At 41.2% G+C, this 258,186-nt stretch overlaps 4 protein-coding genes across 5 annotated transcripts; 3 read left to right on the top strand and 1 right to left on the bottom strand.

The window, feature by feature from the left end:
• Window positions 1–10,247: 10,247 nt before the first annotated feature.
• LARS1 (leucyl-tRNA synthetase 1) lies at window positions 10,248–62,462 on the top strand. Its single transcript, XM_081035487.1, has 32 exons — window positions 10,248–10,417; window positions 20,425–20,543; window positions 22,368–22,455; window positions 22,866–22,946; window positions 25,138–25,272; window positions 26,342–26,503; window positions 27,083–27,195; window positions 27,851–27,914; window positions 29,365–29,432; window positions 29,538–29,763; window positions 31,035–31,122; window positions 31,206–31,282; window positions 34,445–34,498; window positions 35,614–35,754; window positions 37,505–37,582; window positions 39,724–39,809; window positions 39,905–39,970; window positions 40,068–40,150; window positions 40,545–40,683; window positions 41,121–41,333; window positions 41,818–41,875; window positions 43,040–43,103; window positions 45,447–45,630; window positions 46,734–46,824; window positions 47,694–47,834; window positions 48,877–49,017; window positions 49,276–49,386; window positions 51,677–51,787; window positions 54,090–54,194; window positions 55,475–55,570; window positions 57,058–57,190; window positions 61,817–62,462. Exons 1-32 carry the CDS (start codon window positions 10,412–10,414, stop codon window positions 62,020–62,022), a joined length of 3,528 nt encoding a protein of 1,175 aa, XP_080891613.1. The 5' UTR covers window positions 10,248–10,411; the 3' UTR covers window positions 62,023–62,462.
• Window positions 62,463–65,985: 3,523 nt separating this feature from the next.
• PLAC8L1 (PLAC8 like 1) lies at window positions 65,986–78,716 on the top strand (the record flags this gene model as incomplete). Its single annotated transcript, XM_081036351.1, has 4 exons — window positions 65,986–66,241; window positions 67,789–67,922; window positions 77,361–77,497; window positions 78,576–78,716. The coding sequence occupies exons 1-4, from the start codon at window positions 66,117–66,119 to the stop codon at window positions 78,714–78,716; spliced, it is 537 nt and encodes a 178-aa protein (XP_080892477.1). The 5' UTR covers window positions 65,986–66,116.
• On the bottom strand, window positions 76,441–191,242 carry SH3RF2 (SH3 domain containing ring finger 2). Of its 2 annotated transcripts, XM_081036349.1 has the most exons (11): window positions 191,103–191,242; window positions 189,577–190,060; window positions 143,554–143,823; window positions 140,486–140,581; window positions 133,794–134,117; window positions 108,918–109,009; window positions 107,433–107,603; window positions 103,137–103,369; window positions 99,508–99,857; window positions 97,011–97,319; window positions 76,441–84,299 (listed from the first exon to the last, which is right to left on the bottom strand). In XM_081036349.1, exons 2-10 carry the CDS (start codon window positions 189,952–189,954, stop codon window positions 97,044–97,046), a joined length of 2,190 nt encoding a protein of 729 aa, XP_080892475.1. In that variant the 5' UTR covers window positions 189,955–190,060; window positions 191,103–191,242; the 3' UTR covers window positions 76,441–84,299; window positions 97,011–97,043. The 2 variants fall into 2 exon arrangements, with proteins under 2 accessions (XP_080892475.1, XP_080892476.1); XM_081036350.1 differs by lacking the exon at window positions 191,103–191,242 and having other exon boundaries at window positions 189,577–190,287.
• A 38,394-nt stretch (window positions 191,243–229,636) lies between these two features.
• Window positions 229,637–242,921, top strand: GRXCR2 (glutaredoxin and cysteine rich domain containing 2; the record flags this gene model as incomplete). Its single annotated transcript, XM_081035403.1, has 3 exons — window positions 229,637–229,972; window positions 235,644–235,871; window positions 241,509–242,921. The coding sequence occupies 3 exons, from the start codon at window positions 229,637–229,639 to the stop codon at window positions 241,689–241,691; spliced, it is 747 nt and encodes a 248-aa protein (XP_080891529.1). The 3' UTR covers window positions 241,692–242,921.
• Between the last annotated feature and the right edge of the window lie 15,265 nt (window positions 242,922–258,186).

Raw genomic sequence — 258,186 nt, 5'->3', positions numbered from 1 at the left:
GGCATACCCGTGCCTGCTGCTGGGAGTGCCTGGGGGAACCCGGAGAGCCCCTCATCCTGGTTCCTTCCTCTCGTTTTTCCTGGAAACACACACTAGTGTCCCGAAATGACTCAGCTGTAGTAAATCTGCAACACAACATGCAATACGTCCACATTCGACACATTGCATAGAATGCAAAATTTTACTGTTTTTCCTTACACACACATTTTGCTCGGCGCACATGCTTGTATTTTTTTTTTTTGCCGCTCTGCTTAAATTACGCAGAATGTTTCTGACTACCATGCCTTGGATTCCACTAATCGTCATTTTTAAAACGTGGCGCATGGATGTAAAAGACTGAAGCCATTTCAATTTTACCAGTATTTTTTTCATATAAGCTCGATTTAAGCAGAAAAACGATTCCAGTAGTTTTTAAATTCTCTTTTGACTGCCTATCTAAAATTCAGTGGGGATTTTTTGCAGGGAGACTTTTTGTCAGCAAAAAAGTTTTAAAAAATAATTTAAAAAAAAATCGAAATTACCGAAACAGGCAACTTAGTTTGTACTGGATGAGAAATTCCTTTTAGAATTTTGAAATTACTGGCTTGGCACTGGTGTTAAAATGTTTAATCAACAACAAATACTAAGCACATATGCCTGCACTGTGTAAGGCACTAGGATTCTAATTGTGAGCAAAACAATCCCTCTTAGGAAGCTGAACAGTTTATGGGATTATGCATTATAATAATAACATTTTGAAAATTACCTGATGAGCATACACCTCTCATAAAAGAGATGGGTCAAGCCAAAATAAGCAGGTATATACCATATACACATGGAGCAGATGTAGGCAAACGTTTGCTGTAAATGGGCTTAGATAGTAAATATTTTTGGTTTAGTGGTCCCTGAGGTCTCTGACAACTACTCAACTCTGCCCTCTTGGCATGAAACTGGCCACAGGTAATATGTAAACGAATGATTGTGGCTGTGTTCCAATAAAACTTATATGAAAATTTCCATTTTAAATAATTTTCACATGTCACAACATACTATTCCCTTGATTTTTTTTTTCTTCAACCATTTAAAAGTATAAAAGCCATTGCTACCTCTTTGGTGTACAGAAACGTGCTAACAGGGATTGCTGGCTGCAGTTTGTGCACCCGTTACATAGAGTCATAAAGGTGAAACACACTTAGGAATCACCTAATGAACCTCCTTCACTGACACCTCTCCTCAACTTTGCAAATGAGGAAAAAAGCAGAGACTGAGTGGTTTACCCAGAATCACGTGTGTCTGTAGGTGGAGCAGAGTAGCATCAGATCTTCTAACAATAAGCCCACAGCTTTCTCCCATCCAACTGTTGCCTCTTTCCTCTGTCTCCTTCTCTTTCTCTTTCTTTATGCTTATCTACATTTTTCCTTCACTTTTTCCCCCTAAGGAGATAAAGTATTACCCCCAAATGACAGAAATTTTAAAAAGAGCAATGTGAAAATGATTTGATCAGATCTAACGCTCAGCAGGAACTTGATAGCAGGACAGAAATGTCACAGCAATTGCCTTTATCACAGTAAATCAGTACTCTGCAAGAATTTCAAAGTGCTTTTCAAATGTATTTACAGGACACAGTTTGCAGGCCTTATTTCAGAGGTGAGGGTGCTGAGATACTGGCTGCCTAGTGACCAAGGCGCATCATTTAACCTCTTAAGTTACAGGGAGTAGAATTGACATAATTAAGTAGTAATATTGGGTTTGGGGGCCCAGGATAATCTTTTCTTCCTTTCCTCTATTTTTCAAATTCTGTTATTATATTACTTTCCTAAACTAAACACATTATATACATATTGGGACTACTGCTCTGGAGACATTGAAACTTAAAATTGTGTCTTGAAAAAATAGCATCTGTAGAAGAGTTGCTTTTCCCCCCCTCGAAGTGGAAAGGGGATACAATGTAGTCAATTCCACTCCCATGCCTGGCTCACTCCACCTGCTAAATAGCTGTTCGGATTTGGTCAATAGCCATGGCCCAGAATTTTCTACATACTATATTCAGTAGCATTCGTTGTATGCACAGAACTGACTCATTCGCAGTCCATGAATGAATGAGACACTGATTTCAACCATACAGTTATTAGGCTACACTAAATGCAGTGCACACATATATGTATGAGTTCAACATGTTTTACTTATATTGAATGCTGATTACCATGGGCCAAATTCTGCGCTTTGGGCGGGGCAAAGACAAAAGTTTGAAAACTTCTATCTATTCACTGACTTTTGGGAGTTTACATTCTGGTGGTCTAATAGTCAGGCATTGGAGACAATAATCATAGCCAAAGTTGTTGAGTACATACTCTGATAGTGGCCATATGCTAAATATTTCAGTGTATTTTTGCCCGGGTAGTAAACAATATTCACAGACAAGAAGATTGCATCCCAGAATGATTGTGAAGCTAATGAATTTCCAGAAAGACACAGCCATGACCATGTTTGTTTGACTCCAAAGCCCACATGTATAACCTTCACTTAACCATCTCACTAGCAAACATTGAAATATGAACTTTGTGGTTCATTCAACAAATATGTACTGAGCCCATTACCGTCAATTAGGCACTAGCGAGAAAGACTGATTTTAAATAAATGTTCTTTTTTCAGTAAGGTGAATGTTAAAATGGATACTTAACAAAGATTGACTTTTCTCTCAGTTTTATCTTTACAAGCGAGAGAGATGTCAATTTCTCTAAGAAAAGAGAGATTAATATGGGGCATTGAAAAGAGAGTGACTACGAGAACAGACCTCTAAACCATCCTTATTCGAGCCAAGTTCCCTTTCTTGGCTTGAGGATTACTGGGCCTCAACCAGAAAGAACTGTCAAAGATGCAATTTCACACATGTGTTGACAGAGGTAGATAAGGCATTCCAGGATCAGAGTAGATCATGCCCATACATTGTTTTGTTTTGTTGTCCTTATTTTCCACCCTGTTTTCTCTGTGAAATTTACAATCACAATGTGCTTCTCTAACATGCAATTAAACTAAGCTTTGGTAGAATTTCAAACTAGTCTCTCTTTGTTATGGAAATGGAAATTTGTTTTCCTAAGAGAACTATATTACAAGGTTTTTTTCTTGTGTTGTTTTTTTTTAAGTTGCTTCACACTACAATCCTCTGAGAATGGCTAGTATTAAAAAAAAAAAAAACCTGACAATACTGAATGCCGATAAGATGAAAAGAAACTGGATCATGTACTGTGCTGGTATAACGTAAAACGGTACAGTCATTATGAAAAAGAACATGTTTTTGGTATTTTCTCTACCATATGACCGCACAATTACACTCCTGGGCATTTATCCCAGAGAAATGAAAACTTATGTTCACACACAAAAACCTGTACACAATGTAGCAGCTTTATTTACAATTGCCAAAAACTGGCATCAGTCCAGATGACTTTAAATAGGTGAGTGGTTAAACAAACTGTGCTACATATGTAGCATAGAATGCTACTCAGCAATGAAAAGGAAGCAACTGTTGATACATGCAACAATTTGGATAAATTACGCTCTGTGAGGAAAAAAGCTAATCCCCAAAGGTTACATATTATATGTATATATATATCCATTTACATACTATTTTGACAATGACATAATTTTAGGAGAGGAGGAAGGGGATGGCCCCCTGGGGAGGGAAAGCAGGTGTGGTTATTAATGGGCAACATGAGGGATCCCTGTGGTGTTGGAACTGTTCTGGGTTTTAACTGTGGTGGTGGATACAGAAACTACAAGGGTGATGATATTGTGTAACATTTAATTTATATACACACACACACACACACATGCACAAATGAATACAAGGAAAATTTGCATCAATATCAGCATTCTGACTGTGATATGACAGTTTTGCAAATGTTACCATTGGGGAAATTGGGAAGAGTGAAGAAATAATGCAAGAGTTCTCTCTGCATTATTTCTTAAAACTACATATGGCTCCAAGTATGTCAATTAAAAAAAAAAGGTGTTTCACCCGTTGAGAGCAGTGTCAACAGAGAGGAAAGGTTAAAAGGGGCATCCATGAGTGTGCACATACCAGAAATAGTCTTTGCCCCGTTTGCTGGGTGTTCATGGGTTCCGACTGGACCTGTGTAGGGGGGACCCAGATCTGACATCCTTGCAGATTAGAAAAGCACCCAGGAGAAATGCGTAAAGCTCCACTGCAGTAACGACATTTTTTATTTGCAGCAGGAAACAGCAACAGTAGTAGATTGACTGACCAGACTCCAGGTCCCTCTGGTTATCCCTCTGATATTAAGAAAAAAACTGCCCTCTCTTCTTTAGATTGAGTAAACTCCTTGGGATTTGGGTACATCAAATAATAAGAACTCATACATACTCTTTGTGTATCATACACTCTGCCAAGCAGCTTTGCATGGATTAGCCTCTTTCAATGCCTGCATTCAGCCTTTCTTTCTTTCCAGAAATATTGATTGAAAACCTATCATCAGAGGCAAAGAACTGTTATACTCCCTGGGGGAATGGCAGTGAAGAAAATAGGCATTTCCTTGAAGATCTATTTTAGTAGGAGGAGAATGATGACCAATAAACAACCATACAGTATGTAAAGTGGGATACATTCTGTAAAGAACGATAAGGCAAAGGGAAGGGATAGTGAGTGATGGGGAAGTTAAAAGTGCTCTTTGAGCAGTGGTCTGGAGATTGGAAGTGTTAGTTACTGGATATCGGGGAGTAGAGCTTTCCAGGGAAGTGAAAAGACCCTGAGGCACAAACTAGCTTGGCATGTTTGAGGAAAGCGGGGAAGCAATGGGACTGGAGCAGAGTGAGCCTGGAGGAACGTGACGGTGGAGAAGTTGGAGAGGTAGGTCAAGGCCAGATCATAGAGGAAATTGTTGGTCACGGTGAGGACTTTGGATCTTTATTCTGAGTAAGGCTGGAAGACACTGAAGGTTTTAAGCAGAGGAATAAAATTATCTGATTTTGTTTTTAATTTTTTAAACAGGATACTATGACTGCCTTATAGTCATCAGACTGGAGGCAACAGAGTGGAGGTAGGGAAACCAGTGAGGAGGCAATAATCCAAGCAAGAAATGATGGTGGTTTGGACTAGACTAGTAGGGAAAGAGATGGTTAGGAAGAAGCTGGATTCTGGTTATATCTTGAAGATAGAGTCAATGAGTTTTACTGATAGATTAATTGTCAGTATGAAGCACAAAGAGGAATAAGTTGAGGCATTTGGCAATCTGACACTAGAGTCCACACACTCAGACACTGTGTGCATACCATCTACAGGAACATACTGACTTCTGGCTATGAAGGTATTGGGAACTTGACCAATTCGTAGGAAAAAAAAAAAGACCGTGGTTGTGCCCCAATTGATATCATTTAAACCAGTCTAATTTCATTGATACTGTAAAAACAGGAATCGTAAACATCATAAATGCACACAATAAATTTAAAACACATAGTCACTGAAATTGGAATCTCAATAATACGTGATTGGCTATCTTTCCGTGTTTGTTTTTTTCTCCTCCCTTCTGTCTTTTATTCATCTCCTAAGGAGCCTTTGGACTGCTCCACAGTGGTGATGATACTGGTGGTGACGAGCAGTGTTTTGATGACTCAGCTTCTCATTTCCCACGTGAGCTCATGACAGGGCTGGCTGTGCTCTGTGGAATGGTGACAAGGTGGCCGACTAAGTCTTGTGGATCCTGAGTCTGGAGTGGCATGGCATGAGTGAATGATTGCTAATTCCTGAGAATGACAAATATGGCCACTTTAGAAGAAATCCAGGCAACAGGGGTTTGGTGCCCGAGAAGTGCAACTTCCCTAATTTGGTTACATTTGTCTACATATAAAAGTCTCTCTAATTAGCATGGCTACTACTTGTTCCTAGCTCATGTCAGTCAGATTTAGAATTTCCATTAATTAATTGACTGTCTTAGTCCGTTCAGGATGCTATAACAGAATGGGTGGCTTATAAACAACAGAAATTTATTTCTCACAATTCTGGAGGCTGGCAGTCTGCGATCAGGTTGCCAGCATGGCCTGGTGAGGGTCCCCTTCTGAGTCACACACTTGTCTTTGTATTCTCACAAGGAAGAGGTGGGTTCTCGTTTATAAGGCTCTAGTCTCATTCATAAGATCTCCTGACCTAAGCTTCTCCGAAAAGCCCGGCCTCTTAATACCATCACATTTGGCATTAGAATTTCAACATACAAATTTTGGGGGGACAGAAACATTCAGACCATAGCACCGATCAAACTGGCTTTCTGTATTCTCCACTTTTCTTTTTTCCTTTCTCTTTGGCTTAATATTTCTTGAGCACTTACCATGAAGGAGGCATTGGGCTAATCACCTGGCTTGGTGTAGCTCATTTTATTCTGACAGCAAGCCTACGAGGTAGGCATTATCATTACCCACATTTTACACGTGAGGACACAGAGTCCCAACTTTGAAGGAACAGAGAGTAAACATGGGAGAGAGACTTAATTCAGACCCAGGCATCTTTCTCCAAAACCTTTTAGCACAACCACTGTACACACTCTTCCTCTGGTGCCCATTAACTGTCAGAGGTTGCACACGGAGCAAACTTAGGATCAGCTAAGTAAGTCCGTAAGTCCTAGAAGGAGTCTTCGTTCTCCCCTTTATACTCATTCCTGGTATCATTAAGAAAAATTTGTTCACTATTCAGGAAGCACAAAAGTAAAGGTAGAACAGTAATGGAGGGAAAAAGAAAAACATTTAAGAACAAAAGGTGTCTTATAGGGTAGGGAAGTAACAACCATATTCATCGAGTCCCACATGTGTATGGAACAGAATTATCAAAAGAAGTGCCCACAAATTCTTCCTAGACTGTGTCATCTAAGTGTAGGGAAGTTAGGTAAATATGCATAAAAAAAACAAATACAAAAGTACTCAGAGACAAGCCAAAGCTAATTATAGCTTTATGGATCTAAATTTAGAAATGCTGACTCAATTGAACTGAGTAGACTGACTGGTGGGGTGGGTTTGGAAAAAAACCAAAGAGGAGGTGAGTTTTGCTGTGGGGTTTCGAAGAATGATTGTGATGTCATCTGCCAGGTGGAGAAGGTGTATCACACAGTTACATGGTGGGTGGTAACTAGCTCAGTTAGGCTACGGGAGAGATTAGTATGGGGCGCAGATATGCTTTTCCTGTTTTAATCAGACAAGTCTTTATAGACCAATTTTCATAAGGTAAAAATAGCTGACATTTTACAATGCTTCCTATATGCCGTATATATACCATATATGCTTGCTATATGCCATATATATGGATATATGTATATGGCTATGTACATATTATTTATTTAACCCTCATAGCTATCCTATGAGGTACTTACTATTATTACCCTTATTTTACAAAGTGGTTAACTGAATTGCCTGTCTAGCTAGTAGATGATGGACTTGGTCTGTCTGATTCAGAGCAAAGAATTGACAATCCCCAATTAAAAAGCCATATTACTATAATGAATTCCATTTTCCAACTATCTCCTGAATTTGTTCACCTTGCCTGCCACCACCATAGTCTAAACCACCATTACCTGTCACCTGGACAATTGCAATAGCCTCCAACTTCCACTTTTGCTCCCTTCCAGTCCTTCTTCAGAATGATCTTTATCAAACACAGATAGGACCATGTTCTTTCCTCGCCTAAAATGCTTTTATGGCCTCCCATCACTCCCATAGCTTCAATGTTTGCCTCCGCCACTAGACTGTAAGTTCTGTGAAGGAGGTGACGGCACTTGTCTTATTCAACTGTTGTACTCTGGTATCTAGGACAGTGACTTGTATATAGAAGCTAAATCATTTTTCTTCAATGAATAGAATCCAAATGACTCTTCATTTGTGACAAAAAAATTAGTCACTTAAATAGGAAAATTAAAAAGGATGAAGTTGGAGGCATGGAGATAGGTTTTCAATAATTTTCATAATTTGTAATCACCTAATTATTTGTTTATTTTCTTCTTTTTTTATAGTTTTATTTTATTTTATTTTTACATCCCTCACACCGTGAACCCCCCTCCCCCCTTTATTTTCTTCTTTCATGTCTCATACCTTATAGATTGTAAGCTCCATGAGAGCAGAGACCATGTCTTGTTTCCTACTATATCCTAGCTCTGTCTCAGGCTCCTGGGAGGTGCTCAATAAATATTTGTTGTATGAATAATTTCAATTATCAGTGTGAATTGGAAGATGATGAATCTAAGATGACAAATAATACTGGTTAGGGCAGAATTGGAAAAGGAAAGTATGACCCTAGTTGTAAGAGCTGTGGAGGATGAGGATTCTTTCATTCATTCAATAAATATTTGTAAGGCATCTACTGTGTGACAGACACTGTGCTAGGTGGGCTCTGCTGTCATGGAGCTTATAGTCTAATGATAAATAAACAGGCACTTAAAATTCAGTGAGATAAATTTCCCAAGGGAGGTCAGGGAGGGGTGCTTCAGGGAACATTGAGGAGGGGACATTTAACCCAGACATGAGTTTCCTGACAGTAGCTAAAGGAAGTGGGTGTGGAAAATGATGGAGAGTGCTTGTATGTGTAAGAGCGCAGACAGGAGTGCTACTGGTAGGTTCTCTACCGCCTAAGGTTCCTTCTTAACTTCCTTTCCCTCTCATCCAACAAATTTTTATTGAGCCTAGACCATGTGCCAGGCATTGTGTTAGGCTATCATTAGATTTGTATTTCAAAACTAGCTGTTGGTGTGTATATATATATATATATATATATATATATATACACATATATATATATGTTGGTATTATATATATATATATATATATATATATATATATATATATATATATAATAAAACGAAGTCACGATATGTCGAGCTGCTAAGTTACTGAAATCAACCAGACTGAGGCATGAAGACATGATTCTATTCTTGTTTTAACTAGCTTTGGGACTTAAACTTTTAAACTTTCCAGTCCTGTATCAATGCCTGGATATATATATATATATATATAAGATATCCAGATAGCCCTCTGATTACCCCCTGAATAACTAAAGAAAGAATGTTCACATATCCAGACCACCTGACATCCATTATCCAGACCACCGGTCATCTAGAGGATTACCATCTTGGACCAATCCAGAGGCTAAGAATGCAGGACTCATTTTTCTCAAGAATGTACTTTTTCTTCTTCAGACCATTCTGGGTATTGCCCAGCTGTGTTTCTGGTCTGCAAATCCTAAGACCTTTCAATAAATTTTTATCCTTTACTTCTAGCCAAAGCCTTTAGTCTCTTTTTGAGTTCATTGGAATGAATATATATATATATATATATATATATATATATTTATATTTATATATATATATATGTATATATACACACACACATTTTATATTTATTTTTATAAAATTCTCATTAAAAAAACTCCTCACCCCCTTAGTCCTTAGGAAACCACACTTCTGGGGTGCCCCCTCCCACAAAGTGCTTTGTAGATGCTTAATCAATGTTTTCTGAATTAATATTAATAAATGAACGAATGTGAGAGTAATTTGACCACCAGAATGTAAAAGCCTTGGGTCAGCAGTTTTCAATAGATCTTTCTCCGATTATGGAACTATTCTATTTCTTCACTGTCCAATGAGATGGTAACTATTAACCACATAAACTGTAGAGCCCTTGTAAAGTGGCTAGTGTGACTGAAGAACTTATTTTAAATTTAATTCAATTTTACTTATTAAATTTAAATAGCCACGTGTGGCCAGTGACTACTGCATCAGACAGCTCAGCCTTAAATGATAGAGTTGCTATCATTTAAGTTGAAATAGTTTGAGGCTGGCACTGGCACCAGTTAGGTTACCAGCCTCTCTTTTAAAAATGGAGATTGTTAGCAACTGGTTATGTCTAAATTCTGGGCTGTTGCATGCCACCGACAGTAATAAATATCCGTGCGGCAAGCCATAATTAGCACCTAAGTCACTTAAGACTAATAAAGCTTGTATTCTGGCATTCTATCAGACACCCAACCAGCTCTACAGGATGAAAACGTAGAAAGCGGGGTACTGCGCCTCAATCACAGCGCTGGCCGCAGTCGGCGATCCCGAACTGCATCATGGACTTTGTAGTTCAACGTGCCAGTGACGTCACTACCGGTGTCACCTCTGAGTGGCCTATGGGCTCTACTTCCAGTATCCCGTTGTTTTCTGGGAATTATAGTCAATAGTTGCCTGCTGGACTTGGGCTTTAGTGGCCTGGGAACTACAATTCCCGGCAGGCTATGAGATGCACCCGGCGGTAGTAGTGAGCCTCATCAGACGTGAAGTGTGTGCTTTAGTGTCGTGGGAGGCCTGGGTACCCCGAAAGGGAGGGGAAAAGTTGTAACCACTCCTTTGCGGGGGGGATCGTCGAGGTCACTCTCGTGGGTTTGCTCAGTCGGCTTGGGGGCGCCATGGCGGTAAGTTTTGGTGGGAAGAGTCCGCTCGGCCGGACTGGTCTGTGTGTTTTTTACCAGAATCTGGAGGCTCCATGTGGTAGCCGCTGCCCTGAAGGGAAAAGTAATTTTCTAAAGAAAGGAGCAGCTTTGCCCCCCCCCACGCTTAGGGGTGGCTATTGTGAGGATGGATGTGTCTTTTTTTGCTACCCGATGAGCCAGGAACTGATGTCTTTCACTTTGCAGACTGTTTAATGTCATGTGTGTTACTTAACGGAAGTTTCCAAAACCGATTTGGAGAGAGAAGAGTGTGTAACATTGAATCCTCCTTTCAACAAAAAACTGAACGTATCCCGGTAAAACAAGCAAACTCTGCATTCATGGTATTTACGTGTGTGTGGGCTACGTACTAAAATATACAGTAAAACATGTCGGGTGCTGATAAGTGCTAAAGAAAAAAATAGAGCAGGAAGGGGGACGAGGGAGTGTTGGATGGTAGGGTTGCAATTTTAAAAAGTTGATCAAGAAGGGCTTTGTTGAGAAGGTGGCAATGTGGCAAAAAGGTAGGAAGCAAGACATGCAAGTACATATATGGAGGAAAAGATTTGCAGGCAGAGGCAACAGTGTGAGTGAAAAGCAAGGAGGGTTGTATGTCCAAACGACAGTGATCCAGGGGGAGATGATGGTGATGATGATGGTGGTGGTGACGGTGGTGGTGGTGGTGGTGACGGTGGTGGTGGTGACACGGTGGTGGTGGTGACGGTGGTGGTGGTGACGGTGGTGGTGGTGACGGTGGTGGTGGTGGTGGTGACGGTGGTGGTGGTGACGGTGGTGGTGGTGCTGGTGCTGGTGCTGGTGACGGTGGTGCTGGTGACGGTGGTGGTGGTGGTGACGGTGGTGGTGGTGGTGACGGTGGTGCTGGTGACGGTGGTGCTGGTGGTGGTGACAGTGGTGGTGGTGGTGGTGACGGTGGTGGTGGTGGTGACGGTGGTGGTGGTGGTGGTGCTGGTGCTGGTGACGGTGGTGCTGGTGACGGTGGTGGTGGTGGTGGTGACAGTGGTGGTGGTGACGGTGGTGGTGGTCGTGTGTGGTGGGGGTTGGTCATATAAGGCCTTGTCGGTTGCTGATTAAAGAGTAGGTTCAAGAAAGAATGGAAGAGAAGGACTGGAGATAATGAGTATGGACAAGTCTTGAGGAATTCTATAAAGGAAAGCAGAGGAATGGGATAATAGATGAAGCTCAATAGAGAGGTTTTCTTGTTAAAGATGAGAAATTATACAATGCTTGTATGCTCATGCAAATTATCCGGTAGAAAGGGGAAATTGATGCACAAGAGAGATGATTGCAGGGGGGTGATGTTCCTGAATAGAATACGTGGGATGAGGTAAGTGCATCAGTGACAGGTTAAATAGGACCAGACTCACCTATAGGAACAGGACAGAAGGCCGAACATACGGGTACAAATGCATGTAGGTAGGTAGATGTGATGAGGGAAGCTGTGGAAACATTCTGTCCACTTCTGTTTTCTCATTGCTTTAGGAACGAAGATTATCAGTTAAAAATAATGATGGGAAAGGAAGTGTTGGAGGTTTGAAGAGGGAGGAGAAGGAATGAGAGACAATTGTCTAGGCCATTGCTGTCAGTAGAACTTTCTGTAGTGATGCAAATGTTCTATATTTCCATGGTCTAATTTGGTAACCACTAGCCACACGTGGCTATTGATCATTTGAGGCTAGAGCAATTGAAGGACTGAATTTCAATGTAATTTTAAAACTAAATAGTCACATGTGGCTAATGGCTATTGTATTGGACAGTATACATATTGAAATTTGAGAAACACTGGTCTAGAAGAAGGAGTAACTAACTGGATTTCAGAAAATAGTAGTATTGCTGGGCGTCACTTGATGTTAGCGATCATAAATTTACATTCAGACTAGTCAGCATGGTTGAGTGTTTATCTTCTGCCACTTTCAGCTGCTGGGGTGAAGGAGCAGAGCAGATGGAAAGGAGAGTTGGAGATTCCCAAGCAAGAATGATGCAGGCAAGGGCAAAGGAGTGATTATGCAGATGGACATAAGGGATGGAAGTAAAGACATGGGGTGGGAAGGGTCTAAGGATTAGTGCAAAGGGGTCAGGATCAATAGGTCTCAATGGGCTTGAAGAATTATTGGAGTTGGAATTCTAGCAGAGTTAAGACCAATAATGTCAATTACTAACATTTCTTATGTTGTGCTTTGTGTTTAGTGTTTTATTTGCATTAGCTCATTGAATCCTCACAATAATCTATTAGAGGTAGACACTTACTATTTGCAGTTTACATATTAAGAAACCTATGCTTAGTCCCAAGTTCCGATAGCTAATACCTCGTGGAAGTGGATTACAATAGACTGAATCCTTCTCAGTCACTATGCTGTACTGCCTTTCAGGAAAACCGAGGCCTTCTCATTCTTGGTCCGGTGCTTTTTCCTTTGTTCCAAACTGCTAACTGCCTCACCACCAACCCCATCCCACTTTTGTGGTATCCATAGCTGGTGTGGAATTTGCAGGTCCTTTGTTTTAGTTGGGATTGAAGGGCTTTTCAATTTAGAAGACCTTAATACATTTTTTCCCCTTCCTTTTAAGTTATACGTGTCTATAAGTTGATTTGGTCCCATTCTGGAGCCCATTCTCTTAATCATTATACTATTTCCGGTTGTAAACTAATTGGGGAATGTCTTTTACAAATACCCTCCCACTGGGAAAGTTTTCTTTTTCCAAAGGAAACCTTACCAATATTAAAGTGTGTAAGACAACAAACATGGGATAGTATGGATAGAACATTAGTTTTTATCTTAGAATTTGTAAAGAGCAAACAATATACTTTTCTTCATATCATAGGAATATTTATTTTACAGAGCTTTGACAGTTTTAATCCCTTTGAGTTATATATCAATCTTTTAGGTGGTATAAAAGATGTGATATAATAATGATAGTTGCCAACTTAAAAAAAATGTATGTTTTCAAGTTTTTTATTTGGAAAATTTAAAAATAGTGAACAAAGTAGAGATAACACTATTATGTACTTCAGTGTGCCCATCACTCAACTTCAGTAATTGAAGCTCGTGGCCAGTCTTGTTTCATGTATACCTCACCCGGACCCTCCCTTTACACCCCTCAGGATTTAAAGCAAATTTCAGGCATTGTATCATTTCGCCATCCATATTTTAGTAAAGGTTTTTTGTTTTTTTTTAAATAGAATGATAAGTTTTCTTAAAACATAACTGTAGTGCCATTTTCACACCCACTAAAAAGCACATGATGTTTAGGTGTCTGTGTGTGGTAATGGTTAACATTATTGAACGTTTACCGTAGGTTCCACACTAGGCTGAGTCCTTCATGAGTATTATATCTTTTAATCCTCATAGTGATGCCAGGTATGTGTAATTATTATCCTCGTTTTATAGACAGAGAAATGGAGGCTTTAGGAGATTAGGAACTTGTCCGGGGTTCTATAGCTAGTAAGCGGTGGAACTAAGATATGGCCTAAGCACCAAGGGAAGGCAAACATAGAAGTCAGAAGATGAGGGTTTTTGTCCAGCTTGACCATTTACTGGCATAATGATTTCTGAGCTTTAGATTTATGTCTTTGAAATAATAATCGCTGATCTGCCCACTTATTAGGATTGTTATTAAGATCAAATAAGTTAATGTTCATAAGTGTGTTAAGAACTGTAGAATACTATCAATATATGAAAACGTTTATTATCAAGTTCAGTGGTTCTTTACTGGGGTTTGTCCCCAGAAAACATTTGGTCTGGAGACTCCTTTGATTGTCCCAGTTGGGAGGGGGTGCTACCGGCATCTAGCACCTAGAAGCATCTAGCACCTAGAAGCCAGGGATGCCCGTAAACATCCTACAGTGCACAGGACAGCGCCTGAAAACAAGGATTTTGGCCCAAAATGTCAATAGGACCAATGTTTAGGAACTCTAATCTAGTTAAATAACCTCTCACTAGTTTAAATAACCAATTGTCTAGTTGAACAACCAATGAAGAAATGGAGGATTCGGTCAAATGACTTGCTCAAGGTTATACAACAAGTTGGTGCCGGGGCCAATATCAGATTACATTACAATCAACCTTTGAGGTTTTGAGGAACAAGTTTTTTCTGAGAAACAAAAACCTCAAGAGCTTTTCTGGTCAGTACAGTGAAAAGAAACACATTGTTCTAAGTAATTTGTGACAGTGATTGCTTTCATGTTCTTTAAAGTGGATGACATGGTCATTTTTAAGCAAGAAATGTTTGTCATGTAACTTCTGTATCTGTGGCATTGTATTTGGTACTGAGGTGATGACAACACAATGGGATTTCCTATGTCCCATGACCCTAGGGTGGGAGGTACATGTAGGTGTCATGAGACCCTAGATACTTTTGCCTTCTTGGGCCCCTTCCTCTAAGAAAAATATTTAAAAATTATATTTTCCAACTATGTTGGTATGAAGACAAATACATTAACATTATATACTAATTAATTTTTTCCTTCAACCTAAGCGTCTCTTTTTTTGCTTCTGATTTTAAAATAAAATATTTTTGTGAGCCCCTAAAAGTATGTGGACCCTGGGCACTGTGCCTACTCTACCTGCAAGTAAAGTTGCCTATTAGGAGTTCATTGTACAGGTTGTTTTGAGGGCCAGGTCGAAGTGACTTACTTTCTTCTGCTCAAAACTTCTTTGCCAGTACCCAGTCACATAGCTCCAATCTAACTGTGAATTCATCTGGAAACATAACCACGTCTGCTACACTACACCTCCATAAGTAACACTGGGCTTTTGTTGCTGGGCAAGAAAGGGAAGGAACAGATATTGCATTGGCGATCTGCCTTCTCTTCCCTAGCTCATTTTTAAGTGGTAGGTAGTCCTTGTCTATTAGAATTGAAGTCAGGGGTCAGCATATATTGGAACAGAGAGACTGGAGGCAGGTTACTTGTTAAGAAGAGGGTTTCGCATTCAGAAGGGGCAAAGGAGCTGAGGGTCTAAAAGAAGATGGTTGGTAGCAGGAATGCAAAGGAGTGAGCAGATGCAGGGCCTTATTTTTTCTTGGAAAAGGAAATGCCTTATGCAAGCACAGTTTTATGGAAATACTTGGGAAAGAGGCCAAATTGCTTAGCTCCTTTATTGAAATATGCAACCCAGTTCCTAGTCCATGTTATTCTTTTTAAGCCGCAGTGTGCAAAAGCAGGCATTGTGTTAATCGCTTCTCTTTTAAAATCTGTAACTATTTGCCAAGTATTTAAGGAGAACTTGCTGTAAGATAGATGTTTGAGGATATAATGAGAAGCAAGGTAGAGTCCCCACTAGGAACACACAGTCCTGTGGGGAAGATGGACGGATAGTGCCATCACTATGTGATGAGCGCTTTCATAGGGGAAATACTAACAAGAATAGAGGAAGAGTGACATCTCGTGAACTCTTGAGGAATCAAGGCAGGTGATTCGCAGAGACCTGAAGGATGAGCTAGCCCGTTAAAGAGATTGGTGGAGTATGAGGGCAGAGAGAACAGTCTGAACACAGGCTCAGTGGTGAGAGAGGGACCTTGGCATGGAGAAGGAGGAAGGGAGGGGCCTGGCAAGGTGAGATGAGAAGGGCCTTGAATGCCAGATTGAAGAGTGTGGACTTTATCCTGAGAGCAGTAGAGAACCTCGGAAGGGGGATCACCTTCATCAGGTTTGTGTTTTGATATGATTTTTACTGGCAGCAATTATGATCTGGTCAGGATTTCTAGAAATGAAAAAAAATGTTTTTCCCCAGTGTCCTTTGGTTCCTAGGGAAACTTGTTATACCCATGACATTTCAAATGATTGAGTTTTTTCTCATTTCCTTTTTGCCTTTGTGACAAAGTTTTTTTAATCCATCATTTTATCTCCTCTTTGTAACCTGACATTTCATAGAACTTTCTGTTGCTTGTCTTTTCTTATACTTGGTTAAAAAATAAAATAGAATAGTAAACTATTCTTTGATTTAAATATTAAAAATTGAAAATAGTAAAACAGAGTTGACAAATTTATGGTAGATTTGTACTGAATCTTACTCAATTTTAATACTATTAGTTTTTATTATTACATATTACACAAGATACCCTTAAGAGATAGTTAACGGATAAATAGTGTTTAAGTTTTTTTTTATATTGCACAGAATTCCAGTTTGTATAATACTACAAATTTGTGTAACCATTTAAAAAAAATAGCTAAGAATTCCGTGTATCTGTGATGTGAATAGAAAGCGTTTTTTTAACGTATTGAGTAGTAGGGTCAGAGAAAGGCACAATTAAAGGAGATTGAGATCCAGAGGTTAAGTGATTTGGCCTGGTCACCTGTCTGGTAGGTTATACAAATAAGAGTAGAACCCAGGTATTTTCTCATTTGAAAATGCTGCAGACTCTGGAAATGTTAGCAGGTAAGAAGGGGAGGAAATCTAATTTCGATTCAGATAGTTTTATACCAGAAAATAAAATTCTAGAAACTAATAATTAAGTTTTCAAAACAATTAGACTCGGGCATGGTCCATTGGTATCCTGCTTCACACTTGCCTTTTCCCGAAGTGCTGTGTTCCACTCCACTTTCAGCACTCTTGCTATTAGCATCTCATTTTTTTTTCACAGAGTCACACACTGAGAATGAGGCTCTAACCCTTTTTTTTCCAATTAGAGTGATCATGCATGTTTTTGGCTTTCATCCAAGGGTGGCTTAAGGGATGATAAAAATGTTGCCAGGTACATCCAATATACTAGAGACATGCTTGTCATTTTGTTTCACTTTAATTTCGTATTAATAGTCTGTTAACCATTTCGGAGATGTTCTTTATTAGCATCCTTGAAAAAAAAGCACGCAGACTCTACGGCTGAATGTCCCCCTTATGGTAGCTTGGCAAGCAGACACTGCTCCATCTTATTCTTTACTAAGTACTGATGGATTTTTAACTAAATAGGAACATTTGACCACATTGTTACATTGTAGTATCTAATTTAAAAAATATTACAAAGCTTTTTATACGTTGTTTCCCGGAAATAAGACCTAGCAGGACAATCAGCTCTAATGTGTCTTTTGGACCAAAAATTAACATAAGACCCGGTCTAATTTACTATAATACCAGTCCTGCTCAAGCTCTTCCAAAAAAATTGAAGAAGAAACAGTACTCCCTAACTCATTTTATGAGGCCAACATTACCCTGATATCAAAATGTGGTAAGGATAACACAAAAAAAGAATAATACAGACCAATATCTCTGATGAATACAGATGCAAAAATCCTAAACAAAATTCTAGCAAATCGAATGCAGCAATACATTAAAAGAATTATTCATCACGACCAAGTGGGGTTTATCTCAGGGGCACAAGGATGGTTCAACATACGCAAATCCATGTATGTGATACATCACATAAACAAAAAAAAGGACAAAAATCACATGATTATATCAATTGATGCAGAAAAAGCGTTTGACAAGATACAACATCCATTTATGATTAAAACACCTAATAAAATAGGTATAGAAGGAAAATACCATAACATAATAAAGGCCACATATGACAAACCCTCAACTAATCTCATAATTAACGGTGAAAAACTGAAGCCCTTTGTTCTACGTTCAGGAACACAACAGGGCTGTCCCCTATCACCTCTGCTTTTCAACATAGTGTTGGAAGTCCTCACCAGAGCAATCAGGCAAGAGAAAGAAAAGGCATCCAAATTGGGAATGAAGAAGTTAAATTGTCACTCTGCAGATGACATGATGCTATATATAGAAAAACCCTAAAGACTCCACCAAAAAGTTGTTAGAAACAGTCAACGAATACAGTAATGTTGCCGGCTACAAAATCAACGTACAAAAGTCCGTTGCATTCCTATATACTAACAATGAAATCTCAGAAAAAGAAATTTTAAAAGAAAACAATTCCTTTTGCAATTGCAGCAAAAAGAATAAAATACCTAGGAATAAACTTAACCAAGGATGTGAAAGACCTATATGCTGAAAACTATAAGACATTTTTAAAAGAAATTGAAGAAGATACAAAGAAATGGAAAGACATTCCGTGCTCATGGATTGGAAGAATCAACATAGTTAAAATGGCCATATTACCCAAAGCAATATACAGATTTAATGCGATCCCCATCAAAATCCCAATGGCATTTTTCAAAGAAATAGAACAAAAAACCATCAGATTTGTTTGGAACCACAAAAAACCCGGAATAGACAAAGCAATCTTAAGAAAAAAGAACAATGCTAGAGGTATCACACTCCCTGACTTTAGCTTGTACTACAGGGCTAAAATAAAACAGCGTGGTATTGGCAGAAAAACAGACACATAGACCAATGGAATAGAATTGAGAACCCAGAAATAAAACCACATAAATATGGACAGATAAGTTTTGACAAAGAAGCAAAAAATATACAGTGGAGAAAAGACGGCCTCTTCAATAAATGGTGCTGGCAGAATTGGAAAGCCACATGCAAAAGAATGAAACTGGATTGCTGTCTGTCACCATGTACCAAAATTAATTCAAAATGGAACAAAGACATAAGCATAAGACCTGAAACAATAAACTGCATAGAAGAAAACATAGGTACTAAACTTATGGACCTTGGGTTCAAAGAGCATTTTATGAGTTTGACTCCAAAGGCAAGGGAGCTAAAGGCTAAAATAAATGAATAGGACTATATCAAACTTAAAAGCTTCTACACAGCCAAAGAAACCATCGACAAAATGAAGAGGCAACCAACTGAATGGGAGAAGATTTTTGCAAACTGCCTTTGTTAAGGGATTAGTATCCAAAATATACAAGGAAGTCATGCAACTCAACAAGAAAAAAAATAACCCAATTGAAAAATGGGCAGAGGATCTGAAGAGACATTTCTCCAAAGAGGACATACAAATGGCAAATAGACATGAAAAAATGCTCAACCTCACTAATCATCAGAGAAATGCAAATAAAAACCACAATGAGATATCACCTCACCCCAGTTAGAATGGCTATCATTGACAAGACAGATAGTAACAAGTGTTGGAGAGGCTGTGGAACAAAAGGAACCCTCATACACTGTTGGTGGGAATGCAGACTGGTGCAGCCGCTATGGAAGGCAGTGTGGAGGTTCCTCAAAAAATTAAGAATAGAATTACCATATGACTCAGCAATCCCTCTCCTGGGTATCTACCAAAAAACATAAAGGCAAGTGTGCTCCAATGTTTATTGCAGCTTTATTTACGGTGGCCAAGACATGGAAACAACCAAAATGTCCTTCGATAGATGAATGGATAAAGAAGTTGTGGTATATATACACAATGGAATACTATTTGGGGGTAAGAAAAGATGAAATAGGACCATTTGTGACAACATGGATGGATCTTGAGAGTATGTATAATGCTAAGCGAAACAAGTCAGACTGAAAAAGCAGAGAACCGTATGATTTCACTGATATATGGTGTATAAACCAAAAACAACAAAAGAATAAGACAAGCAGATGAGAAACAAAAACTCATAGACACAGACAATAGTTTAGTGGTTATCAGAGTGTAAGGTGCAGGGAGGGGGTAGTAACTGAGGGTAAAGGGTTCAAATATATGGTGATGGAAGGAGAACTGACTCTGGGTAGTGAACACATAATGTGATTTATAGATGATGTAATACAGAATTGTACACCTGAAATCTATGTAACTTTACTAACAATTGTCACTACAATAAACTTTAATTAAAAAAAAAGATTGGGTCTAATATAATATAGTACTGAGTCTTGCATTAATTTTTGCTCCAAATGATGTATTAGAGCTGATCTTAAATAAGACCGGCTAGGTCTTATTTTCTGGGAAACATAGTATATTTAAATAATTCTTTAACCATTTCTTTGAGATTTGAAGTGTACAGGTAGTGATATGCCTGATGTTTAATCTTGTTCATTTAAATTTCAAGATAACCATGGAAAAAATTGATCAGTAAACTGCTCACTTGTGTGTGAACCCAGTTTTTTTCCCCTTTTTTTAAGCAACTCTTTTGTGTCTAATAGGAAAGAAAAGGAACAGCCAAAGTGGACTTTTTGAAGAAGATTGAGAGAGAAATCCAACAGAAATGGGATACTGAGAAAGTGTTTGAGGTCAATGCATCTGATTTAGAGAAGCAGACTAGGTGGGTAATAGTTTGTGAAGTTCTCGTATACATTGTGTTTCTAAAATGATTTCGCTTTTAGTACAGAAACTGCATTGTGGAAAAGATGAGGCAGAGTGTGTTTAGAATGTCTGAAATGGGCTGAAGGAGGTGACTTCCACTTTCTGCATTTACAATTAGAATCTTATTTCTTACGCATTCTTAAAGGATTTTTTTCTACATAAAGATTTTTTAAAAAACTAGTATTTTTCATATTCAGGCAAAAGAGGATGTTTTGAAGTTTTATCTTTGCTGACTGATAAAAAGAAATCCTATTAGAGAGATTCATATTGTAGTAATAATTATCTTCACAAATACAAAATATAAATTTTGAAGGGTTTCTGTATTTGAAGATCTTATTTCATAAATAAATACTACATTGCCTCAATGTTAAGAATCATCGATTAAAAGACAAACCCTAGACAGTGATATGATATTGGGGAAAAACAAAAACAAAGTAAGTGCTTCAAAACAGTACCACAAGAAATATATGTATCAATTATAAGATGCATCTCAGTTTCAGATGTGGTACAATGTAGAAAACTGTGCTTTTTAGAATTGAGAAAATACATCGATGACAATAACAATAACAGTAGCTAATACTGAACTTACTGTTCAGTATGCCAAAGCAGTACGAGATATGCCATTTTCTACTGCATATTCTCATTTAATCTTAATAACCCTTTGAAGTTAGTAATGTTTTTATCCCTATTTCTAGATGACGATACTGAGACACAGAGAGGCCTAGTAACCAACTCAGGGTTGCACAGTTAGGAAACACAACAGGCCTGGAATTCTTTTCAAGACTTTCAGATTCCAAAGTCTATCTTCTTTGCTACTAACCTACACTTGGACGTTTTTCTTTTTAAAGAAAAAAAGAGTTTGCTGTAACATAAAGTCTCTGGTGTTATACTTTATGATTTGAAGCTTCTATTTGGTTCTAGAATTTTGGTCCACTTTAAGGTAATTTAAAGTAATCCAGAGTGAACTGAAAAGTCTTCTCTGTTCAGTGAAAGAAAATGAAGTACAGCTATGTGCAGCAATGCTGAAGAAACTTAGAAATGTTGGGTGGAAAAAAGCAATTGCAGAAGTCTGAAATAACACCGTTTTTTATACAGCTCACAAGTGAGGAAAACTAAATGATACGTTGTTTAAGTGACATAGGCGTCACTTGTTCAAAAACCTAGAATGACAAAAGTAAATTTCAAGATAATGGTTATCTCCGGTGGGAGAGTGGGGAGGGTCACACAGGTAGTAGCTTCAGTGGGTTTACAGGTGTTCATTTTATTCTGTGTCTTAACTTATGTGTGTCTGTTAGACACACACTTGATTAAAAGAAGAATATAACATAAACTGCTTTATTTTAAATGAATGTACAACATATCGTGTTTTAGTTTACCTGAGGAACTTTGAATTGCTTTATATATGTATCTAGTGAAAACATGTCTCATTTAATCAGTAAAACATTACATTTATTCAGATCCCTAACAGTTTTAAAAATTTAGTTTTTAGTATATTAGCTTTAAATGTTTTATTTAAAGCTAATTTAAATATTTTAGCTTACGTTGAACAAGTGAATTTATTTTTTAATAACCACCTATAAATGTCTTACTCTTTCAAAAGTAAGTTTCAATTTTAGAAAGCTTTTAATTTCTGGATTTATAAATTTTATTTTAAATATCTTTTAAATAACTAAAGTTAAACCAGTTATTTATAGAAAGCGTTCCCTTTAGCCTACCTCCTCACTGTAAAAGGAATTTAACGTTTTCTTTTCTGTACTTTCTTTTTCACATGATTATTTTGCAGCAAGGGCAAATACTTTGTAACTTTCCCGTATCCGTATATGAATGGGCGCCTTCATTTGGGACACACGTATTCTTTATCCAAATGTGAGGTAAAGCTTCCTTTATATTTAATATGATGGGATAGAGGGTCTTTAATAAATACTATTTTGAAGAAAAGAAATGGTATCTAATTTGGTTCCTGTTAAAGGAACTTGGAATTCCTAAAATTATAATTTTAAGCATAATTTTTACATTTAAGTAATTTAATTTTTATATTTTGTATTTGCTGGGTGTTTATACATGCAGGGATCTAGGTATGTATGTTCATAAGTAATTCCTAGGTTGGTGAAAAGACAACTGAAAAAGGATAGCGGATTAGAATTTTGCAGTGACTGTAAAACCTAGCTGGTGTTTTAAAGGAGGATGTGAAGAGGCATACTGATGTTTTTTGTCAAAAGTAAGCAATTTCTGTTTGCGTAGCATTTAAATTTGTAATTTAAACTTAATTTTCTTTCTGTAGTTTGCAGTAGGGTATCAGAGATTGAAAGGAAAAATTTGTCTGTTTCCCTTTGGTTTACACTGTACTGGAATGCCTATTAAGGTAAGATTGCTTTTGGGATTAGTTTCTACTCTTTTTAGCTTAGAACAAACAGAAATATCTAGTTCAAGAGCTTAAAATGGGATTTTCAAATACTGAAGTGTTTTTAAAATGACTTGAATTTGTTTCAGTGAAAATTAAATTGAACAAAATTCGAAAAGGTGCTTAAATAAAGGGCACACATTGAGGTTTCAGTGATTTGTAAGTAGTTTTGATATCTTTTGGTTATCTTATATATTCATATTTCTGTTTTAGAATTAGATAATATCTACTAACAAGTAAATAGTGCAGTGTTTTGAGCATTCACGACATATATGGGATGTTGGCATAAAGTAGTAAAAAAACACTTGTACCCTATTTTGATCTTTTTTGCAAATATCTTCATTTGGCATAAATTTGTATTAGAAATAATTCTCAATGAAGAATGGACCAGAAAACTAGCATTGAAAGGATTCCCTAAATGTTATAGTGTTGGGAAATTTAACTCACATTTCTTTTTATTCTTCAACCTTTTATTTTGAAAAATGTCAAACTTAAGAAAAGGTGAAAGAATAGTACAGTGAACACCCATTACACCCGTCACTTAGAGTTACCAAGTATGAACACTTGCCATGATTACTTTAGTTGCGTCTCTCAACACACATACAATATATGCATGCTTTTTTTCTTGCTTTTTTGTATGAATTTTTTTGAAAGTAAGTTGCAAACATCAGGACATGTCATCCCTAAATACTTCAGCATGTATCTTCTGAGAATAAGGGCATTTTACATCATCACACTATCATTATCCCCTCTGAGAATTTTAACATTGATATGATATCATCTTGATGTTGTCTATAGTTGAATGTCTCTAGCTGTCTCAAAACGGCCTTTCTGGCTGTCTTTTCCCTTTTATTTTGTGGATCACGCATTGCATTTCATTATCAATGCTCTTTAGTTTGTCACAGCATCAATATCTTTGAAGAATCTAGGCCAGTTATTTTATAGAACATTCTATAATCTGAATTTTCTGATTGGTTCTTCGTGATTAGATTTGGGTTAAATGTTTTGACAAGAATACTACACCGGTAAGTCGTTGTATCACCTCAGAAGGCATATAATAGCAATTTGTCCCACTTTGGCGATATTAAGTTCATACCTGTCAGATTTTTTTCATTCTAAAGGTGATTTTCCCCTTTTTTAATTAAAAAGTAATCTGTAGGATGATACTTCAAGAGCCTCTCAATATCTGGTTACCCAATAATCCAGTAATTGCAGCATCATTTTTTTTAAAATTAAAAAAAATTTTTTAAATTGGGGAACAGTGTGTTTTTCCAGGGCCCATGAGCTCCAAGTTGTTGTCCTTCAATCTAGTTGTAGAGGGCGTAGCTCAGCTCCAAGTCCAGTCGCCGTTTTCAATCTTTAGTTGCAGGGGGCACAGCCCACCCACCATCCCATGGGGAATTGAACCAGCAACCTTGTTGAGAGCTCACTCTCTAACCAACTGAGCCATCCTGCTGCCCAAATGATGTCATTCTTTTCCTCATTTATTAACTGAAATTCTTCTAGAAGAGTCTACTCCCTTTTTAAATTTCACAATTCTTTATTTGTATTTTTCTCATAACTTTAATACTGCCTACTTGGTGTCATCCTTTGCTTTTGACAGTGTACTCATTATGGTATAATTGAGAAGAGTTGGGTTGGCAAGCCCAGGTTCATGTGTTAGTTTTGCAGCTTACTAGTGTTACAAACTTGGATAAATCACTGTATCTCTGTGTCTGTTTTCTTAGTTCTATCTGTTTTCTGACCTGTCCTATCTACCTAGCAGGCTTGTGATGATAACTAATAGAGTATATGTGACATTAATTATTAAATTGAGAAATGCTATTTAAATGTTGTTATTGAAAATGATAGCACGTTGTATCTTATATATTTTTGTAGTTGTAATGCCTAACATCCAGTATGCTTCATTGAATCCTCTGGGTGTTAAATAAATGCTTACTGAGTAAATGAAGTAAAATACTAATGTATAAACTAGTGAATTTTGGGGTACATGATTTGTATCATTTAGGTTTTCTATAATGATCCACTTATGTATAGATGTAGTGCAAAAATTTCAGGAGTCAATTTTGTTGGTCATAGAAGCAATAAAAAACTCAGATTGCTTCTACCTTGAATTTTGAACTTCACTGTCCTAATGTTGTGCTTGTTATAGGCATGTGCTGATAAGTTGAAAAGAGAAATAGAGCTATATGGTTGCCCCCCTGATTTTCCAGAGGAAGAGGAAGAGGAAGAAGTTAATGTTAAAATAGAAGATATAATAATTAAGGATAAAGCCAAAGGAAAAAAGGTTTGGTGGTTGACGATACTTATTTTGGTTGAAATTTTATACTTATGTTTTTCTGACTTATATGTGCATTCCAAGTCTAGCATAGTGTATATATATATATGTATTTTTAAAAGTTCACAACATCCCTGGCTCCATTTTAGCACCATGGGATTCATTCTAGCATTCTCTCTTTGCTTATTTGTGAGTTTTTTCTCTAACAGTGAGAAACCTGACTCTCATTATTTATAGTATATTTATGTTTTTGTTCAGTCCTAGTGTACTAGTAGTTTCAGAATTGCTAACCTATACCCTTGTGAGAAACAATTTTACTAACTAAAAGACACTGTTTGTATATAGTTCTTTTTGTCTTTTAGTCAATACTCAGTTTTCCAAAGCTACTTCCAAAGCTCCTTTCTTGCCCACTCCCTTCAGTGTGGTTATGTCATACTTACATATTTATAATACAGTTAGATACATTTCTCATGCTCTGCATTCCATCTTGGGTTCCTCCAACATACTGGTTGATTTCTTTTTTAAAATTCACTCTTTGTGGTGTATAGTTGTGTTGGTTTGACAAATACATGGAGTCATGTTTCTACTACAGTACCATTCGGATAGTTCCATAACCTCCAAAATTTCTTTTCCTGCCTTTTGTAGTTTAACCCCTTTGTCTGCCTCCAACCCCTGGCATTTGGTTGCCTTTTTGATATTGGTAAAGAACGGAAAATGAGGAACCTAATGAGATGAGAGAAGCTATCCTAACTAAAAAAGATGCATGTAATATTGGGAGTAAGGAAATAGAGAAGGTTTGGTGCTGAGATCTTTTATCTTTGTGTTGCTAGTTCTTCAGGGTTCTCCCCATTTAGTAGTTATCCTTGACATGAGTGTCCTGCTGAGTATCAAACTGCACAGTTCGGCAGGCAAAATAGTCTGTCTAAATCCTGCAGTGTTCTAACACACCAACAGCATTGTTTTGGAATTTGAAAAAATTACCAAATGGGATTATTCACTTAGTCATTGTGGTCCTGGAATTTGTTAACAAGTTGTGGGTTATTCTTTGATGGTGTTTATTTTTGCCGGTTATTTTCAGAGTAAAGCTGCTGCTAAAGCTGCGTCTTCTAAATACCAGTGGGGCATTATGGAATCGCTTGGTATGTCTGATGAAGAGATAGTCAAATTTTCTGAAGCAGAACATTGGCTCGATTATTTCCCACCACTGGCTATTCAGGATCTGAAGAGAATGGGCTTGAAGGTATGCCTATCATTCCCATAATTTAAGAAAATATGAAGAATGCATTTCTATATTCATGTGATTATGAGATTTGGACTTCCTCTTAATTTAGAATCATATATTCCACTTGAATTCTACTAATGAATTGGTGCTGTTATTGTCAGGGTAGAACCTAGTGGGCCTCGATGTAACCAATGAAGTACTTAAATATTTATTCTGTTGGAATGTATATCAATACCTTAGCAATTAATAGAAGGGAATTCTATTCAAAGAATATGAAGAAACCAAAGTTTAACTTGAATATTTAGAAATAAATAAAGGTATCATATAAGTGTTCCTTTTAAATTTATTACAATTCCTATATGTCCAATATATAAATGTGTATACTTAAAATACATAGTAAACACAAATAATGAAACAATTGTGATTACATATTTAATAGGTGGAACTTGAAAAATTTTGTTTTTCTTTTAATATTTGTCATAATTCTTAGTTGTAAAATAAAGAGTAGAAGAGGAAATAATTGATTCATGGGAATGCTTATTATTCGTAGAGACTCCAGAATTCTCAAAAATTACCTTTTCTTTTCTTCTTCTATAGATAGACTGGCGTCGTTCCTTCATCACCACTGATGTTAATCCTTACTATGATTCGTTTGTCAGGTGGCAGTTTTTAACATTAAGAGAAAGAAACAGAATTAAATTTGGGAAGCGGTGAGTTTGTTGTCCCTCAATATAAAAAAGCAAAAATGATGTAATACCTGCATTGTAATTCAGTGCCCCATAGCCTACTTTTTTCTATTATCTTTTCTCTTTTTAGTTTTTTCTTTTTGTTCTCTTGTATTCTTTGCTTTCCTGTTGGTCTTGCCAGTGTCTTAATTTCTCTGAGCTGCTTAGTGCTTATGACAAATAGAACCAAGGAGAATAAGAGTGTTGTCTTTTATGATCTCACTAAAGATTCTCTTTGGTATTCCTAGCCAAGTAGAAAAACAGTCATTCTATTTGTTCTTTAGTTTATTCTTTTGTTCTATAAATTGTTGAAGATTCCTCCTTGATTATGTGGATTAATTAAAAGCTATTTGCATTTCATGAGTAAATTTATATTTTATAATCTTTTGTTTTATACCACAAAGCCAAGATCAGTGCATATTTTTCAGTAGTAATCACCTTTGATGAAGGCAGGAGGCTTTCATGAAATAACTAGGTTGGCAACAGAACTGCCTATAAAAGCATAAATAATGGATGTAGACATTTGCTCAGTTAGAAGTTTAATTAGAAGAAATATTGTAAGATGTTAGGAACAACACTGGCAGATATGTTAAGTTAAAACTTGTAGTTTACAATAATGTTAGTCGCATTTATTTTTTAGGTATACCATTTATTCTCCCAAAGATGGACAGCCTTGCATGGATCATGATAGACAAACTGGAGAGGTAATTATTTGTGACTTACAGTAACTGTTGTTAATATTCTTTGTGTGTCCATAGAGTTTAACAAATAGACCAGAGCCTAAAAAATAACGTTATTCCAGTACTGAAGTGTGTAGTTGTGATACTCTGGTGGCTCTGAAGCGGGAGGCAGAAAGTTAGTATAGGGCCCTATACCTTGTCTAGGATCTTGCTATTTTAAAAGTGGTCCTAGACCAGCTGCAACAGCTTGTGATAGAAAGCCCAGTTTTGAGCCTCACCCCAAAATTGCTGAATGAGAAGCTCTGGGGGTGGGGCCCAGGAATCTGTCCTTTAACAAGCTCTCAGCATGATTCACATGCATGCTAATGTTTGAGGGGAACTGCCTGGAAAATGCATTGCTCGAACAAGATAGCATGGGAAAGGTAACTAGATACGTGGCTAACGATATAAGCAGATCCATTTATACTTGCTTCGATTATGTGCCTACTTGCTTATTTCCAAGGTTCTTTTAGCCATGTTTGATATCAGTTCACTCTACCTTCCTGTAGGACATGTTAGGGACATTATTCCTTGTGATACTTAAGGGAAGCAGGGGTAAGTGATTTGCCTAAAGCCTTGGCACATAAACCAGCAACAACGCCAGGATCTGAATTTAGGAGTCCCAATAAGTGTGTCATTCTTTGCTACCACCTTTGAACACATTTGTAGTCTAGTGACTACTTTTCAAAATCAGCTTTCAATTATGATGTAACTTGTCTGAAAGAAGTGAGAGTTAATCAAAATTTTGAAAAATTTGAGAGACTTCAGAAGGCTCCGTTTACTGATATTAAATTTTAATAGAGTCAATGGTAGCAATACCCTAAATTTCAATAGTATATTATAGTTTTTTCAAAGTGTTTTCCTCCCCATTATCTCATGTGTTCCTCAGGACGGTCCTGTGTGAGGCACAGCACAGTTATTTTACAGACGAGGAAATGAAGGCTCAAAGAGATTCTGATTCCCTCGGGTCAAGTCATTAGTAAGGGTCCATGCTAGGTTTGGAATGCACATCATCTGCCCCTGGTCCAGTGTGTGTCTCATGACTGCTCTGCGGCATTAGTATCCTCTAACTCTCATTTTGGCCAAAAAATGTTTTGTCTGATTACTCCAAGTCACGTTTGTTTTTCTGTCCTCCCTTCTCAAGGGAGCTCTTAGCAAGGGAGCTCTTACCATCCTTACTCAGTAGAGTCTGGGCCTCCTTTCCTAGTTCTGGTGTGGCATAGGCAGAAGGGTCATCTCCCAGGTGTCTTCTCACACATTAGACTTCCCTGTGGACATGATCAGTACACCACTGGAAGTCTCCATTGGAAGGAAGGTGATTTTTAACAGTGCAGGAACTCATCTTAGAAGTTTGAATCAGATCTCTCACATAGATTAGTAGGTTTAATCCAAATCCTTTTTCTCCCTCAAATTTTTGTTTTGTTTATTTCTTTAGGGTGTTGGACCTCAGGAATATACTTTAATCAAGCTGAAAGTACTTGAGCCATACCCATCCAAATTAAGGTAGGTTTGCCAAAGAGTTACTGCATCATCTTTTTGAATATCAGATAGTTGTGATAGAGCCTACAGCGTTTTTTTTCATAAATATATCGTTTTTTTTCTTCTTAGTGGCCTGAAAGGGAAAAATATCTTCTTGGTAGCTGCTACTCTCAGACCTGAGACCATGTTTGGACAGACAAACTGTTGGGTTCGCCCTGATATGAAGTACATCGGGTTTGAGACGGCAAATGGTGATATATTCATCTGCACCCAAAGAGCTGCCAGGAATATGTCATACCAGGGCTTTACCAAAGACAATGGTGTCGTGCCTGTTGTTAAGGAATTAATGGGAGAGGTAAGTTGGGAGCAGACTTTATTTTAGTGCATAAATTTAGGAGAGAAATTTCAACAATGAAACTTGGAAGGAGAGCATTTCAAAAACCTTTTTAATTGAAGTATGCATACATTCAGATGTGTAAATCATAAGTGTATTCTGTGCATTTTCATATGTGTATACACTCATGTAAGCACCACTTAAATTGAGATAAAGAACAGTTCCAAGGACTCCAGAAGGCGCTCTTATGCTATTTCACTGTCAGTACTCACTCTCCTGCAAAGGTATTCCATTGCAACGTATTGAACCATTCTCTGTAATGGGTATTTGAACTGTTTCCTGTTTTTCTCCATTATAAGCAGTCCTTATATCTCATTGGTTTCTGATGTTGGAGTTCTGTCTGAGAAGTTTTTGGGAACAGTATTAATGACACACATTTTTAATTATTCTTAATACAGCTTCTTTCCAATCCAGAATCTGCTCAAATTATTAAATTTATTAAATTATTAAAATTATGAATTACTAAAATTTGAGCAGATTCTAGAATAAGGAAAATGGGTAGTACGAAGTAAAAAATAGCTTTAAGAGTGTTATAATATTTAACTGTCACTCATACAACTATAAATTCCGTAAAAGCAGCTTATCTATATGAATAAAGTGGGATGGGCAGGAATTGTATGGAATTGAACAGTGCGTTCCTGAGTTAAGCCAGTTGCAATCTGTTGCATACGACAACATGGGTCCAGTATTGTTGGAGCTTCTGATTTTTTTTTTTAAAGAAACTACATATATCTTTTTAATTCAATTTGTCTTTCTAATTATTTAAAGAGGATGTAGAGCATTCTAGTTGAAGTCTCATTTATTAAATAATTTTTCTATTATGTAAAGTTTTAGCTGTTTCCACGTTTTGTTCATATAGTTAACACAGCATTGGGCAGACTTCTTAAATAAAAAACAATTTATTTCCTTTGAGATAAATTCCTAAGATTGGATGGCTGGGTCCACGTTGTGTGAACGTTTTCATGGCTCTTGCTAGGGATTCCTATGTTGTTTTTCCTCAAGGAGTACAATGTCACCAGCAGCCTATTAATGTACCAATGTCCTTACAAACTTAGCAGATTTGGGTATTATAATTATTTACAATTATTTTTGGTTTAGTTGGTATAAAAGAATGAGTTTGGTTCTACTTCATATATTTTTGATTAGCTTCATGAGGCTTAAAAATTAACATTTAAACAAGTTTTAATGGTTAAAATTTCTTTACCTTTTATTCTGCTCTTTCTCTTATTCAGGAAATTCTTGGTGCTTCACTTTCTGCACCTTTGACATCTTATAAGGTCATCTATGTTCTCCCAATGCTCACCATTAAGGAGGATAAAGGTAAAAGAGTTTATTTCTTTATAGAAATACTATGGTAATCCCATTCTGGCTGTATTAATTAACTCCACACTTTCTTTTATAAGGTACTGGTGTGGTCACAAGTGTCCCTTCTGACTCCCCTGATGATTTTGCTGCCCTCAGAGACTTGAAGAAAAAGCAAGTGAGTATCTGAGTTTCATGTTCTTATTTCTTCCTCGTCATCTACTTGTTTAGGTACCACTGAGTTACATTATGGGATTAGGCTCAAAAGCTATCCATGTGTCTTTGAACTGCAATCTCTAACCTGTTTCTTGATGTTTATATATTTTCCTGTGGTTTGATTTTTTAATATAATGTGTCGTAGAATGTTTCTTTTTAAAGACTTTATTTGTTAGAGCAGTTTTAGGTTTACAATAAAATTGAGAGTAAGGCACAGAGATTTCCCAGGTACCCCCTGCCCCAACACATGTAACTTTTCCATTATCAATTTGATATGGTACATTATTCACCAGAAGGGTACTTTTTTTCTTTTTTTTAAAAAAATGAAGGATGAACCTACACTGACACGTCATAATCACCCAAAGTCCATAGTTTACCTCAGAGTTACTGTTGGTCTTGTACGTTCTGTGGGTTTGGACAAATGTGTAATGACATGTATCCATCGTCATAATATCATGCAGAGTATTTTCACTGCCCTAAAAATCCTCTGTACTCTTCCTGTTCATCTCCCCCTTCCCTGCAAACCCTGATCTTCTCGTCTTTATAGGGTTACCTTTTCCAGAATGCCATATAGGTGGAATCATACAGTATGTAGCCTTCAGATTGATTTCTTTCATTTAGTAACATTCATGTAAGGTATTTCTATGTTTTTTCATAGCTTGATAGCTCATTTCCTTTTGGTGCTGAAAAATATTCTATTGTCTGGATGGACCATGGTTTATTTATCCATTCTCTTACTGAAGGACATCCTGGTTGCTAACAAGTTCGTTGACAATTATGAATAAAGCTGCTGTAAACATTTGTGGGGAGGTTTTTGTATGGATATAACTCTTTGGCTCTTTTCATTAAATACCAAGGAGTGTGATTGCTGGATTATGTGGTAAGAATATGTTTGGTTGTGTAAGAAACTGCCGAACTGTCTTCCAAAGTGGCCGTTCCCACCAGAATTCCCACCAGCAGTGAATGAGAGCTCCTGTTGCTCTACCTCCTCACCAGCTTGTGGTGTTGTCAGTGTTTGGGATTTTGGCTGTTCTAATAGGTGTGTAGTGGTAGCTCATTGTTCTTTTAATTTGGATTTCCCTGATGACATATAATGTGGAGCATCATTTCATATGCTTATTTGCCATCTGTATCTCATCTTTGGTGAAATGTCTTTAAGGTCTTTAGCTCATTTTTCAATCAGGTTGTTTGTTTTCTTATTGCTGAGTTTAAAGAGTTTTTTGTATATTCTGGATAACAGTCCTTTATCAGATGCCCCTTTTATAAATATTTTTTTCCAATCTATGGCTTGTCTTGTAATTCTCTTGATACTGTTTATTGCAAAGCAGAAGTCTTTAATTTTAATGAAGTCCAGCTTATCAATTATTTCTTTCTTGGATTATTTTTTTGGTGTATCTAAAAAGGCATCACCATATACAAGGTCATTAGGTGTTCTCTGTTATCTTCTAGGAGTTTATAGTTTTGGATTTTAGGTCTGTGATCCATTTTGAGCTAATTTTTGTGAAGGGTGTAAAGTCTATGTTTAGCTTCATATTTTGCATGTCTATATCCAGTTGTTCCAGCCACGTTTGTTGAAGAGACTGTCTGTTCTATTGCATTGCCTTTGCTCCTTTGTCAAACATCTGTTGACTGTATTTATGTTGATTATGGTCTATTTCTGGGCTCTCTATTCTGTTCCATTGATCGATGTAGCATCTGTTCCTTCACCAGCACCACAATGTCTTGAATACTGTACTTTTAGAAGTCTTGAAGCGTAGGTCATGCCGCTTTGTTCTCTTTGAGTGTATAGTTGTGTATTCTGCGTCTCTTGCTCCTCTATATAAACTTTAGAATTGGTTTGTTGATAGCCATAAAACAAATAACTTGCTGGGATTTTGACTGAGATTGCATTAAATGTGTAGGCCAAGTTGGGAATAAGTGACATCTTGAAAATATTGAGTCTTCCAATATTTTGGAACATGGGATATTTCTCCATTTTTTTAGCTCTTTGATTTTGTTCATTAGTTTTGTAGTTTTCCTCATATAGACCTTACATATATTTTGTTATTTTTTTAACCTAAGTATTTAATATTTTTGAGTGCTAATGTAAAAGGTATTGTGTTGTTAATGTTAAGTTCACCTGTTCTTTATTAGTGTATAGGAACACAATTGACCTTTGTATATTAACCTTGTATCCTGCAACTTTGGTATAATTACTTATTAGTTTTAGGAGTTTTTTTGTTGGTGATACTCTTTGGATTTTCTACATAGATGATTATGCCAATCTGTATTCCCTTCCTTTCCTTTCCTTCCCCTCCTTCTTCTTTCTCCTTCCCTCCCTGCCCTTCCTCTCCCTTCCCTTCCCCTCCTTTTTCTTGCCTTACTGCATTAGCAGGAACATCCAGTGTGATGTTGAAAAGGACTGGTGAGAGGGAACATCCTTGCCTTGTACCTGATCTTAGTGGGAAACCTTCAAGTTTCTCATCACTAAGTGTGATGTTAGCTATAAGTTTTTTCGTAGTCTTTATGAAGTTGAGAAATTACCGCCCTATTATAGTTTACGGAGGTGGTTTTGTGTGTATGTGTGTGTGGTTTAAACAACAAACATTTATTTCTCACGGTTTCGGGGGCTGGGAAGTCCAAGACGTGGGGTCTGGTGAGCACTCTCTTTCTTTGTGTCCTCACACGGCTGACAGAACAGAGAGCAAGTTTAAAAAAAAAAAATTTTTTTTTTAATCATGAATGGGTGTTGGATTTTGTCAAATGGTTTTTTTTTCATTGCTTCTGTTGATATGATCACGTGGGTTTTCCCTGTAGTTTGTTATGATGGATTTCATTAAACTTTTGCAAAACTTTTCTCACATTCACATTTTCATTGTCACCTAGAATATGAGCCTCACTTTAAGTGGTGTATGTGTGTGAATTTTTGCTTTTGGCTGTACAGTTTAAGCCATTCATTGTAACTTAAATTGTTGATTTTTTAAAAGTCAGAGATCCCTTCTTGAGATATTTGGTAAAGTTAAAAAATTGCTCTGTATGGAGAGGAGAAGAAATAATAGTGTAAAAAACACTGGAAGTTGATTCTGTCAGCGATTATTGCAGTAAAGTGTTGATCGTCAATGTTAACTTGCACATTTTTTTGTAGGCCTTACGAGCAAAGTATGGAATTAGAGATGACATGGTCTTGCCGTTTGAGCCGGTGAGTCCTTAGATGATTCAGTATATTCACATCCATATCTTTTTTTTTTTTTTAATTAATTTTATTGGGGTGACAATTGTTAGTAAATTTACATAGATTTCAGGTGTACAATTCTGTATTACATCGTCTATAAATCCCATTGTGTGTTCACCACCCAGAGTCAGTTCTCCTTCCATCACCATATATTTGATCACACATCCATATCTTTATCAAAGAAAAGAGAGCTGACATTTTCCTTGTAACCAAATCAAATAATTAGTGGAGTATGGAAATAAGAGGGAGGTTGTTGAAGCGTTTACTTTCACCTAATAGATGCTGTGGCAGGTAAGAGTGAGAGAAAAACCAACAATAAGCAATGTCTTAACACCTGGCACGTTTTAAAATTTGCTTCTTAATGATTGAAAAATCTACAGATAATTCAATATAGTTTCAGCCATAGACTGACTTAAGACAGGTTAATGAGATGAATGAGAGATTGTATTCTTCTATTTCCAAACTTCTTAAAAATCTCTTTTTGGCTAAGGTGTTAAAAAATTCTAGAACAAACCAATAGCTTTTTAGCATCACCAATTTTATAGGAGTTTATTTTGCCAGCTTGGCCAATTCCAGGCTTCTAAAGACAATATTTTGCCGTATTTCAAATGTATGTTTGTGTTTTGATACTAGTGTCTGCAGAAGAAGAAAAACATAAGGTACCAACAACTTTCATGAAAAATCCAAAAGACTTATTAGAAACCAAAACCAAGATCCTAAATTTAGTTGTTTACATCCTTTTTCTAGTTTTAATGTTAATTATTTAGTTAATTGTATGCCACTGGAGGGTTGAGATCTGGGGAGAGTGTGTGTGTGTGTGTGTGTGTGTGTGTGTAATAAGGGAGGGACAGTGTGGGGGTTGGTGCACAGATTTTGGGTAGTTCCTATGGAGAGGAGGAAGACAAATCCACATTTGGATGTTAGTCACTCTGTGATTACCTAATACGTGGTACTGCTGTACTGTACTGATATATAAAATCTAAAATGACTTCGTTGGACAGAGGCAAAAGGACTATGCCCCATGGAGCTGTTTTTGTGTTTATTCAGGGTGAATAAGTTCCTGACATTGTTGTTCTTTGCAGGTGCCAGTCATTGAAATCCCAGATTTTGGAAATCTTTCTGCTGTGACCCTTTGTGAGGAATTGAAAGTTCAGAGCCAGAATGACCGAGAAAAACTTGCCGAAGCAAAGGAGAAATTATATCTAAAAGGGTTTTATGATGGTGTAAGTGATAATTTGTTATTGTTTTTATTTGATTGACTCTGTGCTCTGTGATTTGCTTCTTAATGATTGAAAAATACATAGATAATTCAATATAGTTTCAGCCATATACTGATCTAAGACAGGTTAATGAGATGAATGAGATGGTATTCTTCTATTCCAAACTTCTTAAAAATTTCTTTTTGGCTAATAGCATTTATAGACGTTGACGTTACATTTTTGTGCCCTCTAGGAACCTCTTAAGGAATTAATTTCTTGAGAAGATATTTAAAGTTAGGTCATATTATGTGATAAACTCCAAAGGTTTATTGCTTGGTTCCTTCTTTTGTCCTTTAAATTAAGAAGTTCGTATTTTAAATAAGCAGTTTTATTCAGTTTATTAATTTACTTTTTAATGTCTGTTCAGTGCCAGGTGAACACAACAAACATGTTGTGAACCTATTTTTTCCTTTATTTTTATTTTTATTTTATTTTATTTTTTTAAGGAGGGCACAGCTCACAGTGTCTCATGCGGGGATCGAACCGGCAACCTTGGTGTTAGCAGCACCACGTTCTAACCAACTGAGCTAAAAGGCCACCCCTCTTTTTTCCTTAATTATGCATAGACTAATGTGGGTTATTACAGTTCCATGGAAAGAAGACTAGGCTAGAGAAAGTAAAAGTTCAACCTAGTTGTTAGTGGCTGGAGGTTAAAAATGAAGATTTTTTTTTTAAGGACATAAATGAGAATGCTGTTTACTTTTACCTTTACTCTCATTTTTCTAAATAACCAAGATTTGGTTATGGCTGTTTTAAGTGACTTGTACGTTTTGGTTAATGATAAAAGCCAACACCTATATAGTACTTACATATTAACTTACTTACTCAAAATAACCTCATGAAGTAGGCACTATTATTCCCATTTTGCAAATGAGGAAATTCAGGCACTAAGAGATCAAGTAATTTACCCAAGAGCATCCAGATAGCCAGCCAGTGACAGAATTGGGATTCAAACCAGGCAACTTGGCTGTAGGATTTGTGCTTTTAACCACTGCACCAAAATGATCAAGAAATACAATGTCATAATGATGAATTACATAGATATGAGGTATTTTGATATGTTAGAGGATGAGAAGGTCAAAAAAGAACACGTGTCTTTCACTTAAGATAGAAACGACTTGAGAGACACACAGGAGGGGAGCAGATGGAGGTCAATATCAGCTGGAAAGGGGATTGTGGCGTAGAGCTGTGACAACAATGGGCAAGCTAATACTTTGCTCTAGAATTAAATTTCCCCACTAAATAAAAGGCAGTTGAAAAACAGGCGGCCTTCTTCTAAGAGCCAAACTTAACACATGGCCAACCAAAGGAGAATGCTTGCTGTTAACAGGCGGATTTGGAAAGAGAAACCTAAATGGAAATGAGCTGAATATGCTCAATTCCTTCTCCCAAAGCCTTTAAGACTGAGATGAGTTAGTGTAGTGGAATTCTGTCCACACGGAAACCTGAGATGTGGGAAGGAAGTGAGTTTCTTCCTAATCACGTTCTTGATAGCTATCCTACTTACACTAAAAGAAAAAAAATCGTGTGATAAATATTAGTTGTCCAAGCTACGTCAAAGTAAAAAGTTATGGTTATAAATGTGATAAATTTCACCCTAAAATATCTTGGGTTGGTGGGTGGAAGTAAATTTAGTTAGGGAAAAGTGTGGGGGGGCAACTCAAAACAAATTTTAATTATATGTTTTTTTTTCCCCCACTTCTCATCCTTTTAGGTAATGTTGGTGGATGGATTTAAAGGACAGAAGGTCCAAGATGTAAAGAAGACTATCCAGAAGAAGATGATTGATGCTGTATGTGATAGGCTATCCTCTGAAGGCTGTTTTAGGAGAAAAGCTTTTCGTCAATAGATGGACTTTACAGTGTTAATTAGCAGTCAGTCTGCAGTAGAACCTGGAGCTATATTAAAGATAGCGTATAGGTTTGTGGCAGAAAATAGGAGACTTATTTAGCAATTCATTTAAGTTGAACTTCCCACCTATAACACTGATGAAAGTAGTGTTCTCAAGTTTGCATGTACAAGGCACATACAGAGAACTTTAATATGCTTTCTGCCAGAGGCCATTTGAGATACTAGTAGTTACAATTCTCTCCTCCTGTAGTGCTTTACTTTTTGCTTTCATCCTTTTCCCCCTTCTACCTTCATTTTTGTTGTTTCTTCTTATGTTAGAACAACAGTCCGTGTTTACATTTTTGAGACATACCTGATCTGTAGTGTGTACGCTGAGAACTTTTCTTCCCCAGCTTTTGGTTTTCCCTGGAGTTAATAACTGTCTTTTTTTTTTTTTTCATTTCCTAACTTTTAAATATACCTGTCAATACACTGTCCAAAACTCTGTCCCAGCTGTCTTTCTCCTCTCAGTATCTTCAAATACATCAGTATGCTCTTCATTCCATCTTAGATAGAGACAGCTCTCAGAGAACCTTCTGGCCTGTTTTAATTTAGTCTGTACTGATTGTTTACCGTCCTGGTGACAGATGTCATCTGCAATGTTCCTCCACCATCACTAAATATTTCCTTTGCTTCTCTTGAGTTGGATCTCCTGTTTCCTTGATTCCCTGGTTTCTTTGTTATTTACTCTCTCGTTTTGGTACTCTGCCTCTAGTATCTTTCCTGAGGAAGGGTTCTTGGAAAGTAAATTTTTGCAGCCTTCCATGTCTGGAATGTTAGATTCCCCACAGAGGATTCTTCCTGTCTCTGGCTTAAAGGGTCTAAGCTAACTGAACATTCTGGAAGCTGAGTGGGAGAAGATTGCTAGCATAGATACCAATGCCCAGTAAGCTGACTTAAGCCCTATTTTCACGAGGATACCCATCCTTAACATTGTCTTCTGGTTGAGAGACACTTTTATCTTCTCCAGAGAATAAACCCTCGTTGTTCTGTTGGCATAGGAGGAGCAGTTGCCTTTCTGCATAGTGTGGGGTTAGGGTATCTGGGGTTCTAACCTCTTTTAAAATTTCAGCTAGTTCTTCTCTTTTCAGCCTCACCTTTCCTCTTTCAGAACTGTCTTGTGCCATCAATTCCTGAGTTTTCTGGAGGTTTTGTAGTGCAAACTGGATTGCTTATCAGCTTTCTCTACGGCTGGCTAAGAATTCAGCTAGCTTTCTTCAGTCTGCTACTGCATTTATTACTCATCCTGCTTTTTTCAGTTTCCACAATTTGGCGGATATTGTTTCTTCTCCCATTCTTCTTGTCTCTGTAGGTTCATGCCATTAAAAAACCCCTCTTTAGGCCCTTTTATTGGAACTTTGAAAGGGAGCAGAATTAAATGTCTATTTTTAATTCACTGTCTTTAAGCAAAAGTTGCAACTGTTTAAGTTCATCATGAGGAATTGCATTAAGAACACAGCAATGAATCATTTTATGAATGATAATGTTGAATATTATTTTAAAAAACATCCTTGGTTAATAAGTTTGGGACCATAATACATTAAGAGATACTTATATTTGGTAAAAAGTAAGTTTCATGATCAGTTTTCTAGTGGGACCTTTTCACGACACTATGTATGTCTTTAGTAACAATATTTTCCATGTTTAATTTTTGTGCATCTGTTTTTTGAAAAAAGTTTTATGCATTTAATTTTCTATTTTCTTTATATTGTTATTATAACAAGGATAAGAGGATGTCATAGGTAGCCTAACCTCCAAACCATAGGTTTAGAAATGATTAAACATTTTTCATTTCTCACTGAAGAGGAATAATCTGTACCTAGGGAAGGTGATCCGTTTGATAAAGATGCATGCCTTTTCAAAAGCAAGTGTTGTATAGAAAATAAGGGAGATAACTTTACTCTGAGAAGAAGGAAGATTGAATGAGAATGTGGAATTTTGATTATTGGTGGTACAGCATTTTTAAAACGTTATTTTTATTATCCTTGAGAAATAGAGATTGACGACACAATATCTGACCTATTTTTATATACTTTCATTTAGGGAGATGCATTTTTTTACATGGAACCAGAGAAACAAGTCATGTCCAGGTCTTCAGATGAATGTGTCGTGGCCCTGTGTGACCAGTGGTTAGTCTCTCTTACAGCAAGAAGAAATTTCATTCAGTCACTTTGAATATCCCTTTGACTTTTGTTTTTTTCTAATCAATTGTACACTCCCCCAGGTACTTGGATTATGGAGAAGAGAACTGGAAAAAACAAACATCCCAGTGCTTGAAGAACCTGGAAACGTAAGATGGGAGAAAGTGATGAGGGAAGGGAAAGGAGATGAGAAATGTGGAAGACAATAAAGGTAAAGCAGGATACTTTATTTTTCACTCTCTCCAGATTCTGTGAGGAGACCAGAAGGAATTTTGAGGCTACCTTAGATTGGCTGCAAGAGCATGCTTGCTCTAGAACTTACGGTTTAGGTAAGCAAACTTCACATTTTTCTGTTCAAATGATTTTGCCAATTACAGAGCAAATTGATGCTTTCACGTTTTCCCCCTCTCTTCTAGAGTTTTTCTGAATTGGAAGTGAGAGGTTTCAGTTAGAGGGTGAGGGAAACTAGGATGTGGTCCCCTACCATCTACCTGGTGGTAGAAGTATGCCCTCTGTAACCCACATACCTTTTATGGTGTGATCTTTCTATGGAAAGTTTCCAGTGCTTCAACCATTTTACTTTTTAGTTACCATTTTATTGTTATTATTTCAGTAAATTAAAGCGCTTCCTAAATAACAGTTTTGTAAGTGGTACAAATGTGGATTCTATAGATGAGGTGTCTCTAGGTCCCTCATGCTTTCATTTTCTTTTTTATCTTGTAGGTACTCGTCTGCCTTGGGATGAGCAGTGGCTGATTGAATCACTCTCTGATTCCACTATTTACATGGCATTTTACACAGTGGCACACCTGTTGCAGGGGGGTAACTTGCGTGGACAGGCAGAGTCTCCACTGGGCATCAGGTTGGTAAATGGGTAAGGGAAAGAACTCTAGTTTGTCGGCAAAAGATATAATCTTTTGATTTATGTATTGAAGCTTCTTTTAAAAAATATTTAGTTTTCGTAAGAATTCACTTAGCAGAATTTTGTCTGATGTTTTTGCTTTTTTGCTATTGAACTGAGAAAAAGTAATAAATAGCCCCCTTTCTATCATTGTTATCCAGTCTACACTCTTATGGGAGTCTGTTGCCCTCATTTGTTACTGTAACTACATTAAGATTCCTAGTTCATGGTCAGATTAAAATACTGATTCTTTCAAAGAAATTATATATATACACACATATATATACATATATACATATATGTATATATATAAAGATATATATTTATATACATATATATACGCACACACATATATGTATATATATTTTTGCTGCTTGTTTGTTTCATTTTTAATCTAGACCACAGCAGATGACCAAAGAAGTTTGGGATTATGTTTTCTTCAAGGAGGCTCCATATCCTAAGACTCAGATCCCAAAGGAAAAATTAGATCAGTTAAAGCGGGAGTTTGAATTCTGGTATCCTGTGGATCTTCGAGTCTCTGGCAAGGATCTTGTTCCAAATCATCTTTCATATTACCTTTATAATCACGTGGCTATGTGGCCAGAACAAAGGTGAGGACTGAAAAAAGATGTGGACTAAACTTATTGCTTGTTGACAAGGGAGTCCTTTGGCTTCAGATATATAGAGGTTATTGTGTGGGATCTGTCAGTGACACCAGCATCTGATATCTATCCTTATTTATTTTTTAATTTATACAACGATACTATGTTGTAAACACTATTCTGTCTCATGTTTTTTATGTAATAACATTTCCAAAAACTTTTTATATCCGTATATATAGCCCTGCCTGTATTTTTCAAATACTCACATGGTATTTCTCTGTATGCCTGTACCATAGTTTATATAACTAGTCCTTTACTAATAAGACACTTTCATTGTTTTTACTTGTTTTCTGTTACGAACAGGACTTAGTAAATATTCTTGTACATTTGTCTTAGCAAACTTTTACTAATCTTCTAGCATTTTTCTCAGAATTTAAGCCTAAACCATAATCTTTAAGTTTTATTTTCTGTCTTTAAACATTTACCTGCATAGTGGCAAATGGCCTGTAGCTGTGAGAGCAAATGGACATCTTCTCCTCAACTCAGAGAAGGTAAGGCTCTTTGCCTCTTGAAAGTTAAAATTCTGTGGAAAACTTCAGATTTAGGAAGCTGCACTTTTTATTTTATTTTAAATAAAAGCAGTAATATGAAAGAGAGTTAAAAATCTTCCATTAAACATGTTTAGGAATAACATCATAAAGTTTTATCTTTAAAATTGAGTGAGTAGAGCAGATAGTATTAATTGAGGGGAGGGACTTACCTATTATGTCATTACCTATTATAACGTTTGTATGTAGAGTGACAGAAGGTGACATAAATTGTGACTCAAGGAGAGGAAGAGTGACACAGAAACAGAACGAGTCAGAGACAGATGGAAATGTAAAGATCCTAGTGCTGAGACCTTAGATGGTCTCTCTCATAAAGTTGAGAAAATAGTTTGGTGGATTTTGTTTTTTGCTTTTATAGTGTGACGCCTGGCCATTAAAGTAGGATCACGGAATTTTGCAGTTTGTTATAACATGACATCTTCTTTGGTCTCAACGTTGTTGTATTGTACACTGTACTAATTTTATTAGTATGAGACACTTTATTGACATATAGTGGGAACTTGACGTATTTATCACCTCTCTTTGGTATCTCAGCAAAATTATGAGAAAGATAAAAAAATTTTAAAACAATAACGATTGCTCGGCCGTATACAGCGCCTCCTGAGCTGTGCTGCCCTCAGGCAGAGCACAGTTTGAACAACCAATTATTGTGGCCCTAATGACAGGAAGTTGCCTAATGACAGGAAGTTGCCTAAAACCCTAACTCTAACCTCATCAGCTAGTGCATTTATTTCTGAAGAACTGACTGCTACTATAAAGCTCTTCTTTATGGCCGACTAAAGTGTTCCAGAATTGTCGAGGAATAATTCCACATGTCTAAACCAGTAGCACAGGCTAATGGAAAGCGCAGTGGGCTGGGCATCAGCCTGGAGATCCTACCCTCACTGTGTTACTGACTAGCTGGATGACCCATGTAGATCACTTTATTGACTGGACTTCATTTTCCCCCTCTGTAAAATTAGTTCAAGGTTTCTTTTTCACATTTCTTACCCTTTTTGTCTTTATCTGGTCATGGCCAACCCATTTAATTTGATTTAGCTGATTAGGTGTATCCTACGCATATGTATGTATTCTTGCTAATGCCTACTCATTGGCTTTCTATTCCAGATGTCAAAATCCACGGGCAACTTCCTCACTCTAACCCAAGCTATAGACAAATTTTCAGCCGATGGTGAGTATACTTTTTCTTATTATTGCTGTTGCATAGGGTCCTATTCTCAGATTACAGAAGGCAATTTAAAATGGTTGTAATTTCATTTCTTTTTCTCTTTCGTTTTTACCAACACTTTATAAAGTATTTGTATTTTCTTTGTGTACAAGTGCTGTAATACCTAAAACAAGAATTGCTGACGTGATCTTTAGGAACAAACTCAAGCTAAGGTTATCAGAGGTTTCTTTTAAAAGAAACTCACTATAATTTCTACTTTGCTTCTAATTTCTCATTACTTCTAAGATTACATTGGTTTGTAGAAATGTTGAGAGTGTACTGGGAGGCAGCTTTTCCAAAGTATTTCCTCCATTGGTATAAATATGGGTGACTTCAGCCTGGGAGCATTCATTTTCCAGAAGAGCATTTTTGCCCTCGCCTCAGAACTGTTCCGTTTGACCATGACTTTGTCAAGAGAAGAAATGCACTGTCTAACCTGAAGGACTTGTGCATTTCTTACGTCAGTTGGTCTGTGGTCATCATGGCACATGATCATGGCTACACAGTTTGAGACCATGCTCAAGGGGGGGATGGGAAAGACTAACCTAAGTGACTTGAAAAACAATATTTTGAGTGGATACTGTAATGCAAAACGAACAGTACACACTACTGTAGTTAGTCAATATATTTCTTATACGTGGCATAGATTAGCAATTCGGAAACTACTTTATCTGTGTACTGTGATTGAATAAATATATTGTAGATGAGAGCTCACTGTCAGAAAGAAGCTCTAAATAAGTAAGAGGGGAACAAACCTTGTTTGGGATTGGAATTGGCTCTATCAGGATGAACTCATGGTTTTTATGTTATACACAGACAGATATAAAAATAAACAGATGTAGGTGGGGGTTGGTCTATATACAGGCATCCCCGCTTTATTACGCTTCGTAGATAGTGTGCTTTTTACAAATTGAAGATTTGTGGCAACCGTGTATCAAGCAAGTCTATTGCTGCCATTTTTCTAATACCGTTTGCTCACTTCCTGTCTCTGTCACATTTTGGAATTATCGCCATGTTTCAAACTTTTTCATTATTTTATTTCTTTATCGTGGTCTGTGATCAGTGATCTTTGATGTTATTATTGTAATTGTTTGGGTGCACCACGAGCTGCACGTTCCGTAAACTTAATCGAAAAGTGAGTGTGCTCTGACTGTTCCACTGACTGATTCTTTCTGTCTCTCTCACCCTCCTTGGGCCTCCTTATTCCCTGAGACACAACAATATTGAAATTAGGCCAGTTAATAACCCTACAGTGGCCTCTAAGTGTTCAGGTGGAAGGAAGCTAGGAATGATTAAGCTTAGTAAGGAAGCCATGTTGGAAGCCGAGATAGGCTGAGAGCTAGGTGTCCTGTATCAAACACTTAGCTAAGTTGTGAATGCAAAGGAAAAGTTCTTGAAGGAAATTAAAAGTGCTACTCCTTTGAGTGCACCAATGATAAGAAAGCGAAACAGCCTTATTGCTGATACGGAGAAAGTTTTAGTGGTCTGGATAGAAGATCAAACCAGCCACAGCAGTCCCTTAAGGCAAATCCTAAGGCCTTAACTCTCTGTAGATCTGTGAAGCCTAAGAGAGGTGAGGAAGCTGTAGCAGAAAAGTTTGAAGCTGGCATGAGGTTTAAGCAAAGAAGCCGTCTCCATAACACAATACAGTTTCCTCTTTTTGGAAGCAATATAGTGTTCATTGCAAGGATGTCCTATAATTTATTTAATTGGGCTCTCATAGATGTTTTTCTCCAGTTTTAGTTGGTTGAAAAGAAAAATTTTGTTAGTGAAAACTTAGAAGAATCTACTTTTAGGACTAAGAAATAAAATATGTATTAGGTTGGTGCAAAAGTAATTGCGGATTAAAAGGTTAAAAATAAAGGCAAAAACTGCAATTACTTTTGCAACAACCTAATGGTTGTACACATAAGGCACTAATGTGTGTTCTCATGCATTAAAATAGAATATTTTGCTACCTCTAACTGAGGCTGAGATGTTATAGGGATATCTATCCCCAGTTTATCGTTTTTTTCCTTTGCCTCATTAAAGATCACTTTATCTCATTAACTCAACATGCCTGAGAAGAAACACATATTGATGCTAAGTGTATGCAAATCAATACAGATGGTTCAAATATTTTAACAACATCGTTAGGGGTTCTACTTTTGGTGATTTTTATTTTTGCTGTTGATCAGTGGCAGTCGTTTAAAGCATTTGTTATGTCTTAAAATATATGTAGGCTTGGCATTGTACCCGTTGGACTCATAGTTGATATTTAGTAACCAAGTTTTTCAATCACCAATTTTTTTTTTTCCCTTCCTCCAGGAATGCGCTTGGCTCTGGCTGATGCTGGTGACACTGTTGAAGATGCCAACTTTGTGGAAGCCATGGCAGACGCTGGTATTCTCCGTCTGTACACCTGGGTTGAGTGGGTGAAAGAAATGGTTGCCAATTGGGACAGCCTAAGAAGTGGGCCTGCTACCACCTTCAATGATAGAGTTTTTGCCAGGTAATCTATGGACCCCACCCACTTTGTACTTGAGAGTTGCTTAGTGTGGGTGCATGTTTAAGTTTGCTTTTTTCCCCTAAAATAAATTAGATGATAATAGTAGCTACTAGTCATTGAAAGCTTTCTTGTGCCGGGTACTGTGCTAAGTACTTTGAATCTATTATCTTACTTTTGCCTCATAGTAACCTTATGATAAAGATATTTTTGGCTCTATTTTATAAAGAAATTGAGGCTTGGAAAAATTAAGTGTTCATTAAATGCCTCAAAGCTAGTAATTCCAAACTTGGGATATGAATTTGCTCCTGTCTTTCTCCAAACCATTTTACCATACTGTCTTGCATTAAAGTAGGGTGAATGGTTCGAGGAAAAGCAGATTAAAAGAAATGGAGAATTATCATTTTTTTCTCCTTCAAAAGACAATTTATCAACCTCTATGTATCAGGAACCACCCTATGCACTGGTCTTACAAAGATAGATAGGACTTGATCCTTGTCTAGCAGGACAGAAAAACACTTTCCCACCAATTGTAACTGAGGGAATTCAGATGGTGTGTGAGTTCTGGGTTTCTTGGAAGATAAACAGGATTTTTGTAGGGGAGGCAAAAGCCACACAAAGAGTATGGTATTTATTTGAAGTGCAGTATGTGGAGGGCAGACAGAGGAGATGAGACAATTTGAGGCCATATTAGTTCATATTATGAAGGGCCTGAGGCAGCATGAGAAAATTTTTCTTAACTATCTAATATCAGTTGTTGAAAATGCCCCAATTAAACCTGACTACAACTTTAGGTAAGCTATTTTCACATTGTAGTTTGGGCTTCCTAACAGTTTTTATCAAGGAATTTTTGAATAAGCACATGGTTAACAGTGTTGTCATAAATAGGAGTTGGAAGCCGTGTCGGATGACAATATGTACTTCAAAGTGGATAGACGGTGGGGAGGCTACAACCGGCAGGTTTAAAGAACACAGAGATGGTTTCGTGGTGGAGCAGTCTTGAATGTTTCAGGCATTGTTCTCATTTTGCTGTTTATTATTTGCAGCAGGTTTTCATACCTATCTGTACTTGCCTTTAAACTCAGTAACCTTTTTTTCCTATTCAATAGTGAAATGAATGCAGGAATTATAAAAACAGATCAAAACTATGAAAAGATGATGTTTAAAGAAGCTCTGAAAACAGGGTTTTTTGAGTTTCAGGTAGGCTGTTAATTCTTTCAGTAGTTATAAAGTGTCAGTGTGCCTGTGATGTATTTTTGCCCCTTTTCCCTCCTGCAATACCGTAATAACTCATGGAAAGTGGAGACTGAAACTCTTGCAGAGAAAATTTTAAATTCTTCAATAAATTGTGATTGTCAAGTTGCCTTTGATACTTTTCCTATTCTGTTAATTTAATATAAGTAATTCTGTTCCGAGTTGAGCTGTGAGCTTTAATAAAGAGAGTAAATCTAAAATCAGTCATACTTTCCAGGAAAACGTTTTTAAGTTGATTGAAAAAATAAAGGCATAATTGTAACTAATTGTTAATAGTTGGAAAACAAACATTTTCTGAGGTTTTCCACATGGTGTCAGTATTTCCTCAAGTTTGGCAGTTCACATGCTTAAAGTAAAAATGTAGCTTTACTCAATCAGTTTTGTAAAATAGCACATTGGGATTTATGTAACTTGGTTTTCATAGATGTAGTTAAATAAAGATAAGTGCTGAGCATGGCAGTGTGTTGTATTTATAGCCTTTTTTGAACTTAATATCTTTCCTGTATGCTGCTCAGAGCGTTATGCCCTTAGTATGCAGTTTAAGTTGTTCAACTTTTATGTCTGTGACACGATGTCTTTAAAAATGTTTTTCTTGAGACACATAATACTGAAGTATCCTGTGGACAAGAATTAGTGTACATTTACTTGTAAATCATGTACCTTGTTAAAAGTAAAACCTTTATAAAAATTCATTATGGACTTTTAAAAGACTAAAAACTTAAAAATGCATTAAAACAGAGATACTGAATTTTTTTCCTTTTAATTTTATTTTGAAGTATGGGGGGAGAAATGGTAAATACTTTCAAATTTTATAGGCTGCAAAGGATAAGTACCGTGAGTTGGCCATAGAAGGAATGCACAGAGACCTGGTGTTCCGGTTCATTGAGGTTCAGACACTTCTCTTGGCTCCATTCTGTCCACATTTGTGTGAGCACATCTGGACGCTGCTGGGAAAGGTATCGTTATGTCTTTAAGATGTGGTGGGTGGTTTTGATTTTGGTCATATTAAATAAATGTTGTGGTAATGTTGTTACTTAAGAGAAAAAAGACCGAAAGTGAGTATTTCAAGAATAATGCTGGACTCATCATCATAATTATTGTAAAGAATAATTATTTACAGGATAAATTACTTACAGGTTAAACTGTCACTACCTCCTGTTTAGACAGATCCATCACGTATGTGCCTTTATATACACACAGTGTATATATTTGAAAAACACGTGACTATGTGCTTGTGGTTTATCACCTAGTTCCTGTTAGGAAGTGTTATAATACATTTAAATGTATTCAGATATACATTTGAATACATGCATAACTAATACTGTTTTTCCACGTGTTTATTAAAAAGGCGAAAATATTGAGAAATATAATGTTATGAATTGCTTATAAACAAAGATAGAAGTATATATTTGCATAAATATTCTTGTTTTATATAAAATTCAGCATATATAGGGCTGCATATTCAAGGATATTATATTAGCATTCTTACTGTGAGGATAAATTCAATTATTTCTCCCTGGCTTGTAGATAAACAGATTGACTGGTTTAAGAAGTCCTTTCCAACCTTATTAGCCAGATGCTTGTATTTCGCAGTGCATGAACAATACAAAAATGCGCTCATGATGTCTATCCCGAATAGCCATACTTTAAATACTGGATATATTAGTAGGGTAAAAACTCAGAGTGTGCATAATTTATATAACAATGATTAAGTTTAGGCAAATTAGCATTACATAATTTTCTTTGAAAGTGAGCATATGTGTGTGGGTATTAATGTGCTTGTACAATTGAATGCTAATTAAGAATGTAGAGTCAGACTTCACAGCTTGAATTCTGGGGAACATTAGATCAGGGGCTGTGGAAGTGTGCTCTGTGGAGTCAGGGTTTGAACCGTGAGCACAGTTACAGATGGTAGCCTTGCTATGAAATTGTAATCAAGAATCATAAAATAATTGTGTTGTCTAATCTCCTGGAACTTTTGTGTTTTTAATTTAAAAGCCTGGCTCAATTATGACTGCCTCCTGGCCTGTTGTGGGTCATGTGGATGAAGTCTTGATACGTTCTTCACAGTATCTCATGGAAGTAGCACATGATCTCAGACTGCGACTGAAGAGCTATATGATGCCGGCTAAAGGGAAGGTGAAGTCATTTTTTTCTTTCTTTTTTTTTAAAAAAGGTCATTCCTGAAAAGTTATTGGTCAAATAACATTTAACTGTAATGAAAATTAAGACAATTTTCATTAAAATGTGTAGGGCTATCTTCATTCCTAATGTAGTTCTGTGCTATGTATATTTTTTAATATTAAAGATAGTAGCGGTATATACCGGGGAAGGGTTCTTCTCATTTTTGGTTTAGTGAAAGTGATAGATGTGCTTTCCTTTCCTTCTTCCCTGTAGAAGACCGACAGGCAGCCACCTCAGAAGCCTTCGCACTGCACCATCTATGTGGCGAAGAACTATCCATCTTGGCAACATACCACGCTGTCAGTTCTTCGTAATCACTTCGAGGTGATGCCCTCAGCAAACTTTTCTCTAAACGTTGTGTCCTGCCTATGGCACTTCTGTCTTTAGGGTATTGGTGATGGGGTTGGCACAGACCAGCAGCATTGTTTTATTATGTCTAGGCACGGAGCGTTTTTTTGTCATCCTTGATGGCTCGTAAATGGATGCCAAGGGAAAAACTGCTGCTTTTTCATCACTTTTGAAACTTTCATACAAAAATACACTGAATCTGGGTGTATGTAATTAAAGGGTGTGGGACTTTTTCATACGTGTGGTTAAAATTATGAAGCAAAAGGATTGAGTTTGCCGTTTGGATTTGTTTTGACCTGAACACAGATTCATGCAGCCTTAACCTTATTATGTTTGAAAAAAATTGAAGCTTGGCTCTTGAGTAATTTAAAGAAAATGTTTAGGTGAATAATTACCTATAGAAATGGAGAGGCTGATGTTGTTTTTGGCTCTGTCAGGTAAATAGCTATTAAATACAATAGTTCTATTTAAAGAAAACTCAGTATTTAAACTTAGTTCTAGGTTTTCCTAAAGAGAAAAATTCATAGTTCACCTTCCTTCATCCTTTCATATTGAAAATATGGCAACAAAGTATATGTTGTAGAAATTTTTCAGGTTATTAAGAACAATTATTGGTAGACACAAACCATTAAGATGCACCTTAAAAAAGAGAGAGAGACAAAATAGAGATTATGGCCAAAGACTAAAAAGTGATAACATAAAGGAAAAATCCTTAGCTTTCATTTTAGAGACTTGTATTAGAATTTTGCCTCAATAATTTTCATAGTTAATTAAGAAATACTCAGAAAAACTTTTACATTGGCAAAATTTGATGGAGAGAGAAGAGCAAGCATTTTTTAAATTCCTTTTGGACCTATTTTTGTGGAGAACTACTTCCTCTTCCGTGTGTAATAGAAAAAAAAGGTAGCCTTTAGAATCTGCTTACAGATTTTAACTTACGGTAGGTAAAAGAGTACAAGCTCCTTTTGTGGGTAGAGAAATGAAACTGCATTTCATACTAGCATTTTCAAGAAAGCAGTAGAGGAACCAGGTATAGTATGTAATGTCCCAAGTATTAAAACATAAATGCATCACCACTGTTCTTTTTAGAGGTTATATTTTCACTGAGTGTTCCTTGACTAGTTATCATATAGCACTAGTTATCATATAGCACTTTTAGCACTAGTATTACCATCACTGAGTGTTCCCTGACTAGTTATCATATAGTTTCTAAACAGCATCCTCTTTTAGCATTATTGGGAATGATTAGCTTCCTTGAAAACTTTTGTTTTCATCCAAAAGAACTAAAAGAATGTTAGTTTGTAATCAAAAAGAATATTATGTTGAACATGGGCACCTTCTTTGTGACATAAGGAGAAGGACTGTTTCCTACCCTCTTCTTTTCTCTTTCATTTGTTTCAAAGCAACATATTGGCAGTAGAGAAAATTTTTTACCTCCATGTACCTTATTAAAGGTTAGAAATAAAAGTAAATGGATTATTGGAAATCTTAGCATATATTGCTTTTATTTAGACTCATTCCCAACCCTTGGCTTTGATGCTATGTTTCTATAATAAGGAGAAAATAAGTCACCCCAAACTCTGAAAAGGTCGTTTGCTTTATTTCTCTCTCTATTAAAGTGGACATTGGATGTTTGCAGAAATGAATTTACATTCAGGCAGCACATTTGGGACTTACGCATATTAGTAGTGATAGATGGTGCGGGCATTTGTTTTTGAGTAGATGGCAATGATACAACTCGTATTTTTCACAAGTTGATAACTAGAGATTCCTTTTTTGCACGTTTGTGGTAACAGTTTATAACAAAGAATGTTCCAAAGCAGACATTCTATAAATCTTGTTTGATAGTTGTGTAGTTTTCCATTACGATATAACCAATAAAATGCTTCTAGAAGTTTGAAGACAAACAAGATCTTTATAAGACCATTTCGTTTTCTCACCAGGTAAGATCTAATATTGCAATCCCAGAGGTGCCATGTATGTAGGGAAAAAGTTGGTATTTAGCATGATGCACTTGCTTTTCTCCTCTGTCCCTCAAATCATGTATTCTCTGAACTTAGAGGGGATAGGAGACACCCTTCTGGGTTAGTCATTCCCCTGGTCACTTCCTCATGATGCCGGGGGCTGCACTTGCCTCTGTTGTTCTCCAGCAGCCTGGCACAGACCAGACCTCCATGCTGGCCAACTTTCCTACAAGCACCTCTGTCTTGCAGCGCCTTTAAAATATTTTTCTCCGCATTCCTACCCCACTCTCTCTCTCTTTTAGAACAACAGTGGAAAATTGCCTGATAACAAAGTCATTGCTGGTGAACTGGGCAGTTTGCCAGAATTGAAGAAATATATGAAGAAAGTGATGCCGTTTGTCGCCATGATTAAGGTAAGCTGTGGACCTTGTGCAGCTGTGACCACGTGAGTAATGGTTAGATAGGACAGTAGAAGGAAGGGGAAAAGCTTTGGGCACAGTCTTCCCCAAGAAATCTGCTAAGTAAAACAGCTCTTTTCGATTAATGGTTGTGGATAATGAGAGATCAGATTTGGGGTGTACCTGTGGAATTGCTGAGTGTGTGAAAATATGTATTGTGAATGAAAAACTGGTTTAGAATTGCTGTACAAAATGATTCTCTTCACGTTCTACCTTTTCTTCTTTTCATTGTGGGGAAGAAGCATATTCTTTTGGCTTACATCAGGCGGTGTTTACTCGATCCTGTTACTGGAACCAAGAGTCTACATTTGTATAGGTTTAGCTTAACAGGATAAACATTGTTTATAGACAATAGCTCTTGATATTTTGGGCCAGATTGTTTTTTGTTGTGGGAGGCTGTCCTGTGCATTGTAGTATGTGTAGCAATACCCTTGGCTTCTACTCACTAGATGCTACTAGACCCTCCCCCTCATCCCCTACAAGTTGTGACAACCAGAAATGTCTTTTGACATTGCTAAATGTCTCCTGGGGCAAAATCATCACCCTTCCCTCCCGCACCTCCCCCGTGAAGAATCATTGGATTAGACCCTTAATTTTCTTCAAATACATAACTGATCTATGGGTTTTCTTGACAAGGAAAGAGAAAGAAGCTGTATGTTGCTTAAGATCTCAGGCTCTGGGGTCAAGCAAATCTTGGCCTAAATCCTGTTTGCCTGTTACTACTTAGTTTGAGGTCTTAGACAAATAACTTAAATTCTTTGGGTAGTAAGGTTTTTCATCTATAAAATGAGGAAATTAATAGAACCTACCTTTTAAGAGTGCTGTGAGGAGTAAATTAAATAATATAGTTAACACAAATACTACCTGTCAAGAGCAGGCTCAGTAAATGTGTTTTTTTAAAAATGTAAATCAGTGTCTTCCAGCTTGCTAGGCACACATGGTTATTCTCATACTTTAGATTAATTCTCAAATCTGCTAGGCCACAGATGCTTGCCTGATGGACAAGATTCTTAGCTTGTCCTATATTGGAGTAGATTGTATTCTTAGGAAAGCCTTTTAATTCTCTTAGACCAGAGTCAACCATTGAGCCTTATGATATTTGAAGTTTCAGAAATAATTTAAAATCGTGGGTTGACCTGTACCAATCAAGTTGTAATATGTCTGCTGGTATGCCCCTAATTCATTGGTTCGGTATTTAGTGAATGCCGTTGGTCAGAATGCCAGATCCATTGTCAACATATGGATTCAACAAAATATCCCATTATTGGTTGCAAAGACATTGAATTTTTATGGCATACATTAAAAAAATCCAGAGAAACTGATTTGAAAAGTTATATGATATTAGATTCTAGAGTTGGCTTTTTGAAAAACCCGTGTTAGACTATTCGAGTTGTAATATATTTTTTTCAGTCATACTGGTGATTTTCTGGGCATATTTGCTAATGGTTTGAAATTTTGCAAAATGTTTAATAAACCTGGGAATAAGAAAATGGCTTTTTAACACTTTTTTCATGGGAAAAGAAATAGAATTTGGATGGTGAATGAAATCATGTTAGGTTACTTTCATGTAAATTCAACATGTTCTAGGCAGTTAGTTATATTTGTACATGTGAACTTGGAACTTAAAAGGTTCCATTTTGAATGGCAAATATTTTATTTCATGTTCAACAAAATTAAAAATACTTTTTCTATGCCACTGTTTTATAAAACTTTTATGTGCCAGGATCATCTGAGTATCCATATAGTATGACTTTTCTGTTTTTATTTTAACATTTGCAGGAATAGCTTTGAGAATTTTTTGTTTGGTTTTTATTATTAAATCACTATTCTCTGAAATAGCTTTAAAGATTTGATATCTTGGGAAAAAAAACTTTTGTTTTGGTTACCTGAACAGATATTTTCACACATTTATTTGATTCCTTGTCAAAGCAAATTCTTTGGGTTTGCCTATTAAGTTAGTCTAAATAAACAGTGATAAAATCATGTTTATTTTATGAATCTGAAAACCTTGTCCTTCCAATCTTTTCATTGCTGCCTTAATCTTGATCATACTTTAAATGATATTTACTGAGCTAGTAATTTCATTAACAAGCAAACACAGATAAGGGGAAACCATGAGACCAAGGCCTTTCCTTTAAAACTGTTCAAACTGGAAGATTTTATCAATTGAGAGGAGAATGACTATTTAGGAGGAAATATATTCTTTTCAACATATTCTCAGTGTGATTTTGTTTTTCAAAACCATTTTGGCTGTTAGGAAAATCTGGAGAAGGTGGGACCTCGTGTTCTGGATTTGCAATTAGAATTTGATGAACAGGCAGTGCTCATGGAGAATATAGTCTACCTGACCAATTCCCTTGAGGTAAGAGGGGCTAGGGATTGTAAGAACTAGTTAACTATAGTAAACATAATCCAGTTCTTTTGTTTTATAATAAACCTTTTTATAAACTTCATCGTCTGTGTTTTGCAACTTTGCCAAATGTATTAGTCAAAAAATTTTTGGAGGGAAGGAGAATGGGTGGATATAGAAGTTGCAGGAAGAAAAAATGATCTGTTGTCTTATTTTACTTATCAGTTATTCTGTACAGAAAATACTAGCGTTATATGTCTGGATTTCCCCCCCAAAATTATCTTTAAAAAATATGAGAAGACCTTATATTCAAATACTTTAAAAATCTCTCATTATGGGGTACTCTGAATTACTTCTCCCCCTTTACCCCCTTTAGACCTTAGATTCACAGCATTGGATTAATTAAAAACCTGGGTTCGTGCGTGGCCTCTCCTTTTTTTATTATTAATAATGTAATGAACATTCACGAATCTACTACCCCACTCAAGAACTAGAACATTACCAATAGCTTTCACATATTCTCCCTGTTCCTGTGCCAGTCTTAACTTCATATATAGATCCTAAAAATGCTGTCTCTCAGACAACTTAGGCAAAAGGAAAAATAATTTGCTCTAGAAAAATTGTTAGAAGACTCAAAGTGGTTTTAGTGGTAATGAAGACACTGAAGTAAAAAATATGCAAGTTTAGAGTTTGAATAAAATTTCATGAAATATTAGAAGGGAAGATATTTATTTCTAAATAAGCATTTTACATCATGTAATTATAAATGAGTTAATAATTACATTAATAAATATTAGCAGACATCTATTTTAAAGATATTTCTAATTATTCATATATATTTCTGGAGGTCAAAAAACTTATTGGTTCTTTGGAACAATGGAGACACTTATACTTAAGATCATCTTACATTCAGTTATATGCAATATGTTCCATTTCCGAGTTTTTCTATTTAGGTGGGAGCCTTTTATTCTCAAATGCTAAATTTCTGAACTTTATTTATTTAAGTGGATACCTTTTATGCTGATTTTTCTTTTTCTCTTATACAGCAGTTAGATAGATGCCAGATTCCATTATATAAAATGGTAAACATGACTATACAAATAACCATACTATGAGACATCTAAGATCACTGGTTAATAATTGATTACAGATTTCATTTAATGCTCATATGGAAAATAATAAAATTGCACAGACCATTTTATGTTAAGTGGAGAACCTTTGGTGAAATGAGGTGATGATTAATTTCAATTATGTTAAGTGTTACTAATGACTTCCATTTTTCCCTCTATTAGCTAGAACACATAGAAGTCAAGTTTGCCTCTGAAGCAGAAGATAAAGTCAGGGAAGAATGCTGTCCTGGAAAACCACTTAATGTTTTTAGAACAGAAGTAAGTTGAAAGAAATCTCACTGAATAATTTCATTGCATTTTAGAGCTAGAAGAGACCTTAGAGATCATTACATCTAAACCCATCATTTTAAAGATAGAAGGAAGAGAGGTCCAGAGAAGTTAAATGATTGGTTTGGTCCAGGCCGCATAGTTTGTTAGGAATGTGGTGTATTTGAGGTCTCTTAATTCACTGGTTGGTGTAATACTCACTTTTCCTTTGTCTACTATAGTGGATGGCATCAGATGTTATTTATGGGTTTTATGGCATTGGATGTTATTTGTGCGTTTGAAAAATAAAAATATGGTTTTCAAAACCTGGTTTTTATTTAAAAATACAGTGGAAATTGAAGCGTAAAACCTTTTTAAACAGTGACAAGTTGCTTTCATTCTTTAGATGCGTCTTGGTTTGATAATGAATGTTATTCAAGATTTTTTGGTTTCTGGCATAAATAAGATTGATGCATTATCTTAAGTTACGCGGAATTTCCTTTTTCTCCTTTATTTTTTGGCCATTACTGGTAAAGATAAATATGTTTTGGAGTTTTGGGAGATTCTCTGTATTTACTCTTAAAGAATCCATTCAGAGTCGCAGTATTTGGCGAAGTCCAATGGACTGCAGTTGTGAGAGTCCATAATATGCCCGACTTTTCTAGATAAGCAGAGGACTTAGATATATCCTGTTACTTTTACCACATTTAATTGAAAACCTAGCAAACAGCAAAATCCTATTTTCAAATAATGAGGTAATCATGATCATGGAGACTTCCTGAATTTATTATTGTGTAATGAATACTCTTATTATATTAAGATACGGTGGCTTTTAAAGGTGCAGTCACTTGGGCCATGTGGATAGGTACTTGAAATAGTGTTCCCTATACAAATATGTTTATTTCAAGTCACTTTAAAGCATTCCGTTAAGCTGTTAGGTATTTAAGTCTTTCACAAGACTCAGTTGACTTCTTTCCATTTAAAATAACAAACAGGGTCTTTGACTATACAGTTTATATAATGTGGGAGGCATTATGGCCTAGAGCTGGTTCAATCCTGGCTCTGCCTCTTATTGATCATATGACCTCGGCCTACTTGTTAATCTTTCTGGTTTTCAGTTTCTCCTCTGTGAAAAGGGGTCTTAAAGAACTACTTTTCAGGATACAGGAATAACGTCTATAAGGTGCTTTGCACAAGGCCAAGTACGTAGCAGTAATTCAATAAATGATGGTAATTGTAGAAGAGAAAATATAATTGTTATTATCCATCACCAGTATTGATATATGTAGTCATAGTCATTCTTATCTAGGCATTTGGTTGTAAGCATGAGCTGTGTACATATTTTCTTTTGAATTTGAGTATCCCTTTGTCATGATTTTAGAATACCAGAATTAAATCTGTCTCTCATTGGACATTGAAAATGTAGCAGAGATTCCTCCTCCCTCAGCAGTATTCAAGCTTGATTCCCTATGACAATGCTTTTCTCTTTGTTTTCCTAGCCCGGTGTGTCAGTTTCCCTAGTGAATCCCCAGCCATCCAATGGCCACTTCTCAACCAAAATTGAAATTAGGCAAGGAGATAACCGTGACGCTATAATCAGACGTTTAATGAAAATGGACCGAGGAATCAAAGGTAAATGGTTTCCCTGAAATGCACATTGGGCAGTAGCATGTGGATTTGATGAGTTCTAAGCAGAGGAGAGAAAGAAGAGTAACTAGCTGCTTAGGGACAGCTGTGTAATGTTGTTCAAAGAATATTGGACCCAGAATCAGAAAACCTCTATTCTATATGGGACATAGTGACTAGGTAGCTTGGTGACTTGGCCATGTCACTTAAACACTCAACTGATCTCTCTTTTAGTAAAATGAGGACAATGGATTAGATATTTTTCCAAGACTCCATCTAGCTTTCATACTGTAACAAGCAACTTCTCTGAGTGGTTTTCAGAATTAAGGAACACACACTGTTGATATTCCAAACTAACCAGACCGCTGGGTCTGTTTCTGGAGAAGGAAGAGAGAGTCAAGGTTACTAAGCGTGTATCACATATTAGTCATTTAATTCTTTTGCGACACTGTAATGTAGAGGGTACTATTATTATTCCCCTTTTTGCAGATGATGAAGTGGACAGAAAGGCTATGTAACTTGCACAATTGAATTCCTGGAGCTGGAGTTCAAACTTGGCTCTGTTTGACTCCAAAGCTCATATTTTTTCTTATAAATATCGTGCCTCCAGGTAAAAATATATACATAATCTTAATTCCTTATTAAGTCTAGATCTCCTATGATTAGATTTAATGTAATACGTTGTAGTTTTTTTTCTCATCCCCCAGCCAGGTCTTGGGCTGAGCATAGTGTGAAGTTAGCGTGTGTCTGTTTGATTTTTCTTTCCAATTATGATGACGAATTAATATTGAGATTCTCTATTTTATGTTCTCTCTCCTCTTCTTGATGGCAATCAGGAGTTGATTGGGCCACGTTCCATTAGTGTAAAATTTTTCTAAAGGGACTTGCAAATCCCAGACTGACCTAATTTATGGAAATATATTCAGGGTAACAATATTCCATGAACAGAGGAGACTTAAAGTAGCCCTTTGGAATTCATTCTACCTTGGATTTTTTTGTTCTCTTTAAGTCACTCGTCTACCTTCTGTGGATGTTTCTTGAGAGACTGTCATGTGCAGTGCATGTAGAGATAAGTGTATTTGTAGGACTCCACGTGTGTACTGGGGGGCTCGGGGGACCCACAAAGCCCTGTCATCAAGTGAAGGAATAGAGACTAAGCTATTGACATCCATAATCGTAATCTAAGGAGAAACTCCTGAGTGCAGTAAGAACGGTATAGATAATACAGAGGGTGCCAAAAAAATGTGTACACGTGTTAGGAAAGGAAAACTATTAAAATTGTAATAGTCAATATGTACCTGTGACAAAAGATGAAGACAAGTCCATGTTTGACTTCTGCAATGACAAGAGGTGCTCAAAGTGGTTCCCATCAGCGTCCAGACACTTCTGATTACGGCAAACTGTTGCTTGAGCAACGTTGACCAAAGTGTCCACTTGTATAAACATTTTTCTGGCATCCCCCGTATTTACAGCACAGAAAAGGATGAGATTATTTCCAGCTGTGGTGATCAGGGTGCATTTATGGAGAAGACATTGTTTAGATGTGGGGTCTTGAAAATGCTCTCTGTAAAGGTAAGGAGAAAGAGTGTCCTAGCAGGAGGGAAACACTAATACTCGTTACACTGTGTATCAGCAGTATATTAGTGCTAGGGATTTTATTGTCTGTAGACTTTTTTAAAAATTATGGTAAAATATACATAACATAAAATGGACCATTTTGGTATTTTTAAGTGTACAGTTCAGTGACATTGAACATTCACATTGTTGTGCAACCGTCATACTACCCATCTGTAGAACGTTTCCATCATCCCAAACTGACCCTGTACCCATTAAATATTAACTCCCCGTAATGCTACCTCCATTTAGTCCCTAGTAACCACTGTTCTGCTGGCTGCCTTTTATGTATTTGACTGTTCTAGGTACCGTAGATAAGTGGAACTATACACCATTTGTCCTTTTGTGTCTGGCGTATTTCACTTAGCAAAACGTCTTCACAATTCATCCATGTTGTTGCTGGCATTTCTCATGTTCCCTCAGTAAACCAGGTATTGTGGAATGATAGTGCCATCCTTAGAACTTATAGGCCACAGAAAGCAGAACTTGAAAAATTTGAAATACGAACATACAGGAAGCCTTCCATTTGGCTGTTTTATGTTGCATATATCCAATCATGAGATTTTTGTAATAGGAAGAACTCTTAGCCATGAAAAACAATATGGTAGCTTTTAAAGAAAAAGGTATTTGTGTGAATCCACTAGATAGGATTATTATGAGGTTGTAGCACATGAGAAGATGTATTCTTTATTGAAAATTGTATTGTACAGTGTTGTTAAACCTGCCTCCCTTGAAAATTTACAGAGACACAGCACTGACTACTTTCTTCACATTGTCCTGAAATGTGTTTTCTGTATCTTGTCTTTTCTCACTGAGCCTCTGGCATAATTTGTACATCCTTTGTCATACTAGCTGTGAATAATATTGTCATGAAGTGCTTTAAGTTTGGTGTTAGTAGCTGCTGTGAATTTTAGACAATAGAAATGTTAGGGGAGTTTGAAATTGATATTCTTCCAAATATCTACAGAAGAGCTGTAACTGTGAGGCTTTTCCAAAAGCCCTCAGGACACTTGGATATCTCAGAGGGACAGAGTATGTGAAATGGGAGAGGAGTGAAATTCAATAACATATTGCTCGGTCTGTCTGTTGCAATAGCAGCAAATCATCCAATTAGTGCAGTTGTATTGAGGGTGATTATAATCTAGGTCCAGGAGGAACTGAGCTAAAACCATCATTTTACTCCACAAAGACCACTGAGCACCTATTTGATGATAATGACTTTAAATCATTCGCAACCCATGCCACATATGAACTAATAACTTGGAGGTGAAAGGCTCCATTTCCCATTTGCAATCCCTAGGGACTTTCAATCACTCTCATCTCTTCCCTAAGTGCCTTAAATCTTCTGTAGCTGCAGACTCAAATTTCAACATTTTCCCTGATAAGAGAGGTCTGGGATAAGAAAAGATAGTAAAACCATTAAGAAAGCTCCAAGAATTATTGGTGGTGGTGAACTACAGGGGAAACATCAAAGCAAATGTGTTTTGTCACTTAGAAGCCTCATTGTGTATTAAGGCTTCTTTGAAATAGTTCGATTCAGAATTGCTTGGAATGACGAGGGAGGTCTCTTTTAGAGACCGAGAGAGAGACAGAGACAGAGAGAGGGAGGGAGAGAGAGAGAGGCAGTAAAAGGCCTTGTGCATAAAATCTGCTGGCAGGACTCGTCACTGCTTCCATAGCAAAATAATTTGGTGTCACTGCCGTGCATGTTGAATTGTAATAGCTGTTCAAATGAATTGTGTTCTTCCTCCACAATAAGACCGTGGCTGTCATACGGGCTGTAGCTGCTCCTTTCCCGTTTTAATGTTCAGGGCTTGTGTTATATCTGGGAATAGATTACACAGCCTCTGCAAAGACTCTCCAAAGACTCTCAGGCAGGGTTTGCCTTCATGGTAGTTGCAGATAATTGCGCTGTAAGCCCCAAGATCCCTGCTCTAAACTTGCAGTCCTTCAGCCTTTGTTTCCCTGAGGAGAATAGAATGCCTAGATAACTCGTACTCCTGGCATAGCCACCAGCTGCTTTAGTGTTTCCTTTTATCTCTTATCCCTCTCTTGCTAAGCTTCATACGCTCAAAGCAACATAAGGGAATGTAACTCATGGACCACCCAGAAATCTGCTTTAGAGAGGGGTGGGAAGTAATTCGGAAAATGTCTTCTGTTTCTGTAAATCAGGTTAAGCATAACTAGCCACGCTACATTTAAATTGAGATATACACCCAGAGACGGCATTTGCAGTCATTATGGTGTTTTCCCATCATATAAAATAAAACCATGTGATGTTGGGAAGTCGCAGAATTGCTGAAATAAATACATTTCTTTCAGGCTCAGTTGTTGGCAGGATTGTTGGCTCATAAATTTGTTCAATGGACAAGTGCTTTCTTTGCCAGGAGCCATCTTATCAGCTTGCACAAGAGCAGATCAGGAAAATCTCCAGCAAGGGAGGGTTGGAGCTGATTCAAAAGCTTAAAGTGCTGAAATCTGTGTCCTTACCCTTCTCATCAGCTTGTTAATACAAACACTTTCATCCTTCGAATAGAAGAAGAAACTGCTAATGCTATTTGTTAGAATAGCAACTCTTTTTTCCAAAAGTATCTCCCAATAAAAGCTACAACTCTTAGTTTTAACATATTCCAGGAAGCAAGACAAGAAAGAGAAATAAGTTCTAGACTTCTTGATATTCTGGGAAATGGTTAATTGAAGTATATACAAAGTGATTTGAGAGCCCATGTAGGATAATGCTCAAAATTGCACTCAGCCCTTCCCCTTGGTTTTTAATTCCAGGGTATGTGCTATACAGAATCTCTGACAATCTTTGATCCGGGCCAAAGCCGACAGGGGATGAAGATTTGTTAGATTTAGCTTTGCTTTCTGAAACTGGGTTTTGTTTAATAATCTGATGAAAATATTTTTTAGATATAACAACCAGTGTGTTTAAAATGTGAATTATCAGACTCAGGCATGGGTTTGAATCGGTGACTATAATGAAATGTTCATGTTGATGATCTCTTTCGCCTGTAGATCTTTCCAAAGTGAAACTGATGAGATTTGATGATCCACTGTTGGGGCCTCGGCGAGTTCCCGTCCTGGGGAAAGAGCACACTGAGAAGACCCCCATTTCTGAGCATGCGGTTTTCCACGTGGACCTCGTGAGCAAGAAAATTCATCTTACTGAAAATGGGCTCCAGGCCGACATTGGTGATACTATTATCTATCTGGTTCATTAAACTCATTCACATTGGAGACTTATCCTGTTTTGGGGTGATACTACTACTTATGCCTACAGATGGGCTAAAAGGACTTTAGGCTGACCTCAACAGATGTCATTTCTAACTATCAAATTCTGCATGTAATCATAGTTATACCAAGTCATCTTGGATTCCTGGACCTAATAAATTTTTGTTTTCCCTTCTTGGGGTCTCTAAGAAAAACAGTTTATACCATACTTTGTTTTCTTTTTTTTTAAACAAATTATTGCTTAGTTCCTAGAGGCTTCTAGTCTTTCAGATTAACACAACAGTGTCAGTATGCTTCTTTTGTGCGGTGTACTTTATACTATTTATGAAGGCTAAGGTTTTTCTACCAACTTTTTATATTATATCCTTATGGACTTAGGTGTATTTCTTCTTTAAAAACAAACACATAATAAAATAGATAGCTAGTTTTACTTTTTATTTATTTTATTTATTGAATTTACTGGGGGGTAACATTTGTTAACATACAATTCCATAATGCATCATCTGTGTATTGCATTGTATGTTCACCCAAAGTCAAATCTCCTTCTGTCACCATGTTTTTTACCCCTTTACCTTTTTCTACTTCCCTTCCTCCCCACTTCCCTATGGCAACGTTTCACTAAACTGTTGTCTGTGTCTGTGAATTTTTGTTTGTCTTGTTCGTTTGTTGCTTTCAATTTTATATCCCACATGAGTGACATCATAAAAAAGCTCTCATCACCATTTAAAAGAACAAATGAGAGTATTTTGACTTGACTATGATCACCAAGTATTTTGTATAAAGAAGAAATAGATCTTGTATTTACAAGAATTTTTTTAGCTTTAATATATTCAGTTAACCACCAATGTATTTTTCCAAGAATAATGTCAATAGTTTATAAACAGTTTATTTCATCTACACTAAATTTAGGTATTTTAAAAGATAGAATCCCCCCCCCCCCCAGAAATCAGCATTTATTAAATTTGTCTTGAGTTTTATTGTGTTTAGAGACCATGCTGACTGTATTGCCAATTTATTCTTTTATTCTTGAATGCTGGAATTTCTTGATATTGTCTGTGCCGTCTATCTTCATTTGAGGAGAAAATACTAGGTATTGACTGGCAGAGGAGAAAAACATTTCCATTTCTTGAAGGGTTCAACATGGGGAAAGACCCTAAGGAGCCTGAATTCTTTCATGTCATATAAAGAGATTTTTATTGAGCTGCTTTATTTTGCTCTCTACAATTTGAGATTTCTAGGCCTAGTTGAATGCTTTATCATGGACTCATTAAAGCAAATCATAAAATTTTAGAGCTGAAAGATCCCGTAGAGATCATCAAGTGCAAATGATTGATCTTCTGGGGCAGACAATATAGCATCATATGTATCAGGCATTGAAGTCAGACCAGCCAGGTTAGATTTCTGTTTCTTCCCTTTGCTACTTGGGTGATCTTGGCCAATTACTCAGCCTGTTTCTCCATCTGTAAAATGGAACTAATAATGGACCTATATGCTAGGCTTATTGTGAGATTGTTTAGATGCAACAGTCTAGGAAAACCAAAATCATCGTGTTCGGCAAGTGGTAATGTTACTTCAGAAATGTTACTGATGATGATGATGAGCCTTCAGTAAATGTTAGTGGTGAATAATAATAATAATAATAATAATAATAATAATAATAATAATGATAAAACCCAACCAAGATGTACTGGCTTACGATTGGTATAGGCTAGTTATAATCATGTAATTTGTGTTGATTCCTTTGGGGCAACTGTTTCATTGTTTGCCCTCCTTTAGATTCTTTTTCTGCTCCCTCGATGTGCATAACCTTAGCTGTTCCCACCTTGTGTAATACCATTGTAACGATGTACCATAATTTATTCAGCCATTCTCCTAGGGATGGGTATTTAGGGTGTTTCTAAGTTTTTGATATTTGAGAGAATCTGTATAGAATTATATAGCAAGTAACTGTGAATATATGGTTTTATATTTGTGGAGGTGTATCTTAAGAGTAAGTTTCTTGAAGTATGTTGGTAGGTCCAAGGATAAATGCATATGTAGTTTTGTTCTGAGCAAGACAGCATTTTAGGCAGAGGGTACAGCAGTATAAAGGCTCTGAGGTGGGGTCATATGGCTGGTGTGCTAAAGGAGTCAAGGAGGCCTCAAAGGAACCGGCCTAGGGATGGAAAGTGACCTGCCCAACACCCTATACACTAGTGGTAGAACTAAATAGAACCATGGCCTCCATATTTCTGGTCCATTGTTACACTTATAAACAAGGAAGGCATGCATGGAAAATGGGCTTTTCTGATCAAGGCCAGTGTTCTTAGGGCTGTTCAGTCAGAGGAGGGAGAAGTTTATGGACCAGAGTCAGATAAGACTTCACACATGAGGTAGGATGTGGAAGATGATTAGGACGGGAATAGATATTATTTCCTTTGTAATGAGATGTGTGTGGAGTGATGTTTTGGCACCTTGAGAATGTCCTGTTCCCAGTTTTTTACCTTATGGTTTCAGTACCCCTTGAAAATCCTTTCCTGAATAAATTATGTTGGGGGCTCTGCAAAATAGTGATATTTTTCTTTTAGTACAATCATTTCTTTTCCATAAATGTCATTCTTCTTTAAAGAAGAGCATTTCTTCTTTCCACCCCCCCCTTCTCTTTTTCATTTATTTTTAGGAGCTGTGTACCGTGTAGTTTATAGTCAGTTCATACAATACATATTTGATTGGAAAAGTTGGGTACAAATGAAATTTTAAAATACAGAATCAGATTTCAGGTACAATGGTTGTTCACTCTTCAAAGGAATCTCATTGTAAATCTTTTTTGCAAAGTGAGTAATCACCTCTTAATTTTTGCTATTTTTATAAACTTGAATTTGCATATATAGCATATTTATTCAACACATTATTGAGTGCTTATTATGTTTCAAACACTGTGTTAAGAACTTGGAATAGAATGGTAAGCCGAAGAAGCATGGCTGTCCTTCATGTAGAATGCGTTCTTACAGATAAGAAGACAGTGAGAGTTGCCCAGAACCCAGTGAGCGAAGGCAATTAAGAATTCATATGCAAGGAGTCTTGATTTGGGAGGTATTACATCGGCTTTTGCTAACAACCCTGCTCAAGAAAATGCTTTGAAGTTCAGAACCCTAAACAATCATTCTCTAAGGGTCTGATGAGCAGAATATGTAGTATATTTGGCAATTTCCTCCTGTTGTCTTTTTAATGTAACGTTGAATTACGATTGCAGACCCCTCCCCTCATTGTGCAATTTTATCTAATATTCTTGCCTCTAAGGACACTTTTCCGGTGTTTCTGGAGTCCACACATCCATAAGGCATGTCCTAAGAGGCATAATTCAGAGGCTCCTAAGACCCTGAAGATTCAGAGCAGTAGGCAGACACTCAGTAGCCTCGTCCTGCTTCATTCACCAGGTTCATCTGGGCTAAGCAGCAGCACCAGATTCCTGGCACGATCAGAGAAGTCCACGGGAGAGGAGGAGATTTCTGTAAGCTCTGAAAAGCCTTAGAGGCTCGAGACAGCCCAGCATAGTTCAAAGTTTAGGATACCGAGCTTTCATGAGATGGATTCAAGTATGGTATCTGGGCTGAAAGACATCCCTGTCCTTGCTTTCAGGTTAGTTTTAAGAGACTCAGTCTTCTTGCTGAATTGGACCAGCTGTCCTGGGGATGGCGTGAAGCCCTGGCTGCTTCTCAGCTACACTGCCGGGCAGAAATCTGTAGGCTATTGAGTCTCCTAAGGGAGGGTTAAGTGGCACTTAGCTAGATAAATTGTTTACTAGAGGGACCTCTGAGCAAAGGGGTTTTCCACCACGGAGAAGTTGTTTTCTTAAACTTACACTCTATCTTCAGCAGTACCTCCCTTCAGATTAGTAAGATGGACGTGCCCACAGTTAGGTGTGTACCTGTCTTTAAAGAAATAAGTTATCTGTCAGTTACACTGCTGTGATGTCAGATTCCAGAATATCAGGAACATTCCTTAGAGGAGCTGTTTCACTTTGGATTGAACCCAAGTTTAGAATCAGCCATCTTCTTGTCAAAGGGAAAGGGATAGCCCAGGTGACAAGAAAACACCTGTCACTATGAATTGTTTTGTAAATGACGTCTCTAAGATGCCTGAGGATGTTTCCTTATTTAGTATACATTCTCCTCTGTTGCTTTCACTCATGTCATCTGAAGATGAACAGCATTTTATTTCCAACTTGAGGTACGCAGTAGGGTGATTTCTTATCCCCCGCCCCCAGCTTTTGCTCTTTGGTTGGAATATCAAATCAATTTCTTCTTACAAGGAGCTGGGGCAAAGAAAGATAGGCTTGGGAAGGAAGTTGTTGCTGTCATTTCCCACGTGTACTCCAAAAGGGGACAACTCCTGAGTTCCTTCTGGCCTGGCTTGGATCCTGCAAAGAGAAGGGCTGGCTTGGGTGAAAGGGTGTCTCTTTATTCTTAACTTAAAATGTTGAACCCTGACCAAGTGAAACTATTTCTGGTGGCTGCCAGTAACTTCCACCCTTTTGAAATAAAAACTCAAGGGTTTTGGTTTCACTTTAGAGTTTGAAGTAATCAAGGAGGCGTGAGTGGAAAGCAGAATGAACTGTTAGTATGTAAGTTTCAGTAAGGAGGAGAGTGACATGACATTCCCCCACTCCACTGAAGCACAAGGCATGTGGGGATATTCAGTGGGGGAACGTGCTTAGCTGCTAGGAGAAGGATAGTGAGGTTAAAAGGCGGAAGGGTGTGCCTCATTAATCTCCTAATACTGTTACTCGTAGGGGCAGATGACTAGAAGGATTGGTGTCCGCCTCTTGCCTCCCTCTGCTGTCAATCAAGGTGGCCAACCCTCTTGGCATGCCCGAGACTCTCCCAATTTTAGCACTGAATCTTCTCCATCTTGGGAAAACCTGTAGTCCTGGGCAGACTAGGATGGTTAGTTACCCTGGTTGAATTTTAGGTTATTTGGGGATTGCACATGACAACTGAGAAGCTGCCCCAGATTTCCTTCCTCTGTTCTTTGTTTCTCAGAAAAGCATATGAATGCCCTATGGTATGTGCACGATCCTTCAGTTACAACAACAACAATGGCTGCCGTGGGCTGCATGCCTACTGTGGGCTGCATTCCTACTGTGTGCCAAATACATGATCTTGTTTAGACTTCCTGGCAACGGCAGAGGTAGACTATTTTAAATCCAGTTTTATGGAAGAGGAGACCAGACTCGAGGTCCGTGACATGGATAAAAGGGCTGGGCATATTTCGTAGCTGTACTTCATACTTCTAGAAGGTAGCTCCCAATCCCCGCCTCTCTTCTAAGGTGTAGGGCAGCATTTCCAGCTGTTTGCTGGTCACCTCCTGATGTATCACTGGCACTTTAGACTGGCTGTATTCCAAGCATTTTCTTAGCTTTCCAGGAGGTGGCTCCAATTCCAGACATTTGAACTGAGATCTGCTGGGATTTGAACTGAGGCCTCTTGCTTCCAAATTTGTGAATTTAACTATTATGAAACACTGAGGAAGTAAACGGGACATTGAGTTTGAGTGACAGGATTTGGAATAATAATACCATTAATAAAGATGGGGCAAACAGAGAAGGTGTGATGGAGGAGAGAGGGGGATGGTCAAGTCAGCTTGATCTCTGAATTAAGAGCCACTTGGCATCATTGGGTCCCTATCTCCTCTTTATCAGTTCGTCTTGGCTTAATGATTGTCCTTCAGAACCATCTTCTTTGTTTCTAAGTTAATCACCATCCTTGACTCTCCAGGAGCCATGCACCAGCCCAGGCTGTGGTGAAGCAGCCTGTCCGGGGAGCCGGTGGCAGCACCACAATCACGATTGTCCAGACTGGAGGGGACTGGAGCACGGGCCTCTTCAGCATCTGCAGAGATAGGAGAATTTGTATGTTTTCCCTCTTCATTTAAGTTCTTTACTATCTTCTTTCCCAAGACATCAGTGGGTGGAAAAGCTGTATCAGGCACAAGGACAGAAAGTAAATGGACTAATCCTCTAGTGACTCAAATGTACTCAACGGCGGGGATAACCTTGCTTTTCAGAGATGTGGATGCTTTTATAGAATAAGTGGTGACATCAAGATTGTTTTTAAATGGCAGAGCCCAGTGTTGGGAGAGACGCACCAAAAGGGCTCCCTTTCCTGCTGCTGGTGGGAGTGTGAATTGTACAACCTTCACAGTGGGTGGTTTAGTAACGTGTAAAAAGAACCTCAAGTACTGCATAGCATTTAACCCAGTAATTACATTGCCAGGCATTTCGTCTAAGGAAATAAATCAGGTGCAAAGATTCAGGAGCAACGTCAAATTGTGCCGCGTTGGTTATTGTAGCAACAATCTGCACCAACCTCAGTGTTTAATGGAGACATCCCTGCAATGAATTACTACACAGCCATCAAGAGTCATGTTGTAGAATAACATTTGATGGTATAAAAAGACATTTTGGATGCATTTTTAAATTAAAGATGCAGATGGTAAAACTATGCACTTTCGACACCATTTTGGGAGGAAATATTTAGCAAAATATCTGGAAGGATACAAATACAGATGCTTCCAGCAGGTGTCTCCAGATGGTAAGCTAATGAATAGTTTTAGTTTTCCTTATCTCTTTCTAGTGTTTCTATGAGGAATGTGTTGTACTCTTATAACAATAGGAATTAGCACAAAGTGAAACCCCCTTTGTAGATTGATGTCTTTGCAGACAGTGGGTCAGTTACAAAGAAGTACCAACAACACTGTTCTCTAGCTGCACGATTTCCCCCTGGGTTAGAAGTTCAAAGCACATTGAATCTATTTTTACCTCAGGACATTCTGACCCATCTCTGGTGCCACATGACAGTGTCCCTTTCCAGGACCTGGTGCATTCGCCCTAGGGAGCAACTCAGTCACACAGTCTTTCTTGGAGGGGGGTTGGGGCGGGTTCCCATTGATGGTTGAGGGACAGTCTCTTTAGTTCAAAACCCAACAGACCCTGGATCTAGTATTTTTTGAAGAATATGACTCTCCCTGCTCTTCACAGGCTTATGGGAAGATCTGAATTTGTCCCAAAGTCTCGCAGGCTGGGTCCGTCCGAGAGCTCTGAACTGTTACATGACCCAAGTCCCTGTTTGGCCGAGAGTCTTGCTGAGGGAGAAGCTCTAACAACGTTTTTTGCTGCTCTCATCACCCAGGCTTGCCTGGGCTTCAAGGGGAGGAGACTGGTCAGCACCAAACCCTGCATTCTGTGCCTGTCCCTTTGCCCATCTGACCCAGTGCTCAGCAGGCTTCTTCCTGCCACTGCTACCCTTGTGAACTTCTGACCAGACAGTTTCGGCACTTGTTCTCTGGTTCTCAGGATTCTTTCTAGTGCTCTGACTTCGGTTGTCACCCAGTACTGAGGTACAGAGAAGGCAGGTTAGCCATGTGGGGATGTGGAGGCTTAGCCCCACTTTGTGAAGTGGACCATTTCCCTTTCATAGCATGTAGGTGGGGGTTGGGGAGCCATCCGTGTATTTCCAAGTAGGGCAATGCCTAGAATATAATGCAGTGATTAGGAGAACACATTTGTATCAGATTTAGCACTGGCCTTAAATCTTAACTCTGCCTCTTACTGGTCATTTGACCTCTTAACAAATTCTCTGCACCTTCATTTTCCTTCCTCTAAAATGGGGATAATAAAGGTGCCCACCTCAAGGGTGGTTGTCAGGATTAAAGCAGGTAATATATCGCACACACTCTTGACACTGCTTTGGAAGATAACCAGATCAGAGTTTTGTTGTTGCATGCTATGCTGGGGTAAATAGTGTCCTCTAAAAAAGCACGTCCACCTGGAACCTCTGGATGTGATCTTATTTTGAAATAGGGGGTTTGCAATGTAGTCAAATTAAAAAGAGATTATACTGGATTCGTGAGGAATCTGATGCAATGGCTGGTGTTCTTGTAAGATGAGAGAAGTTTGGGTACAAACACACTGAGAAGGCCATGTGACAGTAGAGGCAGAGAGATAGGAGTAATGTATCTATAAGCCCAGAAATGCTAAAGCTTGCTAGCAACCACCAAAAACTTGGAGAGAGGCATAGAACAGACTCTTCCCTTATTGCTTCCAGAAAGAACCAACCCTGCCAACACATTGATTGCAGACTTCTCCAGTGAGAATAATTTCTCTTGTTTTAAGATGCCCAGTTTGTGGTATTTTGTTCTGGCTACCCTGGGAAACTAATACACAAACAAACATTTGATTTCGTTAGAAGGCTATGCGCTAGCTCACAGAATTAAACAATCAACTAAAAACTAAGCTCAGAAGGGATAAGATGCATTATCGGGAGCTAGCTGACAGTCTGGTCAACCCCAAACATTTTTATCTGTTGTTTTCCTGTTTCAGCAGATGGAGCCCAGTTTGTCTAGCTTCGGTGAAATGCCTGCTGCTTGGCCAGACCCAGGGCATTTTGAATGACAGGTCATTCAATATTGCCAACAATAGTGAAGGGATAATTTCCTAAAATTTTCTGCTGGGGTGCAGGTTACCAGGAATACCCTAACAAAACAATGCACTTAGTGACTCTTAGGTATTAATATTATTACTATACATTTTTATTATTCTCCAGCATGTGGAGAGCAAAGGGTGGAGTCAAGAGACTTAGATTGACTGCTGCAGAGGGATTTCCACCCAATCCCAGGAGAACCTAAAAAGTGGTCAAAGAAAGGTCCACCCTCCACTACCCTCTCTGCTTTAGACATTGCTTCATTGCCTAGCTCTGCTCCCACCCCCATCAGTGGTCAACAGACCAACCACACCAGGTCTCCCGTTCTAGGGGCAAGTGGGAAAGGAAGGAGGACGTGGGTAAATATGTACAGTATTCTTTACAATTGAGTATGACCCATGGAGAACAGGCAGTGATCTCGAATGTTCTGTGTTTTAATTGTTGTTCCCTGGGAACGCTTTCATTTGGTGACTGCTCATGGTGTCTCTGAGCTAATTGTCCTAGAAGAAAATGTAAAGGCAATGTCCCTTTCTACACTCATCTGTACTGTAATTCCCAAGACGGAGCTGGAGTATGAGTGCTATGAACCCTGGGTTTCTTTCCTTTCCTGTTTAAAAGGGCTACTTCATCCACAAAATTTCATTTCCAGCAAATCACTGTGAAAATGGTTGTGACTAACGGGGGAACAAACAGTAGAACTTCTTGCTATGACTTTGTTCCATGCCAGATTCCTATCCTGGGACAGTTTTCCATTAAATGTCGAGAATTATTGCTCCAGTTTGTCATCCATTAAGCAAAGGGTACATTATGAACAGTGATGATTTCCATTTCTTTTTGACATTTTGCTTCTTCGTCTTCTATTATAATTATATATTTTTTGAACTGCCTCCCTCTTCCCACCTCTGTGCTTTTACCTGAATTCGCACTGCAGTCAGATTAGCATACAAGTGCTTCTGTGTCCTTTGGAGATGTGACTGCTGAAAGCTCAGATGGGAAGATGAAGCAGAGGTGAAATCAAGGGCTGTTAAGTGGCATCGTGGGTAAAAGGCTGGGTCGTCCAGTTTCAGGTATGTTTGTGATGTTGCCCCAGAGAAGGATTATGTGGAAGGTGTAATCAACATTGGTTTATAATTCAACTAATATTTACCGAGTTCCTACTATGTATACACCTGTGTATAGGTGTTACAGGCATAACAGTGAATGAGACAGATGGTTTCTTAGAGGAGGCAGACGATAAGCAAATAAGTCAATAGACTAATTACAGCTGTGATAAGTGCAACGAAGGAAATAAACAGGCTGTTATGAACGGAAATTATAGGGGACTGGGGAAAAGGATGGCCTTTCCGAGGCATGCACTTAAGCCGATCGATACGTGAGATGGGTCTGTCAGCCACTCAAACGACCTTCCCCGTGGAGGGCAGCGCAGGCACCAGGCAGTAAAGAGCTCAGTGGACTAGGAACCATCAGACGCCCAAGGTGGGTAGAATGAAGTGGGCCAGGAGTCTCTCTGGTTTTCCGGAAGAGGAAGCAGGCAGGACAAGGCCTCGGACTGGGAGTCCTGTCCCCGAACTGCAGGTAAACTGTCCATGCTCTGAAGCAGGGCCCACTGTTGTCTTGCTCATTGCTCTGGTTTCTGGCAGGTCACTTGGTCCATAGGAGGTGCTTCGAAATATTTCCCGAACAAGTCGTCAATGTATGAATTTCAACCTGTATTCTCACTCGCTTCTTTCTTTCTCGCACTCCATTGAAAGAACCATAAGGCCTCAGAGTTAGGGACATTGCGGGCAGCTGGTCTGGCCCCTCAACTGCTTATGTACACCCCCTCTGCAGCATGCCTGGCAAGGACCTGGATTCCTTGGCTTCCAGAACATTTCCAGGGAGGAGGGCTTCTCCCCTTTGGAAACAGCTCAGTGCTTAAAAAAAAGAAAAAATGATTTTGAATAGGTTACCATGCATATGATGCAAAATTCAAAAGTACCTACCCCTTTGGTGTATGAAAATCAAGTATTCCATCATTTCTTTTTACCCATTCTTCTCCCCAGGGGCAACCCCTCTTACCTGAATCCAGATATAGTCTATCTGCTTGTAAAGGTATAAAAATTTTTTAAATGAAAATGGATTTTCTTTATTATAGAAGTATCAATAATCATTGTAACAGAGAAATGCAAAAGGCTATAAAAGAAAAAAGCAGTATACTGTAATCTCAGCTGGCAGGGATCACCATTGTTAATATTTTGGTATCCTTCCAGATGTTTTCACTGTATGTGTGTGTGTATATAATTTACACAAATACAATTGTAAACACTATTCAGCACATTTGTTTTAATATAACAATATACCTAGGTGATCAGACCATGTCAGCACTTCTGGAGCTAGTATTTTAAATTGCTGCATAGATTCCATTTATTTATCCAAAAATTCCCATTGTGGACCTTATGTGGTTTCCAGACGTTTTGCAGTTCAAACTAATGCTCTGTGAATATACCCTACAGATGTCATTTTGCATGTGTGTGATTCTATCTATTGGCTTATTGTTGGGGAATAAACCTTCTGGTCAACTAGCATGTACCATTTTAAATTTCGATAGATGTTGCCACATGGCTCTCCATTTGGAAGTTGTACTAATTTACACTCCCACCCACAATGTGTGAGTGTGCCCCATTCCTATTTTGAGCATTTCTTATTGTTAGATGGTTCTGCCTTTTTGCAATAATTGATCTGAAATGTGCCTTGCTGCAATTTCCACCCACCTTTTCTACTTTTGCTCTCTGGGACTCCACACTCTGTTTTTGTGTGGGCTGCTTCTTTTTATTTCAGCTCCCCTATAAGTTAGAACGATGAATAATGAACCACATTCCATGCATGAGGGTGGAGCCCATCTCAGAGAAGGAGCCAGGAATATTTAGGCTGTGGGTGCTTATATAACCACCAGGCCTGTGAGTAAAAGGAAGAGGCCGAACTTACGGCTCAAATCCCTCTTGAGCTTAAACACCTTCACTCTTTAAACAAAGCATCAGTGATATTATGCGGTACATATCATCATACCATTCTATTTTTTAACTCAGAATGTGTCTTCAAGCTTTAACTCTGTCGGTACTTAATTGAGCTTCCAGTGCATTCTTAATTATTCCACAGTATGATTGACATCATTATAGTTTTGCTTACACTTTCATCTATTTGTACATTTGTTTTAAATTTTAAGCTACAAATAATGCTGCAGTGGATACCTTTGTACCTGCCGCTTTGTGTGCACGTGTCAGCATCACTCCAGGCAGCTACTGATAAGTGGAATTGCTAGGTCCTGGAGGGTGTTAAAGTTTACTGGATTCAGCCACGTAGCTTCCCAGAGTGGCTGTCCAGTTTTCACTTCCATCAGTGCATGGAGCACCTGTAGCCCATGGTTCCCCACAGTGTTTGTTATTATAAAAACTTGGAAAAATTAGCCCTTCTTATGGGTAATACATGATTTCTGATGGTCTTAATATGCATTTCCCTGATTACTGACAGCATCGAGCAACTTTTCAGGTGTGTCATTGGCCCTTTGAGTTTCCTCTTTGGTGAATTACCTGCTCGTGTCTTATGCCCATTTTATTCTTTTGTTTAATCCCTCCCATATTGATTTGTAGGAGTTCCTGTATATTCTGGATACTTCCCCTTGGCCTGTGATAGATGTTACAAAATTGTCTTCTAGAGACTCTTCAAGACAAAGGATCCCATCACGCTGCTCTTGGGCATTCTTGAGGTGTGAGCCCATCGTGTTTATCCCACTGTACTCCATCGCAGTGTGGACCACTGATACCTGCCACAATAGATCTTTCCTAAAGAAGGTTCATGAATTAAGACGGTCCCACAGGAATAAACACAAAGCAGTGGTGGTGAGATTGCTGTTTTGGAGCATACAAACCCACAGCCTTTGTGGCATATAGATAAATACATAAAACATGAGGACACATGGACAGACGTGCCATGTGTAGGAGGTAAGACTTTGGGGCCAGACTACCGGAGTTCCAATCTGGCTTCTGCCCCTTTCTACTAAATGGATGGACTTGGGGGAATTACTTAAATCCTCAGGGCACACTCAGGATTTGCTCATCTGTAAAATTACAGTTTGCTCATCTGTAAAATCGGCATAGTAAGAGTATAATTTTATAGGATTATTGTGGGAATTAAATGAGTTAATGCAAAGGACTTTTAGCAGAGCTTGGCACAGGGTTAAATTTGTAGGAGTATTAGCTGTTATATAAGAAAAGTTTGGCTTCCATAGTGTTTTCCTTTTTTTAAAAATCATATCTGATTTCTCTTCCAAGGTAATTGAATTTGGGTGTGTTTCCTTCAGCATCTAGTACCACCTTTTAATGCACACTTGGGTAACATGGTTATATGATGAAAAAACTAAATTAAAAAAACAGCGTGTGTTTTTAAAAAAAGCATACAAGTCATAAAAATAAGGCACAGGAGTTCCACTGTACAAAACGACAACTTCTTTACAATACACTTACTGAGGATGGTGGGCATTTCTCTTTGTCAGGTCAAGTGTTGCTTTTGATTAATTTTTTATTTGCAAGGATTTGTTATACTATTTTGTAATGCACGCACAAAATGAGATTTGGTTGATTTTCACGTGCCAGGATTTCAAAGTCCCCTAACTCAAGGTTGCATGCAGTGTGACCACTCTGAACTCGCTATAAGTTTCCTGGGCCCTTTGCCGTTGTCAGCGCTGGGTGGAGCCTGCTGATTTCACTGGGGGTAATAATTTTTTAAAAAATGAAGTGAAACATCCCAGACTTACTGAAGGCTGAATTCAGAGTTTGTTTTCAGCCACGCATTGCCTCCTGTACATGATTTAGTGATTATCTTCAAACTTTTGAATGGATGAAATAGAGGTTATGTTCCTTGGAGATAGGCTGCCCCCTGGAGCCCATCCCCCACCCCCTCCCCATTCCTTTGGAACACGTGTGCTGCCTCACCCCCATGCCACCTTGAAGAAGTCCAGACTCCTGGAACATTCCTTGGAGGTTCTGAGATAAAGGCTCATTCCTAGCTTTTTGCTTCTTGGTCATTGAATTTGGGAGTGGGGCTTTGCATTCTCTCTTGTTGGGGAGGGTGGGAGGGACTGGTAGGCAGACAGGCTTTGGACGAGAAGTCGTGTGCTGGTGACACCGTGTGATCCTGTGCATCTGGAACACTAAAGGCTGTGATCACTACCGTTTCACATTCGTTAGAATGGCTAAGATAAGAAAGACTGACAACAGCACATGTTGGTGAGGATGTGGAACGACGAACTCTCATACATTGCTGGTGGAGTGTTAAATTGTACACCTAATCTGGAGAACTGTTTGTTAGTTTCTTGTAAAGTTAAACATAAATCTACCCTATGCCCTAGCAATTCCATTTTCAGGAATCCACCCAAGTGAAGTGAAAATGTATGTCCACATAAAGACTCGTATATGAATGTTCATAGTACTTATTCATAAGATTAATAGCAAAAATTGGAGTAATCTGTGGCAAAATGGATAAACAATTTGTGGATTATTCATACATTTCAATACTATTTGACAGCAAAAAGAACAAACTATAGATTCCCATAACAACATAGATGAATCTCAAGAAACATGGCATTGAACAAAAGACTGTTACAAAAGTAAACAGGATTCTGTTTATATGAAGTCCAAGGAGAGGTAAAAACTCACCTATGGGAACAGAAATCAGAAATGTGGTTTCCTATGGACTGGGATGGGGGCTGGGGGTGGGGAGATTGGGACCCTCTGGGAAGAGACACAAAGGAATTCCCCAGGGTGAGGGCAGCATTCCACACTTTGGTTACTTGGGTGAATATCATTGTCAACATTTATGATTTCTGCATTTTTTTTGTATTTCATTATGCCTCAATAACATTTATTGAATGCATTTTTCAAAGGTTATGATTAGCTTTTTTTCTTTTTTGCTGTTACATAGTCCTAATTTTTGGTATTTATCCAGGTTGTCACCTTTCTCAATGCTAGATGACAACATAGTACTGTATATCAGGGGTTCTTCACCTGAGGTCCATTGATAGTTTACAATGGATCCTTGAACCCCGTGAAATTGAATGCACAATTTTGCACGTCTGTGTGCATGTATTTTTCTTTTCCCTTGAGGAGCAAGTTCATAGCTGTCATCATATTCCCCAAAGGGTCTGTGACCCAAAACATATTTAAAACAGAACCTCTGTGTTAGATGGTTCATGCAGAATGTGTAGGCAACAGGATCAGTAGTTATGAGTGGATGAATAAATGACAAACTGTTTCCAGTTGATGTTCAAGGAACCAAGCCTCTAATAGTTTACAGATTAAAACTGGCAGATGTCAGTGGCTGGCACTAAACTCGCAGAAATTAGCATAACCTTCTGGCCTGAGAAATAGAATAAAGTCCTGATAAGAATAGCAGGCAGAATCAGTGTACCATAAGAGGGCTTTCAATCACAATCATAGCAAAAGATGCCTGTTATTGAAAAGTATCATATAATGTGTCTATTTTAAATATTGAAATTAGATGAACACAATAGAAGCAATAGTTAGATTCAACTGTAAAAAAATTATTTAATGCTTTCTCTTGACTGGAGAAAACAATTACCGCAGTGAATGCTAACAGAATTGTATCAGGTTCAGCTTTGCCGGTGTTTAACAAAAGAAGACAATTTTGATGTGGCTCACTTATGGCAATTTCCATACACTGAGTTTTGAGAATTGGTTATTCATTCACAGTCCCCGATTACAGAGAGACAATGCAGCATCACACTGATGGCAGAGGGCAGTAAATGCTCCTTGCCTTGGGGAGTTGCTCCGAGGTCACCTGAGAACTCTGGCTTTCTTTTATGTGGTGATTGACAGGTCTCTGTGGTCTGTTTTGTCCGATGTGTCTTGAGTGTGACATCGCCAGGCATTATGGAGAATGTTTTTGTTGGCCATTGTTACCTGGGTCCACCTCTGCACTGAGAATTGGCACCAGAGAGAGACATAAAATACGGGTAAGTGTGTTTGAATGTATATGGGAACCTCAATCTATTTGAGAACCTGGATGTGCTTTTCCAAAAAGAAAAAAGAGAGGTTCTGGGCGAGGAAAATACCACAGTTAGTGGAAGACTTTAGGAAAGGAAGGGCAAGAAATTTCTGTGTTCATTCATTACGAGCATGTATGTTAACCAAAACGTCACGTTGTGAAGGGTATTTCCAAGGGGCACCTATTCTAATACAGATTATTGGTCAACGGGCCACTTCTGTTTTCTCTCATTGCATCAAGAGAAAATGACAGAATTATATCAAATTTGGATGGCCTGAGTTAAAATATAGTCTATGTGGCATATGCAGAATTCACTTTAGGGGTCCCCTGGGGACCCTTCAAAGAGCCAGACAATTTCCAGGGCAGCTGAGACTGAGGTAAAATGAGAGATTGAGGACAGACATCATATATATTCAGATGTGGGTGGTAAGAAAGAAAAAAAATTCATCTCTTTATAATTCATATAAAATGAATTTCTAATATCTCTAATATATATTTTTAAGTGAAAAAAAGAGTAAGGCAGAGAGGTATGAAACTATTTACATTGAAAGACGATATGTATATACCTGCGTAGACATAGAATTTATCTGGAAGTGGAGATAAGAAACTGCCAAGAATGGTACCCCTGAACAGGTAACTGGGTGGCTGGGGACATCTACAGAAGGGGGAATTTACTTTATTTCCTGTCCCTTCTTATTGTGGGAGTTTTAGATCATGTGCACTTATTACCCATTTCAAAGAAATAAATACTTAAAAATATTAAATCCTAAGAGAAACAAAAAAGATGTCGATAGAGAAATCATTGGTTTCAAATATCAACATCCCAAAGGGCAGGCCCCTGAATTGCAAAGGTTGGTCAACAGATGGGCAGCTTGTCACCTGGATAACCGAGGGGAGCTGTGTGCCTGGGCGTTGACTTCGGGGTGTTGGCGGATTTTGGAAGCAGTTCATGGGATAAGCCAGCAGGTGGTGCTGTGGAGGCCCCTGGGGAATGGACATGGGCCTGTGCGATGGTACCGGAATGGACCCTGGGTCTCTCCCCCTAGGGCACACTGTGTGAGGACTGGCTCGCGGTGCACTGCTGTTGGCCTTGTTCCATCTGTCAGGTGGCCCGGGAACTCAAAATACGGACCTCCCAACTCTATGAAATCTCAGCAGCCCCTTCAACTAAGGACACCTGTATTTGACAGAGCACGAAAACTCCTCCTCACTCCCCCTTGCCCTCCTCTTAATAGAGAGATGGTTCTTAAGTTTTCACCGAAGTAGTTTGAAAATAAACAACTCCCCCTCCCCACTTCTTTATTGTTGTTCTTTCTTTACATGTCTCCCGAGGAAGCCTCTGTTATTTGTCTGGATTTGCTCTGCCAGCCCAGTCACACCAGGCAGATTCTAGAGGCAAGTTCTGTGCCCTCCAACCCCCTGCCTGGAGATTTGGCTGCATTTTTCACCATTTTCCTACTGTCATCCTTTCATGAGGGATGTCCAGGAAGCTGGAAGAATTGTGGTATGGCTTTCTTACGCTAAGGAAGCCACTTTTCCCAAAGTACCACTGATGGTTAATTTTAGTTAGCACCTGGCCAGGGCACGAAATGTCACCAACATACAGAAGCATTGTCCTTCCCTCCTGATTCCTTCGGTCCTGACTGCATCAAGGAGAAAGTATCAGGGCACGGGGAATCTTGAACACCTCTCTAGCACTTGCACGTTTCAGCCCCAGAGCCTCAGGCAAGCAACTGTTACAGAGTTGAGTTGAATCGCGTCTTCTCCCTCCCCTCTCCCACCCCCACCCAAAAAGATATGTTGAAACCCTAACTCCCGGTACCTGGGAATGTGACCTTCTTTGGAAACGGGACATAATTAAGATGAAGTCATTAGGATGGGCCCTAATCCAATATGACTGCTGTCCTTACAAGAAGAGAGACTTAGAGGCTCACAGAAGGAAGACAACCCTGTAACGATGGAAGCAGAAATTGGAGTGACGCTGTCATAAGCCAAGGGGTGCCTGGGGCTGCCAGAAGCTGGAGGAGGAGAGAGAAGACCCTCCCCGAGAGCTTTTAGAGGGAGTACCGACCTGTCAACATCTTGATTTTGGATTTCTCGCCTCCAGAACCACGAGCGAATATTTCTGTGGCTGTAAGCCACCCAGTTCGTGGTGCTTTCTTACAGCAGCACTAGGAAGCTGCTACACCAATCATCTACCGTGTGAATAGAATATTTTTGTTTCTGTAGTCACAGAACGGTGCGGTGCGAGGAGGCAGAGCTGTGAAGCTTGACATGCCTCCTTCAGTTACTAATTGTGTAACTCTAGGCACATTTACTAATCTCTCTGTGCCTCTGTGTCCTCACGTGCAAAATGACAGTTCCGACCTCGCAGGGCTGTGAGGATTCTAACAAGTCAGGACACTAGGTATGGCACCTGGCCAGCAGAAAGGACTCAGTACACGCGACCTATTATACTTATCTGCGGCTACCTTATATTCATAGCATGTTGTACTGGTTTTCCATTTACAGTTGAGATAGGAAGTTTTCAAATGAATTTTGGATTAAAATGGAGACAATTAAAATGAGAATAGTAAGTAAATAACAATACAGATGGTTGGTGGACATGGAAAACATTGTGAAGGTGGTAAAACACTAATTTTATTGAGTAGCTGTATGTGCCAGGCGCTGCTCAAAGTCGTCTACCTGCTTTAAGACATTTAATCCTTAACATTTCTCAGGTAGGTGCTATTATATCTCCAATTTTCCAGAAAAGGAACCTGAGCCACAGAGAGGTTAAGTAACTTGCCCAAGGCCACACAGCTGGTGAGCGACAGGCAGCAAGCAGGGAAGGCCTCTGGCCAAGAGCCTTCTTGGGTCCTCAAGGTTTTACAAACTGGTGTTTGCTCCATGGAGATGAACTCAGCCTGGTGAGCACTTAGAGAAGTGTCACTCGCCCCTGCCCCCAGCCATCCCCACTGAAACTAAGCAATTCCGGTCTGACAATCAAGTGATTCTTCTACCAGCCCTTCCTTTGGATGTCTGGAGCAGCTGCCAGGAACCAAAGCCCTTTGGGAAAGTTAAATACTCATGTTGATGTTTAATCTATGATGAAGTACTCCCCTCTCCAAGTCAGCTACTGAAAAAACCAGACCTCAGGGACAACTCTATTAAGCGAAAATAAAGCTGTTTTATTGTTTCATGCTAAAACACATATCGGGCTTCACAAGCTTACAGCTGGGAACAATATGCATTTTTGGCAAAGGAGACTTGGGTAATCTCTCCACTTTCACACGACTAACCCCTCCCTGTGTGGAGAGCAGATGGTATCTCATGGACTGGTTTCTGGCCCACTTTTCTCAGCTGATGTAAAAGGTGTGAGTGGACCTCTCCAGCAAGGGGGCCCCCCTTTTTTCCTTTTCCTTCTTCTGATCAGCCTGGGTGTTAAGGAGCAAGCTTAATATTTCATAAAAGCCACAAACCCAAACAAGTAAAACGCGGGGCTCTAAAAGCATTGAGTCTACCACCAAATCACAGAACATAAAATGGAGAACTGATATGTGGATAGTTAAATATCCACATATCAATTGGATATGATTTGTTTTCAAATATCCACATATCAATTTGGATATGATCCAAATTGAAAACCAATGGTGGAGAGTGGTCCTGAAGCATGGTGGTTTAGGGCCATAACTTCTGGTTTCTTCTAGAACATGTCAAGTGCAAGAGAAAAAGGACTTAACAAAAACATGTGACTCCTTCCTAGGAGAAAAGTTATCCAACTGATATTAAACTCCCCTCATTTGCTCAGATTTAAAACAAGCTATTGGTGGCACAACTCAGTTAACCCAACGGTTGAAGGTAAGTTCTGTGTGTTTTTCTTCTCACTAGAAAGTTCCTTTCGGTTTTCCAAGATGCAAAGTGTAGAATTGATCTCTGATCACCCCATGTGGGTAAACAACACCAACCACATGCAATAGACGTTGCAAAGTAATCCATATAAATGATAAATTACAAAACCAGAAAGCAAACCAAACTCCACCAAACCTCTTGGCTTTACAGTGGAATATACTAAGGAAAGAAGCTGCCAGCCCTGGTACTCTATTTCTTGGAACAAAGACGTGAAAAGTTTGGAGGTCCTTAAGTGTCCACTGCCCTATAAAATAATTTTTATATGTTTACATGTTTTATACATCTAAGGTTTATTTATACAATAATCCATAACAACTAACATTATACCCTTTTTATAAACATTATTCACATACATATTAGCTCATAAAGATTCTCTTTTGGTCTGTTAAAAACACTGCACTTAAAAAAACAAGCAGACACAAGAGTCGATAGCTTTCCTGCATATATTTCCATGGAAAAGGGAATTTTTCTCCCCTTCCATTTTCTCTTTCCTCTTTTTTCCCCCCTAAACAACACCCTCTTCCTTCAACCAACATATAATCATAAGAAGGAACAATCCCAGAAGATAAAACTCAAGCTTCATGCTTAGCAAACAATTCCAGGGAAAATTTCTGGGCTGACCTCATTCTAATCATTCTAACTCCTCCTTCCCCCTCCCCACCACCTTTTGACCCATGACTATTTGGAATCTAGATCCTGGAACTGAAAGTCCAGAGGAAATAGGGGAGCTTTAGGAAAACTTTAGGAAATGGGGGAGCTTTCCTTAAGCTTCTGGGTTTGGCTCAGAGCAAATCAGATCCTTCATTTGTGTTTTAAGAAAATATTTGGTTGACTGGTTAAGCAGGTACAAAGGAAAAGCGAACTCTCCATAAAACCCTCTACTATAAGCCCGGGAAAGTTCCCAGAGACTGAAAAGCCAGCAAGTGAAAAATGAGGAGTGGTGGTTTCCTATTGCTCTCTACATGTGAGAGGGGGAAGCCAAGGGGAGAAGAAAATCTGAGCGAGAGGGCCTCGAAGACAAGGCTGTCATTACCAATGTGGCCGAATGGTTTCTGGGCACTAAATGTTGTGTTGTGTCTCCCCCCACCCCACTCCCCAGTTTATACAATTTGCTTTTGTGTGGGCAGCTTGCCTACACTTAACCTTTCCCTACATCACATATAAACGTAAAATTCCTTCCAACTCAGACAGTCTTCCATTACCCTGGAAGACGAAGTCATGGAAACCTATTCATAGGTGGGCCGTAAGGCCCCATGGTAGTAACGAGTAGAGTCCAGAATCTGAAGGCGGCATCTCTGTATTCACTGCTGCTGAGGCTAAAGAGGAGCCAACCCAGTCCGAATCCATCCCAGAGGAAATGGAACCAACCTTTAGTCCTAGTAGTTCAGACAAAAGGGATGACTGATAGTTGGCAGCACGGTCATTGACCACGTGTGAGAAGATGTCACCAGTGAATTATCCTTTCTGTGGTCTCATCCTCCTGCTTTCTCACTCACCATTTGGCAGATAAAGCCAGTGCTCGGAGGTTTTGTTGTTGCTTATTATCACCTTCTCCTAAGGTTCACCGAGAGAAGGGTGTGGGGAAGAAGTCCAAGTTATTCAACCCATGAAGATGGGCACCGCCAGTGTGAGTCCTGCATGGGACAGCTTCACGTAGAAGAAAACGTTTCTGTAACCACAAGATGCAATCCTTACTCTGCTCATGGTTCGCCTCATGTCTGCTCCTGCTTACAAGCAGGCCTGGCTGAAAGACTGAGGATGTATCCGTGCAAAAGCAGGGTCCCAAATGTTAAAACACCCGGCACGTCCACAGGACGCTGCGTTCTTGTCACTAGTAATCGGGGCAGCATGTGTTTTTAAAACTGAGATTCTCATGGACGTCTTAAGATAAGGAATAAGGTGAAAATGTATGGCTTGAAGAGCCTCAGGGGGTTTGTGAATTGCGTTTATCTGCAGAACGCCTCTCTCTGGTTAGCACAGATACTTTAAAAATCTGTATTTTAAATTAGAAATTTGTTTTAAACCAGGAGTAGACTATCTTCTAATGACTTCGCCTTGAAGACGACTTATTTCTGAACACACACACACAATGCACGGGGATAACTGATTTTTCGATCTTTAGACTGGAAATAGCCTCTCTGTAAGGCACTGCCCTCCGTGGCATCTCTGTGATGACATCATGGATTTCTCTTATCTGAGATTCTTCATGTACCAAGCCCTATTTCCTAGATCAGGCGTTCTAATAGAAACCCCGTGGATCAGAAGGTGTGTTTGTGGGGAAGACAGATGGAATTGGAATGGAAAAGAAGGAGGATGTGGCAGAGAGATGCAGGTTGCTCCCTCGGGAGTCGGGGGTGGGGGGTGAAGGATGGGGACATGGTGAGAAAGCCCTGGCCTCGCTGGCTTGAACACCCCACACAAGAATATTAGGGTGTCTCCTGCACTTCTCTAAATCTGAGCTGGAGAGACAGGCCAGTCGCAGAGCTGAAAGGCACTTGATGTCCAGTCTTTCCATTTGTCAGTTAGGTGCCAAGGTGTGAGAAATTGGCATGATCAAATCTGGCTTTGACCTCAGAACAGAGTAACAGGGAGGGATGGGAGTCCAGTGGAACCTGTAACAGCACATGACGCATTTGCTTTTCTCCGGCCTGGCACACCACCCATTGATACTGTGGGTGAAGACAGATTTGTTCTTTCTCCTATTCCCCTTCTGACTTGGAGGCCAGCCTATTGGTATTCCTGTACCATGCCTGATGTCCAAGGAATATCACGTGGTCCACAAACTCTCCATTGAGCAGTTTCCATCCAATCAGATCCTTTGTTTTCGTCAGCATCCCTGTTGTTGCTAGCTCCTCCTGGGAAGATTACCAAGGCAGGGTCTGTGAAGGTGAAAAAGATTTCAGACTCTCTCATGTGTGAATGCATCCTGGGAAGACAATAGTTCTTTAGAATTCTTATACAGGTGTATACGAGAGAGAGAGAGAGAGAGAGAGAGAGAGAGAGAGAGAGAGAGAGAGAGAGAGAGAGAGAGAGAGAGAATCAAAACACAGTAAAATGTTAATATCTAGGGAACCTAGCTCTGAGGTGTATAAGGAATTCTTTGTACTATTTCGGCAACATTTCTTTAAGTCTGAAATTATTTCAAAAATAAAAAGTTAAAATCCACAAGCCCCCAGGATTTCTCCAAGGCCTCAAATATTCTATTTTGATCACCAAACTCTACCTGCGTCCCAATCACCCCCACAGATGCAATCGATGCCCACCCCTCCCTGCCCAGCACTTGGCCCCTTTCCACTTCCTGAGGCTGAGTGCTCACATGTGGCCAGTGCCTCAGGCCGCCCCTCGTCCAGGTGAGTGCAGGTGGTTTGAATGGGCATCACAGGAGTCGGCTGCTACCTGTGTCTTTGCTGCCAGTGTTCAGCTCTTGGCCCTTCTGAGTGCAAATTGAGTCCCAAATGACCACGCTGAAGGGGGTATGGGGGTGGGGGTGGCAGGAGAGAGCTAAAAGGATGATGAGAAATTGGTCCAATAACATTTAGAAAGACTTGCCTTCTAAAAGACCCAGCCTCAGCGTTTGTCCACAGGTTAAGTTCCCATGAAAACCCGGTAAAACAGAAAATGAGTGGGAAAGGGAGTTTTCCATTTTCTGCCCAATTTCTTTCACCTGAAGCCTGATTTCTTTTCTCACCAAGGACTCAGGCTGATGTAACAGGCCATTTTTCCTATGGGGCAACTTTACTGATGATCATAGCCTGTTCCTTGACGGGCTGATGTGGGACAGTCAGATCTTGCCAGCAAAGTTTGTGGGAAACACCAACCTGGGGAGCCTTCCTGGAACTCCCACTCTCCAGACGTAGACCTGTGATCTGTGGCTCCAGAGACAGGGTGTACTGAAGGAGCCCGAGCTTTCAAGCAGGCAGCCACATCTGGGCTCAAAACTGAGCTTCTCTGAGCTCTCAGAGCTTGCAAATGCCATGCAATCCTTCCTCATTTGCTGACGCGCTCCACCCAGGCCAACAGCAAGCAAGGCGCCAGGTGGCTGCTTTATATTCAGCGGGAGAAGCAGGCATGCACACCAAGTCTGGGATTACCAGGATGCCTCCTGCATCCCCCCACGGCAGTAAGGTACACAGGATTTGGAGCTAGGCTGTCTGCACTGTACACCCTCAGACGTGTGCAGGAGTTTCACCCTGCTATTTGAGACTTTTAGCCCTTAAAAGGGAAGGCAGCTGTGATAGACACAGCTCCTCTCCTCTCCTCTCCTCTCCTCTCCTCTCCTCTCCTCTCCTCTCCTCTCCTCTCCTCTCCTCTCCTCTCCTCTCCTCTCCTCTCCTCTCCTCTCTCCTCTCTTTTCCCCTCCTTTCCCCTCCCCTCCTCTCCCCTCCCCTCTCCTTTCCTTCCTTTCTTTGTGCCTAAGTTGGTGCCAGCACTAATGCTGGGTATGTGCCTGTGGAGATGGGTCAGCCTGTTGATGGCACAAGGGGCCCAGAGACGTCCGCTTCGATCTGCAGATCAGCCTGGTGTCAGGGGCTGGGAGCATGTCCCTCCGAGATCGAAGGCAAGGTGATTTGAGATGACTGCACTGGACCCCCAGGGAGTAGTGGTGGTGCGCTTGTCCTTTTAACTCCATTTATTGTGATGTACCATTACTGGCAGCGGGCACGGGCTGGGAAGTAATAAGGAAGTAACCGCTGAGGGAAAGTTGGCCGCCACATTAATCAGACCTTCCAGGTTGTGCTAAATGATGTAGAAAGAACTCCAACTCTAAGATCGACTGACATTTTCATAGGCACACAGAAATCCCATCAGTGGTAGGTGGTGTGAATTTACCTGTGGCTGGCCTCGTGCAGGGCTGGGCAGCCGTCCTTATCAATGCTGTTTATGGGCCAGCGGTTTTAGGATTAGGTGGGTAATAATTCTTTGTTTACTGAGCGCTCGGAAGACAAGTCTACTTGAAGCAGAAAACCGTGATGTCTGCAGGAAAGCTTTGTATCCCATCTTAAACAAGGTGGCAAGTGGTTAGCAACGCAGACACATTGCCTGGGTTTATTCCCAACCTCCAATTCCTGGCTGTGCAATCCTGTGGAAATTATTTATTCTCTCTAGGTCTTAGTTTCCTTATCTTGAAATGGGGATAGTAACAGTATTTACTTTCTATGGTTACGGGGAGCTTTTTAAATCAGTCAACATAAGTAAAGCACATAGAACAATGTGTGGCACACAGCAGAGTCTTTAACTGTTGGCTCAAAAGTATTATTAGAAACTAAGAGACCTCTTGAAGGCTATGTATTGTGATCCTACTTCTTGATTATCTCGAAGAATGGGAAACTCTACAGGTAGATTATTAAACTGGATAACAAAGGGTATGATATTTCATGTCTTTGTCTATACAATTCCAAACAACCATTCTGACTGCTTAAAAAATGACAGATTGCTTTTCGCTGGCTGTGTAGTTGTTGTTTCCAAGAGCCGTGAGGGCCAGTCCCTTTGGAAGGTGAGCCTACAGCCCTGGACAGCTAGTGCCTGAGCCACGTCCCTTGTTTTAGAGATGGGGAATGGGGCTGAGAAAAGGGAAGTAACTTGCCTCTCTGCTTGGGGCATCTCCTATAAGTTCATCCTTCCTATGAAGGATTCATCTATTCTCCCCTTATTCATTCAACACATACTTATTGTATGAAAAATGTTTGATGAATGAATTTCCTTGCCATGTTGAGCTTGTTCCGTCCATCTTGCAACACTGTATGTCTGGTTCCTTCTTAGTCTTCATATCTCAGTGCAAAGGTTACCTCCTTGGAAGAAACCTTTCCTGACCACCCTACCTAATACAGCCCACACCCCTCGGCCATTCTCTTCTTATCACTCTGTTTCCTTCATAACATCTGTCATCACGTAGAAATAATTCTGCATGTTTAATTGTTTACCATTCACTCCCTTTCACGAAGGCAGGGACCTTAGTGCGTTGCTCACTGCTGAACTCCAAAACCTGGCACACAGTAGATGCTCAATCAATATGTGTGTAATGAAAATGAATGAGGTGACATTGATTTCTACCCAGGAAGCAAACATTCTGTGACTTTAAATGGCGATGGAGTGAGAGCTAGGACATTGGCCCGGAGCCCCTTGGTCATAATGACATGTCCAGCAGGGGTTTGACTCATCAGCACATGCATTTTCTGAATTACAAAGTGTGCCAGGGACACTGAATTTCTGCTAATTGGCACCAAGGAGGAGGGGTTGTTATTGAAATCACCAGCCAGCTGGAAGCCTGTCTGTGTCAGATCTATTTGCAAATCAGAATGGACATTTCATAAACCCCGTCAACCTTGTGAAGCTGCAGGTCCCCAGGGGGGCAGCACCAATGTGCTCACAGGCAGCGTGCAGGGTCACAGTCAACCCTGAGCCTTAAATCTTCACCAGACGAGGAGGTGAGGCGGTAAGGTCAACCAGAAAATAAAAGACGATGAGGGTTATGGCATAAGATGCATTTAAAAATAATCGTCACAGTGCCTCAAACCCAGTACCATTTGCCAGCTTATCTGAAAGGTGAAGAGAGCAAAGGAGCTGAGATTTCAGAGCTGGCCCCACTGTGACCTGAGACAAGTGATTGATCCTCTGAGCCTCAGCTGTTTGATCTATCAATAGGGGACAATAACACTTAACTCATGGGTTGTGAAGATTAAAGGAGAAAATGCATGTAAATAATAATGATAACTAACATTACAGAGCATTTTCTATGTGCTGGGCACTGTGCTAATAACTTTATGCACATTATCCCATTTAATCCCCACAAAAGCACTCAAGGAAAGCACAATTAGCACCTGCATTTTAGAAGCAAGGGAACTAAAGGTTGGGGAGGTTAAATGACTTGCCCATGGTGACACAGGGTGGAAAGGCGAGCCTGGATTTGAATCCAATCACCCGCCTCAATATGCTCTTATAACCACCCTGTAACTGCCCCTCTACATGGTTAGCTCCACACCGGCACTCAGTACACATCTAATGAATGGCAGCTAATAAGACTCTGTTCTTACACTTAGGATTTCTCTTGCTCACCTGCTTTCAAGCCGTAGTCATGCCTGCAAACTCCTCCAACAGCTACCACGTCTAGGGTCCCTTCTGTACACGGCATCGGGCCTGTCTGTCTCCCTTAATCTTCCCAACACCCCTAAGAAGTGCCGATTATTGTTTCCACTCTTCACTGAAGGAAAGAAATTCTCAGAGATGCTAGTTAATGGGGTCCAAGAGGTGGTGAGGCCAGGATTTGAACTCAGGGGCGTGTGATGCCAGAGCTCAGGTGCTTTCCTCTCTACATAACCCCCATGATACCAGCTGCCAGAACCTGTTTCCCCTCCAGGAAGCTCTCCTGACAATGGAAACGCTCCCTCATTGCTCCCCTCTCTCATTTCCACCTGTACTACAGAGCCTAGGTCTTTACTGCACTGTCTGTTTCTGAATTGTACGTCCACATCCATTTATTGGTAATAGTTACCATTTATCATGTACCCACTACCGCGAGGAGAGCTGTACATACGTGATCTCATTTAATCCTGCTGAGAACCCTGTAAGGTGGACATTCTGATCCCCAGTTTGCAGATGAGAAAACAGGGATAGGGGTGTTGTAACTTTCCCAAATTTCTTTAGTCACTTGCCAAAGGGAATATAACTAGTAAGTGACAAAACTGGGACATAAAACCCAGATGATTTGGTTCTAAAATGCACCACGCTAGCTATGATATTATATCGCTTCTCCATATCTTGTAAAGTTCTAGTAGATGGGGAATCCAACTGGGGCACGACCCCCCCAATCCTTGTTGACTGATACTTTAAAATCTAGTCCTTTGTTGGAGGGCTCCATGATGGAAACCTAAGCTCTCAAATTTGCCAACATCTAAAAACAACTTAAGCTTAAAAAAGAATTCAGCTCGTAAACAGAATGTGTAAATGGAATTTCTGGAAATGTGGTTTTGGTATCTAAAATTAGCCTTCTCTTCCAAACAGTATTGTCCCTTCTCATTGCTCTGTCCCCTGTCATGGAAACTGGTGCTATCGCTCTCGAGCTGTGACTGACATGTCCTCTTCATGCAATGCAGCTCTCCAGCTCTCTACTTGACAGAGATGTAAAACATTTCCCCAAGGAAGTAGAGGTGGGGTAGGAATCTGGGTACAGCCCTTTGAAGGTGATATTTATTTCAATTTCTCTGGTCCTCCAGGCATTTTCACTGCCTCCTTACATTTTGATTCAAGGTTGCTTTTGCTTATTTGTGAGGGTCTCCTGAATGAAAATAGCTCTCACCATCCTCTTGGATGGTCCAGGGAGTTCTTGTTTTCATGGGAAGGACATCAGGATGGCTCTGGCCTCCAGGACACATCAAACTCTACAGCAGTCAAACTCTGACAGTGCAAATGGCCTTCATCAAGCCAGTCGGTCATGCTAGCACTTACTCTAACAGCAGTAACTGAGGATACCCAAAATGGCCTTTGCAAATGCCTTTTGCCATTTTCCCTGGGTCTTGGCTGGCATTCTTTCAGTTCTTACCAGGCTGCAGATCTTGTCCATCCGGCAGTGACCCTATTTGCATAATTAGCTTGCATCTGTGGGTATGCATTTACCTCCCAAAGCAATTGCCTTTGAACTTTGGATAAATACCAGCATGGAATGCTGGGAAATGTCAGCTCTTGAGCCCTCTTGTTCCCACAGAGAAGATGAAAGTGGGGGTCATTTTGGAAATCATATCCCCCTTCTGCTCTGTATCATTTAGAGTGAGGACAGGCAAAACCAGAAATAAACTCATGAAGAGGGAGAGATCTAGGGAATGTAAGATGATCACTGTGTTTTGACGTCAATGATCCAGAACAACTTTGTAAGCTTCGGCTCTTTTTCAATTGGCTTGGCTATGTCTGGCCACCCTTGCAGCAGTGGTAGACTTGCTTTTTGCATTTCTCTGTATAGAACGCTCTGTTGCCTTCATTCACCCCTGCTTCTTGGATGACAAGACACTTGTAGTTTTTCTCTGGGAGGGCTTGGCCCTCTGAGTTAAATCATCCCCCCACTCCCATCTCCATCCTCATGCCCCTGATCTCAGCAGTACATGCCCATTTGTCCATCCTCTCCAACTTCAACCATGTTATGTGTTTAGAGTTGCCATTGAGGAAGAGGGATGTGGTTAAGATTAAGTGTGGGTAAGAGTTAAGATTAAGGTTTGGGCTTAGAGTTGTGGGTTCTCGTCCTTGTTGCTTTGGACGGGTCATTTCACCTGTGAGCCTTAAGTCTAATCTCTACAATGGGATAATAGCAGTACCTCCCCTCGTAGGCGTGGGTAGGACGTGATGGCATAATGCGTGCAAAACTCTTGGCACATAGTAGATGCTCAGTAAATGGTAGCAATTATCGCTGGATGAAGGGTCAGAGGTTCTTTTTTCTTTTTTTCCTTTTTCTTTTTCTTTTGTAGTCTCCCTCCCATCTCAAACTAATTATGTGACTTTAAGCAATGCACTGAAACATTCCGAGTGTCAGTCTTTTGATCTTTAGTCTGGGGACAAAAATAGCTTTTCCTTGCATACTTCATAAGGTGCTTATGAGAATTTGTCAGCAGCAGCAGTAGCAGCAGCAAGATGTGTTTTAGTTTCAGATTCTGAGTTGCTGCTGCTGGTTTCTGCAGTCAGCTATCCAGAGGTACCAGGCCAGGCCCAGAGAACAGCTGGCTGGAAAGCCCTGTACTCAAACAATTCGCACACAGCCACACCCATATTTTCCCTATTCAGGAGCAAGATCTCCCCAAATAGCTATATTTGGAAAAACTCTTGTAAAAAGTCCCTCTAAACTAGAACTTCTCAAAACCAGACATGCTGGTGCATCAAAATCTCAACTCCCAGCAATGAATCCCAGTGACGGAAGCCAGAGGGGGGTTCTGATATTCAGGCGGGTATCTAAGGCCTCAGGTTGCAATATTTGCTTTGACTAGTGTTTACTGTACTCTGCCCACCTCTGTGAGCTGCACTGAAGACCCCATATGGTACATGTGTGGGAAATGTACAAGGGAACGATAAGCATGGAGTTCAGGATAGTGGCTGGGAAGGAGAGGGGGCAGGGAAAGAAAGGATGAGACAGAGAAGCACAACAGCAGGCTTCAATGGTATGGATCATTATTATGTTTTGAAAAGCTAGGTGGTAGGTATATGGTTGTTTTATGATATATACATATTCATATTATATATATATAATATATATATAATATATATAATATATATATATATATTATATGATATTTAATTTAAAAAGAGAGAAAAACAGAAAGGGAGACCCAAATCCAGAAATATTTAGTCAGAAGCAACACCCTGTCAGCAGGGCCATACGTATTTCACCTATCCTACTAACCATCCTGTCCCCATTGCCTCTCACAGAGACTGGCCCAGTGTGGGTGAAGGATAACTGTTGTGGACTGAGTGGATGGATAAATGGGGGAATCTGCAATGCTTCTCTCCACCCCTCACCGCTGTCATCTTTGACACCCATCCTATGGTAATGTGTAGGTCAGTAGGCAGAAAGGCTTCCTGGGAACATTTTGTTTCTGCTCTGCTTTCAGACACAACGCTATGGCCCGGCAAACAGATGGCTTGATGATTTAACCTTGCTCTATTTCAAGCAAAACGTCCTTGCAAGATTTATTCTCAATGACACCAACGTGTGAACCTGCCGCAAAGATCTTTGGAATTAACTCCTCTGGTTTGGTCCTGCCTGGTGAACACATTCCCCAAGAGGCTATCTTTCATGGTCACATGAGAGGTCGCTAGAAGTGCTAACACTCCCTTCTCCTAGCCAAAGGGAGAACTGGGGTCTTTACTCTCAAGACCTAAACAAGAGAAGCATCAGTGGCAGCAGCTGCCGGCCCCAGGATAGCCCAGCTTGCTAAGCACTTGTTCCCAGCTGATGAGACTTAGTAGGACTTTTGCTATTCTGTCACCACAGCTGCTCTCCGGGAAGGGAGGCCGGAGGCTGTGGGGCTGGGGCTGGGGCTGGCCTATGTGGACAGAGCAGGGTGAGAGGATGAGGATGGATGCCTGTTCATCTTATTGAAACAAATGACTCCTATACCTGCCAAACTGATGCCAGAGGAGCTAGGAAGCTGAAGGACATTGCTTAGGCCTGTGAAAGTATTAGCTGAAAAAGGCAGACTGATGAGCAGGGAACTGCCCACCCTCCAAGGCAGTTCCTTTCCTAAGCCAAGGGCCTGGTGAAGGTGATGGTCAAGGGCTAGAGAGTGGCCAGGGTGAGGGTTAGGAAGATTGCTGGGCTTGACAGCAGTGCTCTCAGCTTCTGAGTGACCTCTCTGGGCCTTATTCTGTCCAATAGGGTAATAGTCAAGATATTTAACAATCAGCATGGCATAGGCGGTAGCCAATCAGAATGAAGAAGGGATTTGTTGCAGGAAGTCTCAGCTGCACCTGGTCTTAGCCCCTTGGCTGTTGGATGGTAGAGTGATGGGGAGGGCCTGGAGGAAGGGCCAGGGTGCAGGAGTAGGGAGAAGCCTTGGGGAGCTCAGAACATCCATTATATACCTATCAGGACAGGCCTATTTCAATATATTAACAGCCAGTATGGCATTCAGTACTCCTGCCGAATGTCGTCAGCTCTGCTATAAAACAGGAGAAAGGCAGATTCAATTCTCACACTTTATGTGTATCAGAATCACTTGGGGAGCTTGTTGAAAACACAGATGTTCAGTTCCCATTTCAAGATTACCAAACGGCACGCTTTAGGGCCCAGGTGAGGCCCACTACGCTTGTGAGACCTGAGTACCCCTGAACAGCTGATGTCTAAGGGTCCAGCTCTTATTTTCAAGAGGATTATGACTCTGAGACATGAAGTTCAGCACACGGTCTGTAGGGAAACATGCCCAATAAAGGAGCAGCTCATGTGACTGAGCAGAGCAGTCTGGTGGAGCCGTGGCAAATTGAAGAGCGCACATCCATTTAACTCAAGTTGCTTTGACCCTGACCCAGGGGCCCCTGGGTGGTTGCCGCTCAGGACTGCAGGCCTGGTGTGGACAGCTCTTCTGAATGGTCAAGAGAAGGTGGAAATCAGCAAGACACATACCGTGTCCTGCATGTCACTGAGTCACAGGTAGGGCATGGTTTTAAACTCTTCTGGCTCCAAAAGCCCTGTCTGTGGGACGGTGAAGGGTAGCGGAGGTGTAGCTGGTCCCACATGCGGAGGGAAGGAGACAAGCCCTAAGTGAGGGTCTTGATACTGCTTGTGGGGACCAATTCCTCAAGCGTGGCCCTCAGAGTCTGTCCATAGCTGGCCGTGCCTCTCATCTCTCAGATGTTCCCCCTGCACGCCCCCAGCACAGCTTTCCTAGCTGAGGTGCCTAGAGCTGATCGCAGGCACAGGGCCACCCTTTCCAGGGACTCTGAGTCTTCCTTAGCTGAGGAGATGGAGCTTTCACAAGATGAAATATTTGGCTTCGGACGTGAGGGACTAGGGTTCTACCTGAGATCCCTGGAATGTTCCACAAAGCAGTGGATTTTTCCAAGTATAAGAGAACTCGGCTGGATTGCTCCATTTACACCCAACTGCCAATGCTTCTTCCCCTGCTCGGGACACCCTTTCTCCCACCCCTTTGTCTGACTCACACTTGTCCTTCAGGACTCAGCTTAGGCTGTGCTCTGACCTCCACAACTACACTACCTTGGTCTCCTTTTAGCATCACAGCTCCGGACAGGCCCATAGTTTAGACTTTCTCATTTGGAATTTCAAGGCCTAATTCTTTAAAAACATTCAAGCTTGACATTTGTCAAGTGTTCACTATGTGCCAGCACGATTTAAATCCCCTTATAATATTATCAAAGTTAATCCTCACAGTAGCGTAACGAGGCTGGTACTACTATCTGTCCTATTTAAGAAAACAAGGCGCAGAGAGGTTAAGTAACTTGCCCAATGTCACTACCGTGTTTCCCCGAAAATAAGACACCGGAAAATAAGCCCTAGCATGATTTTTCAGGAGGACATCCCCTGAACATCAGCCCTACTGCGTCTTTAGAGGCAAAACTTAATATAAGACCCAGTATTATTTTCGGGGAAACACGTTAACAAGTGGTAAATGAGACTTGCCTCCAGCCTGTGTGCCTCAGAGCCTGCATTTGGAATCACTGCACTATGCCATCTCCCCACCGTCTGCAGGCGGTGTCCAGAAGTGAACGATAGTCTCTTGGTCCACACAGCACAACCCCCCCCCCCAAGTTGGGATTTGAAGTGAGATAGCTTGAACTTGGGGGTATGGGCAGCTATCAACCTCGTTCTGCTATCTGTGGTTATTCTTGAAGCCTCGGTTTCCTCGACTCTATAATGAGGACAATTGCACCTGCCTTGTAAGGTTCTGGTGGAAATTACAGAAGATGTATCTATCATCCTGGCACCTAGGAAATACCTGAAACATGGTGGTGGAATACATGGTTGGAGGTGCTAGTGAGTTCAACTTTCCCCACAAGGCTCCACGGGGGTGGGATTTGGTTGGATGCTGGGAATGGGTGAAGAGGTTGGATGGAGTGGGGGCAGCCAGCCTTTGGAGTTGTTTACAGTTCTCGGAGAGGGAACCCTATAGAGATGGTGGACAATGGGGAGAATATTCTGTTTCATTTGAAAGGCATGGACTGTGTGTCTACACTCAAATGACCTGCTGGTCATCGCCAGCAGTTAAAAATTAACTGGATCCATTGCTACTGAGTTGACTGGTCATGTCATTTACCTGCTACTCTGGGTGCAGAGCAGATTGCCAAACTCACTGCTGAACTTATCACGGGTGCTGTATTGCGTAAAGATGAGCCGTAGGTACTCATATTTTGACAGATTATACCATGACTCCCTGTCCTTGTGACTTTCCTCCATTTCTCTATGTGGATTATTCAGTTCAATGAGGCATGGAGTTGGGCGTGTTGATTTTGTGGAGTAGACACGGGTCAATATCTCACAGAAACAGTATAATGTGTTACCAAGTTAGCTCTAATAGCTGCAAAGGTCTGACATACATACAGTATTCCTTGGCAGGATTATGGTTTGGTTTTGTCTTATTAAGGTCTGGAAAAGTCTGTGGACAATCCACTTTGCCAAGTGTGTGAGTGGGTATCTAAAAGATACATGTTTTTAATCCGGGGATCTTAAAGAACTGGGAATTCTTCAAGAAGGAAGAAGGTCTAATTAGATGTGCCTTTTTTAAATGGCACCCAGCCTTAGCAAATGGCATTTATGCATTAAAGTGCCTACATTGATGACATGTAATAAATGTTAAATCACAACAGTTAAGTTTAATGAGAATTAATGGGTTGTCTTACAGCATTGCCTTGGCTCTCTGGGATGCCCTCTCACCCTTGTTTACAAGGCTTTTCCTGGCTGGTCCTGCTGGCGTCAGCCCCATCTTCGTGGGGTCACCTAGTTTTGCAGACTCTGTGCTTCTTTCCCCACCTGTCAGGAATGTCAAGGCCACTCTCCAAACCTCTTTGGTCTTCTTCTCCGATATTCTCCTCCCCTCATTCCTCTTTCTTTTTCGCCCTCAGTGCTCTGTCTGTCTTGCACGTTTCCTTCACCCTCCCTCTTCTCCTTTCCCCCCTTTTCCTCTCCAGCCTTCTTTGTCCAGTCCCTTTGAGAGTGGCTTTCCTCTAGGAAGTGCCCTCACCCCAGCTGTGGGCTGGCCTTTTCTCACTGATATTGCTGCCTTATCCTGTGCAATAGCTAGCCTGCCCCAAAGGAGAAGACATCAGAGAAAGTAAAGAATGTTACAATGCACATAGAATATATATCTAAACCCAAATCTCTTACAACGTTATTTTTAAGCATTCTGTGTTCTCTTAGGAAAGTCAGACTGCAGAACCAGGATGAATTGTCCATAATACCATACAGCATCCTATCCATAGCTACGTGCTTCCTCCTATCTATTATGTAGGATTAACATGGTAGGAAAATGGGTTGAAAAGCTTAAAGCATGATAATCTTTTGCTACTAGGTCAGCTTTCTCTCTGACCTCCTTGTTTGGAGCAAACTTGAGAAGCTGACTCCCTTTGGTTTTAGAGGATTTTGGCATGTTCAAAGTATCCATCTCACACCTTTCCCAGAAATTCTCCCTCTGCTGCCAGTATCATGACTATATGGAGGGAAAAAGATATGGCGGCTACCAGCAGCCAGTGTACAGGTCCCAGAAGATGACAGCAGCTGTTCTAATGCTTGTTGAGAACATGGTGATGAGGTCAAAGAAGCAATGCCAACATTACCACCATTGTGACACCCCTGGATGAAGCCCATTTTAGTGTGCCATAGAAATTCTGCACAGAACACAGGGGACAAGAGGCCCCACACTCCAGGCTGGGGAACAGGGTGGGCAGGATAGTTCCCCCACTCCTTGGTCTGAGTAGTGGGCCTTGCTGCATCGGATCATTATTTTGGAAGCCACCCAATCTATCCTCCCACCCAGTGCAGGAATCCCTGCTCCCACCTTTCCTTTCCTGGAGGTAAAATGGGCAGAACAAGGACCCAGCCTCGAGTACCCAAAGAATGGCAGCACACCCTCAGTGGAGGCAGACTGTATTTAAATGCAATTCACCTCTTTGGGGTCTAGGAAAAGCCACCTGTAGATTCATTTGCTGGGAAACACGGTCTGTGTGGCTGAGGCAGTGGACACTGGGGTCATGCTCTTGCCAAAAGTTGACTTCCTCCGGAGTTCTGTCTGTTGTCCGGAATGGCAGCCGCTTCGGTGGGCGAATAGGATGGTCATCTCTGGGCCCAAGGGGGTTGCTTCAGGCTGGGATCCTTTAGGGGTGGCTGGCTGTTCAGGTTTTCCGGAGGTGGTTTGGAAGGTGGTGTGTTTTGTGGGAGGAGGACTGTAATTCTGAAATCTCACGGTTTTGACTTGCTGCAAGAGAAAGAAAGCAAAGAGACACTGGTGAGGTGGGAGACATGCCATTTTCCCCTGGCACTTGGTCCATGCTATTTCTCTATACTTGTCCTTGCTTGAAGGTCTCCTTCCCACGTTCATTCAGGAAATACCTGTGTCTACTATGAGTGTCTACAATGCAGCATGCACTCTGTCAAGTGCTGTGAATCCAAGAGTGAACAAAACTGCCCTGACAAAAAGACAACTATAGCAAGCCTCATGATGGGGGAAGATAAAATGCTAAGGGAATGCAGAGGAGTATTGAACTGAAGCTGGAATGGGGCTAGGCTTCCTAGAGGCAGAGCTATTTAAATTGAGAACCGAAGAATGATTAGGAATTATCTAGAAGAAAAAGGGTAGGCAACTATCTACCTGAGAAAAGGGCCTGAGGCAACAGGCTATGATCTATTCTAGAAAGTATAAGAAGTTTACCTTCCCTCTCACCTCTCTACCTAACCTTAAGGCCTATCTCAAGGCGTATCACTCCCTTAAGGCCTCCCCTGCTGACTCCATCAGAGAATTCTATAAGGGCTTTGTAAGTCCTCAGAGCCGAGTTTGCAAACTGGACACGTGCTGGCTGAATTTAGTCTGTCAAATGTTTGAGAGTTTAAGTTGCCAATACATAAAAATTGGGAGATTGCATTTGAAAATCAGTATTTCACATATCTCAAAAAAAAATCAAAGATCTGGCAACCTGGGCCTATGCCCCATATTGGCAAAAACCGATTGGGACTGATTAGCAGTTCCCCATTTATATGGAAGGAACTGTCTCCTGTTTGCACAAGCCCCCTCGTTCCTTTCACCTCTCCAGCCTGTTATATATTAATATCTGCCTGGTACTGATAGGTATTTGTTTTGGTCAAGCCCTATCTTAGGGCTTAATACAGTGTTCTGTGGTACTGCTGAGGAATGATTTCTTCTTTTTTTCTATCAAATTTGACCTTAGTGTCCCCCACTGAGAATCCCAGTTTCTTCCTACTTTTGACCTTCACCATATCGAGCAGGGGGCTGGGCACTGATTAAATGCTTACAGTTTGAGGGCTTGGGGTAACAGGCAACAGGGGCCTGGAAAATTTTGAATTATTTGAGAATATAATTCAGAAAAAAAATCCCAACATTTATCTCAGTCAACACTTTTTTTCCTAAATGCCTTTCTCTACAAGCTTAATGCTTAGCTTTAAGAGCATGAGTTTTTGTAATAGATCTCGTTCTACTCTAGATATTAATGTGTGTCAACTGTGTGCCTTTGGGTAATGTACTTTAACTCCTTAAGCCTCCATTTCCTCATTTTAAAATGAGGGTAATAATACCTACTTCAGGGGGTTGTTGTCTGGATTAAATGAGAGATAATATGTGAAGTACTCAGCACAGTGCTTGCCAGGTCATTAGCATTCAGTAAGTGCTTAACAAAGAGAAGGAAACCATATCATCTTTCCGTTGAATGGGTGGTGGTGGTGGTGGTGATGGTGGTGAGGGTGATGTGATGTTTAATAAACTAAAAGATGTGAGCATCTCCTAATTTCTTAATGTCACCTCCTCCATCCCACCATCCCTCCTGCTTCAAGGATATTATTGAGAACATAAGTCTTTTACAAAAACTCTCATGTCTTCTAGCGGGAAAAGCCCTGGCATAGAAGTTAACAGATCTGACTTCCGCCACAGAGGTCACAATAGCAGTTAGTTGCTGGAGTCGTCATAACTCAGTGTGACCTTCATAAGTCACTTGAATTCTCCGTGTCTCAGTTGCCTCTTCTATATTATGAACAATTATGGATCAAGCCCTATGTACACATATCTTATCTCATTTAGTCTCCAATCCAGGCCTATGAGGCTGTTACTATTCTCACCCCATTTTAAAGATTAGGCATAAAAAAAGTCTTCAAAGTCACGAGCTAGTAAGCAGCAGAGCTGGAATTCAAATTAAGATTTGTCTGATGCCAAAGCAATGTTTTTTCCAAACCACTTCCGGGCCTCAAAAGAAATATGTATGAAATATTCAGAAAGCAGGAAAGGAGACTCAGTAACACCTCTGGTGAGGGTGTGAGGATTCTTTTGAGGCTGTAATTTTGATTCCTTGTCTACTAAAACTAAAATCTCAGGAGCTGGGACACTGGGCCATGTTAGGGGTCTAAAGAGTTATGTCTCTCTAAGGTCACCTCACTCCTACCTTTTCGCTGCCATTTCTCGAGTTTTCTGGCTTCACCAGGATCGATGGTGGGGCAGATGCCGGCGGTTTGGGTAGAGGCTCACTCTTGATGGGGATTTCCTTGCCTTCCATGATGATGGAACTGGCTGCCGAGTGGATCCTGCTGTCGCTGCCCCTGCTGAGGCAGGTGAGGGCGGGCTCCCCGGTGGGAATGGGCTTGGATCCCATCTCTGCCACCACTGTCGAGGGGATCCCCTGCGGCTGTTGGAATTGGAACTGCTGAGGCCGTACAACCATGGTGGGGCTGCGTTTGAGGGAGTCCACCACAAGGGTGGGGATCCCTGACTGGACAGGTCTCTGCAGGGATCCATCTGGGGAATTATATGACAAAGATATCAGCAACGGGGGCAGCCAACAGCAGGTTGGGGTGGGGCTGGGTGAGCAACATGTCCTGATATCCCAGAATAGTTAAGTGCTTTCCCAATATGACTGTGCTCACATTCTCTCAGGGTCTTGCAAAGGTGACCTTATTCTTTTTTTAGTGCTGTTTGCTGATGCTGGCAGCAAATAAGTGGCTAGCTGAATGTTGCGGGGGTGGTGTCAGAAGGTATATTACTTTCATTTGCTTCTCTCTCTCTCTCCCTCTCTTACACACACACACACACACACACACACACACACACACACACACAGAGAGACACACTCTCCTACTCTCTCCCTCTAGATCTTTAAGATGGAAAGTGAAGAACACATACCTAGAGATGGCTTCACAATGAGAAAGAAATAGAGGAATGCAGACCAAAGAGGAACAAAAAGGAGACAGAAAGAGAGAACAGGAATTGAGAGTCAACAGAGAGGGATGAGAGGGAGGGAGAGAGGGAATTAGATGAGAAGAGAGGACTCTGACCAGCTACTTGAAGAAAATGATAGCAGAAGCTGTAGGTATGTAGTGGTGGGGCCCTTTTGGTTGGGGGCTGCAGGGAGGAAGAGTGAGTGGGATATTAAGTGTGTGTGTGCTAGGCAAATGTGACACCAGATGGAAGGACATTTGGAAAAGTTATTCTAGAGTTAGGGCTGTGTGTGGAGGAGGCTTGCAAAGTCCCATGACACAGGCTCTGGAATCAGATCTCCTTCCAGGGAGCTGGGGACAAGTGTGTCCCATCACCTCCTTGCACCTCAGTCCCCTCATTTGCTAAATGGAGCTAATAACAGCACCACATAGGGCTGGTGTGAGGACTACATTTTACAATTTGTACAAAATATTAGGACCGTGCCTGGACCCTAATAAATGGCCCATGTTTGTTAGACATTATTTGAGGATAAAGGATAGCAAACCCTCCTATGGATTTGCAAAGTACAGGAGCTTGGTTTTGCCTCTTCCCTGAACTCATTCTTTTTTTTTTTTTCTTAATTGGAGTGGTCCCCACTCAGTAAAAGGAAGCCATCCTTTTCCCTCAAATTCTCTGGAGTCATCCTAGGTCCTGTAGGTGACCCAGGGAATAATCAGGAGTTCACTGCACCCTGCGGGGTGGTGGGGGAAGCACGCGGCCATTTCTCCATAAAGATCTCCCAGCATTTAGAGAGCCGTAGGTGATGTCTAGTCAGAAATGTCAGTCGTTTGTGATGCTCTATGGACATGTGTGTGAATCAGTCATTTGTGTCCAGCGCAGAGGATCCGAGCCAAGGCCATGTTCTGCATTGCGACTCTTGTCAAGCTGGATGTGAACATGGAAAGCAGAACGCTCACTGCACAGTCGGTGACTGCAAGCAAGCCAGTCACCATTTACACAGGTCTGACCTTTCGATGTAGACATTTATTTTGCCACTGTCAGCCCTGTGAGGTACATACAGTCAATTCTGCTGTCACTTCTTTTCGCTTTGCAGAGATTGATAGTTTGACCAGCCTCACCTTGGGAAAAGGTGAGAGAGAGACAGCCTCCGGGATGTGGGAAAGTCGAAGCAGCACTGGGCAGACATGCCTCAGTCTCCGGGAAACATGTACAAAATTGGTTTTATGAGTTATTTATGTATTTTGTTGGTTCCTAATTTCTAAGAGAGCTAAATGCTTTCCTATTACATGTGCATACAATGCAAGCAGTCAAAGCTCCAAGATAATCATGATCTACACAAAGTAGGGAGGGAGTGTATGAAAGGATGCCTGAGCAATTGCCCCTGGGGTGTACTTCCCGGCATTCACAAGTGGTCTAGACTGAGCCCAAGTGAGTTCACACGCTGGATGTTGCCAATATGATCTGCTTAGTCGTAGCAGCAACGATAATACTGACAAAAGAATACTATTAATACTAATAATACTGGCAAAATAATACTGACGAAATAATAGCTAATTTTCTCAACAGCTTATGATGTGCCAGGTGCTGTGTCATCAGTCCTACATGGATTCTTTTATTAAATCCATACCATAGCCCTGAGGAAGTTGGTACTATTTTTATTTCCATTTTACAAGTGAGAAAGCTGAAGACTGAAGAGGTCAGTGACTTGCCCAAGGCTGTTGTGATAGGATGAATTATTTTGTGTGTGTATGTGGGGGTGGGCTGGGTGGGGGGAAAGATGGAGGAAGGTCGTGGAGGGTGAAGGAGGGACGATGATTGGGCAGAATTGAGAGGCAAGGAGAGTGTGACTGAGGTAAGGCAAGTGATCAGATGAAAGCACGGAGAGAGATATTTAATTTTCTTGGGACATTTTCCTGTGTGGCATATTGTCTCACGTGTTATTCTTTTGCTCTGATGAGTCATATTGCATTTTCACATTTAATGATTTTTTTTTTAAGGTAGCAGAGCCCAGTTTAAATCAGACGACATAGAATAACTTAAATTCACTTTGCTTGGCTCGTTGTCTTCTTCTGAAGAGGTACACAAATATAAAACCTCGATGTGTTGTGAAACAATGGGTTTCAAACACTTTTAAGATGAAAACCCCTGAAAATGAGGTCTTATGTAGAAGTTCAATGTGTCAGGAGATAAAAGCATGGCTTTTAAGGGGAAAGTCATATATGATGGCCATGTGTGCAGGTAAAGGTTATACAGATAAAAACAAAGCAAGGTACAGAACAGTGCAGTGAGTATGATTACAAGGTATATACACATACGTACATGGAAGAGAACTTGGTGCTAGGGGTTAATAATATGAAGGAGACTCGCTTTCGTACAGCGTAATTTTGTTTAGACTTTGTGCATGTATTAGCTAAATAACAAAGTGGAATTCAGAGGGTCATAGCAATGACTACTTAACCTTCTTACCCTCCTCACCCCCATCCTCCCATGTTTCCCTTTTGGCACCCTGAAGGGTTCCCTGGAGCATAGTTTGAGAAGCACTAATCCAGCAAGTGCTTTGGTTGCTCCATCTTAATAAGAGCCAGCACCCACCTTGGCTGTGTTCTAATCACATGTTGGCGCTCAGGGCTGCCACCATCCCCATCAACATGCATGTATGAAGTGACCAGAGGGCAGTGACCTTGAGTTGGTCTGGCTTCCTGGAGTAAAACAACTCAGTCTTTGTGGATCGTAAAGCACTCTACACAGAGCCTTGTTTTAAAGCCAAGATCCCTATTTCTGCAGAAGGCACTCCATCCCTCCAGGGTCAGGTCCCCCCATCACTTAGCTCCAAGCACATACCTCTCTGCCACCACTTACTCTTTCTCATGCTGCTCCGTCCTTTCCGAAGGGAGCTCTGTCTGAAAGTCCCCAGGCTGGCCGTGGTCCTCACGGGGTTGACAATGGCCGTGGGCACAAAGACGGACTTGAAGGCACGGCTCTGTCGGGGGTCACCTTCTGAAATGCTGCCTTGGGAGGACACAGAGGAGGTGGACAATGTCCATGCAGCGTAGAGACCTGGGCTCCGGGAATCGGCAAGACTAGATGTCTTTCTGGTTGTGGAAATTGTTTCAGAAGAGAAGGAATAAAGAAAGTAGTCAGGTAAGTGTCCTATTTAAAAAACAACCACAACGACCAGCTCCGACCTGTACACTAAATGTGACCATGCCTCCCCCTCTTCCTACCCATAAACACGCTTTTCGCTGACATCGCGGGCTTAGCTAAGCAGGCCACACCCCTACACCCGACCACTGTGGTGTGCTGAGCACAGGCAGAGGCTCTCCTCAGGCCCTGGTGGACCAGATGACTTGACTTACGTCATCTTTCACTCCAGCTCCGACCACTGCTCACCCTCTGTCCCTTCAGCCCTTGAGTTCAGAGCCCAAGGTCTTTCAGCTGTTTGTCTCGCTTTAAAGTGGTGGTTTGTTCATTCGGGGATTTTCCCACTAGATTCTAAACTCTTTGGGCAGAGATTTGTTTGGTACGACTCGTTTTGTGTGTTCTGCTATATTGTCTGTTAATAAATGTGTGCTGAATGGCCGCAGTCGTTTTGACCAACACCAGACTGGGCACTTGCTGTATGCCGGGCACTGGCCACATACTTTGCCCACTTTATCTCATGGGTTCTCCACAATATCCTTTTGAGGTAGAGTCCTATTAGTGCCACTATTTCGTAGATTAAATAAATGCAGATTTACAGTTACTTGCCCAAGTAACTGCTAGACTTGAGATTTGAACCCAGGTCCAGGCTGGCCCTCTGCTCTACCATTAAGCCACGGCACCTGTGCTCTTGCCACTGAACCACACTGCCTTCAGGCTACAGCATTCATCATTTGGTAGCAGGGGAAACCTGGCACCCTGCTTGGAAGACATGAACTAGCGCAGCACGTAGGCCCTACAGCGGCCTCCATGAGACCCTGATTCTTCAGCCTTGGGGTCTGATTTTTAAGAATAGCACTCAAGTTTTGTAAAACAGCAACCTCTTCTCCATCGTTCCCAGCCTGCAAGCCCCTGAATCCCAAAGGGAATGGCCGTCATTCTACATGCCTTTCCTGCCCTTTTACCAATCCTATCTCAACATCACAGCCCCAACTGAGCAGTCCACGAATCACCTTGTCACTCTGCTGATTAAATAACCTTGGCTAATTACCTGGGAATAACCAACTTGACCATAGTGTCGGCACAGAGCTGCCCTCCAGGTTTCTCTTGAGGGAATTTCACCTTTTTTCTCCTTTTCTCTCCTTTTCTTTTTGCTTAGAAAAGTGATACGCGGTTTAATAACGAGCCAGCCAGTGTTGTACAGAGATGGATAAGGCATCATGTAACGTGGTCAATCCTTCCCAAGATGCATACGCAGCCAGGAGAGTCTCCACTTACACTTGCTTGTAAGAGTGTCCCTCCCTTAGTTCAGAAGTGTTCTAGTCTGGATGACAAACTATCTGGTCACTCTTAATCTAATGATTCTTTCATAGCATAACCAAGACTTTGGGCGAAGGTCTGACGCATAAGCAAATGCCCTAGCATGGCCCTGGACAATTAGGGTAGGCATCCCCCTTGCTCTTCATTTTGACTTCTAGGTCATTCTCCCAGCCTCCTCCATACTTCCCAGCTTTGGCACATGTTATTAGACTCTACCAACTGGCTGCAGTCATCATTTCCCCCAGGTCTCTCATTCCTGGAAGATTTGAGCTCCTGGCTTACTGTCATTCTCTCCAAAACACCTGATCCTACCACGATGATTTCATCTATTGTTAGGGACTTAAATGCCATCTTAAGCCTGGACCTCTTTATTAAATGCTACATTTGTATACCTAACCGCTTACCAACATCTTTACTAGGATTACTAATAGGCACCTGAGACTTAATCTGCTGCAAACTAAGCTTTTGCAGCCCCCCCATTGCCCCTCCCAAAGAACCCGTTCTTTTGGTTTTCACCTCCATCTGAGTAAAAGGCAACTCCATCTTCCAGTGACTCAGGGCAAAACTTGGACTCACCTTGAATCCTCTATTCTTTCACACCCAATATTTGATCTGTCATAAAATCCTGTTGTCTCTCCCTTCAGAACATAGCCAGACTCTCATTGGTCAGCCTCTATGAACCAGGCTAACACCCTGGTTTGATTCACCTCCATAGACTCCCACACAGCTGAAAATCTCTCCTCTGGATTATTACAATATCCTCTAAACTCATCTTTCTTCTACTTTCTCCTCTCTACAGTTTATTCGAAATCAGCAACTAGAGGGATTCTGATTCAAACATAAGTTAGATCTTCTGCTCAAAACCCTGCAATAGGGTTAAAGCCAAATTCCTCATTATGACCTAGGAAATTCTAGATGATCTGACTTCCTGTGACCATTCTGACCTCATCTGCTATGAACGTCCCCCTTAGTTGCTTTAATCCAGTCCTGTTGGCCTCATGTCAGGGACTCTCCGACCCCAGGGCCTTTGTTCCAGAACGTGCTGTTGCTTTGACCTGGAATACACATTCTTCAGAGGTTCACATGGCTCACTCCTCAATTCCTTAATTCCTCTTCACTGCTCAGAAAGGCCATCCCTGACCAAACTATTACAACTTTAATCACCCCCACAAGAATTTTATCCCCCTTTCCCGATTTGGTTTTCTTCTTGGCTCTTATCATTAACATATCATATATATTACTTATATATCTTGGTTTTTGTGTATTCTACTAGAAGGTAAGCTCCTGTGGGCAGGAATTTTGTGTATTTTGTTCACTGGTATTTCTCCAGTATCTAGAAAGGTGCCTGACATGTGTCAGTGCTCAATAAGTATTTGTGAAATAAATGAATTAATGGATCAGTTATAGATACCCTTAGTTTTCCTTTGGATATTTTGCAACTTTCTAACAAATCCCGAGAACCTTGCATTGCATTGCATTGCATTGAAGGGAATAACGATGATCTTCTACGCCAACTTTCTGCCATGTGAAGAAATCTTTTTATGTAGGCCTGGATCTATGGGAACCCAGACTTTGCCTGTATTCTTGCTAGAAAGGGGGTCCACCACCTCACCAGCTAGCCTGATGGGAATATCTATGGGTTAGAAAATGCAGCCTTTTATTGAACCAAACCCTTCTAAATTGTATCCACTGGTTCACTGCCCCCTCATGGAACAAATCTACTTCCTGGTCTACATAGTCTATTATGGTCCCTGTGACCCTTCTTTCTACAGCTTGTACAACCTTAGTTTATCAGTTCCTCCTTTGATGTGGTTTTCTGTCTCCTCATCATCCTTGCTGGTCTCCTCCAGACTCAGTGCCCACCTACATGAAGGTCCCCCAAACTGGTCCTATGACTTCAGGAGTGACCTCCCCCACCCCATAGCGTACAATGGCATTATCACTTTCCTCTGGTATGTCATAAAGACAGCTTTTGATGTGTGGTGATGGCCTCACTGCCTGTGACAGGCTTTGCCTGGGCTGGTGGGGGTGACGGTAAGAGGAATTTGTGGATAGTTTTGGGGTTTGTGTGCATTGTGATTGTGGTCTGAGGTGGCTAGCCACAACTGTGGTCCAGTGAAATTCATAGGTATGCCACCGAATGGAAGGTGGGAAAGAAGACCCACGGGCTAACTAGCATTTGACCTGGGGCGTGGATGGCCAGGCAGTGGTCTAAGTTCATGGAAACACCGCTAATGAATGGCCCAGCATCCTGGGCCATCCCTGACCTGCTCTGGGAGGTCGTGGGACCGTCACATTTCCCCTTTCTGCCACTAGATGGAGCGTCGAGGTGGAGGATGTGAAGTGGGATTTTTGGGGTTTGTGCACAAAACCTGAAATCTAGTTTTTCGGCAGGTTGCCTAACTCTGTACATCCGTTTTCTCATCTGTAAATATCAACCTTACAGGATTCTTGGACATAGCCAATACGTTAAAAAATGTGAAAGTGCTTGTAAACTGTGAAGAGCCATACAAAAGATAACTATTTTTTGTTATATATATATAGTTTTTAAATTAAAATGTTAGGAGAGTACTAGGGCAAAAGCTCTTTTTTGACCCACACTCTGAAAGAGCATGGAATCCTTCAGCAGTTCAACCCACAGCTGCTCCCCGGCCTAGAAGCCCGGACACCCCTTGCCTGGGGTTCGAGCAGACGCACCTGAACACGGGGATGACGTAGTTGTTGGGGAAGATGCCGACTCGCCCCGTGACCAAGGAGATGCCCCTGAGCCAGCCGTCCTGGTACTTTCCCAGGACCCTGATGCTTTCTCCCTTTTGTAGGTCCAGCTCATCGGGTCCATGCGCGGAGTAGGTGTGCAGGGCCACGAACCTGGAGAGACACAGGGGCTGGTGAAGGGAGACGGTGTGCACACCTAGGGGAGGGCAGGGAAGCAACGGAGGGGGAAGGGAGACGGCAGCCTCGGCCCAGTGGTTAGCAATAACAGCCTCTGAAAACCCAAACCTCAGTATGTGTGGCAAAGAGGAAGAACCTGGTTGAAATACTAGTGGAGGGGCCCAGACTTCTGCCCTCTCCATCTCCCCCTCCTACATAGACTCTCACACAGCTGAAAATCACTAATTTAGGCCCCATCAGCATTTGGACAGTAAAGAAACTGGCCTACAATAGAGAAAGGAGCTGGTGACCAGGACTCAGTGGCAGAGCCAGGTCTCAACCCCGGACGTGATGCTCTACCCTGGGTGAATTCTCCCACAGCTTAGAGTATTACCCAAGAACACGGTTGCAGCCAGCAAGGTTCAGGGGAATAGGAGGCCAGCTGGAAGCCTCTCTGATCCACACCCTCTCCGGAGAGGAGAGACCTGTTTGACTCCCAGGAATGGCCTGAAGAGCTGGCTTAACATAGGCCGGCAGGAGGACACTGGGAGGAGGGAGGCAGGTGCAATTTTAGTTCTCTGGCACACAGCGGAATGCTGGCTGCATAGTGGGACGGAGGGAGACGGGCTTCATGGGGCAAAAGTGTGTTCAGTTTGGAGCAGTGCTTTCTACTCTGAAGTCTGCCGAGGGGTCAGGAATATGAAATCCACCTGTCAGTCAGGCATGAGGACACTAGTGAATAGTGAGGCTGTGGAAGGGTCAATGCCTGGCTGGCTAAAGGCATTAAAAAAACAGAACCCACTTTGGCATGCCAGACACAGGGGTGACCAGTCCATGACCCTTGGGTGAGCCGTCAGGACGTCCTTCTAGATTCTAAGGACTGTGAGACATCGAAAGCTTTCAGCAAAGGGGTTGGTCGGGAATGTTCTCCTTTGCAGGTTTTCTCCCTCCTCTAAAACGCTACATTTATTTTTCACTGATTACTAAAGCAACATCTATTTATAACCCAACAGTTTGAATCTAAAGGAAGACAATAGAAATTGCTCACTACCCAATCTCCCAGCAATGTTTTCATGTCTAATCTTCCAGGCTCTTTCTACTTTTGTAAAATAATGAGCTAGGATCATGTGGTTTGCTAATTTGTGTTTTTCATCAGTATTTCCGTTGGTGGTTGTAAAGGAAGGGAAGCTGTTGTCTCTCTGGAGGGGATGGTTTGGGAGGGGTGATGCTCGATGGCAGAGGGACGGCAACAGTGACCCCTCTGTGCCAGGACCAGGGGGCCGGGGTTGGGGGGCTGAGGGTTTTACTCACATATTGGCTGAGTGATGTTGCTGGGAGCCGGCCAGACTGAGGATGGCCGTGGAATGTCCTGGGGAGGCAGGTGTGGGATGATAAACGCTGACCTATACAGACACAAAAGACAGCCAAGCAGAACCGGTGAACGCCACAAGCTAGGCCCACAGCAGAGCTGCTCCAAAAGGCCTGATGCCGCTGAAAACAGAGCCATGCCCAGTGCCACCCATCGTGTGTCGTCTCTGTGGTTAGTGGCTGTGGGCAACGCAGGGCGGGGACAGGTTGGTTTATGTCTTGATAGGGTGGCATGCCAAGGCCACATTCCAAAAGACTGCTCTGATACGGCAGAGGATGAAGACCCTTCGGGTTTACAGTCGGCAGGGCACTTCCCGACTCCTTGACCTGTGCCCCCGGCCCCTCCACCCATCTCCCGGGACACTCACCTCCCTCTGGGCAAACCTCCTCTTGGAATATGATGCAGTGGCTAATAGTGATTGAGAACTTAACACTTGTCAGGCATTTTTAAGGGCTTTACAAGCTAATGTAATCCTTATTAAAGGTACTATTACTATCCCCATTTCTGGATGAGAAACTGAGGGAAAGAAAGGTCACCCAACTAATATGAGACAAAATGTAAAGCCAGGCGGTCTGGGTCTTGATCATTCCCACCCTCCCACACACACACCAGCTTATTCAGTGATTTATGGAAGGTGAATCTGAATCCTTTTCAATTTTCCAGGATGAAAGAGGGAACAATAATGCTAAAACCTCCTGGAAACTGTCTACTAGCCTGGCACCGGGCCTATTATCTAACATACTACCTTGCTTATTTCCTTATTGACATCTATCAGACTGATTGTTTCCCTTGTTTATTTGCTGACCATCCCCTCACTAGAGTCTTTAAGTTTCATGAAGGCAGGGGTTATGTCTTGCTCATCCTTGTCTTTTTTATATGCTCAATATGCTATTGTAGCTTAAAGAACGAGTGAAAAAAGAGGTTTTCCTACCCAGTACACTAAATATCTCTGTGCTAACCAGAGTAAATGCATATTCAATCTATCTTCAGTTACCTACCCATAAGTCATGGTAACTATATATGTGTGCCTTTTTAGGACTATGCTTTTGTGGGTACAATTATTGTTTGTGTGTCTGTGTGTTTGGGCAGGTGTGAATGCATTACTGAGTGCATGTGTCTCTGGCTCTCTGTGCCAGAACCCGTGACAATTGTATGTAGATGTGTGATGGCATTGGTCTATTGTATAGTCATGCATGTGGGTCTATGATATGCACATGTGCTGTGTGTGATTATATGTGTATACATGGTTGTATATATGACTGTAAATATCTATCTGGAATTCTGTGTGCATGTATGTGAACTCTAGAGGTGTGTGCAAATATGCATGACTATGGTTTTGTGGTAGTTGTGTCTGGGTATGTATGTGTGACATTATGAGAATCTGGTTATAGGATCAGAAAACCATTCCAGTCAGATAATAACAAGTGTTGGTGAGAATGTAGAGAAATTGAAACCCTCATACGGTGCTGGTGGGAATGTAAAATGGTATGGTCCCTTTGGAAAAGTCTGGCAGTTCCTCAAATGGTCAAACATAGAATTGCCAAATTACCCAGTAAGTCCACTCCTAGTACATACCCAAGCGAAATGAAAACATAAGTCCACACAAAAATCTGTACATGAGTGTTTACAGCAGCATTATTTATAATAACAAAAGGTGGCGATAACCCAAATATCCATTGACTGATGAGTGGATAAACAAAAGGTGGTACCTTCATAGAACAGAGTATTATGCAGCCGTAGAAATGAACTTCTGATACATGCTGGAACATGGATAAACCTTAAAAACATTGTGCTAAGTGAAAGAAGCTAGATGCAGAAAGACCACATTACATAGTTCCATTTATATGAAATGTCCAGAATAGGGAAATCTATAAAAATAGAAAGCAGATTTGTGGTTTCCAGGGGCTGGGGACATAGGTAGATATGGGGGTGATAGTTAAAGAGTACAGGGTTTCTCTTTGAGGTGATGAAATATGAAACTGTGGTAGTAATGGTTGCATATATCTGTGAATATATTAAAAACCACTGACTTGTTTACCTTAAATGGGTGATTTGTATGGTATGTGAATTATATCTCAATGACGCTTTTTTTTTAAAAGAGCATTCCATGGTCACACATCTGAGGCGCTATAACACTGCGTTAAGTGTTCTGAGCCTTGCAATGAAATATTGTCACACCGGTTCCCTCAAACAGGAGCTGGCTTTTGGGCTAGGCGTCTCCTTCCTGTGACTGGGCAAACTAGATCCCTGCCAGGCGTGGGCGCTGTGCCAAGGGAGAGCCTTGTTATGCAAACAACTAATCTTATGTTTGTGGAGACTGTTGGACACTGATTAAGCAGGATGAACTTCAGTTAACACCCATGACTTTCCAATGTTATGTTTGAGTAAAAAGCCCTTCTATCCATAAACACCACTAATCTGTAGGCAGGAGGAAGATAGTAGAATGCAAAGCCACCCCTCCGTTATACCAGGCTCTGCCTTTCTCCTTCTCGAGGGCTTCATCTGGGGAGGGGGTTATTTCCCCCTATTTGGAACCCAGAACCTGGCCAGGACTAAAACAGTGGGCTGATGATCGAGTTCTTTCTGATACGGAATGGGAAAGGAGGCCAGATTCTCAGGTTTTGTGGTGTCCTGGAGGGGAAGGGAGAACACAGGTAGAGAAGGAAGAAGAAGGCGGTAAAGGAGGATGAGGGGGAGAGGACAAGCTAGTGAACAAGTGAGAGTGGGGCAGAGAGTCAGAAGCTGGGACAGAGGTGCAAGGAGAGAAAGAGAGAGATCCAGAGGGATAGAGAAGTGAGGAAGAAGAAAAGAGGTTAAGAAAAGAGCAAAAAACTCCTGCAACCCATTCAGAAGAAGATAAACAACCCAAAAAGAAATGGGCAAAAGATAACACAAGAGAAGATATACTGAGTGGCCAATAAGTGCGTAAAAGGATTCTCTACCTCCACAGCTGTGTGGCCTCTGGACAATTATAAAAAGAAAATGCAAATTAAAACTACCATGAGATACCAGTTCCCACCTATGAGAAAGACTAAAATTAAAAGGACTGACCATACTGAGTGTTGGTGAGAATGTGGAGAAACTAGAAGTGTTATATATTACCGGTGGGAATGTAAAATGGTGCCACCACAGTGGAAAACAAGCTGGCTATTTAAAAAATAAAGTGAAATATACACTTACCACACTACTCAGCAAGCTACTCATAAGTATTTAAGAAAAATGTCCATACAAGGACTTGTACATGAATGTTCATAGCAGCTTTATTCATTTTAGCCCCAAACTGGAAACTACCCAAGTGCCAATCAATTGCTGAATGAATAAACAAATTGTAGTACAACAACAGTGACATTTTTGTTAGCAATACACACAACAACATGGATGAATCTTATCATCCTAAATAAAGGACACACAAGACTATATAATCTATGATGCCATTTATGTGACATTCCTAAAAACAGCCCAAACTATATTGACAGAACACAGAGTAATGATTGCCAAGAGCCAGGGGTGGGGAAAGGCGATTTTGCAAAGGGGCACAAGAAAACTTTTTGGGCTGATAGAAATGTCCTACATCTTGATGTTGGTAGTCATTACATGCCTTTATCCATTTGCCAGATGTCATTGAACTGTATATTTAAAATTGTTGAACTTTATTGTATGTTAACTATGGTTCGAAAAAGCTGGTAACGTATGAATACATTAACTAGTTGGCAGGCAACATCCACGTGGCCTTACTTTAACCTAACCCAAGCTCTGAAATGGTCAGGAAAGAGTACAGGGAGGGCTTGGCTTAATAGTGTGCAGTTGGCAAGTGACCCTGATGTCGGGGGGCTCACAAGAACAGGACAGAAATCGAGTGGAAAACTGTGGATCAGAAGGAGGCTCAATAAAGAAAGAGAAAACAGAAATGAATGAATAACTGGACTGATAGGAAAAGAGAGAAAGATAGATAAAGGCATAGAAAGGAGAAACTTGCAGGGAAGGCGGACGACAGACCGGGACAGAAATGAAGCTCCCATTCTGTAAATAAAGACAGCCATCTATGGATGGCCAACTTTTGAAGAGGCAAGTCTATTCCTGCCACTGGGTTGGAAGATGGAGCTCCAGCCTTCCTGAGTGCAAAAGCCTGGTGACTGGGTTCCCTGGGGTCAATTGTGACCTTGGGTCCCCATGCCACAAGAGGTTGGAGGCTGGATGTGGGTCCTCCAGCAACTGGTACTTCCTGGCACAGTGTTCCGAGACCTGAGCAAAATCAGAGAGTGGGTATTTTCTGCTACCATCTAAAAACATTTTTCTCCCCTTTTTGAAGGAAATGACTCATTTAAAAGAAGTCTTTTATCAGTAACAGAAGAATCCACAGCTGTGTGGCCTCTGGGTGTTTTCAGGTCTTGAGGTATTAAATTAGGGAGGAAGGTGGCATGGAGCCTGGCACAGAGTTACGACACTCCGCTGGCCCCTGCGCCTTCCCCAGCAGTCACACTGGCGTAGAGAAGGCGGCTCCCCCTCAGGAATCTGGAGAGGGCGTTTAGCTTCGTTCTCAGGCATGTGGCGCTAGCATTTACCGGGATCTGTGATCTCGGGCAAGTGATGGAATTCTGGGGATCCTCCCTTTCCTCACCTGTACAGTGGGCCAATAATGGTATCTCTCTCATATTGTTGCTATCAGATTGAATAACGCAATCCATATAAATTGTATAGCACTTTATAAGTACTCAATAAATATTACTTATTTTGATCTGCAAAGAGATTAGCTTTTGCATGGGGATGGGGTAGACAGAGCACCTCCTTTTATGCAATAGCCCTGCAAGGTCTTGGACTGAGAGCAGGACCCAAGGATGTTAGAGGGGATGGGAACAAGCAACCCTACACCTCTTTGGGAGGAAAATATCCCAGTTTTCAAAAATGTGAGTTTGCTGCCCTCCTCCTGGCCCCTCTGTGGCACGCAGCTCTCTCCCCCAGGGTGCATGCCTTTTAGTACCTTGGTGGCCATGGGGTGACTGTCTTTCTCAGCAGAATGAGAACTACTCCACAGGAGCCTGCTGTGGTCCCACATGTCGGTGTATTCCCAGGAGCTAACAAGGGCCTGGAACCTACAGGGTGTCCCCTCAGCGTGGGGAGAAGGGCTGCACTTTAGAGACAGAAAATTAGGTATTATTTGGTAGTTTCTGTTCCGCAACGATGGATAATCTGGGGCTGGCCATCTATCTTTATAAAGTTAAAAACTCCTTCCCCTCTATCGATTGAGAGACTTAAGAGCCACATGCAGCTATTGCATTGCGTGGCTTATCTGGTCCTAGGCACTGGGGTGAATGCAATAAGCAAAACTCCTTCCCCGGGTAGAACTCACTACGTATACCAGGGAAGTCATTTAAATTCATACTTATATAAGCATGGTGCACGTGGGGCTGGGGAAGTTCAAGGTGTTCTAGGTGAGGGAGAGGCTTGCCTTGATGGCCAAGAGTTACTTCACTGTCACATGCTGTGATTCTAAAGATAACTTATTATACACAGGTCTCATTGTCATTATGCCCATTTTTTACAGATGAGGAAACTAAGATAGAAAGATTACATGATTATCTGGAGGCAGCCAGCAATGGGTGGTCACAGTGACACCAGATGCAAGGGCCTTAGGCTGGGAGCCCGCTCTGTAGGAAACGAAGGCTAACACTTATTTCTAGATCTCAGTGTGGCGAAAGACGTTACGTGTACGAGGCATGTTTGCGCATCCCAGAAAAAAACACCACCCAGCCAAATTCAATGTTCCTTTTTTAGGCTCCTGGATATGTTACGTCTATCATGACCACTGTCCCCGTCAGGTAGCCCTTGCATAGCTCTGATGGCAAGTGGAATATTCGTTCTTCTTGTTGGTTTGTCTTCTCCCGCTCCTGGCAGAGCAGAGGTCCCAAGAGAGTCAGAGCTCCTTCTGTCAGACCTCTCTCCTTCCTCCTCCATCTACGCCCGGTCTCAGAGCCAGCCCGGGCTGCAAACCCTCCCTGCTCTGGATGGGCAGGGAGCACCCACCTAGTGCTATTCATCTGCCCCCAGAGTAAAACACTGTCTGAGAAAGAACTCGTTTATGAGCCGGCAGCAGGTCCACCTCAAAAAAAATCTTTTGAAGGACGTGATAGGCCAGCAGGGGTAACACTGTAGAGCGTTGTGAAGACTACTAAATTTACGTCTCCCAGATAGTCATCAAAGCTTAGAATATTCTCCGTGATCTGGCTCCTGCTTTCCTCTCCAGTCTCGTCTTCCTCCACTTCCCCTTTTGCTCTTTCATGTCAGCGGCTGGGTCTTTCTCAGCTCTGAGCAGGGCACACTGTTTCTGTCACTCCAGACCTCTGCACGCGCCCCATCCCCCACTCCTGCTCTGTTCCTTCCTTTGAAATTAAAAATTTGAATGATAAACACATTATGACTACAAATAAGTATATATAATTTTATGTATCATTTAAAGAAGAATGATAAAATTAACCCTTGTATACACAACACCCAACTGAAGAAAGAGAAATTGAATATTGTACTTTGAGGCCCTCTGCATAGTCCTCTATAATTAGATCTCCCCTCCTTCTCCACAGCACCCCCGTAGGCAGCTACAATACTGAGATTTGTGTTAATCGTTCCAGTGCCTTTCTGTGTAATTTTTAGCACCTTGGAATACATTCCTAAACAATATGCTGTTTAGGATGGCTAGATTTTGATCCCAGTATGAACGGATTCACGGTGCGTATATTCTTCTGTGACTTCCATCTTTTGCTCAACGCTGTTTTTGTGTGTATTTGTGGCTTCCTTTCACTTCTGTCTCATATTTCATGGTATGCATAAACCACCATGTAACCATTCTATCATTTATGTGTCATCTGGGCGGTTTTCAGATTGGGCTTCTGAACAAGGTTGCTATGGACATTCTTGTTTATGTCCCCTGAGCACGCATCCAAGAGTTTTTCCAGGATGTACACTTAGAATGAAATTGATGGCCCATAGGGTCTGAGCCTGCTCAGTTTTATTAGGTAACAACAAACCTTTTCCCAGCGTGGCTGTAATAATTTACACTTCCACCATCTCGCCAGCACTTGGTAGTCCAGCTTTCTAATACCTGCCTATGGTGGGTATGAAAGGATATCTCATTTTGGTTTCCAATGAATTTCTCTGAGTACTAAAGAGCTTGAGTTTCTTTTCAAATGTTTATGGGCCATTCTTGTTTTTTATATGAAATGCCTGTTCATGTCCTTTGTCTATTTTCCCCATCTACTGGGTTATTTATTATTTTCTTAAGTTCTAATGTTTTGGATATGAATTAGTTGTAGTTTGTATTTTTAGTCCGTGGTGTCTTTTGATGAACTGAAGTTCTTATTTTTAATAATCAAATTTACAATATATTCTCTTATTCTCTTTACACTTAAAAAAAATCTTGAACACAAAATTTTTTTTTTTAATCTCGAGATCATAAAGACGTACTTCTGTATTATCTTCTAAAAGGTTTATAGTTTTGCCTTTCACATTTAAGTCTTTAATCCACCTGGAATTGACTTTTGACAAGGGAGGAATCCAATTTCATCTTTTTCCACATGGATGCTGAATTAACTCAGCACCCTAGTTCAACCTTTCTTTCTAATCTGCAAAGCCCACTCTGTCGTAAATCAAGTCTTCATGTTGTGTCTATTTCTGGGTCGTCCAGTGTGTTCTGTTGGTTTAATGGAATCCCTATGCTAATATCATGCCATCTTAATGTTATAGCTTTGTAAATAAAATCAGGTATCTGATAGGGCAGATTCTACTCCTTACCCCAACCAAATTCTATTACCTTCTTCTTCAGAAGTATCTGGGCTGTTGGCTTTTTGTTGTTCCATTTACATTTTTGAGTCACCTGTTGAGTTCCAAACAAACAAACAACCCACTGAGATTTGAATTTATAGATACATTGGGGGGAGATTCAACATCTTGAAGCTGTTCAAGAGCACGACATAATTCTTCATTTATTTTAGGTCTTCTTTGATGTCTTCTAATAAAATTTTGTAAATTTTCTCCATAAAGGGCGTGCATGTGTTTTGTAGCATTTAGTCCCAAGGATTTAAATAACTTAGTTGCTGTTATAAATGGTATTTTTTAAAAAATGATTTTTCTAACTATTTGTTTTTTTAGAGTACAGAAATACAATTAACTTTCTCATATTGACCTGTATCCAGAAATCATGCTAAGCTCATTGATTCCTCACACGTTGTTCTAGGTTCTTTTGAGTTTATCATGTAGACAACATCATCTGCAATTAATGACAACTATGTTTCTTCCTTTCAAATATTTAATCTTTTATTTCTTTTGCCTGCCTTACTGTCCTGGCCAGGCACTGTGGGAGGAGGGCAGAAACATAACAGGCATTCCGTTCTCTTCTGAATCTTACAAGGAACACTGTCAACATATGTCATCATTAAGTATGATGTTTGCTGTCGATTTTACATAGATTTCATTTATCAGGTTAAGGAAGTTCTCTTTTATTACTAGTTTGCTAAGATTTAAAAAATATATATAATGAATGGATACACAATTCTATCATTTTTTTCTATATCCATTGAAAAGATCACATGGTTTTTCTCCTTTATTAAGGTGACAAATTACACCAATCAGTTTTGTAATGTCAAACCAGTCTTTCCAAGCAAACCTGGGTTTGCTTTGCTAATATACACTTTATACACTTGAGGGTTTTTGCATCTATGTTTGTGAGTGAAGTAGAACTCAGATTTTCCTATCTTATGTTGTTTTATCCTGGTTTTGAAAATTAAGAATATCTTAACCTCATGAATGAGTTGGGAATGTTTTCTTTCTTCCAGTCTTTGGAAGAGTATGTAAAAAGTGGAAGCACCCCCTCCTTGAAAGTGTGAGAGAATTCTCCTGTAATCCTGTCTGTGTCTGGTTTTACTTTTTTTTTCTTGTGGCAAAATTTTAAATTATTGATTCAATGTCTTTGATAGTAATAATAGTAGTCTGAAGGGTTTCTAAGAGCTGTTTACCAGATATGAAATTTTCTTTTCATAAACCCTGTTTGCTGAAGATAAATTGTTGATTGATTTATTTGCCTGATGGCCTTTGTTGGGAGAGAAAAGGTGGTGCTTGAAATACCTGCTTGGAGGCTTGGAAAACCCCAGCTGATGTGGGCCCCCATACTGTCAGAGCACCCCAGAGTCCCACTGTTTTACTCAAGAAGAACCCCTTGGGGATAGTCACTAATTAAGTGGATTTCTGCAACTCCTTGAGACACTATGCAGCTATGGCTAAGGGAATGGAATTTTGGGGCCGTGTGAACTGGGTTTGAGTTTTGGCACTGTAATCTGCTGGCTGTGTGAAGCTCTCACTTAATTCCTCTGAGCCTTAGTTTCCTCATCTATAAAAGGCAGCAATTAGAATAGCTGCCTCAGAGGATTCTTGTGAAAATTCAATCAGAACATGCATGCAAAGCAGTTGGCACAATGTCTGGCTCGTATGAAGTGCCCAGTAAACAGTTACCACTGTTACTATTGTGAGATGGGAGACATACAAGGCAGACAGATGTGTGAGGAGACAAGGCAGGCAATCGGACTTTCTCAGGGGACTGGATTTAAGAAGGAAAGATTCCTTTTCTAGGACACAAGGGCCAGCCACAATAGCCCAGTTCCCTTTGGGTGAGACCCAGTGATGGATGACTGACCCCATGTGTGGGGGGGACATGCATTCAGGAGTCTCTTCCCTGACCCTGGATTGGGCCATTCTCATGTATCCTGAGGCCTCCAGAAAAGGATGAGGCCTGGCACTCTCCACAGCTGTGCTCTGCTTTGGTGTCTTGGGAAAAAGCCGAGGATGCAATCCTCACAGAAAACCACTGAGACAAAAATCTTCTTCCCTAAGCTGAGTCCTTGATTGGGCACAAGCATCCCCAGCCCTGTCATTCCCCGTCCCATTTCTACATCATGCTTTCCTGAGCCCAAATGGCGTGCTGCCTTCAAGGCAGGATTTTAGCACCAAAGCAGAGTCTGAGGGCATGAGTACTATGAGTGGTTTCTGTAATAACCCAAACCTTAATTATAACCCTTGCCCTCCTAGTCCTAACAGTCCACTTGAAGAAGTAACTGGCCATAATTATAATTAACTCCTCTCACTAGGCCTTAGTAGAGGCCATAAAGTTTAAACAAGCAAAGTGCCTCTTAAGTCTGCTGTCCTCATGGCTTTTATTCATAGCAGATACTTACACATCTACTAGGTACTGACGACCGAGCTAGGTCCTGGGAATCGGTGACCAAGGCCACTGCTCACCAGGACAGTGCAGGCTGTGTGAGAAACCTTCTGTCCTCCCTATCCGAGGTCCTTCCCTTCCATTTCTAGACAGAAGCATGCCAAAGATGAGCAGTCTCTGCACATCTAGAAATTTTCCATGCTCTACCCACCGCTGATACAGACTACATGACCTTATATCCTTAGAAAGTAGCATTTTATGGTGGAGAGAGTGGGACTGAAAGTCATTTTCTGAACTAAGGAAAGTGGACCCACAGGGAGAGTTGGATGGGGAAAACCGCAGACCAAAACCAATCAAGAGACAATATAGCGAATTGTTAGCAACCTGGGTTCTGAATTCAGATTTTCATGGGCATGGCTCTCTGCTTTGTTCTTCCACCACAGAACTCTGGGCAAGGTATTTAATCTACCTCATCCTAAATTCCTTCATCTGGTTTAGGTAAGGTTCAACAGGTTTTTCTGTAAGGCCTCGTCAATTTTTATTGGTCGATGGGTCTCACTTTGGGGCAGATAGCTGGAGAAGCAAATTAAAGTAGGACTAAAAGGAAAGTAGATGAAAAAAAGACCTCTTCTGAAGAATTTAATGAGTCCAGAAATCATTTGACAATGTCAAGTTCACTTGGCCTTTTCAGAAAGTTGCTATGTATTTGTTGTCTCTTGTCATTTTTGAAATGTCTCAAAGGATATCACAGCAATCACAATGTACATTTTTAAAAAGAGAAAAAAGATTAGTGCTCACCATCCCACCACGTTATCAAAGCAGCTGGATTTACTCCCTTTGAGTTTAATTACCCCCTCGGTAAATGAAGGATTTACCATTTTAGCAACCATAGGATCTGGAGCCCTCCTGGTACTCTGAAACAATGCTTGGACCCTCTTTATTGGTTAAGCCTGCCTTCCTCTAGATTATTATTACAGGAGACCCTTGGGAAAACACCCCACACAGGCTGAGACCCTTGACGTAGTTGGTTGTGTGACAATATTTCCTTCTCATGGGGTTGATAGGACATGGCTGCAAAGTCTACCAAGATCTGGGTGTCCCTTCTAGAGACCTGCTCAGAGATCTACAGTGAGTGAAAAGGACACGTGACACTCCCAAAGCCAGTGCTTAAGCCCCCTTTGGATACCACATTCTCTCGACTTGTAAAATTCTGCAGAAATAGGAGACACTTGTCCCTTACTATTTACATAGTTTTGATTGGCTGCCACCAAAGGCCACCATCCCTGCCCAGAGGGCCCAGACTGTGGTGTCTGAAAAGGTTTGATTGCCCTTGAAGTAAGGCCTCTGCTGTCTTCTCCCTTCACTGAGTGAACCACTCGAGCTTGGTCCCTCAGGCCGTCTGCACAATTGATGCATCTCACCTTTCAGCGCACTGCGTTTGATAGGAAATAAAGGGAAAGTAAAACCTTTCAGACAATCTATGTCCAGGTAGCATGATAGTTTCATCTCATTGTGCTAAAAAGGAATGAAAATGTGGAAAACTTGCATTAAGAAGGAGGGGATCCCTAATTTTGTCCCTTTTTAGAACAACTAAAAATGTATTACTTATATCCCCAGCCATTAGAACAACACCTAAGCTCTCAATAAATATTTGTTGAGTCTGCTTTCAGGTCATTGTCTAAACCATCTGGGACAGATGTGAGGACTCTGTCCTCTCAATTCTTTCTTCTGCTGGTATCAATAATTTTATACCAAACAATCGAGGTATATTTTGGGTGGAAGTTTTACTTTTCGTTCTTTGCCTTTCCTTGATGTTCCCTAACTCAGCCTCTTTTCCCAACCAATGATTTCCCTCAAACGTGGGTGTCACTTTTCTCAAAAGACTATGTGCCCGTGGATTTTGACTGGCAGACCTCCTCTAACATCTGGAGAGTAACTATTTGGGAAAGTCTGATGCCCTCCAATTGACAGATGTTCTGAGTGTTCCAAGCCCTAGGTGGGGCTATATGAGGACAGGGTTGAAAAGAAGGCATAGTCCTTGCCCTTAGAGAGTTCATCATGTCACTAAGATAAGATGGGGAAAACCAAAACAAATTTTGGAAATCACAACAACCACAAGAGTTAGTACTTACAGAACACTTGCTAGGGGCCACCCATTCCTAAACATTTTATTACTTCATATAATCTTCACAAGAAACCAAAGGGTTAAATACTATTATCATCACCACTATTCCGTTTTACAGATGAGAAAGTCAAGGGAAAAACATACTATAGTATTTTGCCCAAGGCCATACAGCCAGGAAGTAAGCAGAGCTGGGAATCCAACCTAAACATCCTGACATCAAAGCCGGCCGTCTTAGAGTTCCCCACGGTGTGCATTTTGGAGGTAGGATTAAATGGTGCTGGCTGTAAGGGCTGGAGGGTCCTCAGACAAGCCCTCTTTAGCTCTCTGTACCTCATTTGCTGGGCTGAGTCAGGAAGAGGTTGCTCAGTTTCTGGGAACCCTGCAAAGATGTCTGAGAAAAGATTTATTTCCCAGTCATTTCTGTCATGGGGGTTTTATGACACACTTTTATGGCTTTCATAAGGCATAGCAGCAGGGCGTCAGGCTGGGCTTGAGCACTGTGCAGAAGCTTGGCAGAGCCTGAGGGAGAGGAATAACAGCATTTGGATAGTTGCATATGATACTCAGATGGCCGTTAGTCAAACCTGAGATGTCACCACATTCAGTGTCACTTTACCCCAGCGCAGGCCAGATAAAATGGCTATCTCTTATGCAATAGCCAGGGGACTCAGGTTCGTATTCACTATATGAATCTGGAAAAATCCAAAGGCCCCTTCCTTAACTTTAGAACCCTTGAATGTGAGAGCTAGAAGGGTCTTTGAAAACAGTCGAGTTTAGTCCCTTGAGTTTCAAAGAGGGGAAACGATGTGCTGAAGGTCAAGTGTGGGAGCTGGAGGCAGAGTCAGGTCAGGGCCATCTCTGGGAGAGGGGATCAGGTCCTGGCAGCTAGTTCAAGTGGTTGGTTTACTTGACGTGTTTTCCAGATGATGTTTCACTATTTTTTATATTTTATTGGGGAATATTGGGGAACAGTGTGTTTCTCCAGGGCCCGTCAGCTCCAAGTTGTTGTCCTTCAATCTAGTTGTGGAGGGCGCAGCTCAGCTCCAAGTCCAGTTGCCATTTTCAATCTTTAGTTGCAGGGGGCACAACCCATAATCCCATGAGGGAATTGAACCGGCAACCTTGTTGTTGAGAGCTCACACTCTAACCAACTGAGCCATCCGACCGCCCTGTTGCACTAATTTTTTAACAAATATTTATTGAGATTTCCATGTGCCTGCCTCTGTCCTCATGGAGCTTATATTCTAGTGAGGGAGCAGTTAAAACAATTACACACAAAACAAAAAGCAAGGAAACAGACTAATCTAATATGTACTATAAAGGAAACAATAACTGGAGGGACTTGCCTTAGATAGGGCGTTTTTGATTCTGGCTAGGATGACCTTGGCCATGAACTTCATCCAAAAACCACGTTACCCATCCCTTGCACCTGGAAAGTGTGCCTTTGTGGGGCACTCAGCTTTAGAAGTGGGTCCTGTTTACCTGTAGCACATGGAGGGGATGGGGCTGAGGACACATCAGCTGAAGGCATATATCTTTCGAATACGGGAGGCCACAGTCTTGAAGGCATGGCTACCTGGCTTCAAGCCCAGGGGTGCAGGTGTTTTTGTCCTTTGGACAGAAGCCCCAGATGCTAACGCGCTAAAGCATGGGCACACCCTTAGCAAGGGAGGGAATTGATTACGCTCAAAATCCCCACAGCTGGCAGGGAGGGCGTGAGCAAGCAAAGCAAAATGATGAGATGAGCAGAGCTTGGTGGTGACACCCGTTATCCCTCTTATGTGACATTTGTAGAGACTCCATAGGGAGCGTTTACTCACTCATCCACCCTATAAATCACATACATACTTATTTCTTTACTCAATTCCTCATTCTTATAAGAATGCTCTCATTTGTACACTCATTTATGTCTTCTTTCTTTCATCAAATTTCTCAATCACTTATTCATCAATTCGCACATTATTCAGTCTCTTATGTTTATGGACACATGTAAATTGGCACATACATATTCACTGGGTTTCACTCGCTTCTTCACTTCCACATCCAACTGACATTTATTAAACATTTCTCCATGCCAGGCTCAGCTGGGATTAACCCTGGAGGGGTCAGGGGGCAACTGTTACTCTATCCTTACAGGATCAGGTAGTAAATACTTGTAGGGACTCAGTAAATCTTCACTGACTACATGGATGATGGGCACGTGGTAGGCATGCCATGTGTGTGAACAGGACCAGGAAGGCAGCGGGTCTTCTTTCACCACTGCTGGCTCAGGTCAAGGCCAAGGCAGCAGGGAAAGGTGCAAGAGCTCAGCTGGGCAGCTTGAGCTGAACGCGGCAAGTGGGAATGATTTGTTCGCATTTTTGACTCTGCCCTCTGTGTCCTCAGAGTTGCCCCAGTCTCAGGCATGAGAAAGCACGCTGTCCCTAGCCAAAGTGTCTGGAAACAGACAAACTGGTGTTTGCAACGTTCTCTGCCTATGTAAGCAGGTTTTGTTGTTCATCTAGTTGTGCAATTTTCTACCAGTTCTTGATTGTGCTGGAGTTGGGAACAGAAGGAGAAGATGGATGTTGTATCTCCCAAAGCTTGTGGTTTGATATACAATAAACATGTTTTTTTTCCTGTGGAAAAATAAAATGGCCCATTTCCTTAAAACTTTCCCTTTTCTTTTTGGAGAACATTGGTGCTCACCAAAAATAAAATTCCTGAAGCATTAACAAAGGGTTGTGATAGGGGCCCATATTCTGCTTTTCCATGGGAATAATTTGTTAAGAATGTGTACCTTTTGTGCTCTCTGTTTCTCTTTTGTGAGAAACCCTCATGGAGAAACCCTATGGAGATTTGCAACTCACTCCCTAAAAAAAACATACAGCGTAGTAGGTTATTTGCTGAATAAACACAGGTATATCCCTAGTCCAGTGTAGGCCCCAGATAATGACAACTAGGGTGAGAGAGAGTCACTGAATCTTGGATTATTGGCCTGTACATGGGTGGCAAGCATAGGGCACAGGTCCCTCCACTTCCTACTCCTGGGCCCATGCTCATCAATCCCATGGCTCTTCTCACTGAGCCTGGCTGCTGCCCAGAATCGCTCCTAAATGCTCCCTGTGGACAACTAAGTCAGCACGTGAGAAGCCCCACTCCTGCTGCTTGTGTAGGGAAAGAGCATGGGTTTGGAAGACAGACCTAGGTTCTGACCCAAACCCTGAAATGTACTTGCTGAGGAACTGAGCTAGTTGCTTAGCTTCTCTGAGCCTCAGTTCCTCTATCTGAAATGGAAATAACAACATCTGTTCACATACTCACAGAGGCTGGATGTATGTAAGACCCTGGCACTGGGTCTGGCACCTGCTACGCATGCCATAAAATTGGCTCCTTTCCTTTCAAGCTGAGAATGGAAAGTGGACCTGTGCCAACAACCTAGTCAACAAACAGAACCCTTCAACGTCTCCAGCCAGGGGCACATTAGTCACTGTTTGCACTTTTCCAGTGACGGTACTGGCAAGTCTACCTGTCCCACCTTTGCAAAGTTCCACTTTTCTCCAAACCCTTATGTTCTTGGCATGTATTTGGCAAAAAGGGTCTGCTGTGGCTATTCAGAAAGGACATTTGCCTTGCCCAGGCCTCATGTTAGCTGCCATTTATTCTGCATTCACTATATGCCAGGCCCTTGTTATATCCTGCACATCAGTGGTTCCCAACTGGGGCCATTTTGGACCCGGTGGGGACATTTGACAATGTCTCCAGACAATTTTTGTTCTCACAACTGAGTGGTGGGTGCTACTGGCACCTAGTGGCCAGAGGCCAGGGAGACTCCTCAACACCCCACAATGCACAGGCCAGCCCCCCACAACAAAGGCTTATCCTGGCTGCAACGCCAACAGTGCTGAGATGAAGAAATCCTTCTGTATATGAGTATCTCATTCAATTTCCTAACAGGTCTCTGTGAAAGGGGCTATTTTCCCATTGTAAGACGAGGAAGCTGAGGCCTTACAAGGCTGACCACAGGCCCAAGGAATATTAAGGAATATTCCTTAATATTCCTGTGTACAGGGCAGCATTTGGGGACAAGGAGGGCAGTATAGAGAAACATGTGGGGCATGGATATTCCTTAATGGCACACTTCTTTTGTTTTTCTCTTGCCCTATTTTATTTTGCATCTCCTGTTTTTCCTTCTTGCTGAATTCTGAGAGAGGGAGGGAGGGAGGCAGGGAAGAAGGGAGGGAGAGGGGGAGGGAAGAAGGGAGGGAGAAGGGGGAAGGAGAGAGAGTGTTAAAGGCCCCAATGGCCTTAGATATCAATTATCCCTGCTTCTGGCTCCCGGAGCTGAAGAGTTTGTGCAAAAATGTCTGAAGTTCAGCCTGAGCGGCTCCCTCTTTCACTCGGGCAGGGCTGGGTCTCTTGAGTGGCTCACCTGCTGCCAGGATTAATTGGGCAAAATGATGATGTAAAGCTTAACCTCTCATTGGAGAAATGCTGAATCAAGGAAGCCGGCCGAGCAGCACAGTTAATTACTGAGTCTGCTTTGGTCACCAGAAACAAGAAAGGCTTTTCCCCAGAGGACCTCAGGGAACAGGGCTGGCATCTGGGTACAGCAGGCGTCGCAGTGCACCAGTACTGCCGTTTTCTGGTGTGACTTTGGCATAAAGAGAACTGGGCTGCCAGGGCTGAGGAGCGGTGCACGCAGGGCCCATCTCACCTCCTTTTCCCACCTGGCTGATTTCTGCTGTCCTTCAGGTATCCACCTGATCACTTCTCCCAGGCGGGTTTCCCTAACTTCCCAGATGAGGTGGGCCCTCCCTCATGGACTCCATTCCCCACCCTTCCACCTCACAGTGCTTTGCACACTCATGATTTTGTAATCAAGTATTTATAGCACTTTGTTTAATATTCGTCTTCCTGGAAAGCCTGGAGGGTCCATGAGCATAGGGGGTATATCTGTCTTGTCCACTGTGTCACCTGAGGCTGGTACATGGGGGGCACCCAGCAGTTCTTTGTTGGCTGCTTCACTGAGGGGCTGTGAGGGGCTTGGGCAGCCAGGACCAACTATACAAGGCCCTCTAGATATAAGCCAAAAGTCATACTCCTTCCCTACTTTAGAATTGTGACTGTTTATCAAGGAAGCAAAGCGGCTTCTGGAAGTCTTTGCACTCCAGGGCAGGCTCCAACAGATCATCCTTCTGAAGTGTGTGGCTGGTGAACATCATTCTCAGCAAAGCCTGTTTGCACATGCCAGCCCTGGAGCAGTGGGGACGGGGGATAGTTATAGCTTCCCGACTTGACCCAAAATTAATAATAGAGTAAACAGTTATTGAGCCATTCACCACTGCCAAACTCTGGCCATTAGCTCATGTACATGCATTACCTTGTGTTATTCTCACAGCAATCTTATGAGGTTAAGAAAAAATTACCGTCGGTTCCATTTTACAGATGGAAAAACTGAGGCCCAGAGAGATTATGTAAGTTGCCCAATGTTATACTGCTCAGTTAAGAGACAGAGTGAGAGTTTCACCACAGAGTTGGCTGACCCCAAAGCCTATATTTTCTCACTATACTGCCTGGGTTGAAAACCTCTTTGCTAAAAAGCTCTTTGCCTCAGAGAACTCTACCTGATACCTGCTGGGGTATCGTAGTAGCCAGAAAGGAAACAAATCTCTTGTGTGAATGTGTGCTTGAGCTGAAGGAGGAATCACCACAATGACCAGCATTAACCCAATGGTAGGAACAGATCTTCCTGGTATTATCCAGTTTCAGCGTTGCTGTTAACTAATGAGGTGATGTAATACTCTGCCAGGTCAATTTTATTTTTCCACCTAGAGAATGAGTAAACTGGGACGTGGTGAGGCAAAATGCCTTGCCCAGGGCCGTGCAGTTAATGGGTGGGAGCACTCCGATCAGATTCTCTTGGGTCTAACCGGTGACCGGTGACCGGATGGAACACCAGATGGTGCTGGCTTCCACCTTGTGCTAATAAAGGCTACAGCAGCCTGGGGCTCTGTGTGGGTCAAGGAGAGGGCATTAAATGCTAGGGACTTTTAGTTCTGTCTTCCATTGCAAGTCATTTATTTGTGTTTTTTGGGGGAAGTCTTTGAGTCTGTCATGGAAATACCTGCCAGTGTTCTTACATATAAGATGAGACAAGATCACCCCCATATCTGCTAGTAGTTGTGAAAAACACACCTTAGGGAAATCAGATGGGAGGTTCATCTAGATTTTGGAAGATGCTCAGCTCATTCCCTGCCTTAAGTCAGGGATTCTCTTCCATCACACTAATAACGATATATTCTAAGGCTCTGTTTGGAGGAAAGAAGGTAATAGCAATGACTGCAGCTTACTGAGTTACGGCTAATCCATGCAAATCCCTGTATGGGAGGTCCTAATTATTTCGCAGATGAGTACAGATGCTCACTGGGGTACGATATTTAGTTCAATGTCAGTTATTAGGTGGGAAAACTGTGGCAAGACGTGTTGCCTGACTCAAAGCCTTTTTATTTATACCAAGCTGCCGTTCCCTTCAGGGAAAAATAAAAAGCAAACCAAAACCCAACAACAACAGTTTCCACAGGCTCCTTCAGCATCTTCAGCATTTAGTTTCTAACAATCTGTGTGATGGGAGAGATTTCTCCTTGGATCTCATGAAATCCTCCATGTTATGATTTGTGTCCCTTTCCTCTTCTAGACACAAAACACAAAACTGTATGTAAACCCAAGTTTGGAAAAATAAAGTCATCATCCATCCCGGCATCAGCCCTGAAGTCCTTTCTTCTCCAAGCTGAACACACGTAGGTCTTTTCCTCATGCTCTTAGCCTAGGTGTGGGACCCAGACCTCAGCAGGGACAGGAGAGTGAACACATGGCTGAAGGGGCCAGGACGCTAAGGCCAATCTGAGGGCAGTGATAATGATGTAAACAGGAGACTGGCACGGGCAGGCAGGGGAAGATTAGCCCAGCTGGCAGTGGCCGGTGGAAAAAGAGGCAGCAGTTCAGTGATGGTAAACATGCCAGGTGGGAAGGGGGTGAGAAGTGAGTCCTGTCTGTGAGCTTGGGAATGCCCAGGAGCAAACAAGAGGAAGAGAGAGAGTGAAATAGAGAGAGAGAGAAGATACAGTGGTTGAGGCATGAACTTTGGCTTCCCCAGTATATGCTGAGGTCCTAGGAGGAACAGGTTTTGAGATTATTATGAGACAATTTAGGTAAAACTCACAGTGGAGTGACATACACATAATCAGCTTGCAGAAAGTAGTAGTCCATCTTATAGAAGAATTGTAGGAGGAACGATAGATTTGGAACGTCACCATTTTCAACCCCAAATAAAATTGAGTGACGGTACTTCAAATCATTAGGTAAAATGCTGATGGGAACATTATAATGAATGGAGAAGGCTCACAACACCTGAATCTGAAACAATTTAAACACCAAATGAGAGGCATCCTTTTATATATAAAAGAATGAATTTGGACTCCTATCTCATGACACATACAAAAATTAACTCCAAATGCATCATACACCTAAATGTAAGTGTTAGAGCTATAAAGCTCTTAGAAGAAAATATAGAGGTAAATTATTGTGAACTTGGATTAGGCAGTAGTTTCTTAGATATGACACCAAAAGCACAAGCAACAAAGGAAAGAGTAGATAAATTGGACATCATCATAATTAAAAAGTTTTGTGCTTCAAAGGACACCACCAAGAAAATGAAAAGGCAATCCACAGAATGAGAGAAAATTTTTGCAAGTCATGTATCTGATAAGGGACTTGCATCTAGAATATGTAAAGAACACTAACAATAAGAAGACAGATAACCCAATTAAGAAATGGGCAAAGGATATAAATAGACAGTTCTCCAAAGAAGACATGTGCGATAAACACATGAATAGCTCCTTAAAATCATTAGCCATCAAAGCAATGAAAATCAAAACCACAATGGCTACCACTTCCTACCCACTAGGATGCCTGTAATAAACAATACAGATAATAAAACAAGTGTTGGCGATGACGTGGAGAAACTGGAACCCTCGCACACTGTTGATAGGGATGTAAAATGGTGCAATCACTTTGAAAAATAGACGGCAGTTCCTCAAACAGTGAAACATAGACTTACCATATGATCTAGTAATTCTAGGTATATACCCATAGGAAAATACATGTACACAAAACATCTTATGCACAAATGTTTGTAGCAGCATTATTTATAATAGCCAAAAGGTGAAAAAAACCCAGACGTCCATCAACTGATGATATTCATACAATGGAAAGTTAGTCAACCTTAAAAAGGAATGCACTACTGGTCCATGCTACAATATAAGAAGAAACTTGCAAAATTATGCTAAGTGAAAGAACACTACCACAAAGGACCAAATGTCATGTGATTTCACTTCTAGGAAATGCACAGAATAGGTAAATCAATAGAGACAGAAAGCACATGAGTGTCGCCTAGAGCAGGAGTGGGTGGCGGGTTAAGGGAAGTAGGGGGAAGCTTGGGGAGGTGATGGCTGAGAAGTTTCTTATGGGAATAATGAAAATGTTTAAAATTGAGTGTGGTGATGGATGTGCCCAACTCTGTGAATAGACTAAAAGCCACTGAATTGTACACTTAAACAAAACAAAAAACAAAAAAAGAAGTACTTAGCATCATCTATGAGAAATTCTTGCCAAAAAACCCCCAGCCTGAGGCTGATTAAGCCTCTCGGCCTATCAGTTTCCAGAAAGCACAGGGGAGAAAGGAATGTGTTAAACAACACTGCAGAGATGAAACCGCCAATATCCAGAATGTGGAAGATTCAATGAGACAAATGACTTGGCTTCTTTAGCATGTACGTGGCAAGGGATGGCAAGGGACAAGAGGTAGAGGGAACCTGAGAATAAAATAAATCTCAGAGACACAGCCCAATGCAGGGTGTTACCTCATTTGGATGCCACTTAAATAAATCAACTGTATATTAAAAACAAACAAACAAACAAAACTATTCTAAGGCAAATATGGACATTTGGACACTGGCTGAATAATGATTTTCAGAAATTGTCCATTTTTTAAATGTGTGATAATGGAATCCTGGTTATGTTAAACTCTAGGAATAAAATACTGAAATCTTTAAAGAGATCCTTACTGAAATGTGTATGGATGAAATGATGTGATGTGTGGGCTCTGCCTTAAAATATCCCAATGGGTGAGCAGGTTCATGAGTGGGGATATCACTGAAATAAGAGTGGCCCCTGAGTAGACAATTGAGACTGAGTGATGTGTACATGAGAGTTCATTAATACTCTTCCTTCGATTTTTGTATAGGTTGGAAATTTTTCCATTATAAAAGGTTCAAAACAACATACAGGAAAGTGATGGAAGAGAAACCTAGCAACCGACTGTTATGATTGTGACTGCTAAAATTTTCAATGACAACAATAATAAAAGTGGTAGTCAAGCACTTTGCCTCCACTTTACTTCTTTCGATTTTCCCAACAACCTTGTGAGGGAGGGATTGTTCCTATTTTTTGATGGAAACTGAAGCTGAGTGCTTACTGACTCTTTCCAAGTGTCACCATTAGGATGGGGAAGAGATGACTGGGCCGAAGGCTGGGGTGCTTTCTCCTGTACACAACATTGCTTCTCTAGGTGGCTCTGGGCAGTTCTTTACCCAGGGGGAGCTGGCAGAGCAGGGCTGGCAGAGGCCCTCTGGTCCTACCCTGTGTCCTTTCTTGCTTTCAGATGTCCTGTTAGTGAACTCCTGCCAAAGCATTGACTGATAATTTACGAGAACAGTTTAAGGGGCTGTCTCCACCCAGGGGGTACAAAATTTAACCAAAATATCTCAAGCACCTGTTAGGCTCCGTAGAAGGCACTTTGGGGCAGATAATGATGGCATGGAACAGGACTTTTTGAGGTGACAGATGTCCATTTAATGGAACCTTCCCAGTTTTCTATCCACAGTTCTTTGGAACCACTTCAGTCAGTTCAAGAGTGCTCTGATAACATCATTTATGAGTAGGGATTTGTTGCGTGAAAATTGTAAAGATGAAAGAAATTTTTATTGGGAGACATCAACATAACCATATAAGTAGAGGATAACTTTATTTCTGTAAATTACCTTAGAAGGAGAATTAGCTAAGAATCTTAATTATAAATGAGACTGAGTGTATTCAAAGGAAAAATAAATTATCTTAATGCTAAGTAAAAACCATCTCTCGTGGTACTCCTGAGTACCGTAAAGTTGGGTTGGGAGACGCCTATGAAAGATGGAAACAAAGAGACACAGTGAGAGAGAATCTGGACTTGTAGTTAAAACTCCTTGAACTTGAATAAAGTGAATAAGGAAATCATTTTATTCAGAATATTTCAAATATAGGATTGAAAGGAGAGCTGGCTTTATAGATCTCAGACTTCCCCAAGGTGCCTGCATGACAGCTCATCCCAGGAGCCGGGGAAAGATTCTGGGACTTGTCTTTATTACCCTGGGATGGGCTGGAGGAGGGGAGGGAGGCAGGGAGGGCATCATTTTTCTTACACTGACTTCTGTGACCTGCCTTTTATTCTCTGTCTCATCTCTTTTGTTTTCCGGATAATCAGAAGAGGGGAAAGGGATTGGTAACTATTTAAGGAAGTCCGAAACTGTTGTCTTTGTTTTTGATTCTTCAGGCAAAATAACATGCTATTAGATTCTTCAGGGGTTTTGGAAAGTCAACAGCAACAGAAATGAATAAGACACCATCCTTGCCCTTAAGAAGTTTTCAATCTAGTGAGCAAGGTGATAAGATACATGCACGGTATTTATAGTACAAAGAACAAGAGTATAAACCATGAGCTGTGAACACAGGGGACACATTGGTACTGCAGGGAGAGAGGCAAGAGGCTCCTTAAAGAAAAGGTACGCATACAGGGCTTTGAGGGATGGATATGATCATGACAGGCGAAGGCATCAAAAATAAATTCCCGGAGCAACAGCATGTATTCATTCCATAAACATGTGTTCATTGCCCAGAGTAATGCAGGCACTCTCTGGGTACAAGGACAAAAAGCAGAGAGGTGGCCTAATATACACTCTACTTAGGAATGTTGAGTACATCACTGAAACGTGTGTGTGTGTGTGTGTGTGTGTGTGTGTGTGTGTGTGAGTGGTAGAGGGAGAACTTTGGGCACGAAGTGTGTATGTACTTGTAAAAAAGTATTTGGAATGTGTGTGTAGAAAAGCAGTTTTACTTTTTTTTTTTAATGCAAGGGGAGTGTATATAGAGTGGAAAGTGCATTTGTGTGTGTGTGTGTGTGTGTGTGTGTGTGTGTGTGTCTAGTACACGTGGTGGGCAGAACTACATGAACAGCCAGCCTCTTAGAGACCGAAAGAGTGGTGTAAGATCTGAAGTGTTACAGGAGGTGACTGTTTTCCTTTTAGACCAGCACACAGGTCTTTGAGGAGCCCTTGACTTTCTCTTCCTCCTTGTCTTGTTAAAAAGGGATTAGAGTCCAATTAAGCCATTTAATCCCAAGGTAGAGATTCATGTTTAAAAACAAGATTTACAGCTTAAAAAAAATACATCAGGGCGAGTTGAGGTTTGTCCTTTCAAGTTGCCACCTGCGTGTTTTCTAAGAGTGTTTTCAGCAGAATACCCAACATGCAGTTCTTCTTAATTACTCTGCCTCATACCTTCAGTCCTTCATCTTTTAAAGTACCCTTCAGCCTAAATAGCCACATGCTCTTACAAGTACTTCTGCTTCTGGAGTTCCACAACCGCCCCTTGGCTTATGTCCCTTGAGTTGGCAACTCACTTGACCAGGTTTAATCATAACAGTATTAGGAACAAATGTTTCGTGGGTGCTTTGTACGTGCTGGGCATTGTGTTGAGCACTTTACGTACAGAATCTTATGCTCCATATGAAAACCCCCTACATGGATGTGTGACATACGTAGTCACACAGGGCTCTTAGAAGGGCTTAGAAGGGCTATTTGCTTGGTTTAATGTTCTGCTATTGTCATCTTGAAATTCTTACTCATTTTTGAGCAAAGGACCTGCATTTTCATTTTTCACTGGGCTTTGCAAATTATGTTGCCAGTCGAGCATACCCAATCGCCCATAGTTTCTTTTTTTTGTCCTTTCCCCCTGATGCCTGATACATTGCCATTGGATGGAACAGTGACTCTCCAATTGTGATTCCAGAACCCTCTCTGGAAAACCGGTGCCATTATCTCCTTGAAGGGAAGTTCTTGAGGGGACAAGAACAACATCAAGGCTCTCAGCATGGGAAAGCCAAGTATCTGTGAGAACTTGGCAAGTTGTTAAACTCCTCCAAGCCTCAATTTTCTCATCTGTAAAGTGAGAACAACAATACCTAATTCACAGGCTGTTTCAAGGTTGAAATGAGATCGTGTATAAACAGCTCTGACACAATACAGATGGCTTTAGTTATTACGCATTGTGGGTGCTTAGCAGGTACTAAACATCCAATATGGCTTGGGACAAGATCACTCATTCAACTCCAAGGTGCCCTTATCCCAGGGATTTGTTCCCTACCTGTCCCGCAGAGCTGGGAGGAACATCTGCTTTCTCCACGTGCTGGGTGATCACAGAATTGTTGCTGGAGCTGATAAGCACTGGGGTGCCAATCTCTACCATGGGGCCGCCCAAGGGAGAATGGACCATCCTGTTGAGAGTGTTCAAGGCTGTCGTGATGGAGAACTGCCCAGGCCCCTTCCTCCTGGACCCGGGGCCCCTTCGGAGGGTGGACGTGTTGGTCGCTTTGCCTCTGGAGGGTGAGGACACCAGGGACAGGGTTTTTGTGCGAGATGGCTGACGGCCTTTGTTCTTCTCTAGCAGGTGTCTTGCAGTGAGATTTGGCTGAAGAGACAAAAGGTCCGATGAGAAGTTAGTCTTCCTGATCTAATATGAGCAGCTAAGTCTTACCCAGGCTAGTCTGAAGCCAATTAAGATGCCACCACCTCAGTCGTCATGCCTTGGTCAGCTTCCATCTTTTATGAGTATGTCCCAGTTACTTTCCTGTATCAGTAAATCCCACAACTCTCTTGCAAAGTGGGTACTACTCTTTTACTCTGTTCCTAAGGACCAAAAATGAGCCGTCATACTCTTCCCTGGTCAGGCGCACTCATCCTTACCAGTCTCTGCTAGCCTGGTCCCAGCCCTTTCCACCTAGTGGGCTCCTCCCCCCTCCTTCAGCCACCCTCCACTCCCCACCAGGCTGGCTGCTTGTCCTTCTCGGTGCCCCTGCAGCATGCCGTCCCCCTGCTTTCCCATCCTAGCAATTTTCACCCCATACTGGAATCACTGCCTTTCCCCCAGTGGACCATTAGCTTCTCTGCTGTATCGTGGAGTCGGTGCTGAGTGAGTCTGGAACAATGCGTGGATGAAGTTGCTGCAATTCATTGGATACATGTTTGAGCCAGGATGTAACTCCATCCAGGACCCTGAATCTTTATGCTTTGACCATCTTTTACTACTTCCTTTAAATACCTCTATCTCATCACCATTCTCTCCTGTTCTAGACTTTAGTGGTGTGCTGGTAAACCAGAAGAACAAACAAACAAAACCCTGGTTTGTAGACTCTACTAATTTCTGTGGTGTCAATATCCATCAATGGTTTAACAGCTGGCTAGCAAAATTCCTGAAAATACAGCGACCAGTTCTTCCAATCTAGGATCAACTAGTTCTAGCAGAGCCACTGACTGCATTATATTTTGAATACCCTGCCCTCCAAGGGCCCCTGAGAGTCCATTTCCTTCAGAAACCTGAAATCTGTTGACAAAAAAGGGGTTTGTGTGAATGAAACTTTCCAGGAAGTTTACTCAAGTTTCCATCATTATGATTGTCACCCATTATGCTCTAGAACCACATGTCTTATTCTAATGTAGACATGCAACCGTAGAGGTAAAAAAGAGTGAGTTAAGAAATTTTCAATGACAATGTGATTAAAATAGCCAAGATAGAAAATTTTAAAGCAGATGTAGTTTCTGCCTCAAGAAATTTGTAATATTGTGGGGGAAAAAAATCATTAAGTAGGGGCGGGGGGATTATTATTGTCCACTTTAAAGATAAGAAAGCTGAGGCCCAGAAGGGGTGACTTGTAAATGGCAAAGCCCGTATGAAACAACCAAACGAAAAAATATCCCGTAGTAGTAAGTGCTCTGCTCTGACAGAGTGACTGGGGGAGTGGCTACTTTAGATTAGGGGGAGTCAAAGAAGATCTGCTGAGAAGGTGACATGTAAGCTGAGACACAGATTACAAGCAGGAACCAGCCAGGTGAATATGGGAGTAGGACCGTGCCAGGCAGAGGGATTGTAAGCTAGAGGAAAGGTCCTGAAGTGGGGCAAGCTCAGCCCGTGTGAGACTAAGACAAGAAAGAAACAGAGAAAAGGCTGGAATGGAGCAAGTGAGGAGCAGGCGGTAAAGAGACCACAGAGACAGACAGGGGTGGATCACAAAGGGCCTGTTTGAAAAGGCTTCAAGTTTATTTTAAGTGTAATAAGAAGCCTTTGGCAGGATGTAGGTAGAGGAGTGACATGATGTGATTTATGCTTTTAGAAGCTCGTGCTATGGTTTGGCAGTTTCTTACAAAGGTAAGCACACACTTAGCATCTGACCCAGCAATTCCACTCCTAGGGTAATTACCCCAAAGAAATGAAAACTTATGCTCACTCAAAAAATGATATGCGAATGTTTATAGCAGCTGATTCATAACTGCCAACAACGGGGAAATAATATCAACGGCTTGCAACGAGTAGATGGATAAACAACTTCTGACATATCCATACAATGGAACAGGGACAGGACAGCAAACAGGGATAAACTGCTGTTACACGCAACACCATAGATGAACCTCAGATGCATTATGCTAAGTGGAAGAAGCCACATGCCAAAGGCTACTTTCTGTATGCTTCCATTTCTGTGACATTCTGGAAGAGGAAAACGATAGGAGCATTAAACAGATCAGTGGTTGCCAGGGGTTGGGAGTTGGGGGAAGGAGATGACAACAAAGGGGCAGGATTCCCTTGTATTTTGGGGAGTGTGGGAACTATTCCATATCTCGATGGTGGTGTGGTTATACTGAATGCATTTATGCAAACCTGTAGAACTGGACACCAGATAGAGGAAGTTCTACTCTATGTGACTGAAAAGTACATAAGAAGCTCATTGTGGCTGTCATTCAGAAGTGCAGGACTGGATAAAGGGGGGCCATGAGGAAGTCAGTGAAACTGTTCAGGCAATCTCTGACAGCAGTCTGGACTAGGGACATAGGTCCTATAGGTGCCCCAGGGCACCTATCCCTCCTTCGTTCACCCAGGAAGAGGACAATATACACTCTTTGAGTTGAATGAGTCAAGTTCCTTAGGGTCATTCACAGCTACTATGAGCTTAATTTTTTCCTGCTTCCACCTAATTATTCTGTCCCCAGGTGAGCAACACCGACAAGGGGCCGCGTGGGACTCTTGGTCTGCCCTGTCCTCAGCCAGCGTGATTCATAGCTCAGCTGGGGAAGGACTGCCCATCTCTGAAATGTGTACCCACTCATTTGAAACAATATCCTTGAAGTTCACTGGGCCGTGCAAGAGTCATATAACCCAGGCAAGCCCTGTTGGAGGAGGCCTGACAAGAATGGGTGTAAGCTCAGTGTCTGTTTTGCCACCTCTTTTTTCAATCCAAGAAAAGTCCTGTTTATGCCAAACCAACCAGCCAACCAACCAACCAACAAACAAAACACATCACTGGCATAAGAAAGCTTTCCTTCCTTCCAGTTGCTTCGCATGGCAGCGGTAATGCAAAACTTATTTAAAGAGTTCTCAGCAAGTGCTCGTCTTAACAAAATGACTGAAGTCAAAATTTAAGTACTGCTTTAGAAAGTTCACTTTAGATTTCAAGTAATTTTTGAAAACCAGGTTGCCAGACTAGAGCAATCACTTGATTATCTTCCTCCCCTCCCAGCGATTAGGAGAAAAAATAGAGCAATGGCTAGTTTCATGATAACTTGAGGGTTCTTGTAATTACCAATTTTAGAGACGAAGCGGTGGGGAGAGTTTCCAAATGAAGAATCATTAAATGTAGAAGTTTTGGGGGAAAGTATCAGAGATGGGTGTTAAAATGAGTGGTGCTCTTTTCCCTTCCCTACAGCTTCAAATAATTTGAAGAAGCTTCTTCAAATAACGCAGGGGACCAAGCAAGCTCTAATCTGCAATAAGTTAAGCCCCTCCTATGTATCTAATTAGATATTCATTGTCGCTGATCTCTGTCCTCGGACACTTAACCACTGTCTCCCAATCAACATAATCGTTCCTCTTCAGCACATGTTGACTGACCCAGCAAATGGCTCCCCCAGTAACGGAGGCACACAAATCAGAAAATGGGGCATGATCCTTGACCCCTTCCGCTCCCCTGCTCCCTACTTCTATCAGCCTCCAAGTCTGGTCGATCTACTTCTGAAAAGGTCCTTGAATCTTCCCACTTGTTTCCCGTCTACTGGCCCACGCCACAGTCGTCTTCTAACCGAGCCATGCAGTAGCCCTCTCCTCACTGTTCTTTCTGCTTTTTTCTCCCTCCTCTTCAAATTATTTTTCCCACTTGAGCCAGAGCAGCCTGTAAGAAGCCCAAATCTGATGGAATCACTGCCTCACTTAAAAGCTTTCAATGGCTTCTGCTGACTTCTGGATCGAGTCCAAGCTTCTACGACATGGCAGAGATAGTACTCACCAAATACTGCATGTACTCCCCTAGCCTTCTCAGCTAATGTGAACACAGATGGGGCTACGTCACTGGTTCAGGCCAGTGGGCTGTGAGTGGGAGTGACACATGTCATTCTGAGCGCAGGCACTTGCTCAGAGACAACTCACTCTTTCCCTGCTGTAAAAACTAGGAAGTCCACGTGTTTCAAATGGTGCCACCACAAGGTGTCCCCGCCGATTAGTCTGGGTTCCCATGTGATTTATGTGAACAGTGTTTCTCACCATTCTGTGTTGAACATACAACGTGGGTGAGAAACAACTTTTTCTTTGTGAAGTCACTGAGATTTGGGGCTGTTTATTACCATAACATAACCTAGCTCATCTTCATGAATACAGGATGGTTTACAAAGCTCTGTGATCGGTCTCCCATTTATTTCCCTGGCTTCATTTTTTTGGGCAATCTCTTACTCTCTAAGCTCCAGCTCTAGTATTCTTTTGGACCATTGGATACATCAAAATTCTGCAGGACTTTTGCACATGTTACCTCTATTTCCTAAAACATTCTTCCCTCCGTGCTTAACCTACATAACTCCTAATCAGACGTTAGATCTTGGTTTAAGAGGCATTTGCTGAGTCAGATAAGTTGCCTCCCTCCCTGCAAAATTCCCGCTACCTTACACTTTGCATCATTCATCACTTATAATGACTTGATTAATGTCTGACTTTATAATCTGAAAATAGGGACCCCTAATTGTCTTATCTCTTTAGAACTTAGCATAGGACCTGACATAGCAGGTGCTCAGTGAAAAATTAGTTGAAGGATTGAATATATGTTTAGAATGGGGTCACAGTGAGTGGTTTGTTTTCTAAAATTTTTCTTGGTTAGTCTGACAACCTCTCAAATATTTTTTCATTCATTCACTTGTTAAGCCAATTTTTAATAGAGTACCTGTTTTGTGTTAGGCTAGCGTATGAAGTACAAGCAATACACACCCAGGTGTTTAGAGAAATCAGAGACAACTCAGTGTTCAGCTGGTTGCTGAAATTATATGGAGAAAGTAGGTTTCTAGCAGAGACTTGTAAAATGAGTGAAATTTGAACAGGTAGAGAGAATTGACTTGGGTATACCCGGAAGGGGCCTTAGCAAGAGAAAAAACACTAGGAATGAGAGTTTATTGGAGATAGAAGACCAGCCTCTCTGGGCCCTTTCTCCATCCGTCCCTTCCTTCCATTTTTCATCCCCTCAACACTAATTGAGTAGAGGATGTGTAGAGAACCTTGAAAGCTGGACAGTGATCTGGGCATACCATTCACTTAAGAACCCACTTTGGCTTATGAATGAAAGATTGGTTCCTTTTCTCCTATCATACCTCTGTTCTGCTTTCACCCCACTCTCCTAGAGGGTGGGGAGCATGCCTTTTACTTCTTTCATAGATTCCCACTGCTGACGTTTAATACCTTATGCCTGGTACGCACCCAATACATGCAGTTAATCAATGAAAACTTTCTTTTAAATTTGTAATGATCTGCTTCAAGCTACGGTGAGGTTGAAGGCTAGAGAGGTTAGGAACTCCAGGTTATACGGTTATATTGGAGAAATAGCCTAGGATGTGTTCTTTCTTTCTTAAACAAACAAACAAACAAACAAACAAACAAACAAACAAGTAATATGTGCTCATTTCAGAAGATTTATAAAATACAAGCCAGCAGAAAAAAAAGAAAATCATCTAGAATCTCACCATCTGATGATCACCACTGTTGATATTTAGGTACATTTCTTTTTAGTCCTTTATCTATTTATATATTTATAAATCTAGTCTCAGATACTTGAGTTTGTTTCTTTTTGTTGTGATAAGAAACATACAACATAAAGTTTATCATATTACCCATGTTTAAGTATACAGTTCAGTAGTATGAAGTATATTCACATTGTTGTGAAACAGATCTCCAGGACTTTTTCGTCTTCTAAATCTTAAACTCTATACCCACAAAACTTTAGTTTAGTTAACAATAAATCACAAATATTTCCCCATAATACCAAATAGTCCGTGACACTGAATATTCTTCTCTAACATTATTTTTAAGGAATATAGTTTCTATCACCATTATTTTTAAAAACAAAATCCTTATTGTTGGATAGTTAGATTCTTTTTTTTAACCATTATACACAATGCAATGGTGAACATTCTTGCACATTTTATACATATATCTTTGCATACTTTAAAAAATATTTCCTTACAATAAAGTCTCAGATGTGGAATTGCTGACTCAGAGGAGATGTATATTTTTAATGTTCTTGATATGAGTTTGGATATGAGAGACTGTACCAATTTACATTTCTACCAGCAGAATGAAAAGGCCCATTTCACCACACTCTTGCCAGGACTGGGTATTATCATCTGGCATCTTTTCTTTAGAGACTTTAGTTAGTTCTGAAATAAGCCTCAGATCAAATGGGAATTCCTCTCAGAAATCACTGCAGCACATGTGTATTTCTGAGGAAGCTTGAATCAGATGGAGACTTGATACTCACGTACCTCCACAAACAAGATTGGGAAGATGCCTACTTTGTCTCCTAACTTTCCTTCCGCCCAGTTCTCATCCACTCGGCTGATCACAGTGATGATATCATCCTGAAAGAGAGAAGTCTCATGGTCAGTGTTTACTCTCAGTTTTCAGGTGGTGAAAGCTCTGTGGACATCTGCTTGGAGTCCCAGAAGGAGTGAGGTGCAAGAAATGTAGGTCTTTCATGATTTATTTACACAATTTTCCTGCTAAATGATCTTTCTCCATACAGGGCAGGATCTGGGTCATCAAGACCACAGGAGAAGTAGAAATAATTTGGAGGATAAATGGAATCCAATAGGAAAACTTAGAAATGTTTCTAGGTTTCAATTACCAGCAGAATCTGGGCTTTTCATTTAAGTTAATCTGAAGGAGAAATCAAGATGAAAGCCATACGGTGATAAACTTAGTAAAAGGGAGACTGAATTTCATTCTGATTTTGAAGACTTTTCAGAACCTGTTCAATATTTAATGTATCAAATGTAAAGTCTCTTTTTGTTCAAATTTTTCTTATTATAAAAGGTTGTATGTAAATTTGTAGAAACACTTGAAAATACAGATAAGCAAAACAAAGAAAAATTTCTATTACAGAATAGGTAAAACCACTGTTAACACCTTGGTTAACACTTTTTTTTCCAGATTCTTTTCTATGAAGATAAAACATATATATGTACATATAACCACACTAATTTTTAAAGTCTCTTCCAAAAACATACACACATGCATATAATAACATAAATTTTAGATGTAAAGAACATAAATTTTAGATGATGAATTTTTATGTCGACTATATCCAAGAAACTCCCATCCAGATCAAAAGTTATTGAATTCATAGACACAGACAATAGTTTAGTGGTTACCAGAAGGTAAGGGGGGAAAGGGGTGGTAGATGAGGGTAAAGAGGGTCAAATATGTGATGGAAGGAGAACTGACTCTGGGTGGTGAACACACAATGTGATATATAGATGAGGTGTTACAGAATCGTACACCTGAAACCTATGTAACTTTACTGACAATTGTCACCCCAATAAATTTTAAGTCAAAAAAAAAGTTATCAAATATTCCTGGTGTCCAGAAGGCTCTTTTGTACCCTGTTCATTTTGCCTATTCTTGTACTTCATACAGATGTAGCCATACTGGACACATTGATTTTTGACTTATCAGGGACACCTTTCCACGTCCATACCTGTTCGTCATCTAAACCTGAATATTTATCCACCGATCTCTCTGGCCTTCTGATCCATGCCCCTGAGTAATTTAGATGCATTCAAATCTAAATTCATTTACTGCGTCATACCTTTTCTTAGCTTTTTCTGTTCTTATTACAATTTGCCATTACACATTTTGAGGTCATTATTTCTTTAATGCCAGTATAGCCCATCGGACCATAAACTCCATGTGTGCAGGGCCTGTGTCTGTTTTGCTCATTTCTGTGTCCCTAGCACCTAATACGGTAGCTCCGCTTTAGTAGTAACCCAATAAATATTTCTAGAATGCATACATGCATGAATGACTATGTGAATACATTGTACAATTTACTGAGCTAGAAAACACTAGGAAAAAAGCAGCTTTGGGAGGAAAAATCCTAGTTTCATTTGGATACGCTGAGGTTAGGAAGATCATGAGATTTCCTAGAGTGGTCTCTGCCTTCCCCAATCCTACACAGTGGATCAAATTGTCTCTTCGGGTTCCTTGTCATAATTGCCAATTGATGTGTCTGTTCCTTCCACCAGGACTGCTGGCTCTGTGAAGGTAGGGACAGTGATTCATCATTTTATCCCCAGTGGACAGCTTGGTGCATGGCTGGGCTTACTGAATGAATGAAAAGGTGGAGTAAGTGTCCCAATTTGCAAATTCCCAGAGAGGGACCAAAAAAAAAAAGAAGAAAGCAGACAATGCTTCCTGTCACTGTCTTCCTCCAGCTTTGTCCCCAGAGCTCAGTGTCTAACGCTGGGCACAAAGTAAATACTGGATAAATATTTGTAGGATTGAACCATCCTTTCTCTAACTGTAGCTGAAGTATAGACTTTGCAACTGGGCTACAGAACGACTTTCCTTACGGGACTCACTCTGAGGTACCAAGACAATAAGGATCAGTATTTCAAAATATGGAGGACAGTGAGGTTATCTAGTTGGAGGGAATCTGAAGTAAATTTCGTTTCTGGTAGTGGTGGAATAAAAATGTTTGACTAAATAGAAGACCTTTCCTAAACTACTGTAACAGTGGCACTTCTTGTGCTCGATCTATTTATCATAAGTAGCAAAGAATGAAACTCACCCCAACTTTGGTTTCTACCAGAAAATTTCTACCAGTATTTAAGGAATAATAAATACTGAATTAAACGCAGAATTAAAGTAGTCTAGACTTAAGTAGAAGTGTTCTTACTTGCATATGGTGAAGAATCATCCAATTAAAAAAAGAGGTGAAAAATCTTAGGGTCATTAACATTCTTGGAAAATGTATCTTGTAAGAGGTTATTTATGTATAAAGGTGGATTCTGTTATGATGTGTGTTTGGAGTGTTTTGAATGCACTGTTTACAACAGAGTAGACTGTCGTAAATGCGAAGAATTAGTGATGAGAACTTGGTCAGTAAGAACACACTTATGTGATAGGGAGGGAAGAGCTGTAGTGTAATTTCCTGTGCACGTGTCTCTTTCTCCCACTACTCTGTCTGAGGGCGGGAACTGTGACTTGTTCATGCTGTATCCCTAATGCCTGCAAAGAACAGGTGCTCTAAAGTGATTGCAGAATGAATAAATGAAGGTTTAAATGTCTCTTTTTGTAATTGCAATAGAAAAGGTGAAGGATTTCTATCAAACTGTTATTTCTATCAACCTGTAGAGTTCTCTAGTGACTTCATGTCTATGTAGTTTGAATTGTACACGCATATGACACACATATATATACCTATATGCATTTACATATAAAACATATATAATTTTTAAAAATCATCTAATGTTAAGCAAACAACTCCAGGTTCCGCCACAGACTACGTGGTCACAGACTACGTGACTCTGGAGGCTGTCCAGAATCTTACCTTGAGGAAGGTCAAGCAGTCCTGGTTGTCACTCTTGTCCTTATCTCGTAGGTCGAAGTTGTATAGGGCCCGGCAGAGTGGGGGTGGCTGGGGCAGCTGCTTGATGACTTCCACAGAGCTGGTGGGGAAGAACCCACTGATGCCATTGATCTCCCCCTGATACCAGTTCTCATCCAGCTGTCTCCGGAGGAGGATGACATCTCCCTTATTAAACCTCAGGTCACCAGGATTCTGCCCTCGGTAGTTGCATAAGGCCTTGGCTCGAGGCACCTGCAGTAGGACAGAGCAGTGAAACAGGTGCTTAGCTCAGAGGCAGGAGGGACAGAAGGTAGCATATTAATAATTAGCTACTGAGCACTTCCTAGTTGCTGAGTGCTGTACGTGGGTCATTTCGTGGATCTGTAAACATCAAATGCAATGTTTACAACAAAACAGTGTTGTCAATGAGTAGAATGAGGTGATGAATTGTATGTAGAATTATATAGTAGAATAATGTGATCCATGGATGTGATAATGTGATCTTTGAGACAGACACTCTAGTTATCCCTATTTCTAAGTGGGGTGACCAGAGTGGTTTAGTAACTTGCCTCAGGTGACACAGTTGGGAAATGGCAGATATGAGATCTGCTCAGGCTACCTGATTTTAGAGCTCCTGTTCTTAATCACTTGCAGAGAACCAGGTTTTGGACTTGACTCCATAACTATGCAAACTTGAGTGAGTCAGTGATGCTTTCTGGGGCCTGACCACTGATTTTGAATTCTGGCCCCACCTCTTTTCCCTTTTGTGACCCCATGTCTGTTTCTCTGACAACTGGGTCAAGTTACGTAATTTTTCTTAAACCGTATTCACTTATACAGGAGGGATAATAATAGAATACCCACCTCATTAGGGTAGTTGTGAGGAATAAATACTTATAATACTTTTAGCACATTGCTTGGTACATAGTATGTGCTCAATAAATGACATTTCTTATTAACATCATCTACAATGGAGGGCTAATCATATCAGTTCTACCTATTGTTCAGTATCGATGGGAAGAAAACTGAGGTGAAAACTCCCTGAAAATAGAAAGTGTTCTATGAGAGTGATACAATATAATTGGTCCTAAGCCTCACGAATGTTTGACTCATTAGGAAGAACAACTAAGACAAAGAAACAATGAGTCAGAAACAATGAGTCAGAAATCAATCATCAATTTAAAAAAATCAGCTAAAGAATAGTCATTTGTCAAATCAGTTGTCTGTCCAAATAATTATTTCATTCAATGCATCTTTTTTTTTTCCTAATTGAAACTGGTGTCTCCGTACAGAAACAGCCTCACTCTGGTCCTGTTTGAAGTGTGGCCAACGGAAGCTCCTAATAATGCAGGTTTAATAGAAAACCTATCAGTGTCATGGGGATTGTGTTTTATTTTGTGCTTTTCTCAGCACTGGGGTGAAACAGTCCCCTCTCCTGGGGGCAGTCTTGCTACTCATAAGGGGGTCGAAGAAGGCATTAATTCAGTTCTTCAAAAAAGTTCTGTGTCTGCAATTCTTTTGAAAGGAATTTTAAGCAGCTTAGGGGTAGAGACAGGAGCTAAACAGCAACATATTTCTGATGAGATGGTGGAGCAGTGCTTTTCTGCTGGTCCCTGGATACAGTAAGGAGAGCCTGGGGAGTTAGAAAACCACAGGAACACAGCTCATCCTCGGAGTGTGGTGGACAGGTGAGCAAAGGTGTGCTAGGAGGTTTGGTACAATGTAGCAGATAAACGGAATTGGTTGAATAGATTATGATACACCCATGCAATAGAATACCCTGCAGGCATTAAAATTGATGATACTGATCTATATTTAATACCATTGAGAGTTATTCATAATATATTGTTAAGTATAATAGAAGATGTTAAAACAGTTAAAACAGGCTTTCACTATAGACACATATGTATATGTTTACCTGAGGAAAATGCTAGATGGCTATACACCAACATTTTAAGAGTGATTATTTCTAAGAGGTGAGATTTTTGAATATTAAAAAAAAAGTTTCCCTAAGTGCTTAGCAGTGTTTTCTATTCTACAATGAAATAATTGCATTTCCTGTTAAAATTGGATAGTAAAAATACAGCAAATGAAACTGGGGGGGATGAGAAGTGAAAAGTATGGGAGTAACTTAGGAAAAAAAATAAGCCAAGCTGAGTAGGATCAGCAAATGACCACGTTTTTGGATCAGCAAAAACCACATTTTTGGAGATGTTCCTAACCTGAGAAATAAGCAGGTAGGTAGATGCAGGATGAGAGCAGGTTTTGGGGGAACGATTTGAATCTGCTCAACTTCTAGGGTTGGGAATATCAGGGAACAAAAGTTGTCCCTCTATATTTCTTCGCTCCAATTTGCCCTTCTAAATATAAATCCCATTTTTCTGGGTACGTGACCAACTAAAACACTAGTCACATTTTCTAGCTTCCCTGGCAACCAAGTTCTGGCCAATGGGGTATAAGTAACTTTTAGTAAGTGTCTTTACTGAAAGAGACCCTTTTCCTTTCCTCCATTTTGATTTGTGGAATGCAGACGTGATTGCTGGAGCTCTAGCTGCCATCATGAATAATGAGGATGAGGGTCACACCTAACTAGAAAAGGAAGCAGTTTGGGTTGCAGAGCTGCTAGACCAGTCTTCCACTACTTTACTTCCATATTTTTGGCTGGAAAAAATTTTGCTCAATGCACTGTTATTTTGGATTTGTAAAAGGAAAAGAAAAGAAAATGAAAAAAAATTAAGAAAAAAGAATTAAAGCCCTTTTGACTGCATAATAATGATAATACCAACAGCTAATATTTATTGTTTCATCCTATGTGCCAGGAACTGTGCTAACCATGACACAATATACTCGTATTTACTTAATTCTCACAACAAACTGTGATTAGAAAACTGGGTATCAGAGAGCTTGAAAAGTTGCCCAAATTCATGAAGCTAGAATGTGGTAGAGTTAGGATTTGACCTCAGGTCTTTCTATCCTCAGCCTAAGCTCTTAACCAGTCAGCCAGTGTTTCTCAAAATGAAGTCTGTGGTCCAACTGTTTCAGAATCCTGGGAGATGTTAAAAATGCAGATTCCTGGACTCCATCCCTGACCTATTTGACTAGGATCTCTTGAATTGCAATTCAAGTAGCTGCATTTTTATCAAGCTCTCCCAGTATCCAAGTTTGATGCCCCCTGATCTGAGTTATGTCTTATTCTAGCTAACATGGGAGCAACGAAATTTTGATGTAGGTTTTGGCTGAAATGCTTTTTTCTTTTTTTTTTCTTTTCTTTTCTGGAAGACACCCAGTACAAGTGGCTTAGTACTTTCATGACTACTGAGCATGTATATAAAACTAAAATTGCACTATATGCTTAAATCTCTTTGAAGATGCATTAACTTTGAAATCCTGAGATAGTGCCAAAGTTTTATTGAACATAAATGACCGTAGGGCACTGGTGGACTGTCCACTGGGGGTTGGAGAGAGCCCATGGCACAACATGTGTTGTTAAACACATAGGATCTTCAGTATTCTGACACCAAGTGTCAACTGCAAAATTCTTCACAATTAATTCATAATTGTTCCTTTTGCTTGATGGTTGATACTCTTTCCATTGATTTAAACTTACACATTATTTTAAAAATGTTTTTTTTTTTTTTTTTTTTTTTTTTTTTTTAAAAGCTTTTCAGGCCTTGAAAATCATTATTACTTTGGGTAAAAGTAGTGCATAGGCATAAGCAAATTAAAATCATACAAAACATATATGGAGACTATAAAGAATATATCCTAAAATGCACAGGTTAACCAGTAGCTTTCTTTTTTTTTTTTTTTTTTTTTTTTTTGTTGAGAGCCCACTGGCTCATGTGGGAATCGAACCGGCAGCCTTCTGAGTTAGGAGCACGGAGCTCTAACCGCCTGCGCCACCGGGCCGGCCCTAAAAATGTTTTTTTTTTTAATTATTTATTTTTGTCAGTTACAGTTGACATTAATATTATTTTATATTAGTTTCAGGTGTACAGCATAGTAGTGAGACATTCATATTATGTATGCAGTGATCCCCCGATTAGTTTAGTACCCACCTGGCACTCTACATAGTTGTTGCAACATTATTGGCCATATTCTCTATGATGTACTTTACATGCCATGACCATTTTGTTTTACTCCATGTGCCCAGTAGTCATATATTCCAAAGCCACTGGACCACTTGAGTACATAAGTGCCACTGTTTAATGAAATACATATATTTAGGTCTGTAAAACTCACTGTGTGACTTGGAGTGCTTCCTGCAGGAAACTGATTACATGGATCACGGTGATATAAAAAAGAACAATGCTTTTATCTTTATAGATTATTTCATTGAACTATATAAAATGGGTATCAATACATGTATTTACTCCCCCCCACCCCCCAAAAGAGTCGTCTTTTGTCCATCTTCCTTCAGTATAGGTATTGTGAAAGTGAATTATAAATTCTATTTTTAACATGAAGACTCTTTTCACCTTCTTTTCTCTTCATTTGGGATAATCCCTCCCCGGATTCTCAGTTCTACATTCATACCTATAGGAAACATTGGCTTCTATGCTGTAAAGAGGGAGGAAGGGAAAAGGGGGTGGGGTTGGGGATGTGGGAGAGAGATGGAAAGAGAGAGAGAGAAATATATATATACATATATATATATATATATATATATATATATGTATATGTATATGTATATATATACACAGAGAGAGAGAATCTGAAGAGAGGAAAGAAATTAACATTCACTATGGTTCTGACAAGTCATAGAAAATGATCTCAGAAGCCTATGAAGTAGGTGATATTGCCCCATTTTATTGATGAAGAAACAGAAGTTCTGAGATGTTCAATGTCACCATGCAAGGTCACACAGCCAGAGTATGACAGCCCCAAGACTGACTTAGGCTCATTTGACCTCAAAGCACCCTCATTTTCTTTCATCCAGCTGAAGTCACCTAAGTACGTTTTTCCATCATAAAACTCATTTGGGGCTCTGTTTTGTAATCAAAATCTGAATAGAGTGTGAATGCAATTTGCTTGCTGCTGGCTGCATTAGCATGAATTATTGAACTCCAGAGCCCTCACATAAAAGTTAAGCACCTGGAGAGACTCAGCTGGCTGATTCTCTCAAGGGAAAATGCCTGCAAGTGCCACATCAGCTATCACTGTCATCTTGTTGGTCACAGCGGTCATCACCCATAACTTTTTTCCCAGGTACAGGTGGGAGGGGGATTGGGGGTGAAGTGGGTATGGAGGTCTCACAGCCAGGACATTACCAAACTTTTTTCCTGGTGTTTTCCAGACAGATAATCCGGTGGAAGCTTGTGTGTGCCTATAAAGCTTTCTTTTTTCTGAGATTCAAAAGGCTCAAGAATTCTACGCTCCTGTAATTCTTCTATTGATGTGTCATGTCAAGGAGGATCTGTAAGCCACGAGGGCCCTGTTTCTGATGGAGGGTAATGCACAGAAGCCAGAAACAGGGAAACGGGGGCGTGTGGGGACACGAGCAGTACAGTGTTGTTGGAGTAATTATGAATGTTAGCAGTAAATTATGGCAAGCATCTCTTCTCTGAGGAACCTGCTCTCCATCTTCTGATGGGCATGTCATTCACTCTGGACACACCACACACACGGGGTTACGTGGCCCAGGCCGGCCAGTTAGAGTACCCACACCCCCCTGGCATAGCTCTTGGTCCAGGTCAGGCATAGGCCCCAAACAGGGCCAACTGGAATCTTCTTTGAAGTTTGGTACATAGATGCCAACAAGAGAGTCTTTCTTACTTTTGGATCGTGAGCCTTGAGGTGGTAAGCCTTGGACGACCAGGGGTGATACTTCCTCACGAGCAGACACACTTTGCTGACTGAAGCTGCAGAAAGCAGCAGAACTAGAGATACAGTGAGATAAATAGGGAGCTAGGCAGACAGAGCCATGCTGACAAAAATTGAACACCTAAATCCAGCTGTGCCAGAAGGCTACTCAGGTAAATGAAATCATATCCCCAGCGTAGTGTTTACACAAATAACTATTTGGAGTTATTTTCTGACACTTGAAACTGAACAAGTCCTGACGAATACATATGACAGCAGAACTGCCTAACAATGGAATATTCAAATAGCAGAATTCAGAAACAGGAGCAGGTCTATCTGCCAGTGAGCCCGGAGCTTAGTTCCAATTTGAAAATGATGAAGGAGGCACTTGGACTGATAACAGGGTAAGACAAAAGGAGCCCACGTGGAGCAGAACCACCTCGGTGCTGCACACAAGGGGAAAAGCTGAGCGTAGGGTGTGAGCTCCATCTGCTCTTATGTGACCAGCTCTTCACCATGCTCTAGTGACACTTCCCACTCATTTAGAAAGGAGTTGGCCTGACTCTCTCTACTCCTGGCATCAGGTGGGGCCAAAATCAACATGCTGAGCTAACTGCAGGAGACTGATGACACAGACCATGGAGCTAACTGCTTGTTTCCCTGAGCTGGTCATGAGATCACCCATCACTGCAGAATGGGGCCAAGAAAAAATATCCTGGCCTTTGGCTCAAGTTATCCTTCACCAGGCTATAAATTCTCTGCTGGAGAATTTAGGATTTGTGTCTGAAGCACCTCTGCATCTCTGTCTCTGAGCCCTGGACACCAGCAGGTGTTTGATAAACGCATGATGGATGAATGGATTCGTGAATTAATCAAGAAACAGCCAGGAATTACTATTCCCGGAAGAAAAGCATGCATGCAAGGTTAATAAATTTGACTGATAATAATGATTGGAAAGCAGATCTATTGGCATGAGCTGGGAAATAAAAAAATGGTTTGATCGTATTTTCCAAATTGCCCTGAATTTTAATAATTTGGCGGTACACACACTCAAAAAGTGTTCAATACTCAAACAAGCTCAGGGACTACTGAGTTAAACAAAGTGACACAGGCTTCTTTGCAGACTGGCTTCTCAGAAGGTGTACTTTGCTAAGGTGATTTTGTATTTGCATCGGAGCACTTTGCAGGATTAGCAGAAAAGGCCTTGGGAAAGCTGGGCAAGATAAATGTGACTTCCCCTGCGAGTTCCTCTATTGGTGAGACTAAGGGTCAACTACCTGTCCTGGATCCTATCTTCCTAGTAGCTGCTTAGCCCGGCCTCCCTCCCTTACCATGTAATCCTTTCGGAGCAGATTTGTTGGGGGCAATGGAATGTACATTAGAAAGTGCTGTCTGGCCCTTGGACACATGTTGTCCCATCGCTGGTGAGGAGGGAGAGCTCCCCAGCACTCACTCAACAGGATCAGATCTGGTCACTTGACAAAGCTCAGACTGTCTGCTGCTTGGGGACTGAGATCACCAGAAGGCATACAGTACTGTGGTCTTCCTAAGTAGAAATCCCTGAATGTGGGCATTCAGATTGGAGGCCAGGCTTATGACACAGTCTCTGTGACTTTCTTTTCTTCGTAGAGAAATTTACTTGTTCAGGGGTGGTATGAGGGTGCAACAGGACACAGATGGTAGAGTCAAGTAGGATCTTGGTTTGCATGCTGGCTTTTGCAACTTTGGCCAAATCGCTTGGCCTTCCTGACTCTTATTTTGGATCATCTATAAATTGGGGCTGATACTAATACTTCCATCTGTAGCATTCTCAGCCAGTCTGGGCTCTGCAAATCCTGCATGTCCCAATGAAAGTTTTGGCCCTTGTTCTGGGAGATAACATCTAAGCCCTTGGAACAGCTCACCTAATCAGAGAGACTCTGTGTCTCTCTGGGACCTTCGGACATACCAGATGGCTTAAGCTAACAATGTGATTTATGGTGGTAGGCTTGGGTCAGGCACTGGAACCTTGACTTCTGGAGGGGCTGCCTACCTGACTGACCCCCGACAAAGCCCCAGCACATCAAGTCTCTGATGCGCTTCCTCGGTGGACAGTGCTTCATGTGTGTTGTCACAACTGTTGTTGGGTGAAATCAGTGCTGTCGGCACAACTCCTCTGGGAGAGCACAACTGGAAGCTTGTGCCTGGCCTCTCCTGGACTCTGCCCTAGGTTACCTTTCCCATTTCTGACTTTAGTCTGTGTCCTTTCACTGTAATAAAACGTGACTGAGTGGAACAGTTTTGCTGAGTTCTGTGAGCCCTTCTAGTGAATCACGAAATCTGGCGGGGGTCTTTGGGACATCTGAACACACTTCTTTATGGGTTTGTTGAAAGGACTAAGGAGATAAACCACATAGAGTACTAAGTAGAATGCTCCGCAAATAATCAGTGTTCGGTAAATAAGGACGCTTAGAGATTTTTTCCAAAAGAGGAGAGGGGAGTAACGAATTTGTGGTTACACCTTCTGGCCTGACTTTTTCAGCCCTATTTGTTATTCATGCTTTCTTTCAATAAATTGTTTTGGGGTGGGGGAAGGGGAACAGGACTTTGTTGGGGAACAGTGTGTAATTCCAGAACTTTTCCCAAGTCAAGTTGTTGTCCTTTCAATCTCAGTGCTGAGGGAGCAGCACAGCTCCAGGTCCAGTTGCCATTGTTAGTTGCAGGGGGCGCAGCCCACCATCCCTTGCGGGAGGGAAACATTGTGGTTGAGAGGACGTGCTCCAACCAACTGAGCCATCCAGGAGCTCAGCAGCAGCTCAGCTCAAGGTGCCGTGTTCAATCTTAGTTGCAGAGGATGGAGCCCACCATCCCTTGCGGGAGTCGAACCTTGTGGTTGAGAATTGAACCTTGTGGTTGAGAGCCCACTGGCCCATGTGGGAATCAAACCAGCCTTTGGAGTGAGAAGCACGAAGCTCCAACCACCTGAGCCACCGGCCGGCCCCAGTAAATTTTTTTTGAGTGCCAACTGTGCCAGGCATTGTGTAGTTGGGGAAAGAAAGACCCAAGTTATAAATAAATATATAAATATATAAATACTAGTTGGAGTAAGTTTTATGGAGGAAAAGAATAGGGAGATAGATGAAAGACACTGAGAGATGGGAAGGGAACTGATGTATGGAAGGTTCCATTATTGGCCCTGTATCTACATCTAAAAGTCCATTCTGTTCTGGGACTTTTGTCATGTAGCTCTCCATTTCTCCTTCCCTCTGTCTTTTCTCTCACACCTCTCTTCTTCCAGCCCTAGGGAGAGAGTGGGGACATCACAGCTCTCCATGTTCCTTCTTTGCCTACCTCCTGCCACTTTGAGTCAGTGGGCATGGCATTCCTTACTCCCTCTCTTAATCAAGTATCAGTCAAGCATCCAGGACACACCAGCTTTCTTTCCTTGGTCCGTCCTGCCTCCTTCTTGGATTATCAGGGGTCTGATAGCAGGAAAATAAGGAAGGAAGCAGGAGTTTGCCAGTGGGCAGAGGAAGACTCCCAATCAGCAGCCCGCTTTAGGGGCCACGGTTAGTATGCTTTCATTTCTCCTTCCAAACATACTCCACCACAGAAGGTAATCCCAGACATGTTCATGACCATATCCCTGGCTCCTAACATAAGCTGGTTCTTCAGATGTAGCTTGGGATTACTTCTGACATGGGCTCGGTGCCAGGTCCCAGAGATGTTCATTGGGATAGCACTGAATTCTCCAGAGAACCCAAGCATTTCCATTGCCATCTCTTCCTCCAGGAGGGCACAGGGCACCTGTGAGAAAGGGCCGGAGGTATGTGGGAGCCTGGAGGACAAGGGGAGGAGCTATCACACTCATCCTGGGGGTCCATTCTGCCCCCTTCCAGGATCAGCATTTCCAGAGTGAGTGTTCCCTATAGGTGTGGCACCTGGTGCATATGTCTTTTCCCACACGGTCTGAAAAAGTGAGCCAAATTTACCATGCAAAGAGAGGAAAGATGAGCCAAATAACCCTCCCACCCCCATCACCTTCCTTGGCTTTGGAATACAAAAGCTTTGGTTACATGGTCATTGGCTTTCTCTCCCAAGTTGTTTCTCTCTTTCACCTTCATCTGAAATTTCTCGAGCGGAAGGAGGAATGACTAATGACCACATGACTCAGGAAAACAGGAGAATATTTCTGATAAGGGGCCATCTGGTCTGGGGGATTGAGTTGCCCCCTAGATGTGATATACAGCTGGAAACTTGTGTCCTTGAGTGAGGCTCTGAACCTCTCTGGGCCACAGTTTACTCAACTGCAAAGAGAAGAGGTGATTTTTAAAATCATTCCTTCCAACTCTAAAGACAACAATTCTAAGGTGAATGATCAATGTTCTAGGAGTATCTTTAAAACGTTACAGAAATAAGGAGATAAATCACATAGAGTACTTAGTAGAATGTTCAACAAATAAATAGATGAAATCAGTTGGCAAAATGTAGATGACTGTTGAAATTTGAGTCATGGGTAGAAGGCGATTTGTTATACTATTCTCTCTACTTCTGTGTATATGGCACTCCTTAGAATTGCTGGTGAGGTACCGGTGCCATCAGCAGGACAGGCCGCTGTGGTGAGAAACAAGGTGACTGTGAATGCTCCCAGATCTTTGGAGAACATGACTTTGGAGAGGAGAGCTAAGTGCTGAGCTTGTACTCTACTGTCCAAAAGTTATATCTTGATTTCCAATAGATGACTTCTTAATTTGTCTCCATCCTTTAAGACCTGCATGTGTGTGTGTGTGTGTGTGTGTGTGTGTGTGTGTGTGTGTTTACACCTATTTGCACTTTAATTTGGTGATATCAAAGGGAAAAGTCTGCATGACCCTTGTTGAAAACAGCAAGCTCTGGGAAGTTGGAATTCTTCCCTCTTAGTTCAGTTGCCCTTGATGTCAGCATGTTCACCCCAGGACCTTCTGCAAATCTGCAATTTGCCTCTTTCAAATCAAAATTCAGAGCATTCCTCTCATTTATAACGAAAGGAACAGATAGCGACCTTGGAGAAAAAGTACTTTGCTTGCCTAGAGAGCTGGACCACACATTAGGAGTGAGTGTCTATACATCAGAAACATGCTGGAGCCCCACATGTCATCTGTTCCATTAGGGTCATTTATTTCAAGTAGGAAGTCTGAGTTTAGGGAAATCCTCTGAAAGACTTTGAGAAATGGAAAACGTCTCCTGCGATTAAGCTAAGTTATCTAGAAGTGTTTCAGCAGTTATTTGCAATCATTTTTTCTCTCTGAGATAGAGTCACTAGTCCTCCTAGGAATATGAGCTATTGCAGGGTATGTGCACTGTTTTTTATTTCCATATGATCGTATCCAGATAGGAGCCAATACCCTTGGCACTGCCTCTTTGTCTTCAGAAAACCTTTATTGTCTCCTCCGCCAAGGCTGAGTTGGGTCTCCTTTTCTGTGAGTCATTGGACCCCATACTTCCCCTACCACAGTACTTACCACTTTGTATTGTAATTGCTGGTGTACTTGTTTGCCCATCTACCGGATCTGAGCTCTGTAGCAGCACAGCCTATGATTTGCTCATCTTTATACTCCTAAAACCTGGCAAAGTGATGCCATCTACTCATTCATTCAATGGAAATGTACTGAATGCCTATAATACATAAGACAGACACAGTCTCTGCCTTTATGGGACTTACATTCTAGCTCAGGGGTGTCCAAACTTTTTTCAACGTTTTTCACCAAGGGCCATATGCGGTAAAATACACAAACAGCTGGGTCACTCACTCGAGGTGAAGTACGTATTGCCTCACCTGTTTATTTAAGTAAACTAAGTATATTTTTGGAATTTGCTGTGGGCCAATTAAAAATGGATTGTGGGCCGCAGTTGGCCCGCGGGCAGTTTGGACACCCTTGTAGCTGAATCTAGTAAGCAGTCAATAAGTATTTGTTGAACGAATGAATGAATGAATGAACATTAAACAATACCATGCCACTTAAACGCAATTTCAACTTTGATATTTTGCCATCTCTGCTCCTGACATAAAATTTTAACATGTCCTAGCTAGTTATTTTTCCAGGATTTGGGGAGTATCCAGGCTTGCTAGCCACAGATAAAAAGAGTTTTTTTCCAAGTCATCCTTTAAAAAAACCCCATTATTTAAAGTGTGCTTTGAGCTATGTCCATATCCCAATTTTTCCAAAGGCTACCCGCCTAGGAGACGCCTACTGTTGAAGACTTTTTCTTTCCCACATGTCCTCTTCATCAAGTGTATAATCTTCACGGCAGGCAGCCATGATGAGTGACAAAAAGTGCCAGCTGGTAGCTCCAGGAAGGGAGCAGAAAGGAGCAAGGAGATATCTTTTTCCGCCTATTCAGAACATTGAAATCCAATTTATCGCTGGCCACATGAGCCAAAGAAAGCAGCTCTCAGCAGCTGTTGATCTGAGAGGCTCCAATCTCATTTCTATGACCTGGGTGCCACTGACTCTCCTCGGGCAAGTCTGGGAATGGCTTGGCATGAAGGAGTGGCCCTCCTGTTCTCTTCCCTAAGGGCTGACTTTGGGTGGGCCCGTTTCACATGGTAGAAAAAGTGATAGGGTCACTCTTTCAAAAATATGTTTTGTTGTGGGTGGACATTCCTTGGTAACTGCTGCCCGAGGGTTCCTCCCCGTCTCATTACTGTTGCCCTCACCCAGTGGTGTGCTGGTAAGCCAGCTGGGAGTAGGGAGTTCTGATTTGTGTCAATTTCCATGTCAAATACTCTTACCTTGGCTATCAAGCTGATGTCACTGAATATGGAGGTGGGAAGACATATGGAAGTGAGTATGGAAGTGGGAAGACTTTCAGGAGCCAGCAGGAGCAGGTCTAACACCACTAAACAGTTTCTTGTCTAACTCACACTTGCCGCAGAGGTGAAATACTGCTCCAGACTATCACCATTGTCTTTCTACAACTGGGATTTTAGGATGTGGTTTGTAAGATCCTTTTGCGTCTGTTATGTCTCTGGGCTCTGACTGCAACACTGCATGATAAGAATTATTATGCGTATTTAGTAGAGGAAGAAACCAAGGCACAGGAAGATACGACTGGCTTCAGCTCCCACAGCTAGGGTTTAGGGGGTTCCTATCTCTCCACTCTTGACTGGCCGACTCCCCCCACACTGCCCACTGCAACGAAAGGCACATCTTTTTGTAGTGCCAATGCCTCATGCACTCACTTCTTAAGTTCTTCCCAGAAGATTCTTTCTGCATTTCACCCTCCCCTCTCCCGTCCAACTGCTACTTGTCTTTTAGGTCTCAGCTTAAACATTATGTCCCTTAGTGTCCATGTCAGGGTCAGGGATCCCGCCTGTGTGCTTTTATGAAGCTCTCTGGCACCTCCATCATGGTTATTTGTCAAATGCTGTTGAAGTGGCTTTTGATTAATCTGCCTTCTCTAGCAGACTGGAAACTTGGTGAGGGCACAAACTTTTATCCAGCTCACTGTTGATCCTGGTGTCAAACAGAGTCTGGCCCAATGAGTATTTTCAGAATGAATGAATCCATGAATGATGGTCTCCTAATCTTCAAATTCAGTAATCTTTGTTTCTCTCTACTGTTTTCTGTCAGGACCCCGAAGAGTTTACTTCCTCGTAGATTGGCTGAGGTCATCCCAGGAACCTGGTGAGGCCCTTGCTAGCATGCGCAGCCAGCCAGACCACTCATTGTCAGTTGCAGCTGCTTATTTCCCCGGCCTCCCCATGGCCCCTGTGGGCTCTGCAAAGTGTTGCAGTAGCAAGCTGAGAAACCTGTTTGGTGTGCTATGAAATGTGCTCATTACACACATGCCAAGACAAAGACACAGTCAGGAAGAAGGCTCCAGCCAGAAGCACCTGAAGCTTCAGCAAAGGCGGGGTGGTTAGGAATATTCTGGAAGCAGCGTGTCCTATAATAATTGTGAGACAAAGCCTTATGAATCAGCATTCATTCCCTCATTTTCCCTCCGAGGAGGTAGAAAAGGATCAAGGCTGCTTCCATGCTGGGGATCTGCTGACCTTTTGGCACCACGGAATCTCTTACCTACCTGAGGCATTTATTACAAACATCTAATCATCTTCTGTAAACACAGGCAGCTGCCACTTAAAACAGGCAGGAGAAGAGTCTGGCATATGTTAGTTACTTCCCTATTTTGCCTGAGCCTGCCTAATAATACAAACTTCAGGGTGTTCCTCTTTGCTCTCGAGCATATATGAGAAAACTATAATCTACCAATCATCAGAGGATCTGATTATGCCTCTAGAAGTATTCAGCCCTATAGAACTTCGTGGGATGACGGAAATGTGCTATTCTGTGTTGTTGAATACAGCAACCCCTAGCCCCAGCAGTTACTGAGCCCTTGCCATGTGAGTAATGTGAATAAAGGATCAGATTTTAAATTTTATTAATTTTTCGTTAATTTTAATTTGAAGTCAAATAGCCACACGTGGCTCGTGGCTACTATGTTGGACAACACAGCTCTAAATCTAATTATCAATGTTCTTCAGAGGACTGAAGAACACATTAAATGGCACAACAGGGATGAAATAAGAAAAATTCAGAAAATAAGAAACTAAGACAAACGCAATTGCATGGAAAAAAAGAAGAGGAAGTGAGTGAGTGTTAATGTGTGAGACACGTAGAGACTTAAGAGGTGTACTCACCAAATGCAATATGTGGAACTTGGTGGTTCTTGATTCAAACAAACCAATTATTAAAAAATTATGAGACAATTGGGGAAATTTGAACACTAATTGGATATTTGATGATATCAAGGAATTTTTAGATGTGATATTGTATTGAGGCTATGTTAAAAAAAACAAAGTCCTTATCTTTTAAAGGCACACATTGAGTTGTTTACAGATAAAAGAGGACGATTTCAGCTTTTTCTAAATTTAACCTAGTAAGCGGAGAAAGTGAGTGGGATGCAGATGAAATAAGATTATGTTGATAATTTTGGCAGCCAAGTGATTGGTACACAGTGGTTCATTATTATTGTATTATCTATTTATTATATTTAGAAATTTTCATAATAAAAAGTTTTAAAAAATCATCAGGCGAATGCCGATGAAGGTGAGAGATGGGCAAACAGGCATTTTCCTTCTTAAATGTTGGGAGCTTAAAATTTCATATTGGGAAGGCAGTTTAGGCACTTTGATCAAGAGTTAAATTATGTCTTCCTTTTGATTTAGGAATCCTGAGTCTAGGAATTTCTTCTACACATATATGCAAGAATCTATGTAAAAGATTATGAAGTGCAGGGTTGTTTATAATCGTGAAGAATTGGAAATAGCCCAAATAGTCCTTTGGTCATGAATTGGTTAGATAAGCGAGGGTATATAACTACTGTGGGATGATAAGCAGATTTAAAAAGAATGAGATTGATTAGTGTGGACTGCCATCAGAAAGATGTCCATGATATATTCTTGGGTTAAAAAAAAAAAAGTAAATTGCAAAAAGATATGTGTGGTATGACCCAATAAGAAACTACACACAGGTATATGAGTATTTACATATATCGGTGTATAAGCACAGAGCTAATTGTTGAAGCCTGAGAAAAACATATACCAAGTTGATCTGGGGAGGGGAGGAACTTACCACTCCTCTCAAATGAGTCAGCGTTGCTGAGTCATTCATGGCTGTTGATTAGCTATAGACTCTTATCATCTGTTCCCTTAATAATCAACAGGCAACATGGCCACTATGGACTGAATGTTGTGTGTCCCCCAAATTCATATGTTGAAATCTGAATCCCAAAGATGAGGGTATTAGGAGGTGAGGCCTTTGTCAGGTGCTTAGGTCATGAGGGTGGAGCCCTCCTAAATGGGATTAGTGTTTTTATGAAAAAGACCCCCCCCCCCCAGAGTTTCCTAGCCCCTTCTGCCATGTGAGGACACAGTGAGAAGTCACCAGCTATGAACCAGGAAGGGGCTCTCACCAGAATGTGAGTGACCATGCTGGTGCCTTAATCTTGGACCTCCAGTGTCCAAACTGTGAGAAATAAGTTTCTGTTGTTTATAAGCCACCCAGTCTATGGTATTTTGTTACTATAATAGCCCCAATGGACGGAAACACTGGCCCTTCCTCCCAGGAGAAAATACATGTTTTTGCGACGGAGGAGTTTCATTCAGCATGAACTGGTCATCCCTACTTCCAAAGTGGAGAGGTGTTTAGAAAGTCCATTTCTATCACAATATTTGCTGCCAGTTACTGAACAACACCATGTGTCAAGCATTATGCTAAGACGTCTATGTCTTTCACTCCTGGGCTCTGGGGTCAAACTCAGATTCTCCCACTTGCTATTTGTGACCTTGGACTAGTTACTTCAGCTCAGCTTCCTCATATATAAAATGGAAGGAAGAATAGTACCTGTCTCATGGGTATGAAAAGTCAATGAGATAATGCATATGAAGTGCCCGGCACATATAATTGCTCAATAAATGTCCACTCTCATTATTTTCTCACTTCAACATTCCAACAACCCTATGAGGTAAATACTATTATGCATCCACTTGGCAGATGAGAAAACTGAGTCTTACAAACAGTGGTGTGCTGGCACCAGCTCACATGGGTTTATGAGAGCTGATTGCTAAATTTTCACAAATTTTTTTTGAGTTGGCCGGCCATCCTATTGGTAGTTTGAAATTAGTTGTGATGAGTGTCAAATTCCCATGATTTACACCATGGGAATCAGCAAACTACATTCCCCCTGGAGAGCTGTTGGTCAAACATTTACCAGCACACTGCTGCTTAAAGTAGTTAAGTAGCTTATATAACGCTGGTGAGTGGCAGAGCTCAGATTTGAAACTTGCTCTGCTCAACTCCAAAGGTCTTAATGTTTGCATCTACCTAGGCTGAGTTACATTAAAAGTTAGAACTCTCATCTCCTAAACGAAGCCAGTAGGATAATGCTTTTCAACATCATGTCCCCAGAGAAGTGGTTCTCAAATTTTAGGGTGCATCAGATTTACCTGGGTGGCTTGTTGAAACATAGATTTCTGAGCCCCACCCCAGAATTTCTTATTCATTCTTTGGGTGGGATTCAGTAATTTGCATTTCTAAATAGTTCTCAGATGCTGCTGCTGCTGGTCTCGGGATCATTCTTTGGGAACTATTGTTCTAGTGCAAGATCTGAAGCTTTTTGCTGTACATCTTGCCATAATCTTACGAGGGCCATGGCTTTGTCAATTCTTCTCTCATTTAAAGATGGCAAGATTTAGACAGTAGTTGTAGGCCCCGAGTTTTCTACAGGAGATCATTTTGGTAAGATATTTGTGCTCCCAGCAGTCTGAACACATGAAAACGGGAACTAAATCTTGGTGCCTCTCTCCAGTTGGCCCCCACTTAGCTCTGGCCAGTATCCCAGGAGACTGAGCCGCTCCCTGTACACGGAGGGAGGTAAAAAAAAAAAAAAATCAAAGTCTATCTTTAAAACCTGGCAGAAAGCTGCCCTATAATTATACTAAATGAACTAGTTACATCTTCTCTTGTATTGATGTAGGATTATTAAGAGATTGCTCACACAGTCCTGTGGAATTCAATTAATGAATTTAGAGATATCTTTTTTAAACCACCCCTCTCTTCTAACCACCTCCTGCCTCCTAAATAGTATAGATAATAAAACCATAAAGGAAAATCAAGTAAACCCTGAATTAATGCTCCCCATCGGAACAGGATTGTTACTTTAAAAGCACAACTTTCCCAGACATTTTTCTAACTTAAGTATCTAATTTTTTGATAAACTCTTAGATGGGGGTGAAAGCAAGAGGGCATGGATGGACATACAGCCACTCACCTGTGGACATCACTTCAAAAGAATTAGAGAAGTTAGGATGGGCATTTGGCTATCCCAAGTTTGCATAGATTTCATTTATTCTCCCTGCAACAGTGTTTTACGAATACAACTAGCCAATGGTGTATAGAAGGAAATAGACCAGGCCAATGGACCATGGCAGGCCACTTTTAGAATTCTGGGTTTGGGAGATAGAACAGGCACTCTTGGCTTACAATGAGCTTATACCATTTAGACTTGCTTTGATTGAGGAACTCAAGGAATATGATTTTTGCAGACCATTAGAATCTCAGTTTCTTGAGAGCAGGAGCTAAATCTTACTATTCTTTGTAGCCCTATATTCCTGAGCACATAATTAGAGTTCAATAAACTCAACAAATGCTTGAGAATGACAGAATGTTACTGTGGAAAGAACAAGGGCTGTAGAATCAAGAGCGATTTGCATTTAAATCTCAAGTATATCTTCTACTACTTGTGTGACCTTAAGTAAGTCATTTAGCCTCTTTGACACTCAATTTCCTGATCTGTAAAATGGGGGCTGATCAGTCAACAAAATTTACTGAGTACCTGTGTGTGCTGACACTGCTCTAGATACTGGGGCTACGTCAGTGGACAAGGTGGTCAAAAATTCTGTCCTCAACGTGTATGTAATATTAGGGTCTATCTGAGGCTGCCTCTCAGGAAGCCATATATGGGATAAGGGTCAGAGCGCTTGACCTATCCTGCCTCTACCACTAACTAACTGTGACATCTCAACAAGTGAATGGCAATAGGACCAGCCATTCACTTGTTGAGATGTCACAGACTTCCAGCACACATCCATGCTTGCCATCGGGTACACGTGGAAAGGGCTTTTCTTAGGGCAGATGAGTTACACGAACAGGCACTCCTGCCACAGAGCTGATGTGGGCCCATTTCAGGGCTTGGTCAGTAGAGGCTGGATTCAGCCTCTGGTGTACCTTCGTGGCTGGGTATCTTGTAAAAATACATGTAAAGTCTCTACAACAGTGCCTGGCATACAATAAGTACTCAATCAATGCTAGCTTTTATTACTGTAGGTGTGTGATGAGAATTTAATGCAAACAAAGCACCAACAGTATATAATTGGTGTTCAATACAGTCAGCTCCCTTCCTCTTAGTCTATGGAAAAACAGTAAACATACACATCAGTACAAAGTATAGGTGATGGGGAACCATTAGCTACCCTGTCTTTTCTTTTGTTATAGTACATGCAGGAGGTAGCTTGGCCTAAGGGAAAGAGCCCTGGGCTAGCAATCAGAAGGCTTGGGTCTGGCCCCAGCTTACGTATTGCTCGCCTCTAATTGCTCAGGTGACCTCCACCGAGCCTCGGTTTTCTCATCTGTCAATGAGATGATGGTATGGGCTGGTCTATATCACATGCTGGTACTAGGATATGAATGCATTTTGCTGTCACGAGTTCTTCCTTTGCCTAGTGTATGTCCAGGCAAATATGGGTATGAACCAGTCTCAGGAAAGTGGTGAGTGGGTGAGTGAGTCTTAGAGCGATTTTCTATTCTGACATGCTTGATTATAAAGCACTAATGGAGATGACAGGATTTGCCCAAGATCACACAGGGGGTCAGCTCTAGAGGGCTTCAAATGACCTTGAACTTAGAGAACCACAGGGAGAACTGGCTAGAGAGCCTCGCTGTCAAGTTGATGGCATGTGAGATTCTGTTTTGTTTCAGGTTTGCTTAAGCTAACTGGTGACAGAGGCTATATTGTTCTCGTCAGTTTGGTCTAAGAGTCTATCGACATCAGATATCCTCTTAGTCAGTGACTAATATCTTCCATGTCTCATTGATTTTTCCAGTTCGAACAAGAGTATTCAAAATCCGAGTGGGGTACCTGAGTGAGGCATTCTTTCTCTCAGCTTGGGGATTGAAACTACTGCAAGGTGGTTTCTAAGTAGTTGGTGATTTTAGCCTCTAGGCAAGTGCATTTCAGAAAATCCCTTTTTGTCTTCCCTTCTTAAGTCCGTTAGTCTGTAAAATAACTAATAAAAGTCACCATTTATTGCGTGTTTACTGTGAGTCAGGAATGGAGCTAACCCTGAATTTAAATGCAATATCTCATTCAATCCTTACAACCAACCTATGAGGCAGGTACTACCGTTATTTTATAGGTGAAGAAATTTGAAGCTCAGAGAAGAGAAGTAAGCTGCCTAAGGTCACACAGCTAAGTAAGTGGTGGAAGTCAGAGGATAAATTCTGGCCTCTTTTGTCTGCAGTGTCCTGCATTTATTACTAATCCCTTTCTATGGAGCATCATGTGAGTGACTTCTCTGTTGTAGCTGATTAATGTTCCAGGTCAATTAATGTTCCACAAATATTCACTCAAAAGCCACCACGTGCAAAGGTGTATCAGTGTATGTGTGACCTGTCACTATCTTGTATGCTCTTCACTGCTGACTGAACTTTTCAAAAGTCGCACCACTCATTCCTTACTGAGTGCCTACTACAAGTTACATTAGTTGATCAGTTCGTATTATGTCCTAATGCAGTATCTCATCTAAGCCTTATTATTCCCACCTTCAGATAAAAGATGTGAGCTACAGAGCAGGGATTTGTCTACAGTCCCACAGCTTGCAAATGGCAGGACCAGGTATGAGAGTACAATATCTTCTGTTTTCTATGACTCTCCACTGAGGGTCCAGTGCTTGGCATAAAGTCTGAAATTGATACAAGTTTATTGCTTGGTTAGATCCCGGCAGGGTTGACTGTGAACCATAGGATCAATGGTTTTACTCATCTCTCCCTCTGGGCAGGTGGGAACCAGCTGGGGCTTTGTCAGCTGGGACTAGCCAACCTGTCTGCCCTGAAAGGGTGCAAGAGGGATCCAATTTCTAAACCCTTCCCTGTCCCCACACTGCTATGAGTCATCTTATGTCTGTTTGAAGAGGCTTCCCATGGCGCCTACAGCTGCCCCTTTCAGGCATTAAGAGGGGAGTCAGCGGTGTGCCATGTTCAGCCATTCTTCTTAGAGCATGCATTGGAAAATGCTAATTTCTGAGGACTGAAATGGAGCAGCATTTTCAGAGCCATCTTGTTAAAGTGGTTCTTGGGAAACTGAGCTCCAGTGTCACTTGGGAAAAAACGAGTGTCCAGGAATAGAACGGGACATTGCAAATGAGCCATGAAAAACAAGCTCAGGCCCTGGCCCAGCTGCCTGGGCCCATATGCTCTCTTGCAGAATGGGTGTAGGACGCTGCCTGGATGAGCTGGGTATCTCCAAGGTCCTGAGCACAGCTTGGCTACATTTTAGCTCTAGGTCCTGACAAACTCAGGTGGGCCAGAGAAAGGTTCAGAAGCATGAGACTCATCTATGGTCTCCCTGGCTTCAGTTCAAGATGCTGTTTTCCTAATTGGCTGCTTCCTGCTGAGACTAATCCAATATATTGCAAACCTACAGGTTTCCTTATTGATTGCCAAGAATTTTAGGAACAAATTTGCATTTGTGTGGAAACTGTTCTCATTTCTCCATTCTCTCTTTTATTCTCCTTTTCCCTCTCCTCTTCTGCTCTCTTAAAATACAGCATAGTAGTTATAAACTCGGACTACAGAATCTAATAGAAATGAGTACAAATTCTGGTTTTACTTTTATACTACGTGAACTTGAGAAATGCACCTAATTTTCTGAATCCTAGTTTCCTCTTTTGTAAAATGGGGATAACAGGAACACCTACCACACAGGGTTTGGAAAAGACTAAATGATAAAATGCATGTAAAGATAATTGGCACAGTACATTGCACACAATACATGGTTAATTAATGTTATATATATATTATACATAGATATATTGTCCTCCTCTTTTCATTTTTCTTTTCTTTTCCTTCCTTTCCCTCTCCACCTGTGGCAAATAGACTCTAAGGTGACTCTCATGATCATCCACCAGGAACAAAGGTGTTCATGCCTTTGTGTGATTCCCTCCCCTTGAGGGCAGGCAGGACCTGTGACTTGCTTCTAATCAACAGAAAGTGGCAAAGGTTATGCGATGTCAGTACTGTGAGTACTTTACATTATGTAAGACTCAGTCCTGCTAGAGATTCTCTCTCTTGCTGGCTTTGCAGAAATAAGTCTCCATGTTAGGAGGTCCATGTGACAAGGAACCAAGGGCACTCTCTAGGAGCTGAAGGTGGCCGTCAGAAAACAGCCACTGAGAAGCCTGGGCCCTCAGTCTTACAGCCACAAGGAAATAAATTCTGATAACAACCTCGGTGACCCTGGAAGTGGAGCCCTCCTCAGTCGAACCTCCAGATGAGAACCCAGCCCTGGCTGGCCCCCTTGACTGCAGATCCAGCTGGTTGTGAGTGGATTGCTCATTCACTGAGACTGTGAGATAATAGGTGTGTGTTGTTTTATGCCTCCAAATTTGTGGGAATTTGTTACACAGCATAGCAAACAAATACACTTCTTCCCCAATTATTCTTTTCTCCTTGTCATTGCTTCGCAGCTTTACTAATTGCCTCATGTATGTCTTAAGTAGAAAATGCAGTAGAACCCATTCAGTTATGCCTGGATGCAATATTTAGAAGACAATTTTGCCTTAAAGTCAAACCCAAAAACAAACAAACAAACAAACAAACCAAAGAACAAATTGAGTTGGATTGAATGGGCTCAAGTATTCTTGGAGAAAGACTTAGGAAAGCTGGGTTATTTTTATGGCATAGCAAAAACAGCATCTCTTTGCTCCTATGTGGGTCAATAGAGATTTCAGCAACTTCTCATAATTCTTAAAAGAATGAATCTATTTTTTTGAACATTTCATCAACTACTACATATATAGCTAATAATTTGAAAGACTCAAAAAACTTATTTTGGAGAGAAGGTCAATTGTTTTCAGATCCATTGCCTTTCTTGGATGGTGTGGAAGATAATGTTGAAAATCCCCAGCTCCTAAATGATAACATCTTTCTTAGAACTCTTCAGCAGTCTCCTCACTGTCCCCAACATAAAGTCCTGACTCCTTAACATGGCTTAAAGGCCACCATTAACTTCTTCAGCTTCAGTGTTCCTCTTTCTTCCCCTGATGTTCCAAGTCCTCTCTGTTTCAGAACCTTTGCACATGCTGTTCCTCTCCTCTGAACCCTCTTTGTCATATTCTTTAACTGGCTAACTCTTACCCATCTTTCAAGTTGACATGTCATTCATTCCAGAACGCCTTTCTTGACTCCTAAGCACATCATGTGTCTCTCCATGAGGCCTTTACTTCTGCAATCACAGCTCTTATTACACTGCATTGTCATTGCATGTTTACATGTCTGTCTCATTCCATCAGATTGTGAGTTCCTCAAGGGCAGGTTCATACTCTGGTTTCCCCTGTATCTTGCATGCCTAGCTGTGTGTCTTCCATTGTGAATAACGCAGCAAACAGGACAAAGTCTTGCCCCCATGGATCTCAAATGAGGATCAGCGGAATGTACACTGCCAGCCCCAGCTCCATGTTGGCCCCAGTCACCCTCAAAATCCCTCTACCAAATAGGCCAAGTGACTTGCCATAATGCCAAATCATTAGGGGTAATTTATGTAGCCTGTGTATCTCCTGGAAGGGTGCAAAGGATGTAGGAACACTGCAGAGCAGATGCCTACCTCTGTGGTGATGAGACCCAGAAGATACTTGGGCTTCCTGTGACATTCACCCCTTGAGGCAGTGCTCAGCCTTGGGAAGGACTTCAAATCCAGTCCGTTGCCCCTCTTATGACCCTAGGCAATCACCAGTGGCTGCCATGTGAATGGCACCCTGGAGCCTGATCTACAAGGAGCAGGTCAATATTGTAGTTGGCTGTCCTGGTGGTGGTGTTGGTGTTGGTGGTGGTGGTGGCGGCCCACATCCTTCTAATGCCTTTGCTTCTGCGCTTGCTGCCTTAGGAGGCAACAAACCAATTTGTCCTGAAGAGTAGAAATGGAGCCTTTGCTATCCTGATGGGATGCTAGAACATTCCCTGTCCTCTCCACCTACTATAATTAAGAGTGTGACATTTCTTTTTCCTTTCCTTCCCCCCCCTTCCTTCCCTCCTTCCTTTTTGCCCTCCTCTCTTTCTTTTGGTATTACTAGGTTTATTTGTTTGTTTTCCAGACGAACTGACACAAGAGAAGTTAAATAACATGCTCAAGTTCATCAGGTAATTAGTATAGTAAGGATTTGAACAAAGTCTATCTGGCTCTTTGGAGAGAGAGAGAGATCTGGGTTCACTTCCCAGCTTTCCCACGTCTACTTGGGTGGTCTTGGTCCTGTCTCCTTCTCTTTAAAAGAGGGTTGCTAATGACACCAACCTCATACAGTTGTTGTGGGACTACATGAGATAGCCATGTGCAAGGCTCAGAACTTGGTGAATGCTCAAAATTGTTGGCCATTATCATTATTATTACTTCTTGACTATTCCAAGGCTTATGCTCATCTTATGCCGTGATATTGAGTATGGATCTTAGCTTGGCCATTCCAGAAGTGATAGCCTTGTTTATCACCACTCTGTTGGGGTCAGCGAGAACCACGCAATTTTCTTCTTCAGCACCCACCATAACACCTGGCACCTGGCTGGTCACAGTAGTCATCCTTCTTAGTCCTTGTGGACTGACCGACAGAATGATCGAACTTCATTCTCACCTTGGCCTGGATGCTTTATATTTCTGCTTGGACTCTCTCATCCTAGAAAACAGCACTGTGCTGAGGAATAAACGTAGGTTTTGGAGCCATTTGTCAGCAAGGAGGCTTTGGAGAAATCACCTACTTTTTCTAAGTTCCAGTTTTCACATCAGTCAAAGCAGAAATAATCCCCACCTTATACAGTCACTATGAAGGTGAAATGACACAGGTGAGGAGCCCTGCATGTGCTGGTCCCTTCTCCTCTTCCCTCAACCAGCTGCTATAACTAGAATAGTCACTTTCCAAAGCCTGGATTCAGAGGGAAGGGGAGAGGCAGATTATTGTTTATTGGCTTGTTGTTTCATTTACTTACAAACCAACAAAGCCTGCTCTTCAGCTTTGATGGGTAGGAAAAGTTTCCAAGCCCAAGGGCTCAATTTGTAGATGCAACAAATATGGCTTCTTATAGATTTCTCAAATTCAGACACAACTAGGCAGGTAATATTCATAGGTTGTTTTGGATTGGATTTCCAAGTTCTTGCAAGAGGAAGTGGAGCCCTGGTCAAGGAGAACTAGCCCAAAGCAAAGGAAACTTTGAGGCTAGAGATTGTTTAAGTTTGGAAGTCCTTGAGACTTCCAAGGTTCCCAGTAATACTCTTTATGACTCAAAAATGAGTCCAAGTTTCATAAAGAGATTGCTTTTATCTCCCTCCTTTTCAAATGCTCTGAGAATAATGTGCAGATCAAGATGCATCTATAACTGTGTCAGTAAAATACCGTGTTCATTAATTATCAGAATGTCTTCTGACAAACATCAAGCCTATATAGTTCACTTCCCTCTTCAAAAAAATTCTCCAAACTCTGAATTCATGTAATTTCTGGGGGGCTCGGAAAACTGAAAGAATATTTTTCTTTTACTGACTGTCTTTTCAGTTTATTTACTAGGATAAGATGGGGTCTGGTCAATACCCAATAGGAAGGAAAGCAGATACAGCCTAGTAGTCAAGAGTACTGGCTTGGGTTCAAATGATGACAAATACCAGCTCCCGCCCTTACTGGCAGTGGGAATCTGGGCAAGCAAGCTACTCAATGTTCCTGAGTCTCAGTTTCCAGTATTTCAAATGGGATGCTGATGGTCTACCTGCCAAAGGTTTTTGTGAGGATTAAATAAGTTGAGGAACATAAAGCCAATCAATGTGAGCAAGGGCTTGGTCACGAGTAGCCATTATTATTATTATTAGGCTTTCTGAGTAGGTTTCTTTGGCACCTGAATCTCTTCTTTCTTGGTAAAGCAGGAAAGTTTCAGATGAAAGCGATGGGGAGGGAATAATGCAGAATTCTGGGAGAATGTGCTCATCATATGCAATGCTCCCATGTGACCTGGATCATACAGAATTCCGGGAAGCACACACCCATGTAAGAGTGTATACTGACTACCCCTCCCAATTTACCTGTATTCTTTGCCAAGTCATGACTTGGATTCCCTCTTTAACCTGCTTTGCCTTCTCACCTCAGTAGCTGCTATATACACCAGGTAGAGAATCAGGAGGTGCTGAAATCTGCGCTCTATCCCTTTTCCATTTCCATTCAGTGACACAGGGGAACCTGGTGTCAACCTGCTCCAATACGCCCACAGTGGGCATTTTTTGTTTCTCCCTCTCTTCCTTACCTCCCGCTTTCCACCAGCTCCCCTTTTTGAATCCCCATGGCACTGTCAGCCCTACACTGCCAGCTTAATGATGACATTGAAAGCCTTGAGGTTTTTTTTTATCTCTATTTTTTACATAAATAGGTCTTTTCTTTTAGTAAAATTCTAAACTTAAGGTGCCTCCAGCTTCTTCAAAACCTTCATGGGGTCTTGCTCTCACGGTGATTTTTTTTCCCCTCACTATAAATTTTTAATAAATACTCAATGGCTTGATTTATCTGCTTGGTAGCAGCATGCACATATTTATGCACCCTTGATCATGAACCCTTGATATGAAGGATATTTTAGCCTGGGTGGCTTATCTGGCTGGACCTGAGAAGCAAATTCAGGTACCTGTATGTTGCTCTTAACAGTTCTTTAAAATATATGTAATTAAAAAGTAAAACAAAGAAAAATATCTTCTCTATTAAAAAATCTAGACACTTTAGAATGTGAAAAGAAAATATAACCCCCTTTTTTGCTCTCTCCTCTATCACACTTCTTGGTCAAGACAATCTCTGTCTGTAGTTTGATGTATATGCTTCCAAATTTGTACTATCCAATATGGTGGCCACCAGCCACACATAGCTTCTGAGCACTTAAAATCTTACGAGTCAAATTTTAATGTGCTGTACATGAAAAACACACACTGGATTTCAAAGACTTAGTATGAAAAAAGAAAGTAAATTATCCCGTTAATATTTTTTATATTGATTACATGTTAAAATGATAAGATTTAGATATATTGGATTAAATAAATATATTAAAAATGGATTTCATCTTTCTCTTTATATAATGTGGCTACTGAAATTTTTTAATTACATATGTGGCTCACACTATATTTCTCTTGGAAAAAATGTTCTAAATTTTTTTCTGTGCGTATACAAACTCATAGACATGCACAAACATGTATGTAAACACAATATTTAACAAAAATATGTATATGGCATATTTTTATATATCTACAGAACATGTAGATATGTTCTGCAACTTGTTTTTCTCATTTTGTTTTGAGGTAATTGCCTAAACAAGAACCTTAAACAGTATTCGGCCATTATTACTAAGACTTTTGTTCCAGTGTCATTGTTCCAATGGGCAGATTTTCACCTAAAGAGTAAAAGCTAAAGAGTTCTTATTCCTTTGAAGGGTCTTTGGGTCCCTATTTATAAAGTACTTACTTCTATTTGCTTCATGAGTATCCATCTTATCATTTCTTCCTTTCCATCCACAAAATTTGGATTGTCCTGAGTACCAGAACTATGTCCCGTCTTTCTCCTGTGTTCCCCCCAGCATTTGGTACAGTGCTGGGTATAGAATGAGTGTTTTAATTCTTGGGTCTAGAAAAATTCTGGAGGATTCTCAATAGAAAAGAGAGTTTTTATTTAAATCACTCCCATTGGTCAGAAAATGATGAAAACAAAAACAAGAGCTAACAGTTATTGAGCATTTTTAATGTGTCAAGCATTGTTTATGCTCATTACACACAATTGTCTTCTTTTATTGTCACAACCCCATGATATAGGTGTTATTGAGTCCACTTTACAGTTGAGGGAACTGAGTCTCCAAAATAGATCTCAAATTTGTCACTTCTCTCTGTCTTCACTGCCACCATCATCTCTCTTTGCCATCTTCTCCTAGCAGGTCTCCCCATTTCCAGTTTGCCCTCACCCAAACCTTCTCACCAAGGCAGCCAGATGGGTCCTTAGAAAGTGCACTGGGTCAGACTGTTCCCATTTAAAACTTTTTAATGGCTTCCCACTGTCCTCAAAAGCCGATTGGGTCCGTGCCTCCGTCACCTACCCCCTGTGACTCATCTCCCGTTCTTTACAAGGCCCAACATCCTATCCTCCAACCCTTCATTCTCCCCTCTTCAGGACGGTCGCACAAACTACCCTCTCTGCCTCAGTACTCTTGCCCAACTCTTCAGTTGGCTCATCCTGACTTATGCTTCACATCCTCAGGAAGTACCTTTTCTGAGCTCTCATTTTAATTATGTCTTCCTCCTCAAATATTGTCCAAAATACCCCTCCTCAAGAACAGGCCAGAGCTTTCAGGCCTTTTTCTTCTTATTTCCAATCACATCTTAAAATGATATATTTCTTTGTGTGTTTCACTATTTATCATTTCTCTGACAAGATGGCATACTCCGTAAGAGTTTTCTCCACTGTAGCCCCTTCAGGCCTAATAGTCTGCCTGGCATATAGTGGCCTATAAATAAATATTTGTTGAAAGGATGACTGATGCTTAGAGAAGGGAATGTAAACACTGATGATCTTAGTTCTTCTCAACTTTGAAGACCCCACAACACCGAGCCTAATGCTCTCTGAGCAAAAGGCAATGTTTGTTGAATGAATACAACTGAACTTCCACTTTGTTTTTCTTCTCTTAGTTTAACAGAAGAATGCCATCACCCTAGTTAGTCCAAAATGGTGATGGCTCTAGATAGCAACATGATGATTACTCAGAACAGATCACACGATTTGTAACACAGAGGTCAATCGACCACTGCTACAGGGCTAATATGTAATATGGCCCCAGGTAAACATGTGAACTCACATGACTCTTCACTGGATGGCTACCGAGGAATCAGACATAGCCTGAGGGTATGAAACTGAAACAGGGCAGTGCCCTTTCTAGGAGGATTGAAAAATCTCACCTGGTTCAAATGGGGTTTTTCTAGTTTTTGCTTTGTTTTCATTGTTTTCAATGAGCAATAATCGCGCCTCGGATAAACCTCATTGGCTATGACACTGCCACTGCGCAAAGCGAGTTTTTGCTTTTTGAACGGCCTTGTCAGAAATCACAAAAGGCTCAAAAATGAGTTTGCCACTTCATTTAATTATTCTCAGAACATAAAAGAAAAGATCTTACTACTGGGGCATTTTTAGTGAGAACAAAGTAGAGCCCTGAGGTGGATCTGAGAAGGATCCACAGTCAGAATTGACAAGGGAGAGTCTCTGTAACACGCTCACCTCTCCATTTTTGCTGTAAATAGAACTTAACTACAACTACAGTTTTGGGACTTTCTAGTGATAAGGAGATGCAACAATAAGAAACCAAAATAATTAAGAGGAACTCCAAGGAATCAAAGAGCTGGGGGTAAAGGATGGGGTTGTAGAAGGTCACAGGATGTCATTGAACCCAACTCCCTGTCTACAGGGAAGTGAAGCAGGTACAAGTGATGATAGGAGGGGTTTTGTTGTGTAATCAGCCTGATAGGAAGTCATTTTTCATTACATTAAAACACGTGGTTTTGTGCCATTGTTTAAATTTATTGTGCTCCATTTGTTTTCGATGCCATGATGAAACCGTCCCATATAAAGTTTTTGGTTGCTCACTTAGCTGATCTGAATCCCTTTATTCTTTGGAACTCTTTCATATTGGGACAAAGGAAAGGTTTATGTCATTTACAACTAACTCTATAAAGTCATTCATTTATCTATCCATCCATGCATCCATAATTTATTTTGTGCAAGCTATAAAAAAAGGAGCGGCAGAATATCATAGAGTCATTGTCCTCAAGAGAATGAATCCAGAAGAAGAAACAGACAAGAAGTCCATGTCAATAGAGAGAGATAAGTGTTAGGATGGGGAAGCATAGAGTCCCGAGGGCTCCTGACTTAGAAAGCCTCTTTTCTTCCTCCTCCTCTTGCCTCATTATTTTTCTTTGAAAGTATTTTCTGAGTTTCAGTCTGGTGGTAGGTGGGTGGGGCATAGGCAAAACCATGCATGTGTAACACATATGAAGGCAGGGCAAAGTAAGTGCCAGGTGAATCTTGCGACAGAAACTGAAGAGGGAGACAGAATCTCAGATGGAAACTAACAGAAGATTTTCTAAAGAGGCAGTGTTTGAACAGGACCTGAAGAAGTCTGAGCAGGATTTTTGTAGACTGATTTGTGGGGTGGTAAAGAGGTTGGGTAGAAAGTCGGAGGGTTCAGAGAAATAATAAGGGATTGGGAAGTTCTTTGAATTTTGGTTCAAATTTGATTTCAATTTTAATTTTTATGCCATGCATGAGAAGTTAAAAATTCCCCAAATGTACCCATTATTTAAATGCATTCTTATTGAGACATTTGTCTGCTCAGATCTCTTCTTTTGTGAACCACCTCTCCTTTACTCCCTAGTAATTCTGCTCAGTCTTGGTGGTGCAGGTGAGCTGACCCTGCCCTATCCTCTGGCTTCAGGGGTGGCCATGTGACCTATTTCTGAGCAATGAGACTGCTCCTTCTGTCCCATCCATAGTCACTGCACAGAGATGCACACAGGACCTAAGATAAACTAATTGGAGTTTCCTTGGCAGCGTTATCATGGAAGACACCCTCAGTTTTTCTAAGATTAAGAGCTTTATGAATGATATAAATTTGGTTGCCAGTGTCATTCTCCTAGAAAGAACCTTCCTGAGAATGAAGAACATGGCAACAGGCTGAGATGAGAGACAGAAAGATACAGAATTCAGATGACCATGAACTTGTAGATCTTGCCATGCCTAAGATCTACCCTCCAAATTTCCATGAAACTACCAATCCTTTGGTCACCTTCTTCCCCCACCCTCTTTTTTTTTTTTTTTTGGCTTAAGTTAGTTTGACAACGAACAGAGTACCACTGAAAAAGTCCTCACACAGAGAGTTGATAAACTGTGTTTACACAGGAGGGATTTCCTTGGATAAATTGGTCTACTCAGTATTAATAAAAATTGACACTTCAGGTTAACATCTAGCTTGGCCAACTTTTCTTTCTTGCTGAACTGACGGCCTCAATCAGCAACTTCAGTTAAAATGATAAAACCACTGTGGCCGAGTAGATATCCAGACTTCTATTTTTTTTAGATCAAAGCTACAAAATTCTTTTAACCACTATTCACCAGGATTGTTTCCTGTATTTTAGATACTGAGTCTTTTCATTCTTTGAAATCCTGAAATAGTTTCCTATCTGCTCCTAGAATTCTGTGAGTGTTACTTCATCCATATCTGAAATGTTATCTCTCCCCTTCGCTCTCTCCCATCCCCCAGGCCAGAAAGAGGCAGTGGTAGTCTGGAGAAGAGTCAAAGAATGTGCTTTCTTGAAAAATGAGAAAATTCTAATGAGTCAATATGTCCTTAGTTTCACTACTAAATTAGGAAGACTGTCAATATGTGACAATTAAAGCTGACTGCTTCAGGATTTTTTCCCCACTACTTCTTGAACTGACATAAAGCAAAAAACAAAAGAAAAGAGAAAAAGAGAAAAGAGAGAGAGATGATGAATGGAGGAATGCAGTGGCTTCTGAAAAATTCTACTATCTTCAAAAATGATATCAATTTGCTCTCTTCATTTTATATCCACGGGCAACTTTGCAAGAGCCAAGGCTGGGTGATGCTCACTGCAAGAGTATGTGTTAGCAAAGCTGATCTCTGCATCTGTATAAAAATTTCCATCAGTTGCTTGCTGCTATCAAATATCACACTACCTGTGAAAGCTCTTTCACAGATTGCATTTTAACTTACTGTCCTGTTTTCTGATGAAACAGAATTGTATTTGCCATCTGCCATGTCTACTGGGTTCTTTTTGATCCTACTTTTGACCCTACTAATGTATCTTTAAGTGCCAATAACAATTTTATAGCCTCTTAATAGTCTTCCTAGGTAAGAATCTCATTTTCTATTTCAGTAGACTTCCATTGGTAAAAATGCCAGGTTTCCATTTATCAGAAATATTATGTCCCTTTTTCCCCCTACAAAAAGAAATTAGACAGCCATAAAAGTTAAATACAAGTGAGGTAGGTCAGCCTGCCTATCTTTAAACAAAAGTTCAGGGAACAAATATTTTATTTTATTTTATTTTATTTTATTTTTATTAGTTTCAGGTGTACAAGACAAGGTAATACTTAGACGTTCATCATTTATATCCCTCACACTGTGAACCCCCCTCCCCCATCCATTATCCCTCCGACCTCACACCGAGCCATCACATTATATATATAAAATTATAGTTGGCATTCATTAATGTTTAGCTTCTGGTGTACAATGCCATGATCAGGCATCCACATTATCTCTGAGGTGGTCTCCCAAATAGGACGCATGTCCATCGGCTACCCAACAAAATCTTTACATTATTGAATACGAGGGAACAAATATTTTAGACATCAGGAAACTAGGGGGATATAAGACTTTAATTTTATCTTAGTTTTGTTATTAATACACACAACGGAGTCAGGATTTGAAATCAGGCCTTATTATTATTATTTTTTCCCTGGACAAGTGAATTTTATTTCAAACTTTATTAAAATGCAGTTCATTTATAAATTCAACACTATAAAAGTAAAGCATGGTTGTTTTAGAAAATTTATAAACTAAACATTTTTACTATAATTTTAAGAGGTATTCTTTCTTGCAATTGTTAAAATTTTAGAGTTATGAAATTGCACCTTTTGCTTTTGGCAAACAACCATAGAAAGTGAAATTTTGCATGTTATTTGATAAATAGTACCGCATTTAGTTGGAGCTAAAATTTAAAGTGGAAATATAATTGTTTTAAGCATTTGTATGTCTAGAGTGTTTCATGTTGTAGTTCAGGCCTTTCAATTAAAGCTTCTGGATTCAGGCCAACAGGTGTTTACTAAGGGCGAGGCACTGAACTAGATGGTGTTGAAAGAGACTTTCCTTTTTCTCTGGGGTTCTGAAGCTGGAAAGATGCAAATCTAGCTGTCAGTTGCCATGTTTCTTATAGTACATATTTGTAATTCGAATGCGCTGCATCCAAATGCCCTATGTTTCTACCCCTTTCCATCTGAACCCATCTACTTGATGAATTTTGGTTGCAGAAATTGCCTCAGTACTAAGAAATCGAAAATGCCAGCTTTATCAATCAGCAATGCTTTCAGCTGGGTATCTAGGCTACGAGTATGTCAGCGATAGGGAGTAAACTTTAAACTGGGAGTTATTGACACAAAGGGAGGACAGGTCTCCACCTCTATGGGAAGGTGATGGAGGCTGACGCAAGGATGACCTCCACGTGCAGCAAAGGGTGTCGGGCCAAGGGAGGCCTCAGTGTGCAGTGCCAGCTGGGTCAGCCCTGGAAGTCAGCACATGGCTATTTGGGGCGTCGTTCCTGGCAGGGTGGTCTCAAATGAGGCTTTGCAATCCTCTCAGAAATTCTGGGAGCTACCTAATATCCCTTTAAAAAAATTAATCTTTCTTCTTCTTCAATCTTTTGTTTTGTTTTGCGGTGGATTCTTTTTTGTTTTGGCAGTGGATTCTATTGTATGCGGTTAAGAACTCTGGGGCATGCACCTTCTTCCATCCACATTATGGAGAATGTCATTTGCAATTGGAGAGTATGACACCAACATATAGAAAGAAGTGGAGTTAAGATAGAGGAGAGTGATCTGACAGGGCAATCTGGGTCCTTAGAGGCCCTGAGACCAGCTCCAGCTTCGAATTTGTCATTCCGTGAGCTAACAAATTTCCACTTTCGTTTGAGCTAGCTTGAGGTGGGTTTCTGTCACTTGTAGCTAAAAGAGTTCTTGGCAAACACAGATGAAAGCAAATTAATATTATGTATCAGGAATCTCCGTCAGATTTATCCCCTGTGACCCGGTGATCACTTTTCTATTCTTTGAAAAGAATTTAAAACGTTAAAACCAAAACCAAAACAGTGGGTGGAATTGAGCAAGCAGTTGCATAAGAAAGTGCGAATAGATAACTACAAGCGTGAAGCTGGGGCCACTTGCTGCCAATTCCGTGTTCAAATTTTTCATACCTTGTGCTTTACATTTGAAAGGTTTTCTTCCATTGCCACCTTAGTTTTATTCTGTGTCTCTGTGCAGCTCGTCCCTTATCCTTCCCCCCTGACCTGAGTCTTTGGGAACTGCCTTTTGAGGTGTGAAATTCCAGAATACAAAGGAATTAGGGAGTCATTTGGTCCCTGCTTATGTGGTTGGTACAATGTAATTCTGGAGTGACAAAGTTTAAACAGGTAACACAACTTGACAGAGATGTATATTAATAATGCCATGTTAATAAACATAAAAAGGTATGTGCTATGTCTCCTCTGGGCGTGAAGGAGGCAGAGCCGCTGAGCATCAAGATGAACCCGGGTAACGTGATGTGGGCTTGGAGTGAGTCTGCACGGGTAACTTTGGGCAAGCTGTTTGGTACTCCTGAGCCTCAGTTTCCTTATCTGTAAACCAGAGTTGCCCTGTGGATTAAATGAGCTTTGCGGGTAAAATATTTAGCACAGGCCCATGAAGACTGTAAGGGCTCAAACATGTTAGCTATTTTTCTGAAAACCTTTTAAACTTATATATTTTTTTCCTTACCAACGTGTAAGTGTAATACTTCTGTACCGTTTGCATATTCTATATGAAGAGCACACGTTTTAAAATTGAGGTGCTGGAATCCTGAGACTCAGAGATGCTGGGACTTTTCCTATAACCATAGTAATTGCTAACGTGTATTCAACACTCAGATACATTTCACGTCATATGGCTGGTTCTCAGCTTAGACAGGATTAGAAGCTGACTTTCCTGAATTTCAGGCTCTATTTTCCCCTACCTTCAATGGACCATTTTGTCTATCCAGATGACAGGATTCCAAAAGAAACGGAGCATAAATAGTTCGTCTTGACTCTGTTTACATTTCAGGAAAAGCAGACAAGTTCTGGATCAGAACTGGTCATTATGTCCTGATAACATATCTCCCCAAGAATTCCTCCTTCGCACACTTGCTTCCTCCCTCAGCTTTCCTCTCTTTCCTCCTCCTTCCTTCGTGGTTTTTGGTTGCCCTGTCTAGATTTCACATGTGCCTTTTCTGCCTTTCTCCTTCCCTACCTTCCTCTTTTCTCTGACTCCATTTCCCCCTCTCTCGTCTCCGTCTCTAGTCACTTACTCACTTCTACTATTTAAACCCTTAAGTTTCTGACCAAGTGGCACCCAGTTAAGACATGGCACATGGTTAACGTGGAGTTGGATTGGCTGCGGATGACATCACACTCCGGAAGTTTATTGACAACATTAGAATGGTGGTGTTGGTGCCAGCAGGCACTGACTGGCAATGGCAGATGGTGCAGGGCTCTGTGGGGCCCCAAAGGAACGCTGGATTTGTCTTGGTCACCCTGACTGATGTGGTGAAGAGCCCAATCTTTAGATGCAGGCAGACCTGGTTCAAATCCTACCTCTGCCACCTCTTGGCAGTTTCTTCATCTATAAAGGGGGATAAGATCTTGGCCTTTCAAAGGTTGTTGGGAGAATTCAAGGACAACATGCTTGTTTTACCCCGTGTCTGGCACACGATGTGAGCTACGTGATGGTTACTCATGTTGATTAACAAGTACATCTACCTCCTCTCTGGCTTCTCTCTATCCTGGTCCCTCCCTTGTTGCCCAAGCAATCAGGACACACTCTCCATGTGATGAAGTTCATTTGATTCTTTAGTCTTTGGGACAGTCAGGAATGGAGAAGTTAGGAAACCCAGGATATGCCTCGACCACCAAGTTTCCGTGGTTGTGAAACAAAAATCCTAGTTGTTTCAAAAACTTCAGAAAACAGAAAGCAAAACAATAAAAACCATGTTTAATTGCAAAGTCTTTTCCTTTCTAATACAAAAGGAAGTAAAAGGAGGAGATGGGAAATGTTCTTTTTGTTAAACTGCAGGCGCCTGCACCCTGGACCCTTTTTATAATCTCCCAAGAGGAAGAGAACACTGCCATCCCCTTTCATTCTTCAATCATCCTAGTCTTCCTTCCTTCAAGCGTGGAACTAATCTGCTCTGATTTCCCTCATCCATGGGAATTCACCACTCCAAGGAGAAATTTGAGATCCAGAAGATTACCTCTCTGACTTTTCCAGAGAGCTAGGAAGGGAAGTTTTCTCTTCTGCTCCACTCCCCTACTTCCTCATTTCTCTGCCATTTCTGTTTATTAAGTAAAAGTCCCAAACTAGATTTATTGCAGCCTTGCCTTTCTCAGATCCAGGCAGCTTGTTACTATCACAGCTGAACACCCCTCCTGAACACAGCTCTGCAGAGTTCTATTCCTGTTCCATGCCCACTGAAGCTGCTGCATTGCCTTGGCAACCAATTAAAAGACTTCTATGTGTGTGGCGATATCATCCTTAATTCTGTAAAACCAGGGCAACCTGCTTGGAGGGCTGCTGCGGCATGCCAGTCAGGCAGTGTTCTCCATTCTGGTTTGACTTCTTTTTTTCACCTTCCAATTACCTCTGAATCCCCTGCAAGCACCTACATGCCGTTCTTAACACACCTGGCCTTCAGTCAAGAAACACCCTTGTCAACAGCACAGGGGCTGGAAGGGATCCCGGGCACAAAATGGCTGGTATGTCTCCTTTCCTCTAGCCTCAGGGAAGACACCAGGAGCTCCTCAGGCATGCAGCTCCTAAATCTAACTACGGTTTCTTGCAATATAGTGAACATTATGCATTCAATAATTAAATATTTATTGAGCGCTGGTTGCATTTTAGGTGCTGTGCCAGGTACAGAGGAGACAAGACATCTCCTTAACATCGTGGAGCTTATGCGTACTGTGGAGGCCAGAGGGTAGCCCTGGGGACTCTGGGAACCTGAGGTGGAACCATGCCTCCGGCTTGGGATTTGGGACAGAGGGCTGACTTCCTGAAAGAGTGAAGGTTCCACTGAGACCTGAAGATGGGTTGCCGTAAGCCCCGTGGGCCAGTCTTCCAATTAGATAGACAATTTCCTTCTTGCCTTTTCTAGCACTGGCCGTTTGGCTGACACTCTCTGCTAGGGTGGTTTGCTTCAGGCACCCTGAGGGTATTTGGTGTATGTACCTTATTTCTCCTGTCTCCAGGCTAAAGTTTTCCTGTTACCTTTCAGGGAAGCCTTTCAAGTTCTCTCAACTCTTCTTGGGGCTTTCCATGCTGTGCAAGGGAAGGGCGACTGAAATGCACATTTTCCACAACTAGCAGCATCGAGACCATGATACCAGGACTCACTGCCCAATGTACATGCCTCTCAATGTATTCTGAGCTCGCAGTGCTCAGCGTCAATGGGTTTCTGAGAATGCCTGCATGATCAGGACTCAGACCGTCTGCATTTGTAAAAAGTGCAGCCTCAATAACTACTACTACACAGCACAAAGACAGGAATGTTCACTTTTGATATATAACCACTTTCCCTATTTTCTTTTCTTATATTAACGTCTATTGAGCACCAGCCAGCCTCTTATGAGTAGAGAAAACAGCAGCACCTATCTCAGTGGGTTATAGAAAGAGTTAAGTGAGCCTCTGTAGGTACACGTGCTTTACCTGGTGCCAGACCCATAGTAAGTCCTTTGTTTATGGTTTGGGAACTGCATCAAAAGTAGTAGTTTACATGGCTGTCTCCCACAGACCATGAGCTCTTTTAGGGCGAGGATCATGTATTACTTTTGTTCTTCACTGGAACCCAGCAAAGGGCCTTACACATAAAAGTTATCCTGTACATGTCTGTTGAATGAAAAATAGTAACGATGCCTCACATTTATTGTCACTGAGTTTCCTATGTGTCACGTTCTGTGCTAAGCATTTTACAAGAATTATCTTGGTTTATCCTCCAAGGAGGCCACGATCACTATGACCCCCACGTCTCCATCACAGTAAAATAGCAGTCCTACTGCAGGACAGTGGTAGTATTTTAAAAGGTTAACCTACCTGGGTGAGTGCAAGCAGTGAATCTTTACTAGGAGCTTGCTTTGTCCAGACCCTGTGCTAAGCGTGTTACAAGTGTCACCTCATTAGATCCTCCCAATAACCCCATGGGGTGAGGTTACTATTTCTATTTTATAGCAATGATGCTCAGAGTCCCCAGGGAACTTGCCCAGAAGCATATAGTGAGGACATGGGAATGGGGGTAATGGGCGGTTAGTGTTTAACGGGTACAGAGTGCCAGTTAGAGGATGAAGAAAATGTTTTTCAGGTAGCCAGTGGTGATGGTTCCACAGTAGTGTGAATATACTTAATGCCACTGACCTGTATACATAAAAATGGCTAAAATGGCCAACTTGATGTTATGTGTATTTTATAAATATGTGTGGTAGGCTTGGCAGCACGAGAGGTACAGGGGACATGTTCCTCCCTGAAATGCTGCCTCCCCTTCATAGAGGCCAGGTCCACTTAGCTTGTAACTCACTGGCAAATTCTTTTAGAGCAGCTGCCTACCTGTCACTGGTATCCCTGTGACCAAGTGTCAGTTAACTCAAGATAAAGTCTTTCCCCCAAGGTCAAAGGAGCACATGAAATCTATGGTGTCTGACCCAGGAGCTCAGACATATATGGAGTGGCATTCCCTATCTTCTCAGGGTTGGCTAAGTGGTTTTGAACCTGGGCCACTGTGTTTTCGGGAGAGTACTATTTGTCACTCAAAAAGGCATTTAATCAGGTAATTCACATCTAGAACATTTCAGTCACCACGTCACTTGAGGCCTAGTGTAACGTGCTGCTCATTCCTTCCATAGCTCTGTAGTGGTTTGACTCATGAAGAATTCATTGCTGCATCATGAGGAGTTAGTCTGTGATTCCAGGAGGTGTACTGGAGACATGACTCTGTTCATTTATTTATTCATCCATTCCAAACATATTCTGAGGTCCCCAATATGGGTCAAGTTGTAGGCTGGGTGCTCCGAGCGCACCGTATTGAGAGAGAAGCCAAACTGCCTGTTCTCCTTGTGCTTGGAAAACAGAAAAAGGAGAGAGCTCTGAGGTGAACTCAGCTACTATTTGAGTGCTGGAGTCTGACCCCGTGGGCATCCCTGATGTGAGCTTTCAAGACAGAGCCTGGCACAGAGTGGGCACTTTGGAACAGTCTGTTGACTGCCATGGCTTCTTTGCTGGAGATCGGGAACGGTGTGATCCTGGGGCCAACACAGACCCAAGACGCAGGAAGCTGCTCGTGTCCGGGGGACTTGTCTTTCCTTGCCTGTGTTCTACCACTTACTTTGGAATCGCTGCCTGGTGTTCCTGTGAGCTAGGGTGATCAGGAAACCTGACCATTTCAATGGGAATGAATGACTATCTGCCAGGAAGGCGGAGACTGGTCCACAGTTACCCAGTAAGCTCAGCCATCCACTTGGAGCAGAGATACCTTGCGGGGCTGCACTGAATCCATCTGGTAGATACAGACAGTGGGCCACGTGATGACATGTAACCAGTTTGACCCTGGAGAGACTTTATTACAAAGAGTAATTTATTACAAAGAGTAACCACTTCCTGGGTTTTGAAGCAGGTATCCAGTCACCCAGACTCCCATCTGTTTCCTTTTCCCTCTCCTCCAACTTCCATTGTATTGGATATCTGATCCTGCCGTTCTAGCACCCACATGCCCAGAATAGACCCCGCCTTTTCATCTGACCATGTCCTTCCTGACTATTAAAACACCTATGCGTTCAAGGAAGTTGTTTGTTTGTTTTTTAATTGGCCAAACTTCATTCTCTCAAACTGAGCCACCTTCCTGCCTGAAATTTTCATAAACTATCATTTCTTTAGTCTAAGACTTCTTTGTCTTAATCAACTTTATTGAGTTGTAATTTACATACAAACACTCACTTTTTTTAAGTATACATTTTGATGAATTTAGGGAAACCTATGTATAATCACATAAAACATTTGCATTACCCCCAAATCACTATCGTTCATAGTTTGCCATTTCTAGATTTTATATAACTGGAATCAGACAGTATGTACTCTTTAGTAAGACACTCCTTTTTTCACATCTTAATGTTTCTAAAATTGGATGTATCTTACAGTGAATATCTAACATTGTAGTGTCTTTTTTCTCTTAAGAGTTATAACTAAATAATACATCTTATAATGGATAATATCTTTAAGTCAGGGACATATACCCTATATATGGTATATCATTAGACAGTAAACACTGGGAAAGTGACAATCTTCATGTTGCTCTGTAGATTTCTATAGTGCCGATAACTAGACACTATTGAATGGAGATAAGTACATACTGCAGAAGGTGGTGATAAAGGGTTTCAAACAATTTTCCAAAAATATCTTCTAATGGCAAGAAGTTGCTTAAAACTCTTCTTGGAATGAGTCACTAGTCTGTAACTACAATAGGGGTTCTCTTTGGGGACTCAGTTACCTGTGCATTAGTATGAGACAGCATTTCCCAAAATCTGTTTCATGGACAATTAATATTACTCAAGGTGCTAATAAAAGGGGAGGGGGTGCCACTGTCCCAAAAATTTGGGAAACCTTTCTTATTATAATTGACCACTAAGAGATGAACAATTCATTAGCATGCTAAAAGTTCTGAAAAGTCCTGCAGAAAAATAAAAGTTTAGATGTTTTAATTTCAGGGATGTTTAACCTTGGATCTTTCTGGAACATGCATTAATAGCTTACAAAATACACTTAGTGAAAGACTGGTCTAATATACAAGCATGAGTTTCAAAATGAGAGAGAAAGGGAGAAGATGAAGAAATCGAAGGGAGCTGTGTTTGAGCTGGTCCCACCTAAGCCCAAAGCTATGTAATGACATCTGGAATGGGATGGATGAGGCTGCTCTTCTCTAGAGAAAGGTTGAACAAGCACTTCCCCATGTTCCATAATCTCTTTATAGTATGAAGGGACATGTGGCAGGCAACCATTCCTAGGAGGAAATGAAAACAGCACAAAAATATGCATTGCCTACTCTGTTAGGTGACATGCCCCCCAGTGCACGTGATAGATAACTGAGGTTGAGTAAGGAGACCCTCCTGCCCCACCCATCTGCCCAGGACATCCCATGGAGGATGAGCTGTTGTGTCTGTCCACTGTTTGGCCAGACACCTTTAACTGATGAGAAAGCTGAAGAAGGTAATAGGATGGCTCCCTAAAACAGAGAGGAGCCCATGTGCAGCAATAACCCTGATCACTTAGATGATGGCAAAGCCCTTCTCAGAAATAGCACTGACATCAATAAACACAGAGATGAAGGCAATCAGAGTGGACCAGGTGAAAATCAGGCAGAGACGGAAAGAAATGTACAAGAGCTCCCTTTCATTTAAAAAAATAGTATTTGAAACATCGTCATACAAGCAAATGACTTTTTTTCTCTTGGTACACATTCCTGTGAATTTTAACACATATATAGATTCATTTAACTGCCTCCACAATCGAGACACAGAATGCTTCTATCACCCCATAAATCTCCCTCAAGCTATCCCTTGAGAGTCACATCCTCTCCCAATGCATAACCCTTGGCAAACCACTGGAAACCACCATTTTGCATCACGACGGTTTTGTCTTTTCAAGAACTCTCTTTCCTTTTGCTGTCCCCATTCGCTTACTTTTCAATGGAGGTCTCTGCACATGTACGTGTGGATGCAAAGAATTCCAAATCCAATGCCAGCGGACTTTCTCCTCTAATGTTGTTATTTGCTGTTGCTCACATTTATGAGCATCCATTATGTACCAGGCACAGTACTAAGCTTTTTATATACATTGTCTCATTTTACTTTTATAATAGCCTCATGATAATGCACACCATTGTTGTCTCCATTATACAAACGTGGCAACTGAAGGTCGGAGAGGTTAAGTGAATTGCCAAAGGCTTCACAGCTAAGGAATAATTAAATCCCAACACAAACCCAGCTCAGTTTGACTGCAATCCTTAAACAGTACAGTAGTCAACAAAAAGGAGGGAACTGTAACGAGCAAGAAAGTATAGGTTGGGGACAGAGCCAATCTGGGGCCATATGGTTTTTTAAAAACGTTTGCAAATGTGTGTGAAACTGGAGAACCATCTGGATCTCCTGACTTCTCAACCTCAGCTCCTGCCTTTATGTCTTCTTCCACCTGCCACGTGTGGTCCTTGCTGACCCAGGTGGCACCTGCCTGCTGTATTCGGGGGCTTGAAATGGGTTTAGTCCCCTTGCAAATTTAGCAAAAACCACAGTCTGTGTCACAGCTCTGCTGCAGGACATAGCAGCTGAGACCCAGAAATGGGACTCGGATGCCTTCTGGTTTCTGTCCAGCCTCAATTCCCCCATGTGCTTTCTGACCTCATTTTTCTCCCTCAGTTGCTTGCAACACCAGTTGAAAACGTTTCTAGGACACAGACACCTGCTCTGTGTGCTGGAGGTGGCAGGTGTGTTCTCGCTGAGATAGGGCGAGTGAGACAGGAATGTGTGTGGTTGGCATGATACTGAACAAAGAAGGGAGAAAGTCCAGCCCTGCAAAGCCCTGCAGGGTGGCAACGTCTGTATTGGGGAGAGTGAGAGACAGGGAATAGGAAAGATAGAAGGTAATGAAAAACCGGTGATGCTTGAAAGTGGACCAGGTTCTTGCCATGCTTATGGGCTTCCTTTAAGCTTGCTTGCTATTTGGGGAAGTGAAGTTGGCTAGCAGGCTTCCTCCTAGAATCAACTCATGTGAATTATGGCCCTGGATCATTTGGAGACAAACAAAAGAAGCCAGAAATCAGGGTACCAAGGAACATCTCTGGAGGACACATGATTAATGATTAAGGGGGTAAAAGAGGGTGTGTAATTTAAAGTGGAAAGTGTTGAGTCACCTCAATAACAATAACAGCTAACATTTATTGAGCTCCTAAGCTGAGCCAGTCATTGCGCTAAGAGCTAATTGACATGAATCATCTCATTTATTTCTCAAAGCAACCCTCTGAAATAGGTATTACTATTACCTCCAATTTACAGATGGGGAATTGGAGGCCCTGAGGTTTCTGACTCACCCCAATTATACAACTACTGAGGGGCAGAAGCAGGATTTGAATTCTGATATTTTTCAACCCTAAGTTCGTAAATATTTAGCTTTGTTGCTTCCCTGCCTATCTGAAGTCAGCAATACTATTAAAGAGTAACAGAATAAGGAGGAAGATAGATCAGCTATTCGGGAGCCTATGATCTTCTCAAAGGCTTGCAAAGTTCCTTTGGCTTGACTGCAGCCTGGGAAGGAGAAGAGCCAGTGGGATTCACATGGTCAGGGGCCCTCCAAGAGTCTGCTGATCTTACCTCCTGGTTTGAAATAATTGTATGCTGTAGAAACCTACAGCCATTGCTCAAGTTTTCTTTTTACACAATAGGCTTGGGAGAGTTTTAGATAGGTAGTCACAATGGGCTATTTTTTTTTTTCTTTCTCTCGGGCTGGCATCATACCTGTGACCATTGGTTCCACCCTAGCATACTGGCACAAGAAGCACCAGGCCTCTTTGAGGCCTCACGATGAGCTTGTTTATTGAGGAGTCTAGGTGAGCAGAACAGGCTTTGGACTTAAAAAACTTGTGGACAGGAACTTAAACGAACTCTTTCCAACTGCCAGGTTAACACCGAGTCCTCTGGAAGAGGTGTTTTACAAAATGGTACCCTGTAACACAGGTTATTTATGCCCTCTTAGGGGAGTACTTCATACTTAGTACTATTAGCCTGGCTTGGACTCATCATAGACTCAAGTTCAATAATAATACCTATTACACTCCCCTGCAAGGGCTATCAGTACTTCTGTGTTTTGTAGAATGCCTCATGCACAGCAGGGCACAATCAACAGTCAATAATAATGTTTACTATGATTAGGATCTTCCAAATGCCTTTCATCTAAGGATCCAAAGTGCTTTGCAAACACTAATTAGTTAAGCATCACAATGGCCCTCTGTTTTTACAATACATTTTCCCATTTTATAGAAATTTAAATTGAGACCCAGCAAACTTAAGTGGACTGCCCAAAGTCATACAGCAAGTTTAAATTAATGATAATGATGATGCTTTGCATTTCAGGTAATGCATATGTATTATGTGGCATATGTTTTCTAAGGCGATATACCGTGTGTTGCAAAGATAATTTTTACAGTATCCTGGAGGAAGATGGGTAGTGAGTATTACATACTGTTGACTACACTGAGGACGAGAGAGGGCAAGTAACTTGGTGAGGATTTGACTGAGGATGCCGTCTACTCCTCTGACTTGGAGCAGCGTGTGGCACCCCAGACAATCCTCAGTTCTCTGAACTGAGGCATGCAGGATTGCTTTCACACTTACAGGAAAGATAGTTATATTTTGGGGGAGTAGAACAGGTTGTAGAATGGCAGCCATATTTACATCCAGGAATGAGCTTGTTCATGTCCCCAATGAGAGAGGCAAAAGGGCTGAGATGAGGCCCTTCAAGAAAGGTAGGCTCAGGAGATGAAGGAAACGGGCGGCTCTGCTCTCTTTCAGAGCATCTTTACTAAACCAGGTCCTGCCTGAAAGTAGGAGCCTTCAAGGGCTTGATTCTGTGTTTCCGCCCCATGGACAGGATTTGGTCCAGTGAAGCTCAGGGGATGGGCGCAATGCCATCACTGGCACCTTGGTCTGATGTTACAAGTCCCTGGGAGAGAGTTCCAGGGACATGCAGTATCTTAATGACTATCTCTTACGTACGACCAGTTCTCATCCCCACAACTCCCTCTGCTGTAGCGGGGGTGGGGGGGTGGGGGGGTGGGGGGGTGGGGGGGTGGGGGGGGAAAGAGGGGCGGGGTGCTGGAATCATTGTCTAGGGTTGAAAAACTTGGTAGCTGTGGATCCGTTTGTTGCTACCTCTTCTTAGCAACATAGCCACATCCAAAAAGATGAAAACACGAACAAAAAATATCCAAAGGCTATAAGGGACTTGCCTCTTCCCGGTCTGGCAACACTTTCTTAGTGAGTAATGATACTTTATGGGGAGGCAAGTCAGACTCTGCAGGGTTGGGGAGGGGAAGAGTTGCTGGGTCTTAGGAATTCAAAGGGAGATTTGCTGGCTGGAGATAGAGCCCATTCTCTATAAATAAGGCATGTCTGAGAGACATTTGCTCCCCCACCCCCATCCTGCCTTTTCCAGGCCTGTGAGTTCTGACTGCTGGCTGGACCTAGGGCTAATGGGAAATCTTAAAGAAGAGTGTCAAGCCCTTTTCTGGAATGTGTTCACACACACAAGCACAATGGCAGTAAAAAGCAGTGAAGAACCTGCACCAACGCCCCGCTTCTTCCCGCTCTCATGTTTGATTGGTTCCACACTCCCCTCCTGCACGGGCAGCATGAAGGTGCAGTGAACTGAAGGAGGAGTGAACTGTTGGAAGTAATAGTTTAGAAAATCGTTCGGAACACACATCACAAGCCCATTCTCCCGCGCTGGGAAGGACTCCAGAAGATGCTCCCACCCACTGCTACTCTTCACAGCCCCGCGTGCTGGAATGCTGCCGCCCGTATTAAAGCTCGCAATAGGTAACACAGCACAGAATGCAGCTTTGACTTTCTAAGTATGCCAACGGGTCAGGACACAGCTTGCCATGTTCAGGCTGGCACACTGACTCCTGGGGTGACAGTGCAAATAATCCTGCCGGACTCACAGGACCATGTCCTTCTCTCGAGACGTGCCCTTCCACAGCTTCCTGCAACAAGGCTGACGGCGATTCACGTTGTCCAAACACCAAACACATCACTGGGTGATACCTTATATGGCTCTGCTGGGCCCGTTCGGTTTTTAATTGCAGCCGCTGATGTGCATTTGACGTGTGTTTTATTCGTTTTGTAAAGTAAGACATATCTGTGGGGCCCCTGTTCACTCTGTTCTTCACAGCCCAGCCATTCCTATTCGTTAGTCCACCCACATACACACCTCCCTCCTGTACCCTACTTGGGCGTCAAGTACCTTGGTAGCTTTGAATAGACTATGAATGAACATTGTCATAATAGCACTTTATGACGGGGACGGGGCGGAAACATGGATCTGGGTAAAATTCAAACAAAACCTGACATTTGGAAACTTCTCCGAGATACCCAAAGCAACACGCAGTTGAGTTTGTTTTCTCTCTGTTTCCCATCCGTCCTCTGCATTTTTCTGTGCACTGGATTCGCCTCAGAACAGCAGAAGCAAAAGACCAAAAATAAAATCCAGAGGGCTTTCTTTGTCCTACTACCTTCTGGACAAGAAGCAAGAAGAACCTAGGACGCTTTCATGATTCTAAGAAGAATTCCTGGAATGAGTACATAGGCTCAGGATTCCACCAAAGTTCAGTAAAATGGTCGCCGCCCACAGAACCTGATCTCTGAGGAATCCTTGGCAGCACCTGTTTGAAACCTAACTGAAAGTGATAACCCCTCACTCCCGGCAGACACAAATCCAACCTCCCAGGGGGACACAATACGAACAAATAAGATCTTTCTTACCCCATCCATGTGGATTCTGATATTCGGCACGAGCCGGAAAGGGCTGGACTGCAGGCCTCTGGGGTTAGTCCTGCTTTTCCTGCTGTCCTGTGAGGTCAGCACACCAGGCTTGCGGACGGAGACCCCTCTCCCTGAGCTCTGCCCCGAGCGCACACCATCCAGCAGGCGCACGAGCAGTAGGTTAGCCGGCAGTGCTTCGATACTGCAAAACACCGGGGTCCTGCACTCGGGGCACCTCAGCTCCTTGTGGGCCTTGAAAATCCTCTGGAGACATGGTTTGCAGAAGGTGTGCTGGCAAGGGAGGACCTTGGCTGTGACATCGAGTTTTTCAAAGCACACGGGGCACGCCAGAAGATCAAGTAACGTCAAATCATCCATCTTATTTTAAAACTCCAGTCCTGAGCAGCAGGGGCAGAGTCCACATTGTAGGGTTAGCTAAGCCAGGGGGGCAGAGCCGGCCTCTTGAGAGCGTCAAAATTCCTGCCTGTTTGAAGGAGAAAGGATGAGAGGAGAAAAAAAGGTGACTGCTCTGAGAGCTATACCCCACCTACATGGAGGCAGTGTCTCATAAGGCAGTTTGCAAGTACTTTGTTCCAGCACTCAAGTTTCAGATGACTCATTCTGATTCAGTGCTCGCAGGTATAAGACCCAACTCCTGCCTGCTGGAGGATCCAAGGGAGCCTTCAACGGTGACTGACTACTTACTTACTCATTGCTTTTCTGTGTGGAAGGCAAGATCAGGGAGACAGAATTAGCCTGTCTTCCAGCCAGGGCTCGAGGAGGGTCCTTTACCACCCAAGACAGTTTCAATTCTCAAATCCAAGCTCCCTCAGAATGCAATTTCTACGAAGCTGGCTATGATCTACCTACCCCTCTTTCCCTAGGTTTCAGTTTCTCTATCACCCGCAGCACATGCAGACGAGTCAAGTTTACATGGGTAAGTTTATCTGAATCTCATGCAGAGGTAGAACTATTTCCTTGCCACTGCACCTTCCCCCATCATTTTGTTCCAGCAATGTACAAGAAAAACTTCTACTAGAAACTCATTTTCAGTGACAGACAATAGACTCAGAGACAATAATCCTCCCACAAGAAAAAGTCATGCAGCCCGTTTAGCTACTTTGACAATCGTTCTCAGTTTCAACAGAAGCAGATAGGAATCCTGGATTGTGATCACAGCCTGCAAAAACCAAGATGGAGCAGCATACACAGGTGTGTGTGTGTGTGTGGGGGGGTAAGGGTGAGGGGGGAGCTTGTTACAGAAAGTTTCCTTCTGGATGTCTGAAAAGAAGAAGTCTCCAGTTTCGAAAAGTCTCCTGGGAATAGGTCCTGGGTCCCTCAAAAGTGCCAACGCTTAAGTGAACTCAGCCACCAGCTTCGCCCCCCCCAAAGGTTCAGCAGGAGGGCGGGTGGACCCACTAGGAAGCAGAGCAGACTGGGCACACGAGGATGAGATGGCGCCTTGCCTTCCTGACACAACTCCCCAAAGATGTCAGCTCTGGGGAACTGCGCGGGGGACCACTGACCTTGAGCTTGTAACCTCTGCTGAGTTCAGCTCAGCAGGATCCACGGCTCTGCCAGGCTCCCTCCAACTTGCTTCCTTTTCCCCAGAAGCCACACTGCCTGCCTGGCTGCCTGCCGCAGCTTGGAAAACTTTAACAACTCTGAGTCTTACTCCTTTCAAGGGATCGCCTTACCCAGCCCCGTTAACTCTTTCACTGCCGGGCGGCCAGCAGCGGGTTTTCCTTGAGTTCACTCTGCTACTGAGCCCTCCTTTATGTAACAGATTATGAGGAGCAAAACACGTCAGCCCTTAAGGCCAAGTATTTATAGTTTATATTTGCACCTTTTTCATTTTCTCTCTCATCCAAGAAGTCGAAACCCACTCAGTTATAAACATGTGAAGGTGACTGGGTTTATTTTTAACCTATATACGGATTTCCTGAAAAGGTCAAACACATTATGGTAGGTATGATAACAAAGATAAGCAGGCCACCTAAAAAGTATTGCTCCTTAAAAATCAGAGTCAATCCTTGAATTTAGGGATTTGACAGGGACTTCAGTGATCTTTTGGTTCAATCTCTTTAAATTTAAAAAATAGTGTCACGTCCAAAACAAAATGACAATAGTACATTTACATCCTTGAAAAAATGAAAGCACAGAAGAGATTTCAAAAGAAGAAAGGCAATGGTCCCAGCTCTCCCCTTGCCCCCTACCCACCGGAGAATTTTTTCATAGCCCCAAATAATGCTTATCCTTTTATTTCTTGATTTATCAATAGCATATTTCATGTAAAGTAACAAAGGTATTTAATAAAGTAAATAATAATAATATTACTTAACACCACGGTAGCCCTTATCTGTGCCAAGCACTGTTCTAAACTCTTTACCTCTATTAACTCATTTAATCCTTTTAGCAACTCGATGATACAAAGGAGGAAATGGAGACACAGAAAGATTAAATAAATAACTCATCCCAGGAGTCACAGCTAGCCATAGGCAGATGGTCTGTACTCTTAAGTACCATGTCATGTGATGGTACAGCTTTAAGGGGAGGAGAGATGGTAGGGAGCTAAACCTCATCTGGGATGGCAGGAAGTTAATAGATAATGACCCAAATTGACCCGTCATCTTCTTTTGCAGATGAGGCAGCTGTGCCCCGTGAGATGGAGAGACTCCTTGCAGTTACCCAGTGAGGTAAGGGCAGAATTGGGACTAGAAACTGGGCGTTCCTGTATCTTCTCTCTCCCCCTAAGGATGGCACTTCTGTATAATGCAGAAAGCCCTTAGATACCACTCCGGGGCAAATATTCAGAGGGGGAAAAAAACAGCCTGAGAACTGATGATGATGGTGGATATGTTTTTCAAAGTTCTTCCATGTCAGCTCTGAAAAAGCAAACACCCGTGAAGCTCCAAACAGTGGAGAGAATCAGGATGGAGCAAAGTCAATTGTCGTCGGAGCACAGAAGCTCCATTTGGAGAAGTGTCCATTTCAGAGACCATTTTCAATTCTTTTTTTTCAGCCTCCCCTTTATGGAGGGTTGTCTGAGCTTCAACAACATCATATCCCGTTCTATTGTCTGACTCCAATTATTTCCACTTTTATAGATTCTGTGCTCATCAGGAAGCTCCTTGTAATTTTGAGACCCTTTGCGGTGCCTTACTCTGTTTCCCACTTGGTAAAGCTGCGCTCTCTCCTTTGTGAGCTGCCCTGCGGTCCTCTCAGCCTCTAGAAAGGTCTGCTCCAGTGCCCAACTCTTGCTGCGGGGCTGGGGAACATGCTTCCTCCTTCCCTCTTGTTCTTAAACACCCTCTATCTCCCTTAGGTGCCCAAATCTGCACTTAAGGCACATGCACACACATGCTTGCATAAGGACACACAGGTGATCTTAACAGTAACATTTACAGAGCACTTGCTGTATGCCATGGGCCAGTGCCAAGACTTGAAACAGATTTTTCTCATTGAATCCTGCCAGCTACCCTCTAAGGCAGGCGCTGTCACTTTCCTAGGCTTACAAGGCTTGTGATCTGAACCCAGGTTGGCCCAGTCCCAGGGCCTGTGTTCCTTACTGTTATTGCTTCCGTTATAATGTTATGTGCATGTCCTAAGTATACCCATATACCTTGGCTGTGTAAATCCACACACATTTATGCATATTATCCATATTGTACACACCAGCTGTATCCCAGGGCCAGCTTAAAACAAAATGATGAAATCAAAGGAGCCTGCTCTCTGTAACCTGCCCAAGCTCATGGCCTCCTCCATGGTCCTATAGGGCCAGTGGTCTCAAAAAGCTTCAAATCCTCCCATCCCCGAGAAAACAAAATAAAACCCAGCTGTGTCCTAGAAAGGCGGGATAGATCCAGTGAGCTGCTCCGTACTGGCATATTTGGTAATGGAAGATTCAGCAGAATAGAATTGTGATGGTAGCTTCTTAGGCACTAGTGGAGAACAGAGAAAGTTTACATTGAACAGGAGTGGTCTTTTCGCATTTCTCAAATCACACCCTATAGGTGGTCCCCAATACCAGCCACATCAGAGGTTAATTTTCATTGAAACTTGGGGAGAAATTTTCTTTTGAAGCTTTTGAAGAAGGGGTAGAATTTTAAGTGGGGATTTTACCCTGGCTTACCCAAATGCTACCTTGGCGTCAAATCAGATGAACATGTAGTCCTGAAAAACAAACAGAATGGTGACCTAGGCACACCTTCCCAGACTCCAGGCTCAGGCCACCCCCTTCACTGCTCCCACCTCATCCACACTCCTGTTTATATTTGTACTGTTATGTAGTGATTATAGACTGTACTCTTTTTTAAATACCTGTGTGACATTTATGAGCTTCTGCTGCTTGTATTTACAAGTACATCTTGATTTATGTAAAAAAAAAAAAAAAAAGCAAATCTGATCACATCATTCCCCTGTTCAAAACCATTCAGTAGGTTTCCACTGACTGTAGGATTAAAATCAAAACCTTGTTCTCCCGTCAGACCTGACATAATCTGGCTCCTGCTCACCTTTCCTGCCTCAACTTACCCTCACATCTCCCCCCCACTGACCCACTCCAGTCCCACTGGCTTTCTCTCTTTACTCAGGACAGTTTGTTTTTCTGCCAGAGGGCATTTGTTCATGCTCTTCTTTCAGTCTGTAACACACTTTCTAGTTACACTCTTCCTCTTCTTCTCTTTTGTTATTGCCCCCTTTGCTTTCCTACCCCCTCCACAGCAAGTTTTAGCTCACATGCCACTTCCTCAGGGAAGCCTTCCTTGAATCTCGCGACTGGAAAGTTTATCCTACCCTTCTCCTTCATAACAGTTATCATAATTATAGTTCAACAATTATGTAATAATTTATTTAATGCCTGATTCCCCCAAAGACTGTAAGCTTTAAGAGAGCAAGGAACTTATGTGTCTGGTCACTGCTTTACCCCTCATATGTAACACAGTGACTGGCATGCAGTTGAAGCTTAATAAATGATTTTGAATGGATTTATGAATGAATGGTGTTCTTCAAAAATGGGCAGATGTACATCAAACTGTTGATAATGGTTTTATACTGGACAGTGCTTGGGTGCCACTCTGAATGTTCTCAGCCCCATCTCTTACTTAGGCTAAGAAGTTTTACCACATTCAGGTCCCTGCCATGCACCTCTTGTCTCCTGCCCCAGAGCTGCTCTATGATGTCATGGGACACCGATGGGAATCTGCTCCACATCCAAGTGTGGACCATATTTAGTGGGTAATAAACGCTTCCCTTTTTCAGCATTTGGAGCAGATGGTCCTTGGATTTTCTAAGGTTCTTCGAATTCCTAAGGAGATTCATCTGTGGGATGAATACCACTTTTCCATTGGGTGGCTAATGCAATAATGTATCCTTGTGTTTTCTCTCCCTCATTCCCTGTTTCACTCCTCCATCCCTAACCCCTGATCCCAAATAAATTATCCTGAAGCAAGCAGGCCTTTGTCTCAGGCTAAGATAGTTTTGTGCAAATTTGAAATTAAATCACAAAACCAATGTACAGACAATTTTTGTCAATCATATGTACTTATTTGTTGGAGTTATAATTTTAGAGGTATGCTATTTTTCACTTGACTGGCACTCTGCCATAAAGTTAATAATTTGTAAAACAATCCATAAATCCACCAAAGGAGTTCAGGTAGCTGGAAAGCTGAAGCATTTTAACTGTAGGGGTCATGAAAACTCTCTTAGCCATCATTGGACTCTTGCTGCCTTTTTCCCTCGGTACCTAGTAGAAATTTGGATATATGTTTTAAATATTTAAATGGATCTATATGATCTGTTTCATGATGCTAAATTTCCCCCCATGTTTTGGTTTTCTAGTGATACCGGGAAACGTTTGGAACCATTCAAGGAGAGGAAAGATTAGAGGAAAGTGGGTACCTTTCCAATAGTGGAAATGTGAAGGAAAGAGGAATGGCAGGGGTTGAATGTTATAAAACAATGTCTTTCTTTGTTTGTAGGCCTGGAATGAAATCAACTGTGAGAGTTCCTCTTCAACCAGAAGGATGTTTGCAGGTAAGCCATGAACTTTAGGGTATTCCTATGCAGTCATCAGACCTACAGTAAAGTGACCCGAACTGCTGGCATGGATAAAGAGTCATCCCACATTTTCTAGAGATGACTTATGGTCATTCAGTTAAGTGAGAAACAGTATGAACCAGCAGTCAAGAGCATGGTTTTGGAGTCTAACAGACCTGGAATCTAACAGCTCTGCCAGTTACTAGAGAGACCACTTGGGCGAATCACTCATTCTTCTGTCTCTTGGATTCTTCATGTATAAAATGAGGTTACTAATAGGACCTACATCATTGGGTTGTGCTGAGGAGTCAATGAAATGATGCATACAATAAGGCTTCATAGCTGTAGGGTTCTTCTCATCTTTCTTCTTTTTGGTGTAGGCAGATGCCATCAGAGGACCAAGAGCCAGGTGGTTCTTACTCTAACTCAAACTCAACCCAAAGAAGAACATGCCAGGTCATGGGGTTCGTTAGTTTTTTTTTTTTTTTTTTTTTTTATTTTTTATTTTTTATTTATTTATTTTTTTAATTTATTTATTGGGGTGACAATTGTTAATGAAATTACATAATTTCAGGTGTACAATTCCGTATTACATCATCAATAAATCCCATTGTGTGTTCACCACCCAGAGTCAGTTCTCCTTCCATCACCATATATTTGATCCCCCTTACCCTCATCTCCCTCCCCCCACCCCCCTTACCCTCTGGTAACCACTAAAATATGTCTGTGTCTATGAGTTCTTGTTTCTCATTTGTTTGTCTTGTTTTTGGTTTATATACCACATATCAGTGAAATCATAGGGTTCTCTGCTTTTTCTGTCTGACTTATTTCGCTTAGCATTATATTCTCAAGATCCATCCATGTTGTCAGAAATGTTCCTATATCATCTTTTCTTAACGCCGAATAGTATTCCATTGTGTATATATACCACAACTTCTTTATCCATTCATCTATCGAAGGACATTTTGGTTGTTTCCATGTCTTGGCCACTGTAAACAAAGCTGCAATGAACATTGGAGTACACGTGTCTCTATAGAGAAATGCTTTTATATTTTTGGGGTAGATACCCAGGAGAGCGATTGCTGGGTCATATGGTAATTCTATTCGTAATTTCTTGAGGGACCTCCACACTGCCTTCCATAGCGGCTGCACCAGTCTGCATTCCCACCAAAATGCTTTAACGCAATGATACCTAACCTCAGTCATTTGCATCTTATCTTTATGCTGTTTGCTATAGTCACATACTTGTTAAAAGTCTCAAATCACTTCTTCATTGAAATGAATTCACTTTAAAAGAAACCCTAAAAAATACTTCTGTAAATAAAAAACCAGTTTCATTTGCTACCATTTGAAGGCGAAAGTAAAAGCACGTTTAATTAAAACAATAAAATGTCATTGAATTCCCGTTAAATGCTATTGCCTACCTAGATCTGAACTTGAGGCCTGAGCAATTTGTTAAAAAAGGAGGATTAGCAAATGTTGGACGGGCATTAGAAGACTGCACCTAAGCTAATATTTTCTCCTTGATATAACCAGAAGAGTGAAGGAGAAATGAGTAACTTTCTTATGGTGTGATTCCATGTTATTCATTTCATGTTGGGGTACCCCAGGCTTTGGGAAACTCTTCTGGTATATCATAAAGGAACCGACATCACTGCGAAGAACCAAAAGGAGGGCAGCACATACCCATTTTCAACTCCATAAATGGTGGTTCACCATTTATGAAGCAGATTTTTACTTGCATTTCTTCCTCTTGATTTGCAATGAGAGACAGTAGTCTACTAAATATAGTTGTATTTCTTCTTCTACAAAAGATTAGAAGGGAGTTCTAAAGGCAGCTGTGTGAGAGAAAGCAGGAAAGCAAGTCAGAAAATAAGTATGCCTCTTACCATTCTATTAAAAATAATTCAGCTGGTCAAATCCAAGTAGAGTCTGTAATCTAATAGTTATACTGTGCCAATGTCAATTTCCTAGATTGTAGAATGCATTATAGTTATATAAGATGTTATCATTGGGGGAATATTGGTAAAATGTGCAAGGGACTTCTCTGTACCATTTTTGCAACTTCTTGTGAGTCTATAATTATTTTGAAATAAAAAGTTAAAAAAACATATATATGTTGGTTTTATATATATATATATATGTACATATATATACACACATATATATGAAAACTTATAAATATATCCCTGCCCTTTGACCCTGAATACCACTTCTAGAGATTTATACTAATTAGCAGATATATAGCCAAGAATGTTTCTCATGTAATTACTTACAATAGTGAAGAGTTTAAAATATCCTTAAAGTCCAATAATAAGAGTGTGGATAAATATAATTTACTATTAAAAATGATAATGGAGATGTATATTTAATGACATGAAAGACATTCACAGAAGTGAATATAGCAACTTACAAGCTATACGAGCCCAGGTTATTTATACTTAGAATGAATACTTAGATATGTAATATCTAAGTATGATACTTAGATATGTAATATTGAGACTAGAAGATTGTATGCCAAATGTCAGCAACAGTTATTTCTGGCCACTGGACTTAATAGTTGATTTTAATTTGTTTCATTTTGCTCATGTGTATTTGGAATTTTTCTACAATGAACACGTTACTGATGTAATAAATTTTCAGAGATAATAAAAATGGCTTAAATCATTATAGATTTACTGAAACATTTACAATAAGGCGAGCTAAATCCTATAACACTAATAGCCTATGCATTACAATTGATAAGACAGACTTTAAAAAGAAAACTAAACTGCAAAGCCCCGAAACTACTGCAAGTAGATGTTAATCCATAACAGATACTGTTTCTTCCAAAAGAAAAGGGCTGAGATCAGTCACTTCACTCCTAACCGGTCTTTTTCCTTTTTTTACTGTTTCCTTTCTGATGAAATCAGTAAATGTTTTGATTTAAAACTATGAGCAGGATACAGCCTTAATTCTTATTAAACTCAGGGCAAGTCTGTGCAAAAGCTGACAATTTGCCTAAGCTGTTGGGTAACTACAATCTTGTACTTTTGATCACACGTGGGAAAGTTGCAAAACTCAGTAATTCCCTAAATGCCCTGATTAGTCTTAGTTGTCTCTCTTCATAGGTAGGTCTTCTAGGATAATATGAAATACGTGAGAAACAAATGTCTTCCTCTTTTTTTTAAGAATTAGAATTATTTTCCTAAAACTAACTGTAAATGACGTTTGTCTAATCAATTAGACATTTTGGGGGCCCTGTAATGATGCTAATTATATAGTAATTGTATAATATTATATGTTACTCACTTGTCCTTATAAATTGTCCCTCTCTTCCACATAATCTCTGTTCCATGGTGCAGGAACCACGTCCGGGTTGTTCATTTGTGCCGACACAAGTAAGTGCTTAATAAATATTTGCTGAGGTATGAGGATGATTCACGTGGGTTTGGAATTCTTATGGCATTCCTAGGGAGAAAGCTTGGGACTTGGAATCTGTAGACATCCTTTGGAAACTCATCTCTACCACTAATAATAGCTCTGTGGCCCAAGGTGCTCAACGGTCCTCAACCCCATCCATAAAAGTGCTATTTGAAATATGTACTCATACTTCTTGGCTTGCCATAAGGAATAAACTTCCTAATATGTGTTGACAGCACTTAGAACAGTGTCTGCTGCATAAAAGGTGCTTGAAAGACATTAGTTGGCAATATATGAATTCTTTTTGTCCTAGTTATAATTGACCTCTTTCTGCCATTGTTTCTAACTTACTATAGTGGTTAAGAGCCCAAGGTCTGGAGTCAGAAGGCCTGTGCCATCTTATTAAATAAGAGTATGGTTGAGAGCAAGTTGATTAACACTCTGTACTTGGTTTTCTCATCTGTAAAATGGGAATCATAATAGGACTTACTCCATAGGATTATTGTGAGTCTACGCTGAGAAGATACTTATAAAATGCTTCAAACAGTGTGGAACAGAGTAAGTGTTTAGTAAAGTTAGCCATTATCCCCTTCTCAGGTCTCTTATTATCTATCGTATTGCATCTAAAGTACAGTTTAAAACCGAGCCCAACTCCTGGCTTCTTTTCCTGAAGGAGTTATTCATTCCGATTTGGCCCTTATATGACTGTCAACTTACAGACTACCTGCCCACAGGCTTCTGTGGTCTTGGGCATTGCAGCACACTGTAGAACTTTAAGAGGGGGTGGGGTTGGTTATTAGGTTAGAATAATTAATAACAATTAACATTATCTTATGCAAGATTCTATGCAAAGAACGATAACCCTATTATTACCCTTATCTTAACAGGTGAACAAACAGAGGCTGAGAAGGGTTATGTTTTGCCCCAACTAGTGCTTGGGGAAGTCAGGACTTATGCCCAGGCAGTCTACACTCTTAACTTTCAAGTTATCCCATTTGTTGCATTCATCATATTAAAAAGAGGCTATTGAATCAATACCTTATTGCAATTTTGATCCCAGATTTGCATTTTTTCTTCCATTCAGTAGAGCCCAAACCTTGGAAACATAAACAACCTTCATATAGTAACATCAGGTTAATCTACAAGAAACAGAAAAGGAAATAAGCCTGAAAGAGAAAGGGAGGGAGTATAGGGTGTACTTCTTTTTTGATAAAATAATAAGAAGTTTTAAAAAACTAAATAAAGACATCAATATATTTGGGTAAAAAATGCATGTGGTTTTTAATAACTAATGGAGACTCCCAGAAATATAACCGAATTATCTCATTTTGTTTTCATGCTCAATTTATGTCTGTGAATTAACTTTTCAGCTAGAATTCTAAAATATATTTGTCCTGCTAAGTCTGACTCTTCTATTTGCAATATTATTTTTGTGACAATTAGTTATGGGTAGACTAGGAGCATAGGAGTATGGTTGTTGAAGAAGAGGGCTCAGATGACAGACCGTTCATCTCTCGATGCCACTCTCCAACTGCAACCACTCCTTGCCTCTTTCTTGAGGCTTAAAATGGCTTGGATTCTAAAAGAACTTCAGCATTATCTATTCAAATTTTAAATGTGTGTTCCCTTTTATTTAGGAATGTCACATATAAAAATTTATTCAAGAGAAATGCCCACAAATATATACAAGGGCATTTACTGTTATATTGTTTGTAAATTGAAGATAAATGGAGCTAACCGAAACATTCACCAGGAAGGGATTGACACACACACACACACACACACACACACACACACACACACACTAATGTAGTCATACAGAAGAATACATAGGTAGAGTTGTATGTGTTGACATGGGTATAATGGAAAAGAAGATTGTAACAGTGCTCACAATACTCATAATATTATAAAAGGGTTTTGTAAGGCTATACATTAATGATTGCAAACTCAAATGCATAAGGGGGCCAAACTGGTTTTACAAATAGGTCAGGAAGAGACTATGACAACCTTGAGAGCACTTCCTATATGAAAGCAACCGGAATCATTCAGCTTCAGCTAATCATTCCAGTGGGATGGCAGACCTTTGGCATTTCCAAGAAAAGCTGTAATGCATGGTACTTTTCATGCTACTCTATGATATTCTCTTTACTTCTCTGCCACCTTGAAAGCTCCATGAAAATATCTCAGTTATGTGAACACTGGTTTTTATTTTGTGGCAACTAACAGAAATATTTTTAAAATATATATTGTACGTGATCATGTGTGAACTGGATTTTTTGCAGGGTCACTACATACCAATCTCTACAATACTCTTAGCAATGGCTATCCCTGGAGAATCACATTATAGACAATATCAGAGGATGACCTTCCACTGTCTATACTGTACATTGGTTTATGTGTAAGGTTTGTTTTTGACTGTGGCAAGAACTAGTTTGTTGGTTGAGGTGAGGTGAGAGACGAGGGGCCTAACCCATGAGGAGTGAGGGCAAGGGCCTCCCCAGGGACGTAGAAATTCATACTCTGGACCAGGGCCTGGAGGTAGGCCTTTTCCTGGTCTAAGGTGAAGGACAGTGGGTGGCTGCTGGAAATGTGTAGGTCTCTGCTGTTCTACAATGAGGAGCCCCCGCCCCACACCCCGCCAATCTGGCCATGTCTAGCAGGGCCCTGAGGCACATGGGAACAACTTTGGCCACCATGAGCCACTTGATCCATGGCTGGTCCTGGGGCCACAACTCCCCCACATAGAACCAGAGGGTGTAGCATGGCAACTATCTGCTTCCTTGGATGAAAACAATCAGATCTGTCATGAAGGGCCCCAGGTGGAATATGCCTCCTTTCTTGTCCTTGGGGACCTCACCACCCAGCCTGGGACCATTGTCAGGGAGGAGCCCCTCACCCATGGGCCAGTACATGTGACAGTGCCCCAACATCTGGGCCCAGCACCACTGTCCCACCCTCTACAGAGCTGGCTGGCACCCCCCACCCCACCCCAGGCAGCTCAGTCTACCCCTTTGGCCTGTCCCTGTCATGCCATGGGTATTGTCCTGTCCTGATTCTGACCCCTCAGGCAGAAGACAGTCCGTGGGAAGACTTGGTGGCCCCAGTCGAAGGCGGTCACCTCAAACTCTCAATCTGAGCAGCAGCAGCAGTGATGTGAAAGGGGAGAGACTGAGAGTGTAAGGGGACCCATCACCCCAGCCCTACCCCTCCCACCTCATTGCTGGCACTCACCTTCCCTGGGGACCAACAGAGGCCTCACTGGGTTTTCAGGAGTTCCGAATTTGGACAGGGAGCAGAGATGTCAAAGTTGTGACTCAGCAATCGCTGAGGTGGGGCGTTCAGGGGCCCCATGTCACCCAAAACTCCAGAACGTTTTCCTGGGTATCAGAAGTACTACATCTGAAATTGGTGTCTGGAGAGGTATCTGGAGCAGGAAAGTCCCAACTGCTGAAATCACAAACTCCTAGCTCTCTTGCAGGTCGGTTGTGGGGATCCTTGCTCCATCCTCGGGCTTCCCACAACACTTACTTCCAGTTCAGGGAGACCGGAAGTTCCTATTCCATGTCAGCACATCGGCTTCTCCTTTCAGGCACCTCTGGCCTAGGCCAGGGCCTGGAAGATGCTCAAGTCCTGCTGTGAAGACCACCAAGGGCGGTGCTTACAAGAGATGCAGGAACACATGCGGCTCTGGTCCAGGCAGACATTGGCCCCCAGCTGCTCCGGGTCCAGCAGCGACACCAGCCAGGGTAGGTTCTGACGCTTTGGGGTTCCTGTGGTCCAGTGTAGAGGGTCGGGGCACGCAGGGTGCTGGGTGTTGGGGCCCACCCCTGTCTTTGGGTTCCAGGTGACTCATGAACTCACAGTTACATGCCCTCTGACCTGTCAGCTGAGCTTTAGAGCGATGGGGCTTTCTTTCCTACCTACTGATTTTGTAATAAAAAAATGCACATGTACAAAACATGCTGACATTAGCCTTATGCTAGGTCTGAACCAAAGTGAGCTTCCTGACCATTTAGTCTGGAACCAGTTTCAGGATTTTGGCCTAGCTTTGGTTTTGTTAGGGATCTCAAGAATCTTGAGTTTGGTGGACACTGCTGGGCTTATGTAGATAATGTTTCTGTAGACTTGAGATTATGTCTGGCCATGTTGGACCATATGAGTCCCAGGGGTTGGAAGCAGCGTTTTAAGGGTGTTAAGAGAGAACAATCATATATCTCATTTCCATGGTGTACCCGGAGCATGTGGGAAAGTGAATATGTAAGTGGTCATCATTCATTCATTCCCTCATTTATTCAACAAAGATGTTTTGAGTCCTTACTGTGTGCCTGGCCCAGCGTCGGGCCCTGAGATACTTTGATTGACCTCCTGGCTTTGAAGGTGACAGCAAAATAGATAGACTATCACAAAACAGTGTGAAAAGCAGTGCGATGAGGGTCGGCATGTGTGCTTCCCCCCTGGAAGTCAGGGAATCCTTCTCTGAAGAGGTGGCGTCTGGGCTGAGTTTTGAGGGATAAGCAGGGGGGTGGATTCCAAGCTGAGAGACCACAGGTGCCAAAGCAGGAAGGCAGGAGAGGACTAGGACTTTTCGGGGAACTGCCTGTACTCTGCATAGCCTGAGTACTGAGTGTGTGTAGCAGGGAGTATCAGGCTTTGGGGCTGGGTGTCGGCAGCCACCTGATCGCAGGTGCTTTACAAAGCAACCTGGGACACCTGAGCTCCATCCTCAAAGCCCCTGAGAGCCAACGGCAGCTTTTAAGCTAGGGAGATTTGGTGGCTGTTTTACATATTTATGTCCAGAGTTTTATTTCCTCCAGAGTTTTTATGTCTCCTTGATTCTATGAAGCAAAGGGGAAAAAATACTGTATTTTTAAGTGAAAAGATATAGCCACTTGTTAAAAAAGAAAAAGAAATCTCTACAAAATGATGACTGAGAAATTGTAGTTAATATTAAAACCGATCTAAGTGTTACACTTTTCCATGCTGCTTGATTTTAGAGACATTTTCATGACAAGTTATACACAGCCAGCAAGTTAATTAAGCCATTGACTTGGAAGGTTGCTGGTAAATTCCAAACCAGTTTCGAGGGTGTGTACGTGTTCTGTGTGAGGCGTTGGTTGAAGGCACCCATATTATGGTAATCCTCAGTGAATATTTCTAGGGTTCCAACTGGCAATCCATCCCATTCCTGGCATCATTACCCACTAAGAGCTTTGCTTCCCCAAAAAGGTAGGTGAATATTCAATTAATAGGAAGAGACTAAACATGTTCAATTTGGTAACAACTTGACTTCCCCTGTCTCACAAAGGGAAAGGGAAAAGTCTGTGGTTTTTGAGAAGGAAGAAGGGTGGGGAGGGAAGAGCAGACTGGGGTGACTGGTTGCGCTGTGAAAGCCCCACAATTGCTGTCGAGGTGCTTTTTCTCCCCTGGAGCAGGGTGATCTCATTTACTGCTGCATATGCACTCATCCCTGGTTTTCTGGTCCTTTTGCCATGAGGACACGTGTATATGCTGTGAAGAATTTAGAGACAGACTAAGCAGAATTCAGGTTCTACTCTGCAATGTTCTTGGCAGTGAGAGCCTGGAAAAGTGGCTTACCCTACCTGATCTGATTTTAGAACGTCTACCTGGTATCGGCTTTGGTGAGAATTAGATGAGATATTTATGTATAGTGACCAGCACATAATTGATGTTCAATAGATGGTAATTTCTTTCCCAGACCTGGACTGAAACTACCTTTAACTGGTTTCCATGACTCCCTGTCGTGCTTCCTTTTCACCAGTAAGGAAACATATGTTTAGGGAAGTAGGAATTTGGGATAGCAGAATGACCTGCATCCCAATCCTGCTGTTACTACACAGTTTGGACATGTAACTCAGTATTTTTGAGACTTAGGTTCCTTCTCTATAAAATGGAAACAGTGTTGCCCAATAGTCCTTGTACTTCCCACGGTCATTGTGAGATTTCAATGAAGTGAGGCAGAGTTCTCAAACTTTAGAATGCATTCCAATCACCCAGACAGCTTGTTAAAACAGATTGCTGCACTTCATCCTCAGCGGTTCTGATTCAGTAAACCTGGGGTGAGGCCTGGGGATTTGCATTTCTCACCATTTCCCAGGCCATGCGGATGTGGTCATCCCGGACTACACTTGGAGAGCAGTGCCTGGCTGGCACACAGTAAACACCAGGTGAATGTGAGCTACTAGTGCCTTTTGTGTTTCGGGGTAGGGGTAATAATAGTGTAGTTACCACCACCTGGCTATAATTCTAATTTTAGGGTTCTGATTTTGGCTATGCCAAATAAGTGCTTACTTTTCAACTTATGTAGAACTAATGTAAAGCAGTGAGGAGGAGGAATTCAGTGTTCTAGGGAGTTAGAATCCGCAGTGATTGCTGCTGAGCACATCTGTGTGATCCAGACACAGGAATGAGGGGTCCCCACTGACCAGGTCCCAATACAGTTTTACCAGCCTGGCCCCCTCGAGGCATGCCTGGATTCAAAAACAAGTTTCTGGAACATTTTCCTATCACACAACATTCTCTACTAGGTATCGAGGGCATGTTTTGAGGGGAAATTGGGGAAAATGATAGGAGATTTCCACAGGCCAGAGTCTCCTTTGGTGACTCGTAAAAAGCCCCATCATCCCCAGGGGTTTGACGTTTGTGAAGGATGGATCTTCTCACTGAGGAAATCATAGGCCCTGACTCTTTTATTGTAGAAGGTGGATGGCAAAGATAAGGGGCATGGTGACACCTCTGTCACTTAATGAACAGTCTGAAATTAATAGCTTCTCCTCTTCCCTCCCACCCACCCAATACTTAAACTCTCCTTTGTCATTGTTTCTCAGAGCAACTGAGTCACAAGACATGCTGCCTCGATCCGCAAACCCTTCAAACAAACCATGAGTGGGCCTCAGTGTTGCATTAGGGGGAAGAGTTCAGGTTTGGGGGTCAGATAGATGGGGCCCATCTCTTCACTTCTCACTAGCTTAGCAAGTATGACCTCAGTGAGTGACCTTCTAAACACCCGTGCTCTTATCTAAACTGAGGGCAGTAATTTGTTTATATGGCTTTGGACTGAAAGAGAAGGGAGGAGCCTTTTGCGTGGGGCCTGGGGAAAGAAACGGGGACACAGGGACAGTGAAGGTCTATGAGGAGTCTGAGCCTGCTTGATTCCAAGGACTAATTCCCAGCCCCTGGGAGGTGGAGATTAGAGCTATAAGCTGAAATATCCATTCTCTTCAGGAAATGTGGGACACTCAGTGGCTCAGAGGTGACAAAATAAATGCAGAGTAGGGGAAAGGGCTTACACATGGCACCAGGGGTGCAGTGAGAATCAAAGGGAACCTGAGTCTGTCTTCCTTCTGAAGGGTATGAGGTCCCAAGAGGCAGCATCCTGTGCAGGGAAGCTGTGTTTTCACAGGGGCCACAGCATCCATGGATATGACAGGGAAATTCCCACAGGGACTTGGGTGTGGGTGGTAAATATTAATGAAGAACAATGAGAGGACTTGTTCCTAAGGTTCTCTGTCTGCGTGAGGGGAAATCCCTAAGTAATGGGGGTGGGAGGGACTGCAGTTACACAGGTGGGAGCAGGTAAGACATTTGGGTGATGTACCAGAAGAGTGCTGGGCACATGGTGAGCACGGAGGATTTGGGTGTTTTACTAGCTTTTCCCTGACACGCTGGTCTTTCCTTGTGCCCATGGGACTGGGCAGTTTGTGCTTCGAGCACTGAAGGACATGAGGCCTCTCAGCCCTCCTTCCATGGAACCCTTTGAAGAAGGCAGAGTGGGGTGTTCATGCTATACCAAGTCTATTTTCTCCAACAGAACCTCAAAGTATCTACTTTTGAGAGCAAAGAGTAACTTTGCCTTAGGCGTTTGGGAAGTAGGGATGAGCCTGGCTGGCTTTGCTGAGCACTAGACTTGGAGTCCAAAGACCTGGATTCAAGTCCCGCTCTATTACCTTCGAGCTTTGAGGCCACAGGCTAATTATGTAACTTCCTCATCTGTAAAGCAGGGACAAAACTGCCTGCCCTACCACCAGGTAACAAACACAAAAATGTTTTATAAACTGTCAAGTTCTGTTAAGGGAATTAAGAAACATGGTTTTGGCATGGCTGATGATGATGACTCCTAGGGCTACTAGCATTTTACCAAGGGACCATCCGTTATTCCAAAATGAAGGCCAACGAGGGAGTTCAGGCATGGAGAGAGGTGAGGGGTGGGGAGGTCTTTGGGGATGGCCTTGGGAGTCCACTACCTGCTCCTGAGGCTGGTCCATGGGACATAAGCCTATCCTGAGGACGTGACAGGTGCCCCTCCTCTCTCCACTGCTGTGGTTATTTACCTCTGTCGACCTCACCAACCGTGAACTTTTAGGTCAAGGACCGTGTTCTCTTTTCTTTGTTGTCCAGCTCTCAGCACAGGGCCTGCCACGTAGTGAGGATTCTGTCAGGGTTTACAGAAGGATTCAGAGGGGGTGGGTGTTTGTTTTTTTTAGATGGTGGTCCATGGCTATAAATACTGCACACGTACTCTCATTCTCACACTTCTTTTCTTTCTAAAAGATCCTTACCGTAATCCCCAGCTCTGGAGAGACTGGAACATGGAAATACCAATTCACAGGTCTAGAAAACAGGAAAACCTGAAAGAGAACAATAAGAATTATTTTCCTTTTCAAGCCATTTGTGCCTTGGGGATCCACACTGGAGAAGAAAGGAGACTTGGGGATTGGTAGCTGGTGGTGTGGGGTAGGGTGGGGGCAATGGGCAAACTGTGCAAAATTTGTCTGTCTTGACACAGGGTTCCATTCTAAGTGTTTAAAGATGAGGCCTTTGGAGACTTCTAGCCCTGAAGATAAAGGACAGGAAACTTACAAAATCAGTCTAGTGTAGGCTCCCTTTGTTGTTCGGGTTGAGACAGGTGATGTGTGTGTTTTCTGAATGCTGCTATGATTCTATGCCCGGGAACTTCTTGGTTTTATGTTGGTTCCCATTGTTGCTCCCATCACCTCTTAGGAATAGTGACAATAACCATGTGGAGGAGGACAGTACCCGTTCTCTGAGGGCTCGCTCTCTGTCCCTCTCCCCCGTGCGTGCTTTATTTTATTTCTCACAACAGCTCTACAAAATTGCTTAGTCTTGACCCCATTTTATAGTGAGGAAATTGAGGCTCAGAGGGTGTCAGTGATTTCCCCAAGGTAACACAATCAGTCACCTTAGTTTGAACCTTGTTTGAATCCAGTCCTGATAGTGATGTCCACGCCCTTCTCTAACTCTGTACTGTCTCCTTTGAAAAGAAGAAGGTGGAATTTATGATGCGATTGTAAAGGCCTGCCTCTGAAGTATTTTCTAAGCCGTTCAAATAAAGCCCTTCAAAATATAGATCTTGTGTATTTCCATGACAAGAAATCCTCCCCCTCCCCAACACCTCCCTCCACGGGCTTTTTCATGCACTGCCCAGGGTTCAACCTGGGACCTGGGCTTAAAAATGGGACAAAAAATCCCCCAAGAAAACAAAAGACCCCAAGGCTTCTAACTGATCACGAATGAAACATACTTCTCCATGAGATGTCAGCCTGATTCTCTTTGCTCTAAAAGCTCTGTTTTCACAGACCATCATTTTCCCTGAATAGTAAGCTTTTTAATTCTTCATCTAATGACGCAGCCTGGCCCTGAGGATTTTTATCATCTGTGTTGCTCATCCAGGATGATAGACACGCGCACAGTGAGTTTGTCACTTCCCTTCTTTTCTTTTCCTGTCCTGTCACAAATGATTCCCACCTCAGCACAAGCAGGGGCTCAGAGCCGCTTGTCACCCCTTTTCTTCCTCCTCCTTGCCTCCCACACAGCCATTCACAGCTCTTTGAATTCTCCGTGGGACATCACCTGCTTCTCCATGAATAAGCGCGGCTTTCTTTTTTCCCCCACTCCTCCATGGTGACTCTTGTGTCAGCCAGGCGTGCTGCAGGCACTTCCGCATGGGGGTGGGGGCCAGTATTTTTGACTGGTTGCCCCTTTGAGCTAACATTGACCATGCATGAACTTGGTTCCAGGCACGTGCTGAGAGCTTTGGACAGATTATCTCATTTGGTACTCACAACACCTCAGTGAGGTGGATCCTGGCAGTAAACCCACTGTACAGATGAGGAAACTGAGGCACAAGGAGATGGCCAAGGACATACAGCCCCCTAGTGTCTAGATTCTAAAGCCTGTCTTCTTAACCAGCAGGACTCGCTGCTTGAGGTTGTTCTGGAAACTTCTACGTGAAAATTGGAGAGTGTTGAGAATAATGTTTGGCTTTTTAAGTTCTTAGCCCAAAGGGCCCTAGGGAATCAAAGTAGACAGTACCCTCGGGAAAGTTCATCCAAGAAATAACAATAACTAGAGGGGTTTACAGAACATCCACAGATCATTTTAAATGACCAAAAACTGACCGTTCTCTAACTGGAGAGCACAGGAATGGCTGTGGGAAATGGCCATTTGCGTCCATCTGTCACCTCCTGCAAGACCTCCTTCCTGTCATTGGTCCTTTCTCAGATTTTGCTCTCATCATGGACATCCAGAGATAGATGGGGAGCCCTTAGGACAGCAGGTCTCAAGGTTGCAGGTTGTTTAGGCTCACTTAGAAAACTTATCTAAAATACAGATTCTGGAAATTCCGATTCAGGAGGCCTGGGAGAGTCTTGGGACCTAGGTTTTTCTCCCCCACCCCTTTCCCCAGCACGTCTGGAGATCCTAATGCAAGAAGCCTCCAAGCCACTATTTAAAAGTAACTGCTGCTTCTCAGACCACGCATTAGGACGAGGAAACAAAAGGCACCAATTGGTCAGGGCCTGGATTTGCCTCCAGCCGTGGCTCACAGATGGCCTGAGGGTAAGTGTAACCCTGTGACTCCAGCATCACTTGATGGCTGTGGTCCTTTGCCCTTTATCTCTGCTGCTGGGAAGGACGAAGCCGAGGAGCTCTGCATCCTGATCAGCTATGCTTATTTGTTATTATTTTTAAATATTGGCTATTTTTTCATCTTCTTAACTAGGATCAAGATTTTTATGTTTTGGTCTAAGATCTCCTACGTACCAAGGGATTCCCTAACCTATGAATCCCCCAAGGAAACCGACCAGGAAAGAATAGGGAAGAAATACTGTGCTAAAGACAGGTTACAGAGACAGCTGCTTGTTTAGATGTAGACACAGCTGAAGTTGACCCAAAACTCAGTCCCTCTGATTAAATTATGCTCAAGCCCCACCTCCTCGTGAAGGCTTTTTCCCAAGAAGAGGAGTGGCTGCCCACCCCATCTCAGATATGATCTCCTGCGTGGCACTCCCAATTGTTATGCTCAATTTACAGCCAATACATCAATGTCAAGTTGCCTTTCAGCACTACCTCCATCAGGTTAGTAATAAATCTCTGAACAGGCCTGTTCTGCAGTTAGTCCTTTGATTTTTCCTCGATCCGTAGCTGCTTCTAAAACCAGAACTCCTCTGATGTCCACACAGGCTATAGGTTCTACGAGGGCAGGAAATGTATTTACCTTGAGAGAGAAGCATAGTGCCTGCAGCATAGAGGGTGCCAGTAAATGTTTGTTGGTTGAGTAAGTGATTGTAATTTTGGGAATCCACTATTTTTTTTTTTTTGGAGTCAGTTGTCCCCAAATAAGACTCTGTGGCTGGACTAGTATAAATCCATTATAAAGCTTCATTTTTCTGAGACAAAATGAGAACATTTAGGGCAATGTATTTTTTTCTTCTCTGATTTAATCAAGAAACAGCACAGAACCATGGAGTTAGACTAAATGGGTTGCAAAACCCTGCCTTGTAATAAGTGAAGGACCGTGGGCAGGAAATTGAACCTCCCAGAGCCTTGGTTTCCTTATCCACCAACAGTGCCTATTGATGGACATGTGCATGCACATGTGTGTACACACACACAGACACACACACACACACACACACATTTCACATAGCTGACCTTCTTATTCTTTCAATCTTAGCTTAAATCTTTTTTTTTTCTTAGCTTATATCTTATCTGCTTTATCTCAAGTAGGTCCCTTGGCCTCAGCCTTGTATGAGTTTTCTTCATAGCACTTATCACAATTTATAATGAATTGATTTATATCTGTTTTATGTCATCTGCTCCACTGGATTGCAGATGGGAAGTATAATTACTTGCTACTACTGTATCCCAGGTGTTGCAACAGTGGAGAGTATAGACTTGGTATATTATTATGTCATTATTAATACTTGTATTAGTTTTTTTGGACAGTGGGGAAATTATTGAAAAGAAAGAATAAGAAAATCTCTGGGCAACAAGATCCTTTTTGCTTGGTTAGTGGAGAGGGTGATTTAAATTCACAAAGGTCACCCTGTGGTCTGGGGATGCTGGCCAAGAAAATCTTATCTTCCAATGCGTCTCAATGGCTGTCAGTTTAGGATCAGCCCCCAAGTTTGAGAAGATAAAGTTTCTTGGATATCTCTTGTGTGGTTTCAATTTATCTTAGTAATGAATTCAGTTGGCATTTTCCCTCTGGAACCCTGTTATTAAAACAAACTTGACAGACTCCACTTGCGGGTACAACAGCATAAGAACGAAATGAACTTTGATGTATACAGTGAGTTCCAATATTGGTTCAGCCACCGTGTGACACTTAGACTGAGTGAGCACAATGGGAGTCTCGTTAATCCTCATAAGCGGAACACTAGCCTCCAGGAGAGAAGATCACACCTGATCGCATTGTCCTGTTAGCCTTGGAAATGTGCAGGAGAGAGGAATTGATGGGGGGCAGTAAAGGGAGCAGGGATATGTATCCCAACTCCTTGGTTCTTTGCAGGTGGACCTGAGACAGAAGACTTGTTGAAAGGATTTTATAGGGAAGTAAAATGAGGTTGCGGTCAGAAGGCTCAGATAGAGGGAGAGAATTGTGATGAGTCATTTACTGAGCATCTTTATTGAGCTGCTACTATGTGCTATACACTATTCCAGGCAATGGGGATCAGGGGGTGAAGAAGTCAACCAAAGTCCTCACCCTCAAGGAGTTTATATTCTGGTGCAAAGAGACAGACAACCAAATGAGCAAGTTAAACAATCCTTCCTGTAACAAAAATAAAACAGGGCGATGTTATAGGCAGTTACTCTGATGGGGGTCATGGCGACTGTTTCAGGTTGAGGCTCAGGAAAGGCTTCTCTGAAAATGTGACATGGGAGTGAAAAGTGGATTGTCTGGAGATGTCAGCTGAGGAACAGAACAGGGAAGCGAGCCCTGCATATGAAGTGAGCTCAACATTAAAGAAAATGCCAAAAGATCCCCCAACCCCCTCCAAATACTAACATACAAATAGTTAACATTTCCATGTTCTTTATTACTTATCAGTGATGTTTACTGTTTGCTAGCAACGTGACCTTGGGCAAGTTATTCAGTCACTCTAGTTTGACAGCTATACTTCAACAGTAAAAAGGACTACGCACTTCATAGCTTTTTTATGTGAAGTAACACAGTAGCAATAAATGCTGATAATTATTGAGTGCTTATTATATATGTACTGGGCACTAGGCTAAGTTTCACACATAACCCCTCATTGAATCTTCTTGATAACCGTAAGGTAAGAAGTATGATAATCCCCCTTTTGCAGATGAGAAAACAGTTCAGAGAGGGTGAGTAACTTGCTCAAGGTCACCCAGAGTTGGGGTTTGAATCCAACTTCTCTTCGTGCAAAGCCCTCCACCATACCCCCGCACCTTTCAGATGGAGAAGCTTCAGCCCAGCGCCTGCACGTGGTAGCTCTCAGTGCTCCTCGTTCTGCCATTGCCATGCACACTGTCTTTCTTCCACTTCACAACAACCGTACGTAATCTTAGGATGGACATTTTAAAATGTGACATTCAGAAATCAATGAGTGCCAGAGAGTTGGCGCTGAAAGCCAGATCTTCTGATTCCCAATCCCTAGGTCTTTTCCCTGTGGTGTGACTCCTGGGAGTTTTTGCGTGGTATAATGAAGCATATTTTGAAAGGAACCCCTCAGAAATGCACACTGAATTTGCTTCAGTAGATCCAGTTGTTTGCAAAACAATAGGTTCAGTTTTCTTCCTTAATATCCCTTCTATTAACATGTAAGCCATCCCTCCATATTCACTTTTCCTATTTTAGGTGGAAAAAACCATCAGAACATGTTAGCATTCATCAGCTGATGAAACCCACTGGGGTTCTGAATTGACGCCTGCTCTACCACCTGTCGCCCAGGTATTTCTCTCTGTGCCTTCTTGCTCCTCCTTGTGTAAGTCCCAGGAATTTCCAGGGTTCCTTGAGATTTCCCAGGTAGGAAACTTTGTTCCTAGTGAGTTCTTTTTTTGTTTTTTGATCATGGTCATTTCTATCCTCTTGGATTTCTTTTTGAAAGAAACTTAAAAACTTTTTAAAAGAAAGTCTTGGGTAGGATGGTTAGAATATGGAACCAGCCTCTGAGACTGGAGGAAAGCACCTCTGAGCTCACTGCCTTGGAAGGCAATTACGGTCACAAATGGGAGAAGGAGGATGGAACAGAAGGAAAATAAAGCAGCAAGAGCCTTCTGGACCATATAATCGAGGAGGCTGCAGCTTTCTCTGAGCTTGGTGCCCATTTATAACTTCAGTCCAGATGTTTTCTTTGGACTTGCGACTCTGATATTTAACTGCTTATTCCATGTCTCCACTTAGGAGTCCAACGGGCAACACAAATTTAAGGTGATAAAAACAAACATCTGGCCTTCACCCCCAAATTTGCTCCTCTCTTGGTCTTTTCCACTTCTTTTAATAACAACTTGATCCTTTGAGGTGCTCAAGTAGAAATGTTGTAGTTTTCCTCAACACTTTTCTTTCCTTACATGACCCCATGTCTGATTCATCAGCAACACCTATTGGCCTTTACCTTCAAAATAGAATCAGTAGCTAACCAGGTCTCACTGCCTTCATGGCTGCCACTATGGACCAAGCCACCATCCTCTCCTTGCTGATTTCCATGGTCTCCTAACTGGCCTTTCCTTTCACTTGTACCCTTCTTCTTCATATTCAAAATGGCAACCAGAGTTAGCATCCCGGCTGTTCCAGCCCAGTCCAGCCTCCAGATGACTGAAACCCCAGCTATAGAACCAGGAGAGAGAATAAAATGGTTGTCATTTAAAGCCATTACGTTTCAGAGCAGCTTGGTCTTCTGGAATAGGCAAACATCTGATTTATTCTCCTTGAATCATCTGACCAACCCTGAACCAATCACTGTGGCCAGGGATGTGGGGTCTTATGCCTCCTGCAAGGACCAAATGGAGCAGGGAAGAGGTCCTCAGAGAACCAGTTTGGGAAATTGTGAATACTGCAATTAGAGCTCAGAGAAGACCATTTCCAGGGTCAACAGCCACCTGGCCCCTCCTCAGGATGCCTTTTTATCACCCTGCGATTCCTTAGCAGTTATGGTTCTCAGGAGTAGGGTGGAGGTAGGGTGTGTGTGTGTGTTTCCTGGAGTCTGACTTGGCATGAGGTGGAGTGGAGGGGCTTTGGGTGGGAAGGGGCAGGGGGAGTGAGGTAATCCTCCCAGAGCTCTGTTTTCAACACTTAGTGCCCATCTGTTCACACACAAATCAGCTCGCTTGATTTGGAGTTAGATCTAACTCAGCTCCAGTCACACACACATGCTCCTCAGCCTTTACTGACACAACTGATTGTCTAAACCAAATAGCCCAGGACACGTCTCTGAAGTGTTGTAAAATTATCATAGGGGAAAAATACTTACAGACAACATTTGGGACCTCTGGCTTCATGAAATGCCCCGCTTGATATGAATTTGTGTCTCTTTTGACAATTTAAAAGCAATTTTTGTGAAATTTCCCAGAACATTTTGTTTCCTCAGAAAAAAATGGCTTTCACTGGATGAACAACAATTGCACGTCTACTCGAGAGAAAGACAATCAATTGTGGCCTCTGACAAATCAATAAATATAGGAAGGAGGCCTGATTCTTCGTATTCACTGTATCCATCATTCTCTTCCTTCCCATTAGTACTAGATTTAGAGTTGTAGGATGTTCATTCTGAGAGAGATTTTAGAGTTTATCTAGTCAGCTGATGATTTTAGAGGTGAGGAAACAGAGGCCCAGAGAGAGCTAAGGGCATGTTCGGTCACACAGTAATTCTGTGGATTGAGTTGGGATTAGAGCACTGATCTTTTGAGTCTTGAGGCAAATCCTCTTTCCATAGCCCTGAAATCTCTTGGTGACTTCATTGGCAGCTCTGACATATGATAAGGAGTAGGTCATGCAGAAAGGAGATAGGGAGGATGCTGAGTTTCTGAGGAAACTGATTTACAACAGGGGGGACTTCAGGGAGTGAAGAGAATAAATCTAAATTTCTCCTTCACTGCTAGTTTTCAGCCACAGACGGGACACTTGGACATAAAATCTTTAAGAGGTTTTTATACTCACAAGTCCCTGTAGAACATTAGCCATGCTATATTTTATTTTCTTGGGGTCCTGGCCCACTTCTCTGAGGTTCAGAGAGGTTAAGCAATTTACCCAAGATCACACAGCCAGAAGGAGCCAATTCCAAACCTGTGCCCTTTGCATTACATTGCACTGCTTTTTAGGGCACTAGGCATAATCTTTATTGTAAATGGAATTGAAAGTATTTTGTCCCAAGGAAAAAGAATTACGGGGATAATGTAGGAGTTTATTTACATTCAAATGCTACATAGTGCAGCTAGTTGAGGATTTGGGCTCCAGGGTCAGATTGTCCAGGTTAAAATTCAAGTTCCACTGCTTCCACCTGTGTGACCTTGGGGGTGCATTCAGCCCCTTCAAGGTGTTTTTTTTACTTCTTATCTACACAGTGGACACAATTGAAACATTTACTTCATAGTGTTGTCGTGAGGGTAAAAGGGAGATCATGCTTGTAAATCACTTAACATGAGGCCTGGAACTTCAATGCTCACAAACGTGAGCTGCTATTTGATTTTACAAAGTGTATTATTTATTGGGGAATGGGATAATGAAGGAAAACATAAAAGATAAAGGGCTACCTCTTCTTCATGCTTAAGTTGGCTTCACGCAATGATTCCTTTGCCTGTCCCAAGCACACACCTATCCTCCCCGGTGGGCTAGATTACATCAGCTCATTCCAAAGGAGAGGGACGTGTGAAACTGTTCAGTGGGAGACCCAACTGGATGTGCATAAAGGTACATGTAATAGGAGAATCTTCGCAGGATCATTTATAATGGGGAAAATCCAGAAATAACCTAAACATTAGTTTATAAAGAATAGGTTACATCAATTGTGGTACATGCCAGTTAATGCAGCACAATACTTCCAGGTGCTTAGGAGAAAACCTTGGAATCATCTTTTGACTCCTTTTTTTCCTATCACTCCCCACACGTAAAACCTGCTATCAGTAAAACCTGCTATCACTTCCCTATCCCTAAAACCCGCTGACTCTGCCTTCAAAGTGCTATCTGACCAGTTCTCACTGTCTGCACAGTACCACCCTGATGGTGAACCACTATTATCTCTTTCATAGATTTTTATAATCACTTTTGACCTGGTCTTCCTGCTTCTACTCTTGGCCCTTTCCAGCTATAGTAACATCCTTGCTGTTTCTTGAACCTACCTCAGGGCCTTTGCACTGGCTGTTCCTGCTGCCTGGAAAACTCTTCCCCAAATGTCCTCATAGCTCCCTCCCGCACCAGCTCACGCCTGCTGCTCAGAGAGGCCTGCTCTATCCACCTTGTTTTTAATTGCAATTCACCCCACTCTGAGTTTAGTACTCCCAATTTCCTTTACTCTGTTCTATTTTTTTCCATAGCATATCACTTTTTCATGCACTATATATTATTAAGTTATTTATTAAGTGTATTGTCTGTTTTCCTCCATTGATATGTAAAGTCCATGAAAGCAAGGATTTTTGCCTCTTTTTTTACACTTTTGCTGTTGTTTACTATTATATCCCCAGCACCTAGAGTACTTTCAAGCATACAGTAGGTGCTTAACAAATATTTGTTGAAGAATGAATGAATTCTCTACAATGAGTTAGTATGGAATCTTAAAATCAATGAGGGGGATCTGTATGTATTGACATAGAAAGATCTCCACGATACATTTTTTGATAAAATATCAAGTTATAAAGCTATTAATATATTTAAACATAAATGGAGTTATAATATATAAATATATATCTGTATATATGTATATATACATATGCATATATGTATATAACTCCATTTATGTTAGAAAACAAAACCATTTGTATCTGCTACATATGTATATAAATCCATAAAATGTTGGTAAGGTCATATTCGGGACATATAGTATTAGTTATTTTTTAGGAAGCGTGAGGAAGGCTTTTGTTTTATTCTTTTTTATATTTAATCTAATTTCTAACATTTATACTGCAAAAGGCTGTACTCATGTATTACTTGTGTTAAATTTTTATATAGATATTCTTATTTATTTATTTATTTATTTATTTATTTATTTATTTTTTATTAGTTTCAGGTGCACAAGGCAAAGGAATACTTACACGTTTATCATTTATATCCCTCACACTGTGTGAACCCCCCTCCCCCATCCACTATCCCTCTGACATCGCACAGAGCCATTCCTTTTCCACTGTCTCTATTCCTAATGCTGTACTCCGCATCTTGTAAGTGTATACATCCATATATATATACACATATATATATGTAAAACTATAGTTGGCATTCATTATTGTTCAGCTTCGGGTGTACAGTGCAGTGATCCGGCATCTACAGCATCCTAGATTTTCTAAGTTGGTATAAATTTTGAAAAAAATTCAATGTATGTACAGAAAATTTAGCACTCTTGTTACATTCCCCTAGATCAGCTAACCTGGACGAATTGCTAGCAGAGAGGTTTTAAATGGATGGGATGTGTCTCTGACCACTTGATTATTCTTGTCCACTTGACCTGATCCCCACCTCTCCAGACCCACAGACTTTCCGACGCTGGACTGTGAGCTCCTGGCGAGCAGAGCCACAATAGTTTGGGTCACTGCCGTAGCGCTGTCTTCTAGTCCAGTGCTTTGTACTTATGAGGTACAATGGATACGTTTAATTGAAGGCGCTCTTTGCTGTTTTCTGGAGTCATTCAGCAGCATCCGTTCCTAGTGAGGCCTGGGCGGCAGCGGCAGTTCGCTCTCCCCCCTGCAGGTGGCAGTCTTCATCAGCCTGAACTAGCCCTGCTTCTTTCTCGAGTTAGGGGCTTTCAAGCCATCGGACACAATGCATGCTTTCAGTAACGTTTACGTCATAGCACCTCTTTCTTATTCCGGAATGAAATTAGTAGATTAAATAATTCGCCTACAAATATAACTTCAAGAACCAGACAGTGCCCTTGCTCTAATATAAAGAGAAATAAAAGGAAAGCAATGGATAATAGAAGACCACGTATATTAATAGCAAATCCTTGGCTGTGATTTCTCTAGAAGATATCATGAAGGAGTCAGGTGCTCTGCCTATGTCTAGGACCCTTGTGAAATGCTACAGCTACAGGTGCTGTCTCACAGAGCAGCAGCATTTCACCTGTGAAGAATTTTCCAAAATGGTAGACTTTCTTGGTAGAACTCTGAATAAAACAAAGTACAAATTTCCTTTCACTTATGTGCATTTCCAGTCCCCCCCACAAATGTATTGTATATTAAAGCCAAGCTCCTCACTCCCATACACAAAAAGCCAAACAAAGAGATTTTAGGCTCAGATAATTATAAACAGATGTTTTGTCTATGTGAGAGTCTGAGGTGTGGAGCATTTCTTTCGTTGTTCAGGACTCCCCTTCCTATTGTAGAATGTCCGCCTCCCCGGCTTCCCCACCCACTAACTGTCTAAGCTGTCCATTCATTGGGTGTCCAGTACTGAAAAATAAATGTTTCCACACATTTCCATAATGCCCCTAGGGGGCATCACTGGCCCCATTAGGAATGTTTGCACTTGCTGTGCTAATACGGAAGCCACAAGTCTTACGTGGCTATTGAGTCTTGACATGTGGCTAGTGCGACAAAGGAACTATTGTCTTAATTTAATTTACACATACATTTTAAAACTTGCTCAGTTCAGTTATTGGAAAACTTTTAAGCATGATTGGAACAACTCGGATATGTGAATCTACTTTGTCAACTATAAATTCATGAAATCTGAATATAGATCAGCTATCTCTAATAGAAAGTTTACGGAACTAATTGAGATGTTCTGAGTGTAAAATACACTTAGGTGTTTGAAGATTGCAGACACACAAAAAATATATAGAATATCATGAACACCATTCTTGTGTTGCATGACGTGGAAATGATAAAGTTTTGGATAGCCTGGATGAAATGTTATTAAAATGAATTTCACTTGTTTCTTTTTGCTTTTTTCATGTTGCTACTGGGAATTTTAAAAATGCATATGTGGATTACTTTATATTTCTATTGGAGAGTGCTGCGGTCAAGAAAACTCAGACCATTTTGCAGCCTCTGAGATCTCTTCCTACTTTCTGTCTGATAGGAATGCAGAGTAAGTCAGAAGTGAGAGAGGAGTTAGAGAAATTAGTTCCTCACTCTCTAGCCGGCAAACCAGGGACCACTGGGACAGGGTCTTTGCAATGGTAGAATAATCCCAAGTGGTTATTATTTTTTAATGAAGTCCCAGATTTTGGCCTGTGGTATTTGGCACGGTTGACGTTTTTCCACTACACTTACCCTCTGTTGGGTCCTCTGGGAACCTTCCCTTTGCATTCTGACGTGGGAGTTTTGGCTTGTGATACAAAGACTTGTGCCAGTTCTGCTCAGAGGCAATGAGGAAAAGACATTTCAGAGTACAAGGAAGGTGGCTTATCTCTCCATTCCGGTGATTTACAGATAATGCAGGTGGTTAAATTTCAAAGCCAACTGTGGGGTCTCCTCTGAGGCCGAGTATAGAGAACCGATGGCACAGGGAGTTGTTACATCTCTGCCACAGAGAGGCCTCACTGATTATATATTCAGAAATCTGTTACAGGTTTTAGATTATGACTCGGCTGGTTAAAATCATTTCCTGTCCCACTGTTAAGAAATTGACTGTTTTTTCCCCAAGCGGTCAGTTTGATGATATGAGAGAATAATTAATGGTGAGAAGCATGAACTTTGGGGTCAGATCTGGGTGAGGATAACAACTTACATTTCATGGCTGTGGGACCCTGGGCAGATAATTCAAACTTCTCTGAGCATCAGTTTCCAGTTTTGCTATCTGTGAACTACCTCTCTTATACATAGCAAATGCTCAATAAGCAGTAGCTGTTTTTTACTATGAAGAGGGTGAGAGTGGGAGGTGGGGAGAATTTTTCGTCAGGAAAGCATCTTAAAACAGCGTATCTAAGACTGTTTTTCTCAGATCATCGGTCCCATGAAATAGAATTCCAACAATAAAAAGAGTTTTGTGGGCACTACATTTTGAAAATGATGTGTCCGCCAGTGGAGATTGTCAAGGTGCATTTAACATTTAACATATTTAACATTCTGAGAAGTCCTTACAGCAAAGAAATCAGTTTCACTTGGCTTCACAGAGCATTTCCCTAATTTATTTATTAGGATAATTTTTTTGTCCAGAAATAACTATTAGCTCTGTGGGTCATAAGTTGGGAAATGATGTCATGGGAGAAAATGTCTTACCTTCTAATCAGAGCCCCTTGATCCCACACTTTAGATGGGCTGGACTTCTCATCAGATTGTCCTGCAACATGGGAGGAGACAAGTGGGACAAGCCATCATACTATGTGCCCTGTCAACTAGATACATAATGAAAAACCCATTCCTGAGGGAACATAGACAACCTTGAAAAATAAAAACGGTGATGTGGGGTATGATAGTCTATTAAAGAATTGCCTTGGAAATTTCTGTTTTGGTTGGTGATAGAGCAGGTCGGGGAGATGGTAAATTTGATTTTGTTTTTTATGTTTTCTATAAAGTCCTGTAAACTCTCACAGTTCTCTACAAATGATCAATAACTAAAAATTTTCTGCCATAACAATATTTCAAAAGAAAATGCCAGACTGGGTTTAACTACACACACACACACACACACACACACACACACACACACACTCTACACAGTAATGTATGAGCAGATTAAAAAGATATGTTTAATTTATAAGCCCTACTCTGATTAGAAATGATAGGTGTGGAAAGATCACCAAAGGATAATGTTCATACTCAATTTGCAATAATTGCACATTTCTTTCATCCAGGCACATATCTAATATAATCTCCCATACCCCAAAGTACACACAAAAATAAAGCACAGTAAATGACATCAGACAGGATTGAATAAAAATTCTACTCCTAAAAAGATTTAGAATACACGGGGGTCTAAATTAAAATGCATAGAAGCAAGCCTAGATATCTGTGAATATTTTTATAAGACCATTATTTGCCCCCAATATTTATTATAAACATTTCAAACATACAAATTTGGAAGAATAGTACAATAAATAACCATCAAGAATTGTTAATATTTTTTCCATTTTTTACTTCATATATGCAGATAATATTTAAATATGCATATAAACCAGGGGAATAAACACTTGCATAATAAATTAAAGATATCATGACACTTCACCTTAAATATTTCAGCTTGTATCTCCTACAAATAGGACAGCCTTCCACGTAATCACATAGCATTATCCTACCTAAGAAAATTAACGATAATTCTCTAGTCCCATCTGCTACTAACTCTAGAGTTAAGTTTCTCCAGGAACCAATCAAGGTTCATATATAACATTTGGTTATATCTCTTGAAAACTAGAATGTTCCTCTCACCCTAGTATTTTTCCCCACTATATTGACTTTTTGGTGAGACCGATTGTCTTGTAGGATGTCCCAAATTGTAGCCTCGTCCATCTGATCGTCTCCTCTTGGGGTCATTTAGCTCATTCTTCTAGCTCCTGTGCTTCTCATAAACCAAAAGTTAGATCTAAAGTCTTGATTAGATAAATATTGAACGTTTTCTGTCCAGAATATCTCATCAATGGGGCGATTATTTATTCTTATTTGCCTCCTGTCCCAGTATAGCTATAAGTAGCTCCTTCACCATCAAGAATGTACTGGTTTGGACACCCCATCTGTAAATGAAGCATCGCATTGGGAGACACTGAATGTCAGTTTGTCCAACAATTAGGGACAGTAAGTCTAACCACCTGGCTGAGTGTCCATCAGAGCTTTTAAAAAGTAAGGAGTCCCGTAATGAGATTATAAATTGATTGATTTTGTTATGTTAGCCATCTCTACTTTCAATAACCCATCAAAATTTTCTGTGACTGGATACTATCCTGAGTAAATGATTCTACCTTAAGTTAAAGTCACTTCTTTTTGTATTTAGCTAGCATGAAAAATACATTCTTTTAGAAGAAAACATGATTTCTTATATTTGAGTTCAACAAGAGGAAAAATGGCTGGTTAAAGATTTAATTTTCTCCAGCCAATTGTATACATTCATCTGTATTTTAAAATGTTAGGCACAGATAACTGTTTTTAAAAAAGTCTTTTTTCTAATATTAAAATCAGTACCAGCTCATTATGGGAAATTTAGAAAAATACACCGATGTCTGAAAAAAATAAAAATCACCACTAATCACCTTTTTAAAACCCTTGTTAACATTTTAATGTATTTACTTGGAGTCTTTTTCTCCTATACTATTTTACATAGTGAATTCTATATTATGGGACAAAAAAATTATGTTGTACCTTTTCCCATTTCTATGTATCTTAAGTGTTTTTCCATATTATTTCAAACTTTTTGTAAATCTTTTAAAAAGGACTGTATAATCTTTCACATTATGGAATTCCTGCTGTGGAACATTTAAGTTGCTTTTCATTTTTTTCCTGTTTATGAATAATGTTATAGAGAACATATTTATCTATATAAATAGTTTTTCCATTTAAAACGATCTCCTTGGGAATGCTCCCAACCACTTCTGGTTTGGCTACATATCACTTTTTGTTCAAATAAACTCTTAACATTTTTATTATGCCTCACTCTATCTTTTAACAGCTCTGGTGTCAGAAGAGGGGAGTAAAGAAGACCCTCAACAGCCCCCAGGAGCAACGGGCAACCAGGTAGCGCTGCGTGATGAGCCCCTTGAGTTCACTGTTTTCTCGCTGCTTCTGGAGGCTGTGGAGCAAACCCTCTCAGATCCTGGATCCTACGCCATAGCTTCTGTCTTATGAGCTTTCAGATTTTACTTGAGCATTTCTTTACAGAAACTGCCAGAGTATGACTGGATCCGACTTAGGAACCAGACTGGGTTTAGGGTTGGACTGATTCCAACTTAAACTGGACTGGGTCCAGTGGGAGGTCTCAGTTTCTAGTGACTAGGATGAGACCTGCTGGGACACCCCATTCACTCAGAGCCTACAGGCAGTATCCTGGGAAAACTAGCAGAAGCCAGAAAGGGTTACGAATTCTTGCCATAGTCAGCTCTCGCAGATCTCTGTTAGTGGTACCTGGTTGAGAGAGGAAGGTAAAATATCACTTTATTCCTTCTTTTCCAAATTCAGATTGGCAGGAAAAAAACATTAGTCATGGATCCTCTCTCTCCCACGAACAGCTATTGCCTTCTTTGTCCTGTTTGGTGTCCTGAGAACGTGGCTTGGCCACTGTCTGGTTGGGGGCCCACGATATATGGCTGGACAGAAATGTGGGTTGTACTCCGTTTGTGCCTAGAGTCCTACTGACTATTGCTAGCTCTCAGAGGAATTTACCAAGTCTTTCTTTGTTTTGGTTATCTTTGGGAGTGACTCGGAATCTTGCACAGGTAGTATCTTTTGCACCCTCTTTGGGGACACCTCTTGTGTCTTTGGGGTTGTTTGATACTGCCAGGAATATTTACTGTTTGTCCTGACTGAAACCTAACAAGATATTCAAAAGGATTTTTTTTTAGAAAAAGTAGTTCTATGGTTAGAAGTTGGCCAAATTGGAAGCTGATATTCTAAGCCTAATAGGAACTTTTTTTTTTTTTCTGTAAATAACCTTCTCCCTTATTAAGCTAAAATGAAACTGTACCCAGAGGGAAAGAAAAACATTCTGAAGCCATTATGGAAGGATTTGCTAAAACATTCTAAAGAAGCACAGCTGTAAATCTAGAACATTGGAATCTTTTGATTTCCATCTTACTTGAAGACCTTCTCCCTCATATAAAGAAGTGAATTAAACATAATATAGTTGGATGGCTGAATCATCTTCTTGATGTCATTCAGACTGCAACCCATTTATTTGAGGAGGTAGAAACAATTATACTTGTCTTACAAATCCAGTCCTGTAAGAACAGAAATTTGTCTCTAGAAACAAATCAAAGCTCACCTATTATTTCTGCCAATTCCCAAACCTCCTCTATTCACCTCAAAAGGCCTGCACATATTGTACATCTGAAATTAGGTGTTGGGTGAGGGGTATGGAGAGGGAGCCCTTGTTGGAGAAAATTACATCCTTTCTCTCTGCCTTTAAAATTTAAATGTTCTACCTTGTCTTCTCTAGAAACCAAGAGCCATCCCTTGAAATGCAAACTTCAGGGTGGTAATTCTGATGAGAAAAAATAAGCTATTTGGAAAATTGGTCAATGGGAAATTTTAAAAGTCTTTTCTACAAACATTACTAAAAATTTTAGCCACCTTAACTTATTCTATACACTAGAAAAACAATTTGGATCAAGTTGTTCTTTTATAAACTAATGAGTTTTGCATTATCATACCTGTCTCTTGGCTAAAAATTTAAAACTAAAGCTGTACGATCTCTGCATCTGTCTGTATGTTTATGTATGTCTATGTATGTATGTTGTAGTTGTGTGACATTTTTGTACCTCCAGATGGTATTGCTCAAATTAATTTGTAAAGAGCTCTATTTAATTGGCTAAAGACAAACAAGCATTTACATAAATTAAGTATTATACTCTTAGAAATATGGAAACTGACCCAAATATTTTTCAAGTTCATGTGATCTAGGATAATCTTTGGTAAATAAAAGCTAGTTTAAGCTTTCTGGTCTGTCTTTAGAGTAATTAGCATTAAATATAATACTTTTATTCTGCCTAGGTTTGTTACAAGTCAAATAAGCTCATGTTATCTCTGCTACAGAATTTGTTAGCAAGAAAGATAAAATGATGGTGAGCTGTTTAACGTCTCATGAAATTTTCATGAGTAATCTAAACAATTGTTAAGAGAAATAGATGTAAATAAAAGTTTATAAATAAACTTTTCAACACTAATTATGCTTTATAGTATGTCTACTTAAAATACTTTCCAAAATTTTTTGGGTCACCTGAAATCTTAAAGACAGTAATACTGAGATAAGTTAAATGATGGATATTCATATAAATCATTTCCGAATAAAATACTGAAACATTAATTACTGAACATGGATTTATCCACTTTGGGCTTCCTTTTACAGAGGAACTAAAGATATTTGGTTTTTTAAGTAAACATGTTTTGTGCTACATTAACATTTTTACATTAACATTTATGAGGAAGAATATATACTTCTAGAAATTGTGAAATGTTTTTATAAGTTGTCCAATCCACAGAATGCTGCCTGCTTTTTTTCTCTGTTAATGCAACAGGAAGGCAATGCTCCTTGACTCAGCTGGCCACTATCCCTGAATCTGGATAAGTCTCCAGCTGCATAACAAAAGTCCTTTTCTTGCTAAAGCAGTTTTAGATAACTGCTGTGGAATTCCTTCGAATGGCTTACTGGCTGAACCAGGAGGAGTCTGTGCGGTAGCAAATACCTTCTGCTGTATCAGGATCAGTACCTCTGGTATTATAACAAATACAAGAAATTAACAGACAAACCACTTGGCTGAAACGGGATGATGCCCTTTCAGGTATGTTCTTTAATTTCCTTGATACCAACTGGTTTGGTGCATGGGGGGCCCTGGCTAAGGAGTAACTGTACTTAAGTCTCTTGGTTTTATCCTCCTAATACTCATCATTGTGGTCTCCCTGGTGCACCCTGTTCTCCCAAAGGTCTTAAATGCATTTTCTGTAGCCAGTAGCTGTACATCAGATGGTCTCCCTGCACTTGGAGAAACAAACAAGATGAACAATGATGAGATGAAGAGCAAAAACACTTCAATCACGGATCTGACATCATACTCTATGAGTTTCACAGTGAGACAAGAGCATCTTAACTTTGATGGAGATGGAGAGTGGAGCTAATACCTAAGGAGGTGTATTCAATTAATTAAACCAGGAGGCCATTAATTTGACGTGGCTCTGATGCCATGGCACCCTACCAAAGTCTAAAAGTTTTGATTTTGGCAAACCCAAATCTAAGCCTGTAGGTGCCTCATGGTTATGAAATCAAAATGCTAAGGACAACCAATCACAAACAGCCAGCTAGGCTTTCACCTGGAGCCAATCAGTAATTTCCCTACTTGGCTTCCTCCTTTTCTCTACGAGTCTCTCTACCCAAGCTCCGGCTGGTGGAGTACTCCTCACCACTTCTGCTTTAGTGCTGCAAAAGTGGAATCAAGTTTTGCTCAAAGAAACTCTTAAAATTAAACAAAAAGATATTATCCCCTTAAGAGAAATGATTGGTTTGAAAGGCATGGATTTTTTCATTTATTTCCCCCCCCCCCGATTATCAAAGTGAGATAAGCTTATCATAGACAATTAAAATATCATGAAACTGAGAAAGAAGAAAAAAATCATTCAGAGTCTTCCACCCAGGGGCAACCAATGTTAATGTTTTGATATTATTTCTTCCGATTTATGCAGTTATTCTTGTTCCTAGTAAGGTTTAAAGAGGTGAACATTTTTAAGGCTTTGGATAATACTCCCCAAATTGCTTTTAATTTATCAGTTTTATCCTCCTGGAAGTGTATGAGTTGTGACTATTCTGAAAACAGTAACATCTAAATATTATCAAGTAAGCATAATTGTTTCAAAACTTCCCATGATTTTGGTCTGGCTCCCTCCAGTTCTGTTTGTGATCAGGCGGAAGGGCATAAAAATGTATAGAACAAGTATTACTTGGAAAACACATTGCCAGCTTTTGATTTCTTCACATAATTAAATGATTCTTTTTTCATAGTCAGGATCCCATTCAATTCAACGGTGTTGATAATTCTAACTTAATTTTAACTTAACAGTTTTCAAGGTGGCAGAAGCATGATTGAGCAAAATGCATCAATACGTAAGCTCTGGTTGAAGAGTTCACTTTTAAAAGGCTACCTTTGTTAATGGGGTACATTTCTTGGGCAATTGAAAATGCCTATTCTACAGGTAGATATGGAAGTCAACTCACTGGTCCTTTCAGATGAAGATAGGCTATTGGTCATTTATTAATACCTGTTTCCCAGGATGAATAGAAGAAAATATTCTCCTACTTGTAGCTTCCCAATCTTTTTCACAACATGGCACACATAAAAAATAATGATATTTGTTCCTTATACTGGAGTAAATGAATGGATGATGTAGTCAGAGGTGACCATTGGAAGCCTGGGCCCTCACCTGGCTGTCCTAAGTGCTGAGGGATCGGGTTTCAACCTCCTGTAAACCATTTGTGCTACATTGGGGCCAGCTCTGCATTCTAGTGAATGAAGAGGAATGTGGCTTCTGATGTTATTAAGAACATTTTTTTTTTAATGCTGTGTGTGTGTGTGTGTGTGTGTGTGTGTGTGTGTTTAATCTATTGCATTGATTACACAGGGGCCTTATGACGGTGAAACCCCTCCTTAGTAGAAACATAGATGTTTTTCTTGACAACTTTCTGATCCTATCTCTTCACTATTTTCCACAAAAATATGTTTAACTCTTGTTCCAAAAGTTTTATTTATTTAATTTCTCTTACCTGGAAGTCATTCATCTCACAATTAACTGAGTTCTGTTATATACTGGACACTTTTATAAACAGTGGGGACAGAGAAATAGTAAAGATGGTTTCTGACTCTAAAGTGCTCACAGTTTCATGAAGGGGAACACAGGAATCATAAGAGAAAATAAGAAGCACTTAGTGGTGGTAGGTCCAAAGCTCCATGGCCTTCTCCCTGGGGCAGGTGGAAGGCTTCTCAGAAGCAGTGACATTTGAAGTGTGACTTGAAGGAATAGAAGTTTGACCTTTCAAGCAGGAACAGAACTGGATAAGAGACAGATGCCTGTGGTTTTGATAAACAGGTGAGCTTGTCAGTGTACGTTCACCTGGAACGTACGTTCCAGGCAACATCTGGAAGAGTGACAGAGGCCAAGCCTGGAAAGGAAGGTAGGGTTAGGCTTGGAGGAACTCTGCCTGCTGCATGGAAGGGTTAGGACTTTTTATGCAGGAGACTGATATTCGCAGACTTGTGGTTTGGAAACGTCACTCCGGCTTCTCTGGAGAATGGACATGTAGGTGAGCGGGGAAGTCGTTAGGGGGCTGCTGCAACTTTGAACACTGAAGTGATGAGATAGTGGGGAACAATGAAAGAAGACAGTGGTGATAGGATCCCTAGGAATGGCTGCAGGAGTACCAGAGAAGTCAGTGTGGGCAGCTAAGTAAATGATGATGTTGTTGACAAAGACAGAGAAAAAGCTCAACCCCACCATTCCAGTTCTTCAAATCCAAACCATCCTTTTAGACCCAACCCAAGGGCCGTTTCTTTCCCAAGCCTTCTTCTTCCATCCTTGTCTCCTTAGGGACCACTCTTTTCCCAGAAGAGCTATGCTGGGAGTCAGCAGTGGGCAGTTTGCTCCCTAAGCAGGAGGTTATTTCAGATGTGTTAGGTCTGTTTCCTAAACTAGCTTGTAGGGCTGTCATTCTCCAGCGCCACATCTCGTGCTTCTCTGATATTCATCCCAGAGACTACGTCATGGTGGGCATTTAGGTGCTGTTTCCAGTAGGCAGTGAAGCTTAGGGCTGTGCTTGCACATGAATCTTAAATATAAAACGGATATAAATTGGAGCTGCTGTGCTTAATGCAGAGGTAGAAGGTCCAGAATCCAGGACCTGTGGCTTCCTCCTCTCTAGGACTCTATGAGACACAGTTTAAAAGTTTTGGCTTCGTGGACTTGCCATGGGTTTTGGAGTCAGACAGAACTGAGTTCAAATCCCTGCTCTGTCACTTTCTTAGCTGTAATACAGTAGATAAATGGGGAAACTGCTCCGAGCCTCACTTTCCCCTCTGTAAATCAAGGATAATAATACTTTCATTGTAGGATTATTGTGAGGACGAAGTAAGATAATGCATGTAAAAATCTCTGGCACTTATAAATGCTTATTAGGTCATAGCTGTTGGTCAGAATAACAAGACATTTGCTAATCGACTGAGTAACTGATCCTTCTTGAATTGGTACGTGTTCCATCTAAATAAACCTACTCATGCTCAGGGTAAGAAAAACCCGGGCTGGGGTGAGATTCTGGGTGAGTTTGGGATTCAGAGGGGACCCAATCTTATCTTATGCTCCTTCCACTCCATAAACCCTCAGTCACCTGCCTTTGCATGAGGGTCTGTCAATATTTAATGTGTGGTGTCAGTTGCTGTAAGCTGAGCATATCCCAGCAGCAACTTGAATTAATTATATGCAGGAGGAGAGAAAATAAAGTGCCTTTTTCTCAGAGCTCCAAGTTTCTCTGGCTACACTGAAGCCTGGAAACCACAGGGGGACATTTCTGCTGATGGAGGACCCTGAGAAGAAGCTCAACCAGAAGAGTGACGGCAAACCCCGGAAAGTACGATTTAAAATCTCTTCCTCCTACAGTGGCCGAGTGTTGAAGCAGGTCTTTGAGGATGGGCAGGAGTTAGAGTCGCCAAAGGAAGAATACCCTCACAGTTTTCTCCAAGAGTCCCTTGAACCAATGGATGGTGTTTACGGGTCTGGGGAAGCCCCCAAACCCCGACCATACTCTCCTAAGCTGACTGCTCAAAGGATCAGCGTGTTTAGAGAGGGCAATGCCTACACTTTGGCGGGCAGCCAGCCTTTCTTCAATGATTACAAGGCAAATGACCATAAGGTTGGTATTGTGCATGGCGTAGAAGCTTTAAGGAAGAAAGTGTGTTTAGAGAAACACCTGAATGTTTCAAATTTGTATCATGCTCGGGTACCAATGAGGGCTGTCGGTGCACCACAAGGGAAGTCGCTGTTAGAGTAATATTCCTGAGACAAAAATAACATGCTTGTTGACTACTTATTGGAAAGTGCAATAAGCATAAATCGTATTCAAATTCCATCCAGGGTAAAAAATTGTAATTGGGTCTTTGGCTGGGTTATCTTAGTAAGTAAATTAAATAGACGTACAGTGATTTTCAGGTCACCAGACTGCTGTTTTAGAAAATTAGGCAACAACAGGTTGTCTTGTTTCCTGAAAGAGCTAAGTGTTTGAAGGTGCTCATTTTATTCCAGGCAATTATTCAGCTTTTTGTTTATCTATGTCCTGGTGTTTTCCCCTTACCTCCCTCTTGCCGCCTGCTTTTAAAAAAAGTCTGTCTGACTGTTAGTTTATGTATTTTGTCTTTTCATTCCTCAGCATCATGAACACTGGGTAGGTGGAGTCCTGGCAAGAGATGGTAAAGAGCAAATCAACCAGAGGAAATGTTACATGGGGAAGAAGTTTGAGCTAACAGTTCAGTTGAAACATGTATTTTATTTGTGGGTTTCAATTATCTTCCCCAGTACCATGGATAGTTAAAAGCCAATACATGAATTTTTCTAAGTTAGAAGAACCTGAATATCGATCTATCTATCTATACACACACACACACACACACACACACACACACACGTATATATATGTCTATATGTATATATATGTATATATATGTATATATATGTATATGTGTATATATGTATATATATATGTCTTTTAAAAAATTAAATACAATTATATAATATACCAGGTTATTAATGAATAGCATACCAAGATTTGTTCTCGCCTTTAAAGTGTGAAATTCAGATAATTACTCTCTAATAATTTTTATTGGTAGTTTCCCAAGGAAACAGATAACATATCTATAGCAGACAAATGTATTGGCCTTGCTAGCATTGATAAAAGTATAGTTATGGGCATGTCTGCATTTATCAAATATAGTGCCAGGGTTTTTTCGAATTAAGGGGGCTGTAATGGACAGTTCCTCATGTTAGGGGAATGACTTTTGCATTACAAAGTATGAGCACATATTATCTCATTAGGTCTTCACCATAGCCTACAGTAGAAAGGCTTATTATAGTTATTCCCATTTTGCAGATGAGGAAAATTGAGTGCCAAGTTGTTAAGGGGCCCACACAATATTATAGAATCAGAATAAGAACCTGCGTCTTCTTATTCCCCATGCTTTTTGCTCTATGAAATGCTCTTTTTTAGAGAGTAAGATCATTAACAATAATGTTGATGATATTAAGTTACTACTTATTGAGTGCTTATTATGTCCTAGGTACTTAGCTATGTCTTGTACTTATAGTATCTCTTGTTACCTAAACTTTATTTGTAGGTTTAGAATTTACAAAGTTGTAGTTTATACAATACCTTGTACAAGGCCACAGTAGATAATATTGGACTGCTTGACCTTCGTAAGTCATGTGTCAAACTTGACATTTATGTAAATGTATGATTAGGCATGGGTTTATAAAATCAGATAACTGAGTTTTCCTGACAGTGTAGCACAGTTGGTTTAAACACAGTATCCCAGAGACCATATTCAGGATCAGATTCCTGTATGGTTCAGTTATCCTTGTTTTCTTTGTTGCCTACATCCCAACCCAGCTAGCCTCTAGGTATGAGAGTGGCCAGGATGGATTCGTACAGCTCCATCCACTGAAACAGGTTGTCAATGTGGTATTTATGAAAAGTAAGGAAATGAGAGCTGGGAAGTCATGAATTTTCAATAGTGAATCCAATTATAAAATAACCCCTAGTAAATATTGGCTATGAGGCAATTTGGGTAGCAGTTAAGCACAATAATGAAAAGTAAAGGCTCTGAACAGATACAGTAGTACCTCGGTTTTCAAACCTCTCTGTTGGTGAACATTTTGGTTTATGAATGCTGTAAACCCGGAAGTAAATGCTTTGGTTTTTGAACATGTCTCAGAAGTCGAACATGTCACACGGCTTCCACTGAGTGCAAGATCCTGAGGCCTAGCTGTTGGCGGTTTTCGAACGTTTCAGAACTCGTGGATTACATTAGAAAACCGATATACCACTGTATTTGTATACCCATGTTCATAGCAGCTTTATTCACAATTGTGTATACGTACAATTGAATATTATTCAACCTTGGAAAGGAAGGAAAGTCTGTTCCATGCTACAACATGGATGAAACCTGAAGACATTATGCAACGTGAATTAAGCCAGTCACAAAAAGACAATTGTTATGATACCACTTATTTGAGGTACCTAGAGCAGTCAGATTTATAGAGACAGAAAGTAGAATGGTGGTTGCCAGAGGCTTGGGGAAGGGGTGTTACTGTTTAATGGGTACAGAGTTTCAGTTTGGGAATAAGAAAAAAGTTCTGGAGATGCATGGTGGTGATGGTTACTCAACAGTGTGAATGTACCTAATGCCACTGAACTGTATACTTAGAAATGGTTAAAACGATAAATTTTACGTTACATATATTTTACTACATTAAAAACAATTACATATATATGTATATATACATATGTGTATATATATATATATATTTAAAACAAGGTCTCTAATGTCAGTTAAATCTGAGCTTGATGTCCATTTTACCTACTTTCTGTGTGAGCTTGGGCAAGCCACTTGATCTTGCTGAGTTTCAATGTCATAATCTGTGAAATGAGGGTAATAAACGTACCAGTTTACAAAGATTGTTGTGGTGATTAAAAAGAAATAATACGTAAGAAGCACTTAGCATTGTTCCTGGCACATTGTATACGCTCAGTAAATGTTACCTACCATTGTGATAATCACCAGGTTTTTATGGAAGAAATATTGAGTCTTTTAAGATTTTATGTGATGGATAGAGAAAGCAGTTACAAACAATCAAATATTTTAAGGAATTGAAACTGATGTTTATATAGAAGTTTCATTTAAAAAATGGCAGGGAAAGGAAGGGACGTAACACTTACTTAAGGCCCATGTTATACATGCTATGTAATTTCATCTTCACGAGAATCCTACGAGAAAGAATTTTGCAAATTGGGAAAATAGAAGTTCACAGGGGTTGAATAACTTGCAAATCTCATGCAGCTGTCAAATAACATTTGAATAAAATTTCAACTCAGGTCTGTCTGCCTCCACAGCTCCCTGAGTTAGTAGCACCCAGTGAGATGCTTCTGTACGTAAACACAGAGCAGTGGGAAGGTTTTAGGGTGGCTGAATAGCAATCTTGGCACATTGCCATAGATATTAGAGTATTTGTGAATGCTCAGTCACATAGGGTACCATTCTGGACACTGTGGAAGGAAACAAACAAGTTCCTGGCTCCATCCTGTCCCCCTATAATGTCAGAGTGGGTGTTCCACACAGGTGATTGGATGTAATCAGATGATGTGAACTTTAGTTACACCTGGAGAGTTTCCTTAGACACAAGGAAGAACTTGGCTGTCAGGGTGACTGAAACTTAAATACACCGTGAGGGTGGTTTGGGACCTTCCACCTTTGGAATACGTTAAAAATAAATTTACTCTCCTGGGTGTTTCAGACGTTGACCAGCTTAGAGGCAGAAGGTTGAACCAAATGACTGTAGACATTTTTTTTTTTAGTATATTGAGAGTTGTGCCTTGAAAATAACCAGCTGGAGATGCGAGAAAAGCTCCCTAGTAACTGAACCTCTTCAGCTATTACTGGAAGTGGAAATGGAACCTTCCAAAAGTGCCACCATCTTTATCTTCTGATGTTCAGAAACTGATAGTCCAGAGTGTGAAACAGGAACCCAGCATGCATCAAACAATAGGAAATGGAAGCTGCCACATGATCCCTAGAAGAGAGGGAGAGAGAACAGGGCCAGGTAGGAAGCTTGTGGCTTCATAAATAATTATTGAAAACTCTGGATGTTTCAAGGAAGAAGACCTGAATATTGAAGTCCTGCACAGGCCAGATTGTGATTACATGCATGAGGGCTTTAAATATGAGACTGCTTAAGGGTAGCATGGAAGTAGATTTGCTTGATGTAGTTCTATAAAAGCAGGGCGAAATATTTCATGCTGAGGCATTTAGCTGTGTAGCATGATTGTGCATGCACTCCTGAAAAAACAGTCTTTAGTAATAACAGCAGTAACAATGTTCACTGTTTGGGTGGCATCTTCAGCTTTTGCAAACCCTGTTTTATGTGTTCTTCATGGTACCTCCGCCCCTAGAAGGTGATATAATTAGGCTCGGGGGTGAGAGTCAAGATATTTAATCGCTCAATTGGCCCAGCAGAGTGTTGGGCTGGGGTCTGGACACCTGGGGTCTTAACTCCTATGTTACTGTTTTTTTTGGGGGGATTTTAGAGGCTCCCTGAAGAGAGGCTGGGTAACAGGAGGGCACTCAGAAGTCTCAGGACAGCACCTATTTACCACCCAGTGTGGAAGTATTTCTATATTATAATCACTAGTGTGTCTGTGGTGGTGCCTACCAGTTAGATGGCAGCCCATTTGCAGATGGGCAAACTGAGAGGTCAGATGACTCTCCCGTATCTCACTGTTGATGACCAGTAGAGTTGGGATCCAGCATTATACTCTCTGCAAGCTGTCCTCGCTCTGGGAAGAAATACGTGTTCTTAGTTATGTAATCCCTAAACATTTACTGTTATGCTTCTCTAGTGTATTGTCCGATTATTCCTCAGCAAATGATGAAGAAACACATGAGAAATCCACGCAAGGGAACATACACTATTAATAACGATGCTATTGACGTATATTTATTGACATGAAAATAATTCGTGTTGCAGAAATAATGAAAAACAAGTTATTACAAAATATGTAAATATATTATACATGAATATGTATAAATAAATACAATTATCTCATATGTTGGGGGGAAAGTGCTTGTGAATAATTCAGTGTAGGTGTTAAGAACATGGATGTTAGACTGAGAATTCCAGCCACAGGCCCTGAGTAACTCTGTACCCTTGAGAGTCACCTAACCCCACCGAGACTTAGTCGCTTCATCTGTAAAATGTGGAAATCCCAGCATCTACCTCATAGGGATGTTTGGGGGGGATGTCAGGCAATGTTGTAAAATAGTTAGCACAAAGCCTGACACACAATAAATGGTATTAATAATAATAATAATAATAATAATAATAATAATAATAAATGCTCAATAAAATGTATCTGCCGTTATTATTATTTACGCATATAAAAAAATGTGGAGAGATATTTATTTTGAAAGGGATTTCCTTCATATTTATTAAGCACACATTGTGCCTGGCCCCACCTCAGCGGCTGTGGTATGTAGTTGGAATAAACATGCGGGGCCCCACCCTGCAGAGTCTTACACTCCAGATATGTGACTAGTTCAGCCTGAGTCAGTTACCATCAGCAGAAAGAAGAAAGGTGGTTGTCATGATTTTCAGAGAAAGCAAACAAACCAGGGGATGAACTGTAACTTTGCGGTCCGATGGGCTCACAAGTGCTGGACGGTAGATGTTCCTTCTCTTCTATTTCCTGGGATGTGGAATAGGTCCTGCAGCCTGGTGATTGCCGGTGGAGAGTCCATGCTCATTCTCCATTTCTCTAGTCCCCACCTATTATAGATTTTGGAAAGATAATCATCTACACGAATAACCTGAAAATCATTCGAACCCCAATGGACAAGAGAGACTTCATGAGGAAAATTCTCCAGAAGGAAGAGGAGGCTGAGGAAGAATGTCTGATAAGCAAAGAAGAAATCTATGGAGACAGCGAGCAGAACGATGGGCCTTTGGCAGGGACAGAAAGCACGTTCCCCCACAACCAGTACCCACAGGTGCGTCAGAGTGGTTCACTGCCCCACGCAGAGCTGGCCCTACTGCAGTAGTCTCCAAAGTGTCTTGGTTGCGTACTACTTAAGTAACAACTTTCGAATATAACTACTTAAAGACATCTAAATATTAAAGATGTGAAGGAATTTTAAGTTACTATATTTTAATGGTACATTGTTAGCAATAATAGTTGTAAGTCCATATTTCACACACTCCTACTTTTAATGTTTTCGGATGACTTCTTGTGAGATATGATCGAGTATTTATTGTTTTCACTTTGCAGTGTGGCTTAGACCATCTTGCTCTAGAGATGGAAAAACATCAGCTCTGTCCTTTTCTTACGGGTTCGCTTCTATTATTGGTGTCATCCTCAGTCCACAGTTTCCTTGAAGAACTCTTATAAAGCTGCGGGTCTTTAGATTTTTGCAGAGATAAGTTTGGTTAAAAGTAAGCATTGCCATTTGTAAATTTACTAGATCAGGCACAGGTAATCTGCATATGTTGCAATATGCTGAAAGTGAACGAATGAGCCATGACACCATTGTCACTTTACGTAACGTAAAGTGGGGTCACTTTATGTAAAGTGGGGTCATTTTACATCAGGCTTATTTCAGGGTCCTTTGGGTACATTTTTTCTGGTGACTGCCTGTCTCAGTGAGGGTGCCAGTGTCAACTCGTTTATTAAAAATTAGTATATCAATTTCTTTTGAAACTATTATTAAAGCGTAATCTCTTGCCTTCTTGAGATAAAAATATATGTAGTTCGAATGTTTTTCTCCCCACACCCTTAGAGACTCCTTCGTGCACTCCTCACCTTGGAAACCATTGCTCAGACAAGGGGAAGACTGATGGTGTTCATTAGCTCGCAGTGTTGGGTTGGGATGGCAAAAACAATTTTGATGAATTTTAAGCTAAGAGAATAAAAGCTTGAATGGCAGCAGAAATGAATTTTCTCTTTCTTTAGAGTCCATCTCTTGGGATGTGAAGCTTTCTGAGGGACTCACTCTCACCTCCCATGAGTTGATGTGACAAAATGGGCCAGAAGCTTCACTGCACTTGACTGATGTCCCCACCCTAGGAGGGTTTAGGGGACAGGAACAAGAAGATCACAACCAGACTCCAGCAAAAGACTTGTTAAAGTTCTGGTCACAGCCACTCATATCTCTTCCCAACCTGATATTGCACTTGATAAAATATTTTTAAAATGCAAATATGATCATGTCATCCCTTTGTCACCCTTTCCCCCCACCCAAAACTTTCAGTGGCCTCTCATCACTGGGGATAAAAGCAAAACTCCTCACTTGTTCTAGAAAGCACGTGTAGCCTGGCCACTCTTGGTCTCTGCAGCCTCATCTCTTACACATCTCTCCTCATTCTCTGTACCTCCAACGCACTGCCCATCTCGCCACCCCTCAGATCTTCTTTGCTCCTTCCTACTAGAGGTACCTTTCCTGTGTCTAGAATGTTCTCCAGATTCCCCACTGCCTTGTCCTCAGCCTCTGAGATCTCAGCAGAGGCAACACTCCCTCAAAAGGGCCTCCCCTGGCTTCCATGACAATAAAACCCCCAAGAAGGGACCCCTCAGGGCATCTCACACCTCTCCTCACAATTGCCATCTTATATTTATTTGTGTGATTATTTCGTTAATGTTTGTTCTCACCCACTAAGATTTGGTCTCCATGAGAACAGGGGCCATGCTTATGTTGGGTGTAACATGTTTAGTTGTTCTGTTGGCTCCCCAAAATAGAGCCTGGCATTTAATAGGTGCTCAGTAAATGTTAGTTAAATGTTTGTGGAAAGAATATTGGAATTTGGGAGCAAAGTACCAGCTGGTAAGAAGTATTTCTCCTCTGCCTTCTCTTGCCTTCTACAAAGCATTATTCAGAACCTAGTGTAACAGCAGGTAGATAACTAAACATGTGATCCAAAGCATTCCTTTCCCACTTTGAAATTCATTAATGCTATTCTTTTTCATACCATATTGTAACTTGAAGCAGCATATATTTTCAGAAGAGGGCCAGAAATTGTAAAATACAGGTCACACTGCAGCCTTGAATGAAAAAGTAACAACAGGCCTGATACAACAATTACCTTTAAATTCAATTGGGAGAGATCCATGTTTTTCAGCTGTAATGCCATAAACCAGGACAGAGGTGTGTAGCAGAAAATTGCTGTGAAAGGTTATACTTCACTTGCCTGTCCTTTAAACTTTGTTTTAAATTGCTATTTGTTTGTCCAATGCCTCATGCAGTAAATGCCCAGACAAGTTTATTCTAAAAAATAAAAAAAGGGGGTCAAAGAACACCAAAGAACCCCTTCTGACCAGGAGGCTCTTTGTGGTGTTGTATGGAAAAGGGAAGCAGCGGGGACCTTGATGAAAGAGCAGGGCAAGGCTAAAAGCCAGGCCATGCTGACCCTCTGTATTAACTGTAAAAGAAAAGGAGACGAATAATTGAATTGAGCCACAGTGAAACACGGAAGGGGAAAAAATACGGCCCTGTGTTCAGTGGATCTGAGACCATAAATCATGTGGGCTTCTGTATGCTTTATGTAATCCTGCCTTTGAAATAATAGTCGTAGTAGTAATGATAATAATAATGGTAATAATAATAAGAAGAAGAATAGCTGCCATTTATTGAGGGCCTGTGACAGCCAGGCACCATGCCCCATACTTTCCACGCAGCAGTCTATTTCATTCTCACAAGGACTCTGAGCTAAGTATTATTAGTAATCTCATTCTGTAGCTAGGAAAATAAGGATCCGAGAAGTTGAATAACTTGCCAGAGGTCATCGGAGCCAGCGGTCAAGCCCAGGTTCACCAGACTCCCAATCTCATGATCTTCACTGCTCTGCTAAGCAGCCTCCAAATTGGTGCTGGTTACCATCTTCGGGGCTACACAAGCCTTTGGATCTGCACTGAAGGCCGAGCCCCAGTTCCTTGGTCATAGAGCCAGTAAAAGGTGGTTTGGGGAGCTTTGTTCGTTCTAGAATCTAAGCTATGCTGTAAGACCTCTTAACTGTTTTCTGAGAAGAATTTTAAAAACTAAAAAGAATGGAAAACAGAAACTTATATCCTGCATGCCTTGTATAGAGTAGAGGCTCAGTAAATACTTGATTTAATGAATCATTAAATAGTTAAATGAGCATATTGAAGGTGAGTGCTTGGAGAAGGGTGGTAACCAGGGTAAGAATGGAAACTCCAGTGAAACCTCTCAGGATGCGTCAGGTAAAATTTGATAGATGATTTGTTGTTGTTCTGTACAGAAGGCTCACCAGGTCCTTCAATATCTTTCAATATCTGACCTGGCCTTTTATACAAACTAATATTTGGATCACATGTATGGCATTACGGTAGGATTTTACTGTACTTTGTTTGACAACATTGACTTATACCATTAAAATCTCACTGGGATCCAGTATAAAATAGAAAACATGTGGATTTGGCAGAAAAATGGACGGTGGCAATTTGCTTTAAGAATATTTTGGCAAATATATTCATTTCAAATACGTGAAGGGAAGAAAACCAATTTCTCCATTGTTAATATGTTAAAACATGGCAGCAATCAATAAAACATCCATCAAAGGGTACCTAGACATCATGTAGGTTTTTGTCAGTTGGATAATCACTTCCATTCCGTAAATCTAGAATAAATAAAATGTAATACCTTCTTAGGCACTTTGCAGCACGATGGAGCTATTTTGAGAACTTACGCCTCCCTTTTCAGAGATTACTTTTATTATTACGTTATAAAAGAAAGCTGTGTTAGCCGGATGGAGCCACCCAGTGGACTCTAGCTGTCTTGGTAGTTCCTAGAATTTAAGGACAAGAAGCATTCTCCAAGCTCCATTGTTTTGTTTGTTTATTCATTTGGCAAATATATGAACAGAAAATATTGTACCTGGCACTGGATGTCCAGGAAATGATGGTCCAAGGGACTAGCTCAGAGAGCTTCTTGACTAGTCAGCAGGAGCTGTCAGGACAGTATGAGACCTGCCATGCTTGGGATAGAACAGGTGGGAGGGGCTCCTGGTCCAGGGGTGTGGGTGGGCAAGGCTTCCTGGGGGAAGTGCTGCTAAGGGACATCTGAAAACAAGTAGGAGCTGGCTGGGTTGGGAGGAAGGAGAGGTCCCTGGAGACCAGCTGAAGCGAGGCTTAAGAACAAGAACAAGAGGAAAGAAGTAACTAAAAATTTAAATCAGTTGATGATATTGGGTTTTAATCTGAAGTTTATGTGTAGGGCAAGTGTGCATTAAAAGGTTCCTTGAGTGCTATGTATGTGGCAGTCACGATTGCAGGCAGCTTAATAAGATTGGTATCAGTGGGGACAACAGCCCACAAGACCAGAGGCAGCGGTCCTCACTGCATTCATGCCAGAGTTGGTGTCTAGATTAAGACTGTGGTTGTGGGGTGGAAAAAACTGGATGGATTTGAGAGATGTTTAGAAAGTCACATGGACAGGACATGGTGCTGGATCCAATTAGTATAGACCTGGTATGCCACTTATTTATTGGAAGGGTTATGGTCTATGCATGGTCTTTCACACGAGTGCAAAGGTTGCCAGTTTCCTTGAGATGTCTTAGGGGAAGAGCACGACAACAGACAAAGGGGCGTTTTTTGGAGGGTGGGAGTCGAGGACCGCAGACTTACCAACAAGGCTTGGAAGTGAACTAACTGTTATGGAGAGCCTATAATATACCAGATAATATAGTATGATATTTTCATATACTCATCTACTATTTCAGCTACTCAGAGAGGTAAGTATTATCACTCCCATTTCATAGGTAAAGAAACAGAGATTTAGAGAAGGTAAGGGAACTGTCCAAAGTGCATGATGGATGACAGAGGCAGGCCTCAGCCCAGGCTACTGACTCCTGAGCAGAGCTCTTAATCTGGGGGCTTTATCACAGTTCTCAAAGAGAACAAAGGTGAAGTATCGCAAGAAGTCAGAGCTAAGCTTCGGAGGATTGTAACATTAGTTCATTCATCCATTCAGCCTCTAAGTCACACCAAGCAGTCTTTCTTGAGCACCTACTTTGGACAACTCCAACGACGGTCTGTCAACATTTCATTAGGAGCGCTTAACTCTGGTGCTGGACCACCTCAGATCAAAACTACCTTTTCCTCTTCCAAGCTGTGTGACCCCTGGCAGATAATGGAACCTCTCAGTGTCACATTTTCCCATCTGTAACATAGGGATGATAATCCTTATACTGTCGCACTGGGATATTATGGGGATTAGATGGATCGATACAGAGAAAGCTCTTAGAACAAGCCTACTAGGCATGCTGCACGTGCTGGATATTAGTATTTGGCAGTGAGGATAATTAAGTCCTTGTCCTTGTGGAGCATACAGAAATATCATGTCAGATGATGACAAAGACGATGAAGAACCTAAAGTCACAGAATGCGAGGCATGGAACCAGGAAGTTCTCTCTTAGAGGTGTCCATCAGGGAAACCCTCTCTGGTTAAAACCGCTGTGATTATTCCACGCTCCTGGCCAGTTCCCTCAGTGGCATTTGTGGGAGGCATTTTCCTCTTAGTCTGCCCCAGCCTTTGTGGCAGCCCAGTGCTATTTTGACCTGCATGTGAACAATGGACCTGAACTGCTGCTGTAACTAAATGCTGACCCGTCTCTTGCAGGAAGGGGAGCTTCCAGAGGACAACTGTTTTCACTGCCGAGGGTCAGGCAGTGCCACCTGCTCTCTGTGCCACGGCAGCAAGTTCTCGATGCTGGCCAACAGATTTAAGGAGTCCTACCGGGCCCTGCGGTGCCCTGCCTGCAATGAGAATGGCCTGCAACCTTGCCAGATTTGCAGTCAATAGCCCGTGGCTTTGTATGTCCGCTTTTATCTCATCCTCCCTAAAGTGATTTCTAATAAACGGCCCCCCTCCTCCTTCTCCCTTTCCCAGCAAGGAAGCCACAGCGGCTGCGATCACTTCCACCACTGGCAAAACTCAATTACTTGATGACATTTCATGGGGCTAGTAACGTCTCCGTGTGGGTCTAAGTGGCAGAGGCGTTTGCGAATTAGAGTTGGCTTTGAAACTGGTTCTAAAATTATCCTCCCAGGACCATGTGCGTGTATCTCCCTCGACTTAGCTCAGTTTTCTCCTTGCGCTAGCAAACCAATAAATGTACACTTCAGACAGCAGGTTGAAGTCGTTTTCTGGTTGGGAGTTATTTTGCAAACTTATGCAGTGAGAAAGGAATGGAAAAGGTAGGTTTTTGATGAACTGAATTCCTGTTGATTATAATGCATTTCAGATCGTCATTGGTCACATTGAATTTTTAATTAAGCGGAAGAGGGAAGGGATGCCCAATGCCCGAGTGTACAATCAGGCCACTGAAAACAAAACAGTATGTATGCGCTTTGTGCTGAAGACAGGCCAGCTGAGGAGGCCTTTCTTTCAATGTCTTGAGTCTCTCCTGTGTGATGTGCGTGGATAATATTCATGCAGGCGACAAGCAATTTCCTTCTTAGGATGAGATAAGAAGACATTTCTGCATGCCTCTAAACTACTGCGGATATAAGCCAAGTCAAAGCTATTGATGATAAATTTGGTGCTTAAGTATTTGTGGGTAATATGACTTCTTCCAGTCCCTGAATTATTACCAAATAAATAAATCAATTTTAAGTCTAAGATATAGCCACGATCTCTTCATAAAAGACTGCATATTTTCTAGGTATCTATTGGAAACCTCTAAACGAAAAACTAACCAAGGCTGATTTTTAACAATTATCTTTTTACTGTCTACAAATACACATATGAAGGATAATTCTGTCCTCTTAAAGTTGGTTATAAAATTAGAAAGATACTTTTATTAATGAACTTTTGTAGCTCTAATGCCCACTCCCCCTGAGAATAACACTGTAAAATCTGTTATCTGTTGAGAGACATTGCTTTTCTATGATAATTATTTAGATTTTCATAACTTAAGTTTTTCAAGATTTGTTTGTTATTCTGTAATATTCAGCTATTAAAATAACTCACCGGTGTAATGCTTTTCAGGCAATATAAATACTTCTAATAAAAAGATTAAAATATTTTTCGAAGACATGATAATTTGTCCCATCCTCACTTAGCTAGAATATTACAATGATTGCTACCGACTTTCTTTGCTTCTGTACTTAACTATTTCCTGACTATTTATATTTTCTCCCAGCTGTTGACTCTTCTGTCTTTCCAGAATATCCGAAGCAGGACTAGTGTTGAGAGACCTTTAAGTGTATTCCTCTGCTTTTTGACCAGGACATTCGAGGACAAATCCTGTTAGAGCCCTGCATACAGGAAGTGCAGGACAATATTGCTAAGTGCTTGATGTGCAGTGTTACCCAGTGGGCACCTGCCCTTTGGTATCTCATGGGACTTAGAGTTTCAGTGGAGGAGTTTCAGATGTGTAACTAGATAACTACAGTATAGTGTGCCAAGTTCTGGGACCATGCGATTACAGAGAATGTTGGAAAGATATAGAAGAGGCACCTAATGTAGGCTGAGTGGAGTTAGAGAGAAAAGGAAGAGGTATAAGCAATGTTTCTTTTCCTGCCCTTTCCCTACGCTCTTAAGAGGCTTTAATACTTTTCATCCCATAATAAATACATTTACTAGTGATTACATTTATTTATTCAGTCAACAAACATTTATTGAGCACTGGGGCTATATCAGTAGACAAAACAGACAAAATTCTGGCTTACATTTTTGTGGGGGGGATATTGACAACATATATACATATATTTAGAGACAACTAAAATATATAGAATAAGATATATTTGCATTTGATAAAACTATATGTATATATATATATAATGTATAATGTATTAGAAAAGGATAAATGCTTTGATGAAAAATAAAACAATAAGGGGGATTAGGAGTTGGGAGGGGTTGCAGTTTTAAATTCGTTTTCAGGGGAGTGCCATTGAGAAGGTGTCCTTTAAATGAAGACCTACAGGAGATGAGGGAGTGAGTTGTGAAAGCATCTGGGGTATGATTATCCCAGGCAAAGGAAACAGCATGTGCTAGACCCGTGGGAAGAAGGGCCTGGCATGTTTGCAGAGCAGCAAAGGAGCTTGTGTAGCTGGAGTGCCCTGAGTAAGATGACAAGTGGTAGGGAATGAGGTCAGAAGGAAGGTGCATAAGTGTTGGTGCAAGGGGGTGCCTTCCTTGGAAGTCATTGTAGGGACCTGGGTTTTACTGTGCTTGAGGTGCTGCTCTGGATAGGGTCTGTTTTTTGTCAATCCCAGCCCCTCTCCTTCTATACCCTCCTCTTCTCGCTGGTGCAGGAGACTTGCAAACTACATTTCCCAGACTCCCTTGCCCACTGGCTTCCTGTTAGGTTCTGCCACTGGGAGGTACTGGCAGGACTGGAAGATGGGAAGAATGAAGAGCTTTCCTTTTATTTCAGAGGAGGGTCCTGGCAACCTTTCCCACAAGGCAGCTGTCTTAGCAGCAACAGCTGCTGGGAATACTTGCTCAGGCCGCTCCATTCCAACAGTGGTCAGAGCAGTGGCTCTGATTGTAGGTTTGATGCAACACCAGTTTTCCCTCTTGTTCCTCCAGCCTAAGCGGGTAGGGGCTTCCTGCAGTTACCAATCTTTTTAATCAACTCCTGATAATATATATTCCCTCTCTTTGAAATGTTTAGACTGGTTTCTGGTTTCACAATTGGATGCCAACTGATACAAATGTTTTGAGGAGGGGAGGGTCATGACCTGGTTTATGTTTTAGCACGCCATTCTGGCTGCTGTGTTGAAAGAAGACACTATGGGACCAAAGTGAAAGTGGGAGCCCAGTTAGGAGACCATTGCAGGAATCCTGGTGACAGCTAATGGTGACCTGGGCCAGTGTGGTACCAGTGGAAGTGGTAAAAGTGGGTGGATTTTGGATATATTTTGAGGGTAGAGCCATAGGGTCTGCCTACTGTCCTTTGTACCCAGAAATAGTGCCTCTGATCTGTATGCAAAACATATCTGAGTTCTTTATTTACTAGTGGACATAAGTTTGCACTAAAATATCCACTTCCTGATTGTGAACTGGAAAACATTGTCAGTGGTTTGGGCAACATCAGGGTAAGGTTAGGGCCAGGTTAGCCAATTGGTACCCCTACGACTACAAGACTTCAGAACTAGAAACAAACATGAAGGTTAAAAATATCATAGTGATGCTGTGATTAACACAATGTTATATCCTTTTGAAACTTCAAAAACACTTTTAAATGAATATATGTTTTCAAAAGATCTACCCATTTGTTTATTCATTGAGCAATTTTTCACTCACTATCTATTAGGTTGGTGCAAAACTAATTGCAGTTTCAAAGCTTCAAAATAATTGCAAAAATTGCAATTACTTTTGGCACCAATCTAATATTATGTTCCAGGCATGTGTAGTGGGTCCTCAGGATACAAAGATGGAAATATACTTAGTATTTATCATTAATGAACTAACAGTCTTGGACCTCTAGTCAGCATAATACTGGAATCTGGCCTTACAAACTGGGGAGGACACCATTACTACCCTTTGCTGCTTACTCCAGTGACTCTCAGTTCCTCTGCTTGCCCAGATTAGCTGGGCCTGCTGTCGGGGCTGTATTACAGAATTTGTTCATTTATTTTAGCAGTATGTATCAGCTGCACTGTGTGCAGGACACTGTTCTAATCACTTTACACTTACAGACTCCTTGTATCATCCTAACAACTGAATTAATTTACTTAGTCCCACACATGCTGTTCCTTTCCAAGTCACATCCACCCAGACTCTAAACATGCAGGCCCTTTCTGTGATCCTCACAAACATCTTGCCCTACTAGGCCTTTGTGAAAGTAACAAACTGTACCGGACATGGGGGAAATACCTAGGGGGCTGATGTTGTATTATAGTAATGAGACAACTTAACAAGCTTTCTTTTGCTGACTGGACTGGCCACTTACAACCATCCTGCTTGTTTTCTTTTCTGCCTTTCAAACATCCCGGTGTACTTTCTATTCTTACTCTGGTAGGCAGAATAACTCATCTTTATGGCCCCTATTCCCCAGTGGGGCTTGGCCTCTAGGCTTATCTATGCCTTCACACACAAAGATCTGCTAAGCCAGGAGGTTTCTTTTACAGACCCCACCCTTCTGGGAAGACATTTGTGGTTTGAAATGGCTCTATCTTCCCTTTCCTGCCTGTCTCCGGGATTCTGTGGGGTGAGGAGGGCTGAGTTCATATGCCTTAAACCTTTGCTCCTAGAACAACTCTGCTTTTTTTTCCTGTTTGTATTTTGGCTTGCAGGTAAGATCCCTTTTGAAAAGGGAGTTGCACATTTAGTTTTTGAAATCCACATTAAGCATTAACTCTGTAATCAGTAATTTACCTTTCTAAATTAAACTGGTCAAAGACATCAATTAAGCTTAAGTTTGTGGGAAAGATGATGTTGTTTTTATTCTACTAAGTCTTCGACAGATATGAATTGCTTGCTCTGATAGTGTATTCATTCATATCAGTGCCAGTGACATTTATAAAAGATTTCTGTGGTTCACTAGACCTTAATCTGAGTGAATTTTATGATACAGGTAAATATGAAAGAAATGTTCGCAGTTGTTTTCATCACCTGTTCCCATTAGTTGCATCTCATTTTTTAATTAAACACAGTAATTATAGAGAGTTCACATTGATGCAATTATGTGAGAAAGAAGTGCAGTTGTGTTAGTTTCAGAATTATGGTATATAATTACTGCTTGTGTTAAAGGACATGTAAAACCCAGAGAAGACAAGACCTGGAACCGTAATACAGTAGAAATTCCTCATTGCTTGATGGTGGGGGAGTGGGGGCAGGAGGTGGGAGTGTGGCTGTTAAATCAGGCTTTGACAAAATAGAGTCAATGTTTATCTCTTTTAACACTATGAGCTTCCTTTTTGTGCAGCCCCCATAGTATCACTTTTATCCAGCTCCCAAGTACTTCTTCCCCTATTAATGATTATTTCTCAGAAGATTGGGGCCATGAATTCACACTAAAATGTGAATGGCTAATCGATTATTGACCATATCTGCTTTTTAGGTTCAAAATGTTATATTTTTCAAGGCCTCCTATGAGTCAGGCCATGGGCAAGACACAAGAAGCCAGAAGATGAAACAGACATAGTATCTTCTCTTAGGGACATGATAACCTCACAGAAAACCAGAGATTTAAACAAATATTTGGAAAATAAAATGGTAAGTTCCCTGGGAGGGGAAGAGACTACAGAGTGGTTAACTCTTCTTTGATTGTTGGTCTCCTGCATTCAGCTATGAGCTCCTTCAGGGCATGAAGTGTGCCTCATCTGTCATCTTAGCATCTCCCACAGTGTCTGGTGCATGGAAGGTATTCAATAAATACTGGGTGATTTGGTGTTTTCAGAGATATGACACTTGGTTGCATACAAAAGGGCCTCAGTGTACTGTTGCCGTATGGGCCAATGCCTTGGGAAAAATTCACAGGTCGACAGCTTCTAAAGAGGCTCCCAAGGAACCTCATTTCCTGCTATTGCTGCCCCCGTGCAACTCCCTTCAGCGTGAACTAGACATAGTGACTTGCTTCTCACAACAGGATATGGCAAAAAGGATGGGATGTCACCTCTGAGATTGGGTTATAAAAGACTATGACTCTTTCTCCGGCCTTTCTTGCTTGCTCACCTGACAAAGCCAGCTGCCATGTTGTGAGCTGTCTATGGAAAGGTCCACATGGCAAGAAACAGGGGGTGGCTTCCAGCCAACAGCCAGGGAGGAGCTGAGGCCTTCAGTCCCGCAACTCACTAGGAACTAACTGAATCTTGCCAACCATGACAAAAGTGAGCTTGGAAGGGGCTCCTTCCCTAGTTGAGCTTGAGACTCAGCCATGGCTGACATCTTAATCACAGCCTTGTGACAGACCTGGCGCCAGAAACATTCAGCTAAGTTCTACCCAGATCCCTGACTTGTGGGTTGATAAACTGTGACGTAATAAATGTTGTTTTAAGCCAGGAAGTTTGGGGATCATTTGTTACCTAAGGATAGGTAACCAACACAAGGTAAGACTACCTTCCGTCTAGGTCCTTATTGATAGATGCTTTTGTGTCCAAAGGGGTTTTCCATGGAGAAGAATACTCACAATCATTCGTTCTTTGTTTAATGCTCAATTTATTAAGCTCGTGAATCTAATACTCAAAACTGAAAACCAATTTTTCTTGGGGCCTTTAAACATTGATCACAAATTTATTAAGCATATCATTTTAAAGAATTTAAACTAACTGAGAATGCCGGACCATTTACTTCAGAACATTAATTCATAAACATAACAAACAAAGATTACTGAATTTATTGCTATAGTTTCACTTAAATCTACTCTAAAACATCAATATGATGGATTTAATGCCTTTCTCATTTCTGTTTTTGTTTTTCTATGTTGTTTTGATGTACCTTCCAGGTTGCAGTATTATTATTTTTATTCCTCTCTGTGGGTCACAAAATTCTTCTCAGATCCCAAAGAAAGATTACCTTATTAGGACAGCCTAGATCGCAGGACTTGGTTTATTGATTATTAGCATTAGATTTAATCTCCTAGAAGTTGAGAGATTGAATCTGTGTAGTTGGCGTCCCTTTGTAGGTCATCTGGCTAATACAGTATACTGGCAAACACTGTGGAACCCTCTTTCTGGTCGGTTATTGTGGGTGCCCACCCATGCTGAATAGTCCTTCTGCATCTTGGCATTTACTTTTGCTGAGACTATTTGGCTTACAGTATCCAATGTTTAGCTCTCAGATAGAAATAGGCATATGACTGTGCTCTATAAACATACAAGATTAAAAGAAGAAATATTAAATCCTCCTAATTATTAAAATAAAAAAACAAACATGGTCTATTATATTCACCGTTTTCCATTACAATGACCTTTTGGGCAGACTTCATATCAACTTTTCTATTTTAAGTCATTGAATTCATGGCCTTTCATAAGACTCATCTTGTCCTATAAACCATAACAATGATGGTAATGGTGGTGGTGATGATGGTGGTGATAGTGATTTTGAAACTTAAACGTAACTTCATCTTAAGAGACGTAGCACCTCTTTTTTTTTTTTAAATGGGCAAGACTAAACTGTAGTGCCTAGGGATGCACATTTGGGTGATAAAAACCACAAAAAATACAAGAAAGTCATTATTATAAAAGGATATGCAGAAAAGAAAGGGTTGGGATGGAAATGGCGCTTATGGAAGGAACTTATGGGATGGGTAGCCAAGTTCTGCTTTTTGACCTGGGCATGCATTTGATGTGTGTGTGTGTGTGTGTGTGTGTGTGTGTGTGTGTGTGTGTGTTTGTGTGTGTGTTATCTATGCTTTATTTTTATAATAAAATTTTTATTTAAAAATATTGTCACCATTAGTCAGTGGGGGCCTTTTATGTTGACTCCTTTATCCTTTATACTTGCCCTTGACATTCTTGAAAGTATTCTTGCTTTTTGGCAACAATAGGATGTTGGAGAAATGTAATTTTTGTTTTTAATGTCCTAAATCATGGGATTAGCTATCTTCTCAGGGATTCTGTTTCCTTTTAATAGCAAATAATTCTAAAGTCTAGGAGCTGGACTCCGGGGTACATATGAGAATATGTAGTGAGCAAGAATGCATTGATGTTGCTGTTGGGTCAAAGCAAAATCATACACACTAAAGTTATTATTTCACTCGGAAATCTCCAATTTAATTCACTCTATTGCTGTTCTATACTTTTCTTACATAAGTCTTCATCAACTACAAACCTAGTTCCTGAAATCGATCATCTGCTTGGTATGATGAAACTCCTGGATGGAGTCAAGACATATGTTATATCGCATTCTCCTCTTTGGTACAGTAATTTCCAAACTTCTGTCATTCCCATAATTCAGACTGTTTCACATTTTTTCCAAAATTCATAATTTTGTACCACCTATATTATTGTTTTCTTGGTGTTTTTATTTAATCAACATTAAATTGACCCCCTTAAAAATTAGATTCATATTAAGCAATAATATCTGTGGAATCATAACTGGCCATATATTTTTCCATTATCCATTAGGATGGATACAGCAGTGTTGGAATTTGACAGGGTGCAATAAACGCCATTTTCCCTCACTCAATTTTATCACCATCTGAAAGATAGACAAGAATCAGGAAACTGGAGCTCAAAATTACTCATACAAGCTGCACTGGAGAACGTTGCTTAGGTGCTGGACAAATGGGCTTCCTGAGGCTTGGACAGACATGTCTACCTGCAGTGTGGCCCTCTTTACCTCACGGCCCAGGATAGCACAGGAGTTGTCCTCCCTGAAGGAAACAGATGCAAAAAGGGTAGGGAAGGAAAGACTGAAAAACTAACTTAGTTTTTCCTCCAAACGCATCCATTGGCCAGGAGTGAGTAAGGGAGAAGAGAGGGGCCAGGAACGTGAAACGAATGGATATTTCTTCAAATAAAACACCAAGTCAGGGGAAATAACTACTGAAAATACATGTGTGTTTATGTCTCAAGTCTAAGCATCTAAGGACACCTTTTGGGAAATTCTGCTGCAGTGAACAGTGTTATGATGAAGTCCCTGTGAAGTTCACTTGTCCAGTATGGCTTGGGTACCTTTTCTGCATCTCAGTTTATTTGTTATGTTTGGAGGAATAGATTTAACGTAGAAGAGTCTGTCTGGATCAAAATCAGAATGAGTCATGTTGACAGTATACCACATATACCATCTTGGACATCTTCCAGACACTTATATTAAATAAACTCACTGCAAAATCATAATCAAAAGGTTCAAGCCTTTCTTATGCCACTGGGTGTTATTTTACCCTCACCACTCACAAATTGCCTGTACTATGGAAAAGTCTCATGAGTTTTCATTCTTTATTTTCTTAATTGAGCCAGGAACACTTATCCCATTAAAATATTTCAATGTGGTAGCTTCCAATGACCAAGCGCCATAGAATGTCAGTGCTTAAATGAAAAAGTAGAGACACCCTATCTAACTCCCCTTTCATTTTACAGAGATGATGAAGTGAAGGTAAAGGACTAATCCAAGGCCATATCCTACTTATTCACTGACAACCCCAGAATTAAGGTCTTCTAATTCTCAGCTCATTTATTTTTTATGCTGCCCCTAGGCCTTTAAAACAGAAAGTCAAAATGAGAAAGCAATAGGTCTTGGCAGAGAAAAATTATTTCCTGTTATTTTCTATCTCTAAAATATATTTTGAATCTCTTCATTCTTTTCCATGTTCCATGCCATCGCCATAGTGCAATCAATACCACCTCCTGCCTGAGTCACTGCGATAACGTCCAAACAAGTCCTTTCCGTTTCAACACTCAAGTCAGTGTCTTCCCTTCACAGGAGCTTTTCACTGGAATGCTTTCTCTTTTATTTTTCACCACTTTTCTCATATTCTTTGTATTAGTTAGGCCTATTTCAGAACAGACAGAAAAACACAATTCAAAATGGTGGATATAAGCTAGTTTGGACTCAGTTATGTTGCAATAAAGAACAACACAATGTCAGTGCTTTCATTTCTCCATCTCGGTTGGTGGGGAGCTCTGCTTCCTGTCAGGCTCAATCAGGATCTGCAGTTAGTTGACAGAGCCTCCACCATTTGGAATGTATTTGAATGCCATGGCAGGAAAAGAAAACATGGTGACGTGTACAGTGCCTCTTAAAGACTTCTGCGCAGAAGTGACATATAGTAAGTCTGTTCACGTGTTATGGGCCAAATCAAGTCTCATGTCACACTTAAAAGACTAAGGAGGTACAGTCCTACCATATTTCCAGGAGGGGCAGAGCCGGAAAACAAAATGACTGGCAGTAATGACTACCACCCTGGCTTGAGCCAGAAAGAAATGTGCTGTGACTCGTGTAAATGAACAGTTCATGGATGGCTATAGTCAGATGCAGCTTAAATTAGAGTTCAATTGATGTCAAGGGGATCTATTTCTCGATGTAGCTGTCTCTCAGTTATATGTCATCCCCTTGTTTTAGTTTCAAGGTCACATCTTCACAACACTCAGCACAGTGGATAAGATCGCTTAAACCAAAGCCCCTAGATGGAGCCTTGCTGCTGTGATTGGCCTAAAAGATGTCATGGGCTCATCCATGCACTAATCGAATGCGTCACTGGCCAGGGAAGTAGAATACTGTGAATGGCTTAGCAGAGGTTGTGGCCCTACCCTAGAAGTATAGGGTGGCAGAAATGTCTTCAAAGCACCACTGCAGTGGGCTCGGGAAGAGTGTGCAAATACTTTCCAGAAAGACCTGGACTGTGATTATAGAAGAAGTTGAATTGACACTGGGTAAGAAAATAACGAAAGTTATCTACCTCTCTTTTCTTTTGGGTCTCAGGAGGGCTTCCTTTGGCATACACATAAACTGAATTAGATATTTCTTTTATTATCTCTCAGCAGTCCCTTTGCTTTCCTTTCAAGGCAAAATATGTAATTTTGTATTTATTTGTAGGATGATTTATTATCTATTTTCCTCATTAGAGGGTAAGCTTTTTGAGGGCAGTAACTATATCTGTTTTGTTTATTGATACTTCCTCAGCATCTAGAAAACTGCCTAAAATGTCGTGGGCTCCCAAAAATATTTATTGAAAGAAGTAACAGCAAATACTACACGTTGGATATTTACTGATTTTCAGAAAGACATGGAGCAGAATTTTGGGGGCTTCGGCTTAAAGATACATGGCCTGGTAGGTCTACATTAACAAATAGGTGCATTTTGGTAAGTCAGTTCAGGTAACAGATTGGACTAATCGCATGGATTATCAAATGCTTCTACGATAACCTTTAGACAGCAGCAAAAGGAAAAAAAAGCAAATTTCTGGGAGTCTATAAATCAACATAGCATATTAAAGCGTTGTGGAAAAACTAAACAAATCTATATATTTTTACCTTCTCATCCTGTCTAGAAGACAAAACACAATCCTGTTATGAACTGGCTTAGGTAAGTCCTAATTGGTTGAAACGTGGAGACTTTCAGGTTTTATTTTTATTCGTCATTTGTTAGTTACCTACTGAGAATTTTCATCTTCAACAGGCACGTCTTCTCATACGTATCTGAGCAAATGTGTTGTGCCTCTGCTTCCTCACCTATAAACTGTGGGTAATAATGGTACCTGGCTATTGTAATGATGATTACATAAGTTAATACATGCAAATCACTTGTAATTACACAAGGAACGATGCGTGGCGCATACTCAGTGCTCAAGAAGTGTTACCCATTATTATGAAGAGCTTGTATTTGGTGCGATATTTTCTTTATTATTTTATTTGAATGGCCATTTCCTCTACCAGAGAATTTATACATTATCTTATCTGAATTTCATGAGAGAGCCAGCATTTAGTGTTTGTAGGGTGTCAGAGATGCAAAGAAACATTAGACCCAGTCCTATCTTTAAGAAATTTGTAATTTAGTTCCAGCAGAGTATTTTATCCTATGGCTTGATTCTCAGGAAATACCTGTCAGGGGAGCTGAATTTACTGTTAGCTTTTTACCAGTTATGATTCTCTAGGTTGAAAGTAACAGAATCCAACTCAAACTGTATCCAGCAATGGAAGTAGTGTGGTGTTTCTGGGTGATCAGTCAGGCGCTCCGCTGCTCGCTGAAGGACTAGATTTTCCCATCTATTGGCTTCTGTCACCACAGGGATGGAGTCAGACCAAAACTCTCTACCCTTGAGATGTCTGCTGGCCAGGGCAAGGAATGCTTCCTTGTTCATGCCCAGGGGAGGGGGCGCTAAACCACTTCATGTCTCATTCATCCAGATTGGGTCATATGCCCATTCTATTGCCAGTCACAGACAGTGGAGATCACGCCTAGACCAATAAGGGCCACCTCTGGGGTGGGGGTAGGGTGAAAATCTGAAGGAAAACAGGGTTCTATTTTGGAGACAGAGGGCAGGATGAATGCAGAGTAAACAACCAACGATTCCCGCTCTACCTTTTGAAGGGAGAACCATATCTTACTTTTCTTTATGTTCTAATGCATTCTGTGCCAGGTGCACAGAAGATGCTGAATAAATACTAGTAGAAAGAATGGATAGTAAATAGACCCACCAAAGAATTATTTATTCACCTTACAGAAGCCTCAGAGTCCTAGAAATGCTCGTCCCAGGAACTAGCCACTTTTTCCTTGTTTAATTGCCTCCTCTGTTGAACTAGATCTAGTCCTAGGAGTGCTACAGTGGGGTGTGGATTGGCCCTTTCTTCTGGAGTCCCCTAGCTGGTTAATTGTAAGCTGTGATAGGCATTCATTCCCAGGTCATGGGGCATCTTTTGCTGGTTGGTTTCATAGGTCATCGTAGAGGAGTCAATCTTTTAAGATTTGTACCCAGAGAAATTGGCATTTAAGTTTGCTCTTTATTCCAGCTCTGAGTTTAGGGAAACAGCTGTTCATGGACTAATGAGCATCTTAGGAGGACTAGGAATGATCTCCCCATCCTTTAACAGTTGTTTAATCGGTTATCCCTGGGAGACTCTGCGAGCGTCACTGGAATGTTATTTCACGCAGAAACTACTGGCTGGCCACGCCACCATATGTAACACAATGGTAGTAATAACTATAGTAAAAAAAAAGCAAGTCTGTTATGTTTGGTCTCATGTAAGGGTAATGTTAGGATGCATGTGACGTAGGTAAATTTGTTAAGTCCCTGGCATTAACCCTTTGAGTCACACGCTCAGCATCTGTTTTATCTCATCTCTGAGACAGGGTCCATATCTTATGGGTAGACACGGGGGGGAACCAACTACATTCAACCACCACATATTACCATTCACAATAGTCGTTTAAGCAATTGAGAGGCTAAAGCAAAATCAGGAACCACTTTATACTTCGAGACATCACTCCTACACCAATTAGAAATGCTCTTATAGGTAAAGACCTGCTCACCTGCTTGGTGAGCAAAGATGGAAATCAGGCAGTTGCTTGAAGACTTAGATTCATCTGGATGTGACCATTTTAGGAAAACAATTTTATTTTCCAGTGAGGAAAGAGTTATTCAAAGTTGTTCTGTATATCTTCTACTTCTAGGGGTAATTTCTCTAGTAGCTATACTTATCTCTTGAATTTTATTTTCTCATGCTTTCATAAGTCACCAATACCTCTTTTGATTGGCTTATTCTTTCTGTAGAAACATCCAATGCCTTTAAGGTGGACATTCTTGTGTGTTCTGCCTTCCAATCATTCCAGTTTTCTTCCAGTGACTTTGCACCTGTTAGTTTATACCTTTTCAGATAAAATTGAGAGAGACTGGAGTCTTCTCTCTTTGGAAACTTCAGTTTATTCATCTGTGAACTGTGGATAATAATGGATGTTGTAGTGCTCTACCCAGATCCCTCGGCAGGGTCTGTGCTCCCCCACCCCCACCCCAAAGCTGTACTCCTTACTGGGAACTGGCCTCCACTACAAGCCCCCTTGCCTCAGTGGGGACCACCCAGTGCCAGAGCATCCTACAGGATTGGCTGAGGCCTCAACTGGAACCAAACTTTGGGATAAATTATCTCTTTGTCCAGTCCTGCACTCTTCACTTCCTTGTGGGGTATCTTCCTAAGGTACCCCCAATCCTCCTGTACGTAACTTCTTGTCTTAACGTCTATTTCCAGGGAACCCAATCTGAAACAGAGGCTACTTCTTCAATTGTTGCTAAGATTCAATACATAAAGCCCTTTGGACAGCAACTCCTTTGGAGGTGGGAATGTACTTAATATTTAATAGCTGTCATTATTCTTGGCTGGGATGTTATTTACCGAAACATCCTCATTTCTGTCTGATCTCATCAGTTAGATAGTCCTTTGAGAAAAATCACCTAACAAATACTTCAGTTTGTTATTTGTCCCTCAACTCACGCTTCCTTTGCCCTGGTACCCCTTCTGGTTGCCTCCCTCCCTGCCCTTCTCTTCTCCAGGCTTCCCCTGGACCTATTCCAACCCTGCATTATCTTACTGCTCACATCTTCTTCCCCAAGAAAAATAATGTGGGAAGGGAAAAGACTTGGCAAACTTAGTCACACTGAGGCTGAATATGTTACCCCTTGGCTTTCTAAGTTGCACTTCATTTGAAATTCTCCCTGTGTACCTTTGGTTTAATTATTATTAGTCTCTGTATTATGGTCACAACTTCCCCTCAGTAATGTCTGGTCTTCAGTCTATGTGAGATCAGTCTTTTAAAATTGGTCTTCCCAGAGAGGAGCTATCTTACATTCTTTTAAAATGCACGCCATTAATTGCTACTGCTATTACAAAGAAAATTTCCCCTTTTGTAGTAATACTGTGAACTGAATGGCCTTACAGGAATCAATTTTGCCAAGCAAACAAAATGAATAAAATTCTTATTGGATTTCTAAGCAATCAAGGTGGAAAGAGTCAAAAACAGAGAGTGAAAAATAGAAGTGTGAAAGGCAGCTCAACTTTCAAAGTTCTCAGGAGCTGGGTTGATTGGAGATGAAAAAAGCCCTGGCAAGAAAGGGTTCTTTTCTTCCTTTTCTTTTTTCCCCCGTCTGGAATATGAACTCATAAAGCTACATTTTCCTTCCACATCATATTGGGTAGGAGTCTCAGTAGAAAGTGATAGAAAACGCAACTCAAATTGAGTTAAGCACGAAAGGAGATTTCCTGGAAGCATCCTGGAGAAGCTCAGAAAATTCAAGAAGGAGCTTCAGGAGACAAGGCATCTTGTGGGATTCAGGGACTAGAACTGGAGATTTGGTGCCACTGGACTCTCTTCCTCTTTCATCTCAGCTTGTGTGTGTCTGTTGTTATGGGTTGAATGATGTATTTCGAAAGATGCTGAAGTCCTAACCCCCGCTACCTGTGAATGTGACCTCATTTGGAAAGAGGATTTTAGCAGCTGATCAAGTTAAGGTACTGCATTGGTTTGCTGTGGCTGCCGTAACAAAGGACCACAGGCTGGGTGGCTTAACCAACAGAAATGTATTTCCTCATGGTTCTGGTGGCTGGACGTCTGAGATCAAGGTGTTGACAGGGTTAAAATAGTCCTATCTTTTCACCCAGGAACTACCTGTTTAGGACTCTCTTCTAAAAAATAAATAAAATGTGCTGACAAAATTTACCCACAAGGTATTTCATGACAACAGTAGTTATAAAAATAACACAATAATAATTTCAAACGATGGTTCATTTATATAATGGAATATAATCAATATCATTAAAATCATATTTTTGAAGATACTGCCTTCAATTTGTTAAAGAACATGATAAAATCATATATACTACATGTCCCAATGTTAAAAAACAGAAAGGAAAAAGGTGCTATTTCTTCTGAGGCCTCTCTCCTTGGCTACAGATGGGTGTCTTTTGTGTCTTCACGTGGTCTTCCCTCTCTTCACAGCTGTGTCCTCATCTCTTCTTCTCAGGACACCAGTCTTGTTGGATTACAGCCCACCCACGTGACCTCATTTGACCTTAGTTATCTCTTTAAAGGCCCTCTCTGTCCAATACAGACATATTCTGGGTACTGGGGGTTAGAACTTCAATATAGGAATTTTGCTGGGGGCATAATTCAGCACGTAACAGATGAGGTAATTACGGAGGTTCTTAATCCAAGATGATTGGGAAATTTGGACACGGAGACAGACACACTGGTGTCACAGAATTGCGTGATGTGGGAAAAACCCCACACATCTGGTGTCAGAAGTATTGTGAGTGTGGCAGTAGTGTGAGAGTAACGGAGAAGCACAGGAGGAGGCCTGAAGTTTTTCCTACTCAGCCCTGGATAGGGAAGAGTGAATAACAGACGGTTCTTTCAAGTCTGGAGAACCTCACAGTGCAGTGGAGAATGTACATAAACAGACAATTATAAGATTGGATAATAAAGATCTGTGATAGTCAGGATGGTCAGAAGAGGGAACTGAAGCAGATGAAGTGGGTGAGAAAAGGGAAGAGGGTCGAGCGCAAGGAGAAAGGGTTTGGGCTGAAGCTTAAACCTCATAGGGCTGAAGGCCACTTAAAGCTCACAGGGTTTATAAAGGGCCAGTCATTCACTCATGCCGTCACAATGTATGGAGCTCTATTGCTGCGCCTAGCCTTGAAGATACATAGATGAGTTTGGTCTCCTAAAGACCAAATGAGGTCATGAACTTGCAAGGCTGGCCAGCAAATTTCCAAACTCAAGCCCCTGACTAGTTAAGCCACCCATTTCAAAGCACTGGGAATTTGTTTCACAGCTCCTTCTCTCTTCCTTGGGGACACAGTAATGAAGGTTATTGTTGTACAAACTGGCTGCGATTCTGAGCCAGATTATGTGGCAGTGGCCTTCCTTTGTCAAGCCTGGCACATATTTCCACCCGCAGAGTGCCCTGATGTTCTTG

The sequence above is a fragment of the Rhinolophus hipposideros genome (genome assembly GCF_964194185.1).
Source record: "Rhinolophus hipposideros genome assembly, chromosome: 23".
In the NCBI taxonomy this organism is placed as follows: domain Eukaryota; kingdom Metazoa; phylum Chordata; class Mammalia; order Chiroptera; family Rhinolophidae; genus Rhinolophus; species Rhinolophus hipposideros.
This window is presented reverse-complemented; position numbering and strand designations above follow the sequence as displayed.

Excerpts from the sequence above, each read along its gene's own strand:
- LARS1 (XM_081035487.1), top strand. Across the intron at positions 22,456-22,865 it reads ATTCTTTATCCAAATGTGAG|TTTGCAGTAGGGTATCAGAG; the intron begins GTAAAGCTTCCT and ends TTCTTTCTGTAG. Across the intron at positions 47,835-48,876 it reads TCTGGACGCTGCTGGGAAAG|CCTGGCTCAATTATGACTGC; the intron begins GTATCGTTATGT and ends TTAATTTAAAAG.
- SH3RF2 (XM_081036349.1), bottom strand. The coding sequence starts at position 189,954 with ATGGATGATTTGACGTTACTTGATCTTCTGGCGTGCCCCGTGTGCTTT. Across the intron at positions 140,582-143,553 it reads ACTGCTTGACCTTCCTCAAG|GATGATATCATCACTGTGAT; the intron begins GTAAGATTCTGG and ends TCTCTCTTTCAG. Across the intron at positions 99,858-103,136 it reads ACGGAGCAGCATGAGAAAGA|ATGGATCCCTGCAGAGACCT; the intron begins GTAAGTGGTGGC and ends ATAATTCCCCAG.